Source organism: Rhynchophorus ferrugineus, unplaced genomic scaffold, assembly GCF_030347505.1.
Source record: "Rhynchophorus ferrugineus isolate W39M unplaced genomic scaffold, kcgeb_rfMv2 rfM8, whole genome shotgun sequence".
Classification (NCBI taxonomy): Eukaryota; Metazoa; Arthropoda; class Insecta; order Coleoptera; family Curculionidae; genus Rhynchophorus; species Rhynchophorus ferrugineus.
In genome coordinates this window covers 25,562,584-25,799,868 of record NW_027472587.1, presented here as the reverse complement: position 1 = coordinate 25,799,868, position 237,285 = coordinate 25,562,584, and the positions used below count along the sequence as shown (strand labels likewise).

At 32.9% G+C, this 237,285-nt stretch overlaps 4 protein-coding genes, 2 long non-coding RNA genes and 22 other non-coding genes across 30 annotated transcripts; 4 read left to right on the top strand and 24 right to left on the bottom strand.

Annotated features, from left to right (window-relative positions):
* Positions 1-5,701: 5,701 nt before the first annotated feature.
* On the bottom strand, positions 5,702-5,893 carry LOC143201805 (U2 spliceosomal RNA). Its single transcript, XR_013007013.1, has one exon. It is a non-coding gene; the product is annotated as a U2 spliceosomal RNA (small nuclear RNA).
* Positions 5,894-20,117: 14,224 nt separating this feature from the next.
* Positions 20,118-20,309, bottom strand: LOC143201806 (U2 spliceosomal RNA). Its single transcript, XR_013007014.1, has one exon. It is a non-coding gene; the product is annotated as a U2 spliceosomal RNA (small nuclear RNA).
* Positions 20,310-23,569: 3,260 nt separating this feature from the next.
* Positions 23,570-23,761, bottom strand: LOC143201803 (U2 spliceosomal RNA). The gene has a single exon (XR_013007011.1). It is a non-coding gene; the product is annotated as a U2 spliceosomal RNA (small nuclear RNA).
* An 8,379-nt stretch (positions 23,762-32,140) lies between these two features.
* On the top strand, positions 32,141-40,419 carry IntS9 (integrator complex subunit 9). Its single transcript, XM_076412388.1, has 12 exons — positions 32,141-32,294; positions 32,375-32,566; positions 32,621-32,823; positions 32,881-33,082; positions 33,143-33,389; positions 33,566-33,771; positions 37,126-37,233; positions 37,284-37,386; positions 37,448-37,692; positions 39,861-40,013; positions 40,072-40,224; positions 40,278-40,419. The coding sequence occupies exons 1-12, from the start codon at positions 32,286-32,288 to the stop codon at positions 40,395-40,397; spliced, it is 1,941 nt and encodes a 646-aa protein (XP_076268503.1). The 5' UTR covers positions 32,141-32,285; the 3' UTR covers positions 40,398-40,419.
* A 3,350-nt stretch (positions 40,420-43,769) lies between these two features.
* LOC143200614 (uncharacterized) lies at positions 43,770-188,110 on the bottom strand. Its single transcript, XM_076411119.1, has 9 exons — positions 187,955-188,110; positions 165,243-165,315; positions 147,660-147,749; positions 144,239-144,456; positions 123,702-123,823; positions 115,407-115,682; positions 106,115-106,237; positions 54,164-54,339; positions 43,770-46,434 (listed from the first exon to the last, which is right to left on the bottom strand). The coding sequence occupies exons 1-9, from the start codon at positions 187,996-187,998 to the stop codon at positions 44,053-44,055; spliced, it is 3,504 nt and encodes a 1,167-aa protein (XP_076267234.1). The 5' UTR covers positions 187,999-188,110; the 3' UTR covers positions 43,770-44,052.
* Positions 63,597-63,758, bottom strand: LOC143201794 (U1 spliceosomal RNA). The gene has a single exon (XR_013007002.1). It is a non-coding gene; the product is annotated as a U1 spliceosomal RNA (small nuclear RNA).
* On the bottom strand, positions 67,439-67,600 carry LOC143201793 (U1 spliceosomal RNA). The gene has a single exon (XR_013007001.1). It is a non-coding gene; the product is annotated as a U1 spliceosomal RNA (small nuclear RNA).
* LOC143200518 (uncharacterized) lies at positions 71,365-72,562 on the top strand. 2 transcript variants are annotated; one of them, XR_013006740.1, is made up of 4 exons: positions 71,365-71,660; positions 71,719-71,892; positions 71,961-72,189; positions 72,242-72,562. It is a non-coding gene; the product is annotated as an uncharacterized LOC143200518 (long non-coding RNA). The 2 variants fall into 2 exon arrangements; XR_013006741.1 differs by having other exon boundaries at positions 71,961-72,195; positions 72,308-72,562.
* LOC143201796 (U1 spliceosomal RNA) lies at positions 76,327-76,488 on the bottom strand. The gene has a single exon (XR_013007004.1). It is a non-coding gene; the product is annotated as a U1 spliceosomal RNA (small nuclear RNA).
* LOC143201795 (U1 spliceosomal RNA) lies at positions 82,972-83,133 on the top strand. The gene has a single exon (XR_013007003.1). It is a non-coding gene; the product is annotated as a U1 spliceosomal RNA (small nuclear RNA).
* LOC143201792 (U1 spliceosomal RNA) lies at positions 84,596-84,757 on the bottom strand. Its single transcript, XR_013007000.1, has one exon. It is a non-coding gene; the product is annotated as a U1 spliceosomal RNA (small nuclear RNA).
* LOC143201802 (U1 spliceosomal RNA) lies at positions 89,268-89,429 on the bottom strand. The gene has a single exon (XR_013007010.1). It is a non-coding gene; the product is annotated as a U1 spliceosomal RNA (small nuclear RNA).
* LOC143201837 (U1 spliceosomal RNA) lies at positions 92,531-92,692 on the bottom strand. The gene has a single exon (XR_013007040.1). It is a non-coding gene; the product is annotated as a U1 spliceosomal RNA (small nuclear RNA).
* Positions 96,207-96,368, bottom strand: LOC143201825 (U1 spliceosomal RNA). The gene has a single exon (XR_013007031.1). It is a non-coding gene; the product is annotated as a U1 spliceosomal RNA (small nuclear RNA).
* Positions 97,609-97,770, bottom strand: LOC143201813 (U1 spliceosomal RNA). Its single transcript, XR_013007021.1, has one exon. It is a non-coding gene; the product is annotated as a U1 spliceosomal RNA (small nuclear RNA).
* LOC143201791 (U1 spliceosomal RNA) lies at positions 100,192-100,353 on the bottom strand. Its single transcript, XR_013006999.1, has one exon. It is a non-coding gene; the product is annotated as a U1 spliceosomal RNA (small nuclear RNA).
* LOC143200616 (uncharacterized) lies at positions 152,766-153,226 on the bottom strand. The gene is made up of 2 exons (XR_013006759.1): positions 153,123-153,226; positions 152,766-153,059 (listed from the first exon to the last, which is right to left on the bottom strand). It is a non-coding gene; the product is annotated as an uncharacterized LOC143200616 (long non-coding RNA).
* Positions 188,111-192,206: 4,096 nt separating the features above from the next.
* On the bottom strand, positions 192,207-196,748 carry LOC143200615 (uncharacterized). Its single transcript, XM_076411120.1, has 3 exons — positions 196,475-196,748; positions 194,061-194,260; positions 192,207-192,782 (listed from the first exon to the last, which is right to left on the bottom strand). Exons 1-3 carry the CDS (start codon positions 196,680-196,682, stop codon positions 192,267-192,269), a joined length of 924 nt encoding a protein of 307 aa, XP_076267235.1. The 5' UTR covers positions 196,683-196,748; the 3' UTR covers positions 192,207-192,266.
* A 4,274-nt stretch (positions 196,749-201,022) lies between these two features.
* On the bottom strand, positions 201,023-201,214 carry LOC143201799 (U2 spliceosomal RNA). The gene has a single exon (XR_013007007.1). It is a non-coding gene; the product is annotated as a U2 spliceosomal RNA (small nuclear RNA).
* A 435-nt stretch (positions 201,215-201,649) lies between these two features.
* On the bottom strand, positions 201,650-201,841 carry LOC143201811 (U2 spliceosomal RNA). Its single transcript, XR_013007019.1, has one exon. It is a non-coding gene; the product is annotated as a U2 spliceosomal RNA (small nuclear RNA).
* Positions 201,842-202,276: 435 nt separating this feature from the next.
* Positions 202,277-202,468, bottom strand: LOC143201807 (U2 spliceosomal RNA). Its single transcript, XR_013007015.1, has one exon. It is a non-coding gene; the product is annotated as a U2 spliceosomal RNA (small nuclear RNA).
* Positions 202,469-202,903: 435 nt separating this feature from the next.
* Positions 202,904-203,095, bottom strand: LOC143201808 (U2 spliceosomal RNA). The gene has a single exon (XR_013007016.1). It is a non-coding gene; the product is annotated as a U2 spliceosomal RNA (small nuclear RNA).
* Positions 203,096-203,531: 436 nt separating this feature from the next.
* LOC143201809 (U2 spliceosomal RNA) lies at positions 203,532-203,723 on the bottom strand. The gene has a single exon (XR_013007017.1). It is a non-coding gene; the product is annotated as a U2 spliceosomal RNA (small nuclear RNA).
* Positions 203,724-204,158: 435 nt separating this feature from the next.
* LOC143201810 (U2 spliceosomal RNA) lies at positions 204,159-204,350 on the bottom strand. Its single transcript, XR_013007018.1, has one exon. It is a non-coding gene; the product is annotated as a U2 spliceosomal RNA (small nuclear RNA).
* Positions 204,351-204,788: 438 nt separating this feature from the next.
* On the bottom strand, positions 204,789-204,980 carry LOC143201801 (U2 spliceosomal RNA). Its single transcript, XR_013007009.1, has one exon. It is a non-coding gene; the product is annotated as a U2 spliceosomal RNA (small nuclear RNA).
* Positions 204,981-212,203: 7,223 nt separating this feature from the next.
* LOC143201797 (U2 spliceosomal RNA) lies at positions 212,204-212,395 on the bottom strand. The gene has a single exon (XR_013007005.1). It is a non-coding gene; the product is annotated as a U2 spliceosomal RNA (small nuclear RNA).
* Positions 212,396-216,760: 4,365 nt separating this feature from the next.
* TRNAQ-CUG (transfer RNA glutamine (anticodon CUG)) lies at positions 216,761-216,832 on the bottom strand. Its single transcript has one exon. It is a non-coding gene; the product is annotated as a tRNA-Gln (tRNA).
* A 289-nt stretch (positions 216,833-217,121) lies between these two features.
* nopo (TRAF interacting protein no poles) lies at positions 217,122-222,224 on the top strand. 2 transcript variants are annotated; one of them, XM_076413034.1, is made up of 8 exons: positions 217,122-217,242; positions 217,399-217,522; positions 217,575-217,790; positions 217,845-218,105; positions 218,171-218,293; positions 219,145-219,379; positions 219,431-219,538; positions 221,836-222,224. In XM_076413034.1, exons 2-8 carry the CDS (start codon positions 217,410-217,412, stop codon positions 222,070-222,072), a joined length of 1,293 nt encoding a protein of 430 aa, XP_076269149.1. In that variant the 5' UTR covers positions 217,122-217,242; positions 217,399-217,409; the 3' UTR covers positions 222,073-222,224. The 2 variants fall into 2 exon arrangements, with proteins under 2 accessions (XP_076269149.1, XP_076269148.1); XM_076413033.1 differs by lacking the exon at positions 217,122-217,242 and having other exon boundaries at positions 217,260-217,522.
* Positions 222,225-237,285: the final 15,061 nt, after the last annotated feature.

The following is a 237,285-nucleotide window of genomic DNA, read 5'->3' as shown; positions in this document are numbered from 1 at the left end:
GCAAATCACACGAAGGGAATATCTTAGCAGCCTCTGATGAAACCGAACTCTCGGTTATATTAGAGGGATAATATACTCTATGAAGAGAAATCGAAATAAACATATGGATTTGTAGATTACTACCTGACAAAATTATAGGATTCGTATTATTGTGGTGAACTCGCGCTAATATTGTTAAGTCGTCATATTATCACGTCAATGAAGGAAATTAGCATTCACCATTAGAGTTCACTCACGTATTAATACACGTAATTTGTACAATTACACAAACAGAATATCTTAGTAGCCTCTGGTGAAACCGATTTGTTTCATTTATGAGTCGAATAAAATGAAATTAATCTCATCTCAACTGTGTCTGAACAATTCCTATTTTTCGCCAATATATCTTCAACAGTTGGATACAATATTGTCCAGAGCAGCTTGCGGAATTATCAGATATAATACATTTTTGATATTTCGATCACATGCTTTTATTTGTTCAGAATGTACAAAGCTGTTGATTTTATGAAAAAACTGACCAAAGTTGATGGCATCACTCAAGAAACTTGGAAACATACTCTGTATGAAGAGGAACATAACATTTCTTGCACATGTAGATCATATTCTTCTTCAATTCCTTGATTTATTTCATTTTGGATCAACTATTTCGGTTTTTTTATTGCTTAGTTGAATTAGCTTTTATTTTATGCAGTTCTTATTTAGTGTCAATTCTTTGGTAGCTTTATTTTTTCAGCTATTTTTTCCCGGATTGCACACGATATATAGTCTATTCAAAATTTTTTTAGTAATGCATCATGGATATTTGTGACGTCGAAATATTACAATGTTGCCGAATTAACTCTGAGTTTTAGTTCAGTTTGGGTTTGATATACAAAAAAATTGTAATCTAAATAAAATAGTTGAACAAAAATATTATGAAATATAAATTATTTTAACATTATAGTATATCTAAAAACTACAGTTAATGATATAGCCACAATAATTTATAGGTAAGAGTTAAAATCTCTTATCACTATTGCTTTTAAGAATTTTTCATACATCTGACAGCCGGTCGCCGTCTGGTTGTCAGATGTACGCTAAATTATTCAAAATATTAGTTATAATTACTACAGGTTATAAACCGATAAACATTATTTTAGCCCTTTGATTATTTTGATTAATATTGATAATTATTAATTTAAGTCGCTCGTAATATATTATATTACTTTGTCTGCCGAAAACAATAGATATTTAGGGTCACAAATTGATTGCGACTTTAATAGGTTATTACAATTTTATTGAAAATGTTTTTTTAGCGGGTTGCTGCCGTGCTAAATATTATTGTGGGTACTGTGAATAACATAGCTTACGAAATAAAAAATAATACGTTAGATTCACCCAAGAAAACCCGTCTACATACAAAGTGGGTGACGAATCTTGACCATCTTGATATTGGCTCTATTCGAGACCAATTATAAGAAATGTATAAGAACAGTAAGTACACAAACTATTTTATCGCTACAAACATAATTTAATAAAATTATTTTAGAGAAAATTGGCACTCTGGAAAGTATACATAAAATAATTAGGGACATGCAGCTTTTTGAGGGATGTAAGACATCCTTTCATACACTCTTACCGGGCATAGGGTTTAAATGATGTAAAGATAACCTTCAGAGAGGTTTAATGGAACTTCCAGACATTACCTTAAAAATAATTCAATTAAAGGCATAAAATAATATAAGAAACTTGAATATTTCAAAATGGTTCATTGTGGCACTCTTGGCAGGACAGTAACAAAAAAAGTGTAAAGACAATAAAAATTGATGGAAAAAGTTACAATAGCATTGTCAACCATAACACGTTCGGTTTGGATGAACTCGATAAGACATACAAAAGATTGATAAATGGTAGAATCGTCAACATGTTTTATACAGACTAGAAATTAACAGTTTAGTGACTGAACTGGACAGAGAGTCGTAAAGTGAAAGTGACTGAAGAAAACTTTCAGGATATGTGATAATGCTGTGCAATGCTGGAAATTCCTGAGACAGAGTGATGACAGTGGTAACAACTAAAGGTATGCACATAACTAATTGAATATAACTATAGAAAACGGTATTGTAGGGCGTGAATGATTTGTATGCACAGATATGATTGTAATTGTTCAAAATTAAACATAAGCATTTCGTTAGAACATGGAGAGAATGAATACTAATTATTTTGTAGATATGGTAAAGGCATTAGACAGAATTCAGTGATTAGTTTTATCAAGAATGATGTAGCAGGTAGCAGCAGAAGAAATAAAAATACAGTGATACCAAGGTGACTTGCCTAAACACACCATCGAAGAAAACAAGAACTAAACGTAAAAAGTAAATATTCTCTCGAATGAAAGTAAAATTGTTTTCTCAGATATACAATTGTTAATTAGGTGGATTAGGCCTCCAAGGGGTAATACTACATAGAAAACGCGCCTAGAAACTCTACCTCATAGATGGTGTGGAAAAGAGTTAAATGTAAATAAACCAAATCTAACCTTCAAACTATTATACCTGTATTCTTTACTGTAGTTTTAAGTCCTTCGATAATATATGTATTAGATGTACTAGAATGTTAAAATAAATTATATTTGATAACATTTTTGTTCAATTATTTTATTTAGATTAGCATTTTCTTGTGTCAAAGCCAAACTGAACTAAAACCCCGAGTTAATTCGGCAACATTGCAATATTTCGACGTCACAAATATCCATGATGCATTACTAAAAAAACTTTGAATAGACTAAATCTACGTTTTTTCTTGCAGATATTTCACTGTTAGGAGTCGCGTACCATGCTGTCTCCTATATATTTTTTATAATGTTTATTGCTGCTATTTCTATATAAAATTACTGTTTTTAATCATAAATTTAAAAAGACGATTTTGTCTATCTTTTCTCTAAATAGTAGACAAACAGGTCTATTGTTAAACAGAGAAAGTGGTTAATCTTTAACAGTATTAAAAAAAATGTTATTATTACTTAGTGAATGGTCAGAAGATAGTTCAAAACGTGATTCTACCCTAAACTTACATGTATCAACATTTTTGGGAGACAAAAGTCTATAGTATCGGGTTTTTGTTTCTATCTGATAGCCAATATATTGGTTCACCAGTAGTATGTTGTAAATTTTCTGTCTTCTTGGCCTTGACCAGTTAACCTTTTGATGTTATTAATCTTTATCCTCATATTAAAGGTTTAACATTGTAATATTTTTCGACAATAAATATATTACCTAGCGTATTAAAGAAAGCTCGAAAATGTTCTGATTCGTTATTATGTTTAGGTTGGCAAGGAATCGCAGACATTGTTATTGGCCTAGTGATTTCCTCTATGGTTATACTAGTTAGTTTTTGGTTATTTTTTACCAAATGTTTCTCTTTCATAATGCTTTATGTCTTTACGCATGATTATGGCTCTATTATTTGGATGTTTTGAATGATAAAGCTTATATTTGAGAATTCGCGGTTAGCTTTTTATCGATGTTTTGTTCATTTATGAAGATTTTCAGTTCCCTGACTTGATGTTGTAGGTCACTGGCACTTCAGACGTCTATTTTATATGTTAGGTACTCAACTAAGCATTGTACCCATTTGTTTCATTAGTTTACTCATTATTTCTTTCAGTTTAGTGATGTTACTGGCAGTTTCATTCGATTGTGATGTTATTTGGATATTTTGAATTTGTCTTTTATCAAACATTTGAGCATACAATATATTCAGGTGTTCCGCAGGGCAGTCATTCAGGTGTCCTTGTTCCATTGTTATATCCACAAGAAAGCTTCAACTTCATCTAAACAAAATCGAATTATGGTTGAGAACATGGCGTGTCAAAACAAATAAGATAAAATTTACCCATGTGGTATTCACCCCTTGTAGAAGGACTTGTCCCCCAGTAAAAATGATTAATTAGGAACTCCTGCGAGCAAACAACGTTAAGTATCTGGACAATATCTAAATATCTATATACCTAAATTTTGATCCATGCTTAACATGGGAAAAACATATAGTGACAAAACACAAACAGCTTGGACTTAAACTAAACCAAATGTATTGGCTGATAAAGTGTAAGTGAAAATTATCCTTAGATAACAAGGTTTTGCTGTATAAGCCAATAGTTAGGTCCACTGGATATATGGTATTGAACTGTAGGGTACTACTAGCAAATCAAACATAGTTATCCTTCAGAAGTTCCAGAATAAAGTGTTGCGACCCATCGTCGAAGTTCCATATTACGTCTCCAACAAACTAATTCAGCACGATATCCTCTTGGAACTCATATCTAGTGTTATTCAAAGTGTTGAAAGAATCAAATATGGTATTAAACTGTAGGGTACTACTAGCAAATCAAACATAGTTATCCTTCAGAAGTTCCAGTGTTTTTTAAATTGTAAAGGGTATGAGAGAAATAATATACAATTGCACTAGAAGTAATAATAAAGGTAATTATAACTTTTATTAACATTTTGTTGTAAATAACCTCCCATTCGTATTAGAGTAGTAAATGTACAATACGTCAACCAAAGGCTAGATATTCAATGCATCAATAAGATTTTTCCATCAAAAATAGTAGCAAAAATTGCAGTAACTGATAAAAATTAGTCATTTGGAATTTGTTGAGGGAAACCTCAAGAAAGTCAAGTTAGAATAAAAGAAAAATTTAAATAGGATTTTGCAGGATGCAAGAATAGTGGAGAACGATATTTTCAATAATTCGAATGTATTAATAAGAATTGACCTAAATCGAATAAATAGAAGATAACATTAACCATGAATGACACCCTAATGATCTTAACGGTTACTACTCTGAAGGTGGAGGAGTGAAACAAACGGGGAAAATATATAAACAAAACTGATGATCTTATAAATTTTAAAGTTTTAGCCTTTTATTTGCCTTTCTTCTTTCATATTTCAAAGCCAATGTATGTTAAACACCAAGAATGGGACAACAATTCCATCCAAACAGTGTATCCATTTTTGTTTTATTAATTGCATCTTATATTAGATATGCATAGTATAATCGTAATTTACAAATTCATTTATTCCTACTGTTCTGTTATACTTGCATTAATACACAAGCAAGACGAGTACGGGATTAATACATCAGTATGTTTTTACCAAATGAAAATAAAACTAATCTATTTAAGAGTACACTTATACACTAAACAAGTTCAATAAACAAGTGTGGTTTGGTTCGCTTCAATATTCTGATTTCTGTGTTGTCCACTAGCAGTATTGCTGTGTTGCTGTGATTCAGTAGCCTATTCTTAATTAATTATTAAGACGAAATCTTGGATCACATAAATCATTTTCCGACTAACCAGTACAATTGCTTGAGTCTAATCTGTCTGCTATTTATCTATGATGATATTTCCAATTCAACCTACGATAGAAATATATTTCGCGGAATTCAGCTCATTCTGCTTGTGGAATCGGGCATCCATCATCTGAAATTGACATGGGCAGATTTGAAACTATTAAGCTGTATTTTCGAGTTTCCAGTTCATTTGTAAATCTTTTTGACCGCTACATGTTCTATAGCCTTAGAAAAGATATACCTTTTTGGTGTGGTGTCAGAAAATGTTCCAACTACTGTTTCTTTTGTTGTTGGGTTATCGGCAGTATACAATGTACACCGATAAGAGATATAATTTTCTTAACAAAGAAATATTGCTTTAATTAGTTAAAATGGGCCGATCCCTGCAGTACTGCAATGCTGGGCCAACCCTTGACGGAAGCGGAGCAAGCCCCTAACCTCCCATCAAATTCCAAAAATCAGTTTAATATACTGGCTCCGCATGCGGAGCGTATCAGATATTAAGCTGATAAGAACAGATACTACACTTTGATCTTAGCCAAAAGGCCGAGAAGCGATAACTTTCCATCATATTCGAGAAATAATATGTGAAAGGGGACGAACTCAGACGGTAAAATAAATAAAGGCGAGCCCTCTAGGAAGAGGAATCGAAATAATCGTATGACACCTGAGCATTACTACCTGAGGAAATTATTGTATTCGTATTCTTATGGTGAGCTATAACATTTTTAAATTGTCGTGTCTTCGAAAGCAATTAGCATTCACCATTAGAGTTCACTCATGTATTAACACTTTGCAAATCACACGAAGGGAATATCTTAGCAGCCTCTGATGAAACCGATTTCTTCCATTTTAAATCGAATAAATAACTTTTTCTGAATAATCTGTATTTATCCATCTTATTACATTTTATATTTTCAATAATTTGGTACAATATAAAACAATACAATAGAAAAAGGAAGGATTATTCCAGAACACCAATTTGGGTTACGCTATAAGCATGGAACAATAAAACAAGTGCATATACTTGTAAACAATATAAATATGGACTCAACCACCAAAGATGTTGTTCAGATGCATCTCTAGACCTATCTCAGACCTTTGATAAAGTATGGCATGGCATATATATATATATATATATATATATATATATATATATATATATATATATTTCTATTATATACTATACTCAGTCAGCCTTTATAGTCATATGGAATCCAACTATAAGGAACCGCTAGCAAGTCTAATATATCCATAATACAACGGTTCCAATATAAAGAGTTGCGTGCCATTGTCGATGCTCCGTACTATGTTTCAAATGAAGAGATACAACGTTAATAGTTATATTCATCTAGAACCAATAACGAGTATAATTCAACGTGTTTGTGTAAAGAACTTTGAAAGAGTGTCAGTGAATCCCAATGTACTCGCTAAGCAGCTAAATATGTAAAGTGACAGTGAAGTGCGTAGACTAAAACGTCTAACACCATCCCATCTGACTATTGGACATATATAGATTTAGAATAAGCTTTAGAATAAGAAAAATTGATTAAAATAGTATTTTATACAGATCATTTTAACGATAATCATATATTTATTTTAAATTAAATTAATTCAATTTTAAAAGTATTTTATTATTGTTATTTTTGCGAGTGCTCGGACCCGTACCTTATGACTTGTACTATCTAACTAACAGACTTATCCTAAGTTAAAATTAAATTAAACCTATATTGTACTTTTTTATCAAGTCACTGCAGTGCATTAACACAGCACTAGATTCTCAGACACCGGCATACTTCTAGGTGTCTTCTCTTGGTGAAAATATTGTGGGAACTTGGCGAATTAGGACATTGTCGATCTAATGGAAGGAATATCGATAGTCTGTAGGGTATAGATTTCCCTGTAAGCGCGTTTCCGATGAACCAAGAGATCTTCAGCAGCATGTCCTTTTGTCTCATCTACAGATACTTTAGCTGACCCGGTGAGTTATACCAAACTTGGAACCCGGATAGTTAGAGGGATCTGATTAGAGCTTAATCATAGAGTAATAGAGAGAGAACTCAATAGAGGGCTCTGGAGACAAGTTTTGCTATGCCCGACATCCAGAGAATATTATCATAAGCAAAGAACTTTGGAACAAATCAAATTTATCTCTTCAGTTTTGTCCCCTTTTCATATTTGTTTAGGACTATGAATTTAATAGGACCTATTAGAGTTCTAGTTTTTGATTTTTTATACTGAAAACAATCTTTGAGACTTTCTTTGTTAAAATCCTATTTACATGTTTTATCCAAAAGTATATGGGGAATATTAGTTTTAACATTCTATCTGGAAGGTCATTAAATAGTGTACTTTTAAAAAGTTTTAAATTTACTTTTATTTAAAGATGTTTGACAAAAAATATGTTATATTATTGACGTGGTACTATCGTGAGATAAAATAAAAAAGATAGCTCAAACAACTACTGACAGTATAATAAAACAATTTTCTGGGACATGTGATATTGTCTTGCCTCGTTTGTTCATATAGACACATCTGCAATTGAAGCTATAAAGTGAAGTTGTAATTTCTCAACTCCTGGTAATACATCCCCCATTAGTATGGAATTAATCCTCTTCACAATTTCTTAAAGGCAAATGTGATAAAAAAAAAGTTAGATGAGCGCTTTAAATGATTTGCCAAACATACTAGCCGAATGATGTACATTCTTTAATCGATGAACTCTAATAGCCCAAAAAAAATTCCAAGTTATCTTGATTAAGTAGCTTTAAGCAAATATATTTATTCAGATAATTACACATTTTTTTTATTTAATGAAATGAACCCATTCAAGGTGATTATTAAGTTTTTAATTCACTTTAACAAATTTGTTCTTACTTAAGCAATAAATTGTAAGCACTAATTTTAATTTAATTCCTGAATAGTTTTGCACCAAAATCCTAGTGTATTGAACTTTGGTTAATTCTCTCTTAAAAGTTTTGCATTCAGGAGTTATTGTTTTAGTGGAGTTTCAACTATCAAATAATTGATCCAAGAATAAAAGTATATGGCCCTTTTTGTAGCTTTTTTCGGAAAGGGATTAATATATAAATTCTGCATTACTTTACTATCTGTGCATGCTGGTAGACAACACTTTCTAGAAGAGTTCACTTTACTATTATAAAAAAACCAAAACCGACTTATAAATACTAATAAACTAATAACTTAGTCTCTAAACATTACAAAAATCTAAGTGCACTGCTCCTTAGGTTAGGCACACTGAAGATGGCACCAGAAACACATAAACAACAAAGGCGCTATAGAGACGAAGTAAACCAATCGGATCCCATCGCGGCTCACAGCATATCGATTAAAACAAGTAATAAGTTAAATGTAGCGACATCTACGTGTTGGACGTCGCGAAACATCTCTCCAAAATTTCCTATAAAGTGAAATCTCTATTTCTCTATGAGCTTAGTACAGCAATGTTTTGGGCAACGGAGAGGCTATTTAGGTTACATATTAGGGGATAGATAAGATGAGCAACATCATTAACTTTGCATATCGCTTGTTAGATTTGCACTGACCAATTATCAGATTGGAGACCTGATATATATATATATATATATATATATATATATATATATATATATATATATATATATATTGTTAAGAATGCTATGTTAAGACTCAATATTGAAGCAAGTACAAGTAGCCAATATGAATCTCAGAATCTCTCATCAATGAATTTTGACAAGGTAATAGAGAATTATATATTTAAGTAATTGAGTTTTTAGGTACTTGAGTCTTCATTTTATTAAATTTGGTGGTGATTTTTTAGTGAGTAAGCTTTTTTTCCATTAAATATATTAATCTTGCCTTTATTTCGAAAAATGTTCTATTGCAACTTTTCTTGTATTGTAATTAATTAGTAAATAGTGCGAGAAGTATAAAGGAATATATCTACAAGGAAATTGTTATAAAATTTTATTTACATATAATATATTTGTATCATCCAAATATGTGGCAGTTTAGTAAATGTTTATGGCATAGTTGAAGTTCGTTCTTTTATATTCTTTAATTTATAATCAAAAATTTAATATTATGCTGTATTTTTCCTTTTACCTCCTATAATTTTTTTTATAAATTATGTTTTGTAAATTAATGTCATCTTACTGTTTTTTAAAGGTCATTTTTACTATATATATATATATATATATATACATATATATATATATATATATATATATATATATATATATATATATATATATATACATATATATTTAGGGTAAATTTTACTATATATATATATATATATATATATATATATATATATATATATATATATATATATATATATATATATATTACATATATATTTAGGGTAAATTTTATATGGCTCGGTGAATAGAGGTAAAACGAAATAAAACAGTGGTATATATATATATATATATATATATATATATATATATATATATATATATTTACCAGTCCACGATGATTTTTAATGTGTCCTCATTTAATTCATACTATATTCTTTATATAATGTGGGGATGACATTTTGGAATCTTCCCCACGAAAACACATTTTTAGAACCGCGAAGGATGGGGAGACCTGCTTATCGTCTCTGGTTGGCGAGAAATTAGTTCGATCTCTCAGCTCGCCAGGTAGCTACAGCGTTTTTGACCTCCCGGCAGGCTCTATTAGCCTCTTTCTTGTCTGCCGGATCTAAGGTGGCCCGTGCGTGTCTACAGAGTCGATTTTTCACTCGAATCTGCATCTTGATCTTATGCGGAAGTTTTTCATCAAGATTGAGTTGCGGTTTGGGTTCTGATGACATTTCGAATGACGGATTTTAGAAGATTACTAAATCACCTACTAGTCATTAACAGTAACTTTTCAACAAACCTAGGGATAATATAGAAAAAAGCCGAACTCTTTCGGTAAAGTATGCAAAGGCGAGACCTCTCTGGGTAGTACCTGAAATCAGTCACTTAACACCCGAGGATAGTTATCTGACAATTTAAGAGAATTTGCATTATTGTGGTAAACTTTCCCCGATACGGTAAACACGACTACAAATAAATCAAATTATCGTGTTTTTTGAAACTGTTTCTTATCTCAGCTGCACTAGATGAAAATCAAATTTTCGAGTATTGATTCGCAATCTTCCAAAACAATCCGTTAATTCAGGTACTAAAGCTTTATTGTAGCGTTGGGAACTATCGACTGAAAAGAGTCGAAACAGTCGATAGTCAAAAAAATAGCGACTGAAAATAGTAATTACTATTTCCAATCAAATTTACGGTTCGACTATTTTCTCCATTCGTGATGTCAGACGAAGATGTACGAATTCTTGTCTGTATAAAATGTGAGATAGGAAAGGACGGAGATAAATGCTTGGAGCACTTAATTTTAAAAGTCTTTATATTCTCCAATGGTAGTATAAGCTAGACAGATAGATACATATATATAGACAGACGATATATATATATATATATATTCACGTGATAACTTTAAAAAAGAAAAGGAAAAAAATTACTAATTTCTATTACCATGTAATAAATAAAATAATTTTAAAGGAAGTAGGATTACCTTTATACTGAATGTTCTGTGGATGTGTAAAAAGGAATTGAATAATAACACCAAAAATGTTTTAACGTGTTTTAATATATTAATTGCTATTTTTAAATAACATAGCATAAAAATATAAATAGTACAATACAACTTAAATAAAACCTAAAAACTAAAGATTTTCGATAACCATAACTACTAAATAAAATGTAAACGTATACCTAATCATTGAAAAATCTAATCCATGATGAACCTAAAAATGATCGTATAATAACTACCGGACCATTTTTAAATAAAAGTTTTATTTATTTTTGAACGGAAATATTTTTAAATTACTGTGAATATTATCATGTTCAACTTTTCTCCCGTTAGGTGATTTCTTCGATCGTTAATTGTTTGCCCAGATTTTGAAAAAACTCGTTCCCAGAGGACAGATGTTGGAGGTATAGAGGAATATTTTACGTGTAACTAATATAATTCAGGTAGTTTCATTTTATGGGTTTGCCAAAAAACAATGGGTTTTCTAAATCTGTAAAGTTTCTGCAGTACTTGGAGTAATTACTTCTTTCATTCTAGCTATTTTTTTATCAAAATATCTCCAAATGTCAATACATTCTTGGTCAGTAGTTTTGTCTTGAATTTCGAGTTGTGAAACTATATTTGTATTTTTTGAAGTTAAAATTGTACCTCTTTTGTGATAAATTTTTGTATCGGGTCAGCATTATTTGTAATACCAAATCTTGCTTTTTTAAATCTAGGATCTAAAAATGTGGATTTCCCGCTTATCGTATTCATTTCTAAAATTGAAAGTCTTTTATTGATGACATCTAATAGACAATTTTGTCATTTTTCCCCATTCACTTGTTAAAATCCTGGATTTGATGGAATGTTGCAGTCCTCTTATTAACCGTATAATTAAAGACATCGTTGGGATATCTTTCACCAGATAACTCGGTGGTCATTATTTCAATGGGCTTTAAAAGTTGAACACATTCTATTATGATCCATTCCATTCCATCCAAGATAAGTCCATTCGTTAGCAAATAAAAACTGTGGTGTTCTTCTTAATAGCCAACAAAATAAATTGTTGAATTTTAAAGTAGAGTTTTCCTATCAGAAAATGTATTTATTACAAATATTTAATATATTATATTCACCTCTTTTCGGTTAATATTTTTAAAAGAAATTTAACAACTGCTACTTTAAAAAATTCTTCAAATCTTTTGGATCTAAGCCATTTCTGAAACCTTTGTAACCTAATTTTAGTTTTCAAGATTTTAGGAAAAAAGTTTCGACAAACAAGAGGCTTGGACAAAAATCGTGAAAATTTATCAAAAAAGTATTACCTATTATACCAGTCCAAAATATTACCTATTATGCCAGTCAAAAGTATCTTACTATTTATCATTTACAATTTAATTTTTTTGCCCTTGAAAACTAGCGTTCCAAAATGCTGCTATATTAATTTACAATATATTGTTATTCACAAGTAAATTACAAAAAAAAAACATAAAACCACATATATTACATATAAATCTATATAAGCATAAATTCGGCGCATTACTTTCAAAGTCGCGGCTAGGACGGAAGGCCAGAACGTTAAAAATCAGTCGAATGAACTAGTAGAACCGAAAATAGTAACTAAAAGTAAACAACTGAAACAGTCGATAGTAAATAGTAATAAAATCAGTCGGACCGAAAATAGCGACTAAAAACAGTTACTAGTAAAAACAGTCGAAGCAAAAATAGCGACTGAAATAGTCGATAGCAAAAAGTAATCAATTACTAAACAGTCGATAGTCGGTTACAGTCGATTGTTCCCAACACTACTGTATTGCTTTATTATCCCTTGGATTTTTTTTAGCACGCTTACAGGGTGAACACTTTATGTAATATTGGACAATAAAACTTATACTTAAACAGAATTAATCTAACTGAAAATTATATTAAAATTAAATGAATTAAACACTGCACTGGCTTCTTTAAAAAAACGCGCGCACGACGAGGTGTATTGCCTTAGCGTAAGTTTTGCAGCAAGTTGGCAGACTAAAATATTGTCGAATTGCTCAGCGTCTTTCATAAACGTCGCTTGTATTTAAAAAAATCGGCCACCTATGGGATATTGGTTTTGCTGTGGATTATCATTTTCCTGATGAATCAGGGGGTCTTCAGGATCATCCGCAGCATGTTGTTTTGTCTCACCAACAGAGACTGGGCCGGTGACATGAAGCTATACCAAACTTGGGACGGATCTAATTAGAGGTCTGTACAGCAATCTTTTGAATGCAGCAGGGAGATACATATTAGGGGATAGTTAAGATGAGCAACACCATTACCTTTGTATATCGCTTGTTTGATTTGCACTGACCAATTATCCGCTTGTAGACTTGGATACCCCGCTTCCAATGGAAGACAATTGCTTGAGTTTCGGATGGATTGACTTGCAGTCACCAGAACCTATACAATACACGGTATCGCGGTATTGTCAGCGAACAGGGTTGTCCTCACCCCATCAGAAGGTCAGCCATGTAGAGATTGAATAGGACCTGGGCTAGAGGAGAGCCCTTCGGTAGCCGGGCCTTTTGTTCCTCCTTGATTGATAATTTTTCGTTCATTTTGAGCTGAAATGACCTGTTCCCCTAGTAGAACTTGACTTATGAAACTACGTCTATATTATTTAACATAAAAATATACCCTTTATTCTATAGCAATCTACAAAATTGGTGTTATAAAATGATTATATTTTACTAATAATTCAAACCTGATAAACTTATTCTCGCATTACCTGCCGCTAATTTTGCGACATAATTATATTACCTCAACAAAATGTAAATCAAAAATTAACCTAAAATGACTTAAAATCACAACTTTGGCAAACAACAAGGCGTATATAGAAAAGGACGCGTAGTTATGAAAACTGTCAGGCTAGATTAGAACAAATGCGCATATGCATTTCTAGCCGGTCAACACTTTATATATAGACTTTTTACTGTCATCTGGAACATTCATAGTTAACAGTAAAAGGCTATTGTCTTGCGCGCCAAAACTGCTCATGCGCATCTATTTTAAACTAGCCTGACAAATTTCACAACCTTTAAAAGTGCATTGCTATTTTATCGAATAGACTATATTTTCAAATATTTGACATAAATATCTCTTAATCCCATAGCAATCTACTAACTAGTGCTATTAAATTATAACATTTTACTTACCTTACACACATATTTTCATATTGTTCGCTGTTAATTTTCTCTATTAGTTAATAAATGATTATATAAACTAATTGAAAAATAATGTAACATTAAAATTAACATAAAAGTATTACCTAACTTCTCCCTTCACAACACCTTCTACCTTTTCTTAATCTCGTCAAATACTTGCAATATCAGAAATGTATAAATATATGTAAAAATATAAACATTCATTTTTTCATTTTTATCTTTAGTATAATTTTCAAATATCTCTTTCAAATTCGAGAAGGAATGCATACATCTCCACTCACTTATTTTTTTTTTATAACATCTTTATTAGATACGCTTAGTACAATCTTAATTTACAATTAATTTATTACAATTAATTTATTACTACTTTTCCTATGTGCTTGGATTAATTAACAAGCAAGACGAGTACGAGAAAATACATCAGTATGTATTCCTCAATTATAAAATTATAATTATTTATTAATTATTAACTTATAGCTATAGTTTACACTAAATGTATACACTTTATATAAGTTCGTATGGTTTTGTTCGTTTCAATCTCCCGACATCCTGTGCGCTGTCCAGGAGTTGTATTGCTTCCACGTTAGAATGATTTAGTAATCTTCTAGTAATCCATTTGATTTCCAGGCCATCGTGCAGTTCTTCATTGGTTACATAGCGATAGGCATTGGTAATCAATCGAAGAATCTTGTTTTCACAGCGCTGTATGACTAACTGATTTGCATTTTTAGTGCAACCCCATATTTGCACCCCATAGGTCCAAATTGGCTTTATAATTGTATTATAGATCAACCTCTTTGATTTTAGATCAAGTTGAGAGTATCTTCCGACTAACCAGTATAGTTGTTTTATTTTGGTTCTAATGTGTTTTGCTTTTTGTCTAACGTGATGCTTCCAATTTAATCTACCGTCAAGATGGATTCCAAGGTATTTTGCTAATTCTGCTTGAGGAATCGGGCATCCATTGAGTGATATAATTAAGTTTTTATTATTTCGCCTTAATGCAAAATTAACGTGAACAGATTTGGAGCTATTAAGTTGAATTTTCCAATCTTTTGTCCATTTGTAGATTTTGTTGACTACCACTTGCACTTTTTCTATTGCCCTAGGCAGAAATATATCTTTTGCCATAATAACTGTGTCATCAGCAAAGGTTCCAAGAAGTGTTTCTTTTGTTGTTGGAATGTCAGCAGTGTAGAGCAGATACAGGAGAGGTCCTAAAACGCTATCTTGTGGAACTCCAGCCGAGATATTTTTAAATGTCGAGAACGCCTTTTCGTGCGATACTCTAAATTTTCTTCCGAATAAATGACTCCAGCAATTGACAATAGTTACGCGGTAACAATTTGCTCATCTTACAGATTAATCCCAAATGCCAAACCCGATCAAAAGCTTGTGAGACATCCAGGAATATTGCAGGGCAGTATTTCTTTTCTTCAAACGCTCTTTCAATAGCCGCAGTTACTCTATGCACTTGATCGATAGTTGAATGGTGATTTCGAAAACCAAACTGGAAATCTGGTATTGTTACCAAATGTTTAACACGTTTATATATCAGCTTCTCAAATAGCTTTGATATTGCAGGTAGTAGCGAAATATGCTTCCGGGACATGCTTCAGCCTTAAACAGGCATTAAATATATATGCCAACATGATGATTGCTTTTCGTGGCAGTTCTTTCAATAATCCAGGTGAAATGCCATCTATACCAGGTGCCTTTTTAGGATTGAGGTTATCAATTTCAATGGCAACTTCCAGTGGAGAAATTAGATTTAGATCTACATCGGGTTGATAAATAGGAGATGTATCCATGGTAGATTCTATATCATTAGGCCGAAAAATGTTAGCTAAATATTCAACAATTCAACTTTTTCATTGTCGCGTCTAACCCATTCATTTCGATCATTTTTAATAGGCGGCACTCGAATAATTGGTCTTTTAATTCTTCGAGTTCCTCTTCATAGCGAATAATCTTTGTCTGCTTGTGAGCTTAATTCACTTAAATACTTTTGAAAGCAATTCTGTTTATATTCTTTGATCTTTTGATTTGTCTGATTACTAATTCTATTAAACGTGGTTTTGTCAGCAGCATTTCTGGTTCTGTGCCATACTCTTCTAGCTTTTCGCCTTTCTTTTATCATTTCTCTAATTTCGAGGGGGTAAAGTACTTCATATTCTGATTTCTCTCTTGCAATTGGGGTAGCATCTTTTGCAGCTGACCGAATTTGTTCAGTTATATGTTTGGTTTGTTGCTCAAGATCATCTATAGTTTTAAGTCTTACTTTTAAACTGATTTGTTCCTGCAGTATTAATCTGAATTTGTCCCAGTCAGTATATTTGTTGGTAAGATTAGGCTTTTTTGCTTTTCTTAGGATTGTCGCGCCCAGTGTTAACAATACTGGAGTGTGATCAGATGTTAGATCGCACAAGCTTTCTGTAGTAATTTGATTTAATGAGATGGCTTTTGTAATGTAGAAATCCAGCAGGTCTGGGACTTTATTACTGTCTGTGGGCCAGTAAGTGGGTTCGCGCCCTGAATGATAATTACAATTTGTAAGGTTAATGGCTTTGAGTAATTCCTTTCCTTTTCCAGGTGTTATTATTCGTGAACCCCAAGCTGTATGTTTAACATTAAAGTCTCCACCAATAATAAACCGTGGGTCTAATTTTGAAAAGATATCTTTATATTGTTGTTGTGTCATTTTATGTCTCGGTGGACAATATATAGCGCCAATATTTATTTCAGCCCCGTTTTTTTCGATACTACTTATCGTAGCTTGTATTTCTTCATTTTTTATCTCTTCTTGTTCGAAATGTTGTATATTTTGTTTAATTATTAAAGCTGTTCCGCCTCGAGCCCGTTCACTGGGGTGTAGTGTCCAGTAAGCATCATAACCCCGTATTTTAATGTAGTTTTTTTTAGAAAAATGTGTTTCCGATATGAGAGCTATATCTATGTTATTTGTTTTTAAGAATAATTCTAGTTCCCGGACTCTTTGATTTAGTCCGTTTGCGTTCCAAGTTATAATCCTTAGAAACGAATTACTCATTTTGATTTCTCTTTAGCTTGTTTTGGGTAGATTTCCCCAATCCGGATTTCTCCAATTTTTCCACCCTGTCTGCTAACTGACTGAATTTCTGTCTCATTTCGGTCTGGAATTCTGTGAGCAATTTCATCATGTCGACGATAGTTGGCTCGTTGGCCGCAGCTTTCTGCGGTTTCGTATCAATTTGTTTATCATTTGATATTTTGACGTTTATATTTTTGATCGATGGTCTTACGGTTTCATGGGTTTTTTTATTTTCAACGGTAGATGTTGTTTCAGAGTTTTTGACTTTGTCAATTTGTCTTAAGCGTTGTTCTGCTGTAATTTTCTTTGGCTGGAGTTCTTTTTTTATATACTGCACATCCTTTATAATTGGCAGGGTGACCTTTTTCATTGCACAACACGCATGTCGCTACACTATTGCGTTGTTTTTTGCACTGAGTTATGTGATGTTTACCGGCACATTTCACACATCTTGGTTCCCTACTGCAAAAATGTTTAGTGTGTCCAAGATTTTGACAGTTTGTGCATTGTGGTATATTATTATTTTTCTTCGGAGGTTCCACTTTTATCCTACAGTCTAGTAAATAATTTATGTCGTATATATTTTTATTATTTTCCTTTTGTGTCATGTCTACGTAGAACAACGGAAAAGTTTTAATTTGTTTTTCGCCATTTACATTTGTTGTCTTTTTCGCTATAGGCGTGACGGTCACTACTTCGTGCCCGCAAGCCCGTAATTCCGATTTAATATCGTCCTGATCTGTTGTGGACGGTAATCCTCTAATGACTACTCTATACCACTTATCACTTTTTAACTGATAAGTGTGATATTCGAGTTTATTGAATGAATTGTTTCTCCACTCACTTATGACAGGGTTTAAAAAACATTAGTACGCACGCATTGGAATGAAATATAAATAAACCATTAATTTAGTATATTATATCATTGTTAGTTTCGAAATATTAAAATGAGATGAAACATGTTTGGCGTCACTATTCCATTCCATTTTTCACGCCACAACTTGCCAATTTAAAATTATTTAAAATCTATAAGAACTTAGAATTAAGCAATTGTCTCAGTTCTTTTCTTTTTCAAAATTAATACGGGAAGAAATTCGTACATCTCCGTTGGTTATCATGGATAGAAAAACTCTCGAAACGTGCATTTGACTGAACTACTAATTATTATTTTCAGTAACCAATTTTTTGACTATCGACTGTTTCGACTATTTTCAGGAGGACACATTACTCCACAAATATCTCCGGAACTAGCGCATGCATACATACAGCGTTATTTACTTACATATTTTTAATCGTGATTATTAGATTTAATCTCGAAAATATATATAAGCTGGTAAATAGGTTCAGGAGGTAAATAATAAAGGTAACATTTTGGAAATAACACATTTTATTTAAAAAATTATTGAATAAAATGAAATAATACAAATAATTTCTATATGACTTTCTATTTTTATAAAAACACCATATTTAAATTAATTTACATATTTGAACAACTCCAAGAATCATATAAATAAACATTACCATAAAAAAGACCGAAATAATTTAGATCAAACCAATCCAATATAGTTAAAACCAAACGAATAAGCCACCACCACTATATATGAAAGCAGTGAAATTCTTCTAAAAATCTCCAAATATGATCAACTATGATCGCGGCTATTCTTGATCCACAAACCCAATATAATAATGAATTGACTGCCTTGAGCTTTCGATAAGCATTAAATTTACTAGCCTAAAATGAATGGATTTTCGTACTTTTAAGATGAAAGAAATCTCAGTCAATATATTTTTACAAAACAATAATTTATTTACCTATACTTTTATATAATAATGCATCATATTTTCCTTTGCATTAGATCATTAGGGTGTCGTTGATAGTTTTATATTTTGTTTATTTGATCCAGGTCTACTTTTGTTAGCAAATATATTTATTTCATAGTATCACTACACTTTTCTTACATTTTAGCAAAATGGTGTCTAATTTATTCTTCTCTGATTCTCTGAATTTCACATTCTTCGACTTTCATTCTTAATAAATTCTAGCTACACCTTACCTATAAAATAAAATTTAAATATATACTAAAATATATTATGTTGAAAATAAATGTCTAATTATTACCAGTTTTTATTACCAAATTTTTGCTACTATTCTTGATGGACAAAACTCTTTAATGACTTGACTACTTCCAACACAACAAGAATCATTTTCTTCTCTGTTCTTGTTATCATTATATTTTGGCATATGTTGATGACCAGTCGATGTCGTTGAATAAGTACACTATAAATAAAATTGATGCTTGATTCGTCCATATTTTAAAATCAATGTATGTTAAACTGTTAAATATATGACTTGTCTCGATACAAGAGCCAGTATAGAAAGGAGGAAGAAAAGTTAGTAGAGGGTGCTGTGACTTGTATCGATTAGGTATAAATTACCAGGGATCAAAATATAATTTCTCTTTTGTTCCAAGGCCATAAGTGGTGTATTAATTCCGTCCCGTCCCGAATCATAAGTGATTCGTAAAATAAACCACCAAGAATAATACAACAATTTAATTATTATTACCATAGAATTATTAATGTAACCTTAAAGCTAAATATTCTAAATTTTTTTGTTGTTTCGACTTCATCGACTGTACCGATTGACTCGCAAAGAATGACCACCATTAGAAAAGGAAGACTATATAGTTTATTCTTTTCTATGGTTTATTCTATGCAGGAAAGTGCGCACGCGCTAAATCCCGAGATATTTATGGAATAATGTATCTTGTTCTCGTTTTCAGTGGACAGATCTCAACGCTAATTAAAACCATCAGTATCGTTCTGTTCTTGCTGTTAACAGTCGCCACTTTTTTCCGTAAAATGTTCATTGTCTCAAACTTTCACATACCATAAATTATATAATTACATTAACACAAAGATTAGTTTCAATTAATCAAAATGGGCCGATCCCTGCGGTACTGCAATGCTGGGCCAACCCGGGACGGAAGCGGAGCAAGCCCCTAACCTTCCATCAAATTCCAAAAATCAGTTTAATATACTGGCTCCGCATGCGGAGCGTATCAGATATTAAGCTGATAAGAACAGATACTACACTTTGATCTTAGCCAAAAGGCCGAGAAGCGATAGCCCTCAGATACATTTAGAGGACTATATATCAAAAGGAGGGAACTGACACGGTAAAATACATAAGGATGAGCCCTCTATGAAACTCCATTGAAAAGAATGTATGATACCTGACCATTGCTATTCACACCGATATTTTTAGATCCCTGTGTTACCGAAAGCAATTGGCATTGAGGTCACCTACCACCTATTATTAATAATATGCAAACAGGGGTGTGCAACTGCAATGGTAAGTAGTGGGGCAAAGTTTCGCTTAGTCCAATCATTGGCGGCGCTGACAACGCGAATTTGATTGGTTAGTTTAAAATAGTTATGTAGAAACCTGTAAGGAAAATACCTTGCTTTGATTGGTCTGCCATTTCCCCTGATTATTTTGTGACGTCACAGTTATTGGCCAATAGTATTTAAATAAAAATCAAATTTAAATTTTAAAATTAATTTATTAAAATAAAATCCTATACAAATATACATAAGTGTAAATAATATAAATATATATAAACAAAAAGCAAAAAAAAACAATTATGAACTCTATTCTAGGCAATATTAAAATATCTATAATTCTTCTATAAGGCCTTCCCATATATGTTTAGTGCCATCAATTTTATGGGATCTATTAGAGTTCTAACTTATCTTGATATATTGAAGGTAAACTTTAAATCCTTTCCTGTTGATATTACATTAACTTCATTAAACCAAAAATACAATCAAACCTCAGAATAACTTAAAATTTTGTCTTGAAAATCATTATGGATTGGACAGTCGAAACACTAAAAATTTGTGTTTTTTAACAATATTTAGATTTTAGAGTATTTAATCTGTGGAAATACTTAATATAAAATATAGACAAATATTGCATGTTGTCTCTTTTTCAGAAGTTTTGTTAAATAGCCTGAAATAAGACTAAAATACAATATCAGACTTTTGTTTTCCTCAGAGCAAAATTCTCTGGAACTGAAAATATAGACTCAACTGGTGATTTAACAACCTCAAGTGGTACTAGATCTCCCGTTAAAAAAGAATATAAGTTATCTAACATGTTCATCTTCTTCACAATTTTCTCCGGGAGAATGATGTGAAAAAATTGAAATGATGAGCCCTTTTAAAAATTTCTCGAACATACTAGGGGAAGGATGCTGTTTCTACCTCTATGACCTCTAATAGACCCAACAAAAATCTTTAAGCAATCTTGGTTAAGATTTGTTAAACAAATGTAGTTATTTGTAAATTTAGACAAAAAAGATTTCTTTAAGTTAATAAATCCCCTAAAAGTAGCAATTAAATTTTTAATTGATGGCACCATAACAAATATTTTCTTAACAAGGCAATCAAATTTAAATATATAATTCATCTACTATAAAATGATTGAACACTGAATGTTCTAAAAAGTTAAAGTATTGCAAATATTTTAGGGATATTTTATAATTAAAAGTAGTATTTATTACTACCAATTATCCAGTTATATTAATTATTACCTTCTTGTAAGACTTCTTTATGTAGAGACATCACACTGACAACATACGCACAACTTGGTAGATTAATTGAATTTTATTACTACTAACATCTTCATAAGTTCTTGAATTTCTGTAAACAAACAATATATAAACAGACATGTAGTAGATAGATAATTTTATATGTACCTGATAAAACCAATGATGAATATGCATTTACCCAAATACCTGTTCGTGAAGGAAGGATAATTCTAAATTTTTCACTAATATGTCCATAACAAACACCATGACGTTGATATATTTGCATTGTGGTTTATCCAGGTAACTTACTACTATTTACTTGATCAACCCATTTTTGGAAAGGAGCGAGATCATTCTTTGGGAAACAATGTCTAATTTCCGTAGTAGAATTTTACCCCGGTACACTACATATTTTACTACACTGAGGTATTGTCATCAATTTTTATATTATTACCGCAAAATAATTAATGTAAAACAGAAAATATGCACAACGTAAAACGAAAATTTCGTGATCTAAACAAAAACCATAACCTACAAACAACAAACATAAAAATGGACGCCCATAGAAAATGCTGATTTCACACAATTTGATCGACCAACCACATTTCATGTTAGTGGCGGCACCTGGAATTTAAACTGCCAATCACAATTTGCGATCGCAGGGCTACAGTTGATTGAACTAAACAAAACATTTCCCCAAGGTCGCCTATACCGTGAAATTTCTATTTTTTCTATGTATGCAAATCACAGGAACAGAATATCTTAGCAGCCATTGATGAAACCGATTTTTTTTTTAAATGTTGAGTCCAATAAAATCTCAATTTTGTATAGTTAAGTAAAATATTATTATCATGTTATCTCAACCTTCAGATTTCCAAGCTAATTGAATAATGAAGAACTAAATCATCTTCAATATAGTTTAAACCTATCTATTAAATTATTTCGGTAAAGTTTCTAAATAAGCGTGATTCCCTATTCGAATAATTTCCGTATAGATAGAAACATTCCTTTCGACAAAGTGCTGCAGATTTCCTTCATATATTATTGTTAACTTTCGAAAATATCAGAATAATGAATCTTATAAAATACTACAAAATCATATATGCACATTTAGCTTAATACCTTTACACTGAACTCCTCAAAAACCCCGGAAGGGTATAGTGGTCTGGTGCAGTTACCTAAGTAACTTCAAAGTATACAATTAATTGTCTATAGCGCCCCTCTAGATTCTAATCGTTGAGGAATTGTATCTTCCGTCACATCAGCTAAGCAATAACATTATACGCAAATATCTGATAATTTTAGATAAATATTCGTATAAAAGAAATTCAAAAATCTGTTTACAATTAACGGAGAAACCGGTTAGGTGAACATACATAAAAATTAGAAACGAATATTGAACCTCCTTGACAAAAGTCGCTTAAAATAACTAAATATAATTACACAAAATAAAACATAAAAACAATATTAATGTGGTTCTAAATCAATTTTTTCACCTAAAAATTGATGTCTATTTTATTTAACTGAATAGCAGTTAATAATGAATTATTTTATCCATCAAAATTAGCTTATTTTGCCTTTATAGAATAACAATCCTTAAAAATAGCTTTTCCAAAATCTGCCATACTAAAGATATTATTTATCACAACATGGCAAAAGCCGGACGCCAAAGTGGACCTATGAACAAAAAGAAGATAAGAAACTAAACTTGTGGAACAAATGAAAGGTGAAATATAGAATTTTATTACGACTTACAATCTAAATCATTATAAGGCTTTATATTTTGAATTACTTTACATGGGCCGATCCCTGCGGTACTGCAATGCTGGGCCAACCCATGACGGAAGCGGAGCAAGCCCCTAACCTTCCATCAAATTCCAAAAATTAGTTTAATATACTGGCTCCGCATGCGGAGCGTATCAGATATTAAGCTGATAAGAACAGATACTACACTTTGATCTTAGCCAAAAGGCCGAGAAGCGATAACACTCAAATACATTTTAGGGAGTAAATATTAAAGGCAGAGAACTGAGACGGTAAAATGTAGATAGGCTCTCCCTCTATTGGTGGCGGTCGAAATGATAGTATCATATCGGAGAGTAGCCTACCTGAATAAAAATGACGTCACCTTTCAAGTAGGTAGCAACGGGTTGTTAAAATTACCGTTGTTTTTTTGTTATTTTTTATAAATCAAGAAATACATTAATATAATTATCTCAACCTTACCAATAAACAAATTGAAAAGCATACCTGAGCTACCTATTTTTTCTGAAAATTATGAAATTAATAATATATGTGAAATATAGGGAGGGTGTAGGTACTTATCAAGACAGATGCTTTTAATGTCAGATAATAATGATACTAACAATTAATACTACTGCTAATAATACAGGTAACAATGTGCAACAATGTTAGCGATAACAGTAACAGAATAATCATGATGATTAATAACGATTTTAGACAATCACAGTGAGACATAATCATAACATATAATAATAGACAATAGTGATAACTGATGGCAATGATAAATATGTTAAGATAAAATAATAAAACAGGCGACGTATCAGCTTCTACCCTAACACTAACTTTAGTGGTCGTGCACTAAGATCAAAGGAGACACACGAAATCCTACCACCAAGGTTAACAATCCTCGCTAAAGTAAAAATAAAATAAAAAATAAATCAATAAATAAAGCTTTACACTCACTTCTCATAATTCCTATGAGGAATGTGCAATGCTCACAAAGAAAAAGACAAAAGCCACCAGGAACCACTGAATGGGATCAGTGGATTAATAATTATTTTGATATCAGTTATTGACTTATAAAATTGTTATATTTATACTTTAAAGTAATTGAAAAATTATAGGAAATATAAATATAAATAATTAGAACATAATAAGGTAATAATAAATTGAATGAAAATAAAGAGCGAAAACTGTGTTGAGATTTTACGGTGATTGATTACGGTGATATACTGAGATTAGTTTTAACAAATAGCTTTATTTAATACACTTATCTAAACAGTTGAAGACTATATAAATGAATTAATGAATTAACCTATATACAATAACAAACGACAACACCGTGGTTTCTCTCTTGAATAATTATTATATATATCTGACAACTATATAACTCTAAAGTCCCTAGAAACTAGTAACATTTCATTATTGTACTTAACACAGATTCCTTCTTTTTAAGTAAAGAAGAAATATTTACTTTAACAAACTGGAATACTCTGTGAAGAAACTCACCATTAGAAAAACTGGTAAAGTTGAACACAAAAAAGAAGGTACTAACTTGAAGCATTGAGTCCTCAAAAATGAACTGATATGGAACTCCAACGTTCCTAGGACATGTCAACTTATCACATCTGGCAATAAAAGCCCACGAAATGGATCAAGAGTGTTGTACGACATATGTATTTTTATTATGAGTTGTCCTGGAATTAAGATCCATGATAACAAACGAACAAAGCTATCATCACTACCGTACTCAAATAACATCGACATAGGATTAATTCAAGAGATATTCCTTAAACCTTCATAGAGGTTTTCTATTTCCAACTACTCAATTATCAGGAATCATCAGACCACAGGAGGTGGGTGATACAGCCATCACGCTGACAAGGACTATCAAACACTATAACAGGTCAATTGAAAAGTCTCCGGACTGACATAGATGACGCTACTAGAATTAAATCCATATGTTTTTTAGTTAGCCCTAACCCTCAAAAGATGCATGTATAAATTTGACGGCTGTCGGTATTACGAATCACTGACGATTCGGGACGGGACGGAATTAATACACCACTTATGGCCTTGGAACAAAAGAGAAACTTTATTTTGATCCCTGGTAATTTATACCCACTCGATACAAGTCACAGCGCCCTCTACTAACTTTTCTACCTCCTTTCTATACTGGCTCTTCCATCGAGAGAAGTCATATATTTAACAGTCGGATCACTAGTTTGTGAATTATAGCATTTTGAGTGAAGATATTGTGAAAAAAATGGATAAAAAAGAATTTCGCGTGTTGGTAAAACATTGCTTTTTGAAGGGAAAAAATACAGTTGAAGCAAAGACTTGGCTTAATACCAAATTTCCGAACACTACCCCAGGAAAATCAACCATCAAGGATTGGTATGTAAAGTTTAGACGTGGTGAAATGAGCACCGAAGACAGTGAACGCAGTGGACGCCCAAAAGAGGTTGTTACGGACGAAAACATTTAAAAAATCCACAAAATTATTTTGAATGACCGTAAATTGAAATTGAATGAAATAGCAGACACTTTAAAGAAATCAACTGAACGTGTACATTATATCATTCACGAATATTTAGGTATGAGAAACCTCTGTGCAAAGTGGGTGCCGCGCGAGCTTAGTTTTGACCAAAAACAACGACGAATTGATGATTCGGAGCAGTGTTTGAAGATGATCAAACGTAATAAACCCGAGTTTTTGCATCGATATATGACAATGGATGAAACACGGCTCCGTCATTTCACTCCGAAGTCTAATCGACAGTCATTCGAGGGGACTGCACACGATGAACCCGCTCCAAAGCGTGGGAAGTCGTGTCAAGTCAGCTGGCAAGGTTATGGCGTCTGTATTTTTGGATTCGCACGGAATAATTTTCATTGACTACCTTGAAAAGGAAGGACCATCAACGGCGACTATTACATAACGTTATTGGACCGTTTGAAGGACGAAATCGCCGGAAACGGCAGAGTCACAAGTCAGTGAAAACGATGACAAAAATCCATGAATTGGGCTTCGAATTGCTTCCTCATCCACCGTATTCTCCAGATCTGGCCCCCCAGTGATTATTTCCTGTTCTCAGATCTCAAAAGAATGCCCGCTGGGAAGAAATTTTCGTCGAATGAAGAGGTCATCGCCGAAACTGAGGCCTATTTTGAAGCAAAGAACAAATCGTACAACAAAAATGGTATCGAAAAGTTGAAGGGTCGCTATACCCTAGAAACGAATTATGTGGAATAAAAAAATTATTTTGCCAAAAAAATGTGTTTTACTATGGTAGGCCGGGAACTTTTCAAATGACTTGTTATTGTTCCACCCCCATTATTCTGTAAAGCCTAGAAGCAACGTCTATTATAGTTAAGGTTCAGAACAATTCGATTCAGCTTACCTCAGTGAATCAAAGTTGTTGCACTCACTATACAGATAGTCGCAACCAACCAACCCTTATTGGCTTCTTCCTCACACAGGAATTCAGTCGACCTATAAACATCCTGTCCCTGACGAGCTAGACTCTGATCATCTTCCAGTAATTCTCCTAATTAGCCAAACATTAGTCGAACAAGTTGACAGCAAAAGAACTTTTTGAACACGGAAAAAATTATAGGATATACTGCTACAGACTGGACTTATTCCAAATATTGCTCGATAGGCTCAAGTCAAGGATAAACTTAAAATAACACTGTCGAAGTAAAATTTGCTCCGAATACAAATTTGACGCGTGTTTTAGAAGAACTGGATTAAAGGATTAAAAATATACTGCACAGAAGAGATAGCGTGACATACCACCCGAAGAACAAGAAAATCGCCAGTCGAGTGGTCAGAGAAGCAAAACACGCGCTAAGTGAATGGAGAGAAGGACATTGGAATACGCTGCTCTAAGATCTCGATACGATGCGCTACGCTACGCCCTGGATACTCTCCATAAGCCTAAGGAAAAACCGGCCAAAGCATTACACCATTTATGGAGCACTAGAGCACTCAAGGACCAATGAAACCCTAGAAAACTAGAACATGGGGTCCGGAATTATCGGTAGCATAATTCAACCCCTTTCGATTCCATATTGATAAACAATCATTTAGTTTCTCAAAAAATTATGGCAAGTATAATAAAATTTTACCACGTAAAAAACCGCATGGTCCTGATGGCATCACTGTCATTCAGCTTAAAAATTTCCATAACAAATAACTAGTGGAGTATCAAACATGATCAAAACCACCTTAGGATTACAATACTTATTATGTATTATTATATATACTCCCATATTATTGTAATCCCAAAAAAGGGCGAAATTATCCCCAGCAAACGAATAGGCGAGTATATATTTTTGTAAGAGAGATTCTCCATGCTCTCCTGCAGTGTTGCAGTCTTTTTCAAGGATCAAAATGTTCTACCAAACGATCAGTTTCAGATCCAATATTCCTCAGTGCACTAACCAACCAAACTCGACAGGCATATTCATAACGCGTTCCAGATCAAAAAGAAAGTGAATGTAGATTTTCTGGACTTTACCAAGACCTTTAGTAAGATTTGACACGCTCTGCAAGGCCTGATCTCAAAAGCAATTATACTGGGAGATAAAACCTAATCCAGTCGCATTCATCAAATCCTACCTGGGGAACAGGACGTTTCAAGTCAAGATTGATGGATACTTATCAGCCAAAATTGAATTAAAGGCCGGGGTCCTGTAGTGTGCCCCCTGGCCCCGGTCCTGATCAATCTCTACATGGCTGACCTTCTGATGGGAAATAATGTGCAGACACCCCTGTTCGCAGATCATACCGCGCATAATTGAGTCAGCCCACAGTTGTCATCCATAAGAAAACAACTGCAGCTTTAGTTAAACGACACAATCAAATGGCTCAGATTCTGGAGGCTGCAGGTCAATCAGATTGAACAAGTCCGCACAATCACCTCATAAACATATTGAACAATTAACTATTTTGACATAGTTCTTTAATAAAGTCATATTTTATTAAATATGATTGCTTCTCTTTATGTTCAAATATTTTAATCAAAAAAATAGTAAGTAAGTTATCAACTTTTAACATCACTTATCTTTTGTGTACAAGCAATAGTCATAATCTGACCTCTTAAAACGTAAGTTATCGTTACTTCATTACCCTCTGATTTATTGACATAGATATTTTTATATATTGTTCTATTCAAAATGTTATTTTCCAGTTTTCTAGTGCTTCATCAGTTCGAGAGTGCTCTAGTGTTGTATAAACTAATTTATTAAAAATATTAATGCTGATATGTTATTCGGGAAGAAACGTTATGTTAGTTATTTGTTTATCTTGAAAAAAAATGGAAACAAAATTGCAACATTTATATGGCAACAAAATATAGGTTTTTGTAATATTTTAGTGGTTACGACGCCTCGTTAAATGGTTTCAAATAGACTACAATCAGTACCGGACTATTAATTTATAATTTAATAAATGTATTAATTAAAATAACAATAATATATTATGAATATAATTGGAGATCTTCGCTCAGACCAACATCTTAAAAAAATGTATTCATAGAAATTGAATTATCGTATTTCCTGTTTGAAACAGCAACATTATAAAGTTTATTATATTCTGTGTTAAAATTCTCAATAATACATTATCGATTGTAATATTTAAAGGCGTTCTTGGAAAATATTAATCCGCATGGATTTGATTTAATTTGTTAATTTTTAATACCTCAATAGCTCTCTTAAATATTATATTTAAGCCTTATATATGTTTCAATCTGTCAACATATGTAAATAATACCTTCTTCCATCTATATATGCTATATCGCTCAACAAATAATTTCAAATTAAAGCCTCAGATATTTATAATTTGACATTCACCTAATTTTATATATCAGCGCGTCTGATAGATATAATATCGGAATTCAAAAAACATTCCTAACTTCCTGTTAAATAATAATACCATAAAATAAAGTTACAATCTCTATATTTTATGTATGTATGTGACCGCTGTGGGCTAGATCTTGGTTACTTATTGAAAAATCCAGTTTTCAATAATTTTTATGATAATGTACTTACTACTAGTGAACGCAATAATTCTTCGCTTTTTAATTAACAAAAATATGATAAAGCCTGGAAAGGCTATTCGGTCGCAGATGTTTATTATACTCAAGACTGGTTGGAACCACCGTGTTATTATAACAAAACTGCCAAAACTAATCGCTTATTCTCCCACATTCACAGAGATTTATGTTTTTCTTTACAAATGACTGTAGCCTATCTGTAAACTTAGACATACTCAAAAAGTGCGTTTACATACCCTTAGAGCCTCCTCAAATTCTCATTAAAATTATATTGGCTTTTACAGCATTAACAGAATGTAGATAAAAATCGCCTATAAACTCCTCTTCATCATCAGTAAGCATATCAAAAAGATAGTCAAACAATTACATCGCAGGCCTGAACAATTAGATTCTCTTCCATATGATTCAACTACTAGTATTGTGGTTGATAGGACAGTAGCAGATGAGAGCATTTTTTGAACGTGGAATAAATATAGCAATAATTTGGAGTTACTGAAGGGAAACAAAACTTTCATTTGTTTAACAAGAGAAGTAAGCATAACTGAAGGGAAACAAAACTTCTATTTGTCTAACAAGAGAAGTAAGCATAACTTGTTATATTTATTCCACGTTCAAAAAATGCTCTCATCGAATTGGTCCGTTTTTCTGATATTGCTATTTTCACGTCTTGTGTCTAACTTCAATATTAATTTCGTACAATAAGATCGAAACCTCCAAATATTAAGATGATGAAAGGTTTACCCATAGCGAATTGTTTCTTTTGCATTAAACCTTTATTTATATTTTTAAGTCTTTAATAAATGTTCAGTAATTATTATTTTGTCTGCATATTTAGGTAGTTTATTTTTATACATAACAAACATACTTTTAACTCAAGAGTACCTTCATTCAAGTAATTTATTTTGATCAATCTTTGAATTATGTCGATTAATCAGAGATCTAAAGAAACACATTTCAAATAATAATTCATTGAACCTAATCTATAATAGCTGTTTGTTTAGTGCTATATAAATGAGTAGTTCCAAAATCAATAAACCCATCTTCTAGGCACTAAATTCTAAGGTCCAGACAATTTTTAAACAAACTTACAGCATGATGATCATAATTGGCAGGATCTATAATTAATTAAGTAAAAAGAAACTTAATATAGTTTTACTATCACTTTTATTTTAACATGTAATAAAAAAGTACTGTACTTAAACCAAAGCAAATCTTAGGAATGTATGATTTTGAACAAAATAATAAACAGGAAAATGTTGTTTTTGTAGATTATTAGAAGCCAATAAATTTCATTCATAATAAAATAAATCAATAGAGAGATACTACTAAGTAGCCACTAAAATATAATTTGCATTATATAATGATAATTTTATTAACAATTTAAACTACGTGTGATTTCATGGTCTCATAAATTCTCAAACTACAGTATGAATTAAGTCGATTCTATGAATGGAATTAGTTCATCTTACCTTTTAATGGCTTTACAAATTGAACTGGATACAAGTTAAAAAAGGTGATCACACATTGTCATTCTTGCTACAAATCTAACATAATTAAATATATTAAATAATTTTGCAGTTTACACTTATATACAGTATTTTAACATATGTATATCTTCTCGACAGCAATTTTTATATATCTATTAATATCACTTAATCAATATTTTTACTGAGGAGCATTTTTACATAACATTCTAAATAAATCATACATTGTTATAGTAATAAAATAATAATTATAATATTACTTACAGATTCATACATAGCCATCAACACTTTTAAACAATAAGAAGCATTATTCGAGAGAATTTAACATTAACAGTTGTTTAAGAACTTTAGTTTGAGATGTCTCCCTTATTTCTCCAGCAAGAAACATTTCATCTACTACTGTATAAACTTTATAAAAGTTAAACACCAGATCAAGTTCACAAACATTGTGAAAGTATTCGTTTAGAACTTCTACAAAATTGTGGATTGCCTCAAGGTAACATAAATTGTTGTCATTTACATCAACACAGATACAGAAATATAATCCGGCATATCGACGATAGACGATTTTAAAATTTCGAAACTAAAAATAAAAATATTAGGTCACATCGTTTCGAGTCTACTCTAGACAATACCTCAACAAAATTTGTGTGTTTAGCATCCCTAACTGTGACTACAGCATGTACCTCTTCTATTAATTTTTGTTTTTCGTCATCATCAAAATTCATGTACCACTTGGCTAGACGAGTTTTTCCTGCTCTATTTTGAATTAAGATGAAACGAATCTGTAAAGAAAACAATATTGAAAAGGAGGCGTATTCGTAATAGACCTGATTAGAATTACATACACTTTTGGCTTAATTTTTAAATGATTAAAAGGAAAATAGTACGATATAATAAACTCACCATGACTGATGAACTTAAGAAAAGTTTTAATATAGATTTCTATAAATGTTATTGAACAAAACTAAATTAAATCAAAAATCTATAAATTTTGAAGTCTAATGTCACGTCTGCTAAGTGAACTTAGATTTATATCTGTATCAGTGCTTTGTCAATTAATTCTATCAATTTAAAGAAGAAGATGATCTAAGTTAACCTAGAATAACAACAGTCATTTAACCTAAAATAATAATATTGTTGGTTTATGTTTATTTTTATGTTTATTCGTAACATTTAATACAATTACTACAAGCTTTAATAAAACATCAATTTCATAATGAAGTTGGTAGGTAATAGTTAAAATAAATGCACAAAGATAATTTTAGTTCATTTATAATTAGGAATTTATATATATTTTTGTTTTAGTATTGTTTAAGTAATGATCCAAATAAACCCTGCCATATACTTACATTTCGAGAAATTACCATAATGTTAGATTGTGGGCTATCTATGCAATCAGTGTTAAATTTTTTACCTCTTTCTTTTGTACCATCAAATAAATTCTTGAATTTGAATAATTATATGCCACCTGATGTTTCAGATCCAGATTTGGAAGGGGTAATTGCTAATATTTTGTTGTTAGAGCTGTATTGTAGAATGATACATTTTCAGGAGCTTAAAGAAAATTGTGAGAGAATATTTGTAGATTCACCACCTGAGTTTTGCCCACCATTAGATAGGTTAATTGACTTTTCACAAGTTGATGTTATATTAATTTCTAACTACTTATGTATGATGGCATTACCTTTTATAACTGAAGCAACTGGATTTCAAGGTAGAGTATATGCTACAGAACCTACTTTACAAATTGGAAGGTCAGTTTAATGTTTTTAATGTGTAAACAAGTATTTATTATTATTAAATTATTTAAGACTCTTACTAGAAGAATTAGTTATATATATCGAGCAATGTCCCAAATCTAATTTTGCTACACAGTGGAAAAATTTCGTTCATAAATGTCCTTATCCAATTAGCGAATCATTTATGCCAAAATCATGGAAGCAGATATACAACATGAATAGTGTAAATGCAAGCTTATCAAGAATTCAAATGGTGGGATATAATGAAAAAATTGTATGGAAAATCTGTCATTTTTTTTTGTTTGAATTGTCTTGAGTTTTATAATAATTTTAGGATGTGTATGGAGCTTTACAAGTAGTTCCTGCTAGTTCAGGGTTTTGTTTGGGATCAGCAAATTGGGTTATAACATCAGAATATGAGAAAATTGTTTACCTTAGTGGATCAAGTACATTGACAACTCACCCAAGACCAATGGACCATCATGCTCTGAAAAATGCAGATATATTGATTATGACTGATTTGACCCAGACTCCTATTAGTAATCCTGATTCTATGTTAGGAGTTCTCTGTGTTGTTGTAGGTAAAGTTCTCTTTGTGCAAACATTTTTCTTATATTTGTATATAGTACTTTGTATTTAGAATATTTTCTGAGAAGATTTATTAGGGTTTCTTAAACATTTTAATTAATAACTTAAATCGAGCTTCTTTACACTTTATGTTAGAACTATATGCCCATTTATTGAAAAATTGTTTTAGGACTGACTTTAAGAGGAGGAGGGAATGTTTTAATACCATGCTATCCAACAGGAGTAGTGTATGATTTGTTTGAGTGTTTGTCAGTAAAAATGCAGGAATTGGGAGTATCAAATTGCCCAATGTTTTTCGTATCACCTGTGGCAGACACTTCATTGGCTTATTCCAACATTTTAGCTGAATGGCTAAGCTCTGCTAAACAAAATAAGGTACTTTGATTAAATTTAAGTTACTTAATCATGGTAAGTACTATATAAATACAAAAGGGGTAATTAACATTTTAATGTTGTGGTTGTTGCTTTATTTAATTTTTTAAGCTATATATTGTTAAGTATAAATTCTTAACATATTATAAGTTCACTAAAAGGTCATTAATTATACAACAGTTGTCAATGATATATTCTAGACTGATTACAAAATTGTCCATCTAAATTGTGCTATGGTGGCGATACTCAAAGCAGCGAACAAAATTATAAATTAAGTTTACATCTAGTTGCTGCATCCGAATAATGAGCTTCTGAAACAAGGAATCATTTCTCTCTTAGCATTCGGACAACAACCAATATACCTTACAGTATGACGTTGTTTAATAAAGATAGATTCATGTTTTTAGCCTGTGGCATCCATGTTCTTTGGCGGCATCTGTTTAATATATTGGCTCATGTCAAGCTACTGTGTGTAAAATAATTGAGTCACACGTTCAAATAAAGTTTTGTCTATTAGCAAAATGAGCGTTCATTTAACTCTTTCGAAACAAGACGTGTTTTTGCATGAATGAACGTCACACAGAGTTGAAGTGAATTGATCACTAAGATTGTGTGATTTGTTTACTCTAGACTTTTTCTTGTGTGGTTTTCTGAAGTCATACATATACGCCAATAGGTCAAAAATTACCGATACACTTAAAGTTATCGTAATCCCGACCATCGCTCAAATTCAGCCAGATAAATACAGCAGAATTATTGAAAATCCAACCACTCGAATGCCTGCCATCGTTAAAATCCGCAGCGAATATTTGAACGACGTTATACATAAAATAATAACACGCTGTAGAAATGTTTGTCATATTTTTGTTAATAATTTTGTTTAAATAGTTCACAGTACGGCTTTTGTTATCATGAGTCATCTTTAAATTTTGATGATTTTAACTGCACTTACAGTAGTGTAGAATCCACGTCTGTTTTTAATCATTAATAAAAATATCTAGTAGGACAACTTACTTTAATACAAAATCGTGGAAATTACATAATTAATATATCAGAAGTTTGCGGTGGTACCTGGTGCATTTTTATTATGTAGAATAAACAATATTGGAACTGTTTGTTTTGTGTTTGGTTGTATTTCGTTCAAGGCTTTTATTACTTAAGCTAATACATACATGCCTACAAAGATATAATAGCAGCAGGGCGACAAAAATCTAGAAGCTTATGAAAGCAAACCAAAAACGATAACATTATGATGATAAGTACAAGCTGAAGCTACAATAATGAATAAGGTCAGTGTTACTCATTTGAAAAGGATAATTCGAGAGACCATTAATCTCTGAAAAGCAGAATCTGTCATTGCCTTTACTCAAACTGAAAAGAATTTTTTGCAGATATATGATGTGATGATTTTGCGAGTTTTGATAAATTTTGGGATTCAAAAATACATTTTTAAACGCTAATATTTACAAATAGCAACATGCAAGATTGTGAACATCAATAATAAATAATAGCCTTTTACTCATATACTTTTAGGTAGTATTATGTTATTCATCGTAGAGCTAAATTGGTTTGTTTAATTCATTAACAATCTACTCAACTCAAAAGTTATTTTAGATAAACTGAATCGAGCACTATGGTGATATTAGTGACAACAATCAATAACAACAAACGTTACATGTAGGAAATCACTTCAGTAAGTGATATCTTATTCTACAGTCTGTATTTGTTCATTAATCAGTTCTGATGGTATATAGTATGATGGTATTTTACATAAACTCTTTGAATTACTCTTGTGATTATTTCATTAGTCACATAGAATGGTGCATCGACATTGGCACACGACCTATTTTGGAATCTATGAATAATAACTATGTTGTGCTAATAAGCTATGCAGCACTTCATAATTGGATTCCATACAACTAAGTGAATAACTTTGATATGCGTTCAATAAGCCAATACATTTGGCTTAGTTTAAGTCCAGGTTGTGACACTGTTTTCTATAAATGATTTTTTTATGTAGTCATAGTGACCGGCTAGAACCAGTTGGTTTTTTGCTGATGTCGCTTCGTGTTTGCGATATTTCGACCTACCGCGAGTGATGAGTAGAGAGGTAGAGCTTTAATCAACTGATTATCATGTTGCAAGGTATCAAGAGACAACCTCACACTGAGCATGTTCGTGAAGCTTTTCATGAATGGGACGTCTGGTTTGAGATGGGTGTTCACGTTCCTAAAAAACCATGAGGCATTGGGTAACGCGCAGACTTTTTTGGATTAAAACAGTTGGAGTAGTGCAGTCTCTCAGAGACGTACTTGTACCACATCTGTACTCCATAGAGACAGACTGGCTGAACCAGCATTTTATTCAGCGTTGCTTTCTGTGAGACTGGGAGTTTGCTTTTTCTGCAGAGTAGTTTGAATATAAGAGGCGGCTATACATGCTATTGCCTCTGCAGATTGCGTGTTGAATTTGTTGGAACCTTCGGTCGAATTGAAGACCGAGGTATGACACTTTCTCGAGCCAATGGATATGAACTTTGTCGAATTGAAGGCGATATGCCAGGAACTCCTTTCGACGATGGAACAGAATAGCCTGAGTTACTTGGGTTAATCTGTAGTCGCCAGAACTTGTACTACGCGATCGCCTGGTTGAGTTGGGGTTGAAGTTTGTTACGAATGGCGTCGTTACAGTATATGGTGGTGAGAAACGCTGTGTCGTCTGCATGTAATGCCGTATTTGATTGCTTAGGCAGTGTGAAGTCGCCATGTACAAATTGAATATGGGCGGGGTAATGGAGAACCTTGTGGTACTTCTGTGGAGATTTGCTTCCGAGTGGAGACTGAGTTATCTTTACTTCAAAAGACCTATTTTCCAAATATGAATGAATTAGGGATATTAGATCATCCGGTATATCTAGGTTTTTGACTTTGAAGATTAGATTAGACCGTTATGGCAGGTTTAGTCGAAAGCTTTGGATACACCTAGAAAGATAGCTCTAGCTTTACGATCTTTACGAAAAGTTGAATGGTCCTGCGACGCGGATAGCTTGATGAAGGCTTCAGTGTTTGGCAGTGAAACTGTTGAGTGAATAATATCGCTTTTTCGGCAAGTTTGGAGACCCTCTAAATTAGGTATTGGTCTATGTATATATATGCCAATATATTTAGCATCCTCCGCCAGGGGAAGTTGGAGTTGCATTTGGAAGTTTTTTGTCTCTAATATTGCCTCTTGTGCTGCAAACGAACTCTTAAGTAAAACAAAAATTATAAATATATTTATTATACTATATTTTACTAACATTATGGTAACATGCATATATCTCTAGAATTGGCTTTTAACATTTTCGTTTTTGTTTAGGTATATGTACCTGATGAGCCATTTCCTCACGCCATGCTGGTGAAAAGTTCAAAGTTAAAACACTTCAAGCATATTTATTCAGAGGGGTTTAGTACAGATTTTCAGGAGGTAATTTCACACGCATAACGTCATTTTATAAACTAATAGGTCAATTTTAGCCTTGCGTGGTGTTTTGTGGTCATCCGAGTCTTCGATTTGGTGATGTCGTTCAGTTTATCGAATTGTGGGGTAACAATCCCAGAAACTGTATAGTTTTTACCGGTATGTATTAGCTTATTGTGTTCCTTTATTTGAATGGCTAATATTTCGTCTTTTGTTTTAGAACCTGACTATGACTATATCGAAGCTTTAGCGCCGTATCAGCCTTTGCAAATGAAGATTGCTCACTGCGCTATCGATACCTCTCTCAATTTTACACAAGCAAATAAATTGATAAAGGACCTGAAACCTTCCACTCTGGTAGTGCCTGAATGCTATACCAAACCTCCAATATCAGCACCAAATTTAACTGAATTAGTTATTCACGCCAATCCTGATGTGAATTTAATTCCGTATAAATGGGGCGAGGTTAGTATCACTATTTTGCAGAATAAAATAGTATAGGTTAATCTTTTTTTCAAATATAAGAAAAACAGTGGGTTTTAATATGGTTTCAAATATATATGTCTGTAGTTCTTCTCTTTTCCCTATCATCATTATCATTAATTTTTCATTAATCAGGCCTTTACTATACATTGCAATTGATCTTACACTATTTTATTATTACTTTCACTATTTCACTTAATTACTATTAGTACTTTCACTATTTCATTGACTTCTGATCAGATCAGTATTTATATACCTGAATTTACTACAGAAATATGTGAAGAACATTCTAAACACGTTGTAGTTTGTGTCTTGAGATCCTTTACTACAAATATGCATAGAATATTCATTAAATAACTTCGGGTTTGTGATGATCTTGAAGAAAAACACTTTGAGTTTACTGTTGTTAGAGTTTGAGTATCTAATCCATACAGAAGGATTGGTAGAAGTGTCAAAGCCCAAGAAATAATAAAGAATGCTTTGCAGCTTACTTGATTCTGGAAATACTGTATGTTATCACAGGTTATAAATAAGGTTTTCATTTATGTTTTATTTCAGATTTATTTATGGCTATTGTCTCTATAATTTTGATTTAATTTATTCATACTTTGGAGTAGTAGTTATATGTTCTCAAAACTTCCATTTATTATAGAGTTCACTAATTGCTATAATCTGATAATATTTTACTTTCAACCTTAGATTATCTGTTCATTGTAAGCCATACTGTAAAACCACGTTCCTAAAACCATAAACCTAAGTTCAATGTTTGTTGATATTTATTTTCAACAACAAATTGATACTGATATAGATAACGGTTCTGGTTGGAGAAAATTCTGATTTTAGTTATTTGTTCATATTATAAATTTTACCTGTCTTCTTTATAGCACCTTTCAGGTTACCATTCAGCTTATTATTCTGTTTCTTCATTCTGTATATATCAATTTACGTAGATTATTGAATTGTCGCTGTTCATAAACTCTTTTTCGTGTTTAATATGTGTTAATATTTATTCAGCGCATTGTGGTAATAAGTTCAAGTTCATTTATTTTTTATTATGGAATTATTTTTATTATTTTGAGCCAATTTTGCTAAATAAATAATAACGGGCTAGTGAAACATAATATCGGTTTTTTATATTTTTAAACAAATGTGTTAATTTTAATTTAGAATATCGAATCAATGATAATATGTCATTTTTATTCATGACCTATTATCGGTCAAATGGCAGAGACCGGAACAAACCCGAGTCAAATGTGACAAGGTCTGGGTTATGGACCAAGATGGTAGTTATGGTGGTTGCAACAAAAATTACTGTTTTTTTGTGCTGCATTTTTAAAGATGTGTATATTCTAACGTTGTCCTGTTGTTTAATTGCTCTTAATACGGGCTTTTATAACTATTTCTGAAGTTTTTCCGACTTTCCACCACAATTTTACGTTATTCCCTTTTCATCGCCTGTAATCATTCCTTTCAGAAATGGCTCGATTTCGTTTTATTTTAGTGGTTTTATTTTTAATTAATTAGTTTATTTTGATTCCCAGTCTTAGTGTCTTAGATCTTAGATGAAATATGTCAGTTTGCCTCGATATTTTTAAGAATCCTATCAACTTATTCCATGATTGGCTGGCCAGTGCGAGGTTCATCTTTAATATCAAAAATTCCCGAACGAAAACGAGTAAACCAACGAGCATCACCTAACTTTCGATTCTTTATTAAGTAATGATTACTAGAGATATGTGACTCTACAGCCATCTGATTCATCTTTTAATATAGAAAAAATTGAAATTATTTTTTCTGTTCTAATATATCAGACTATTTTTATTTGTTTCATTTTTCATTAATAATAGGGATTTATTTCTCGGTTTTCTCTATGCACATGAGATAAGAAGTCTTTTCTTATCTGCTCGTGTTGTATCTGATTAATATACATGATTTAACATTTACCAACTGAAAATAACTAGAGTTGGAGGTTAGGCTTTCTGATTCTGGTTTTCTTGGATAAAAACTTAATCAAATTCTTAAATGCAGTTAAAAATAAAAAATGAACATCAGCAATCAGATGAGTTAACTATGAAATGTACTTATTAATGTTTTAAGACAAGTTGTTGAATTATTTTAAAAACTATCCGTTACGATATATCATGTTATAGGTTGTAAATTTACCCTTAAAAAGAAAACAAGGCCAGATCTTTATAGGAACTGACATAGCTAAAAACATCGTCCCCATTGAAATCAAACCAGGTGTTAGTCTGTCAACTATAACTGGAACTTTAAATGTGAAAGATAATGTACATAATATAAAGGTATGTCTTATTTTGTCATGTAGATTGTGCACTCTTATTAAATACACATTTTTTCTAGGACGTTTCGAAAGATCAAAAACTATTAAACAAGAATGTTAAGTATGAATGGGGTTCGGTTAATATAAACGAATTTAAACAGAAACTGTTTCAAGAGGGTATCACTGACGCCAAGGTAGAATCATTAGGGGGCAACGTTGTCGTAATACATCTCGTAAGTTTCTCCTTCTCGCGTTATTCGTAGTGCTCAGTTGTTTTCTGTTGCAGCAAGATGAAGATGCTTTGATCCAGTTGGAAGATAACAGCACACACGTGGTTTGCAATGGTGACGAACAATTGAGGACAAAGTTAAGGGATATTGTGATGCAGTGTTTAAGGAAATTTTAAGAGAATAAATTTTTATTTTATACTTTGCGTTTAACTATGTTGATTATTATTACCTTAAAACATTTTTAAAGATAAGAAATATGAATGCCAACAAAATTAATGTTACCGGTTGCAAAAGCAGACAAAACAATTTTTTTCTCAAACAGTTTAAATAAAAAGTATAGAGTATAAATGTAAAAAATATTGTAAAACTAGTGTGCAATATATAGTAAATTATAGAAACCAAATTTTTAGATGATTATGTGGCGCTTATATTTCCATTTGAGAATGTTAAGGTTTCACCAGTTTAATCTTTTTGAATAGAAACTATAAGTCTTGGAAAGCGAAAGTGTGTGCAAATCAGTATAGTATTTGAAATATTACTCTTTTAAAAGGGCTTTGAAAAATGAAATAGGTCTTACAAAATACGTACAGTTGCAAAGAAATTACTATATGTTATTAGTTACTAGCGACCCGTCTCGGCTTCCCACGGGTGCAATGCTGATACTAAATTAAATACACTACAGAAAAAATATGAACGTTGTATATAAAAACATAGCGGCCAGCTCCGACTTTGCACGGGCATAAAATATATATGCCTATGTCACTCAATGAAAACATGATTAAAATCGATCCAGTATTTTTGGTTCATTCATTACTGCCCTTGGCCTGCACGCATTAAATTTGGAGTAAAACAATTCCTCTTCCCCTATACTTACTATGAAGATTTCCTGCTATCTTTGGAATATCTAAATTCATACAATTTTTATTACATTACACATTTTTAAACGCAAATTTTAAATTTGTAATATCTCCGAAAATATTTGTTTAATTTACATGCTGTAAGGAACCATATTGATCTATATTAATTGCACACTGTATTTAAGGTACTTAATTCGATAAGGATTAATGCCGTATTGCTTAAAATAGCTTCGTAAATAAGCCATTTTCTCACGTAAAAAGTAAACAATAAAAATGGTTAATGTGGGTTATCCCTAAAAGATAAACATATACCATCGCGGACTTTTTTGTAGACCTTTTTATGGTGTACAATACTGTAGTACATTAATTTGATCTAACTCGTAGGGTTAGGCAGCGTTTTTGCTAATTGCTAAATAAGCCTAAAAAAATAGGTTAATTTAGGACATCACGTTAGAAACCTCTAAAATTAGCAATGTTGCCTTAGAATATTATGCATGTATTATACATATAAACCTTCCTCTTGAATCACTCTATCTATTGAAAAAAATCGCATCAAAATCCGTTGCGTAGTTTTAAAGATTTAAGCCCACATAGGGATATAGGGACAGAAAAGGCGACTTTGTTTTATACTATGTAGTGATGTTGCGTAATAATAGCACGCGGCCACATTGTAACAGTTTTTTGAAAATTTTTAATTATTAATAAATTGTCGATGGTTTTTATTTGATTCAAATTAAAATAATATCAACTGCGTGAATAATTACTTCATTTACAAATAGCATAAGCTACAATCTACGAAGCTACACATTTTATACAAATGTTTTTGAATCATAAAAAAAGTAGTGGTTAACTTCAATAAGTTGCTGTTGTATAACAAAATTTTAAAACTAATATAGACCTATGGAATTCAGCCATCTATGAGGATGTTCCACGAAAAGTAATAAAAATAAGATACACATTTTTCAGAACAAACATCACGTTAGACAAAAAGCAAAACACATTAGAACCAAAATAAAACAACTATACTGGTTAGTCGGAAGATACTCTCAACTTGATCTAAAATCAAAGAGGTTGATTTATAAGAGAATTATAAAGCCATTCTGGACCTATGGGGTGCAAATATGTGGTTGCACTAAAAATTCAAATCAACTAGTCATCCAGCACTGTCAAAACAAGGTTCTTCGATTGATTACCAATGCCTATCGCTACGTAACCAACGAACAATTGCACGATGACCTGGAAATCAAATGGATTTGCGAAGTTATCCAAGATTTCGCCTTGAAACACGAAAGAAGATTACTAAATCATACTAACGTGGAAGCGATACAACTGCTGGACAGCGCGCAGGATGTCAAGAGATTGAAGCGAACCAAACCATACGAACTTATATAAAGTGTTAATACCTTTAGTGTAAACTATAGCTATAAGTTATTATAATTGAGGAATACATATTGATGTATTTTCTCACACCCGTCTTGCTTGTGAATTAATCCAAGTGCAAATGAAAAGTAGTAATAAATTAATTTAGAATTACGATTGTATTAAGCGTATCTAATAAAGATGTTATAAAAAAAATTTCAGAACAAAAATCAAAACAAAAATTTCAGAAAAAAAGAGACATGAGGAGAGATTCTGTTCAACTCTTGGTTAACACTAAAGCAAGACATAGAATCAGAAGACTAAAACCATTTGATCATGTTGTATGATGAAGTATATTTAACAAGGAACACAGCAGTTTTTATTGATATATGAACGTTAGTACTGTAGAGTTAGGGCTGATACTTTTGTAATTCAAATTATTGTAAAAACAAATTATAGGTTAGTTGACGAAGAAATGTAACAATGTATTAATAAAATTCTTACTTTATACTAGATTGTTTATGACTTCATCTTGTGTCATTTTTAGCGAAAAATTATTAGAATCAAAAGCCTACTTCCTGTTCTGGCCCCTTTATAAGCATAAGTTTTGACATTTGCAGATTATGATATATTGGTGAAGGTATAATTATTTGAATCTTATTTAATTCAAAATAGAATAATAACAAATATAACTCCAGTTATTCACACCAGACCAGAAGTGAATTTATTTCAATATAAATGCGGCGATGTTGGTAGGGTATTGCAAAATCTAAATGTAAAGGTATATTTTGTTATAATTTCAATATTCTTTTTTTGAAATTGAGGCAAAGTTGTATGTTTGATATATGACATTGATAAAAAATTCCATAATGTTCTTTCATCCTAGTCATCATCAATATCGTTAATTTATAGGGGTTTACCACCTGGCACCTGGTCTATACCCTGTTGGTATAGCTAATTTCATCCCGCCTTGCTTTTATTGAAGCTGGATTTCTATTAATATTTTGGTGAAGGTAATTTCTTATTTAAATATATTGGCAAAAATTGACCTAACATCACTCCAAATTGTAACAGTATATTATTTTATTGGCCATCGCATGATTATGAACTTTAAATAAATATTAAACGAGATATGTAAAGAAGACTGGGTTGATTCTTTAAATTGTTGATATAACTGTGATATTTTGTTTAATCAAATATTTAATGTAACTAATTATGGCTAACATACTAATTTACTGTTTTGTTAAAACTGACCCAATATTATTTTATAATATATTAAGAATTATAAGAGAATGTACTTAAACTTAAACATAAACAATAAATTAGTCAATATTTTTGTTTGTAATAATTTATTAATTAATAAAACTACAAAATAACTCTATTATACATTATAAATATATATATTAGTTTTTGTTGAAATGTCTTTTACTAATTGTGAGTAGGTAGGAAAACAATTTTCAAGACCCGATAAAGTCAATTTCTATCATTAATTACATAAAAAGGTACATATGGTTTTCATATTAAAACAATAGTTAATAGATAATTATAAAATCCTTAAAAATAGTTTTTTAATGAGTAAAATTTCCAATTTGGTTTTCGTACAGATTGTTTCTCTTTACTTGTCGTATTTGGAACAACCTTGCATCAGTTCTTCTCTTGAATGTTCGACGATTTGTCGTCTCATATTGGTCAACTGTTTCAAAAAGGCACTAGGACTACAGGTCGAGGAACGATGTTTTCGGTGGGATTTCCTGGGTAAACTTCCGTAGTCGGAGAAGGTGACAGGATTGCTTTCCAAACTGGAATCTTCTACTTCTACGTTACTTAAGTCCCAGGGATTGTATCTGGGGGGTCGGTCCATTCGTTCGTAGATCATTTCGTCGTCGATATCTTCGGATGCTACGCTCACTTGTCTGGACCTCGGGGATTTCGCCATTTTCTGTTCGAGTCTCCTGCAGGAGTCCTCCAGTAATGATTCGTATCTGTTCGAGGGAATCTTATAATCGAGTAGGGACAAGGATGTTTGGGAGAAACAAGTCTCCATTGATGGACCCTCGGTTTGAGTACCACTTGTCTCTCTATATGATTCTCTCCGGGAATTCGTTTTTCTGCTATTGTCTTGTAAATGAGACATATCGTTTACGGTAACCTGAATGTCGAAGTCATCGAGACTGGGTTGGGTACAATGAGAATGATGATTCGCCAGGGTGATATTGTGCATCAGTATCTTGGCTTCCTCCAAGAACTCTTTCATGGCTTTAAACAGGTGATTTTTAGATCGTTTCCCCCTTTTAACGAACTGTACTTTTTTGTTGGCTGCCATCGGGTTCTCGATGAAATCGATTGTGTCCGAAAAACCGTTTTCATCAGACCAACTTTGCTCGCTTGCGCTGTAAGTGTTTTTGGTTTCTGTATGTTTTAGAACCTGAGGTTTGTAAACGGAAGCTGTGTGTCTTTGACTGGGACAATTTGACACTTTAGCCTGTGTGGTAGGTGAATGGAAATTCGACATGAACTTACAGCGCTCCGTATCAACCTGCTTTAAGCTGATCTCTGAGGCTTGCGTCGAGACCACACCCATTTTGCAATGTATTTTGTATGGCGGCACCGTTAGGACGTTAGCTCTATCCTCCCTGATACCTTTAGTGGGTATATAATCGATTTTTTCATCAAGGTTCTCCAGTTCATTACTAGTGCCGAAGAACAAACGCTCCTCGTTCAACATCGGCTCTTTGGCGTGTTGCTCCAGAGAATTATGGTTGCTAATCAAATCGGGCGTGGGCAAGACATTACCACGCTGACTGCTGTCCAAACTGTCGTCCGATAGACACTCGGTTCGGTTACCGTTTATGTAGTTATGGGAAATGTTGATGTTAACAGCTTCAGTGATAATGGGCTGACTTGATTTGGTTTCCGTCAAATATTTCTTGAAGGAAACGTTGGCGGGTTTGTCTTCGTTTGTTTGCACCCCACAACTACGAGTCCAAACCAAAATATCCTTAAGTCCTCCATCGACGAATTGATTCAGAAGAGCGCACTCCACCTCCACATCCTTTTTCTCGTTAGTTGCTTGCTCCAAGCCGACGCAATCCGTACCGACTTCTTTAACACGCAAAATCGGACACATATCAGTTTGAGTTTCTTCGTTTTTCCTTCGGTGGGCCTTTAGAGCTCTGCGGGTGAGATCGGCTAGTTTGGATCTAGCGCTGGGCGATATTTTTAGTTCCTTTGGCGCGGCTTGTATACTGGACAGATTTTCCGTGGATGTGGACGCGTCCCTTCTGTTGACTTTGCCGTACAGACGACTGGTGACTGCAGCTACGATGTGGGATCTTTGACGAGCCAGAGCCGGCTTCTTGCTCGTTTTGGCCGTAGCAGTTTTTGGGGTCGCCTCCTCGCTAACGATACCTTTTTCTTGTTTCTTCAGGGCCCCTCCGAGAATCTTCTTCTGCGTTATGGTTTTCAACAAGGGCGTGGGGTTTTTGTTGATGGCCTGTCTCCGTAACGATAACGCCGTCTGCTTGATCTGAACCGTAGAGCTGCCGGCCGATGATCTTCTGCTCCCCAAGTTTCCATACAACGATTCCCTGGAGTTGTTCACCGAGCTCTTACCACTGGTCTCCTTAGGACTCTCTTTGGACGACTGGAGGGACTCTTGGGAGTCGAAGAGTTTGGAGGGCGCATTGTCTACGCTGTGTCTTCTCTCCATTGGGTTCCATGTCCTCTTCAGTTTCTTATTATTCGCTGATATCGTCGATTTCACGTCCATTATGGGCAATAGCGTTTCCGTCGTTATCTGATTGGGGGCTGTCTGACTGGTAGAACAATGGGATTCCTCTACGGACAGTTCGGGAAGGCTACCCGTCCGCGGCACGGAACTCCTGATCTGTGGTTGGGGAGGTGGTGGCGTCGGCTTCGGCTTCGACTCTTCGGGTTCTTTAATTTGCTTTCGACAGTCAGCATGCATTTGATCCTCTAAGTTGATATTTAGAGAAATCTGAAAATAGAGTATTAAATGGTTAATAATTTCATCGAATATAAAACTTGTTAAATAAAAAATATTTTCGTGTAAGAGAAAAAGCATGGATTGTTCTCAAATAAAATAATTATCTAATATGATTGGACATGTATCTACTATTTAATATCATTATTTTATATGTAACTTTTAAATCATTATTTTAAATATCTGCATTTAGATTAAAACATGTCCCAGACATTTGGAAGATGGCGGAAATTATAATGATCCCAAAACCTGGGAAGTCTGCAAATGAAATAAAATCCTATAGACCTATATCACTGCTGCCAGTAATATCTAAGGTTTTTGAAAAACTTCTGTTGAAAAGAATAAATCCGATCATAGAGAGAAAAAACCTAATACCAAAATACCAGTTTGGGTTTATTAACAAGCATTCAACAATTGATCAGGTCCACGGAATAACAGATGTTATTGAAAAAGCCTACGAAAGTAAAAAAGTATACTCAGCTATATTTTTAGATGTAGCACAAGCTTTCGATAAGGTTTGGCATGAAGGCCTTATTCATAAACTACAAAACAACACACCGAACCATTAAAATCATACATTACTTCCAGAATGTTTAGAGCCAAACAAGAAGAAGCTTACTCTACAATAAAATAATCTAAAGCAGGTGTACCACAAGGAAGTGTACTGGGACCAATGCTTTATCTACTCTACACTTGTGATATACCACAAACGGAAAATATTACGATGGCTACATTTGCTGATGATACTGCGATTATAGCTGTCGAAGACAATAGTGAAGAAGCCTCAAGAAAATTACAACAGGCAAGTGACAATATAAATAATTGCACACAAGCTTGGAAAATAAGAATTAATGAAAGTAAATCTGTACATGTGCAGTTCACCTATAAACAGACCGTACAAGCACCCATAACATTAAATAATACTATCATTCCATATAGCAACAACGCTAAATATCTCGGAATGAATCTCGATGCAAAACTTCGCTGGAAGGAACATATAAAGAAGAAAAGAAAACAACTAAAATTGAAATATAGAGAAATTTATTGGCTAGTTGGAACAAAATCACAATTATCAGTACATAATACATTGCTACTATATAAGCAAATACTGAAACCTATATGGACATACGAAGTTCAATTATGGGGACGTTCTGCAAAGAGTAACATAAATAAAATACAAATCCATTTGATTTCCAGGTCATCGTGCAGTTCTTCGTTGGTTACGTAGCGATAAGCATTGGTAATCAATCGAAGAACCTTGTTATGACAGTGTTGGATGACTAGTTGTCTTGAATTTTTAGTGAACCCCATATTTGCATCCCATAGGTCCAGATTGGCTTTATAATTGTCTTATAAATCAACCTCTTGATTTTAGATCAAGTTAAGTGTATCTTCCGACTAACCAGTATATTTGTTTTTATTTTGGTTCTAATAACATGATGTTTTATACTCTTATAATAAAAATTCAATTCTACCAAGCTTGGACAAAGTCGACTAAGATGACCATGAGGTTACATAACATTGCATTTTAACAGAAGATATTGTTCTAAGCGTTTTAGGATGACATATAACTTTTTCTGGACGCTTATGAGAGCTTTTGAGTGGGTATGGCATCTGGAAGTAATGTAGGTGTAAGTAACAAGATGAGCAAATTGTCACCGTCGAACTATTGTCACTTATTCGAGTTGTATCTTTTCGCAAGAAAATTTTCGTAGAGTTTCACATACCCCTTATTTTGAACATTTAAATTTATTTCGGCTGGAGTTCTTTCGTAGTGCCTTGAGACCATTCTTGTGTCTTTTCTGCACTGTCAATAACTCATTTTTTACTTCTCTGCTCTGCGCCATGACAATCTGTTAAAAAACAATAAGTCATAAGCATATTCCAATATGCATGTTCCTTAAGGTCTTGTTTTGAAACCCTTCCAATATTTCTATATTGATGTTGCTTGCTGTACCCCACAATTGAATGTCGTATATTCAGATTGGTTTTTTGATTGATTTGTATGTCATAATTTGGTCTCAATGATTAAATGAAAGTGACGACCTGTTGACCAATACAAACTAAGGAGCTTGCTGTCAAGTTACTTTCGCCTGGTCCAGATGTGCTTCTACCACATTAACCTACGATCCAAGTAAAGGCACACATATTTTACATATTCCTTCTGCAGGATGTTTTAATTGTATAATTTTACCGAGGGCAGGTTTTTCTTCTAAGAATAAATAACATGAGTGGACTTGGTTTGGTTTGTCTTTACTATCCACTGGTTAAACCGTCTATCGATTTTATTCAGATGGTATAGGAGTTAGAACTAAAACGTTTTTGAGCCAGAATGTATTGAAAGGACGGCAGTGTCGTCAGCGTAGGCAGCTGTCATTGTGTCCTCACTAGTTTGAAGGACCGCAGTGTAAACCAGCTACAATACGTATTTCATGTAAAGCAGAATATCCGTTATTATCCTTAATTATAAAAATCCTGCGATCCTGTATGACAGTCATAGAAAAAATAGAAATTTCACGGTATAGGCGACCTTGGGGAAATGTTTTGTTTAGTTCAATCAATGGTAGCGCTGCGATCGCAAATTGTGATTGGCTAGTTTAAATTCCTGGTGCCGCCACTAACATGGAACGTAATTGGTCGATCAAATTGTGTGAAGTTAGAATTTTCTATGGGCGTCCATTTTTAAGTTTGTTTGAAGGTTTTGGTTTTTGTTTAAATCAAGAAATCTTCGTTTTACGTTGTGCATATTTTCTGTTTTACATTAATTATTGTGGAGTAATAATATAAAAATTGATGACAATGCGTCAGTGTAGTAAAAGATGTAGTGTACCGGGGTAAAAATCTACTACGGAAATTAAACTAATTAATCGTTTCCCAAAGAATGATCTCGCTCCTTTCCAAAAATGGGTTGATCAAGTAAATAGTAGTAAGTTACCTGGATAAACCACAATTTATTTTGTCTTTTTATATATTGTTTGTTTACAGAAAGTCAAAACCTATTTATGAAGATGTTAGTAGTAATAAAATTCAATTAATCTACCAAGTTGTTCGTATGCTGTCAGTGTGATGTCTGTACATAAAGAAGTCTTACAAGATAATAATTAAGATAACTGGATAATTAGTAGTAATAAATACTACTTTTAATTGTAAAATATCTCTAAAATATTGTTAAGAAAATATTTGTTACGGTGCCATCAATTAAAAATTTAATTGCTACTTTTAGGGGATTTATTACCTTAACGAAATCTATTTTGTCTAAATTTACAAATAACTACATTTGTTTAACAAATCTTAACCAAGATTGCTTAGAGAATTTTGTTGGATTTATTGGAGGTCATGGAAGTAGAAACAGCATCCTTCACCTAGCATGTTCGAGAAATCTTTAAAAGGGCTCATCATCACTTCAATTTTTTCACACCATTCTCCCGGAGAAAATTGTGAAGAAGGTGAACATGTTACATAACTTATATTATTTTTTAACGGGAGATCTAGTACCACTTGAGGTTGTTAAATCACCAATCACAGAACTTTGCTCTGAGGAAAACAAGAGTCTAATATTGTATTTTAGTCTTATTTTAGGCTATTTATTCTGAAAAAGAAGCAATATAATATTTAATGTAGTTCCACAGATTAAATACTCTAAAATCTAAATAACTTTAAAAAACACATACATTTTTAGTGTTTCAACTGTCCAATCCATAATGATTTTCAAGACCAAATTTTAAAAGTTATTACGAGGTGTGATTGTATTTTTAGTTTAATGAAGTTAATGCAATATCAACAGGGAAGGATTTAAAGTTTACCTTCAATATATCAAGACAAGTTAGAACTCTAATAGATCCCATAAAATTGATGGCACTAAACAAATATGGGAAGGCGTTATAAAAGAATTATAGATATTTTAATTTTGCCTAGAATAGAGTTCATAATTGTTTTTTTTTGCTTTTTGTTTATGTACATTTATATTATTTACACTTATGTATATTTGTATAGGATTTTATTTTAATTAATTTTAAAAATTAAATTTGATTTTCATTTAAATACTATTGGCCAATAAATGTGACGTCACAAAGTAATCAGGCGAAATGGCAGACCAATCAAAGCATTCAAAGTATTTTCCTTACAGGTTTCTACATAACTATTTTAAACTAACCAATCAAATTCACGTTGTCAGCGCCGCCAATGATTGAACTAAGCAAAACTTTGCCCCACTACTTACCATTGGAATTGCACACCCCTGATGCCAGTCACTCATGCCAGACTTCAAAGGCTTGACGTATGTCCGAAAAACAACAAAAAGTACAGTCTATTTTCTAGATATCTACTGATGACACCTCACAATATCTAAATTGGCGAGTGGGGATTATGATGTTTAAGTGCTCCTTCATTCTATTTCTCTGTTATTTTACCAATTACTGGTAGGAGGCTTATAGGTCTATCGAGGCTCTATCCCGTGATGGTTTGTCTGGTTTGATGATTATAGCTGGTATTAAATATTTTGTCTAGGCTCATTATTCCGTTGTGTAATAGATTTTACAAGAGCTGCATCGACAAAATGTTTAACAAGCCTGGTGCTTTTCCTTCCTTGAGAGTTCTTATTTCCCTCAGAACCTATTTAGGATGCAGGATTTTCAACGGTAGGTATACTTATGGATGCGATTAAGACATTCTTACACTTCGGAAGGTCCTTTACAATTATTAAATAAGGTTTGGCCTGTTGGGAATCGAGTGGTATGCCAAGCTTTTCTAAGTCTTCTTTTTATTTTATTTTGCCCTTGATGTATATATCTTAGGGTATATATAGTATTTCAGGTTCATGGGTGATAATGTTTAATTTCTCGACGGCGTCTTCAAGGTTTTCGACCATAAAAATATTTTTATGTAAGTTAAAAAAAGTCCTCGGTCTAACTATAATTAACCGTAATGTTGGTTAAAGACATATCTCTACCTAAGATGGTAGAAAAAGTAGAAGTGGAAGTCAACAATATCCACTAGTGGACTAGAATCTGGAAAAAACAACTTAATAGTTCCAAATCTGCCCATGTCAATTTTACGTTGTGGCGAAATGACAAAAAAACATAATTATATCATTTGGCGGATGCTTGATTCCTCGAGCAGAATCAGCAGAAAGGTTACTCAAAAAAGAAGAGCAGATCAGATTCAAAATCAAACAAATCTACTGGATAGTCGGAAGATACGGAAGACAACTCGACCTAAGATCAAAGAGTTTGGTTGAACAGTCTATTATAAAGCCAATTTGGATATATGAGGCTAATATATGGGGTTGCACGAAAATGTCGAACCAACTAGTAATCCATTGATGATAAAACAAAGTTTTTCAATTATTTACCAATGCTTTCCACTTCGTAACCAAGGAAGAATTACACCATCACCTCGAAATTAAATGGAGTTATTTCGTTTTAAAACATGAAATAAGGTTACTAAATCACAGCAACATAGAAGCAATACAGATACTGGACAACACGCGGAAATCAGAAGAACCAGAACTTGTATAGTATAACAGGTCAATTGAAAAGTCTCCGGCCTACCATAGTAAAACACATTTTTTTGGCAAAATTAGATTACTTTATTCAACATAATTCCCTTCAAGGGTAATTACTGACTTCAACACTGATTATAGCGACCCTCCAAATTTCGCTACCATTTTTGTAGTACGATTTGTCTTTTGCTTCAAAATAGGCAGTTTCGGTGAACACCACTTCATTCGACAAAAATTTCTTCCCAGCGAGCATTCTTTTGAGATCTGAAAACAGGAAATAGTCGCTGGGGGCCAGATCTGGAGAATACGGTGGTTGAGGAAGCAATTCGGAGCCCAACTCATGGATTTTTGCTACGTTTTCACTGACTTGTGATACGATGCATGGTCCTAGTGTAGATTGCATTGTCATTTTGTAGATTTTTTAATGTATTCGTCGGTAACAACCTCTTTTGGGCGTCCGCTGCGTTGATCGTCTTCGGTGCTCATTTAAACAAGTCTAAATTTAGCATACCAATCCTTGATGGTTGAATTTCCTGGGGCAGTGTCCGGAAACTCGGCACCAAGCCAAGTTTTTGCTTCAACTGTATTTTTTCCCTTCTAAATGCAATATTTTATCAAAATGCGAAATTACTTTTATCTACTTTTTTCACAATAGCAAAAGTTGCCTCACTCAAAATGATATAACTCACAAACTAATGGTCCCACAGCTGTCAAATTTATATACGCATCTTTTGAGGGTTAGGGCTAACTAAAAAACATATGGATTTACTTCTAGTAGCGCCATCTATGTGTCAGTCCTGGGACTTTTCAACTGACCTTTTATAAGTGTTTAATTTTTACTCTAGCTTAAGGAGTCTAATATTAATATGGGAAATATATACTTATGTATTTATCCCATACCTGACCTGCTTGTATATGCATGCAAATACAACAGAACAATAGTAATATATTAGCTCTATACATTAAGATTGAACTAGGCATATCTAATGTTAGAGATAACAGGTGGGGCAAAAGTCCCTCTACCAATTTGATTGCGCGCCAACTTGGTTATGTGACTCAGTTTCGCTTTAACCATTGTGTTGTATAGACGTCCAAACTTTATCAGGGATAATTACGCCACAAGAACGAGCACAAATAGTGACAATATTTATTGAAAATAATCGTTCCATTATTGTCACTCAGTGCAAATTGCGTCAAAAATATCTTAAAGGCCAGTGCCTCACTAAACCACAATTTATGGTTTACATGCGAATTTTCGATAGTACGGTACGACAGCAGACAGGTCTCGTTCTGGAAGATGACGGACGTCTCGTAACACTGAAAATTGGCTTCTGGTGCGCGATAGTGTTGCAGAGTCTCCAGAAACATCAATTCGGAGACGTGGTTCCCAGTTACATATTTCTGCACGCAGTTTCAGGCGAATTTTGAAAACTGATTTGAAAATGTTCCCGTACAAATTACAATTAGTCCAAAAATTACTACCGAGAGATCCTGATCAACAAGTTGAGTAAAGAAATGTAATGCTAAGGCTGTCTGGTGAAATTAAAGATTTCTCATCTAAATTGATAATGAGCGATGAAGCACATTTTCTTCTCAGTGGCCACGTTAATAAACAGAACAGTCAGCTTTGATGAATACAGAATCCTCAATTCATTCATGAAACATTATTGCATTCACTAAAAATAACTGTATGGTGTGATATTCATGCTGGAAACATTATTGGTCCCTATTTTTTTGAAAACGACCAAGGTGTTACTGTTACTGCTGAACGATACCAAGACATGATTCGAAATTTTCTTGCCCCTTGAAAAGAAGAGCAAGGACTAGAGGACATATGGTTTCAACAAGTTGTTTTATTAATTATTGAATGACGCTTTTCCACGAAAACTAATGTCGCGATTTAGTATAGCCAACCAGATCTCCGGACTTAATAGAACCAAACTTTTTTATGGGGTTTTTTAAAATAAAAAGTGTTTGTGAATAAGCTCCAACTGATTCAACATCGTAAAGACAATATTCGTCACGAAATTGAAGAAATTCAGCCTCAGATGTTGCAGGACGTAATGAAAATTGCCTTAAAAAGAGCCTAAAGTTGCATAGCGAATCACGGTCACCATTTAGCCGACATAATTTTTCAATAAATTAATAAATATATAGTAATTATAAAGCAATAATTTATATATCTTCAATAATAGTTATATAATAAAAGATAATTTACTCTACCTGATGGGACAAACTCAACAAATCCCTCAATCTGGCTATCTCCGCCCTAAGCTCCTGGATGGTTTTCTCCTTTTGGTCCTCCACGATGACGGGTCTATAGACGATGAGTTTAGCGCGTTGCCCGAAACGCAGGGTGTTCACACTCTCACTGTAGCAAGTGCTGGAGGGTGAAATAGCTGAAAGAAGTGTTGTATTTAGTTTAAGTTATCTAAATGTGTAAAGTAGGATTTTTTGTATTAATTTAAGGTGAAACCTAACCTAACTCTGTTACATTTGATGATTTTGATATTTATGTATATAGAATATTTTCAACAAAAAAATTGAACCGACTTCAAAAAATAAATAAGAAACACAATAAAAATAAAAAAATAATCAGACTTGGAAGTTTAACACAAAAAAAAATCAAAATAAATAATTAAAAAATTTTAAAATAAAAAAATTTAAAATCAAATATGTACATAATAATCGTTGAAATAACTAAATAAAAATAAACAAAACCTTCTTTAACCTATCTACTACACGTATTTTATATTCTACTATATACACACAATATGGCTTAATACCTACCTAAACCTATTTATTTATATACAATATTATTGTAATTAATTAATTGTTGGTAATTAAATTTTTTATATATGTCACATTTTTATTTTATATCTTCTTTTTTCAAATATATTTTAAAGTCTTCTTTTACCAACTATGGGTTTCTGGACTGGGCCTAAAGTTTAACGTGGGCTCCGAACCACATTAAGCCTACCGGACATCCGGTCTTGCCCAGCCTGGTTGCCGGCGTGACTGGGATCATTTTCCTTGTCGGATTTTACACTGTTGCCTATAGAACATTCACAAATTTTAAACAATCACAAACATACATTTACGACCATGCCCGAGCAGGATTCGAACCCGCGGCTATCGCAACAGTAGGAGGACCGTCCCATCGCCTTTACCACTGCGCCACCAAGCCGGCTATTATTATTATTTTTGTATTGTTTGTGCTCGGCAACGTGTACTTCAAAGTGATTTGTTGGTAGTAGTTAAAATAATATTGTAAATAGATAAATAGGTTTAGGTAGGTATTAAGCTAAATTGTGTGTATATAGTAGAAAATAAAAGAATATAAGAATAAAGAGGTTTTTGTTTATCTTTATTTAGTTATTACAACGATTAATTTTAATTTGTAGATAAACTAGCAGCTAAGATTCCAATGGATGCTACGAGGGTGGTTCAAATATGATCGAGACAAATACTCTGACACGTTTATTTACTATTGAAAATAATTTCTCGTACTTTGCCAATCTTTCCGGAAGTTTTTTGTTGCCGGTATCGAAAAATTCCTCGGGCAACTCGGACAGCCATATGCGCACGAACTTCTCTACCTCGTCTTCGGTGTTGAATCTTTGACTTCCGAGGGCTTCTTTCCGTGTTTCAGTACCTCCCACCCTAATTCCGATATTGTATCGAGCGTGAGACGCGCAGTATGAGGGTGCGCGTTATCCTGGAGGAGAATCGCACTTCGTGCTGGAATGCTCCATCGTTTCGAGTTTCACAGAACACCGTACACAGAACCTTACCCGCGGACCTGGTTCTTTCCGCTTTGACTGGCTCCCCTTCCTCCTTCTTTCTCCACTCTTTAGATGACATCTTGCTTTTTGGAGTGTAATAGTGTACCCATGTCTCGTCTGTAGTGAAGATTTGAGTTAAAAAACCGTCCCCCCCTCGCATCGCGTCAGCAAGCGGCGACACACTTCTAACCGCGTAAATTTTTGCTCGAAGTTCAACAGTTTAGGAACCCATCGCGACGTTATTTTGCGATATTGATGGTGTTCGTGAATGATAGACCCTACACTACCAATACTGATGCCGAGTTTAGTCGAAATGTCTCGAACAATCATCCTACGGTCCTCCAAAATGAGTTGTTCTACGTGGAGAATGTTGTCTGATGTGATGCTGGATCATGCGGCTCATTCTCGACAGTTCCTTGGTCATCCTTCAATGCTTTGGCCCGTTTAAACACGGCAGCCCTACTAATGCACTCACTACTAAACTGATTTCGCTGATTAGCCACGACCTTCAAAACATACATGCGCGCCATCTACAGCGTTTGTATCCATCATATTTGAACGACCCTCGTATATTAGATGGAATCTGAGAAAATTGGGGAAACATTTAAAAGTAATTTGAAAATATTAGACTTATTGACTCGTTAAAATATTCAATAACAAGCAACAAAATTCAGCCAGCAAATCGATCCGCAGGTAGAGAGCTTTAAAGCAGTGTTGGGAACTATCGACTGAAATCGACTATCGACTGTTTAGTAATTGACTACTTTTTACTATTATATATACTTTTAATTACTATTTTTGGTTCTACTAGTTTCATTCTACTAATTTTTAACGTTCTGGCTCTGTCGTCCTAGCCGCGACCTTGACAAAAATATACCCAATTTATGCTTACATAGATTTACATGTAATGTATATAGTTTTATGACTTTTTTGGTAATTTGCTTGTAAATAACATTATATTGTATATTAATATAGCAGCATTTGGGAACGATATTTTTCAAGATTGTTAATGTAATAAACAATAAAAAGATTAAAATTGTGCATGATAAATAGTAAAATACCTTTCACTGTTTTCATGGAAATAATAGGTAATATTTCGATAACTCACTAGATTTTTGTTAAAAAATATTTTCATTCAATAATAAATAAAGCATTTACCTTATTTAAAAAAGCTCTAGTAGTTATTGTGCGATCATTTTTAATTATGTCATAAATTAGTTTTTTTCTATGATTAGGTATATGTTTAATTTTTATTTAGTATTTATGGTTATTGTACATTTTAGGTTTTGTTTAAGTTCTATTGTATTGTCTATATTTATTATAGTATATTATTTAAAAATATCAATTAATAATAATTGATATATAGTATATATAGTAACTCTACTTCGTTATTCAGTAATTACTTTTTTCCTTTTCTATTTTAAAGTTAGTGCGTGAAGTACATCTTCGTCCAACTGTTCCAAGCAATTATCTCCGTCCTTTCCTCTCTCACAATTTATATAAGAAAGAGTTTGTACATCTTTGTCTGACATTACAAATTGATAATAACAGTCGAACCGTATATTTGACTGGCGGCGAAAATAGTAATTACTATTTTCAGTCGCTAGTTCTTTGACTATCGACTGTTTCGACTGTTTTAAGTCGATAGTTCCCAACGCTACTTTAAAGTGACACTACGAGTGTTGAAGCATGGTGTTAATAGAAATGAGAATTTTGATTAATGTGTGATTTTAAAGATAAATATATGCTTGTGGACTAGACTTAAGGGAGACGTCACGTAAACAAATTACGTATAGAACTCTACCTCACGGGTGGTATACAAAACAGTATATTTTTATGTAGTTATAAATAATTTATATTTATCTTATATATTGTTTTATGTCCTTTTTTCTTCTTCTTCATATTACATTTATTATATTAAAGGAAAAAATGTTAACTTGAGTTTCAAGGGGAATTTATTTATATTATATTCTTCAAATATACATATAATTTATAAGAACTGGAAGGTCGCGCGCAAGCCGTTTCAAGAATTACACTCTTATTACAAAGTGGAGGAGGGAAAAAGAAAAGTTTTAGTGTGTACTACTAAATGTATACATTAATTAGTAATTTATTATATATTATATATTAATAAACGATATTTGAAAAACATGAAAAAATCAAAAAGAGAAAAGAAATTATGATTTTGACAGGGATAAGATTGAATTTTGTGTATTGATTAATGCAATCAGTTAATATGTTAAGTTTGGGGGTGTATGATTGTATATACATATTATTATATGATTTTAAAGATATAGATTTGATATATAGTCTATTCAAAGTTTTTTGTACATGCGTCATCAAGATGTTTAATGTAATGACTGCCGCAATTTGTAAATTCATTTCAGAATTAACCTCATCAATCAATCATTTCCAATCAATCAGACAATATTTTCCTTCTAATTTTATTCTAGTTAAAAAGAGACATAATGCTGTCTTATAGGTTCAAACGTGAAACCGAACTAGCCTGTCAAAGTTGTCCGTCCGGTTGTCAAACGTACGAAAAATTATTCTAAATATTAGTTATAATAACTACACGTTATAAACTGGCAAATGTTATTTTAGCTATTTGAATATTTTGGTAAATTTTAAATCGCTCCGTAATATATCATATCATTTTGTTTGAAAATGCCGAAAACAATAGATGGGTCACAAATTTATTGCAGTTTTAATAAGTTATTTCGAAACGGAACGAGATAATGGAGGCCCTCATTTGCCCGTAAATTTCGTTAGAGGGATAATTATTGATGATATTAAATATTATAAGTTGCTGCAATTTTATTGAAAATGTTTTTAGCGTGTTGCTGCTGCGCTGAATATTATTTTGAGTACTGCGAATAACATCACTTACAAAATGAAGAGCAATACGTTAGATTCAACCAAGAAAATTCATTTACATACGAAGTGGGTGACGAATCTTGACCATTTTGATATTGGCTCTATTCAAGATCAAATATACGGAATGTATAAGAACATTGAATACACAAATTATTTTATCGATATAAACATAATTGAATAAAATTATTTCAGAGAAAATTTGTAGTTTGGAAAGTATACACAAAAGCTTTAGGGACATCCAGCTATTTGAGAGATATAAGTCTTCCAGGAACTTCCAGACATTGCTTTAAAGAGAATTCAATTTTTAAAGGCGTAGAATAAAATCAAGAAAGATAAATTATTTGAGTTTGGGTATCTTGATGAAACTTGGATATTTCAAAATGGTTCATTGGAGCATTCTTGGCAAGACAGTAACAAAAAAAGCGTAAAGACAACAAAAATTGATGGAAAGAGATAAAAGTTACAATAACATTTGATTGGGTTTTGTTGGTCACAATATTTATTAATAATTAATTGCAGATATATTGTTATTCAGGCAGGAAATAAGAATAGTTTTATACCTGGTACAGAATTAGTGTTTTCCTCCAAATCCAAGAGCGACTACCATGGAGAAATTAACCATAACATGTTTTTGTTATAGATTGAAAATCAATTGTTAAAAAATCTGGAGGAACCATCAGCTATTATTATGAATAATGCACCATATCATATCGCACTGGTGGAAAAAATCCCAACAATAGCATCAACAAAGGCTGTGATGAAGGAATGGCTTTCAAAACATGAATTGAGTTTTGAAGAAACTATACTAAAAACTGAACTATTTCAAATTGTTACTAGGTAAATATAAATGAAATGTTTCATTCCGTTTTTTGTAATTTACTTTTTTTAGAAATAAGTCCGAAAAAAATTTGAAGTAGATCAGACGGCTGAACAAGATGGTCACATAGTATTACGACTTCCTCCCTATCACTGTATATTCAATCCAATGGATTTAATATGGGGGTAGCAAAGACTTATAATAATATACATGCTGGTCGAGAAGGATTTTCCATCAAGAACTGTTTGGATATGTGGAAGGAAGCATTGTCGACCATAACACCTTCGGTTTGGATGAACTGGATAAGACATACAGAGGAAGTAATTGATAAATGGTGGAATCGTGAACATGTTTTAGAGAAATTCGAAATACAGAGTTTAGTGATTGACTTGGACAGTAACCTGGAAAGTGATTGTGACTAAAGGAAACTTTCAGAATATGTGATAATTCTGTGCAATTCCTGAGATAGAGTGATGAGAGTGGAAACAACTAAAGCTATGCACATAATTAATAGAATATAACTGTAGAAAATGGTATTGTAGTGCGTGAAAGATATGTGTGCTCAGATATGATTGTAATTGTTCAGAATTATACATGAGCGTGTTAGAATGTACGAGGAGAGAATGAATACTAACTGTTTGTATGATATGGTAAATGCATTAAGCAGAATTCAATGATTAATTTTATCAAGAATGGTGTACACAGGTAGTAGCAGAAGAAATAAAACATACAGTGATCAAGATGACTTGACAAGTAAACACACCATCGAAGGAAACAGGAACTAAACGTAAAAAGGTAAATATGCACTCGAATGAAAGTAAAATACATTATTTTGATACATTATATATAATTAAAAAGAGTTCAATGTAAATATAATAAGGCAATTCAAACCGACAAACTATTACACCTTTGTTCTGAATTGTAGTTTTAATACCTTCGATAATATATGCATTAGATGTACTATAATGTTAAAATAAACTAAATATGTTTGATAACTTTTTTGTTCAATTATTTTATTTAGATTCGAATTCTGTTGTATGTCAAAGCCAAACTGAACTAAAACTCAGAGTTGATGCGGCAACATTGTGACGTTTTGACGCCATAAATTTAGATAACGTATATACAAAATAACTTTGAATAGACTATAAAAAATACGTCTATATGGTATTATGGATAAATATTTGAAATTTATATGAATAGATTCGATTTAACATGAAAAAAAAAGAGAATTACTTTGTCCTTAATTAATTAATTGACTAAACAAAGCCAAAATAAAATAGTGCTCATTTTGGAATCATTACCAGAACCATATTTTACATTATGGTAAAATCGTCACAGTTTCTAAGACTTTTAATTCTCAAGTTTAAAACTCTGCTGTCGGCATTTAATCGATGTTGTAAAACACCGATAAACCTTTCAAGAAACGAAATAAGAAACGGCGTTCCTCGCTTTCTTTTTCGGAATGCCATGGATTCGAGCATCCAGCTTTAGAACTGTCAACAGACCGGACCGTATACGTGCATCGTAAAATATCTAAAAAAAAATGGATATCGGCATAACAGCGACGCGCCTCTGGATGTTCCTTTCCGAAGAGGCCGTCGATTCACGGATTTCGACGCCCGCTGGCTTCGTGCCAAACGGAACGCAACTGTTATCGGGATGGAATTAATTACTCTGCGTGTTAATGGCGCGTAATTAAGATATTATTTCGGCTCAAAGGGCACGCACGACGTCCAAATGGCTCCGTTTCCGACTCTTGGTTTCTCGACTATTCCCCTTTTAATATTTCCTACCTTACACAACATATTGCTAATATTTAAAACGCTTAGGAGATTGAGCGGATGAATCTACCAACGACAACATTCAACAAAAAATTACAAAAAAATTTAACCGACTTCATAAAATAACAGGTTAATTGAATTCAAGAGATACATATAGGTCAATTGAAAAGTCCCAAGTCTACCATAGTAAAACACATTTTTTTGGGAAAATTATTTTTTTTATTCAACATAATTCCCTTCAAGGGTGACACACTGATTATAGCGACCTTCCAACTTTTTTCTTCCAAAATTTCTTCCCAGTGAGCATTCTTTTCAGCGAGCGATCTAAAAACAGGAAATAGTCGCTGGAGGCAAGATCTGGAAAATACGGTGGATGAGGAAGCAATTCGAAGCCCAATTCATGGGTTTTTGACAGGGTGTATTGTCTTGGTGAAGCACTGAACTTTCTTTTCCTTCAAATGCGACCGTTTTTTGGCGATTTCGTCCTTCAAACGGTCCAATAACGCTATGTAATAGTCGCTATTGATGGTCCTTCCTTTTTCAAGGTATTCAATGAAAATTATTCCATGTGCATTCCAAAATACCTTGCCAGCCGAATGTTGCGTTTTCTCACGCTTTGGAGCGGGTTCGTTGTGTGCATTCCACTCGGATGACTGTCAATTGGACTTCGAAGTGAAATGATGGAACCATGTTTCATCCATTGTCACATATCGACCCAAAAAATCGGGTTTACTACATTTGATCATCTTCAAAATCTACTCCGAATCATCAACTCGTCGTTGTTTTTGGTCAAAAGTGAGCTCGCGCTGCACCCAGTTTGCACAGAGCTTTCTCATACCCTAATATTCGTGAATGATATGATGTACACGTTCAGTTAATATCTTTAGAGTGTCTGGTATTTCATTAACTTTCAATTTACGGTCATTCAAAATTATTTTGTGGATTTTTTAAATGTTTTCGTCGGTAAATCTCTTTTGGGCGTCCACTGTGTTCACCGCCGTCGGTGTTCATTTCATCAAGTCTAAACTTAGCATATCAATCCTTGATGGTTGATATTTCTGGGGCAGTGTCTGGAAACTCGGCATCAAGCCAAGTTTTTGCTTTAACTGTATTTTTTCCCTTCAAGAAGCAATATTTTATCAACAGGCGAAATTCCTTTTTATCCATTTTTTTTTCACAATAACAAAAATTGTTTCACTCAAAATGCCATAATTTACAAACTAATGATCCGACAGCTGTCAAATTTATACATGCATTTTTTTTGGGTTAGGGCTAATTATTAGATTTAATTCTAATAGCGTCATCTATGTGTCAGGCACTGTCACTGTTACTGTCGGGGACTTTTTAATTGACCTGTTAAATAAGGAACTCAATGACAGAGAATTACAAAGTAAAAATAATCAAACTTAGATTTTCAACACAAAAAAAACATTTTAAAATAAAATATGTAAAAAATAATCGTTGTAATAATTAAATGAAAATAAACAAAACCTTATTTAAAATATTTACTACACGTATTTTATATTCTACTATATACACACAATTTAGCTTAATACCTACCTAAACCTATTTATCTATTTTCAATATTATTTTAACTACTACCAACTGATAACTATTAAGTCCGTGCCGAGAAATAAATTAAAATTGTTTTGTTCCTAATTTAATTTTGTGTATATGTCAGAAACTTTTATTAATATTTTTGCACTGTTTGAGCTATAAATACTATTATGTTGAAAATAGTTATATGCGTTTTTGTACAAGAGCGTAAATAAATAATTTATTGTTTTGTAAAAATAATGATGTATTTACTGGAGACTTTTTTTCGGTAAAAAGCAATATAGGCTCCAAGATGCAGATATTGCTTTGGGTTAGATGAATCACATATACATATATGGTTTATCTGCAGTTTTTGTAAATAATGTGAAATCATATAAATTATTTGTGTAATTGGACTTCTGGTAGATAGGTGTTAGTATAATGTCTCATTGTAAATGTATTTCAATATGATGCTTTTATATAAATATAATAGCTTGTAAAACTCGGTCTATATTTCAAATTTTACAATAAAATTTTGTAATAAAATATGCCTTTTTGCTTCAAATGTTTCAGTTTTAAAATATGCATATAATTCCACAGTTTTAGTTAAATAGACCTTTGAACGGTAATACTTAATTTAAAATATTTTACGAAAAATTATTGATAACTGTATATATTGCCTTTACCAGTCTTTAAACGAATTCTAATCATTACAACTTCCTTCTCTATCGTAATAATAGGTTGATACATTTCTATTAAGTAATATTAAAGTTATTATAGAGTATAATAATAATATCATTGACTGTAAAAGCTTTATACGTCCTAACTGTAATGAAAACTATATTAAATTATTTTAAATGTCGGGATAGCGCGTACGCAGTCCCGGCTACCAAAAATTTCGCGTCCGAGTTATCCACATTAGGGATAATCGCAAAGGTCAGCCCAGCCGTGGTGCAATGGTAGGGCCTCGCTTCGGAGAAACCGCCTTGTTGATCACGGTAATCTCTACGCCAGGTAAGTATGCCATTTGCCCCTTTGATAGGGCTGTTGAATAGAGAATATCAGTTAGAAAAGGTTACTTCTCGATAGAGCTGCCCTCTATTAGGGGGTTGCAATAAGAATGACCAAGCGGAAAACTAGAAAACTTACAAAATAAAGATACAATAAAAGACAACTTACAATAAAATATTAATATATAGAAATTAGTCCAATATTGCAATAAAACTATAGGAATATAATTAATTTAATTATCGAGTAAATTCAAAAGCCATAACTTTTAAAAAAAGAGTTGATATACTTATTTTATGTTGTTATACAATATATTTTAATATACCATTAGTAGAAGTTTCGTTAGCAGTAATAAATTATGTAGTATTACAAAACAAAATAAATATACATTATTAAAATTAAATAGAAGGCATAATGCCACAGCCCTCACAAACATTCCACTTCAATAGGTTGTGATTGGTTTAAAGTCAGTATACGCATTTTGTTAAAATACTTTTGAAATTGACACTTCAATTAGAATAAAAATTATAGGAAAATATGCATAACGATAGCACTTCTAAATTATTATATTTATATATGTTTAATTGAGTTCCACTATTTGCAGATAACCGAACAAATATATTCGTTACTATTTAATATGAGAGAACTATCGTTTCTTATCTTTATCGAAACATACTTAGATTAGTCTAAAATTCAGAAGAGCAACAGAATAAAGATACAAAAATGCCCTTGAGAAGTATTGGGATGCACCAGATAACATAGGATTAATAGCTTACTCCGAGACCTTCGGACTCTCTCTGCCATAAAGGAAATTAAGAAATTCGCAATCAGATCTGAGTGGAGAGTGGAGTGTTTTCCACTCTCCTGTTGCAACTCTTGGATAATTCTGTATTAGGAAGCAGACACAAGAGAACCAAGTTGTGAGAACATGTGTACTGAAGTTTACTAAACGGTAAAAAAACATTGAAAATGCTACTAAGTTTTATATTATTTAATAAGAGACTAAGTACCGGCAAATGGGTCTTCCTAGATAAGTACCCCTAGATAGTCTTGTAAGCAATACATTAACAAAAAAAAGTATCCATTTAACCTTCTGATTCAAATATGTACCTGCATATTAAAAAGTTGCAAGAAGCATCAAGCCTAAATGATATTAAATTATACAGAGGACTAATTTTCAGGAAACTTTTAAAAAATTAAAAAACTATATTATTTTAGAAGCTAAAGCACACAATAAAACTTGGTAATCTAAACTCGGACTATGGTTTTGGAAAAACACATGAAGTAAACAGTATGCACAAAGTAGAAGGAAATTACAGTAAGTACATTTGCGGATCATCCATCATTTTAGCAATGAACAGGAATCAAAAAAAATATGAAGAATCTTCAGACCGTTAATCACTATACTAATCTCTAATAATAGTTCCTATAAATTTTACGAACAAAATACTAAAAGACTCACTGATCGTGAATTTCACGTTATTTTGATTTTGATTTGAGGAAATATGCTGCAAGGTCCGAACACTTTTTTAAATGTCGCTCAGTCATATCTCGATTGATGGTTTTTGATTTGAATGATTTAAATCTCGTTATTTTGGTGTCAGTGGCAAAGTTCGAAGACAATGAATTACAAGACTTATTGGAAGGAAACCTGGTTCAAACTTTCATTGAATTTTTAGCTTAACAAAAATGGCAATATTTATATACGTTTATACTTATAAATGTTTGATGTTGCAGTTATGTGAAAAGATTAACAAAAGATAGAACGTGTCTAAAGGAGAAATGGAATATAACAATATTGAAAAATGAGGTAAGACGGAAATGTTTGAATATGCCCAAGAGTATTTTTTAATAATTTTCTTATTGTGCATTACAGTTGAAAAGGATTCTTTAATTATCAATTGTGAACATCAAAGTCATTGAGACAAAATTAAAAGGACCTTAGCGTGCGTGTTGATTGACCAGAACTGTTCATGTATATTTGTTCTAAGCTAGACAGATTGACAGATTTAACCTCCACGTGTTGTTGTTCACAAGAGTTGTGGTTAGGAAGTAATTTTTTGGTTAATTGTATTTTCACAAAATTTTGTTAAGGTAATAGTAGGAATTAGTAAAATATTATGGTTCAGTTAAAAGTTAGCCTAGTTAGACAAAAGTTATGGGAAGCAGATCACAAAGGCTCTTATATTCATGGCATGTTATAAAAAACATTCAAGGCAAAAGGAAAATAAAAAATCTGGAAAAAACTAAAAACTTGAGCGCAAATGAAAGAAGAAATGTGAAAATTTATTAATAAAATAGACAGAACCAAATTTTAGCAGCTGGTGGATGCGTACATTACAAAATTACAAAAGACGACGAAGTTTAATTTTCAAATAATTTGTACAAGTATGTGCTAATATTATCAGTTTATTTAGGGCAAGATTTGTGCGCTCATTGCGTAAAAAAAAAAACATTAAAATCAACACAAATATAGCAATAGGAGAGTCCTTGAACAAGCTCTTAAAAACAAATATCCTAAAATGCTAGGATAATAAGTGGAAAACTATTAGATTCATTAAATGATCTGATTGATTTGAAAGTATGGAAAAGGATTTTGGAGATTGAACGACCAAATGTTAATGACTATCAAAATAGAATAATTATCAGAGCCCATAAGAAAACTTACAAAAGATAAAACATCAGGGTAAAACGATAAAAAAGTATTCTATATCAAAATAAATATTTTATTTATATTGTTTGTGTTTATATCTTACTTTGTATCTAACTTAGATTACTTTTTGTTTGTTTTATTCCATTTATTGCAACAAAATTTGTTATAAGATATACTATTTCAATTTTTCTGCACTATTAATCTGTTCTGGCGAGTTATATAAACCGAAAGACATAATAAGTTAGAAAGCTTCAAGTCTTATGTTTATTTAATTTATTTCATACTTTCTATTTACTATCTCTTATATTTACACTATCCTAAGAAATCCTTACAGTCTACTTTTTTCCATCTTCACTCTATTTTTTTGTGAACCTTTTGAAATATCTGCAAAATCAGAATGTTGTAGGTATAAATTATAAAAATATGACCATTCTTTCTCATCATTCATTTGATTTATCTTTATTCTAATCTTCAAACAAATTATGTTTTGGGTTCAATAGCAATCTATAAAATTAGTATTACAATAATCGCTAATTTTCTCTATTAAATAATAAATAACTATGTTATCAAGCTAGTTTAGAATAAATGCGCATGAGCAGCTGCCTAATCAACACGCATTCTGGGATCCTTTTACTATCGTCTCGGTATATTTTGGTTATTGTTTGCAAGAGTAGCGGTTGAGTAGTATTTTAAATTAATTTTGTATTATGATATTTGTTCTTGAATATTTATTATTTAATAGAGAAAATTACCAACAGGCATTAAAAAAATACGAGTATAAAATATGAATTATTAGTAAAATGTTATAATTTGGTAATACTAATTTTGTACATTGCTATGAAACAAAGGGATGTTATACTTATAAATTTCTGAAATTGGAGATATTTGAAAAGATTAACAAAAGATAGAAGATATCTAAAGGAAAATGAAATATAACAATAATGAAAAATTAGGTAAGACGGAAATGTTTGAACATGCAGAAGAGTATAGCACTTATATGTCTTGTAACTGTAATGAAAACTGTATTGAATTATTATAATGTCGGGATAGCGCGTACGCAGTCCCGGCTACCAAAAATTTCGCGTCCGAGTTATCCACATTAGGGATAATCGCAAAGGTCAGCCCAGCCGTGGTGCAATGGTAGGGCCTCGCTTCGGAGAAACCGCCTTGTTGATCACGGTAATCTCTACGCCAGGTAAGTATGCCATTTGCTCCTTTGATAGGGCTGTTGACTAAAGTGTATCATTAAGAAAAGGTTACTTTTCGACAGAGCTGCCATCTAACATGGGGATGCAATAGGAATGACCAATCGGAATAACTACAAAATTATTTAATTATTTTTGGTGGACATTTAGTAATTCACGAGAATAGTTTTATTAAATGAACGTATTATGATTACATATTATATAGAGTTTAACTTTCAGGCACTGGTTCTTTTGAATTTGCCTACAAAGCCATTTGATTGGCTCATTTCTATAACACGATTGCTGTTTCTATGGTGTGATTCAGTTTGTTTATGATGCCATTGTTGTGTGCCCGATATAGAGTACGTTCAGCATTTTTGTGATTTAATTATAATCACTTTTATTTGATTAGAATGTATCGTCAGTTTCAAAAGTGTTGTGTATCCAGTGTATGTGCGGAAATAAAGAAAGAGAAGTCGTTTTCCTCGGTAGAAACAGTCCAGTTTTATAGGCGCAAAATAGAATAATTGTTATTTTAAAACTCCGAGTTGCTTTACATAGCGAGTAATCTTTGTCTGCTTTTGGGCTTAATTTACTTACATATTTTTCTTAACTTTAACTTAAATACCTTTAACTCAAATGAATTAAGGAAGAAAATAAGAATGGGTCTAATCACTGAAGAAATTTTAACATAACTGTCAAACAAACTCAGTTTACATACCCATTTATTCGTAAAGCTCTGCCTAGGGCAATAGAAAAAGTGCAAGTGGCAGTCAACAAAATCTACAAATGGACAAAAGATTGGAAAATTCAACTTAATAGCTCCAAGTCTGTCTACGTTAATTTTGCATTAAGGAGAAATAATAAAAACTTAATTATATCATTCAATGGATGCCCGATTCCTGAAGCAGAATCAGCAAAATACCTTGGAATCCATCTTGACGGTAGATTAAATTGGAAGCATCACGTTAGACAAAAAGCAAAACACATTAGAACCAAAATAAAACAACTATACTGTTTAGTCGGAAGATACTCTCAACTTGATCTAAAATTAAAGAGGTTGATCTATAATACAATTATAAAGCCAATTTGGACCTATGGGGTGCAAATATGGGGTTGCACTAAAAATGCAAATCAGTTAGTCATACATTGCTGTCAAAACAAGATTCTTCGATTGATTACCAATGCCTATCGCTATGTAACCAATGAAGAACTGCACGATGACCTGGAAATAAAATGGATTTGCGAAGTTGGGCGGGATTTCGCCTTGAAACACGAAAGAAGATTACTAAATCATTCTAACGTGGAAGCAATAAAACTGCTGGACAGCGCACAGGATGTAAGGAGATTGAAACGAACTAAACCATACGAACTTGTGTGAACATTTACTGTGTATTATTAGTGTAAATTATAGCTATAAGTTAATAATTAATAAATAATTATAATTTTATAATTGAGGAATACATACTGATTTTATTTCTCGTACGTCTCGTAGTATTTTCTCGTACTCGTCTTGCTTGTTAATTAATCCAAGCACATAGGAAAAGTAGTAATAAATTAATTGTAATAATAATAATTAAGATTGTACTAAGCGTATCTAATAAATATGTTATAAAAAAAATTATTCGTAAAGCAAAGACGTGTTTGGGGAGACGCTCAGTGAAACGAAATAAGAGCGTGTTACGATGTTAAAAAACTTGCCACAATAACAGTATCAAAACCTAATGACAAAGTTAAAAAGCGAAAGCTTGATAGCAGGAGAATGGTTGAATCCTCAAGGGTCGAAAACAAAACATATGAACCATAAATACAACGTAAGATAACTACAAAAAACAACAACATTATTGAAACCGTTTGTAAATTTAAATTTCAACAATCGATTGAGAAAACAAATATGAAGAAGTATACCACCAAAAAAAAAAGATAAAATGATAACATTACGATCGGGCGAATCATCAGCAGGGTTTAATTCTAACTTGAAATGGACAACAAACCAACAAAACATAAATTTTACTTGCAAATATGGAGAAAAAATAAATGTACCTCAGCTGCAATTAATTAATCGAAGCTCTCAGTGCAAAGACAAAATAATTTAAACAATCAATGCACCCACATAATACAGGAATAATTACTTATTCCAACAATTTCGCATTCCAACTAGCATGGAGGAAATTAAGAGATTCGCAACAATACACGAGGAAAGACTTCGCTTTCAAGTTAAAACCGAAGTGCTGCAACTCTTGGATAACACTGAACTAGGATGCAGACTCAAGAGAACCAATCTCGTGTAGTTGGATAGTGAAGTGTACTAAATGGTGAATACTCTGAAAAGTGTTACTAAAGCTTTATTTTATTAGAGGCTAAGTAAAGGCTAATAGATCTCTCTGTTAAGTATATGATTCATGTCGGTACAAGAGCCAATTCTTAGTAGTAGAGGGCGCTGAGGTTTGTCTGTAACAGGTCATTTGAAAAGTCCCCGGCCTACCATAGTAAAACAAATTTTTTTGACAAAATTAGTTTTTTTTATTTAACATAATTCCCTTCAAGGATGATACACTAATTATAGCGACCCTCCAACTTTTCGATAGCATTTTGTAGTACGATTGTCCTTTTGCTTCAAAATAGGCCTCAGTTTCGGCGATTACCTCTTCATTCGACGAAAATTTCTTCCCAGCGAGCATTCTTTTGAGATCTGAGAACAGGAAATAGTCACTGGGGGCTAGATCTGGATAATACGGTGGATAAGGAAGCAATTCGAAGCCCAATTCATAGATCATTGCCATCGTTTTAACTGACTTGTGACACGGTGCATTGTCTTGGTGTAGCAGCACTTTCTTTTTCTTCAAATGCGGCCGTTTTTCGGCGATTTCGTCCTTGAAACGGTCCAACAACGCTATGTAATAGTTGCTATTGATGGTCTTACCTTTTTCAAGGCAGTCAATGAAAATTATTCTATGCGCATCCCAAAATACAGACGCTAAAAACTTGCCAGCCGACTGTTACGTTTTCCCACACTTTAGACCAGGTTAATCGCGTGCAGTCTACTCGAATGACTGTCGATTGGACTTCGGGTGAAATGATGGAGCCATGTTTCATCCATTGTCACATATCGGCGCAAAACTTGGGTTTATTACGTTTGATCATCTTTGAACATTGCTCCAAATCATCAACTCGTCGTTGTTTTTGGTTAAAAGTGAGCTCGCGCGGCGCCCTCTTTGCATAGAGCTTTATCATACCCAAATATTTGTGGATGATATGATGTACATGTTCAGTTGATATCTTTAGAATGTCTGCTGTTTCATTCAATTTCAATTTACGGTCGTTCAAAGTCATTTTGTGGATTTTTTAAATGTTTTCGTCGGTAACAACCTCTTTTGGGCGTTCAGTGCGTTCACGTTGGGCTCATTTCACCACGTTTAAACTTGCAAGCATACCAATTCTTGATTCCTGGGGTAGTTCCGGGGAAACTCGGCATCAAGTTAAGTTTTTGCTTCAATTGTATTTTTTCCCTTCGAAAAGCAATACTTTATCAACACGTGAAATTCCTTTTTATCCATTCCTTTCACAATAACGAAAATTGCTTCATTCAAAATGCTATAATTCACAAACTAATGATCTGACAGTCACCAAGATGTTTAATGTATTGCCTACAGCAATTTGTAAATTCGTTTTATGCTAGTTAAAAAGAAACACATTGGATAAGTTCGAACGTGTAACCGAACTAGCCTGCCAAAGCCGTCCGGTTGTCAAACGTATGCAAAGTTCTTCAAAACAATAGTGATAAAAGGTTATAAATCATTAAACCTTATTTTAATTTTTTTGCTTGTTTTGATAAATTTCAAATCGCTGCTTATTATTAATCTGATTGAAAATTCCGAAGCCAGACGGAATAGATTGCGTCTTTAATCAGTTACATTGAACAGGAATTAGACAATTGAGATCCCTCTTGCCAGTAAAATGTATTAGCGAGCTAAGCATTTACTGTTAAAAAAACCGTCCTCATACGAAGCTGGTGACAAATCAAGATCAGCTAGATGTTAGCTCTATCAGTGATTACATAAATGATATTTATAAAAACAGTGAGTAGTTTTTCAATACAAACATAATTTAATGCAATTATTTCAAACAAACTGTTAGTCTGAAAAGTAACGAAGAGGTCAAGCGGAACTTCCGGATATTGCTTTTAAAGGAATACAATTTTTAAAAGCATGAGACATGGATATTTCAGAATGGAACCAATATCTCCAACGGTCACTCATTGTAAGATGATAATAAAAATAGTATTATAACAACACAAGATGATGGGAAAAGGTAAATATTGGAATAACAATTTATTAGATTTTATTAGTCATAACATGTACTGTATTCATATATTGTAGGTATTCAATGCAGATGTATTGTACTTTAAGCAGGATTGGTTAATAACACCCTCGATTTGGATAAACTCGATCAGACAGATCAGAAGAAATTGACAAATGATGAAATTGTGAACAAATGTTAGACAGATTGGAAATTAACAGTTTACTTATTCACTTGAATTAAACATTCTGAATATGATATAATTCAATGCTGTCAATTTCTAAGACAGGGTGATGAGAATAGAAACAAGTAAAGGTGGGTATATAATTAATATATGATAACTGTAGGAAATCTTTTGCAGACATGGTAAATACATTAAGGATAATGTAGTGATTAAATCTAGTTTAATCAAGAAATATTTATACAGGTATAAACAGAACAAACGAAAGAGAAATACAGTGATATCAAAATATCTTTACAAGAAAACACTGTACCAAATAACACAAGCACTAAGAACCCACCTATCTAATAAGTGGTATGGAAAAGAGTTCAATGAAAATGTAATCAAACACAACCCTAACCTATAAACTATTATAACAGTGTACTTAATTTAAGTTTAAGTCCTTGGATAATATATGCATTACATTTACTATAATGTTAAAAAAATTATATTTGATAACAATATTTTTGTTTCATTATTTTTTTCAGATTAGAATTTTGTTGTATTTCAAGGTCAAACTGAACTAAAACTCAGTGTTGATACGTCAATATTGCGACGTCATAAAATTTGTTCTAAATAGATGTAGAAAATAGTTTTAGATAGATTAACATAAAATATATACAAGTAGGAAGATGGCTGGATACAATAGATTGTGGAATTTAGTTACGGTACATTTGAACACGCAAGGACCAATGAAAGCCTAGAAAACTAGAAACATGGGATCTAGAGTTATTAGTAGATTAAAAAAAAAACATTGAAACTATGGATCCCTCAGCAGATTACAAAATATTCGAATTTTAATATAAATATTATTTCAACAGAATTGGAAAATAAATCAAATTGACGTTCGAATCGCATGGAACAATAGATAAAGATATTTATATTAGGAAATCATACCTAATTAGCGAAACAAGATACCGAAAATTAAATCAAGCATTGTTTTGGCTAAGCTGTATGTAAGAAAGTCACCAAGAATTTGGAACACAACATTCAATGAAGCGATGAACAAGTTACCGATTGAGAGATTAGATTATAATTATTGCTTATTCACAAAAGATAATATTTATTCGATCATATTCATTAATGATGCGTTAATAAAAGGACACGAATAACAAACACCGCACTTAAAGGAAAGTCTTTATGAAGAATAACAGAAGCATAATGCTTCCTTGGAATGGAAATAGTGGAGATAGAAGATTAAAAATTTATAAAAAACACATAATTTAACGATTGGTCGAAGAATTCAATATGGAAGAAAGCAACACCAAGACCATACAACAAGATGATAGCAACACCGACGGAAGATATTTGGATATGCGCATGGAAAGTTGGAAAAAGAATATTTATTTTTCCAAAGGTACCTAATACCTAATAATAAGTTTGATTATTTTTAATTCTTAGTCAGTTCTTTATTTATTTTTTGAAATCGGTTCAATTTTTTTGTTAAAATTATTTTGTTTTTTGTAGTGTTAGATATTTACTGAATAAATTACACAGTTATTCTATTTATTATTACAATGGGTAGGGCCAATAAAAGTACAGCGCGTATGAGAGAAAAAAAGGAACAAAGAAACAATGATTGAAATTAAGAAGTGCTTCAGGCCCCTGGGTCCGCTACATCTAGGTGATTTAATAAATGTTCTAATTAAACTACAAAAAAAAGTTATTACCCCCGCGGTCTCCGTTAGGTAGCTAAATTCAACCATTACACCATAGAATCAGTTGTCTACAATATCTCTACGACGTGATATAACAGGCAAAATTAGTATTTTTAATTCAACATAATTCCCTTCAAGGTTAATACACTGATTATAGCGATCCTCCAATTTTTCGATACCATTTTTGTGTAGTACGATTTGTCCTTTGCTTCAAAATAGGCCTCAGTTTGGTCGATCACCTCTTCACTCGACGAAAATTTCTTTCAAAAAAACAGGAAATAGTCGCTGGGGGCCAGATCTGGAGAATACGGTGGACGAGGGAGCACTTCGAAGCCCAATTCATGGGATTTTTGCCAACATTTTTACTGGCTTGTGACATGATGTATTGTCTTAGTAAAGTAGAACTTTCCTTTACTCAAATGCGGACTTTTTCGGCGATTTCGTTCTTCAAACGGTCCAATAATGTTATGTATTAGTTACTGTTGATGGTTCCTGCTTTTTCAAGGTAGTCAATGAAAACTATTCCATGCGTATCCCAAAATACAGACGCCATAACCTTTCCAACCGAATGTTGCGTTTTCCTACGCTTTGGAGCGGGTTCATCGTGTGCAATCCACTCGAATGACTATCGATTGTACTTCGGAGTGAACTAATAGAGCCATGTTTCATCCATTATTCCATATCGACGCTAAAACTCGGTTTTATGACACTGCTTCAAATCATCAACTCGCCGTTGTTTTTGGTCAAAAGTGAGCTCGCGCGGCACCCACTTTACACAGAGCTTTCTCATACCCAAATATTCGTGAATCATATGATGTACACTTACAGTTGATATCTCTAGTGTCTGCTGTTTCGTTCAGTTTCAATTTACGATCATTCAAAATCAATTTGTGGATTTTTTTAATGTTTTCGTCGGTAACAACCTCTTTTCGGCGTCCACCGTCTTCGGTGCTCATTTCATCACGTTTAAACTTAGCATACCAATCCTTGATGGTTGATTTTCCTAGTGCAGTGTCCGAAAACTCGTCATCAAGCCAAGTTTTTGCTTCAACTGTATCTTTTCCCTTCAAAAAGCATTTTATCAACACGAGAAATTCCTTTTATCCATTTTTTTCCCAGTAACAAAAGTTGCTTCATTCAAAATACTATAATTCAGAAACTAATGATCCGACAGCTGTCAAATTTATACACGCACCTTTTGTGGGCTAGGGCTAACGAAAAAAACGTATGGATTTAATTCTAGTAACGCCATGTATGAGTCAGGCCGGGGACTTTTCAATTGATCTGCAATGTATGGTTTATATATATATATATATATATATATATATATATATATATATATATATATATATATATGTATATTCCCAACAGATCCCAATTTGGTTCCAATGGGACCACCTCGGAAGTGCACTCTTTCGAATCAAAAAAGGAATTTTTAAAATCGGCCCACCATAGAGGGAGAAATCGGCGAAAATACATTAAAATGTATATACAGCCGCACATAAAACCTCCTCCTTTCTCGAAGTCGGTTAAAAAGTGGACAGTTTCTTGAGGGGTATTTCTATCATTGTTCAAAGTAAGTCTTTTTTTGGCGTTCGAAGATAAGCAAACATATTGAAGTTAAGTATCACTTTATTAATGATTTATGTCTATAGAAATAGTTAATTTTTGAATATGTTTATTTATCAAATTATTGGGCAGACTTATTCCATTAAATCACTTAGTAAAATTAAATTCTCACAATTTAGAAATATAATAGTTCTAACTTCAAATAAATATATACGTAGAATGTAAGGCTTGTCCTCGTAATTTAAAAATGTATTTTTGTACTGGTTTTATTCATAATGTTGAATTAGGTTGTGTTAGGTACAATAAACTATATTTGCGGATGATCTAGCACAATTAGCAATGAACAAGGACCAAAAGGAAATTATAAAAGGTTTTCAAATTGTTGGCAGATTTTTGTTTCTACAATTTAAACATCTTGATTTTGATGACAATGACAAAAATGGACTGGTGAGCCAAGAAGACAATGGATTGCAAGACTTATTGGACGAAAACCAGCACATGATCAAATCAATTTCATCAAATCGATTTCATTCAAATTCAAATTGCATCTTCGATCATTCAAAGAGCTTTCAAGTCTAGGGGCTGACGCCAAAAGCCAAAAATACAATTTGGAATTGTTTCAACATTATTTTCACGCTTTCATTACTTGCCAGGCAATAAAAGAATGGTTTTCTGTGGCGTATTGTGACAGGCGTTGTGAAATATTGTGATTTGTATATTTGTATATTGTTACAAGATATTTATAAAAAATAATTTTCGTATTGTGAATTATTACGAGTTACATGTAACAGTTGGAAACTAGGTTTCAGTTGTCAATTATCAAAATATATTGATTTAAGTCCAACACTACAAAATACCATCTGGTCCATTTTGACCAGATATTTTTTGAAATTAATATATCTTTATCCGAAAAATTTGAATGTACATCGAAGTCATTTAAACTTTAACTCGTTATATGTTTTGTAACTGTGATGAAAACTGTATTGAATTATTTTAACGTCGGGATAGCGCGTACGCAGTCCCGGCTACCAAAAATTACGCGTCCGAGTTATCCACATTAGGGATAATCGCAAAAGTCAGCCCAGCCGTGGTGCAATGGTAGGGCCTCGCTTCGGAGAAACCGCCTTGTTGATCACGGTAATCTCTACGCCAGGTAAGTATGCCATTTGCTCGTTTGACAGGGGTGTTGACTAAAGCGTATCATTTAGAAAAGGTAACTTCTCGATAGAACTGCCATCTATTATGGGGATCCAATAGGAATTACCAATCGAATTTGCCAGAAAATATACAATTGGAGAAAAAGATACAGCATATTTTATTTTGTATGAATATATTATAACGATATTTATACTAATAAGAAAATTAACCCAATATTGCAATACAAATAAAGGAATATATTTAAATTAATTATCAAGTAATTTCAAATTTGGCCATGATTTTTAAACATATTTTAATATACCATCAATAAAATGTTCGGTACAAGTAATACATTAAAAAAATAAATATAAATTATTAAAACGTAAGTAGAAGGCATAATGCCACAGGCCATACAAAAAATCGAACTTAAATAATTTTTACTATTTAATATAAGATAATTACAATTCGTCATAATATAAAAAAATGTATCTAGTATATAAATATATTATATTATATAGTATACATTTGTTAGCTCACTTTGGTTTTTTAAATCAATTATACTTGATAAGCAATTTTACAAATATTTATATTTATTATTTTAGAGTAATTAATTATTATATTTGCTGATCAAAAAAGTGTTAAAAATAATTACAAAAGCTTGTTATAATAGCATTTTGTTTGTTGTTAAAATAAGTATAATTTATAGGTAATAGAGAAAAATAGTATAAAAAGTGTTATCCCATACAATTTATTTCAATATCATATGAGTCGCCGTTGTGACTTTCGAACAGCAAAATCGTGTTCGAAGAGATGGCCAATAAGACGAAATAAAAGTGCAATATTATAGTGTTAAATTTAGAAAATGAAAAGGCGATGGTAGAAGAAAGGTCACTGAAAAAAAAAAAATTGTAAAATAACATAAACCTTTAAGGGCCAAAAACGAATTTATGGACTACAAAAGTACAGTAAAATAAGTTATAGCCGGCTTGATAGCGCAGTGGTAAAGGCGATAAGACGGTTCTCCTAGTGTTGCGATAGCCGCGGGTTAGAATCCTTCTGGGGTATGGTCGTAAATTTAAGGCAGGCTGGGTAAGACCGGATGTCTTCTGGGATGATTTCTAAAGTTGGTCACTCGCCATTCGGTAGGCTTAATGCTGAGGACCGTGGTTCGGAGCCCACGATAAACTTTAGGCCCAGTCCAGATAAATCCACAGTTGGTAAAAGTAGACTTTAATATATATATAAAATAGTTATAAATAATAACAATAACAGTAGTGAAATCGCCGGCTTGGTTGGAGCAGTTGTAAAAGCGACAGGACTAACGTTGTGATAGTCGGGGGTTCGAATCCTGCGTGGTCATAAATTTATGTTTGTGATTGTTTAAAATTTGTGATTATCCTTAGACATGAGTGCAAAATCCGACAAGGAAGATGATCCCAGTTACGCCAGTAATCAGGCTGGTTAAGATCGGATGTCTTCTGGGATGATTTCACTCGCCAGTCGGTAGGATCAATGCCAAAGACCGTGGTTCGGAGCCCACGTTAAACAGTAGGTCCAGCCCAGATAAACCGTCGTTATAAAAGACTTTCATATATATATATATATATATATATATATATATATATATATATATATATTCAGTACTAAACCTCTTGTTAATATATATATATATATATATATATATATATATATATGCGCTCTTGGACAATACTAAACTAGTACGCAGACTCAAGAGAACCAAACAGTGTGATTTTCAGTAGTTGTGTAGTGAAGTGTCCTAAATGACAAAAAAAAAACTGACTACTGTTCTAAATTTTATTTTATTATAGGTAAGGACCAATGAGTCTTCCTACCACACGTATTTTATGATCTACTATATATGCACAATTTCATTTAATACCTACCTAAACTTATTTATCTATTTTTAATATTATTTTAACTACTACTAACTGACCACTTTGAACTCCGTACGAGTAACAACAACAATTAGATTATTGTTCGTAATTTAACTTTAGTTAGTCGCAAAATTATATTATTATTTTTGCATTGTTTGGGCTCGGCACCGACTTCAAAGTTATTAGTTGGTAGTAATCAAAATAATATTGTAAATGTATTTGTATGTTTAGGTAGGTATTAAGCTGAAGTGTGTACATATTAGAATGTAAAATACGGGTAGTATATAGGTTAAATAAGGTCTTAGTTTATTTTTAGTTATTATAACGATTATTATGTATATATATATATATATATATATATATATATACATACATGTTATATATGTATATATACATATATATATATATATATACATATATATATATATATATATATACATATATATATATATATATATATATATATATATATATACATAATATAAAAGTCTAGGTTTGGTTATTTTTTACTTTTCAGTGGGTTCATTATTTATTTTTTGAAGTCGGTTAATTTTTTTTTAAATATTTTATTTTTCTCTTTTTAGTGTTAGATATTTGCTCAATAAATTACGCAGATATTTTAATAATATTATAGTGCATATGCGAAAAAATATAAATAAAGAAACAATGATTGAAAATAAGGAACGCTTAAGGCTACGGGGTCCGCGACAAAATGTTTTAACCAAATTAGAATAACAACAAAAAGTCGTTGCTCCCACCGGGAAACGAATTCGCGAACTCGGCGTGTGCCCTGAACGCTTTAACCACTACACCAAATAAGTAGTTGCCTGTAATATTACTATGGCTTTTCATATCATACGGTTAATATTTAAAAAGCAAACTGAACGGCTTTTGCACTGAACGACTTCCGGTCTTCCCTCACATCAGTTCAGTAATAACATTATATATGAATACCTAATTATTTTAGATAAAAATAAGTGAAAACTTTGTACGTGCTTTTGAAAATTGAGGGTTTCCCTCAATTTCTCCCCCTTCCCCCATCAAATCCAACCCTGGGCTAACCAATGGGACCACCTCGGAAATGCACTCTTTCGAATAAAAATATAATTTTGATAAATCGGTCCATAATTGACGGAGAAATCGGCGAACATATATAAAAAATATGTATAGTCGAACATAGAACCTCTTCCTTTCTCGAAGTCTGTTAAATACTAAAACCTATTGCTCTTGAATTTAAATGGTAATGGTATATCATTAGGTGCTTGTATGATTTTTCGATTTTTATCTGCTACCGAAGCCGAACAAATACTTTAGAAGGTTATTGTGATGTAAATTCCAATTGACGGTTTTTAACTTTCAGATGAATGAAAATCAAAAAATGCATTCAGATGTTACAGTCAGGTTAAATCTCTATAATGGTTGTATGGAGGAAAAGTTTCATTTCCTTTTTGCTATTGGTAAGAATTTGCCGTAGCTCTAAGAAACAACAAGCGAGCAATATTGCTACAGGCACCACTAGCACAAAATTTAAAAATGCGCCTAGAACTCTGTTTCATAGGTGGTAAGGAAAATAATTCAATGTAAATATATAAATAATAAAGACATAAATACAACCCAACAAGCTGCTGTTGACAAATATTTGGTGTGCTCCTTTTAGAAAAATGTAATTTATATAAATACTGTTATGTTAAAGTCAATAATATTGATACTAATCTATTTCAATATTTTATTTATATTGTTAAATAGTGATTACGATATTGCTGATTTTACTATATACTGATACTGATTTGTTTATACTGATGATTGATAATATATAGAGGCCGACTAAAGATATAAACGATTTTAGGTAAAAAGCAATGCGCATGAGAAGCATAATTTAAAATGATATTTATATAAAATAAAATATGCTGAACCAAAAAAAAGTATATTTTTCTTTCTTTTGTTTTTTTTTCTTACTCCAGAATGACCAGCTAGAACCAAATGGTCTTTTGCTCATGTCGCATCGGGTTCGGGATAGTGAAGTGTTTTGCGGGCGACAGAGATCCTGGGTTACGACTGGGATTGTCGTAGTTGGTTATCTACCAAGGTTTGTGGACGGGTAGGGATTTTATCAAGATTTTGTCGTGTTCTAAGGCGCCTAGGGAGAATCTTACACTGAGCATGTCCGTGAAACTCTTCAGGAACGGGATGCCTAATTCGAGGTGAGTGTTTACATTCCTCATAAACCATGGGGCATTGAGTAACGTGCGGACTTTTTTGAGTTGGAACACTTGAAGTAGTGCAAGTTGTCTCTCAGAGATGTACGACACCTGTGTTCTGTAGAGGCAGACTGGATGGACTAGCAAACTAGATTTGCAGATAGCATGCTGTCGAATTGGGGATCGAGGTATGATACCTTCTGGAGCCAGACGATAGGGCCTTTTTCGATTTGGAGGCGATAAGCGCAGAACTCCTTTTTGCGGTGGAACAGAATAGCCTGAGTTTTACTTGGGCCTATATGTAGCCGCCAGAATTTGTACCACGCAATCGCCTGGTTAAGTACGACTTGAAGTCTGTCGCGGATGGCGTCGGGACTGTAACCGGTGGTAAAGAAAGCTGCATCATCTACATAAAATGCTGTGTGGGAATATTTGTGGATTGGGAAGTCAGCCATGTAACGGTTAAGCAGGGCTGAGGCTAGTGGAGCACCTTGCGGGACTACTGCGGACATCTGTTTTCGAGAGGAGACTGTGTCACTGATCCTCATTTGAAAGGATCTACCGTCTAAGTATGAATCTATCAGAGAAATTAGGTCATTCGGTAAATCAAGCTGTTTCGCATTGAATATTAGACCGTTGTGCCATACTTGATCGAAAACTTTGGACACTTCTAAAAGGATGGTTCCAGGTTTTTGACCTTTTAATATCTGGTGGAAGCAGCTTGATGAAGGTTTGAGTGTTTGACACGGAAACCGAATTGTTCGTCCGGGATTATGTGGTGTGCGCCTTGAAACTGTTTAAAGTGTGTAATATTGCTTTTTGGCAAGTTTGGAAAGTGCACTAATCAGGCTGATGGGCTGTAGTCTGATGGATTGTACTTGGCTTTCTTTTTTGGAATGATAGCGACAAGCGCATATTTCCGATTCTTTAGGAATTGCTTTAAGCTCAGTATGGAGTTGATGACGTTGGCAAGCTCTGATAGTTGCTTGATGTGAGTGAGATTTTTCAGATGGTTTACTGTGATACCATCTGGGCCTGGAGCTTTTTTAGAAGACAGACATTTTATCGAGACCTAAAAGTCTCTGGAAGAGATTATGCTCTTCAGAAGATACAGTGATTTGAAGTTTTTTCTCTTCAGGGAGGGGATAGTGTCCGAGAAGCTCGGACTTTTCCGGGTTTGTTAAGACGAAGTACGTGAATGAATCGACCTATAGAGGGGGGATTATCGAATTTTTCCTCATTACGCCTTTGGCAGCGCGCCATAGGTTATAAAGAGCAGGGGGGTTGCCTATATTTTTAAGAAATGATTCCCATTTCCTCTCGTTCCAGGCTTTAACCCTGTCCCTGATTTTTCTGATTGCGCACTGTATCACGCGTTTATCCTCAGGGTCCAGAGTGGCACGAGCTCTTCTCGCTAATCGGTTCTTGTACCTGATTAGCACTTTTATTTGTCTAAGGAGGTTAATTTGAAAAGGTTCGGAGCTGCATGTTTTGGTAGCTCTGTCTGCGGCTGTTTGGATAGCTAGAGTGAGCTTTGAGACTACTTCTTCTAGATCATATGGAGAATTTATACTTGGTATAGGTCCTGTTCGCTAAAGCTCTAGTTGAAAGAGTTTCCAGTCGGTGGTTTTCTTGGGTTTGGGAGGCAGAAAGTCACTGATCGTAAGGATGATTGGCCTGTGGTCAGAATCGAGGTCTTGGAGTACTTGCAAATCGAAAGTTTGATTCGCATTTTGAGAAATGAAGAAGTCAATAATTGTTGGTCGATAGGTGATGTCGGGGGAATGGTGAGTTGGTTCGCTTGGAACTATTAGTCCAAGTTCCATCCCGTCTATTACCCCGGCGATGCCAGCTCCAGCAGTGTTTGGTCTACTGGTGCTCCAAAGTGGATCGTGTGCGTTGAAATTCCCCTCTATGAATTTGGGGGTGTTTCCTTGGAATAATAATTTGAATTCTTCTTCATTGAATCAATCGATTGTTCGATAAATTGATGTAAATTGAATTCGCTTGCTATTTGACTCGATTGCTATGGAGGTGTGTTCAAGACCTGATGGTGACTGCGATTGCAGTTGGATGTGCTTGATATTATTTTTGACGGCGATGGCTGTGCCACCGCCTTGGCCTGTTGTTCTATTGTTTCGATAAACCGAATAATTTGGGATCTTGAACCGGATGGAAGGGTATTAGAAAGGTTTCCTGGAAAAGCAGAATGTCGACATTGTGTGTCGACAGTGTAGCGATAAGTTTCTCCTTCTTACCATGCACGGAAAATGCATCCCATGCAAAGGGGGTGGGAGGTAACATTCGATTGGTCATTCCTATTATATCCCCTTAAAAGATGGCAGCTCTATCGAAAAGTAACCTTTTTTAACCATTACACTCTATTCAACAGCCCTATCGAATGGGCAAATGGCATACTTACCTGGCGTAGAGATTACCGTGATCAACAAGGCGGTTTCTCCGAAGCGAGGCCTTACCATTGCACCACGGCTGGGCTGACCTTTGCGATTATCCCTAATGTGGATAACTCGGACGCGAAATTTTTGGTAGCCGGGACTGCGTACGCGCTGTCCCGACTTTAAAATAATTCAGTATAGTTTTTATTATAGTTATAAAACTTATAAATCGTTTATTACTTAGAAAGTAATATTCAGTGTATGCACTTTCTTTTTTTTTTGTTAGTAAACTCAGAGTACAAGCGGTCTTCTAGAAAACTCTGCGCAAGTAAGTGTACATATTCTGTTTTGTAAGTTGATTTATGTATATCGCTCTGAAATATATTACATCAAATCCATACCTCATATTTGCATAAAGATATCATACTGACACATATTTACAAGAAGTCCATGCACCATATTTCAACAAAGATTTTATATTATTTAATATCATTTACAAGAAATCCATATATCAAAATGTATATGTGATTCATGAATCCCAAACCAATACGTCTTGGAAACCATAGTACTTTTCAACAGAAAGAAGTCTTCAGTCAATAAATCATGATTACAGCACAATAAATATCATTATTAAAATTATAATTATTTACGTATGCTCTTACATAGAAATGCATTAGTTTTTTCTTGTTTGTCCCATTCTTCCCATTAGGATGTCTCTGATGTTTTATGTTTGGATGATTTTTAATCAGGCCAGTTCTGGTTAGTAAATTTAATGTTTTCAAAGTATAATTCGCATGCGCATAGCTTTCATTTTCATTTATTTATTTATTAATATTAACCATCAAATACACCCCAATGATATATTGCCTACTTCTCGGAAAGTGGAACAGTAGAATTAGCAAGAAAAAAATAATGCGTTTTTGCCGAGCGTAATTAAATAGTTCATTGTATAATCATTAAATAATTTGTAAAAATAATGATGTATTTTCTGGATGGTTCTCCGATAAAAAGTACTATGGACAAGATGGAGATAACATAATGCGGGTTACATAAATGACATATAACATACATATACGGTTTCTGCAGTATTTGTAAATAATGTTAAATCATATTAAATATTTGTGTAAATATGGCGTGTGGAGTTTTTTGTGTTAATATGTACCAGTATAATGTCTCTATGTAAATATATTTCAATCTGATTTCTATATAAATATGATGTTTTTATATAAATAGAATAGCTTGTAAAACTCAATTTTGATTTCAAATTTTACAATAAGGTTTTATAAAAAATATGCCTTATTCAAATATTTACCAATATTAATTTAATTCGTAAATATAATAACAATATTTGTAATTTTAAAATATGCATATAATTTAACAGTTAAATGTTACTTTTATTCATGTATTTAGAACTTTGAACGGTAGTATCCAATTTAAAATATTTAACAAATATTAATGGAAACTTTAAACGAATTCCAACCATTACCGCTTCCTTTTCTATCGTAATATATGTTAGATACATTTCTATTAAGTAATATTAATGTTATTGTTGGCTATAATAATAACGTAATAAAATACCACTGACTGTAAGGGCTCTGACGCCTTGCAACTGTAATTAAAACTATATTGAGTTATTTAAACGTCGGGATAGCGCGTACGCAGTCCCGGCTACCAAAAATTTCGCGTCCGAGTTATCCACATTAGGGATAATCGCAAAGGTCAGCCCAGCCGTGGTGCAATGGTAGGGCCTCGCTTCGGAGAAACCGCCTTGTTGATCACGGTAATCTCTACGCCAGGTAAGTATGCCAGTTACCCCTTCGATAGGGGTGTTGGTAAAATTGAATCGATTAGAAAAGGTTACTTTTCGACAGAGCTGCCATCTAATATGGGGATGCAAAGAGATAGCAAATAAAGCGAACAAAAAAGAAAATTCGCAAAAAAGTTAAAATATACAGCATATTTTATATCAAAATCTATAAAAATATGTATACCAATAAGTAAATTAACCTATTATAACAACACATATTAAAGGAATATTCTTAATTTAATTATCAAGTAAATTAAAATTTAGTCGTGATTTTTAAAAAAAGGAATTTACATAATTATTTTTGGTTATTATACAACATATTTTAATATACTATCAATAAAATTTTCATTAGTAGTAATAAGATACAATTTATAAAATAAAGTTAAAGATAATATAAATATAAATTCGAAATTAATGGATAGTGGTTTAAACTCATTATGTGCATTTTGTTAAAATAAGTTTGAAATGTCAATTTGTGGAAAAACTTGCATAAACATTACTTTATGTAATAAATCAGATACAAATTACTTTACTATTAATCATAACAACGATAGTATTTTTAAATTGTCATATTTATGTACGAGTATATTTAAAAGAATTCCACTATTTGAAGATAACTGAACATAAAGTTTGTCCAAAGTAATTTTGTACATACGTCATCTAAATTTGTGACATCAAAACGACGCAATGTTGTCTGAGTTTTAGTACAGTTTAGCTTTGATATACAACAAAATTCCAATCTAAATAAACAAAAAAATCAAATATAATTTATTTTAACATTATAGTACATCTAAAAACTACATTTAATTATACAACCACAATAGTTTATAGATTAGAGTTATAACCTCTTATCACTATTGTTTCCAAGAATTTTGCATACGTCTGACAACCAGACGACTATGACAGGCTCATTCGTGTACGTGTTCGAAATAATGAGATAGAATTGTGTCTCTTTTTAACTAGAATAAAATGAGAAGGAAAATATTGTTTGATTCTAAAACGAATTTACACATTGCGACAGGCAATACATTAAAGATCTTGATGACATATGTACAAAAAAACTTATAGACTATATATAGACGTAGTTTTCACTGTTTAATATGAGAGAACTAAAATTCGTCATAATATAAAACAGAAAAGAAACGCTATAAGAAAATTGTTTATCAAGATAAGTTGTAAATAATAACAATAACTGCACTGAATAATCTAGCACTTTTAGCAATGACAACAACCAAATACAAAGAAGCTTCAGGCAGCTAGTGATAAAATAATAGTTCCTAATAATTTTGTGAACAAACTACTAAAAGGCTCGGTCTTGAATTGATTTAGTAGTACTATACCATAGGGATATAGTGATAGCTTAAATATTAGGTGCTTGTATGATATTTCGATTTTGATTTGAAAAAATATCCTACCGAAGCTCATCATACCCTTCCAGAAACTTATTGTGATGCTATTCGGTCATATCCAAATCGACAGTTTCGATTAAATGAAAGAAAATCATGAAATTAATGAATTCTTCAGATGTTACAGTAGAGTTTATATTGTTTCAGTTTCATATTGCTAGTAGTAAGAATTTGCAAAAAATGTATAAAATTTTTAGAAAGACACAATGTTACTAGAAGGAATCCCACCACAAAATTTTAAACAATGCGCCAAGGAATTTATATTAAAGGTAATGTGGAGAAGAATTTAATGTGAATATAAAATATATAAATATAGCCCAACAATCTGAAGTCGATCAATATTTGGGTAAAGGTGTCTATTTTTTTATAAAAAATGTTTTATCCCAAGATAAGCTGCTAAAATATTTATATGATTTGAAATTAAAAAATTTGGCGATGTAGTCCTCCCTGGCAACTATCGCCGTTATCCTTTGATCTACCCATGAGGACCATTCCCGAGGAACACTTTATCTCCCGCAGTATTTGCTCGCTTTTTGATGAAATTAGAAGTGAAAAATATCCTGAATAATGTTTTGTTTTCACAGACGGATCCAAGAGTAATGACTATGTAGGCGCTGCTTTTACTTCATCACTATAAGAAGGACATTTCGCACTCCCCTCTTCATCGGGCATATTGTAACAGCAGAACTCCTAGCCATCTATGAAGCACTGAAAATTGTACAAAATATACAAGGTAATAATCCAATAGTAATTGCCTTCGATTCAATGAGCTCTTTGGAAAGTCTTAAATCAACACAATTCCATCAGCCATTAGTAACACTTATCCAATAATTAAATACAAATTTGAAAATAAGCGGTCATATATAAGCGGCTTCCCTCTCACTCTGGAATTAGGAGCAATGAGAGCGGATTACTTGACGGGAGGGTCCCTACTGAAGAACTTCATCTTCTGGAGCCGAGATTTGGAATACTCCACTACTCTGCTCATTGGGCAACTAGTCAAGCTCGAATGGGACGTGACGGAGAAAAATAAGCTGTGGGAAGTGAAGAAAGAGTTCTGCCAGGGTTTTAACACTATTTATATTAGCAGACACAAACTGCGCATATTTTCACGACTTCGAATAGGTCACTGCAGACTAACACATGAATTTCTCTTAAAGGGAGGGAATCCACCGTTATGCAATAAGTGCAGATTGTCGCTGACTGTTAGCATATACTGATGAGTGTCGAATGTACAACTCACACAGGTGACTATGCAATTTGGGAAATACGGTGGAACAGTGCTTTCAATTAAAGAAGCTGGATCGACTGATGAACTTTTTAGTCGTAGCCGGATTATTGCCAAATATTTAAAGATATTAAACAATATTTATACGTTTTATATAAAAGGTCAATTGAAAAGTCTCCGACCTGACACATAGATAGCGTTATTGGAAATAAATGCTTATGTTTTTTAGTTAGCCGTAACCCTCAAAGGATGCGTGTATAAATTTGACAGCGGTCGGATCATTAGTTTGTAAATTATAGGATTTTGAATGAAGCCACTTTCGTTATTGTAAAAAAATGGATAAAAAGGAATTTGGCGTGTTGATAAAATATTGCTTTTTGAAAGGAAAAAATACAGTTGAAGCAAAAACTTGGCTTGATGCGGAATTTCCGAACACTGCCCTAGGAAAATCAACCATCAAGGATTGGTATGCTAAGTTTAGACGTGGTGAAATGAACACCGAAGACGGTGAACGCAGTGGATGTCCAAAAGAGGTTGTTACCAACGAAAACATTAAAAAAATCCAGAAAATTATTTTGAATGACCGTAAATTGAAATTGAATGAAACAGACACTTTAAAGATATCAACTGAATGTGTACATCATGTCATTCACGAATATTTGGGTATGAGAAAGCTCTGTCTAAAGTGGGTGCCGCGCGAGCTCACTTTTGAACAAAAATAACGACGAGTTGATGATTCGGAGCAGTTTTTGAAGATGATCAAGCGTAATAAACCAAAGTTTTTGCGTCGATATGTGACAATGGATGAAATATGGCTCCATCATTTCACTCTGAAGTCTAATCGACAGTCATCCGAGTGGACTGCACACGATAAACCCGCTCCAAAGCGTGGAAGAATGCAACAGTCGGCTGGTAAGGTAATGGCGTCTGTATTTTGGGATTCGCATGGAATAATTTTCATTGGAAGGACCATCAACAGCGAGTATTACATAGCGTTATCAGATCGTTTGATGGACGAAATCGCCGAAAACAACCGCATTTGAAGAAAAAGAAAGTACTGCTTCACCAAGATAATGCACCGTGTCACAAGTCAGTAAAAACGATTAAAAAAATCCATGAATTGGGCTTCGAATTGCTTCCTCATCTACCGTATTCTACAGATCTAGTCCCCGCGACTATTTCTTGTTCTCAGATATCAAAAGCATGCTCGCTGGGAAGAAATGTTTGTCGAATGAAGAGGTGATCGCCGAAACTGAGTCCTATTTTGAAGCAAAGGACAAATCGTATCAAATCGTATCGTAAATACAAAAATGGTATCGAAAAGTTGGAGGGTCGCTATCACCCTTGGAGGGAATTATACTGAATGAAAAAAACTAATTTTGCCAAAAAAATGTGTTTTACTATGGTAGGCCGAGACTTTTCAATTAACTTGTTACGTATTTAAGTATTATTACATTTAGTTTTTTTTGGGTTTTTATCTCTTTATACTTATTTATTCTATATGTTTATGCATATACGTTTTGTATTTAAATTCTATATATATATATATATATATATATATATATTAAAATATTATTTTAATTCTATATATATATATATATATATATATATATATATATATATATATATAGAATTTAATTTATTCTATATATATATTCTATATATATATATATATATATATATATATATATATATATATATATATATATATATATATATATATTTCGTAGAGCCTTTTCGAATATCGCTGCCAGTGTTTACTACCAAAAATTAATAAGAGTGTGTATGCGCTAACCTGAATCTTACATTCCAAATAATGAATGCTTTCTACATTTTATAATTGTAATGAAAACTATATTGAATTATTTTAACGTCGGGATAGCGCGTACGCAGTCCCGGCTACCAAAAATTTCGCGTCCGAGTTATCCACATTAGGGATAATCGCAAAGGTCAGCCCAGCCGTGGTGCAATGGCAGGGCCTCGCTTCGGAGAAACCGCCTTGTTGATCACGGTAATCTCTACGCCAGGTAAGTATGCTATTTGCCTCATCGATAGGGGTGTTCACTAGAGTATATCGGTTAGAAAAGGTTATTTCTCGATAGAGCTGCCATCTATTATGGGGCTGCAATAGGAATGACCATTCGAATAAACTAAAAAACTTACAAAAGATAGAAAAGTTACTTTTTCTTTTTGATTCAGCATATTTTATTTTACATAAATATCTTTAAATACATTTACACCGATAAGTAATGAATATTAACCCAATAATGTAATAAAACTAAAGCAATAGGCTTAATTTAATTATCAAGTCAATTCAAATTTACCTATAGTTTTTTTTGGAGGAATATACACCATTAAATTTACTTATGACATTTACTCATGTATGTTTAATAAAATTCCACTATTTGCAGATAACCGAATAGATATTCATTACTACCGTTACTACTTTTCATCAAAATAAAACAGAAATATATATCTAGTATATAAATATTATAAGTTAGAATGGATTGGATTTTATAGGCCTATTTGAATATGAAATCGAAGAAAGAACATACTGCTGTGCAATATTCCTGGATGTCTCACAAGCTTTTTACCTGGTATGGCATTTGGGATTAATTTACAAAATGAGAAAATTGCTACTGCGGAATTACTGTAGACTGCTGGAATAATATCTTTTCGAAAGAAAATTTAGAGTCTTTTATGAAGAGACATTTTCAACACTTAAACTTATTTTGGCTGTAGTTCCATGGGGTAGTGTCTTGAAACTATTCCTATATCTGCTCTATACCGTTGATATCCCAACAACAAAAGAAACAGTATTTCAAACATTTGCCGACGACATAGTTATCTTGGCAAAATATGTATCTCTATCTAAAGCTGTAGATAAAATACAACAAGCGGTCAACAAGATTTACAAATAGACTAGAGATGCCCGATTTCTCAAGTAGAATTAGCCAAATACATTGGAATATATCTCGTACGTAGGTTAAACTAGAACCATCATGTTAGACAAAAAGCAAAGCAGATTAGACTCACAGTTAAGGAACTGTAATGGTTAGTCGGAAGATACTCTCAACTCGACATAAAATCAAAGAGCTTGGTTTATCAGTCAATTCAGATTATCAATTTGGACATATGGGGTGCAAATATGGGGTTGCACTAAAACATCAAAATAATTAATAATCCAACGAACCCAAAGCAAAATTATACGATTAATTACCAATGCTTATCGCTACGTAACAAACGAAGAGTTGCGCGCTGACCTCGAAATAAAATGGATATACGAAGTAATTCAACATTTCGTCTTAACACATGAAATAAGGTTGCTAAATCAGCAATGTGGAAGCAATACAGCTACTGGTAAACACGTAGGAAATCAGAAGATTGATTGAAAATTGAACCAAACCATATGAACCTGTTTAGTGTATAAGTGTATTTTTAACTTTAGTTCAAGTCGATTAATTTTATTTTAATCTGGGAAATACATAATGATGTATTAATCCCGTATTCGCCGTGATTCTGTATTAATGTAAGTACAACAAAACACTAGTAATAAATTTGTAAATTAAAATTTTTCTAAGCAAATCTAAGCACGATGTAATTAAATAAAAAAAATTGCTGATCAAAAAAGTCTTAAAAATAATTACAATGCTAATTTTAAGTAAATTATGATGTCCTTTGTTTGTTATAAACGCATTTCGGTTATTTTAAAATAATAAAATACAAAACCATATACCAGAATATATGATTTATACCTTAAATATGTTACAGAATAATGAGAAAAAATATATAACACATATTGCAAATAGTTTAGTTCAATATCAAAGGATAGTATAGTCTTGCAAAGACGTGTCCGGAGAGACGGTCAGTAAAACGAAATAAAAGTTTAAAGTCTTTATACACAAACTCGCAAGAGTACCAGTGTTAAAACCTAGGGTCAAAGTTAAAAAAGTAAAATGCGATTGAATAGATCAGTATAACCGTAACACCGTAAATACAAAATACCATCAAATATAAAGGGTCGAAAACGAAACATCTGAAGTATAAATGTAGCATAAGACATGTTGAAACAACAATATCAGTATTCAAACCTGTCATTATTTCAAGCTTCAACAATATATTTAACAAAACAATTGTCAGGCACACTTAGTACAATAAAATTTAAAATTTCAAGAAAATTTTTTCAATTAGGAATATCCAATTAGCACTCAATATGAACAAGTTCTTTATATGCGTGGATGAACCTAACAATTGACACGGAAGAATCTTGAAATTGCATTAGACAAAGCAGACACAAATGCATTAGTCAATTAAATATTTTACTGTAAACACAAAACAACGATAAACAATCAGGCAGATGAAGAAGGACTGTAGCGAGCAGTGGACTGGATAACTGTTAAGTATAAGAAGAATAAAGCAAATAATTCACCAGAATCCTCACTAGGTTACTCTATAATTAAATAAAACGAAGAACAGTAACGAAATAAAGATACAAGAATGCCCCTGAGAAGTATTGTGGATGCACCCAGATACTATAGGAACAATTATTAACCCCGAGAGCAACTGTCATACAGGAAATTAAGAGATTCACAACAATATATAAAAACATACTCCACTTTCATTTTGATCATCGAGTTGCTGCAATTCTTGTATAACACTGCACGCGGACTTACGAGGACTAAACTGTACGATCTTGTGGAGTTATGTGAAAAGTGCTACCAAGTTTTATTTTACTTTATTTTATTTAAGTAGAGATTAACTAAGGGTTAATGGGTCTTCCAAGATAAATACTTAATTTTAAGTCACTGTAAGTACAAATTTTAAATTAGTCGCCAACGACTACTACTAATAAAAATTTATCTGTAAGTATTTATATGACTCAAATATATAGCTGCATACTAAAAAGTTGCAAAAGAGAATATGATATAAAAACCTATACATCTAAATGATAAATGAATTATACAACCTCATATACAACAACACACTTTCAAAACAGTATGTAAATTTGTCAAAATAGTCTAATCTTCAGAATTAAACAAGAAAATTGTTATTTTCAAAAAAAAAAAACGAGCATTTAATGTAGATCACAGCAACGTTCTGTAACTAAAATGAAATCTATATTGAATTATTTGAACGTCGGGATAGCGCGTACGCAGTCCCGGCTACCAAAAATTTCGCGTCCGAGTTATCCACATTAGGGATAATCGCAAAGGTCAGCCCAGCCGTGGTGCAATGGTAGGGCCTCGCTTCGGAGAAACCGCCTTGTTGATCACGGTAATCTCTACGCCAGGTAAGTATGCCATTTGCTCCTTTGACAGAGGTGTTGACTAAAGTATGTTATTTAGAAAAGGTTACTTCTCGATAGAACTGCCATCTATTATGGGGATGTAATATGAATGACCAACCGAATAAACTTACAAAAGAAAAAGTTATGTATTAGTTATGTATAAGTTTAAAACTGAATCTTAATAGAAATGGTATTTTTCCTGGTTTAAGTATCATTAATATTTTAGCTACTTTCCAGATACTAGGGAAGTAATTAATTCGTAGCATAGCATTAAATATATATGTTAATAGTTTTATAGCCTTTTCTGATAGTTCTTTTAAAATTTTGCCAGTAATTAAGTCATAACCAGGAGTTTTTTTAATATTAATCTCTCTCATTATTGTATGTTTAACTTTTTTGACTCGTGCGGTAAATCCATTTGAAATGGCGGATCTAGAAATCTAGTAATTTTATTTTCATCATCTTTATGTAGCTGAGACTGGAAAGGTTTAAAAACATTTTTTAAGTGTTTTGAGAAAATGTCGGCCTTCTCTTTATTGCTTCTCGCCCAATTATTTTCGCTTGTTTTAATAGGTGGGTTATGCTGCTGGGATCTCCTAAGCTTTTTTGTTGCTTTCCACAACGAATAGTCTGTAGCCTCAGTTGATGTCAAGTTTTCTAGGTATTCTTGAATGCCTTGGTTTTGTTCGATTTGGATTAGATCTCTCAGCTCTTTTATGGCCTTATTAAATTTTCTTTTATTCTCTTCAGTCCTTTGCTGTTGCCAATTTCGTCGTAACTTTCTTTTTTCTGCTATGTTTTTCTATTTTGTACATGATATATGTGTATTTTTTCTTGGAAATGTTTCACTGTTGGGAGTCGCGGAATATGCTGCCTCCTGTATATTTTTTGTAAGATTTATTGCTGCTATTTCTATATCCATTTCAGTTTGTAACGATAAGTTTAGAGAGATATTTTGGTCTAAGTTTTCTCTAAATGAGGGCCAGTTAGTTCTATTATTGCGCAGAGAAGGGGGTTTATCTTTGATGGTAATTTTTGAAGAAATTGTTACTATTATTGGTGAATGATCAGAAGACAGGACGAAACATGATTCTGCCTGACACTTTTTTGGATCAATATTTTTTGTAATACAGAAATCTATTGTATCTGGTTTTTTATTTCTGTCTGAAGGCCAATATGTTGGTTCACCAGTAGAGATATGTTGTAAGTTATCTATCCTTATAGCTTTGAGCAGTTCTCTAGCTTTTGAGGTTATTATTCTTGAACCCCACATTAAATGTTTTGCATTATAATCTCCTCCTGCTATAAATCTATTACCTAGCGTATTGAAGAATTCTTGAAATTGTTCTGCCTTGTTGTTATGTTTGGGTGGGCAATAAATCGCAGAAATTGTTAATGGTCCATGGGCTTCCTCTATGGTTATACTGGTGGCTTGCAGGTAGTCTTTGCGGAATTTTTCTTTTTCGAAATGCTTTATATCATCTCGAATTATTATGGCTGTACCTCCATGTGCTTTATCATCAGGGTGATTTGTATGATAAAGCTTATATTTAGGAACTTTCAAATAATTTTTGTCCGTAAAGTGTGTTTCGGAAACCATCATAACGTCAATATTTTGTTCAATTACGAACATTTTTAGTTCCCTGGCGTGTTGTTGGAGCCCATTGGCATTCCAGACGGCGATTTTGTAGCTATTGGTTTCAGGCATTAGGCAAGTTTGCTTACGACGGTTGTGAGTAGACCAAGCATCGTACTCATTTGATCCATTAGTTTGGCCATCATATTTTCTAATCTTGAGATGTTGCTAGTTTCAGTAAGTTGAGATATTGTCTCTCGTTTTTGTGCTGAACCATTTTCAACTATTTGGGCATAAGTTATGTCTGGTTGACTTGTTCTGGTTGGTAGTGGTAGATTGGTAGTTGTGGATTGTTTTTGTTGATGCCTTTTTTCCCTTAAGGCAGGATAGAGTTTCTGCTGTAGTTGCTTGTGAACTGCGCAACCCTTGTAGTTCGCTGGATGATTTCCATTACAGTTAACACATTTCACTTTTTCATCGCGAACTTTACGAGTACAATCTCCTGTCTTATGTTCTCCTGCACATTTTACGCATCTATATGATTTGCGACAGTAAGTCTTTGTGTGCCCGTGCGCTTGACACCTTGTGCATTGTGGTATAATTCTTTTTATATGTGGTGGTTCGCATTTAATAATATTATTTCCAATTTGGTCATTTCATACACCGCCTTATTATTTCCATTAGGTTTTATATCTATATAAAACATAGGCAGAGGTTTTTTTGTCGTGTGATGTCGTATATTGTGAATATTTACGACCTCGTGGCCTTTTTCAGCTAGTGCTACCTTGATGGTGTTAAAGTCCGTCCCGTGATGTAATCCTTTTAACACGAATTTAAATGAACTCTCGGATTTTGGCCTGAATGTATGGTATTGGGTGTATCTTTCATCTAATTCTTTTATAAGAACTTTAAAGTGATCCGCTTCGAACAATTGGATTTTAATTGTTTCATAGCTCACTCTTTTAATTGTGTAGTTCGTAGTAATGGTTTTCAATAGGTCATGGATGTTTTTTATTATTCCTACCATATAGACTGTTATTGGTGGTGGTTTGGGAACAACTTTTTCAGGGCTTGGTTGTATGTTCTCTTCAATTTCTTCCGACAGGTTGCTAAAACTGTTTTTTGTCTCTATCGGTTTCTGTAACCAATAGTCACTGATTCTTGTTTGTTTCCTCGCGATTTCTTCTTCTGGACTTCTCAATCGTTTTTTATTAATGACTGTAGTCCATTCTTATGGTGGAGTTTGCATTATTGCTGTTTGTTCTAATCTTATATCAAAGTGTGCAGGTGATTTGGTTGAATCGCTATGGTTTGCCATTTTTTAATTTTTAATATTTTATTTAATTTACTTTCCGAGGATAAAAAAATAAAATAAATACATTGTTTATTTCACGCACTTCATTTTTCACTTACGTTATTTTAGCACTAGTTTTTGACCAAAAATATTATAAATGAATTTCAAAAGGACTGCTGTGAAATAAGATGAAATAATTTTACTACTACTAATAAAAATTTATCTGTAAGTATTTATATGATTCAAACATATACTAAAAAGTTGCAAAAGAGAAGATGATACAAAAACCTATACATCTAAATGATTAATTAATTATACAACCTCATACTAAAGAACACACTTTCAAAACAGTATGTAAATTTGTCAAAATAGTCTAATCTTCAACAAACTCTTCAGAATTAAACAAGAAAATTGTTATTCTCAAAAAGAAATACCAGCATGTAGGAATCGAATATATTATTACAAAATATTTATACAAAATAATATTCGTGTTATACATTGTGGATTGCGTGTAACAGTTGGAAACGGTTAAGTTCAACACTACAAAATATGGCCTGTTTTTTTGCAATAAATATACTTTATCCAAAAAAAATTTAATGTAGATCACAGCAACTTTTTGTAACCAAAATGAAAACTATATTGAATTATTTGAACGTCGGGATAGCGCGTACGCAGTCCCGGCTACCAAAAATTTCGCGTCCGAGTTATCCACATTAGGGATAATCGCAAAGGTCAGCCCAGCCGTGGTGCAATGGTAGGGCCTCGCTTCGGAGAAACCGCCTTGTTGATCACGGTAATCTCTACGCCAGGTAAGTATGCCATTTGCTCCTTTGACAGAGGTGTTGACTAAAGTATGTTATTTAGTAAAGGTTACTTCTCGATAGAACTGCCATCTATTATGGAGATGTAATAGGAATGACTAACCGAATAAAGTTACAAAAGAAAAAGTTATGTATTAGTTATGTATAAGTTTAAAACTGAATCTTAATAGAAATGGTAGATTGAATAGAAAACGTATTAATTATAATAATGTAATTCTCGTTTTGACCTCTGATGGTCTACAAGGAAATTATGGACTACAGATACAGCGTACAATAACAGCACCGAAATCTGTTGTTATTTGAAATTTCAACAATCCATAAAAAATAAAATATGAATGAAAATATGAACGTCGAACAAAAAATAGATAAAATGGATACATCAACATGAGGCGAAACATAACTGGTACAGTAGCGAGAAGTAGACTGGCTATCTGTTAAGTATAAGAAGAATAAAGCAAACAATTCACGAAAATCTTCACTGTGACACCCTATAATTAATTAAAACGAAGAACAGCGACGAAATAAAGATACAAAAATGGCCTTGAGTAGTATTGTGGATGCACCCAGATACTATAGGAACAATTATTAACTCCGAGGTCAACTCTCATAGAGGAAATTAAGAGATTCACAGCAATATATAAAAACATACTCCACTTTCATTTTGAACACCGAATTTCTGCAATTCATGTATAACATTGCCCTATCATACAGACGTAAGAGAACCAAACTCGAAGATCTTGTGTAGTTGTATGAAAAATGGTACCAACTTTTATTTTACTTTATTTTATTTAATTAGATACTAACTAAGCGTTAATGGGTCTTTAAAGATAAGTACTTACCTTTAAGTCACTCTAGGTTGCAAAAGAGAAGATGATACAAAAACCTATACATCTAAATGATAAATTAATTATACAACCTCATACTAAACAACACACTTTCAAAACAGTATGTAAATTTGTCAAAATAGTCTAATCTTCAACAAATTCTTCAGAATTAAACAAGAAAATTGTTATTCTCAAAAAGAAATACCAGCATGTAGGAATCGAATATATTATTACAAAATAATATTCGTGTTATACATTGTGGATTGCGTGTAACAGTTGGAAACGGTTAAGTTCAACACTACAAAATATGGTCTGTTTTTTTGCAATAAATATAATTTATTCGAAAAAATTTAATGTAGATCACAGCAACTTTTTGTAACCAAAATGAAAACTATATTGAATTATTTGAACGTCGGGATAGCGCGTACGCAGTCCCGGCTACCAAAAATTTCGCGTCCGAGTTATCCACATTAGGGATAATCGCAAAGGTCAGCCCAGCCGTGGTGCAATGGTAGGGCCTCGCTTCGGAGAAACCGCCTTGTTGATCACGGTAATCTCTACGCCAGGTAAGTATGCCATTTGCTCCTTTGACAGAGGTGTTGACTAAAGTATGTTATTTAGAAAAGGTTACTTCTCGATAGAACTGCCATCTATTATGGGGATGTAATAGGAATGACTAACCGAATAAAGTTACAAAAGAAAAAGTTATGTATTAGTTATGTATAAGTTTAAAACTGAATCTTAATAGAAATGGTAGATGGAATACAAAATGTATTAATTATAATAATGTAAACCTCTGATGGTCGACAAGGAAATTATGGACTACAGATACAGCCTACAATAGCAGCACTGAAATCTGTTGTTATTTGAAATTTCAACAATCCATAAAAAATAAAATATGAATAAAAATATGAACGTCGATTAAAAAATAGATAAAATGGATACATCAACATGAGGCATATGAAACATAATTTGTACAGTAGCGAGAAGTAGACTGGCTATCTGTTAAGTATAAGAAGAATAACGCAAAAAATTAACCAGAATCTTCACTAGGACACTCTATAATTAAATAAAATGAAGAACAGTAACGAAATAAAGATACAAAAATGGTTTTGAGTAGTATTGTGGATGCACCCAGATACACTTATTGTATAACACTGCACGCGAACTTAAGAGAACTAAACTGTACGATCTTGTGGAGTTTGTGAAAAGTACTACCAAGTTTCATTTAACTATATTTTGTTTAATTAGAGACTAACTAAGGGTCAATGGGCCTACCAAGATAAATACCTATTTTTAAGACACTACAGGTAAATTGTAAATTAGTGGACAACGATTACTAATAACACATTAATACAAAATTATCTGTAAGTATTTATATGACTCAAATATGTAGCCGCATACTAAAAAGTTACAAAAGGGAAGATGATACAAAAACTTATAATCTAAATGATAAATTAATTATACAACCTCATACTAAACAATGCGCTTTCAAAACAATATGTAAATTTGTCAAAATAATCTAATCTTCAACAAACTCTTCAGAATAAAACAAGAAAATTGTTATTCTCAAAAAGAAACACGAGTATGTAGCGTCTTAAACTTTTAATAAAACTAAATAAAAGAAAATTATAAAAACTATATTCGCGGATAATACAGCATTTTTAGTAGTGACAAGAACTCAAAAAATGTTTAAAGATGCTCCAGGTGACTAGTGATCATATAATACTCCCTATCAATTTTATCAAAAATATTGCGAAAAATTTGTTTTTCAACCAAGATGACCAGCTACAGTTTCGGCTTAGCGGGACTTAAATTTTGCGGGTGATACTGGGATACGACTAAGATTGTCGCATTTCCATTACATAGCGCAAATGGTGAGAGGGTAGGGATTTAATAAGCTGATTAGAATAATGTCGTAAGATGGCAAGAGAGAACCTCACACTGAGCATATTCGTAAAGCTTTTCACGAATGATATGATCGAATCGATATGGGTGTTCGCGTTCTTCATAAACCATGGGGCATTGAGTAACGCACGGACTTTTTTAGATTGGAACACCTAGAGTTATCAAGCTATCTCTCAACGACGTACCACATCTCTGCCACATAAAGGCAGACTGAACGGACCGGCATTGTATACAGGGTCGCTTTCTGAGGAATTGGGACTTTAAGCCCCACTAGTTTTGTATAGAACCTTAGAATGATTTTAAGAAGTGGAACAAGCCTCAACCGTGTGAATGATATGTATTTTTTATCTGTTCATAATATTAAATAAAATGTAATGTTATGTATTATGACGTTCCACTGTTATCTGTCTTTTTCGTTCAAGAATTTTGCTTGACGGATTAAACTTAGCACAGCCGACCAATTTTTCAATTAAAAACACTACATTATCTGTATTTAGTCGATTGTGGTTCTCTGGTTTTAAAATTTTAAGTGCACTAAATTTTGATTCGAGTGATGCGATCGAAAATGGCAATATCAGCAGTAAGAACTTGACAATTTTTATTCTTGGGAATAAATATTCTGCACCTGTTGAACTTGACGTCAATGTAATATAAAATTCTTGACATGTTCTATAGAAATCTGCAATGGCAGCATGAGGTATATTCATCTTGTTTCAATGATAGAGAAGAAAATCTAATACCTACATATCAGTTCCATATATGGGTCCTACTAGATATATTTCTAGATTTAAATTATTGTAAAGACAAATTGTAGGTTAGTCGACAACGACTAGTAACAATATAGTGAATAAATTTGAAAACATTTTTTTCTAAGTGTCTATACATTCTTCGGCTTTTAATCCAAAGCGATTTCGTTTAAATGCATGAAAAAATGTTGCAATGAGCGTTTAAAATATTAGCACAGGACTTGACGTACTTTTACGTAGTTTTTTTTTGCAATAAATATATTTTATCCGAAAATAGTCAATGTATTATATACAGCGACGTTTTGAAACTGCAATGAAAACTAAATTGAATTATTGTAACGTCGGGATAGCGCGTACGCAGTCCCGGCTACCAAAAATTACGCGTCCGAGTTATCCACATTAGGGATAATCGCAAAGGTCAGCCCAGCCGTGGTGCAATGGTAGGGCCTCGCTTCGGAGAAACCGCCTTGTTGATCACGGTAATCTCTACGCCAGGTAAGTATGCCATTTGCTCCTTTGATAGGGCTGTTGACTATAGTATATCGATTAGAAAAGGTTACTTTTCGATAGAGCTGCCCTCTATTATGAGGTTGCAATAAGAATGGTTAATCGAGTAAACTAGAAAATTTGCAAAAGAAAGAAACATTTACTTGTCCTTTTTGATTTAGCATATTTTATTATACGTGAATAATTTTGAAAATATTTATGCCAATATTGAAATTTTTTTTATTACTCTTCGAGATTCAACAATCTGCCCTATTGGCAATAAGTATTTCTTATGTCTATATTATATATACATGGCATGTAGAAAATCACTTCATTAAGCAATATTCTGTATAAAATATTATCTTAATTAATTAGTCGTATTCTAAAGCTTATTCTAAAGTCTACATATGTCCAGTAATCAGATCAAGTGGTGATAAATGTTTTAGTCTACGCACTTCACTATCATGTCGCATATTTAGCTGATTAGCGAGTACATTGGGATGCACTGACACTCTTTCGAAGTACTTTACACAAACACGTTGAATTACCATAGTTGGATTCCATATGATCAAATAGGCTTGAGTATAAACCCATATAGCAATACCTTGTTAACTAATGATGACTTGGATTTGCGCCCCATGAGCTAATACATTTGATACAATTTAAGTCCAAGTTGTTTCCGTTTAGAGAGTATAGATTCTTCCAGGTTAGGCATCGATCTAAGTGCATACCAAGATATTTATCATGCTCTGCTTGAGGTAGTTGATGATGATTGATGTTCACTGGTGGACATATTCTTCTACGCAGTGTAAACGTTACATGCATGGATTTTGTTTCATTGACTTTAATGCGCCATTCAACCATAATTGTATTTGCTCCAGGTGGGTTTGTAGGTTTATTGAATATTGTAATATAACTAAAGGAATATACTTAATTTAATTATCAAGTTTTAAAATGAAATTGACATACTTTATATAATATTATTATATAATATAGGAGGTATTAAATAAACAATAAATATAAATTATTAACATGTTAATAAAAGATAGAATAATATACAATGATCCGTCTGGAGGCAATAGCAATGGAGAAAAACTTGCAAGACATGCAATAAATTGTAAAACGTATTGTGTACGTGACTTTTTCATTCTCGATCGGACCCAAGGTACCAAATATATATAGATAATATGTTCTCACGTCGATATCGGAGAACTTCTTAAATAGTTCTTGAATGGAACTACCATTAGAGCCCATTTGTTTGTATTTAATGCCTCAGTTGCTTAAAAATACACTTAAATAAAATTTCAATGCCATCAAACACTCACAATTTTAACGTATTTATTTAGTAAATATAACTTATAGCAAATATAAACAACGAAGTGAACCAGGCGGTATTTAACTACGCAACTGCTTTATCCACTTTTCAAATGTGTAAATGGGAGATGTAGATTGAAATAATTAAGAGGGAAATAAATATAACAGGAAAATTGATTTGTAATTGATAATGTAAAGAATAATAAGGAAAAATAAGAAAAAAAGAGGTAACAAAACGCGTAGAAAAAGAGGATGAAATAAAAGAATTAAAAACATGAGAGCAAAAATCAAACTAAACAAAAATGATCAAGAAGTACACTAGCGGCAAAAATATATGGATAGATTAAGAAACAGAAAGATAGTAAATAGAATAAAAGACCAAGAAAATATAAATAGTAGGTACCGACCTGAAAGTGGTCAGTTGGTTGTAGTTAAAATAAAATTGTAAATAGATAAATAGGTTTGGTTTGGTTTGGTATATATATATATATATATATATATATATATATATATATATATATATATATATATATATATATATATATATATATATATATATATATATATATATATATATATATATATAATTTGTATTTTAAAATATGTTTTTTTTTGTGTTAAAAATCTAAGTTTGATTATTTTTTAACATTTAGTGAGTTCCTTATTTAGTTTTTGAACTCGGTTCATATTTTTTGTAAAAAATATTTTATTTTTCTCTTTTTAGTGTTAGATATTTACTCAATAAATCAATATTACAATAGGTAGACCAAGTAAAGGTGCAGCCGGTATGGGGAAATATAGTTAAAATAGTTTGGAATTTAAACCCTTTAACCAGTACCCCATAGAAGCAGTTGTCTACGATATATCTGCGAAGTCTTATATGCTATTGTTAGTGCTTAAAAAGCAAACTGAATGGCTTTTAGACCGAAAGACTTCCAATTTTCCGTAACATCAGCTCAGCAATAACATTATTCACAAATATTTGTTTATTTTAGATAAAAAATTTGTGAAAACTTTGTACGTAACTTTGAAATTTGAGCGGTGCCCTCGATTTAGACCCCCCTCCCCCCAACAGATCCTGACTTGTTTCCAATGGCACCACCTCGGAAGTCTCTCGAATAAAAAAAGAATTTTGAAAACCGGCCAAAAATCGGCAAACATACATTAAAAAATATACAGCCGGACATAGAACCTCTTCCTTTTTCGAAGTTTGTTAATAACTATCTGCTTGATCCAACAGATGACAATCAAATATAATTGAGAAGAGATCAAACTTCCACAGTTCACCTATCAGAGACTTAGGAGAAAATTGGATACGTAACAATTAACAAAAAACTGAAGCATTCGCCGATCATTTAGAACAACCCTTTAAACCAAATGAAACCAAATGAACGTAATCAACCTGATCGAACGAGTGCCAAAATCCTCCGATTATTCTTGTTACGCCAAAAAAGTCTCCAAAGTTATAAAAAGTGACATTAATAAAAAAGCACGAAAGCAACCCTATGACTTAATAACCGGACATCAACTTAAATAATGCAGCATTCCGATTAAAAAGTACCGGATTTATGGAAAATGGCTAAATTTGTTGTGATTCCGAAACTGAGACAACCATCAAATGAAGTAAAATCTTGTCGACTAACTTCACTGTTACCAGTAAGATTTAAATAATTTGAAAAAATTCGGTTAGAGAGGTTAAAAGCAATAATCAGACACATTATTGAATACGCCTAGGAGCAAAAAATTACTCAGCTACATTATTGAATGTAGCACAAGCCTTCGACAAAGCTTGGCACAAGTGTTGCACTGTTTGAGGGTTCGGTCTGGCATATATTATATAAACTCCATCAATGAAAGAAATAAAGCAGGTGTAGCACTCTGTAACTAGAAAACTGCAACAAGGAAGTAATAATATAAGTAAGTAGTTCCAGACACGGATAATAAAATATACCTACATCCAAACTGTTCATATACCTATAAATATGCATAATACTATTATCCCATACAGTAACAATGCTAAGTACCATATTAAAAAGAACAAAAAAGAACTGTTAAAAAACTTAAAATATAATATATATATATATATATATATATATATATATATATATATATATATATATATATATATATATATATTGGATTTTTGGAAGAAAATCTGAATTATCCGTATATAATAAGTTGCTGCTGTATATGTGGAGCTAGAGAGTTTTGTTATGGGGATGATATGCGAGAAGTAATATTAACCTAACACAAGTAATTCAGAATAACATTATGAGAAGTATTGTGGATGATCCTAGATACTATAGGAACAATTACATTCCCCGACACCTTCGGATTCCAACTGTTATAGAGGAAATTAATAGATTCGCGACAAGAAAAGAGGAAAGACTCTACTCCCTTGTTAACACCAAAGTGCTGCAACTCTTGGATAACACTGAATTAGAACGCAGATTCAAGAGAATCAAACTGTGTGATGTTTTGTAGTTGGTTAGTGAAGTACACTAAATGCTGAAAACACTGAAAAGTGCTACTAACTTTTATTAGAGAATAAGTAAGGTCAATGGGCCTTCCTAGATAAGGACATTTTGAGTGACTATTATAGTCACCGAGACAAATCGTAAGTTAGTCGGCAAAGACTAGTAAATATGTATTAATAAAATTCATAATGTGTGACAACCTTGCCAATGTGTCCTTGAAAAAATATTTCACAATATTCTTGAATCTACTGAAAAGCCACATTAAATTGAATACATGTATGAAATTAATAACGTTTATATTTAATGTCATGTTAATACTCAATTACTTTCCTAGTGGACTTGGAATGTGGCTCAAATCATTATGCTTCTTAAACCATGGAAAAAATCAGAAGAGGTCTCCTCTTATCGTCCTATAACTCTCTTACCTATGATCTCAAAATTTTTTGAAAAACTGTACATTAAAAGACTCAAAATAATCATAGAAGAGAGAAATATTATTCCAGGCCATCAATTTGGCTTCCGTAATAAACACGCAATAACAGAAAAAATACATGGATTAGTCAACCAAATTAATAAAAACTTAAACGATATAAAAAAATATTGCTCCGCTGCATTTCTCGATATATCTCAGACACACTGAACTGCATGTTAAATTAAAAAAGCTTTTGCTTTACGCACTTTCAACTACTCAAATCATACTTCACAGACAAGCATTTTATTATGAAACAGGGTGACGAATACTGACCTCCATCCAATATATTCAGGCGTTTCGCAGGACCATATTCTTGGTCCACTGTGATATCTATTGTATATAGCTGACCTACCCACCTCAAAAAATAGTACTGTTGCAGCATATGCTGACGATAAAGCAGTTTTAGATATTGGATCCTTGTGTAATAATACAAGGATCCAATATCAGCCACAAGAAACCTCTAATTTCATCTTAACAAAGTCGAATTGTGGTTGAAAACATGACGTATCAGAGCAAATGAGACAAAATCTACCCATGTGATATTCACCAATTGTAGAAAAATCTCAGTGAAAATAAATAATTTTAAACCCCCACTAACAGCAAACGTTAAATATCTAGGAATACATTTTGATCGACGTTTAAAATTAGATAACATTAACTTAGATAACAAGGTTTTGCTGTATTACTTAGTCTAAGGCCTAAGTCAATACTTAGACCCATTTGGACCTATGATATTGAACTGTGGGGTACTACCAGTAAATCTAACATAGATATCCTTCAGAGGTTCCAGAATAAAGTGTTGCGAGTCATCGTGGATGCCCCATATTACGTCTCCAACACACTAATTCAGCTCGATATTAGAATTACCCATTAGAACTCATAACGAGTGTGATTAGAAGTGTTAGTGCAAGGTACTCTGACTCTTAGTGTATCCCAATGCACTCGCCAAACAGTTAAATGCGCGCAATGGCAGTGAAGTGCATAAGTTCAAACGTAAACTATAATATGCACTGTATTTCGAATAGTCTTTAGAATAAGCTAGTATAGAGTTTAGAATAAGTTAGAATAGTATCTAGAATAAGATTTAGATTATAAGTTTGTAAACAGATTACTTACTGAAGCGATCTTCTACAAGTCAGTAGAGTTATATTGTATAACGGAAATCATATTATAATACTTATTGCCCACGGGCAGATTGTTGAAGTTCTAAGGGATTAATAAAAAAAATTGTATAAATACTGTAAAAAAATCTTTTAAGTGTTATTTCAAGAGAACTTTTCAGTCGATTTGTTAAATATTTGTTAATTATTTTACTTTAGTTATTTGTGTTAGTATGGAACTATGTCAAAAACAACTAGTGTTATTTCAAGAGAACTTTTCAGTCGATTTGTTAAATATTTGTTAATTATTTTACTTTAGTTATTAGTGTTAGTATGGAGCTATGTCAAAAACAACTATGAGTTAATTTTTCTCAATTTTATTGTTAGTCAAGGAATATCCACAATCGGTACTTACTCGCAATCATCACAGTTCTGGAACTGCCCTGGAGCGTGTCTTTGAGGAGCCATGTTAAAACCGAGTCTCTGTATGGTACGAACTTATTTTTGGAGGATTGCGACGAGGTCTTCGATTGATCGGCTAGGAACAAAAGAATATCGGATGAGTATCGGTCAGATCGAACGGACCGAGAGCGACAGAGGCACGCACGGGCGTGGACGCGTTCGGACACTCTGAGGACGTTTTCTCGAGAGTCGTCCCGGCGACGGTACCGAAATGGGAGCTAAAAATGTGATCCCGAAGATATTATTGCCTCGTTAGATGCAGTGTGGCGCCCGAACAGTGTCGTGCGCTGTTTATTTTTGAAATCGGTCCAGATCGAATGCACTACCAATAATTATAATGATATTCGTTAAAGAATAATTGAGATTTCATATAATTATCGTATTTCAAAACACTATTTCGATGTCGCCATGTTACCACTTTAACAAATTATCGTCAAAAAATTCGATATATTTGATAAAGTTGTGCGAAGTATAATTTCACTAATCTAATAAAAAATATTGGAGAAAATTATTTAATTTTATTAAATTTATTTAATTATTACATTTAAATGTCATACCATGAAGATAATACGGCAAATGGTTGACACAATATTTTATTATTAATTATTTCAGACATGCTTAGTACAATCTTAATTTACATATTAATTTATTACTACTGTTCTGTTGTACTTGCATTAATACACAAGCACGACGACTATGGTATAATTACATTAGTATGGACATCCCAATTTGAAATAAAATTAAACCACTTAAGCTAAAGTTAAGAATACAATTATACACTAAACAAGTTTGTGTGGTTTGGTATGCTTTAATCTTTGATTTCTACTAAAATAAACCTACATCGAAATTGTTCATATACCTATAAATATGCATAATACTATTATCCCATACAGTAACAATGCTAAGTACCATATTAAAAAGAACAAAAAAGAACTGTTAAAAAACTTAAAATATAAAATATATATATTGGATATTTGGAAGAAAATCTTAATTATCCGTACATAATAAGTTGCTGCTGTAGAAGAAAATATTAAAATTTATATGGAGCTAGAGAGTTTTGTTATGGGGATGATATGCGACAAGTAATATTAACCTAACACAAGTAATTCAGAATAACATTATGAGAAGTATTGTGGATGATCCGTGTGATGACTATAGGAACAATTACATTCACCGACACCTTCGGATTCCAACTGTTATAGAGGAAATTAATAGATTCGCGACAAGAAAAGAGGAAAGACTCTACTCCCTTGTTAACACCAAAGTGCTGCAACTCTTGGATAACACTGAATTAGAACGCAGATTTAAGAGAATCAAACTGTGTGATCTTTTGTAGTTGGTTAGTGAAGTACACTAAATGCTGAAAACACTGAAAAGTGCTACTAACTTTTATTAGAGAATAAGTAAGTCAATGGGCCTTCCTAGATAAGGACATTTTGAGTGACTATTAGAGTCACCGAGACAAATCGTAAGTTAGTCGGCAAAGACTAGTAAATATGTATTAATAAAATTCATAATGTGTGATGATAAAGCTAAAACTAAAGTTAAAGGCATTTAAGCTAAAGTTAAGAATACAATTATACACTAAACAAGTTTGTGTGGTTTGGTATGCTTTAATCTTTTGATTCCTTGCGTTTCTGTTTCTGTGTTTAGTAACTTTATTTCATGCTTTAACGCGATATTTTGGATAACTTTGTAAATCCATTTACTGTCGAGGTCACTCTGCATTTTCTCATTGATTACAATACGTAGCGATAAGCATTGGTAACTAATCGTAGAACTTTGTTTCGACAGCATTGGATTACTAAAAGGTATGATGTTTTAGCGAAATCCTATACCTGCACCCCGTAGATCAAAATTGGCTTTATATTGACTGATAAACCAATCTCTTTGATTTTAGGTCTAATTGAGAGTATCTGCCGAGTAATCAGTACAGCTTCTTGACTTTGAGTCTAATCTGCTCTGCTTTCTGGCTAACATGATGTTTCCAATTTAATATACCATCGAGATATATTCCAAGATATTTATCTGATTCGGTTTGAAGAATCGGGCATCCGTCTAGTCATATAATTAGGTTTGGAGTTATTATGCTGAATTTTCCAATTTCTAATACATTTGTAGATCTTGTTTACTACCACTTGTACTTTTTTCACAGCCTGAGTTAGAGTTATATGTTCATTGACACATTGAGTTTTTTAAATTGGCTTTCCCGTTGACACTTTCCAGGACAGTGGACCCTTACAGTTAATTGCGAAAGCTTTCCAATTTATTGATGCCGATTAATAAAATCATGCTTGATTGAGAGAATGAGTCATTTTAGTAGCAAAAATTAAGGACGTACGTGATTGAAATATATAAAAATTCACAGTCAAATTGATTCAAATGAAATCTTCAACTGAACTACGAGGATTACATCCACTCAGTTTACAGTTCAAGGTTGGTTAGGAAATAATCATGAAACGAAATCTAAGTTAACTTATATTGCGCAAAGGCACAAGACTCGCCATTAAAAAAATTATGAAGAATTTGATTTAAGCTACTGTACTCAAGTTCGAAGCCGAAGATATACTTATACCAAAAATGCCACTAATGTCAACTGACTTTCCTTTTCAGTTTAATCGTGTCCCATTTCCGGTGAACCTTGCATTAACAATAATAAGTAATAAATCACAAAATCAATCTTTACAAGCGTATGGAATAAACCTTGAATAAGCGTTAAATCCTTGAACCTTGTATTTGTTTCCCCTCACTTTCCCTAAATTTCCTCTGAATGATAACACTATAAAGAGAACAATTTGCATCATTCTTTTTATTAGACCAAAATACGTCTGACATGATAATATGAGTACAATACTTGAATTTTACTAGAAGTAATGCTTAATAATAAAAAATTATCCAGATTATAAGGAAAATTCATTGTAAAACGGAACGAAAGTTCACCAAGTCAGTTAGTTGACAAGAATATTTTAGGGGATATATAGCTATTTTAATGACGTGGCATCTAACGTTGAAACTTTAGGAGGAATTCTAGTCTAGAAATGTAAATAAATCATTTTTGAAATACTTTCAAAGCTTAACCTTCGGAGATATAGCTGTTTTAGTGACGAGAATCTAGGAAAATGAAAATATCGATTTCTTTACATTTTCTTATATGACTTAAGATTCCTTTGTGTTTTTAAATAGCATAATATGTCTAGAATATTCTCCAAAAAATATAAATCGATTAAAGCAAAATTTCAAGACATAGACCCTTCCGAATTTCCGGTTATTATACATAGAATCAGATGTTAGCCTGGTACATTGCAAGATAATTTCAAAGTAGCTTCTTTTGTTGTCTGTTTTTCTCGCTTACTAGTAATTAAAGGCAAAAGCAGACTTACCGGCAAATTAAGCGATAAGGTAATAGTGAATTTTGACGGAAACAGCCATGAGTATGCTCAAACGAGAACCACATACCTATATCTGCATATACGATTATTTGTCGAAAAATATGGGGCTTTTAGTTCACAACTTTCAAAAATCCTAATTTTATTTTTTTGTTTCGTTCAAGTACAATTACGTAATTCAAGTACATCTAAAAGAAACTATTTGGTTTTGTAAATTTGAAATGAACCAATCATCAAAAAAATCACAATACTTCAAGTATTTGCTAAAACTGTATATTTATTAAATTTTTTGAAATAAATATAATTTTTTGAAAGCCGCCTAACCCATTAACCCTTTAAAAATATGTACTTAAGGGAGTTCTTTAAAATTGAAAGTATTTTTGGAGATATAGCTGTTTTAGTGACGTGGAATCTAAACCGCGGCATCTAAGAAACTAGACTTAAAAGGCTTTCGAAACTACTTTTTTAGAGACGGTTGACATGATATTTAAAGTTCCATCGAATCGATTTACTTCAAACATTCTTCTATCGCATTAATTTCTTATTCCTTAATTTAAAATTGGAAAAATTATATTAAGGGCATATTCTTGAAGAGTTAAGCTATAGAAATTTGAAAAAATCGTTTTTTTTATTTCTAGGCTAGAATACCACACTAAATATTATAAAAGCATGAAATACTTTGAACATCTACATTTTTATACTTGTATATTATAATAAATTCAAGTTTTTATACAGTAAATATTAAACAGCTGTAAAAGGAATATAAAAAATAAATTATTAAAGCACTTTTACAAAATTTTTTACATTTCTAATTGTTAGGTTTACTTTCATCTCGTAGGATGCAATCTGAACATGTAACAAAAACAAAAATTACTGATATTAATCCTATATTTACCTTCATAATCTCGTCTGTAATTACCATAAATGCTTTTATATAAATATACAAGTTGATAATCGACATAAATATTCTTAAATGTATATTATTCTTGTGATAATTTGCTTAATTGTGTTATCAGTACAGACTACTTGGACCTTGGCGTCAAATTTAGCGTTGTGATGCATAATACTTTATATTAAAGTTGAAAAATACTTTCTCACCTATCGCCAATATAAGAAAATGTTGTGTCACGCCACTGAATATAGAATTATATTTATAAATGCCATTCATAACAATTTTAAAGCACCAAAATAAATGGTGGATTTTATAAGAGAATGTGCATACGCATTCTTTGGAAAGGAAACGTTTTAACATATTTCATTCAGGAAACACAAGCTTTTTCTATTTATATGAAGAGTAGACTTTTTTTGTAAAAATTAGAGTTTTATTTTATAGCCATAAAAAATATTAGGCGTACAAATAATTTTCTTATGTTGAGTAAAAGTTGAAAAGACGAGTTAAGTGATGTAAAATTATTTTATTTATTGTATTTTACAAGTACATGGTAATATTTTTAAAGAAATTGTCGAGAGATTTTAAAAGCTTAAGGATGGTAACCTTGGTGAAAGCAAAATACGTAAAGGAAGGCCAAAAGTGCATGAGAACATAAAATTGAAAATAGAAACTCATCAATAATTATAGTTATAAATTTAAATTTATATTTTGTAGTCAGCGGCTATTGAAAAGGCGTTTGAAGAAAAGAAATACTGCCCTGCAATTTCTTGGATGTCTCACAAGCTTTTGATCAGGTTTGTCAAACGCTCAGAGTCTCGTACGAAATGGCGTCCTCGACTTTTAAAACTATTTCGGCTGGAGTTCCACGGGGTAGTATTTTGGGACCACTGCTATATCTGCTCCATACCGTTGATATCCCAACAACAAAACAAACAGTATTTGGAACATTTGCCGACGACACACTTTTCATGCTAAAAGATGTATCACTTAATGGATGCCCGATTCCTCAAGCAGAATCAGCTAAATACCTCGGCATCCATCTTGATGGTAGATTAAATTGGAAACACCATGTTAGACAAAAAGCAAAACACATTAGAACCAAAATAAAGCAACTATACTGGTTAGTCGGAAGATACTCTCAACTTGATCTGAAATCAAAGAGATTGATTTATCAGTCAATTATAAAGCGAATTTGGACCTATGGGGTGCAAATATAAGGTTGTATTAAAAATTCAAATCAACTGATCATCCAACGCTGCCAAAACAAAATGCTTCGATTAATTACCAATGCCTATAGCTACATAACCAACGAAAAACTGTACAATGGCCTGGAAATCAAATGGATTTGCGAAGATATTATACGAAAGAAAATTACTAAATCATACTAACGTGGAAGCAATAAAACTACTGGACAACACTCAGGATATCAGAAGATTGAAAAGAACCAAACCATACGAACTTATATAAAGTGTATACCTTTAGTGTGCTATAGCTTAAGTTGCAGAATACATATTAATCTATTTATCTAGCACTATTCTTGCTTGTGAATTAATCCAAGTATAAATGAAATGTAGTAATAAATTAATTTATAATTAAGGTTGTACAAAGGATATCTAATAAAGATGTGATCAAAATTTTGCAGCATGAGAGGGTCGGTAGCTTTGATCACTTTTTCTGTTTAAAAAAACATTTGTTATATATACAACATATATTGATAAAATTATTTTTTAATAATTTTCTACAACTTTGCAACAGTTTGGCAAGCAATGAAGGCTCGATGTTCTTAAAATTAGATCAAAATGTCGACATTTTTCAAATTCCTAGACTAGAAACCTTCTGAATGATCTGATCGCTTATATGCAGGTTTAGTGGGCTTCTCGTACCAGTCAAGTGTTTGTTGTATGAGAAAGATATAAGATCTTCTTATATGGATCTAGCGTATATAGTAGGGTTACAAATTAATTTTAAGTGTCTATTTTAAGTTCATTTACTGATATCGTTAGGCTTCTGTAGCGACCTTAAGGCTTGTCGAATTAGAATATCTTAGAATAACGGCCTACAAAATATCCAGAAAATGTTATCCGAGATATTGAACACGTGCAGGTACGTATAAGCAGCGAGATCCAGTAAACGATAGCAAAGATCTGCCAACCCCGAGATGTTGATCTGGGATATTTGAAGGGTATTTTAGATCATTCAGTCACTGACCGTCGTGAAGTTCCATTTTGTTTATTCAATTTTCTATCTATTTATAACATCAATCAATAACGGTCACATAATGTAACTATTAACGTTTTATGTGCATCTTACCTCTATTCACCGAGTTATATATTTCCGAAACTTCGTCCACTAGCAGCGGCCAATTTCCATTCGTTATTTAATAGACGACCATTTTCCAGGCGCTTTAATTTATATTATTGGTATTATAGCTATAGTCTATTCGAAATAACAGTGAATTAGCGTAGTTAAGATGTTTAATCTGTTGCCTGTCGCACTTTCAATTCGTTTTAGAATCAGGCCACATCTTCCTACTCATTTTATTCTAGGTAACAAGAGACACAATGCTGTCTGATAAGTTCGAAGATGTAACCTACAGCCTACAGAATCCGTCCAGTTGTCAAACATCTGCAAACTTTGTTAACATTTTAAATATAATAACTACAGGTTGTACATCGGTAAAGTTTGTTTTAACGTCCTGTTTTGATAAATTTCAAATTGCTGCTTCTTTAAAGATTTAATATATGAAATATATGAAAATTATATGTTAATGGATGAGTGAAGAGTGCCATATCACCCTTAATTTTTTTAGGTCCTGCGAATCGCTGATAAGATTCCACGATTACGTCTATATATTTCTGGTGGTCCAAAAAATTGCATAATTCAAACTTTTCCATCTCTAAATAATGTTCTTTACAACTTGGAAAAAAATTCAATTCGTTCAATTGTTGCGTCCTATCAGTTGCAAGAATGCAAGAGCAGCCAGTCAGGAGGGACCATTTTATTTTGTAATTCGGAGTGTCAAATGCTATTTAATTTTTATAAATAAAGGTATTTTTGTTCTTAAAGCGAAAAAAACGCTGCAAGCACTGTCCAGCACTTAGCCATCTCATTTTAGAATGTAATAATAAATCTCCATAAGTTGCATCAATTTCACCTAAAAAGTCTCTAAGTTTTCTATATCAGTGCCCTGTTTCCACCTTTAATCAGCATTCATTTGACGCAAAGATTTTTCACATAGGACTTCTTGGTGAATGGTGCAGTGGAATAACCAGCAATCAATGTCATTTTGGTTTAAAAATTTTAAAAGTCCCGCCAATCCTATCACTATCCCTATCATAGGGCCATCCCATTTTCCAGGCGCTTTAATTTATATTATTGGTATTATAGCTATAGTCTATTCGAAATAACAGTGAATTAGCGTAGTTAAGATGTTTAATCTGTTGCCTGTCGCACTTTCAATTCGTTTTAGAATCAGGCAACATCTTCCTACTCATTTTATTCTAGGTAACAAGAGACACAATGCTGTCTGATAAGTTCGAAGATGTAACCGAATTAGCCTACAGAATTCGTCCAGTTGTCAAACATCTGCAAACTTTGTTAACATTTTAAATATAATAACTACAGGTTGTACATCGGTAAAGTTTGTTTTAACGTTCTGTTTTGATAAATTTCAAATTGCTGCTTCTTTAAAGATTTAATATATGAAATATATGAAAACGGTGGGTAGTTTTTTAAATATAAATATCATTTAATACAATAATTTCACAGGAAACTGTTGTCTGAAAAGTACCGAAGAAGGGACCGATATACCCAACGGTCACTCAAGACAAGATGATAATAAAAATAGTGTTATGACAGCAAAAGTTGATGGAGAAAGGTAAACGTTGGAATAACAATTAATATTACGTTTTATTAGTCACAACATTTATTAATAATTCATTGCAGGTATATTGTGCTTCAGGTTAGAAACAGGAATGGTTAACACATTGAAGAATAAATTGTCAAATGATGGAATTGTGAACAAATGTTAGATAGATTAGAAATTAATAGCTTATTTATTCACTTGAATGAAACTTTTCCTGAATATGATATGATTCAATGCTGTCAATTTCTAAGACAGGGCGATGAGAGTGAAAACAAGCAAAGGTGAGTATGTAATTAAATATATGATAACTACAGAAAATGTTATTATGGAATGTAAAAGATTTATGTTCACAAATATGTATGTATTTTTTCAGAATATACATGAGCATTTGCTTAAAATGTGCCAGGAGGGAAAGAATAGTAACAGTTTTGTAGATATGGCAAATGTATTAAGGAGAATGCAGTGATTAAATCTAGTTTGACCAAGAAGTATTCTTTGGATACAAAATAAAACTTTGGATACAAAATAAAACTTTGGATACTTAAAACTTCTTTGGATAGACTATAATTGTCTAGCTAAATATATTATATTGGTAAACAATAATATGTAAATGGTTCAAAACTGTTTTATTTAAATATTTTGTTCCATAGACATTTGTGTTAAGAAAATACAAGTTTCGATAAGTTTGCTTTGTATGTTCTCCTTTTTGAAGCTATATTGAGGGACGCTCAGCCAATGCTCGGTAAGCTTTTTAACATTATCCATTTACATTTTGCGACGTTGTCACGTATAGAAAATCGAGAACTACGATCCAATGGGCAGAATGAAACTGGTGAGATTTTTAGTGTCACTGGCTTGTTTACATCGTATATAAAGCTATTTGCTATATTTCTTAGTTTCCGTATTATGTGTTATTCTTAGATTATTTTTATTTTACATTGCTTCAATTTATTAATGAATCAATTAATTTTACTTAACTTTATATATGGGAGATCGCATTCTACCTCTGTTTATATAATATATTTTTCGCCATTAAAGTGCCATCTACACAGGGAGACTACTACTAATCCGTATTAACGACTGCCAGTTAACTATAACTTACCTAAAGTAGATATAACGTTTCCTAGTGCGACCAAGCTCTTGTTGATGTTGGCGCCCTCTCGGAATCTGTTCGGACCGTAGCCTCTGCTGCCAGCACGCTCGTTTCCAGCCAAATCTACCAGGTGGAGCTTGACGCCGTCGCAACAAACGGAAATCACCGAATGACTGCGACTGGATTTCGGATTAGTAGCTGTTGAGCCGATTTTGCGTTTTGACGTTCCGGTCTCCAGTCGTTCTAGTAACTGGTCGTCGTTGGTGACAATATGCTCGGATAATCCTAGAAATGAATTCAAATCTTCATCATACAATATTTGGTAATCAAATACAAATTCTCGCGAGAATTATGTACATCAGGGCTAGATAGGATCTAGGGCCAATAAAAATGAGTAAATTCAAAATATTTGTAAAAACAAAATGCAGACAAAGTATAATTATTTTATTATTGTATTACTTTTTCATTAATTTATCTGTTACAATACTATTAACACCGTATATTCTATTAAGAGCTGTATTTCGATTTTATAAACTTCATTGTTGGATATGCACTTTCACAAAGATATACACTGCCCATCATTGAAAACATTTTTAGGCCAAAATTCGTCACTTTCGGTAAATATTCAACAAGGAGCTTAAAAAATTTAATTCCCGATTCTGTTCTGACCCCTTATAAAAGGGGTCTGATTGCAGATCACACAGTTCTAGTTGATAATCAATCTTCACACTTTCAATTGGGATCGTTAATGGATGAGTGAAGAGTGCCATATCACCCTTAATTTTTTTAAGTCCTGCGAATCGCTGATAAGATTCCACGATTACTTCGTCCATATATTTCTGGTGGTCCAAAAAATTGCATAATTCAAACTTTTCAGTCTCTAAATAATGTTCTTTACAACTTGGAAAAAAAGCCAAATCGTTTTGTTCTGGAGACGTTTTTGCCTTGCAACTTTAAATTCAATTCGTTCAATTGTTGCGTTCTATCAGTTGCACGAATGCAAAATCAGCCAGCCAGGAGCGGCCATTTTATTTTGTAATTCGGAAGTGTCAGATGCTATTTCACTTTTAGAAATAAAGGTATTTTTGTTCTTAAAGAGAAAAAATGCTGCAAGCACTGTCCGGCACTTAGCCATCTCATTTTAGTCTGTTTCCACCTTTAATATCAAATTGGTTATCCTAACAACAACTTTCATAGCATTCATTTGACGCAAAGATTTTCCACATAAGACTTCTTGATGAATGACGCAATAGAGTAACGGGCAATCAGTGTCACTTTGGTTTAAAAGTCCCGCCAATCCTGTCACTGTCCCTATCATAGCTTTTGCCCCGTCAGTCACAATACAAGAAAATTTACGAAATCCTCCGTACCCCATAACAATTTTGTTAACTGCTTCAAATATATCACTGCCTTTAGTTGTTCCATGACTAATATCGATCTGATCGATCCTTTTATCCACATATATTGAATAACTAATAGTAGTCGCAATCTACAAAGCGATCACATATACTTTTCAAAATATAATCACCGATGTCATCTATTTGATAAAATAAAGCTACTAAACAGTTTCTTATCTTTGGCTAATTCTAATGAGACTTCATATGGGGCTGCCAAACTTTGTTCATTCTCTGTACTTACTTTAGAAAACATATTTATTTGCTGTATAAGTATTTTTTTTTGTACTCAGCTACCATAACTTTTCTAGCTTCACCAACATGATTTTTATGCTTTTCTTCATGTGAAGAAGTATAGTCTCGTTTAGCATCAAAATATTTACTTACAGACAAAACTTGCATACAAATTAAACACTTAACTTCAGTTTCTCAATAGAGATAAAAAAATTGTTACCAGAAGAGAAAATAATTTGCTCATCAAATTATTTGGGATTATAAAACAATCAAATTATAATAGTTTCTCTACAATAATTTTGTTATTTAAATAAAGAAAATAAAAAAAGATTCGGGTCGCATAAATTCAAGCCGCGGGCCGCATGTAGTCCGCGGGCCATGGTTTGGGCAGGTCCGATCTATATAACATAATGTAAAACCCTTAAAAACTTCTGACTACAGACCTATCAGCCTACTAAGTTCCATTTCCAAACTTGCTGAAAGAGCAATTCTTTATGCTCTTAATGATTTTACGAAGACAAACAATATCATTCCAGATGAGCAATTCGGGTTCCGCGTCAAACACTCAGCCGTTCATCAGGCCCATCGGCTGACCGCAAAAATCAACTGTGCTTTTAACCGACGTGAAAGACTTGGAGCGGTCTTCTTGGACCTAACCAAAGCCTTTGACAAGGTTTGGCACGAAGGCTTAGTGGCGAAATGCATCCGATTAGGTCTACCTGATGACCTAACAGCTCTTATCAAATCATTTCTGTCAGGACGATCATTCCAGGTGAAGAGGTTGAGAGAAGTTGAGGCTGCTTTTTACGCAGACGACACTGCTTACTTTGCTTCTTCAAGAGTAGCACCGCACATCCGAAGCAGACTCCAAAAACAACTCGATGAGACGGTCCAGTGGTTACATTTCTGGAGGTTGCAGGTCAACCCACAGAAAACCCAGGCCATCTTCTTCCACAAGAAGCGGTTTGCACCGAGCATTTCGCGTCTTAAAATCGAGAACGCCGAAATCCCATGGTCAGAAAAAGCCACCTATCTTGGTCTTGTCTTCGATCGCAAATTTAGGTGAAATTCCCACATTCAAAAATCCCTCCATAAAGGTCAAGGTATTGTTAATTTGCTCTTCCCGCTTATCAACCGGGCCAGCATATACGGCTCCAGTGTCTATTTAAAATACGTCTCACCTAGCCAGGTGGAACGTCTTCAAGTCTTTCAAAATAAAATTCTCAGGAGAATAATCAATGCCCCCTGGTTCGTCAGGAACAATCAAATTCATAGAGAAACAAACGTCCCTCAAGTTCACGATTTTATATCCGAGGTTTACTCGAGATATTTCTTCACTCTTCGTCTCTCGGACAATAGATGTATTGCCGAGCTGGTCGATATTTTAGGCCAATAACTCATTCGGCTCTTCGTAGCCTTATTCTATCACAGCCGACACTACCCCGTCGTGCTCTAACTCCAAATTATCTCGACCTTCTCCGGCGAGCGATTAACTCATGTACCGCAAGCTACGTGGTGTGATAACGACGCCACGTCCTTGCCTGGTCCTTGAGCCTCTTAACGGTGTTACCGGTTACGGGCACCCTCCTTACTAACAGTAAGAAGTATCAGTTAGAGTCATTGGATCAGCTGATAAGGTGGGGTTTAGTGGGTAGCCCAGAGGCAGTCTCCACATAACCAGTCCAACTCGCTTATTCCTGCGGGTCTTCCCGACCAGGTATCTATCTATCTACCCGGTTCTAGGCCAAAAAAAAATCCTTTTTACTTAACATTTAAAATTGACTGTTAAATTAAATGGTTTTGATATTTCTTTCTATTATTTATTATTTATATTTTTATTATTGGGGTATATGGTGTATACAGACACAAATGTGTGTGTATATATTAAGATAGAGTTTTAGGTCCTGTTCTTTACCTACTCTGTATATGTGACATACCATAAATGCAAAATATTACTATGGCTAAATTTTTTGACCAGTAAGCTGCAATAAACAAGAAATAAAATAAATAACCTAGACATGAATAATGAAATGTAATGAGATTAAATCAATGCATATAGATAAAAAAAATTAACAAAAAAATTGATCCGACTTTTAAAAAAAATCATTACCCGAAATTCGATTACACTCACTATATCATAGGCGGTACTAAAACGTAATAAATAATCAAACTGAGATTATAAAAACAAAAAAAAGTTTTAAAACAAAATATTTACATAATAATCGTTGTAATAATTAAAATAAAATTAATATTTTATTAGTTATTACTTATTTATCTAAACCCGTCAGCCTCATGGGCTATTTAGGGTGAATTACAATACATTATATTAACATTAACAGCTTAAAGTACTGCACAGTAGATTATAAACAGTAGAACATATACAATAAAATTTTTCAATCACGCAATAATAAATGTATGTTACAAGTGTTTAAGTAGGTATATGGTCTTTAGATAGTCAATGAGCAGATTCAGTTGCTCAGGTTGGACCAATTGTTCCAATGTTGTCGGCATCTCAAGTTGTCCCCCCAAATCCTCATATTTTTGGCAGTCCAGTAGGATGTGTCTGACGCTAAGTTGAATCTAGCACAAATCGCATAGGGGCGGGATCTGTCCCTTCAACAAATATTCAAGTGTCAGTCTATAGTGCCCCATTCGCAGTCGTGCGAGGATGCTTGACTTGTGTCTTCTGATGTTATTATGGTCTATAGATTGATAAAAGATTTGACTTCCCATAATTTATTGTTTTTTATGAGAAGGTCCCATTCTAATTGGGTCAATTGCCTATTTAGGCCCTTCATATAGACTTTGGCATCTTTTTTGCTGAACAGTTCTTTTAACTTGATCGACTCCTCTTCCCTACTTGCCAGATGGTCGGCTCTTTCATTTCCAGATATTCCTTTATGGGAGGAGACCCAGAGGTATGTTATTCTTATACCCCTAAATTGTAATTTTGTCTGTATCTTTCTGATGCATGTGACCAGAGGATAGATTGTCGTTGTCGATCTTAAACTCTCTAGGGAACTCATAGAATCCGATACTACTAGTACGGATTTGCTAATTTGTGATTCTTCCAAGGCAGATAGGGCCATATATATAGCCAGCAGCTTCGCGATGAAAATGCTAGTCAATGATGGAAGCGAAAAGTGTCTCTCGAGTCGACTAAACGTATAAGCAGCACCCACAAAGTTCTCACGTCTTGAACCATCGGTGTAGATGATAAAATGATTTGAATAGTTCTCTTCGATTAACTGTCTAAAGAAGCTTTTAAATAAAAATAAAAAAAAATATTATTTAAAGTGCCTAATACACGTATTATGTATTCTATTATATAAACACAGTTTAGCTTAATGCCTACCAAAACCTATTTATCTACTTACAATATTATTTTAACTACTACCAACTGATCAGTTTGAAATGGGGCCGAAAGAATATAAAAATAATAATATAATTTTGTCATAGGTACACAAAATTAAATTACGAAGAAATCAAATCTAATTTGTTGTTCGTATCGACTAATTTTTCTCTTTTTAGTGTTAAATATTTATTCAACAAATTACGCAGTAACTTTATTAATTATTACAATGGGTAGGCCAAGTAAAAGTGTAGCCCGTATGAGGAGAAAAAGGGAATTAAGAAAGAGTGATTGAAAATAAGGAACGCTTCAGACTTCGGTGTCCGCTACCTAGCCAAGGTAATCACCATGACAATTGTTCTAACCAAACTAGAACAACAAAAAGTTGTTGCCCCCGCCGGGAATCAAACCTGCGACCATCGCATGTGAGCTGAATGCTCTAACATTTACACCATAGAAGCAATTGCCTTCAATATTTCCGCGACCTCTCATATGACATGGTTAGTGTTTAAAAATAAAACTGAATGGTTTTTGCACTGAACGACTTCTGATTTTCCGTCATATCAGTTCAGCAATAACATAATACCCAAATATCTGATTATTTTAGGTTAAAAAATATGTGAAAACTTTGTAGGTGCCTTTGAAATTTGAGGTTTTCCCTCGATTTCCCCGATTTTCACCATCAGATCCTGACTTGGTTCTAATGGGACCATTTTGGAAGCGAAAATCGGTCTATAATTGACGGAGAAATCGGTAAATATACATAAAAAATATACAGTCGAACATAAAACCTCATCCTTTTTTTGAAGCCGCTTAATGAGTCAATACCAATAAATATAAACAATACTATTATCCCATACATCCCATACACGTAACAATGCTATTAAGTACCTTGGTATGAATCTGCGTAAAACTTTATTGCAAGGAACATATCAAAAAGAAAAAAAGGCACTCTAATTGAAACACAAAAAAATGTATTGAATATTTGCAAGAAAATCTAAATTATTGAACATAATAACTTGGTGCTGTACAAGCAAATACTAAAACCTAACAGGAAGTGTCCGGTCTAAATCCATATCTTTTTTAGTTACCCCTAACCCTAGAAAGATGCGTGTATAAATTTGTCAGCTGTCGGATCATTAATTTGTGAATTATAGCTTTTTGAGTAAAGCAACTTTTGTTATTGTAAAAAATGGATAAAAAGGAATTTAGCGTGTTATAAAATATTGCTTTTTGAAGGGAAAAATACAGTTGAAGCAAAAACTTGGCTTGGTGTCGAGTTTCCGGACACTGTCCCAGGAAAATCAACCATCAAGGATTGGTATGCCAAGTTTAGACGTGGTGAAATGAGCACCGAAGACGGTGAACGCAGTGGACGCCCAAAAGAGAAAAAAATCCACAAAATAATTTTGAATAACAATACATTGAAATGGAATGAAATAGCAGACACTATAAAGATATCAACTGAACGTGTACCTTATGTCATTGACGAATATTTGGATATGAGAAAGCTGTGTGCAAAGTGGGTGCTGAGCGAGCTCACTTTTGACCAAAAATAACGACGAGTTGATGATTCGGAGCAGTGTTTGAAGATAATCAAGTGTAAGAAACTCGAGTTTTTGCGTCGACATATGACAATGGATGAAATATGGCTCCATCATTTCACTCCGAAGTCCAATCGACAGTCATCCGAATGGACCGCACACGATGAACGCAACAGTCGGCTGCCAAGGTTATAGCGTCTGTATTTTGGGATGTGCATGGAATAATTTTCATCGACTACATTGAAAAAGGAAGGACGATCAACAGCGATTATTATATAGCGTTATTGGACCGTTTGACACATAGATCACGCTACTGGAAATAAATCCATATGTTTTTTACTTAACCCCAACCCTAAAAAGATGCGTATATAAATTTAACAGCTGTCGGATCTTTAGTTTGTGAATTACAGCATTTTGAGTGAAGCAACTTTTGTTATTGTGAAAAAAATGAAGAAAAAAGATTACAGATTTTGCGTGTTGATAAAATATTGCTTTTTGTTGAGAAAAAAAAAAGCAGTTGAAGCAAAAACTTGGCTTGATCATCGAAACATTTAATCATATAGTGTGGAATATCAGGTCATGTTCGAGAAGTAGTTTATATTCAGCATCATCTATATATTCAAGTGCCAGAGTAACGATATCTGTGGGACCGAAAGATACAAAGATACAGACAGACAGACCAGCATCCGAAAATTTCCACATATATGCGGCATATTTCGTTTCATGATTTTATCAATCCATTCGTTTTTTTCACATGCTCATTTACTATTTTAATAGTCTTTATTATTGTATAAAGTAATATATCACTATTTCGTTTCGTCCTAAGAGGTCAATTGAAAAGTCCCCGGCCTAACACATAAATGTCGCTACTAGAATTAAATCCATATGTTTTTTAGTTAACCCTAACCCTCAAAAGATGCGTGTATAAATTTGACAGCTGTCGGATCATTAATTTGTGAATTATAGCATTTTGAGTGAAGCAACTTTTGTTATTGTAAAAAATTGGATAAAAAGGAATTTCGCCTGTTATAAAATATTACTTTTTGAAGGGAAAAATACAGTTGAAGCAAGAACTTGGCTTGGTGCCGAGTTTCCGGACACTGTCCCAAGAAAATCAACCATCAAGGATTGGTATGCCAAGTTTAGACGTGGTGAAATGAGCACCGAAAACGGTGCACGCAGTGGACATTCAAAAGAGGTTGTTACCGACGAAAGCATTAAAAAAATCCACAAAATAATTTTGAATGACGATACATTGAAATGGAATGAAATAGCAGACACTATAAAGATATCAACTGAACGTGTACATCATATCATTGACGAATATTTGGGTATGAGAAAGCTGTGTGCAAAGTGGGTGCTGAGCGAGCTCACTTTTGACTAAAAACAACGACGAGTTATGGCGTCTGTATTTTGGGATGCGCATGGAATATTATTCATCGACTACCTTGAAAAAGGAAGGACCATCAAGAAGGATTATTACATAGGTTATACACGTTATTGGATCGTTTGAAGGGCGAAATCGCCGAAAAACGGCCGCATTTGGGGAAAAAGAAAGTGCTGCTTTACCAAGACAATGCACCGTGTCACAAATCAGTGAAAACCATGGCAAAAATCCATGAATTGGGCTTCGAATTGCTTCCTCATTCACCGTATTCTCCAGATCTGGTCCCCAGCGACTATATCATATATATATAATCAGACAAATCGATACGTTTGCGTATTTTATCGACTTAAATACATTTAAATGATTCTTTTAAGATGCCATAAATTGGATTACCTTCAACGTAAGGTCCTTTCTTTGGGTGTTCTCTGACTTTTAAATGTTTATTATGACCTTGCCTTGTGTTGTCTTCGGGCGAAAGCAGATCTCCAACTTTTTCATTATAGATTTCCAAATAGCTGAAACAAAATCATTATTATATACTTCATTAGTCAGTAAACATTAACAATGCACTATTAATGATCTTTATGTTTAAATTTTTAATTTTCGCTAGGAGTGAGTGTTTTGTACTGTTGATCGATTATGAATCGGCATATATCAATTATGCTGAAAAATATTCTATAACGATTATAAGACTCAAAATCTTTTGACTCATATCCATTATAATATTATCTCCAGTATATGAAACATTGTTGTTATTATAGAAATGGAAATTATGTACAACAATCTCGATTGAAAATATAGTATATAATCTCTTCAATAAAACGCACAATGTACGTTATCAAAAGTTATGATATCAACCCGTCGCAATGTTGCCGTATTAATTTAGAATTTTAGTTTACAACGTTTGCTGGTTTATAACCTCTAATTATTATCATTAATATTTTGAAGAATTTTGTGAATATCTGGCAACAGTATCGATCAGTACTCCAGATATAGAAATGTACGCCTGCCCCTCTGATACAGAAATGTAGGTATATGATGTAACAACTAAGTAACGACGTAAACAAGATTAAATCCGTTCCAAGATTGAAACGAATTTCACATTTTTACAAAGTGCATTTAGCACTATTTTCGACTACATACATTAAAAATGCATTAATAAGAAATAATACAAAATAAATTAGAAAATATTACGTAAAAATGTATTACATAAAATGTATAATTCTATAGAAATGTTACATTTAACATAATTGTGATGCCTAGAACAATTAAATGATAGACAAGAATATTCGCCTCTCTCTCTCTCTCTCTCTCTCTCTCTACCTCCCACCCTCTCCCTCCCCCTCTCTCTCTCTCTCTCTCTCTCTCTCTCGCTCTCTCTCTCTAAATGTATGTAGTCCTCAGAACAAAACTTCACTTGATTAAAGTTAATATACCATAATTGCTCATTTTCAATTTTTACACACGTATTATTTGAAATAGCTGAATGTTATTATCTTGAAATATGCTGGCGGTCAGGTTCAAAGAAAAATAATATACAAAGATATTATTTGTATAAAAGGAAACAAGTTTATTGATAATAGAGAATTATATGTTGTACATATTAATTACACTATACCATTCACTGGATTTCTTTGTTTAAATGATGTCCATCTAAATCAAGAACAATTAAAACTTCATTCAAAATAGTTGGTACATTGGATATTCCTAAGTGCTCTCCATATATTCCTTTATTTGGTTATGGATCAATTGGTTATAATTTTGCAAAAATGTCACCAGAGTTGCCACAATGTCTGTCTCTTCCATCTGATCGACGTGGATGTAAAGAAGTGATGTAAGGTATCTATTAATTTGTTTCTCCTCATCATCCCTAAAGTTTATTTACAAAAATTATTGATTGGCATCAGGTACTGAAAACAAAGAACAAATTTGATGGTGCACTTGACCTTGAATCAGCGGCGGCGCGCAATACATTGGGGGTGCACAACGTTAAGTAAAAAAATTGTCCGTCATTTTATCGAAATTCCCGTTTCCACACAGATTGTTATAGCCTATTGAAAGTTTTTTTAAAATATGCATCATCGAAATTTGTGAAGTCAAAACATTACAATGTTGCCGCATCAACTCTGGGTTTTAGTTCAGTTTGGCTTTGACATACAAAAAAATTCTAATCCAAATAAAAAAATTGAAGAAAAATGTTATCAAATATAATTTATTTTAACATTATATTATATCTAAAAACTACAGTAATACATCACAATAGTTTATAGGTTAGAGTTATAACCTCTTATCACTTTATTTTGCGTACGTCTGACAAAATGCCGAAAACAAAAGATATTCAGTGTCACGAATTGACTGCGGCTTTAATAAGTTATTTCGAAAAGGAACGAGAGAATGAAGGCGCCCCTTTGCCCGTAAGTTCCGTTAGAGAGGTAATTATTGATGATATCATACTGCCGAAAACAAAAGATAAGTGTCACGAATTGCTGCGGCTTTAAAATTTTATTGAAAACGAGAGAATAGCGTCTTGCTGCTGCGCTTAATGTTAGTGTAGGTGTTGTGAATAATATCGCCGACAAAATGAAGAACAATACATTAGATTCAACCAAGAAAACTTGACCATCTTGATATTGACTCTATTCGAGATCAAATTTACGAAATGTATAAGAACAGTGACTACACAAACTATTTTATCGATATAAAAATAATTTAATAAAATTATTTCAGACAAAATTGCTAGTCTGGAAAGAATACATAAAAACTTAGGAGCCTGCAGCTTTTTGAGGGATATAAGACATTCCCTTCATACACACTTACAAGGCATATGATCTAATGGAACTTCCAGACATTGCCTTAAAAATAATTCAATATTTAAAGGCATACTAAGAGCAAGGAAGATAAATTATTTGAATTTGTATATCTTGATGAAACTTGATATTTCAAAATGGTTCATTGGGGCACTCTTGGCAAGACAGTAATAAAAAAGTGCTAAAGACAACAAAAATTGATGGAAAAAGATAAAAGTTACAATAGCACTTTATTAGATTTTGTTGATCATACTATTTATTAATAATTAATTGCAAATATATTGTTATTTATGCAGGTAATAATAATGGTTTTATTCCCTGTGCAGAATTAGTGTTTTCCTCCAAATCCAAGGGTGACTACTATGAAGAAATGAATCATAACATGTTTTTGTTATGGTTTGAAAATGAATTGTTAAAAAACCTGGAGGAACCATCATATTATAGCACACTGGTGGAAAAAATCCCAACAATGGTATCAATGAATATGAAGAAATGCCTTTCAAAGCATAAATTGAGTTTTGAAAAGATTATGTTAAAAACTGAACTATCTCCAATTCTTACTAGGTATGAATGAAATATAAATGAAATGTTTCATTGAGTTTTTTGCAATTTATAATTTTTTAAAAATAAGCCCGAAGAAATATATACAGTAGTTCAGATGGATGAACAATATGGTCATATAGTATTATAACCTCATCCCTATCACTATGAATTCAATCCAATCGAGTTGATAAGTGTAGTAGCAAAGAATTATTATAACAAACATACTGGACGAGAAGGATATTCCATAGGAATATCCTGATAAATAGTGGAAGTAACTGATAAATAGTGGATCGTGAACATCTTTTAGACAGATTGGAAATTAACAGTTTAGTGATTGACTTGGACAGTTACTCGGAAAGTGAAAGTGACTAAAGGAAATTTTCAGGATACGTGGTAAAGCTGGAAATTCCTGAGGCAGAGTGATGTGAGTGGAAACAATTAAACGTATGCACATAATACGAGAATGTAACTGTAGAAATGGAATTGTAGGCCGTGGGAGAGTTGTGTGCATAGATATGATTGTAATTGTTCAGAATGAGCATTAGCTTAGAATGTATGAAGAGAGTATGAATACTAACTGTTTTGTAGATATAGTAAATGCATTAAGCAGAATTCAGTGATTAATTTTATCAAGAATCGTGTACACAGGTAGTAGCAGAAGAAATAAAAAACACAGTGATATCAAGATGTCACACTATCGAAGGAAACAAGAACTAAATGTAAAAAGGTAAATATATTCTTAAATGAAAGTCAAATACATTACTTTAATACAATGAAATAAATTTGAAAATAAATTTCTGAAGTCCTGGAATTTTTTCTATATTATTTTTTCCCGATATACCATATTTAAACAAAATTTCAGATAGAAACCGAAGAGTACATCCGAAATAAAATTGTTATGCTCTATGAATGTTAATACATAACGCTATCTATTTATAACTCAGTATAAAGTACAATGGAATGATGACTAACCTTTTAGTCACCTCGTTATGATTCTGATCTAAAAATTATATGACCAACCAATACAATCACTATATATATGAATACAATATAAGTTTGTCAATAAGTTCGCAGAAGTAAAAAAAGACTAGTGTGTGTAGTACTATTGCAGAGGGCCTGTAAAATAATAAGTAATAAGTAAAGTAACAAAGAGTCAGAATGAGGGAGAGAGAGAGGGGAGAAAGGAAGAAAAGGCGTTTCTTTGAGATGTGTAAGGAAATATCACCTTGATGGGAAATGATTATTTTCTTCTTTCTTTATTATCTTATTGGTTCAAAATGTTACGGTAATAGTCTGAGCTTATTCTTACTTTGCTTATTTGATTTGTAGATAATTCACAAAAATATTATTTTCAATTCCAACAAAAAATACTTTCTTTGTTGATTTCTGAACACGAACTAGCTTCAAAGCCAAATAACTGTTCACCGGTTCACGTAACTCTGTAGTCTTCTGTTTTCAATCAAAATCATATTTGTAGAACCAAATTTCATTCACATGACGAAAACACAAACTAGTTTTTCTTAAAATCGCACTCAACATAATTTTTGTTTCGCTATTAGCAAATGCAGCCATCCATTATGTAAACAGCTTACTTCATTTCAAATTTCAAAACCTTTTAAATATTATATGTTTGGTTGGTTTTATAAAAGATGGCGTAGATTTTTAGTTCAACTGTAAATTAATTGATGCTCTATGAACTCATTGAACCAATTAGCAAATAGATTCAGGATAACCGGAAATGACCAACTCCTAACAAAGAAAACAAAATACATTTTTGAACAAAAAGGTGATTCCTGGACATAGTCCTATTTATGTCAATACTTTCTTCTTAGTACATTTTTCTATATATTCTTTATAAGGGGTTCTGTTGGTTGTTTTATTATATATTTTATTAGTATTATTTTCTTGGACGATATATGTCACGATTTATTAGGTACTTGCATGTATTTTGATCAGTGATATATCTTGGTGAACATGTGAATCAATAAAGTAAACAACTGTTACATTCGACAAATTTCTTTCAATTCAATTCTATTCTATTAATTTATCTGCATAAAATTAGAATTTTCCATTTAGTATTATTGAGATATTCACTACAAATAAACGCAAGAGTTACTAAAATTGAATGAAACTGTTACTACTAACGTTAATTCAACGAACGTTAAGTCATTCTCTTATATAACAATGCTCGGCAATAAGTTTCAAGAATTGTGAAGGGGAAAAGGGAAAAAGCTGGGATTGTAAATATTATATTGTAACAATTTTTTCCAGTAAATATTATTTTAAAGTTAAAAAACGATAAGAGTACATGCAAGCGCCTAATAATCGCACATATTAGTAATAAATATTTTGTTTTATTTTTCAAAAACAAACTAGTATGAATTGTTATTTTGTATATAACAAAATGAATCGATACTAATTGTGATTTATGCTGCCTGAAAAGCCAAGTTTCAAGGCTTACGAGCCTGACAAGCCTCGAAAAGGAGAACAACCTGCTAGCTATTAGTCCTTAAATGCTATCATATTGTAAGTTCATGTTTAGCAATCGTTAGTATTTTATGTCCTTCTATAAAGTTTTTATTGCTCACACTTTTGAGAGAACAATATATATATATATTTTTTGTTGTTATTGTTATTGTTATTTATTTATACTGTTATTCTTCAATAAAATGTATAATTACTTGATCTAGGTTTTAACCTTCTAACGTTTTAAACATGTAATTTCAAATATTTTTACAGATTTCAATATTTTTTTATGTTAAAATAAATAGGTCACTGAGGCATATTTCGACATCTGTCAAGCTTGTAGAATTTTAATGGATATGTGTCTGAATAAAGTTATTTGCAGTTGTAAATTTGGGTTTAACACGGAACAATAGAACAAATACATAGATTAGTCAACCAAATTATCAAAAACTTAAACGATAAAAAATATTGCTCCGCTGCATTTTTCGATATTTCTCAGGAATGGACTGCATGTTAAGTTGAAAAAGCTTTTACCCCATACGTACTTTCAACTGCTGAAATCGTACCTCACAGACAGACATTTTTTATTTAACAGGGTAACGAACACACTGACCTATACCCAATATATTCGGGTTTTCCGCAATGCAGTGTTCTTGGCCCATTGTTATATCTTATGTATACAGCTGACCTACCGACCTCAAAAAACACTACTGTTGCAACATATGCTAACGATACAATGGTTTTATCATCACACGAGAGTCCAATAACAACCACAAGAAACCTCAAACTTCATCTTAACAAAGTCGAAATGTGGTTGAAAACGTGGCGTATTAAAGCAAATAAGACAAAATCTACCCAGATTACATTCACCCTTTGTAGAAGAATATGTCCCTCAGTAAAATTGACTAATCATGAAATTCCACAAGCATACAGCGTTAAATATCCAGGAAGGCATTTCGATCGACGTTTGACATGGAAAAACATATCGTGACAAAACGAAAAACAGCTTGGCTTAAACTAATCCAAATGTATTAGCTGATAAGGCGTAAATGTAAATAATCATTAGATAACAAGGTTTTGCAGTATAAGTCAACTTAGGCCCATTTGGAACTGATTCAGCAGGATATCCCCATAGAATCCATAGTGTTAGTGCGAAGTATTCTGAAAGACTATTAGTGCATCCCAATGCACTCGCCAAACAGTTATGTGCGCGATGACAATGTAGTGCATATACTCAAACAAAAATATATAAAATTTAGATTACAAATTGTACAGCAGATCATTTACTGAAGTGATCTTCTACATGCCAGGATGGTTATATTATATAACTGAAATCATAGAATAATACTTATTGCCCACGGGCAGACGTTTTAGGAGATTAATAAAAAAAATTGAAAAGGTATTAGAAGAAAAGAAATACTGCCCTACAATATTCCTGGACTTTTCAAAAGCTTTTGACTGGGTATGGCATTTGGGATTAATATAGAAAATGAACAAATTATTACCGCGGAATTACTGTCTATTGCTGGAAGTCTATTGGATTGTCTATTACAGAGTAGTCTTGGGTCCACTCCTATATCTGCTCTATACTGCTGATATCCCAACAACAAAAGAAACAGTACTTGGAACATTTACCGACGGCACAGTTATGATGGCAAAAGATGTATCTCTGTCCAAGGCTGTAGAAAAAGTAAAAGTAGCAAAATCTATAAATGAAAATACAGTTTAATAGCTCTAAATCTGTCCATGTTAATGTTGCGTTGCGGCGAAAGTACAAAAACCTAATTATATCACTTGACGGATGCGCGATTCTTCAAGCACAATGAACCAAATACCTCGGAATATATCACGATGGTAGGTTAAACTGGAAACATCATGTTAGACAGGAAGCAGAGCAGATTAGAATCAAAGTCAAGCAATTGTACCGGTTAGTCGGAATATAATCTCAACTTGACCTAAAATCACAGAGATTGGTTTATTAGTCAATCACAAAGCCAATTTGGACCTATAGTGTGCAAATATGGGGTTGCAGTAAGACATCAAACCAACTAGTAATCCTACGCACCCAATCCAAATTTCTACGATTAATTACCAATGCTTATCGCTAAGTAACCAACGAGGAGCTGCACGATGTCCTCGAAATCAAATGTATACACGAAGTGATCCTAGATTTTGCTCTAAAACATGAAGCAAGGTTGCTAAATCACAGCAACGTGGAAGCAATACAGTTACTGAACAACATGCAGGAAATTAAAAGATTGAAGCGAACCAAACCACACGAACGATTTTATTGTATAAGTATATTTTTAACTTTAGCTTACGTAGTTTTAGTAGATGAGATTTATTTTTATTTGGGAAATATTTGTTAATCCCTTACTCGCCTTGCTTGTATATTAATGCAAGTACAACAGAACAGTTAATAAATTAATTGTAATTTAAGATAAGCATGTCTAATGTAAGATGTAATTAATAAAAAAACAAAGTGGTTCCATTAATTACAAATACTTATCATTAAATCACACCAATATAGAAGCAATCAATAGAAGGAAACCAGCATAGAATAAGTATTATTATTAACTTACTATTATCTTAAGTTAGTCTGAATTATTTTTAATCTGGGAGATATATACTATACCAATGTATTTATCCCGCACTCGTTTTACATGTGATTCCATTTTGCGTCTTAACAATTCCTTGGACTCAAATTAATTTATGAATTGAGCCATTTTTGTTGGCTTAATAAAAATACATAAAACACTTTTTGACTAAGTGCCATTGATCAAAACAAGTGGTAGTTCAACAAAGCAGCATCTAAACTATATAACAAACATGTTTCTGCGGTTTTAAATGCATATTGGATTTTATGTCTTTTTTTTTTTCATTACTCGCTTGTTTTCTTGAATGGTGTTTTCTTAGGTCTGATGAAGAAATTATGGTTCATCTGACAACCAGCATCCAGTCCAATTAAATGTTAAACATTTTGACGAAATTGTTGGACAAGGCCTAAGTTTTGGGCAATAGTAGCTTCATTCAAATTTATCCTCGTATTTGCAATTGTTTAAAATTTTGTTAACCTGTTTAAAAAAGTTTTACGGTATAATAACTGGAAAATGGGCATGAATTAAAACGAAATCAAATGAAGAATATGTGTTGTGCCAAGCAACGTTATTTGAAAACAACTATTTTTTGGTAGTAAGTTGGTTTTTAAGTGGTAAGAATCATTTCCCATCCCAGCGTCTAATGAGCGTTATGGTGGTGGTGATAATTGTGGCATTTTACTTTTCCACCGACATAACATAAGCAGTCGCCCAATTTCATCGTTTCACGTTCGCTATTGTTGTGTTTGATGTGCAATAACTAATTACATCCTAAGCATTACCACTTCATTTAGAATTATTCTCACAACGCAATTATAACATAACAATACGTCAATTTGGGCCTATGAGGTGCAAATATGGGATTGCATTAAAACATCAAACCAATTAGTAATCCAATTCACCCACAACAAAATTATTCGATTAATTACGAACGCTTATAGCTACGTAACCAACCAAGAGCTGTACGATGACCTCGGAATCAAATGGATGGAAACCACACGAACTTGTTTAGTGTATAAGTGTATTCTTAACTTGAGCTTAAGTATATTAGTTTTATTGTAATTTGGGAAATATATAGTGATGTATTAATCCCGTATTCGCCTTCCTTGTGTATTAATGCATGTATAACAGAACAATAGTAGTAAATTAATTTGTAAGTTAAGATTGTACTAACCATAACTAATATAAGATAAAAATAACAAATTATTTTTTACCATATACAGTAACTACATAGTTTACCTCTATTCTTGGTAAATGTTTGCTCGACCGTAGTTATATCATATTCGATATATAACAGATGGCCTGAAAAGTCCCGGGCTTAACACATAGATGGCGCTAGTTCTATTGTATTCACTACTTTTCCAGTTAGTACTAACCTTCAAACGAAAGTTGTTAAAACTACATGATATTCTACTTATAAGTTTGTGAGTTATTATGCTAAGAGTGGTACTAGTTTTGTCATTTTCAAAACAATGGATCAAAAAAAATTCGTTTTTTTATTTTATACTGCTTCTTGATGAGAAAAATTGCCGCTCAACCGAAGCAATGGCTTGAAAAGTGTTATAAGGACTTCGCTTCATCAGGCACAACAATAAAACACTGGTTTGCTGATTTCAAACGTGGTCGTAGAGACGATGATGATGCAGGATGCAGTGAACGTCCAAATGATGTGATAACACCAGAAAACATTAAAAAATCCACAAACTCGATGACAAACTTATTTCAAATGATCGAAAAGTGAAGTTGCGTGAATTAGCTAAAGAATTAATAATAGCTAATCAAAAGAACGTCTTGGTTTTATATTGCATGAGCATTTGACTATGAGAAAGCTCTGTTCAAAGTGTTGATGATTCTGAGCACTGTTTGGTCATGTTTAAACGCAAGAAAGCGGAATTTTTGCGTCGATATGTGACAATGAATGAAACATGGATCCATCAGTTCACTCCGGAATCAAAACGATCGTCATCTGAGTGGGCAGCAACTGGTGAACCTCGTCCAAAGCGTCCAAAAGCACAACAATCGGCTGGAAAGGTTATGGCTTCGGTATTTTGAGATATGTGTTTTGTAAAATTCATGGACTATAGTGAGAAGGGAAATACCATCAACAGTGAATATAATATAGCGTAATTAGAGCGGTTGCGAAGAAAAGACCGCATATGGCAAAAAAATTGTTTCTTCAAGACAACGCACCGTGTTACAAGTCATTCAAAACAATGACAAAACTATACGATTTTCTCTCACATCCACCGTATTCGTAAAATTCTCCAGCTCCCAGTGACTACTGGCAGTTCGTAGACCTCAAAAAAAAATGCTCACCGGTAAGAAATTTCGCTCGAATAAAGAATTTATCGTTAAAACTGAGGCCTATTTTGAGACAAAAGATGAATCGTTCTACATAAGTGGTATTGAAATGTTAGAGCGGCGCTGGAATGACTGTTTGGTTCTTGATTGATTGATGAGATTACGTTGATGTATAAAGCCAATTCTGAACAAAATAAGCGAGTTTTCTTTGTTACTCCCGGGACTTTTCAGCCCATGAGTTATATCATTATTTTTCGAATGGTTTTTGCGTTATCGGGTCGAGTACGATCAAAAAATCGTATGTCTTTGTATGAAATATCAATCGTGGTAAATTATTAAGTTGTCACTACCGAAAAAATATCTTCAGTGTTTAATGCATTATATAATCTAATCTCCATGTGATAATAGGGGCTGGTAGTTATAATCAGTAATTAAAGTTTTTAGTCACAGAATAAATCCTTGAAAACACCCATGAATATATTATAACCAACAAAAACGTCGACCCTTTGTGACAGCGAAACTATTGATGGCAATGACAGTGATAGTAATATATTGGAAAACAAAATTGTTATTTTTACTGTTATCTTCGCAATTATTCCATACTTTCTCACTATATAAACTTTTCCAAGACTTTCACAAATATTTTGAAATTACAATTAGCCAAGTCGGTACAGTCGTTCTCGAGTTTTAACGAGACTTACTTAATATAATTTATTTATTTATATGATTTTGCGAATGTCACCTTTTGTGCATGTTATATAGACAGACAACATATTACTTACGTGATTCCACGTTCGAAACCACATATGTCGAACTGAACAAAACCGTTGTCGGCGAGTTCGCGTGCCTACCGCCCTTAAAACCGCGAATCAAGACACTTTCATCCACCCAGCACGGAATCGTAATAACTAGAAAAGCGTCCGCTTTCGCGCGAACCTCATTCGAAACTGTTTGGAAAGTTTCCGTTGGAAAAACCGTCAGTTACCTATAGTAATAATCGGGTAGGTTATAGAGCGCGTCGAAGAACTCGTTAGTTGAGTACACGAACTGAATGTAACCGAATCCAACGTACAATCACTGAAGTCGAAGCACATTAGGGCTAATGGATTAAGTCTCTTCCGTTCGGTTATTTCAATAATTTCCATGTCGAGCTGTCCTGCTAGCGACCTTGAATAAATTTAACTGCTTACTTAATTTTACTTTTGCTGATTTTTCACCTAATTAGAAATTATTTTAGGGGGAGAATGGGGCTCGATGCTCCGGTGTTCCGTTGAGAATAGTCACGAAAGGAGAGGAGATAAGTAGGGGAGGGTGGAGTAAGAGTTGACATAAGTGTCAACAAAGGCGGACGTCATTTGTTTTAATTATTGAGAAAAATATTATTTTAGTTTATATTCTTACGATTTCATATGATTTTTATGGTTGAGACAAGCGTATTGAAAATCAGCAGTTAAGAGTGTCACAAAAGTGATTTTTTCGTGAAGTTGACTACTGAAACACGTAAACTTTATATTTATTTTTTATTCAATTTTAAATGTCGAAACGGACGAAGGGGCATCATAGTATACGAAACTTACCCCATAATACCTTTTTATTGTTGATTTTTGATAATTTTTTTAGGATGGTGAGCAATTGCAAAAGAAAAAAAATTGCAGAAGATGCTATGAGGAAGGCAGTAGAAGCTGTTATAGAAAATAAGATTGGTTATATATTAGCTGTAAAGAAGTTTTTACTGCCAAAAAATATATTATAGAGGAAAGTGAAAATATATAAAGTGACAAACCCTTCCAATTCTGATTAAGTTAAAGCTGGGAAAGACTGGGTCACAAAGTTTTTGGCTAGACATCCTGAATTATCTATAAGAAAGCCAGAAAATAACTCCCGTGGGCTGCAGGTTTTAAAAAGGTAATTGTTGAGAAGTTTTTTAATTTTTTGGAGAACGTCTATGACGAGCATAATTTTACTCCCGATCGAGTTTTTAATAGTGATGAAATAGGAGTGTCCGTTGGGCCTAAAACTAAATCAACACAGGAAAAAGCGAAAGAATCAAAAGAGCTAAAAGAGATCCTAAACAAATAAGCGCTGAATAGTCTCCGCTGAAATAGGAATGACAATCACAGTCGAAATATGTCTTAGTGCTACCGAGCAGTATATGCCCCAATGCTGTTTGTTTTTTTTTTTCAGGAAAAGAATGAATCCGGAGTTAATCTTGAATGCTCCACCAGGAACTTGGGGCGTATGCAGTGACTCTGGGTGGATCTGAGCGGTTCTTAAGGAATTTAAACAGATTGTCATATTTAGTCATGCGACAGTTGATATTGCTACCGGTAATATTGCTACTTGATGGACATAGTACACACATACAGAGCTTGGAATTAATAAACGAAGCAATGTTATTTTTTATGTTTTATGTTTTCAATCATATACCACCCACTGCCTGCAGGTCTCCGATGTTGCTTTTGTGCTACCTTTAGTACAAAAACTCAAAAAACTAAAACCCTAAGGCTAAGGCCTAAAACCAAAGATGTAAAAGATGCTTATATAAATTTGACAGCTGTAGGATCATTAGTTTGTAAATTATAGCATTTTGAGTGAAGCAACTTTTGTTATTGTGAAAAAATGGATGAAAAGGAATTTGGCGTGTTGATAAAATATTGCTTTTTGAAGGTAAAAACTTGGCTTGATGCCGAGTTTTCGGGCACTGCCCCAGGATAATCAATCATCAAGGATTGGTATGCTACGTTTAGACGTACTGAAATGAGCACCAAAGACGGTCAACGCAGTGGACGCCTAAAAGAGGTACTTACCGACAAACACATTTAAAAATTCCACAAAATGATTTTTTTCCAAAGAATGACCGTAAATTGAAATTAAATAAAATAGACACTCTACAGATATCAACTGAACGTGTACATCAGATCATTCACGAATATTTGGGTATGAGAAAGCTCTGTGCAAAGTGGGTGCCGCGCGAGGTCACTTTTAAATAAAAACAACGACGAGTTGATGATTCGGAGTAGTGTTTAAAAATGATCAAGCGTAATAAACCCGAGTTTTTGCCTCGATATATGACAATGGATGAAACATAGCTCCATCATTTCACTCCGAAGTCCAATCTACAGCCATCAGAGTGGACTGCACACAATGAACCCACTCTAAAACGCAACAATGAGCTGGCAAGGTTATGGCATCTGTATTTTGGGATGAGCATACAATAATTTTCACTGACTACTTTGAAAAAGGAAGGACCATCAATAGCGACTATTACATAGCGTTATTGGACCGTTTGAAGGAATAAATCGCCGAAAAACCGCCGCATTTGAAGAAAAATGAAGATAAAGAAAGTGCTGCTTCACCAAGACAATGCACCATGTCACAAGTCAGTGAAAACAATGGCAAAAATCCATGAATTGGGCTTCGAATTGCTTCCTCATCCACCGTATTCTCCAGATCTGACCTCCAGCGACTATTTCCTGTTCTTAGATCTCAAAAGAATGCTCGATGGGAAGAAATTTTCGTCGAATGAAGAGGTAATCTCCGAAACTGAGGCCTATTTTGAAGCAAAGGACAAATCGTACTACAAAAATGGTATCGAAAAGTTGGAGGGTCGCTATAATCAGTGTACCATCATTGAAGGGAATTATGTTGAATAAAAAAGACTAATTTTACCAAAAAAATGTGTTTTACTATGGTAGGCTAAGGACTTTTGAATTGACCTGTTAGCTTTTTGTTAAAGTTTTCATTTAGGAGCTATGATGCCGACTGCCGTTAATGGTTTTAAAAAACTGAAGTCTGGTCACTTGATCACACTGTTTTTTAAGACAGCGACTTTATTGCCTCTTCGGCAACCTATAATCCTGTTCCCAAGACAATAGTCGACGACAACTACCGACGACACTAATCGACGTACGACACTACGTAGTAGTAATCGTATATTTTAGTAGTAACATCCGCATATATAGTAACGGAAGCAGCATCTAATGAAGCTTCTACGAGAGCTCCTACGGCCCCCACAGCTATAACTTCGGTTCGGACTTTGGTAACGAAAGCAATTGTAGGAGATTCGACCCACGTATCAGCAGCATTGGAATCGGCATAGACCAACAAAGATTTCTTTATTTTCTTATTTTATAAAGATTAATTTCAAAACACCGGATAACATTAGTGGCTAGTCCGATTGAGTCAGAAACAGATTACCTCTCCAATCAATCTAATCAACTTCGTACAGAAACGATCTAAGGTGTGCCTCTTTCATTAGTAAACGCGTTAGAGAGAGAAGTACTGATATTATGAAATGTTGCTGGCCATCTATTTGATATTAAATCTATGAAACGTTTAAAACAATGAGTAGTTTTATCAATACAAACAGATGGTGTGAAAGATTTATGTGCATAGATATGTGTATAAAAGTTCAGAATATACATGAGCATTTGGTTAAAATACATGCGGAGAAAATGAATACTAACTCATTTGCATATATGGCAAATTCATTAGGAGAAATGCAGTGACTAAATTTATTGTTAATAAGAAAAATGTACACAAGTAGTAATAGAATAAACTAATGAGAAATACAGTGATATCAGAATGACATCACAACGAAACACAGCAACGAAGGAAACTGGAACTAAACATAAAAAGGCAAATATGTTCTCTAATAAAAATAAAATACATTACTTACATGTACAAGTATTAACTAGGTGGGTTAGACCTCCATGGGATACCATAGGTGGTTTAGAAAATAGTTCAATGTAAATATAATAATGTAAATCTAACCTAGAAATGTTTGTGGCGGTTTAATTAACTGTAGTTTAAGTCCTTCTATAATACATGCATTAGATGTACTATGATGTTAAAATAAATCATATTTTACCACATTTTTTTCATTATTATATTAGAATGTTGTTATATATCGTAGTTAAAATAAAATAAAATTGGTAAAATGTCATCGTTAATTGCGGCAACATTTCACCGTTTTAACATGGTAAATTGATATGATTTCTCCGTTCACTGCTACTTTAGATAGATTATAAATCAATATTTTTGTGATTCAAGAACAAGACTTTAGCAATTATCCAAAAATCGGAACATCTAACCCCGCTCTCCCCTATATTGAATCCATCACAAACATTGATATAATCACGAATAGTTACAAAAACTTACAAAAAACTTGATGGAGTGGCGTTTTATTTCGATTAATTATCCACGTTACGGTGGTCTTTAAGGAACAAATAAATGTCGTGAATATCATTTAGAACGAGTTGTCGGAAATGTTTATATCGCTCGACATTTGTTCGTGCTGAAAACTTTAGTTTCGATGAACTGTATATTCTGCTTGATTAACTTATATTTGTAGAAGTATAAAAACATGCATTCTGGCAAAAAAGAATAGAGAATTAATCAATAAATACAAAATAATCTTGTATCTTGTAAGATGATGCCGTGTAAGTTTTTTTCTCTCTTAAATATCAGGTTTCAGTCCCGATTTTCTTCATTTTAGCGATGATAACTTCAGTTACTTCATTACTGCCGCATCTCAACTGCTTATGAATGCATGATGCCTCTCATATGTCAGACGAAAGTAAAAGGACCGCAGCGTGCATGCCAATTGTTCAGAATTGCTGATGCGCATTTATTCTAAATTAGTTTGACAGAATTCCAACCACGCGTTGTTGTTTACGAAAATTATTGTTAGGAAGTAATTTTTAGGTTTAATTTATATTTATAAAATTTTGTAGGCAACATAGTTCGAGATAATATAATTATTTAATATAGAAAACTAACAGCAAACAATGCGGAAATAAATAATGCAAGCTAAATCAAAGTTATTGGAACTAGGCCACAAAAGCTCTTATTTTCATGGCATGTTATAAAAAATATTCAAGGCAAATAGGTATAAATGTATGGCGGGGTTACTTTCGTGAAATATAACATGTATAGCTTTGAAGCTTGATGTCAGTAGATTAAAATGACATATAGTCTATCCAAAGTTTTTTTGTAGATACATCAAGATGTTTAATGTATCGCCAGCCGCAATTTGTAAATTCGTTTTAGAATCAGACAATATTTTACTTCTTATTTTATTATTAGAATTCTTATTTTATGGTTGAAAAGATACACCATGCTGTCTGATAATTTCGAACGTGTAACCGAACTAGTCTGTCAAAGTTGTCCGGTTGTCAAATGTATACAAACTTCTTCAAAGCAATAGTGATAAGAGGTTATAAACCGGCAAATTTTATTTTAATGCGTTGCTTGTTTTGATAAATTTCAAATCGCTGCTAATTGTGTTTAAAAAATAATGATGATGCGATCAATTATACCCAACGGTCACTCATGGCAAGATGATAATAAAAATAGTGTTATGACAACAAAAGTTGATGGAGAAAGGTAAATGTTGGAATAAATGATTAGGTTTTATTAGTAATAACATTTATTAATAATTCATTGCATATATATTGTACTTCGTGCTGGAAACAGGAATGATTAATAACACCTTAGGTTTGGATGAACTCGATAAGACACATTGAAGAAAAAATTGATAAATGATGGAACTGTGAACAAATTTTAGATAGATTGGAAATTAACAGAATTAACAGAAGTAAAGAATCGTTGAATGCAAAAGATGTATATGCACAAATATGTGTGCAATTGTTCAGAATATACATGAGCATTTGGTTAAAATGTGTAAAAAAATAGTAACTGTTTTGCAGATATAGTAAATGCATTAAGAAGAATGCAGTAATTAAATCTAGATTTATCAAGAAAGATGTATACAGGTATTAACAGAAGAAACTGAGGAAAAATTACAATGATACCAAAATGTCTTTACAAGGATTAGGCCTCCAGGAGATACAACTGCAAACGCGTCCAGAATTCTAACTCATAGGTGGTATGGAAATGTAAATATAATCAAACACTATCTTAACCTACAAACTATTATAACTGTATATCTAATTTTAGTTCTAAGTCATATGATAACATATGCATTAGATTTATTATAATGTTAAAATAAATTATATTTGATAACAGTATTTTGGTTTAATTATTTTATTTAAATTAGAATTTTGTTGCATGTCAAAGCCAAACTGAACTAAAACTCAGAGTTGATACGGCAAAATTGCGATGATTTGGCATCACAAATTTAGATGATGTATGTGCAAACTTGGTTATCTGATAAACCCTAAAATGGCACACTTAAGCCTAGTAAAATCTGTTAATAAAACCTATAATGACTTTCCGGTACATCTGGTGTAAGACTGCTAAGCTTTCTATTACTTATCCCAACAAATTACTAAATTTAATTAATTAGTTATAAATTAACATTGGATTGGCACTTCTGTTGTTGTTTCAACTAAATAATATTATCTATTGATGTCTAGATTTATTAATAATTATTTAACGATAAATGAAAGAAATACCGTGCTATTCAAAAATTGCCAGGATTGTCGAATAGTCATATTTTAGCCAGAGTAAAATAAAAACATGTTTAACACATTTTACGCTGTTAGTTGTCTATTCATATCGATCATATATTGTAAAATTTCACGTATAATAACGTACGAACCAGCATAAAAGTAAAAATATATTCTGCTTTCGACGTGTTCGAATTTATCGAAGTCTATTTTTGAAATCGAAGGGAGCATTTTCTCAATAAGCCCGTGACGAAATATTGATGGACGATTTCGCTGCTCCCGAATGAATGGTACCGAATATAACGAGGTCGTAATAAAAACTTCACCAACGGAATGTTATTTGACATGTATACATGACATAAGAGTCGATTTTTCCTTTTCCTACTTCATCGGTTTAATGATGATGTTTCGAATTTTATAGGTGGACCGTCTACCTATAAAAAGTTATTTTTGAAATGGTTTATATATTGTAGTGTGCTCTAAAAGTCACCGAAGTGCAATAGGATTTTAATGTTGTAACATGCATCCAGTGTTGATCAGTATATGTATTACTTGTAATTAAAATACGTTGTTGAATTACTAATACATATTTGGAATTTTCAATTTAATCAATTCTTAAACATTTAATTTGTAATTAGCTTTTCAAATACTTTTGGCTTCAAAATAGATTTGAACATAAATGTATTTAGTAAGCTTTTTAATGAGTGTGTTCAGCGGAATACCGGAACAACAGTTTCGGAAGCAAAATGTCGATCATTAGATATGTCAATCTTTAAAGTTGGCACCACTGCACCTGAACTGTACATCAAATTATCAAGTGTCTTATCAATTACCATTTTTATGGTTGGGACAATAATCGTTACTCCTTGTCTACTTTAATGTCTGTAAAAACTAAATTAAATCGGCTTCAGGATTATAATTTGACATATTACTGTTATTGCATATATATATATATATATATATATATATATATATATACATATATATTAATTGTTGCCTGGCATAAAGAAAAATCTAAAAACTTGCAATACATGTATTAGATGCAAACTACAAAAATCATGAAATAATACTTAATAAGTAACAAGAGTAGTACTAGTAAAGAAATTGATGATTTTATTATTTTTATTAGTAGGGACAGTGTCTGACCCCAGGCAATGGAGTTAGAGTTAGTTAACCTCCCAAAGGATTATATCAAAAAGTTTACTACACTCGAACACTATCCTAATATAAAAATATATAACATATATTACATATACAATATAATATAATACAACTTTGTGTTCATCATCACTTTTAGAAAGATTGTCTGTCTATTAGTAAATTTATAAATCTAGCGTTCGTGAAAGGAAATTCTCCTTTAACACCTGACTGTATTTTTGTGTATTTGTAATGTATATTTTTTATTTTATAATTTTTAATTTTTTAATTTTTTAATTTTTTAATTTTTTAATTTTTTAATTTTTTAATTTTTTAATTTTTTAATTTTTTAATTTTTTAATTTTTTAATTTTTTAATTTTTTAATTTTTTAATTTTTTAATTTTTTAATTTTTTAATTTTTTAATTTTTTAATTTTTTAATTTTTTAATTTTTTAATTTTTTAATTTTTTAATTTTTTAATTTTTTAATTTTTTAATTTTTTAATTTTTTAATTTTTTAATTTTTTAATTTTTTAATTTTTTAATTTTTTAATTTTTTAATTTTTTAATTTTTTAATTTTTTAATTTTTTAATTTTTTAATTTTTTAATTTTTTAATTTTTTAATTTTTTAATTTTTTAATTTTTTAATTTTTTAATTTTTTAATTTTTTAATTTTTTAATTTTTTAATTTTTTAATTTTTTAATTTTTTAATTTTTTAATTTTTTAATTTTTTAATTTTTTAATTTTTTAATTTTTTAATTTTTTAATTTTTTAATTTTTTAATTTTTTAATTTTTTATATTTACATAGAGAGAGAAAAATTAATACCTAATACCTACACACCCGTTCGAGTTTATTTACAGTTTTACCATTTAACAGTTGACCAGGGTCATAGAATAACATCGAACTATTAGAATATTACATTACAGCGAAAATATTTCAAGTCAAACAAAAGGAAGCCTTCTCTATATTAAAGAAAATGCAGATGTACCACAAGGACAATTATATTTGTGTATTGGGACCAATTCCAAATCTTCTGCAGTAGATGCCACTTTCCTCTTCTGTATTACTAATCCCAAACACTTGAACTCCTGCACACACTCCAATTGGGTCCCATTTAGATTTAAAATAGTAAACTGTTCGTTGCTAATGCTTTTTTTACTCATTAATATTCAAGCCATATTGCTGTTCCTCAACATCTGCATCAGAGAAACTTCAAAACAATTGTATCGACTATGTTGAAAAGCAGTGGATATACATTAGCGACCTCCATTAATGATGTAGTGTATATAGCAGTGTCCTTGGTCAACACCTGCTCAGATCTCAAATAAATTTAATAAATCATCTCGCACTTGCTCACAACTAATAGAAACTATCCTGGAGAAGTTTAATAATTAATTTATAGTGGAAGATTTTTAGCTTATTTGTTGTTGACATCAAAATTATCACCTCTAAATAATTGAAAACAAAACCCACAATTGGAATATGACGTACCATCAAAATGCAAGAAACAAAAAGAAGCAAAAATGCATACAAACACTTAATATTTCAACTATCTATCAGTATAAGCAGAGAATTTAATTTACTCCCCTCTATTTTACTCTTAAGGAATTAATTTAATGAATTAGAATCACTGAGCGACATATCACTAGTGCACAATAGTTACCTAACGGTCAGTTTCATATTTCCCGTTTCATTCTTCAGTGCTCCACCTTCAAAATACTTGAAAATTCTTCGACATAACCTCGGCGTTAGTCCCGGATTTTGGGGTGATCCCATCATGGTGTGCGTCTTCCCAGAAGATGTTTGTCCATAAGCCAAAACGCAGGAATTGTTGCGGTTCTTCAATGAGACGCCAATAACTGATTCGATTGTTTCAAATATCTAAAAAGTAATAAAATATTGGTTTAAATATCATATATGTTTTTTTTTACTTTTTATTTTGTTTCTTGTTTTTGTATTAGCTTGCTATTTTGAGACTAATCTTGATGCAACATTTCATTGGAAGTGCATATCAAAAAGAGAAGAATTAAAATATCAAAAATTTACTATATGCTTATTGGGAAAAACATAAATTATCCGTTGCATAATAGGTATATTCTGCGAGAAGTAATTAACCCAATATATGCAAGTATTTCAGGATAAATCCCTGAATATTGTGGGTGTATTCAGATATTATCGGAACAATTATTATCACCGATACCTTTGAATTCCAGCTCTCATATAAGAAATTAAGAGATTTGCAACAAGACACGTGAAAATTCTCCAATCCTATGTTAACATCGAAGTGCTGCAACTCTTGGCAATACTCAACTAGGACGCATAATCAAATTGTGCCATTTTAATGTAGTGAACTGATAAATGGTGATTTTATATTTTTGTGATTGTGATTTTTTCAATCGACGACATGATGAAAGTGCTTAGTGAATTACAGACTGAAAAAATCCAAAACAAGTTAAAGAGTCATTCGTTCTTAAGAATAATAACATGGAATACAAATGGGCTAAATCGGCGAGTGCGGGAACTAGAACTACTTCTGAGAAGAAATAACATAGATATAGCTCTCATACCGGAGACTCATTAGTCTAAAAAAAAATACATTAAAATACCGGGTTATGATGCATACTGAACACTATACCCCAGTCAACGTGCTCGAGACGAAACAGATCTAATAATAAAACAAAATATCGAGCCTTTAAAACAAGACTAGATAAAAAAAGTTTTTTGCAAAAAAATTGAACCAACTTAAAAAATAAATTAGGAATTCACTAAAAATTAAAAAATAATCAAACTTAGATTTTTAGCACAGAAAAAACATTTTAAAATAAAAAATCTAATAATAGTCGTTGTAATAACTAAATAAAAATGAACAAAAACCTTATTTAACCTATCTACCACACTTATTTTATATTCCTATAAATATATACACAAAATTTGGCTTAATACCTGCCTAAACCTATTTATCTAATTGCAACATTATTTTAACTATTACCTTCATCACTTTGATCACTTTGAATTCAGTGCTGAACCCGATAGAGGAACAGCTATTGTTAAAAGGGTGTAGCGACCTTCGGATGTTTCGAATTTTCCCGCAATTCTCAGCAGCCCACAGATTTACTCGAGGCGTTGATGTTAGTTAAGTTAGCACCCACGATGAGGTAGCAACAAGTGGTACTGACAGAGGGTACGACGTGCCAGCCTCGGGTGGTGATTCTAGAGGATGACGCGACGCCTCGAGCTTCTTTCCGTTCCTGACTCTGAGAGTGATCGAACGTGTCGACTATTCGTATCACCTGAAGGTAACCCTGCCACGTGCAATTCTTTTCTTTTTCAATTATTATGTGTGATCTTGTACATTGTTTAATATCTTGTTTATTGTCTAATATCTGTTCGTCTAGAAATAAATATTTCTTCTCGATATAATTAGATTCCATTTGTACCGAAATAAATAGCCGAATATTTTGTCTTTATCTAACCGCACCTGTACCCTAAAAGGGAATTCAAAGAAAAAGAAATACTGCCCAACAATATTCCTGGACGTCTCACAAGCCTTTGGCCATTGGCATTTGGGATTAATATAAAAAATGAGTAAATTGCTACTGCGGAATTATTGTCTACTGCTGGAAACATATCTATTCGAAAGAAAATTTATTGTTTCGCATAAAGGGACATTCTCAACGCTTAAACCTATCGATTGGAGTTCCACAGGGTAGTGTCTTGTGACAACTCCTATATTTGCTCTATAATGCTGACATCTCTTGTCAAATCTGTTGTGAAAGCAAACAGTATTTGGAACGTTTGCAGACGACACAGTCATGATGGCAAAAGATGTATCTCTGTCCAATGGTGTAGAAAAAGTACAATTAGCGATTAATAAAATCTACAAATGGACTAGAGACTAGAAAATACAGTTTAATAGCTCCAAGTATGTCCCTGTTAATTTTGCGTTGTAGCGAAATGGCAAAAACCTAATTATATCACTTGACGGATGCGCGATTCCTTAAGCAGAATCAGCCAAGTACCTCGGAATATGTTTCGATGGTAAGTTAAATCAGCAGATTGGACTCAAAATCAAGCAACTTTAAAACATGAAATAAGGTTGCTAAATCACAGCAACGTGGAAGCAATACAGCTGCTGGGAAACCCGCAGGAAATCAGAAGATTGAAGCGAATTAAACCACCTGAACTTGTTTAGTATATAGGTGTTTAAGTACATTTACTAGATTAGTTTTCTTTTAATTTGGGAAATACATACTGATGTATAAAGCCGGTACTCGCCTTGCTTGTGTAATAATGCAAGTACAACAGAGTAGTACTAATAATTGTAAATTAATATTGTACTGAACATATCTAATGTAAGATGTAGTTGATAAAAATGTGCTGATTAAGAATTCCTTAAAAAAACGCCACTGGAACCAAAGAAATCTTGATAAATGCTTATGGGGACACTGTACCATTAAATGTAATTCGTTACGCCAAAATCATCGGTAAAATCCATGGAATTATATTGAACGGTCGGAATATGAAAGTATGGGAGATGGTTAACGTTTTATACATTTCAACTGAGCGGATATTTTACATGAATATTACAAGAAATAATCAAAACAGGATTTTTACGGATGAACGTGTACTAAAGTTGTACTTCTCGATATATTATTAATTCGTCGATTAGCTCTAAGTACTCGTATTCCATTAGAGAACGTAAGCAACAATTTTGGATACCTTTTTGAGCCTCACAAAGCACAATGGGAACTATAAAAAAATCAATTTGTGTATCGTTTAGTCACTATATATGAAACTTTAGCGATTATTATACTGGCAAAACAATGAACTCGGAACATAATTGTACTTTGTATTGGCTAAGTGTAAAATTAAACGAGAAAGTTTTGAGAAATTGAAGACTTCTGAATAAAAACAATTATGTTAAGTTTTTAAAAACATATTACACACCGTGAAATATTGTTTTGCTATTGAATTTCCAAGCTTACAATACAGCCTAGCAAACAATAATGAACACATTTTTATTATTCAGACAAATGTCAGATATACACCCATTCCATTCAAATAATATATAAAATGGAAATTACCTGATCTTGTGTGGCATTTTCAGAAAAACAATAATCAAAGGCAAATCTCCTTATTCTTTCTCTGCTGTCGCCTGCGTGTTGTTCTGGAACCTATTAGATAGGGAAAATGCATTATTTTTTAATTAAAACATGAAAATATTTTTGTTAACAAACGATTACAAGTAATAAAAGTAATAAAACAATTCCGTATAATTATACGGCTACAGTTAATTTACTACAGTTTAAATTAATTCGATAATATATGCATTAAAATAACTAAAATGCTAAAATAAACTATATATAGTTGATAACATTTTTGTTCCATTATTTTATTTAAACTAAAATTTTGTTATACATCAAAGCCAAACTGAATGTAATACTCAGAGTTGATAACGCAGTTTTGCGACGTTTTAACATCATAAATTTAGATGACATATGTTCACACCTACTTTGGATAGATGATGGAATGATGTCATAACATTTTTACGGCGCTATCTCCGTAGAGTAACGATCGTGATTCCAGAAATTTGGTTCGTTAGTTTAAATTTTCAATAAAGGTGCCTAAGTATTGGTTGTTAAGTATAGGTTCAAATTATTTTGTTGTCCGATCGGTTCTGACCGAAAGGCATCCGATTGGTCCTTAAAGAAAGTTTACGCATCACGTGACTAATCTCTGACGTCAAATTTTTTTGGCTAATAAGATTGAGATAAAAATACAAATTTAATTTCTGAAATAAATTTATTATATAGTATTTAATAACAGATAATATAAACCAAATATATATGAATATAATACTAAAATGCATAACAAAATATACATACATAAAACAAACACAAAAAATCTTAACAGATGGCCCCTCAAATGACAGTGCACTCCATAACCAGTGTCTACTAGTCACACGACATAACATGGATTTTTAACATGGTCCTTTTTAATATGGTCCGAGAATTTTAAGAAATTCTAAATAATATAATATCTCATTCCTTTCCTTCCTTAGCATCCTCTTGACCAACTTAATCAACACTTTCTAGAACGAAGATGCATTATAAGAGATGCGTTTTATCATCTCATGGACAATTTAGTCTAAATTTGGAGTAACATCTTTTATATTAGTATATCTATATAACAGATTAAAGTTATTAATATTAATAACTACTTTAGCAAAAAATTTCGAAATAATCTCCATTAAAATCAATACCCAAGAACGTCCCTTCGTGATTACATCCGTCAAAGGAAAATTTCCGAAAATAATAGATGGCGACTTCAACGCCCACCACCCTACCTAGGGGTGATCCAGAGCGAACCCCGCAGGTCACGCCATCGTAGCTCTAAATGTAGATCTGGGCTACGGTCTTCCCCTGCCAGATGAACCCACCAGCAATGCCCCAGCTCAGCTTCTAAAAGCGCGACAAAAGACCTCGATTTCTTTATTCTTCAAGACGTAAATCGCCCTTCCGAAATTCGAGTGCTTGACGAAGTAAGCTCGCACAATCGTCCGGTCCTTTTCAAATTCGGGAACTGAGGCACCACTCCACCAATCTCTCCTCCTGTAATCCGATCCAATTCCGAAAACAAAAGAATAGCTCGAGGAAGACGTATTCAAGCTAATTCGTGATATTTAGTTTGCTCACGAATCTACCATAGTCAAACAAAATTTCATCACAACCCCAACCGTGAGGAAATAACCTTCCTGCTTCTATTAAACGTGAAATTCGCATCAAAATTGGTCTATGCAGATTAGCACGATTAACCCTCGATGTTGCAGCCACAAAAGAGGCGAACAGAGCATGCAAGTGGGTCAGGGATGCCGTCTCGACATGGCGAGCGATAAAATGGAACTCATTTCTTGCGGACCAAAGACTAGACGGTCCCTTCTTTCTGGCGTGTCTTCAGATGCATTGTGGGGAAGACGCACACACGTCATCCCCCCCCCCCCGGAAGTAAGCGGTTACAGGAAATTTGGCAGTCACTAAGCAAGCAAAAGTCGAGCTTTTCGCAGAGACCTACGAGGCCCAGATGGATGTGCAGAAAACACCAAACCTAAAGACAACGACACTGTCATCAACGAATCTAATTCCATCAAAAGACCAGTCACCCCAGCCTTTCTTTTCAACCATCTCGTGTCTCCAAAGACTCTACAGACTATAATTGGCAAGCTTCAAACCAAAAAATCTCGACGAAATATCGATTACCTAATAAAAAAAACTCTCGCTCCCAGAAGACCTAACAACTCTAATCAAGTTCAGTCTATCAGACAGATTTTTCCAGGTAAAGATCAGATCTGCCGAGAAAACAGCACATTAACGTCGCGTTTTACGCTGACGACGGACGCTTTCTTCTTGGCCTCCAGGCTCGAGGTTACCATTCAAGAACGTTTACGAAGCAGCTCGATCATGCGATCAAGTGGTTCAAATTCTAGTGGTTGCAAATTAACCCCCTGAATACCCAGGCCATTATTTTCCATAAAAAGCCTTACGCACTGCGCGTCTCGTAACTAAAGATCGATACCGCAACAATTCCATGGCTGGATAACGCCACGTTAGCTACGTGATGCACTATCTACACTTCAACCTTTGACACTTTACCTTCGATCTACACTTTTACCGACTGTTCACTTGGCATTCCCATATCCAGAAAGCAATTCAGAAAGATTCGATGATGGGAAACCTGCTATCTTCTCTGATCTGACCTTCTAGCAGATTTTACAAGATGTTAATTCGGTCCGTAGTCCTCTACGGATTTAATGTATACAGTCAGTTTCACTATCTGTTTTTTTCACCGGGTCCTCGTGCTCAATAACGGCTGCCCGGTTAGCGGGTGCCCAAATCTCAATATCCCAAAATTTAATGTAGTAGCAGTAGCGACCTACAGTGGTCAACTGTGAGGCGGTTTCGGTTTAGTGTATTGGTAAGTCCAGAGACAGTCCCACATAACCCGGTCCAACTTGTCATTCCAAGGAAAGTCACCGCAATCAGGCATTCCATCGCCTGGTTTAGGCCAGAACAAAAAAAAACTATTATAGGCGGATTTATTAACACTTACTACATGGAGTGTGTTCTGTTGATATGTTTTTATCTTTTATGGATATGCTTTTCGTAATGGTGGTGTAAAATAAGTTCCTTTCCGCATCTTTCGAACGCTTATCTTTTCAACCCTTCATCATGCCTCCAAGATACTGTTATAGTCTGATATTTATAAGCCTGAGGTCTTTCAAATGCTATGTTTAAAGCAAATTCTTCAAATTTCTTTCCGAGATCGCATTAAAAATTAAACAATTCATTTATTAATCAGTGTATGTATATCTGATGATCAAATTCAGAGTACTATCACTTAGTAAAGGTGTGAAAGAAGATGCAAACAGCATTCAACTGAAATTGCATTCCCTGTAGAAGAATCACTATTTGGGAAGTAAAACAGGATTAACTATTAATTGAATAAGACTCAATTTAATTAGATATACAGCATGAAAATAGTATTAGACAAATAACAAACTAGCTAGAAGTACAGGAAACTTAATTTACATAATTAGTAACGGTAATTGCGCATTTAGATTAGTAATAGGCATAAGCCTCTAGATCAGAATACCCCTTTAAACTAAGAAATATAAAATATGTTTCAAAATTATTTCAATATTTTTTTAAAATATGCCTGCTTGGTTGGCATAGTGGTCATTACGACAGGACGGTCCTCTTAGTGTTGAGGCAGTCGAGAATTAGATTCCTGCTCCGTCATGGTCGTAAATTTATGTGAGTATCAAGAGTGCAAAATCCGACAAAGAAAATTATCCTAATCACACCAGTAATCAGGCTGGATAAGACCGGAAGCCTTCTGGGATGATTTCAAAGTTGATCAATCGCCGGTCGGTAAGCCAAATGCCGAGGATCATGTTTCGTAGCCTAATAGGTCCAATCCAGGTAAACCCTAGTTGTTAAAAAGAATTCCCTAAAATATAACAAATTTAATTTTGCTACAAAATTTGAAAAATAATAATACATTGTAGTATAATAATTTTTAGTCGTATAGTTGAAATATGAGTAAACCCTGCGTAAAATTAACGGTTCCAGTGTTCGTATTTTACCTGTTGTCGCCACAATACTGTTCCGCTAGACGATAACGAATTTAGATCAAAAGAACGACCACCGGGCCTCGTAAGTTATTGCAGAGATTCGCCAAGGTTTTAATGCACTATTTACTAAGCTATTGCCCATACGTCATAGATCACACGGCTGCCGAGAAAACCAGGAAATGGGAGTCAAAATATATATTTTTTTTATCTTTCCATCAAAATATGTAAGTTTACAATTTATTATGATATATGAGTAATATAAAATTTAAACCACAATATTTTATTATAAGGTAATATTAAATTCATATATAAATTATTTCATTTATTTTATTCAATTCAATTTCTTTGGACTAGTCCTTTATCTGCTGTAATTGCATTTACAGATGACATTGAAATCCTATCCATTTGAGATAACAAATCTGAATCAAACGAAAAGTTACAAACAGCTATTGCCGAAATACAATGCCGTGCAGAAAACAAAAGCACAATCCAGCCAGAATATATAAGTCAGCAAGTAGTTCCGTGTGGAAATACAGTCAAATATGTTGGCATGGCCATTGATGCTAACTCAGGTGGAAACCACATGTTAAGAAAAAATGCGAAGAACTCAAGTTGTTAAAGTACAAATATGTACTAATAAATATTCTGTATAAGGACCTGAAGGTAGAAACTGTTGATAACGTTATCAAGAACTATGCCCAAAGATATGAACAAAGGCTCCATCAGCACATTAAAGTTGGTATCGTCCAGCCCCTAGATAACAATGGCTTAGTCCGAAGATTAAAGAGAGTAAAATAATTTGATCTAGTTTAGCGAAGTTAGAAGTAACACTCACTGCACATTAAAAACAGTGACATAGATGTTAAGCCCAAAATGTCTATCGTAGAATAAGTACTTCATAATTTTAAAACCGTGGCAAATTAAGTACCAAACCATGTTATAGTAACTCCGACTTCAACTAGCTGACACTGACCTAAATGCCAAAAGATATTGTTCGGCTGCTTTTCTAGATATATCTCAGGCTTTTGACAAAGTATGGCATACGGACTTGCAGGTTAAACTAAAGAAACTTCTCCCTCATCCGGACTATCAGTTACTAAAATCGTATCTCACTGATAGACATTTTATTGTAAATCAAGGCGATGAACATACCGAATTAAATCCCATATATTCAGGAGTTCCGCAAGGTAGTGTACTGGGTCCAGTACTGTATCTTCTGTATACGGCCGATCTGCCCACCACAAAAATAACTACTGTGGCAACATACGCAGACGACACAGTAATTTTAGCATCCCATGAAGATCCCGTTACAGCATCAATAAACCTACAAATCCAACTGGAGCAAATACTCCTCCTTATGGTTGAAGACATGGCGCATTAAAGCCAATGAAACAAGATTCACGCATGTAACGTTTACCCTGCGTAGGAGAACATGTCCACCAGTGATCATCAAACATCGTCAACTCCCCCAAGCAGAGCATGTTAAATATTTTGGTATGCACTTAGATCGACGCCTAACCTGGAAGAAGCACATACTCTCTAAACGGAAACAACTTGGACTTAAATTATATCAAATGTATTGGCTCATTTGGCGCAAATCCAAGTTATCATTAGTTAACAAGGTGTTGTTGTATGAGTCTATACTCAAGCCTATTTGGTCATATGGAATCCAATAAATATCCATCATTCAACGGTTCCAAAATAAGTTATTGCGTGCCATTGTTGATGCTCCGTACTATATTTCAAATAAATTGTTACAACGCGATATTCCTCTAGAACCTATAACGAGTGTAATTCAACGTGTTTGTGTGAAGTACTTCGAAAGAGTATCAAGGCATCCCAAGTGAAGTCTTAGAACGTTTAACACCACTTGATATGATTACTGAACATATGTAGAGTTTAGAATAAGCGTTAGAATAAGACTAATTAACTAAGATAATATTTTATACAGAAGATTGCTTAATGACATAAGAAATACTTATTGCCAATGGGGCAGATTGCGGTACCACAAAGAGTAAAAAAAACCGTGACTGAATATGGCAGTGTCTGGCTTAACATGCTTTTCAAAATTCTGAATTAAGAACTGCGCCATTGAAGATGTTGATATATTGAGAAGACCAGCTGAATATCACGATGAATATATCGATGTTTCACGATGAGTGTTAAGTTTTTCTGTCACTTTGTCTGCCTAATTTATGTTGTCTAGCTACAATTCTTTTTCTTTATTCTCTATCAGTCAACTTTGGGTTTCGCCCACTGCTTCTCCTCGCTGCTGATGTTTAACCATCTACTATCATTACCGTGAATACCGTCGCTCGTGAGAAGTTAAACAATTCAGCTATTTTTGTCAGTATACAGTAAAAATAATCGACCACTTTCGGCTCTTCTATTCATATATCGGTCGGCACAAGCCCCCCGGCAAGCCGAAATGCCAAAAGTCGATGTTGGCAAATTTACCATTACGTTATTTGCCTTATGGATGTAATTTATTTTATAAATTATATATATATATATATATATATATATATATATATATATATTCATATTAAAATTACGTTTTTGAAATGAATTGCTTTGGTTATTTGATTTTAAGGAAACTGCCCATCAAACACTTTTAGCAACTTATGATGATGCTAATTCATCATTTCGCAATTGTCGATTTTGGCTTCAACGATTCGAAAGCGGTGATCTTGATATTAATGATAAAAACAGCTGGGATAATATTAAAGTTCGAAGATAATTAATTTCAAGGCTTGGGTTTAAATCCAGTTCAAACTCTCAATGAGCTTTCAAAGATCTCATCGTAGCTCATAAATCAAGTATTTCCAAATGTTTATATACCATGGAACAGATCAAAAAGAAGGAAAATCATACGGCTAATCTGGAAGTTAGTCCATAAATCTTGCTGTACCTGTAGCAGAATCAAAATGGAGTACTGTATTACGAGAGTTTAAAATTGAATGAAAATATTTCTACATCACCTTACTGAGTGATTTAGATAATTTATGACATACTATTGCAAAAGCGATTAGCAATAGCGACTACTAGACATATTGTCATATAAGTTACACTTTTATGTTCTTTTTACAAGGTATCGCCATTTTGTCAAAAATTTGAGGAAAGTTGTAGAAAACGATATGATATATGTATCTGCATAAAGCTAGAAATTGATCAGAATACACGCAAGCACAAAATAATTAACTACATGAATTGTTGAAAATTTAAAAATTGTCTTCCATGATATATTTTTATAAACTGCTCAACTTTAAAAGTATGGCAAAAATAGAAAAAAGAAAAAATCTAGAAGAAATATCATATATTAAAATGTATATATTATAAAATAGGTGAAAGAGATACAGAAATTTCAAAACAATTAATTCGTATTTGGCAAATGTTCAAAATTAACCGACTTTGAATTCGAAATAAAGAATGTTGTAGTAGACGACATTTGTTGGTCACTTTTTAAGTTCTATATTAAGGAACCAATTACAACGAACGTTGGTTGCAGTTTTGTTTATTTTCCACTGTAGTACATCGGTTCATTTGTTCCTCACTGTCTACAATGTTGTTTGGGGACATAACTTGTCTTACAAGTTATTCAGTTGTGCAAACACAAATAGTTTTCTGTTAAACTGCATTATAACGCATTATATGTACCATGAAGTTAAATTAGACATGTAAATGTTTATTATATATTACGAAATACAGCCACAGATGGACAATATACATATTTTGCTTTAATTAAAATACAAATTACAAAACACTATCTGGCATAGATTTAAAATACGAAATATAATATTTTTAAGTCGTGTACTTGAAGAATAAAATACAAAATACAATATTTTAACTGATTTTGATTTAAAATACAAACTACAAAATACAGTCAGGTATGATTAATACATAAGTATGTATTTCCCAAATTAATATAATACTAAACTACTTAGGCTAAACTTATTAAGAATACACTAAACAACTTCGTCTGGTTTGGTTCGCTTCAATCTCCTGATTTCCTGCGTGTTGTCCAGTAGTACTGCTTCCACGTTGTTGTGATTTAGCAACCTTACTTCATATTATAAAAATGTCGAAATCTAGGATAACTTCGTATATTCATTTTATTTCGAGGTCATCGTGCAGCTCCTCGTTGGTTACGTAGCCATAAGCAATTAATCGTAGAACTTTGTTTTGGGTACGTTCGATTACTAGTTGGTTTGATGTATTAGTGCAACCCAATATTTGCACCCTGTAGGTACAAATTTCCTTTGTTATTGACTGGTAAACCAACCTCTTTGATTTCAGGTCAAGTTGAGAGTTCCTACTAACAGTTGCTTGACTTTGAATAAAATCTGCTCTGCTTTTTGTCTAATATGATGTTTCCAATTAAACATACCATCGGGATGTATACCGAGGTACTTAGCTGATTCTGCTAGAGGAATCGGGCATCCGTCAAGTGATATAATTAAGTTTTTGTCAATTCGTCGCAACGCAAAATTAACATGGCCAAATTTGGAACCATTAAGCTATATTTTCCGATCTCTAGTGTATTTGTAGATCTTGTTGAGCGCTACTTAAAAAATAAATAGTGATACATCTTTTGTTATAATAAATGTGTCGTTGGCAAACGTTCCAAACATTAACAAAAGTATTGTTTCTTTTATTGTTCGGGATATCACCAGTACAGAAAAGTTACCGGAGTGGTCCCAAGACCCTGTGGAACTCCAGCCTAAGTAAATTTAAGTATTGAGAATGGCCCATCATGCGAAACTTTAAATTGTCTTTCAAAAATAACAGGCCAACTGAAAAGTCCCCGGCCTGAGAATTATATGGCGCTACTAGGATTAAATCCATATGTTTTTTAGTTAGCCCTAACCCTCAAAAGATACGTGTATAAATTTGATAGTTTAGACGTGGTGAAATGAGCACCGAAGACGGTGAACGCAGTGGACGTCCAAAAGAAGTTGTTACCGACGAAAACATTAAAAAAATCCAAAAAGTGATGATTGTAAATTAAAATTGAATGAACTAGCAGACACCCTAAAGATATCAACTGAATGTGTACATCATATCATTCACGACTATTTGGGTGTGAGAAAGCTCTATGCAAAGTGGGTGCCGCGCGAGCTCACTTTTGACCAAAAACAACGACTAGTTGATGATTCGGAGCAGTATTTGAAGATGCTCAAGCGTAATAAAACCGAGTTTTTGCGTCGATATGTGACAATGGATGAAACATGGCTCCATCATAACACTCCGAAATCCAATCGACAGTCATCCGAGCGGACTGCACACGATGAACCCATTCCAAAGCGTGGGAAAACGCAACAGTGAGCTAGCAAGGTTATGGCGTCTATATTTTCGTATGCGCATGGAATAATTTCATTGGCTACCTTGAAAAAGGTAGGACCATCAACAGCGAAGTTTGACAACAGCTTGAAGGACGAAATCGCCGAAAAACGGTCGCATTTGAAGAAAAAGAAAGTGCTGCTTCACCAAGACAATGCACCGTGTCACAAGTCAGTGAAAACGATGGCAAAAATCCATTAATTGCACTTCGAATTGCTTCCTCGCCCATCGTATCCTCCAGATCTGACGCCAAAGAACCAACCCCCCCCCCCCTGGACCAATTTCCTGTTGTCAGATCTCAAAATAATGCTCGCTGGGAAGAAATTTTCGTCGAATGAATAGCCGAATCTGATGCCTATTTTGAAGCAAAGGAGAAATCGTACTACAAAAATGGTATCGAAAAGTTGGAGGGTCGCTATAATCAGTGTATTACCCTTGAAGGGAATTATATTGAATAAAAAAAACTAATTTTGCCAAGAAATGTGTTTTACTATGGTAGACCTGGAACTTTTCAATTGACCTGTTATTACATTCGGTGTTTATTAAGCCACCATCAATAAATTTACCAGACCTCCAAACCAATTAAATCCAAAGCAAGTAACAGACCGGCTCAAATGATCTCTCCAAAGCCAAGCCATGATTCATGCCCGCTACTTGTTGATGGTCATCAATCAAGTCGGGCCCAATCTCTAATTTTACGATAACACACTCATACGCAATCTAAAATTAAATCGATCCTCTCTCGTCCAGTCTCGTTCCCCAGCCTCTCTAGTTGTAAACACCTGATTATATATAATTCAGTTTTTCGACGGGCTATAACGATTCTTCTGGTTCAAGTTGAAACACGGTTTATTTCCTATAGATAAACCTTGTTAGAGTTTGTGTTACAGGTCGTGAAGCTTAACGAGTAAATCGCGATTTAACTTGGTCGGTTCTTGTTTATTTCGTGTCCGATGAATTTGTTCGATAATTTTGGATAATATACGACCTGTGGATTCGTTTTGGAATATTTATGTTACGTCATGGAACTGATTGGCCGCTGGTAATTTTATCATACTTGAGGCGATTTTTATTTTAAAAAGAATACGTCCACCAGTGAATATGTCATTGTCAACTCCCCCAAGCAGAGCAAGTTAAATATCTTGGTTTGTACTTAGATCGACGCCTAACCTGAAAGAAGCACATACTCGCTAAATGAAAACAACTTGGACTTAGATTATATCAAATATGGAGGCTCATCGGGCGAAAATTCAAGTTATCATTAGATAACAAAATACTTCTGTCAACAACTATCCATCCTTCAACAGTTCCAAAATAAAGTGTTGCGTGCCATTGTTGATGCTCCTTACTATGTTTCAAATGAAGTGATACAACATGATATTCCTCTAGAACCTATAACGAGTGTAATTCAATATGTTTGGGTTTGGTTTGGAAGTACTTCGAAAAAGTGTCAGTGCATCCCAATATACTCGCTAATCAGTTAAATATGCGACGTGATAGCACTAAAACCTAAAAGTGTGTACACTAGAACATTTAACACCATTTGATATGATTATTGGACATATATAAACTTTTTTGGAGGATTTCTAGTCCATGAATTTAACAAAATAGATGTTTGTCTAAGATTACCTACGCTCACACCACATTTCAAGTCAATCGGTTCAGTAGAACTTCAAAATTGAAACTAAAAAAACGAAAGGACTTTGAATTGTCCGGCCATGGGCTACAAATAAACTGTACTTCATGTTGGAAACAGGAGTGGTTAATAACACCTTCTGTTTGAATGAATTTTGAATCAATATTAGGTAGATTGGAAGTGAACAGCTTAGTTACTTATTTAAATGAAACTTTCTGAATATATCATTCAATGCTGCAATTTATAATACAGGGTGAATAACTGTAGGAAATGTTATTGTAGAGTGTAAAAGATATATGTGCACAGATATGTGTGTTATTGTTGAGGATATACATGAGCGTTTGGTTAAAATATATCAGAGGAGAAATAATAGTAATTTATAGATATGGCAAATGTATTAAGGAGAATGCAGTATTGATAGAACAAACTAAGGAGAAATAGAGTGATATCAAAATGTCTCTAATGTAAGTAAATATGCTCTCTAATGAAAGTAAAATACATTACTTTTATATACAATTGTTAATTATAAACGCGCCTAGAATTCTAACTCACTTTCCCTCCACATATGGAATGAGTGAAAGTGAAACAACCATCTCAATATCCATCATTCAACAGTTCCAAAATGAAGTGTTGCGTGCCATTGTTGATGCTCCTTACTATGTTTCAAATGAAGTAATACAACGTGATATTCCTCTAGAACCTATAACGAGTGTAATTCATCGTGTTTGTGTGAAGTACTTCTAAAGAGTGTCAGTGCATCCCAATGTACTCGCTAATCAGCTAAATATGCGACGTGATAGTGAAGTGCGTAGACTAAAACATTTAGCACCATCTGATCTGATTATTGGACATATATGGATTTTTTATGAGGTTTTCTAGTCCAGGAATTTAACAAAATGGATGTTTGTATAAGATTACCTACGCTCACACCAAATTTCAAATCAATCGGTTAAGTAGAACTTCATAATTGAAACTAAAAAACTGAAGGACTTTGAATTTTTCGCCCATGGACTTTATATAATGCTTATGATGGATGAAGATTTTTCACCATTGCAGTATTGCAATTTCCATGAGAATTTACCAAAAATCGCTTCAGTCAATAGTTTAAATTCTGAATAGTAGCAACATATAGTCTATCCAAAGAAGTTTTGTACATATGTTATCAAGTTGTTTAATATATTACCTGCCACAATTTGTAAATTCATTATAAAATCAGACAATAATTTCCTTCTCATTTTATTCTAGATACAAAGAGACACAATGATGTCCGATAAGTTCGAAGATGTAACCGAATTAGCCTGCCAAAGTCGACCGGTTATCAAGACAACGGATTTTTAAACGTCAACTCGCTGCTTATTATTACTATGATTGAAAATTTCAAAGCTAGACAGAATAAATTGCGTCTTAAATCATTTGTTTCGAACAGGAACGAGATAATGGAGGCCCTCCTTTGCCAGTAAAATTCGCTGGAATTTTTATTGAAAATATTTTACCGTGTTGCAACTGCACTGAATATTAGTATTGACACGGTCACTGAAATATATAAAAAAATTAAAAATATAATCTTGAATTCGCTGAAAAAAACCGTCGTCATACGAAGCGGATTCGTCGAGATCAGCTTGATGTTAACTCTATCAGATTTTAAATTTATGAAAGGTGAGTAGTAAAAACAGTGAGTTTTAATTTAATACAACTATTTCAAAGGAAACTATTAGTCTGAAAAGTATCGAAGAGTCTAGTGGAACTTCCGGATATTGTTTGAAAAGAATACAATTTTTAAAAGCATATGATAAAATGAAGGAAGACTTATTATTTCAATTTATGTATTTAGATGAGACATGGATATTTCAGAGTGGGACCAATATACCCAATGATCATGGTAAGGTGATAATCAAAATAGTGTTATGACAACAAAAAGTTGATGGAAAATGTAAACGTTGGAATAACTATTTTGATTAGGTTTTATTAGTCAAAACATTTAGCAAAAATTTATTGCAAATAAATTCTACTTCATGCTAGAAACAGGAATGGTTAATAACACCTTCGATTTGAATAAACTTTGAACAAATATTAGATAGAATGGAAGTGAACAGCTTAGTTACTTACTTAAATGAAACTTTCTGAATATATCATTCAATGCTGCAATTTCTAAGACAGGGTGAATAACTGTAGGAAATATTATTGTAGAGTGTAAAAGATATATATGCACAGATATATGTGTTATTGTTGAGAATATAAATGAGTATTTGGTTAAAATGTATCAAAAGAGAAATAATAGTAATTTATAGATATGGCAAATGTATTAAAGGGAATGAGTATTGATAGAACAAACTAAGGAGAAATAAAATGATATCAAAATGTCTCTAATGTAAGTAGATATGCTCTCTAATGAAAGTAAAATGCATTACTTTGATATACAATTGTTAATTATGATTAGGCCTAGAATACTAACGCACTCTAACTCAAGATATAGAATGAGTGAAAGTGAAACAACCATCTCAATAACGCTAATAGCCAAACCCTTTCTGAAGGAATTTCTTCTGAAATGATCTTTAAGATAGTCATTCTTCAGTTAGTAGAGTTAACGAGGATCGCTATAAATAAGCAGGTGAGGTCTACATTAGCTCTGGTTAGTAAAAATTAAGCTCTAAAATATAATTAAAACATAGTTTGAATAATAATAATAATGTACACCAGTTGTTCTTAAAGTGGAGCCCCCCAATTATTTGGTTTCGACTGTTAAATAATTCTAAAGTTAGGTACAAATATTGTTTTGAAAGAACTTAAAATATTTGATGACAAGAAGCCATTAATATTATTTATGTAGGCATTATAAATTATCCGTCAGTATAAAATCATGTCATAATAGTATAAAAACGCAAAGAAATGAAGCTGAAACTTTGCAGGAACCGACAACGATGATATCACTAACACATAATTCTTCCTAACGTATAGGATAGCTAGATTTGATAAACCATAACAGAAAGAAGAAACCTTTATTAAATCATGTACAGTTTATAATGCAACAATACAGTTCAAACAACATTGCCTTTGGCCGAATTCATAAAATATCTAACCATATTATTCTCTAGAAAAGCCAACAAATCGGGCAACAGAAAGGAATGTTTGATTCAGCCTTCTGTACCACCACGAAGAACTCACGGAAAGAGCATTAGGGATAAAATGTGATGTGTTTATCAAATCGGTTAGAGCCTCCATTATAACTCTGTCTGAATATTAAACAATTCCTACCATGAAACAAAGTCCTCGAGACCAAATAAGTAACTAGCAATGCGAATAAGATAGCTATTATTAAGGATTACAAGGACAGAACAGTCTTGAGGCAACGTGCCCTGTGCCACTTGTAAAAAAGCATAATCTTCGTTAAAATCCGTCAAATTGCAGCAGTAGATTCTTATCAGTTTAGACCTGGAATTAATACAAATCCCATCGTAAGCTATTCACAAACCTAACCCTGGCCATTGTGTACACAAAGAGTATCATTCCAATAATTATTATAGAAATCTTTAACAGTAATCTATCTTAAAGAGCATGCCATAATTATTCATCATTTTCTACCACCTTGTACCATTTCATAACTATTTTAATCTTATATCCTATTAATTTGTAACTTAATTATATATAACAATAATAATTTTTATATCAATAAAAAATTTTTGCGCATAAAAAGAGCGAATATATAATCTATTCAAAACAGTAGTGACGCACGTCATCAATATGTGCCTGTCGAAAGTGACAGTCAAATAATATTTTCCTTCTCATTTTATTCTATTTAAAAAGAGATAAAATGCTGTCTGAAAAGTTCGAACATGTAACCGAATGAGCTTCAAAAGTTGTCCGTTTGTCACGTCTGCAAAGTTCTTAAAAATTTTATAATAATGGGTTGTAAACTGACACCGTTGTTTTAACGCTATTTTTTAATATATTTCAAATTGCCGCTTACTATTACTCTGGTTTAAAATGCAGAAACCGTTACACAACCGTTATTTAGAACAGGAACGAGATAATGAAAGTCCCCTTTTGCCAGTACACTGTGGTAGAAAGGTAAACGTTGTTTTATCGCTTTGTTTTAATAATTTTAAATCGACGCGGTTTTTGTTAAAAATGTGTTTTGCGTATTGCAGCTGTACTAAATATTAGTACGGACACGGTCACTACAATATCTCAAAACATAAAAAACATATAACCTTAAATTCACCAAAAAGAAACTGTCTTTATGCGAAAGTGTTGACGATTCAAGATCAGCTTGACCTTGTATCAGAGATCAAACATACGAAAGGTATAAAAGCTGTAAGTAGTTTTTTCAATCGAAACATAATTTAATACAATTATTTCAGAGAAAATTGTTAGTCTGGAAAGTATCCATAAAAAGCCAAAAGATCTGCAACTATTTCAGGGATGTAGATCATTCTTTCATACACTGTTGGGTAATATAGGATTTAAGTGGTGTAAAGATAATCCACGAAGGGGATTAATAACTTCCAAACATTCCTTTTAAAAGAATAAAATTTTTAAAAATATGCAACAAAATCAAGGAACAATTATTATATCAATTGGTATATTCAGATGAGACATGGATATTTCAGAATGGTACATTGGGTCGCTCATGGCAAGATAATAAATGTAATGTAAAGGCAAAAAAAGTTGATGGAAGAAGGTCAACATTGGATTTTGTGTTTTGTGATTTAGTGTTTTCCTCTAAGTCCAAGGGTGACTGCCATGGAGAAATGAACTATAATTTGTTTTTACAGTGGTTTGAAAATCATCTTTTAAAGAATTTGGAGAAACCAGAACCAGAAGATACTAATAAGTGCCTCAACAAAGGCTGCAATTAAGGAACGTCTTAAAGTTCATAAAATAAGTTTTGAAGAAACCATGTTAAAGGAATAAATTATTTCAAATTGTTACTCGGTAAATATAAGAAATATAATCCCAGATGTTGAACACGGGCGGGGCCAGCAGCACCAACTAGAACCCGATAACGAATAGCTGGTAACCCCGAGACGTTAATCTGGGATGTTATTGAAGGGTATTTCGATTGATTCAGTGCTCAACCATCGTTTGGTTTAGACGTGCCACCATCGACTGCCCAAGCCTCGTCACCAGGTAACACCGTTTTATTATTTGTATTTTTCACATTTTTTTATATTGCCAATAAATAACGGTCACATCATGTAAACACCACTGTTTCATTTCGTTTTACCTCCATTCACCGAGCCACATCATTTACCCCAAAGTGGTGACCCCAACGTGATCTTTCGCAAAATTGGGTTTGGACCCGTGAATGGAGGGTACGTGCAAGATGGTGTATTTTACGTGGCCGTTATATTTTTTGTTTCAAAATTTTAAATATTTTTAATCCGATTCGTTTTCGATTTTACCTTCAATATTCCTTTTCATTTTATTCCTATTCATTTCATTATTTCCAATTAACTTTTTTTAATTTTTGTCATAATTTTCTTTCATAATCTTTTGAACTCATAGATATTTTTACATCACTGCTTAATCATCAGCGTCTCGGTTAAACATTTCTTTCGGCGCTATGTTTAAATGATAATGTCTTCCTTCGCTCGCCGTCTCCGTCATAATGGCAGACATTTTGATTTGAAAGACTTTCGGCAGCTGCGGTCGGATACCGTCGTTATTTGTTTTTTTCTGAATTACCGTAACGTATGTGACTACGGATTAGTCACAGAGCAGCTCCAGAAGCTAGGTACCGTTTGCAGTCACCGTAGACTCGTCATGTCTTCGCCGAGGTACCAGAATTGCTAACATCTCGTCGTCGAAGAAAATAAGCTACCACGTCGTCGAACAATCGATCCTCCCACAGCGTCGATTACGGGAGCCCTGTCCGAAAAATAGCTTGTTCTCAACGTCATCGATGGACCACATTCAAGTGCCAAAGCAACGATGAAGCAACAGTATCTGTAGGACCAGATGATATCAACAGATCGCAACCGTACCAACCACAACCGTTTCGAATTATTATATTTTTCAAAGCCCTTTTCATGCAGCACATTTTGTTTGGTATATGATTTTTTTTGTATTTGATATTTTTTCATATATTTTTGTAGTTTTGTTGCTTGGAGTAATTGTATGTAAAATTCTGGCAGGGGAGTATTGTAGCGACCTTGAGGCATGTCGAATTTTACATCGTGGAATAACGGTCTACAAAATACCCAGAAATATAATCACAGATGTCGAACACGGGCGGAGTGCCAGCAGCGCCAACTAGAACCCGATAACAAATAGCTAGCAACCCCGAGACGTTTATCTGGGATGTTATTGAAGGGTATTTCGATTGATTCAGTGCTCAATCATCGTTTGGTTTAGAAGTGCCACCATCGACTGCCCAAGCCTCGTCACCAGGTAACACCGCTGCCATCCCTTTTATTATTTGTATTTTTCACATTTTTTTATATTGCCAATAAATAACGGTCACATAATGTAAACACCACTGTTTCATTTCGTTTTACCCCCATTCACCGAGCCACATCATTTACCCTAAATATATATAGTTTGTTTACAGTTTACACTTACCTTAATATTCGTTATTGCAATATTATTATCTCCTTCCACTGCGACAACTTTTTGACTTCCCGAATGTATTTCTCTGTAACAAAAAAACAAATAAATATATAAATAATGATGCAGTTATTGATACAGATCTATATGCATTTTTTGATAAAAATATTAATGCAAAATCAACTAAGAGTATCAATTATTAATCAACTACATTACTTACTATAAAAACTTTGTCATTATACATTTGTTTCATTTAATCATTTTTAAGCGATTATATCAACTTGGAACTGGTTCAAAAAGGTTCTTTCAATATTTATAGTTTTTTATAGATTGTTGAAGTTTTAAGAGATTAATAAAAAGAAAAAAAAAGTTTTCCGCTACTGCTATTTTCTTTAAACAGCTGGTTTTAATTTATATACTTACTAATAAAGTACAAAATTAAAACTAGACATTTGATACAAATATTATCAAAAAAACCGCAAAAGAATCCGCGTCTACCAGCAATACTAAAATTTCTTAAACATTTTAATTTAAATTATATAAAAAATATACCTGGTTCACATTTTAAAGAATGTCCTGTTAAATATCCCAATTTGCGCGATAACTTGTATCAATAGAAGCAAAATTTATTATGGTCATTACCAACTCCAACTGCTTGATAAACGTCAAACGGCATGATGTCGTGAAAACTTCACCACTGAAAAATTTAAAGGAAACCCATCCGACATAAAAAATGATTTATGAACTTTTTTCCGCGCACTATTGACACCACCACAAAAAACAACGACCGAAAGCTATTTTGAACAGGTTAATGTTTATGTGAGCGTTCACTTTGAATGAAGACTACAACTGGCGAAGTTCTTTGTTGTTTTCTCCTAGAAAAACTAAAAATAAATCGCTAAAATAGATTTACTTTTTTACTTGTTTTCGTCCCGGCTCGTTTTCTAGGTTCTGCATTATGTGATTATTCAATTTTTCTATTTTATGTTAAATATACGAGGGTTATATGATAAATATATTAAAGATATTCAAATTAGGACACTTGGTGCTATATTTTCCTATCTTGTACATTTCTTCCAGAATATATGATGCACACTAAATCAAGCATATTTACGGTGCTCAATTTTTTTTAAATATTGCGACATTATTCTGATAAATATGTGGGTACAGAAATAATTATAATACAAATTGCTCATAGAAACTTTCTACGATAACAATACAAAAGTATAGTCAATTCAAAATAGCAGTGACACGAGTGTCAATATATGTCTGTCTAAAGTTGTAAATTCATTTTACAGTCAGACAACATTATCCTTGTCACTTTATTCTATTTATAAAGAGATAGAATGGTGTTAGAGAAGTTTGAACCTGTACCGGAATGAGCCTGCAAAAGTTATCCATTTGCCAAACTGCTGAAAATTCTCCAAAATATTATAATTAAGGGTTATAAACCGGCAAAAGTTGTTTTAACGCTTTGTTTTAATAAATTTGAAATCGCCGCAATTTTTTTTTAAATATTTTTTGCGCCTTGCATCTGCTCTTTATATTAGTACGGATACATTCACTAAAATACCTCAAAAAATATAAAACAATATAACCTTAAATTCGTCAAAAATAAACCATGTTTATGTGAAACAGGTGAATATTATGTCTCCCTCCCTATCACTGCATTTTTAATTGAATTGAGTTGCTCTGGGGTATTGCAAAGAATTATTACAATAGATGTTCAGGTCGAGGAGGATATTCAAACCAGAACTGTCTGGATTTATGGAAATAGGCATTGTCGAAAATAACACCTTCGGTTTGTATGAGCTCGATCAGACACATTGAAGAAGAAATTGACAAATGGTAGAATTTTGAGCAAGTTTTTAATAGATTGAAAATAAACAGTTTGGTTATTAACTTAACTAGTATTTCTGAAAGTGACTGCGATTGAATAAAACTTTATGAATATTGGTTTATGATTCAATTCTGACGATTACCAGGACAGGCTGATGATAGAGGGAACCACTAAAGGACAGTATACAATTAATATACTTTAATTGTAGGGAATTGTATCATAAAGTGTGAAAACTTTATGAACATGTGTGTCATTGTTCATAATATACATGAACGTTTGGTTAACATGTATGAGTAGAGAAATAACACTGTTTTGCAGATATGGCAAATGCATTATAAAAATTGTAGTTTTAAGTTCTTCGATAGTAAATGCATTTGATGTACTATAATGTTAAAATAAATTATATTTAATAGAATATTTGTTCAATTTTTTTATTTATATTAAAATTTTGTTATATGTCAGAGCCTAAATGTACTAAAACTCAGAGTAACTGCGGCAACATTGCGACGTTTCCCGTGTCACTGCTATTTTGAATTGACTATATATGTTATATAGAGCGACCAATACGGTAATGGCTATTCTAAAAAGGTGTGGTGTCTGGTGACGCGATGTGACAAGTAATGTGTTTATATTATAAACATGTTTTATGGGTTTCGTTTATATTAAAATAGAGAATGAGATCATAACTACATTTGAATATTCTTAGTTGACTTACAGAATGTATTGAACAATTTTGGCACTTAGCACAATCCAGAAAAAAACTAGTTATAAACTATAACTATGGTCTATTCGAAACAGCAGTGCACTCACGTCATTAGTATGTGCCTGTCGCAAACTGTAAATTCATTTTAGAGTAGAGCAATACTTTCCCTCTCATTTTATTCTATTTAAAAAGAGATAGAGCGCTGTTTGACAAGTTCGAACATCTAACCGAATCAGCCTGCCAAAATCGTCCGGTTGTCAAACGTATCCAAAATTCTTCCAAATATTAATTATAATAACTACAGCTTATAGACCACAAAATACAGAATTTTTTCTATCTAAGTTACAAAAACTGTAATAGTTATTCTATGGTTATAAACCGGACAACATTATCTGAACGCCTTGCTTCTTTTAATACATTTTAAATCGCTACTTCTTATTACTCTGATTCAAAATGCAAAAGGCAGAGATAACACATTGCGTTTCTAATCAGTTACTTCAAACAGGAACGAGATAATGGAGTATAAAATAGCCAGTAAAATGATTTAAAGAGGTAAACAATTTTAATGTAATTATTAAGTTGTTGCGGTTTTTATTGAAAATATTTTCAGCGTGTTGTACCTGCACTGAATATTAGTATAGACAGACTCTCAGTATCTCAATCAAATCAGTCTGAAAAAAATTAAAAATATAATCTTAGATTCAACGAGAAGAGACCATCCTTATACTAAGGGGGTGACGAATCAAGATCAGGTTGATGTTAGCTCTATCAGAGATCAAATATATAGCATGAAACACATAAAAACAGTGACTAATTTTTTGAAAATAAACTTAATTTAATACAATTATTTCAGAGGAAACTGTTAATCTGAAAAGTATCCATAGAAAGCTTAGAGATATGCAACTCTTTGAGGGATATAGAGCATCATTTAATAGACTGTTAGCTAATATAGGATTTAAATGGAGTAAAGATAACCTACGAAGAGGTTGAATGGAGCTTTCAGACATTGCTTATAATAACTGCCTACAATAGAATACAATTTTTAAAAACATATAATAAAATCAAGGAAGACTTATAATTTCTATATGTGCATTTAGATGAGACATGAATATTTCAGAAGGAGACCGATATACCCAATGGTCACTCATCGTATGATCATAATAAAAATAGTGTTAAGACAACAAAAGTTGATGGGAAAAGGTAAACGTTGGACCAAACATTGATTAGATTTTATTATTTATGAAATTTATTAATAATTCATTGTAGATATATTGCACTTCATGCTGCAAACAGGAATGGTAAAAACACTTTCTGTTGGATGGACTCGATCAGGCACACTCAAGATAAAATTGACAGATGATGGAATTGTAATTAAATGTTAGATATATTGGAAATTAAAACCGTAGTTATTCAATGGCGTGGCAAATGCATTAGGGAGAATGTAATATCCAGTTTTATCAAGAAATATGTATACAGGTAGTAACAGAACAAACTAAGGCGAAATACAGTGATAGTAATACAGGGTTGGACCAAACATTAATTAGATTTTATTATTTATGAAATTTATTAATAATTCATTGTAGATATATTGCACTTCATGCTGCAAACAGGAATGATTAATACACTTTCTGTTGGATGGACTCGATCAGGCACACTGAAGATAAAATTGACAGATGATGGAATTGTAATCAAATGTTAGATATATTGGAAATTAAAACCGTAGTTATTCAATGGCGTGGCAAATGCATTAGGGAGAATGTAGTATTCAGTTTTATCAAGAAATATGTATACAGGTAGTAACAGAACAAACTAAGGCGAAATACAGTGATATCAAAATTCTCTTACAAAAATACACTGTACCGAAGGAAATAACAACTAAGCGTAAAAACGTATCAGATATCACCTAACTTAAGTATGCAATGTTATGATTTGACACATGTTATTTTTATTATATTGACATCAATCTTTAAAGCAATGCATGTTAAATGTTGCGAAAGTAACACCGTCATAGATTTATACCTCATTGAAAATGACAAGTTTCGTGCCTGAAAACGTTTATTTATTGCAGACATTATTATTCTTATATAATCAAAAGAAAAAAAACTATAGAGTCATCCTTTGCTGTGAGCATGCTTTACCATTAAAAACATGTGAAGCATAGTTTCGAAAATTCAAAAGTAGTGATTTCTATGTGCAATACAAAGAACGTTCTGGCAGAGTGAAAAAAAGTTTGAATATACAAAACTGGAGGAGATATTGGATGAAGACCCAGGCTAAACTCAAGAACAATTGGCAGAAGCGTTAAATATGGTCCAAGAAACTATTAGCGACAGATTAGGAGCAATGGCGAAAATCCAAATATAAGAAGATGGGTGCCACATCAATTGAATGACACGCAAATGGAAAATTGAAAAATCGTCTGTGAAATACTTCATCAAAGGTATGATTTCTAATTTCTTTTTAAAAAAAACGGTAGTGACTTTCCGGTACCCAGGTAACTAAAAATACTAATATAATATAAAACCAGTTATAACAAATTTTATTAATCACTTGATGACTATTTAATGGACAATTTTTATTTAAACTATTTATATAAAAAGTGAAAACACAATCGACGTGTCTCTTATTCTTTCGACATAATATTGTTTCATTATAAATATGCCAGAGTTTGTGTATCTACAAACAATACCATAACAGTGACAAATAGTTCCTTTCTTCCCCCCATGGTTTATTTTCGGTACGGTAATGAATTTAAAAATAGCACTTTTTAATGATTTAGGGGACATCACAAGAAAAATATCAGGATGTGTACCATAAAATCGTTCCGTCCTGGCAGTGTTTGTTAATTTTATGCATTTATTACTGTGGTTTCTGTCGTTTCAAAGAAATTTACAATATACCGTGTCAAATATTAATTATGATTAATAAAACATATCTAAGATTATGTAATATGCATCAATAATCTTATAATGGAAATATGTATGCGCAATATGTATTTCTTTATTGTAATATATTGAATGCTGAGATAAATCCACCGCTTACTATTAACTATTATATTTCCCATGTTTTTGATAGTTAATGTTTTGACCCTATCTTTGAAGATTTCCAGGTTCACTGCAAAATTACTCTTATTAAGATTATTAAGTTCTTGCATGTATTCCGATAATTTTTTCAATTTAAAAAGGAACTTGTTGAAGAAAATGTTTCTTTCAAAGCAATTTCTGTCTTTTTACAATTTTTACCCATATTTTATTAAATTGATGATACCATGTCGAAATAACGATGTTGATTTGGAAACGATCCAGTCATAGATAACTTTTCCCACAACATTTCGAGATCCATCGCTGCCAGCCAACGACTGGCATCAATATTAAGAAATGTCAAGAAGATGCCGCTCTCTCTGGTAAGTACAGCAGATCTTGAAATTTGAGATACCAGAGGACGCTCTCATCAATTTCTATCTATCGGACAAATCTTTTCAAGTCAAGATTTTATATTAACGACACTGCCTTCTTCACGGCCTCCAGGCTCGAGGTTAACATTCAAAAACTTTTACAAAAGCAGCTTGATCATGCAGTCAAGTGGTCTTGATTCTGGAGGGTTCAAATTAACAACTTGAAAACCCACGCCATCAATTTCCATAAGAAGCGTTACGAAATGCGCGTCTCGCAACTAAGATCGACACTGCAACAATTCCATGGCTGGATAACGTCACGTACCTAGGTTCCCACTTCGACCGACGTTTGGGTTGGCATTCCCAAATCCAGTAAGGTTCGGGGATAGTAAACCTGCTATCTTCTCTAATTCGCCCTTCTAGCAGTCTTCCCCTCTCCATAAAATGCTTATTTTACAAGATGTTAATACAGTCCGTACTCCTCTACGGAACTAATGTCAACTTCAAGTTTGTTACACCCAACCAAGTGAAACGGCTTCAAGTTTTTGAAAATAAGCTCCTCAGGAGAATCCTAACCGCTCCATAGTTTGTGAGAAATAATCAAATTCACAGGGATACTGACACTCCAGAAATCAAGCACTTCATATCTCAATCCTTCCACAAACAACTACTCAGCTGAAGTTCTTCTGAAAACGCGCTCGTTCGTGACTTTGTGGGCATGCTGGCAGCTTAGCACCGCGTTACCGCTAACTTCCCCTTTTCCAGGCTGAAACGACCTCATCCGTCGCAACAGTCATAACTTTTGTCCCCATGCGACAGCATCCAGCCGTGTGTTAACGCAAGTTCCCGAATCTATAGTTAGTTTGACTAACTGTTTTTTCGCCGGGTCCTCGTGCCCAATAACAGCTGCTCGGTTTCCATATCCCCAAATTTAATGCAGTAGCAGTAGCGACCCACAGAAATCAACTCCAGGGCAAGTCTCCGCGACCAGGTATGCGTCATATATTCCACAAAAAAAAACAAAAAGGCAATTGAGATGCAACGGTGCAAATCTCAAATTGTTGTTATATGTGACCTGTTGTATTGCATCTGTTACTTTCTACTACTGATCGTTTTGCTATAATACCTCATTGGCCTTGTTCAATTGACGCCGGTGTACATTTACAGTAACAGTTTCATTCAGGTTTAGCATCTCATAACAAACTACACCGTACTGATGCCACCATACACAATTTATGGTCACCAATATTCCACTTTAAATTAATTCGTATTAAGTTTTCTCCTTTTCAGTTTTCTATCGTATATATCGTGTATATCTGAGAATATTTAATTGATCAACTACTAAGCTGTCTGAAGGATTGGGCTGGGTTTTCACCCAAGAAATCTTGTTAATTCATTGTCTTAACAATTCACATCAAAACCATCACTTTTAACACGTCGACACTAAAATCGATAATTGAGACAAGATAAAGCGGTATAATCATGAGTAGCTCAACATGTTTAAGGGGCCTTGGAGCAGCTTTCTCCAAATCAAAGAACAACAACAGCAGCAACAGTAATGAACGTTGAATGTGTAATTTTGAACATTCCATGACTAGTGCCAAAGTGCACTAAATAACACAATATTAAATTAAAAAATTATTATTTTATGTAGAGAAATGTCGAATTTAATAGTTAGGTTTGGTTATTTAAAAGTAGTTTATATTTGGACCTCGCATTTTCTCTAATAGACTTGCAAGCACCTAATACAAACGTTTTGCGAGCACTATCGAGCTTACCCAGTTAAAAAAGCTCCCGCATAAGCAGCTCGCGGAAATGGCAAACATTATTAACCCCATCATGAGGCTTCAACATTTCCCGGCGTCTTGGAAACACGCACATATAGCGGTTATACCCAAGAAAGGAGCAAAATCATCTCCATCTGATTACAGGCCTATCAGCCTTCTCAGCGCCATTTCGAAGCTTGCCGAGAGGGCAATACTCTACGCTCTCAACTCTTTCACAAAGGAAAACAACATCATTCCAGATGAACAATTCGGCTTTCGCGCTCACTACTCATCCGTCCATCAGGCTACCCGTCTGGCCGCACACATCTATCACGCTCTTGACCAACGTAAAAAGCTTGGAGCAGTTCTTCTGGACCTAACCAAAGCCTTCGACAAGGTCTGGCACGACGGATTGATCGCAAAGTGCGTGCGGTGGCCTCCCAGAAAACCTATTTAACCTATCTCTTGAACAGATCTTTCCAGGTGATCAGGGAATCACTTTCCAGTCGTAAACAAATCTATGCGTACCACAAAGTTCCCCGCTGGCCCCAGCCTTATTTAACCTCTTTATTTCAAATCTGTCGAGAAAAGAGCACATTGACGTCGCGTTTTACGCTGACAACACTGCTTTCTTCACGGCCGCCAGGTTCAATGCATGAACGTTTACAGAAGCAACTCGATCATGCGGTCAAGTGGTTCAAATTCTGGAGGTTGCAAATCAACCCCCTGAAAACCCAGGGCATCATTTTCCATAAGAAGCGTTACGCACTGCGCGTCTCGCAACTTAAGATCGACACCGCAATAATTCCATGGCTGGATAACGTCACGTACCTAGGTCTTCACTTCGACCGGCGGTTCGGTTGGCATTCCCAAATCCAAAAAGCAATCCAAAAAGGTTCGGGGATAGCAAACCTTCTTCTCTGATCTGCCCTTCTAGCAGACTTCCCATCTCCATCAAATGCTTATTTTACAAGATGTTAATTCGGTCCGTACTCCTCTACGGATCTAATGTCTACTTCAAGTTTGTTACACCCAACCAGGTCAAACGGCTTCAAGTTTTCCAAAATAAGCTCCTCAGGAGAATATTAAACGCTCCATGGTTTGTCAGAAATAATCAAATTCATAAGGAAACTAACACTCCAGAATTCAAGCACTTCATATCTCAATCATTCCACAAACAACAACTCAGCTCAAGTTCTTCTGAAAACGCGCTTGTTCGAGAGCTGGTGGACATGCTTGGAGCTTAGCACCGCGTCACCGCCAAGCTCCCCCCCTTTTCCAGTCTGAAACAACGTCATCCGTCGCTACAGTCATAACTTTTGCCCCCATACAACAGTATCCAGTTGTGTGTTAACTCAGGTTCGCGAATCAATAGAATCGCCGGACCCTCGTGCCCAATAACGTCTGCCCTATTAGCGGGTGCCATATCCCCAAATTTAATGCAGAAGCAGTAGCGATCCACAGGGGTCAACTGTGAGGCGGTTTCGGTTTAGTGTATTGGTAAGCCCAGAGGCAGTCCCACATAACTCGGTCCAACTTGTCACTCCAGGGCAAGTCTCCGCGACCAGGTATGCGTCATGCATTCCACCGCCTGGTTTTTAGGCCAGAACAAAAAAAAGCACTATCGAGCATAACAGATGTTTACATTTTCATGATGCAGAATGATTCGACTTTTCTTCAGAAGAGGACTTTCAATCAATCATGGTATACTATTCATAAATGACCGCCCTACATTGCTCTAACTACACTGTAGCTACGTACTCATAAAATATACTAAATATTCACTGCAATACAATTAAATTGAATGAAAAAATTTAAAAATTCCAATATATTCCACGTTTAACATTCTATCGTTAGTTCTGTTCTATCGACCAACCAGGCAATAAAAAAATTAATTTAATAAATAATGTGTTTTATACAATACTCATTCTACAATCATTCTCATTCATACAAGTTTTGAAAAACCAATAGTAGATTTAATTATTGTAAAGACATTCCTTTAATGTATATTTCCAAATTGTAAAAATTAAAATACCTAATTTTGTTCGATATTGTTTAATATATATGCTAAAGTCAAAAACCATTTTCAAAATTGTTTTATATTCTCTGTTTTAATATATAAACATGTATTACTTCAATTATTATTCAATATTTATGTTTATAAAATGAAAGTAAAGAAAGATCATCGGCAAACGTTGTTTTAACGCTTTGCTTGTTTTGATAAATTACAAATCGCTGCTGATTATTACTCTGATTAAAAATACTGATGCCATACCGAACAGATCGCCTCTCAAATCAGTCTATTGCCAGTAAAATACGTTAGAGAGGTAAGCATTTTTACGGTTACATATTAAATTGAAACGGTTTTTATTAAAAGTAATTTTAGAATGTTGCAGATGCATTAAAAAATGAAAAACATAATCTTGGATTCACCGAAAAGAAACCGTCCTCATACGAAGCGGGTGACGAATCAAGATCAGCTTGATGTTAGCACTATCTGAGATCAAATATATGAAATGCATAAAAACGGCGAGTATTATTTTCAATAAGAACATACTTTAATACAATCGTTTCAGATGAAACTGTTCGTCTGAAAAATATCGAAGAGGTCTAATGGAACTTCCAGACATTGCTTTTAAAAGCATATAATAAAATCAAAAAACTTATTATTTCAATTTATGTATTTAGATGCGACCTGGATATTTCAGAATAGGACCAATATACCCAACGGTCACTCATGGCAAGATGATAATAAAAATAGTATTAAGACAACTAAAGTTGATAGGAAAAGGTAAACGTTGAAATTTTGGATAGACTATATATTTGATGCTCTGAAATTGAAAGTAATCTTACTTATGATACTTTGTTATAATATTCAGCGGCATACTCATTTACACTTACTAATACTTTGTAAATTATTAGAATTTAATACAAATTAGATGTAATTAAATGCAATTTAAAATATGTTAGTGAGTTTTAGTTCTTGAAAATGTTTTTTCCATATATTTTAATATTATACAGAAATTTATTCTTTTAATTAATTTTATGTATTAAATACATTTCTGATATTATATTGAAAATTCTGTAAAAACAAGTTTTAGTAACCTATCAATTTTAAATCATATCAAAATAATATCAATAATCATGCCTAGTGGATGTCACAGTTCATTTCTTTCGGAGTCATATATCAAACAGCAACAATTACATTTACAGAGGAACTGTGCAAAATAACACATTAATGACTTGAACAACAAACTTTTCACAACCGCTGTTGCTGTTGAAACCGTTAAAGTTACTTAAACATGTCCAGCCGGAATGATTAATTTACGTCGGCAGTGGAACGTACTAACGGTTCGCCGATATCTAGTTTCTTCGAACTTTTTGCTCGTTTTCCTCAAAGTTCAAGTACCATACGTCTACGGCGTACCTCAATATTAATAATAGCATCCGTTTCAAAACGGTCACTTTCTTCTATTTTTCTTTCCAATTTTCTACATCCGCTCCGAAGTCTAAGAATACCGTCGGTCTGACGGACAAGAGAACTATGGACAGGACCGTCTGAAAATGCCCGGCCAATTTTAAATCATCCAACGCCCTGACGTATTTATGTAATTTGTCTCTTTGATTCCGTGGGCCGCGAGGAATCCCAAAGGAATTGCAGTTTGTTGGCGTTTTATTTCATACGTCAGTCTGAAATACACTTTAGAATCTAATATTAATTTGTTCGTTTGTGCTACCTTGGTTTCTATTACCAGTATTACTATCTTACTAACTTAATTGATGCATAAACTAAATTTAATATTGTATAAAAAATACCAATATCTAGTCCGTTCAATAAAAGAATGAATTCACGTTATCTGAATTGATGACGTCAAATGTCGCAATCTTGCCGTGTGAAGTTTGCGATCTACTTCATTTTTAGTTCGAAATTCTAATTTAAATAAAATAATTAAACTGTTATCAAAAATAATTTATTTTAAAATAATAGTACATCAAACGCATGCATTATCGAAGGGATTAAAACTACAATTAATTATACAGTTATAATAATTTGTAGGTTGGGGTTGTGTTTTAATATATTTACATTACGCTCTTTTCCATACCTCCTATGAGTTAGAGTTCTAGATACGTTTCTTTATATAGTGGTATTTTTTTAGGCCTAATCTACCTAATTAACAATTGTATAGAAACCTTTACCTTTTACGATTATTTATTGGTTCCTTCGGTATAGTGTTTTCTTGTAAAGTCATTATCAAGTATCAAAGAATTTCTCCTGAGTTTGTTCTGTTGCTACTTGTATACATCTTTCTAGAGAAAACTAGATTTAATCACTGCATTCTCCCTAACGCATTTACCATATCTGCGAAAGAGTTAGTATTCTCTCCTCATACATTTTAACCAAATGCTCATGTATATTCTGAACAATTACACACATATATTTACACATAAATATTTCACACTCTGCAATAAGATTAACACAAACAGTTTGAATTATACTTATAATTAGCATTGGGAACTATCGACTGAAAACAGTCGAAAGAGTCAATAGTCGCAATATAGTCGAAACAGTCGATAGTCAAAAAACTAGCGACTGAAAATAATATTACCATTTTCAAACAAATTCACGGTTCAACTGTTTTTTTTTTGTTAATTCGTGATGTCAGACGAAGATGTACGAACCCTTTTCTGTATAAATTATGAGAGAGAAAAGGACGGTGATAATTGCTTGGAGCATTTAATTTTATATATGTTTATATTTTCCAATAGTAGTATAAACGAGACGGAGATGTACATATTCCTTCACTTACTAACTCTAAAAAGGAAAATGAAAAAAGAAATTGGTAAATACTATTAACATGCAATTAATAATTTCATTTTAAACGAAATAGAATTACTTTTATATTATAATGTTCTGTGGATTTGTAAAAAGGAATGATATTTTTCTATGGAATGGAATAATACCCCACAAATATTTTATCGTATTTTAATATGTTAATTGCTATTTTGAAATAATATACAATAATAAACATAGACAATACAATAGAACTTAAACAAGATCTAAAAACTAAAGATATACAATAACCATAAATACTAAATAAAAATTAAACGTACACCTGATCATAGAAAAAAAAATTCATAACATAATTAAAAATTATCGCATAATAACTATTAGAGCATTTTTAATAAAGTAAATGCTTTATTTATTATTAAAAGAAAATAGTTTTTACCAAAAATCATTCAAACCAGCATAATGGCTTAAGTTATTTAATCAAGATAGTTTGATATGTGTAAGATAGTTTGTTTATAACCGATACACTTATAGAACATACTTATCTACATAAATATACGTAAATAACAACATACATTCTAATATTCTGAAAATAAGTGTGGGTTTTTAAGGTTCCCTTCTGCTCCTAAGTACGATTAGTTTCTTGCTCAGGGATAGAAGTTTTAATAATAAATTTATTCAATTCAATTTAAATAAAATATCGTTTTTTAAAAACTATACTATTTAACAGGTCAATTGAAAAGTCCCCGGCCAGACACATAAATGGCGCTACTAAAATTAAATCCATGTTTTTTAGTTAACCCTAACGCTCAAAAGATGTGTGTATAAATTTGACAGCAGTCGGATTATTAGTTTGTAAATTATACCATTTTGACTGAAGCAACTTTTGTTAATGTAAAAAAATGGATAAAAAGGAATGTCACGTGTTAATAAAATATTGTTTTTTGAAGGGAAAATATACAGTTGAAGCAAAAACTTGTCTTGATGCCGAATTTCCTGACACTGCCCCAGGAAAATCAGCCATCAAGGATTGGTATGCTAACTTTAGACGTGGTGAAATGAGCACCGAAGACGGTGAACACAGTGGACGCCCAAAGAGGTTGTTATCGACGAAAACATAAAAAAAATCCAACAAATGATTTTGAATGACCGTAAATTGAAATTGAATGAAATATCAGACACTCTAAAGATATCGACTGAATTTGTACATCATATTATTCACGAATATTTGGGTATGAAAAAAAGAAGTTGGGTATGTGCAAAGTGGGTGCCTCGCGCCAACTCACTTTTGACCAAAAACAACGACGAGTTGATGATTTGGATCAGTATTTGAAGATGATCAAGCGTAATAAACCCGAGTTTTTGGGTCGATATATGACAATAGATGAAACATGGCTCCATCATTTCACTCCGAAGCCCAGAATTGACAGTCATCCGAGTGGACTGCATACGATGAACCCGCTCCAAAGCGTGGAAAACGCAACAGTCGGCTAGCAAGCTTTATGGCGTTTATATTTTGGGGTGCTCATGTAATAATTTTCATGGGTTACCTTAAAAAAGGAAGGACCATCAACAGCGACTATTACATAACGTTATGGGGCCGTTTCAAGGACGAAATCGACGAAAAACAGCCGCATTTAAAGAAAAAGAAAGTGCTGCTGCTTCACCAAGACAATGCACCATGTCACAAGTCAGTGAAAACGACGGCAAAAATTCATGAATAGGGCTTCGAATTGCTTCCTCATCAACCGTATTCTCCAAATCTGGGACCCAGTGACTATTTCCTGTCCTCAGATGTCAAGAGAAGGCTCGCTGGGAAGAAATTTGTGTGAAGTGATCGTTGAAACTGCGGCCTAACCAAAGGACAAATCATACTAAAAGTTGGAGGGTCGCTATAATCAGTGTATCACCCTTGAAGGGAATTATGTTGAATAAAAAAAAAATTGCCAAAAAATGTTTTACTATGGTAGGCCGGGGACTTTTCACCTAATATCACTAAAATTAAGCTCAAGTCAAATTCATATATCTTTCATCACACTATTTTCTATTAGTTCCATTTATAAAAAGTAATAATAAAGCTCTCTCTACCGTGAACCTCTAATATATCCTTCTGATGATTAGATTTATAAACATATTGTCAACGCATTTCCGCTATAACAGTGAAATATCCCGTATATTTCCCAAAGTATCTGTACATTAGCTAGTGTTGAAAAAAACTGTGCCAAAGCCGTTTCATCACAGGCAAGAGGTTGAGAAACTTTCCCAACACACCAAACTAAAAAAAGAATAGCACGAATGTATAATCATGTTACCGGTGGCTTTCTGTTAGACTACCGCGAACATTATTCTTTTATTAAGTTCTCTCGTCTAATATATCATCATATGTCTTGTAAAACTAAGACCACATTAATCTTCATTATTATTTTCGTAAGAGGAGAAACTAAAAATTCATTCAAAGTTTATGAATAGGAGAATACTGTGATATATTTCATAAATTATTTGATTCAATGTTGAATAAGCGGTTGATTTGCAAAAACAGAAAATATTTTCAATGGAGATCACTGCTGAATCCTACTAAAATTTGTACTATTATATAATTATATTTATCATTCCTGTTTAAGGGAATTTTTATTTTATTGTTACAAATACATGAACAAACTAATATATGATAATATGATATCATCTATCCAGTGGAGTATTTCTTCTTATTACTATTATATAAAAGAAATTTGTAAAACTATTTATTACAATGTTGCTAGTCATTTCCGACTAACCTAGAATTGGTTTTTACAATAGATTAAATCTAAATATATATCTAGGAGGACCCATCGGCACTTAGTCTCATAATATCTATATTAACGTAGATGTTCTATTATTCTATTAAATTCACCTCAGTACATAATTGGTTTGGTTATGTGAGTTTGTCTTATTTTATTATTTTCCTCATCTTCCAAAATGTGAATATTTCATACGTGTTCTCTGGCTGCATTGTAACGTGATAAAATAGTGTAAAGTGAATAAAGCAGCGGGGGTAAAGAATGTCCAAAAAAATATCGATATTTTTTTATCTCCCATATAATAACCTAAACTTTTTTAAATCTTTAAAATTAAGTACCAATTTAAAAGCTTTATTAAAAATAATTAAATGGTTTTTTATAATGTTTATAAAATAAATTTATTTTGTTTTAAATATATCGAAAAATATCGATATATCGGTCAAAAAAATATCGGCCGATATTATCGATAATTTTTTCAAAAAATGTATATAACGAGCTTGATATTTTTTCGACATCCCTAGGGTAGGCTGTTATATAGCTGCAAACAAACACCTTGTAAGTACAAATAGGTATTTTAACAACCTGATCCTAATACCAAATACGTATTTCATCAAAACTAACGGTTGTTGCAATATTTGCACGAGGAAGTATAAATAGGTCTGCAGACCAACCAATAGGCAGGCTGCAGTTGTAGTAATAGTTTTAGTTATACCAGCAAGTTCAAGTAAAGGAGGAGATGCTTTAATTATTGACTAATAATTATATTCACTAGCATTATCTTAGTTGATAGTCGTAGCATACGTTTGTTATTATTTTTTCGATACGAATCATTTAGTTACGCTATGCTGTAAATATATATTTATACAACGTGACCAATAATGGCCATTACTCCAATAAAACCTCTTCTAACAATGGGTTCTAGAGGAATATTGCACTGTATCACTTCATTAAAGATATAACACAGATTATTTCTACAGCGTGCAACACTACTTTGAAACGATTCAACTATGTGCTGATTTGAACGGCAATACCTTGTTATTTAAGAAAAACTTCGATTTTTTTCTCAATAAGCCTATATATTTGGTTTAGTTTAAGTCTAAATTCCTCTATCAAGCTGGCGCCGATCTAGTTATATAGCATGGAGCCTGGAGGAGGAAATTACTGATGGGCATGTTGCATTGTTATTATACTTATGTAAAAATTAATAATAAAGTTAGATTTCTACGAACAATTAACGAAAAAATTGACTCACGAACTATTATATTTCAATAATTTCTTCGTTAGTCATACCCACTTAGCGACTGTGATAATACACATCCTTAACGGATGTTCTATTATATGAAAATATTATGAAATTGATATGACGGAAAATTGAAAATCGTTCAGTGCAAAAGCCATTCAGTTTGTACAAACAGCACAAACTATAAGATATATAAAGTTGTAGAAATATTGTACACAACTGTTTCTATGGTGTAATAATTAAGACGTTTAGCTTCGAAACGAAGATCGCGGGTTCGATTCCCGAAAAGGACAATAACATTTTCTTGTTGTTTCTACTAGAAAATTTGTCAAATCACCTAGACTAGGAGCGGACCCGGGGGCCTGAAGCAATCCTTAATTTTAATCATTGATTTTTTATACCTATTTTTCCTCATATGAGCTACCTTTAATTGGCCTACCCATTGTACTATTAAATAAACCAACTGCGTAATTTATTGAATAAATATCAAACACTAAAATAGAAAAATTAAATATTTTTAACAAAAAAATTGAATCGGCTTCAAAAAATTAATAAGGAACTCACTAAAAGGTAAAAAATAAACAAACTTAGATTTTTAACACAAAATAAAACGCTTTAAAATAAAACATGTACATAATAATCGAAGTAATAAGTAAATAAAAATAAACAAAAACCTTATATAACCTATCTACTACACTACTTATTTTATATTCTAATATATATATATATATATATATATATATATATATATATATATATATATATTTATATATACAATTTAGCTTAATACCTGCCTAAACGTCTTTGATTTACGATATTATTTTAAGTACTACCAACTGATCAATTTGAAATCAGTACCGAGCAACAAATTAGATTAGTGAATTCCTTATTTATTTATTCGTCGGTTCCATTTTTTGTTAAAAATATTTCATATTTTTACACATTATAGACAAATTTAAAATGCGAATCAAAGTTTTTGAACTTTTTATACCGTGGCATAAACACCGACAAATATTTTAATTTTAGTTGTACTACTCGCGTAATGCGTTATTTTATGATAGAAAGTGAAAATGCATAGCCCCTATTATAGTTACTTTGCGTCAGTCACTTATTTTTATTCATAAAAACAACTATTTTACTGAAATACATTTTTTAATCTGTCTCAATTACAAAGTTAACTTAATATTAATTATATACTCAACATTATATTTTTTGTTGTTTAATTTAAAATTTTTAGTTCCAAACAATCGAAACCAGTCACACAAATCGCTTAGATAAAAATATTGTCGCAATTTTCAAGTCCCACTAATATACAATGTTTTCCTGATTTTTTTTTATTAAACAACGAAATGCAATTTGGTTCTTTAATCGTCTAGAAACTGGACATGTTTACGACGCAAAAAAATGAACCTAACAGAGTTATTAACATTAATAAAGATCTTTTGAGAAGTCACGTCAAGTCATAACAACAATATGATATTAAATAAAAAAACCGTGTACTGACCTTGATTTTCAGCATCACCCTATTATTAGGCTTACTAGCAGTACCTAGTTATCTACCAATACATTTCATCACAACTCGAGATAATTTAGAAATATAAACACACATCTAGTATTTATAATAAATACCGCTTTTAATCATATTTTTTATTTAACAGAATAAATATTTATGAAAACATTAGATACATTTAAATAATTGTTTCTATATATGTCAAATAGTTTAAATAAACTTCCAGGTCACTATCGATTATTTGCTAGGTAATTAATGATAATCACTTAAATATATGTATAAATATATTTGACAAATTAGTCAAAAATCATTTAATATGATCGATTGAATAAGTATCATTATTGAAATACTATTTAATGTGGTTGATAATTTTAATTTAGCAATATAAATATGATTAACGGATTTAATTTAATTTTTAGTATATATTTTTGTTCTAATTATTTGAAATCTAATTAACTGTAACCGTTTATTTATTTATCTATGTTATTTTTACAATAATTTTAAAATTGATAAAGAATAATCTTCATTAAAAAAAAACCGAACACAACTTTTTTCAGCTTTATATATGATTTTTCAACAAAAGCGGGTCGATGTTGGCTGACTGTAGTTAGTATCCATATTGTCTCAGCAGCATTTATTGCTTGTTGTTCAGTCACTTATGAATACTCATGAATTTAACATTATACAAGAGCTTTTTAAATAAATAAACTCAATTTTCTTGTTCCACACGCCTTAAAAAAAACTATTGTTTTAGTTAATTCGACCTTTGGCAATGTAGCTCCATCAAGAACTATTATTTATAGACTATTACCCTGATTAAAATTTCCAAAGCCACACAGAACAGATTGCGTCTCTAATCAGTTACTTTGAACAGGAACAAGATAATGGAGGCCCACTCTTCCAGTAAAACTCGTTAGATAGTTTTTACTGTTAAATATTAATTTTCTGCGATTTTATTGAAAATATTTTAACGTGTTGCAGCTGCACTGAGTGTTAGTATGGACACGGTCACTGGTATATATCAAAAAATTAAATTTATAATCTAGAATTCACCGAAAAAAACCGTCCTCATACGAAGCGGGTGACGAATTAAAATCAGCTTGATCTTAGCTCTATCATAGATTAAATAACAGTGGGTAGTTTTTTAATACAAACATAATTTAATACAATTATTTCAGAGGAAACTGTTAGTCTAGAAAGAATCGAAGAGGTCTAATGGAACTTCCGAATATTGCATTTAAAAGAATACAATTTTTAAAAGCATATAATAAAATGAAGGAAAACTTATTATTTCAATTTAGGTATTTAAATGAGACATGGATATTTCAGAATGGCACCAATATACCTAATGATCACTCATGGCAAGATGATAATAAAAATATAGTTATGATAACAAAAGTTGATAGAAATATTTATACGTTGGACTAGCAATTGATTAGGTCTTATTAGTCATAAGATTTGTTAATAATTCATTGCAGATATATTGTAGTTCATGCTGGTAACAGGAATAGTTCATAACACCTTCTGTTTGGATGAACAACTAGATCACATTGAAGAAGAAATTGATATATAATGGAATTGTGAACAAAGGTTAAATAGATTGGATAGTTATTCACTTGAATGAAACTTTCTGAATATGATATCATTCAATGCTGCCAATTTCTAAGAAAGGATGATGAGAGTGGAAACAACTAAAGGTGAGTATGTAGCAAATGGTATTGTGGAGTGTAAAATATTTATGTGCACACATATGTGTGTAATTGTTCAGAATATACATGAGCATTTGGTTAAAATGTATCAAGAAAAAAAGATTAGTAACTCTTTTGCAAATATAGCAAATGCATTAAGAAGAATGCCTTGATTAAATCTAGTTTTATCAAGAAATATGAATACAGGTATTAACAGAAGAAATTAAGAAGAAATACAGTGATATCAAAATACGTTTACAAGGAAATACTGTACCGAAGGCCAAAAGAATTCACCGAAAAGGTAAATATGTTCTCTGTTGAAAGTAAAATATATTACTTGGATATATAATTGTTAATTAGATGGATTGAGGCTCTAGGGGATATACCTATATAAAAAACGCACCTAGAACTCTAACTCATAGGTAGTATGGAAAAGATTTCTGAAAAAACTGTGTACTTAATTGTAGTTTTAAATCCTTCGATAATATATGCACTAAATCTACTATAATGTTAACATAAATTATATTTGATAACAGTGTTTTTGTTTAATTATTTTATTTAGATTATAATTTTTCTCTATGTCAAAACCAAACTTAGTTGAGTTTGAATTCAGAATTCAGAATTGATACGAATTTAGATGATATATGTCCAAAAATTTTTTGATAAGACTATAGTTATCTTTTTGTTGAACTGTTTAATGCTCTGCGTTGAGTTGATAGTGCAAAAACAACATATTGAATTAATTGTAATAGGATTAAACATTTTATTAAATATTTACAAAATATTTCACAACTAGATTCAAAAAAATTACATGTTCTCGATCTGAAGTCAAAGAGTTCCACAAAAACTGGTTGCAAACGTGTATGGATATTCATTGGGACCAAACCAAAATGTCGTAATAATTATATTGATATTTTAATCGTGTTATCGTGTTATTTCGAGATGATTCTCCTCAAGAAAATGTCTTTTAAGAGGATATTATAGTATATTCGAATTTGTTCATATTAAGAAAAATTAACGCTATCAAAATATGTCCTTAAGAAGATTCTTGAATCTTAAGAGGATGAGGAAAATAGCTATATATCGAAAATGTTTTAAATTTAAGAAGTCGTCTTATAAACATATTATTAAAGGGTTAAGCCTTGACAATGTCATAATTATGTCAAAAGCAAGTAAACCGTGCCCAATACATTAATATACATGAAAATATTCAGTATAAGTCCTAAGTAAATAAATATAAATTAATAAGTTCTACCCCACAAACAATATTATTTTCCAATTTCACTTTTTCCGTTCGATACCAGTTAATCAGACTGAGCACAATAACTTCCATTTTATGAATATTTGCGCAAAAATGAGTCGATCTTCGGATATCTTCAACGGACCGGACGTTTTGCGAGATTAAAATGCTTCCAAAAATGGGAGGTAGTGGCCAGCGAATTCGTATCCTCGAATTTGAGGGCTTACATACAAACTTAAGAAAATTGGTCAAAATAGATTATTAACTATTTGCCACTGATCTGGCTTTATGAGATGTATAAGTAAACCAGACTATTGCACATCATATAATTAAAATGAACAATTTTATTTCACTGAAAAAAACACAGTACTTTATGTTAACATATTAGAGTGAGAGCATATTAATATATGAAACAGAAATTAATAGTTAAATTTAAAGGTAAGTTGAAATCACATCTTGAAAAAAAAGTACTGGGAAAAATTTGAGTTAAATTAGTTAAATTTTGTATGTACCGAATCGGCGAAGTATTTTCCATCATATTCTACAACTATTTCCCTTTTTTCCATTATCATCTTATTAATATCTTTCTCCTCTTATCGTCCTATAAACCTGTTACCTGTGTTCTCTAAAGTATCCGAAAAAGTATACATTAAGAGAGTTAAAATAATCACAAAGGAGAGAAATATTATTCCAGACCATCAATTTGGCTTCCGTAATAAACACGGAACAACAGAACAAATACATAGATTAGTCAAACAAATTAACAAAAAACGATAAAAATATTGCTCCGCTGCATTTCTCGATATTTCTCAGGCCTTCGACAAGGTGTGGCACACTGGACTGCATGTTAAATTAAAAATCTTTTGCCCCATACGCACTTTCAACTGCTGAAATCCTACCTCGCAGACAGACATTTTATTGTCAAACAGGGTGACGAATACACTGACCTACACCCAATATATTCGGGTGTTCCGCAGTACAGTGTTCTTGGCCCATTGTTATACCTATTGTATGCAGCTGACCTACCGACCTCAAGAAACACTACTGTTGCAACATATGGTGACGATTCAGCGGTTTTATCATCACACGAAGATTCAATATCAGCAACAAGAAACCTCCAACTCCATCTTAACAAGTCGAATTGTGGTTGAGAACGTGGCGTATCAAAGACCATGTCCCTCAGTAAAATTGAATAATCATGAACTTCCGCAAGCAGGCAACGTTAAATATCCTGGGATGCATTTCGATCGATGTTTGACATGGAAAAAACATATAGTTACAAAACGCAAACAACTTAGGCTTAAACTAAACCAAATATACTGGGCGTAAATCTAAATTATCAATAGATAAAAAGGATTGCGAGTCATCGTCGATGCCCCATATTACGTGTCCAGAGTGTTAGTGCGAAGTACTCTGAAAGACTATTAGTGCATCCCAATACACTCGCCAAACAGTTAAATGTACGTGATGACAGTGAAGTGCATAGGCTTAAATGCAAACTACCATACAAACTGATTAATAGACACATAGAGTGAGATTTAATAATATCTAGAATAAGTTAGAATAGTCTTTAGAATAAGTTGGGATAGACTTTAAAATAAGTTAGAATAGTATCTAGAATAAGATTTAGAGTATACGTTATACAATAGATCACTTACTGAAGTGAACTTCTACATGTCAGGATAGTTATATTATATAACTGAAATCATATAATTATATTTATTGCCCACGGGCAGATTGTTGACGTTCTAGGAGATTAAAAAAAACATTAATATCTTACCTTTGTGACATAGGTCTGACTCGTATTATCACCTTCAAACGCATCTCCGATATTAAATAAACAAACAATAATCAAAGAACGACAAGACGTTCTAAGACATCATCGCATCTGACCGACCAAATAAAGTTCGATCTAAAAATACGTTTAATTAAGTGAAATGTTTACGAACGTCCGTCGTTAGAACTAGGACGAAACGAAGCGAAAAAACTTGTGTTCCATCAACGTAAACTGGCGAAAACACGTTAGCGTCCCGTCAATTGTTCCCCAGATCTTGCGCGTGTACGGGCGAACGACAACTGGTGCGGTGTGGTCCAGATGCGGAGCGCCGTCGATGCTGACAGCCGCGCTCCGTCTTTGCCTTTTCTATATTTAAATCGTAAACTTGAAGTTTGGAAACACCCTCAACTTTGACACACGGACCCATCAGCGGCCAGTCTATCTCAACGGTATTTTTTGTTGATTTTCAATAACGAAAAAAAATATGTGTATTTTTAAGTATACTAATACTAGCGACCCGCCCCGGCTTCGCACGGGTGCAATGCTGATACTAAATTAAATACACTACAGAAAAAATATGAACGTTGTATATAAAAACATAGCGGCCCGCTCCGACTTTGCACGGGCATAAAATATATATGCCTATGTCACTCAATGAAAACATGATTAAAATCGATCCAGTATTTTTGGTTCATTCATTACTGCCCTTGGCCTGCACGCATTAAATTTGGAGTAAAACAATTCCTCTTCCCCTATACTTACTATGAAGATTTCCTGCTATCTTTGGAATATCTAAATTCATACAATTTTTATTACATTACACATTTTTAAACGCAAATTTTAAATTTGGAATATCTCCGAAAATATTTGTTTAATTTACATGCTGTAAGGAACCATATTGATCTATATTAATTGCACACTGTATTTAAGGTACTTAATTTGATAAGGATTAATGCCGTATTGCTTAAAATAGCTTCGTAAATAAGCCATTTTCTCACGTAAAAAGTAAACAATAAAAATGGTTAATGTGGGTTATCCCTAAAAGATAAACATATACCATCGCGGACTTTTTTGTAGACCTTTTTATGGTGTACAATACTGTAGTACATTAATTTGATCTAACTCGTAGGGTTAGGCAGCGTTTTCGCTAATTGCTAAATAAGCCTAAAAAAATAGGTTAATTTACGACATCACGTTAGAAACCTCTAAAATTAGCAATGTTGCCTTAGTATATTATGCATGTATTATACATATAAACCTTCCTCTTGAATCACTCTATCTATTGAAAAAAACCGCATCAAAATCCGTTGCGTAGTTTTAAAGATTTAAGCGCTCATAGGGATATAGGGACAGAAAAGGCGACTTTGTTTTATACTATGTAGTGAAGGGGGATATATTTAAAAAATAATTTCAATTCAAATACCTTGCCAAATTACACTCTTCAACAAAAAATGTTTCCTTTACATTTTCTTTATACTTTACTTTATTATTCTTTGGTTTTCTATCAGCGAGTTTTCGCCTTTACAGGTACTTAATAAATTTTAAGTAAATAGAACATTATGTTACTCGTTATGTAATATGGACAATATTGTGGCTGTGGTTTTTCTATTTTTACGAGTAAGGGATTTTTTTCCTATTTTAAAACTTTCATCTAAATACACTTAACCTAACTTAAAATTAAATTAAACCTATATTGAGGTTTTTATAAAGTCGCTTCATCGTTCATTTAGTCACTACACTGGTTTCTCACACACACAGGCGCACTGCTAAGTGTCTTTCCTTGTAGGAAATCTTCTAAGCAATTATTAGCTTCTTCTAAGCTTAAGCAATTGTTGTAGTTCTATCTTTCTATTTTCTTATACTAAAAGCAGATTTTCAGTCTTTTAAAGATATTCGAAAATATATGTTTTTTTTTGACGTGATGTATTTTCGTGGCAATATTTCGGGAAAAATAAAAGATATAGCTCAAAGACCTACAGTGACATTAAAACAATTTTGTTGGAGTCTGGGGCATGAAATATTCCTTGCCTCTATAAAATCAGTTTCAACTTGCTTGGTACTATTGAGTTATTAGTGGCTACTAGATGAATTAATACAAATTTACTATTACCTTTTGGAGTACGTTCAAATGTCGACGGCGCTTGCTTCGAAAATTCTGGTTGTGGGACTGTAACGATGGAAATAGACACTACAAATATTTTTATATAAATTAGAAACTAGTAGTAGAATTACGAACAGCAATGTGAGTAACTCCTTCAATTTACCCTCTATGTAATTTTGGATTTAATCTATATTCATTTGTACATAGTCTGGGTTTTGAATCACGGAACTATTCTCACCATCACGTAACTGGTCATAACTATATCAAAGTTAGTATCACTTCAGTGTTTTTACCATTTAGTACACTTAACGGTTTAGTTCTCTTAATTCAGCGTCCTAGATCAGTGTTATACAAAAGTTGAAGTACTTCAGTATTAACATGAGAGCAAAATCTTTCCTCATATCTTGTTACTCTCTATCAGTGTAAGTAATTATTAGAATAATTTCTGGATGCATCCGCAATACTTTTTAGGGCTATTTACATGCTACTCGTTTATTTCAACACATTTCTTTATGCTCCTACTCCTAACTTTTCAAATGTAACTTATCTATGTCGAAACGTTACATCTTAAAAATTAATTATATTGAGGGCATCTGAAATTCACTGAACTCATAAAATAAAGAAATATTGCCCAATAACGTATAAAGCATAAATAACAGCGTCTTTAAATATAAAGACGCAACAATACTTTTCTGGACTGAATATGTGTGTTAATGTTACTTGTGGCAGAACATCCCCATAACTGAATTTCATAGAAATTACCGTATAGGTTTTAGTATTTTCTTGTACAGAAGCAACTTATTATATACGGAAAATTTAGATTTTATTCAAAATAACCAATATATATTTTAATTATTTTCTTTTCTTTTCTATGCTCCTTCCAACGTAGTTTTACATCATAATTCATCCGAAGATACTTACTGTTATTACCATATGAGGTAATAGTGTTATTCATTCATTCATATTCATTGGTATATGAACAGTTTGGTGGTAGGTAAATTATTGATACATTGATTTACTCCCATTAAATTTTATTATTTAAGTATGAGTCCTCTTATTTGTTATTACCCATATGTTGCAGTTATCTTCCAATCCTTTCCAATAGCAAGTATTGCAGTGTCATCAGCAAATATAGCCATAGTAACAGTTTCTATTTGTAGTAAGTATGTATAAAGTAGCTAAAGAAAAACACCCACGTTGCGGCACACCCGAAAAAAAATCTGTGTACCTATTTATCTTTAACTATATTTTAAAAACTGAAACAATGAAATGAAATGTTTCAACAAAATATAACTGCTACCCATGTAACTTTACTTGCGTATAAGAACATACCAACCAATGAATATTGATAATTGTCAACCTCCCAGGCAGAGGATGCTAAATATATCAGCAAGTATCTAGAGCGACGCATATCTGCAAGAAACACATAATAGCTAAACCAAAACAATACTATACTAACCCAACTATACTGTATGTATAAATACTTGACTAATGACTACTTAAATACTTGAATTCCATATGACTAATGACTACTTAAATACTTGAATTCCATATGACATATCTGGTCATATGGAATCGTAATATGAAGTACCACTAGCAAGTCTAATATAGTCATCAATCAACGGTTCCAAAATAAAGTTATCGCGCGTCATTGTTGATGATCCGTACTATGTCTCTAATAAAACGATACCCTGCTATATCCCTATATCCTACTTCAAAAGAGTGTTAGTACACTCCAAGATGCTTGCTCTTTGTGAAATGTGCGACATGAGAGTGAAATGCCTTTCTATCCGGCACATATGTAAATTAAATACAAACAAAAGGGTTCTAATGGCAGTTCCAGTTCTAAGGCAGTTGAAGAGCTGTCGAAGAGGTTTTACAATATAGGTGCAAGAACAGGCAAGTCATATTTTTAGTCCATTGAGCCGGATCAAGAATTATTATACAGTCTTTGCGGATACATTTGTGTAAAAGTTAAACAAATAAACAAAACAAAACATTTTCTGAACCAAAGATAATGAAATTTTAATTTAAACCTCTTAATATTTTGGTTATGTTCTTATGAAAGATGAAATTTTAAACTTATTGAACAGCCTAATATTTATTGAATTAGCTAATGTCAAATAATAAACGAGTTATTTATTTTTACAAGTATTTTATTAATCACAATAGATTTTCAACTTTCCGACATCATGAAAAACCATTAAACAAATTTCACGCGTCCGTAATCGACCGTCTCCTGTCCAGCTTCCCCTGCCTCAAAGACTCCTTAGATGTGTTCCTGTACAGCTCGCTGAGCGACGCGCTTGACCTAAGACTCAAGTTAGAGCCTCGTTTATTTTCCTTCACCTTCTTCAGTCTGTCGTCGATGTTACACTGGGAGAACGTCACGTTAGACGCGCGATAGATCGACGAGATTAAGTTCGGGGACAGCGAGTTCTTCAGGGCGTTCTTGGCGGTGGACCTGGCGATCAGACTCTGCAGACTGGCCGACGGAAATTCGTCGAGGTGGTAGTTGAGCTGACTCTCGACGTTTTCCCTCAGAGTGTTCAGACTCTGCCGTATTTGGTCCTTGGAGAAGTTCTGCACGTCGAGGGTTTCGTTATTGAGGGCCTTTTCGAGGAGTGAGGTCAGCGATTGAATACACGATCGTAATCCTTGTTCTCTGGTTTTTCTTTCTCGATCGCGACGAACGTATTCGCTTGGAGATATAGACAGCAGATGTTCTACCTAAAATAAAGAGGCATTTCAGACAATGAGAGAATAAGACCTTGAAAAATTAGAAAATAACGCAGTAAATTGTGAACCATTGCGAACCATTGCAATCATTTACAACGGTGACCATCTAACAAACATCCAAAGAGATTGAATTTGTTAAAACAATGAAGATAGAAGGCCTACAACATATCTATACAGGTGAACCAAAATATTGAACATCAAATAGAAGCCAAACACCAATAATAGTAATAGACAGTAATAACTACAATCCTCTCAAAAATTATCATCAAAGATAGGCCCATTTATATATTGAATAAAAGAACAAACTGGCCACTATTGTCTTTACCATTTAAAACTTGACATTGAAATGCGTTTAGCAAATGAGTAACACTAAAATATTTACTTACAATAAGATATTTTACACAAGAAATCACTTTATAAAGTGATACTCTACATATCTATACCGATACTCTACATAAGTTTTACAAATATATATGCAATTGATTTTCTTGTTTTCTCAAAATTAGTACGATTTGTCCGTTTCTTCAAAATAGGCCTCAGTTTCGGCGATCACCTATTCATTTGGCGAAAATCTCTTCCCAGCGAGCATTCTTTTGAGATCTGAGAACAGGAAATAGTCGTTTGGGGCCAGATTTCGAGAATACTATGGATGAGGAAGCAACTCGAAGTCAAATTCATGGATTTTTGCCTTCGTTTTCACTGACTTATGACACGGTGAATTGTCTTGGTGAAGCAGCACTTTCTTTTTTTTTTTTAATGCGGCCGTTTTTCGAGGATATCGTCCTTCAAACGGTCCAATAAGGCTATGTAATGGTCGCTGTTGATGGTCCTTCTTTTTTCAAGGTAGTCAAGAGAGCTTCCTCATACCCAAATATTCGTAAATGATATGATGTACATGTTCAGTCGATATCTTTAGAGCGTCTGCTATTTTATTCTATTTCAATTTACGATCATTTAAAAATTTTGTGGATTTTTTAAATGATTTCGTCGGTAACAACTTCTTTTGGGCGTCCACTGCGTTCACCGTCTTCAGTGCTCATATCACCATGTCTAAACTTAGCATACTAATCCTTGATGGTTGATTTTCCTGGGGCAGTGTCCGGTAAGTCGGCATCAAGCCAAATTTTTGCTTCAACTGTATTGTTTCCCTTCAAAAAGCAATATTTTATCAACACGCGAAATTCCTTTTTATATATAAATATATAATATATATAAATAACAATGCGTTTCCCCAGCCCATTATTTCTATATAAAAAATCTGATATTCACCCTATCGTTAAAGTTGTGCTTGAGAATGGAATCACCCTTAGACAACATCCACCCAAAAGCTGGCCGACTGAGCCGCTTTGGCAATCTGGTCGCCACCACTGGTTCGGAATAAAGTGGCATTCTTGTAATTGGTTCTGGCTTCTTTTGGAACACCTGGGTAGCTTGCAACGTCACGAGACTGTGAAACGACGTCGCGCTCTCTAGAAAAAAACAGATATCACTAATTACTTGTGTACAATACTTATACATTTGATTTACCTAGAATTTTGTAATTCTCAAATACAACAGATAGATTTAAGCATTAATTGAAAATTTTGACGTTAGTCAATAAAGTCATACAAAAATTATGGGACCAGGTGAATTAATATCAGTTTTCTCTTACGAACACCTGACGTATACACTACATCTATTTGTTCTAATAATAAGATGTTGAGCCACCATTAGTTTTTAGAACAGCGGAGGTTCTTCCATATCAATTTAATTATTCTGAGACCTATCAATTGTGCTGTCCAGAAAACTGAAACTTTTTCATGAGGGTGCAACATTTCCCAGCCCGAAGTCTTCAAAACACGCACATCTAGCGATTATTCCCAAGAAAGGAGCAAAATCATTTCAATCTGACTACAGGCCCATCTACGAACCCTTTCTTCTCAACGTTTTCAAAAAGGGAAACAACATCATTCCTGACGAACAATTCGGCTTTCGCGCTCACCAATCATTCGTCCATCAGGCTACCCGTCTGGCCGACACATCCATCACGCTCTTGACCAACGTAAAAAGCTTGAAGCAGTACTCCTGGACCTAGCCAAAGCTTTCGACAAGCCTTCTGGCACGACAATTTGATCGCAAAATGCATGCGGTTAGGCCGCCCAGAAGAACTAACCGATCTCATCAAGTCTCGGACAACTCTTTCTAAACCAAGATTACGAAAACACTTTCCAATCGAAAACAAATCGACGTTGGCGTACCTCGAGATTCCCCACTGGTCCCAGCCTTACTTAATCTTTTTATTTCAGATCTTGCAGAGAAAAGAGCACATTGACGTCGCGTTTTACGCCGACGGCACTGCTTTCTTCGCGGCCTCCAATCTCGAGGTTACCATTCAAGAACGTTTACAGAAGCAGCTCGATCATGCGGTCAAGTGGTTAAAATTCTGAAAGTGGCAAGTCAATCCCCTGAAAACCCAGGCTATCATTTTCTGAAGACTGAAGATCGACACCACATTATAAAAGGTTTAATGAACATTAACTTTGTGAAACTCCACAATATTGCTTTTGTCGATGTAGTATTACTCAAGTGAGTGTTAAGTGCTGCTGTCAGTTTTGTCTCCGTAACTTTATGTTCTCTGGCCACAAACCTTTCTAATGTTTGTCAGTCTTTGTCAGTTAACTTTGGGTTTCTCCCACTATTCCTCCTCATCGATTGATATTTGTTGGATGAATAAATGATATATTGTTGCAGTAATATCGCCCTTTATAGATACTGCCCATCAAAACTAATAACACTTCTATTAATCATTGTCATTTAACAGATTTAGTGAATACAAACTCATTTAATAATTCTTCTTTGCGATATGTACCGATTTGTAATTGAACTGTTTCCTTTGCACCTATTTCTCCTTATAGATTTTTTGATTTTCTTCTTCTGTAATATATAAGATATATTGTGTAAAAGAACTATTGTGGGCGCACCCAAATATTACAGGACTGACTACCTACATCGAGACCTCTATTCTCAACCATCTGATCTTGTGTAGTGTTGTGTATTGAGGTGCATATAATAAAAAATACAGCAGTGACGTGTATAAAACTTATTTCACCATACTCTAAGATAGGGCCGATGGGTCCTCCTAATTATATACCTAGATTTAAGTTATCATAAAGACAAATTGTAGGTTAGTCGGAAACGACTAGTAACAATATAATAATTAAATAATAATAAAACATCCGAAAAAATTGCCAATCTAAATTCAACTTGCCTTTTTTAACAATTAGTTATTCGGTTATTCCGAATAATTGAATTAATTCAAAAGAGAACAGCCTTGTGATCTTTCTGAAATCCTACCGACTATGCCAGTTATCAAATACAAAGGGTTAAAATAACACAAAAAATTAATTTACTTTAAAACTATTTTATTTTAAGATAAGAAGTGACAACTTGTTGAACCGCGATACAAAACAGTACTGACGGTTTGGATCTATACTAACATAAATCAAACCCCTACGCCTAGATGTCTCACTTTAACAATTTTGTTAATTTTATCAACAAATATCCAATTTTTAATAGAAAAAGTTCGAATCGAATAATATATACTAATATATATTTACAACACTAATTAACACTAATTCTATCAGTAACAAATAACATAAATGGTATTAATAAAACTGTAAGTATCAAGTAGTATTCTATCTTACCTTTGATTGCTTGACGAAGTCTTAGCCTCTGGGCTGCCTTGGCGTTCGTTCGTCTAACCAACGTGTTAATTTCGAATATCAGCAGGAAATGTGATACACACACTATCATTGCCAAAAATATTTCGATTGAAAACGAGGGGTAGGACGCGATACGAACAAGGACAGTACTGGACAGAAATTTAGCAATATATCCAATGAATTCGTCCATGGTTCTCCTTATTTTACAACAATTTTGACAAAGAAAAGCATGACTTTGCGACCGCTTAAACGGACAAAATTTGATAATTCGTTGCCATAACAATCGTTTTTAAATTTACAGCAACAATGCTTGTATTTCAGGCGTTCATCGAACGTCAAATATTTCCATAATTAGGAAAAAAAGAAACCAGAGGGAGCTTTGAACGGCTAGATTTATTTCTTCTCTCAAAGAAGAATCCGAAATGTTACAGTTACTCAATAATTTAGAAAAAAACAACAAAACGGTTAATCAGGCAGTTACCCAGACCTGGCTTAAACTACTTTTCGTAAAACTAGTTTTCGTTAAACTATTTTTTCATGTTTAAAATTATTCCAGAACACCAATTTGGATTTGTCAATAACCATGGAACAATAGAACCAGTGCATAGAATTGTAAATAAAATAAATATAGACTTGAACGCCAAAATATATTGTTCAGATGCATTTCTGAACATATCTCAGGCTCTTGATAAAGTATAGCATACGGGATTGTCGGTTAAATTAAAGAAACTTCTCCCTCATCTGGATTATAAGCTACTAAAAAAATCCTACCTCACAGATCGTCATTTTACTGTAAAATAATGCCATGAATATACCGAATTACATACAATATATTCAATAGTTCCGCAAGATAGTGTACTGGGTCCAGTACTACATTTTATGGACACAGCCTATATACCTACAACAAATATAACCACTTTGGAAGATAAGTATACATCAGGGTACTTTTAGCCTCTCATGAAGTTCCAGCCATAGCATCAATCAAAGCCTACAAACACACCTAAATCAAATACAAATATGGCTGAAAAGCTGGCATATTAAAGGCAATGAAACAAAATCCACTCATATAACTTTTACGCTTTGTTGAAGAACACGTCCACCAGTTTATATCAATAATTTCTAACTCCTCATTGGTATGCACCGAGATCGATATCTAACTTGGAAGAAGCATATACTCGCCAAACGGAATCAACTTGGACTTTTTTTTTATTACTCTTCGTGAGTCCACAATCTGCCCTATTGGCAATAAGTATTTCTTATGTCTATATTATATATACATGGTACGTAAAAAATCACTTCATTAAGCAATCTTCTGTATAAAATATTAACCTAATTAATTAGTCTTATTCTAAAGCTTATTCTAAAGTCTACATATGTCCAGTAATCAGATCAGGTGGTTTTAAACGTTTTAGTCTACGCACTTCAATATCACGTTCGCATATTTAGCTGATTACTGAGTACATTGGGATACACTGATACTCTTTCAAAGTACTTCACACAAACACGTTGAATTACACACGTTATAGGTTCTAGAGGAATATCGCGTTGTATCACTTTATTTGAAATATAGTACGGAGCATCAACAATGGCACGCAACACCTTATTTTGGAACCGTTGAATGATGGATATGTTAGATTTGCTAGCGGTACCCCATAGTTGGATTCCATATGCCCAAATGGGCTTGAGTATAGACTCATACAGCAATACCTTGTTATCTAAAGATAACTTGGATTTGTGCCCAATGAGCCAGTACATTTGATATAATTTTAGTCCCAGTTGTTTTCGTTTAAAGAGTACGTGCTTCTTCCAGGTTAGGCGTCGATCTAAGTGCATACCAAGATATTTAATATGCTCTGCTTGGGGGAGTTGACGATGATTGATATTCACTTGTGGACATGTTCTTCTACGCAGGGTAAACGTTATATGCGTGGATTTTGTTTCATTGGCTTTAATGCGCCATGTCTTCAACCATAATTGTATTTGCTCCAGGTGGGTTTGTAGTTTTATTGATGCTGTGACTGGATCTTCATGGGATGCTAAGATTGCTGTATCGTCTGCATATGTTGCCACAAAAGTTATTTTTGCGGTGGGCAGATCAGCCGTATACAGAAGATACAGTACTGGACCCAGTACCCTACCATGCGGAACTCCTGATTATTTGGGATATAATTCGGTATGTTCATCGCCTTGATTTACAATAAAATGTCTATCAGTGAGATCCGATTTTAGTAACTGATAGTCCGGATTAGGAAGAAGTTTCTTTAGTTTAACCTGCAAGCCCGTATGCCATACTTTGTCCAAAGCCTGAGATATGTCTAGAAAACCAGCCGAACAATATCTTTTGGCATTTAGGTCAGCGTTTATTTTCTTTACAAATCTATGCACTTGTTCTATCGTCCCTTGCTTATTGCGAAAGCTAAAATGTTCTGGAATAATTTTTCTTTTATCTATTATATAGTTTAGCTTTTTTATGTATAATTTCTCGAAAAATTTCGAGATTATCGGTAATAAACTTATAGGTCGGTAGGAGGTCACATCTTCTGGTATTTTTCCTGGTTTAAAAATCATTAACAGTTTAGCTACTTTCCAGATACTAGGAAAGTAATTAATTCGTAGCATAGCACTAAATATAAATGTTAATAGCTTTATACCATTTTCTGATAGTTCTTTTAAAATTTTGCCAGTAATTAAATCATAACCAGGAGCTTTTTTAATATTAATCTCTCTCATTATTGTTTGTTTAAGTTTTTTAACCGTTAATTGCTCGTGCGATAAATCCATTTGAAATGGCGAATCTAGAAAGCTAGTAATTTTATTTTCCTCATCTTTATGTGGCTGAGAGAGGAAAGGTTTAAAAACATTTTTTAAGTGTTTTGAGAAAATGTCGGCCTTCTCTTTATTGCTTCTCGCCCGATTATTTTCGTTTATTTTAATGGGTGGGTTATGCTGCTGGGATCTCCTAAGCTTTTATGTTACTTTCCACAACGGATAGTCTGTAGCCTCAGTTGATGTCAAGTTTTCTAGGTATTCTTGAATGCCTTGGTTTTGTTCAATTTGGATTAGTACTTTCAGGTCTTTTATCGCCCTATTAAATTTTCTTTTATTCTCTTCAGTCCTTTGCTGTTGCCAATTTCGTCGTAACTTTCTTTTTTCTGCTATCTTTTTCTGTATTGTATATGATATAAGTGTATTTTTTCTTGGAAATGTTTCACTGTTAGGAGTCGCAGAATATGCTGCCTGCTGTATATATTTTTGTAAAAAACTTGGACTTAAACTCTACCAAGTGTATTGGCTTTTAGGGCGAAAATCCAAGCTATCATTAGATAACAAGATATTATTTTATAAATCTATATTCAAAACCTATGTGGTCATATGGTATGCAACTATGGGGAATCGCTAGCAAGTCTAATATATCCATCATACAGCGGTTTAAATGAAGTGATGAAAGGCAATTCCTCTAAAACCCATAACGAGTTTAATTCAACGTGCTTATGGGAAGTACTTCGAAAAAGTGCCAGTTTATCCTAATGTACTCGCTAATCACCTAAATATGCGATATAACAGTGAAGTGCATAACAAATACTTATTGCAGATTATAGAACTAATAAGAGTAATAAAAAGTCACATTAAAGCAGGTTTGAAAGATAACAGTTCATCGAACATTTTAGGTATAAAAGTTCTTTTATTAATATGACTAGTCGTCAACTAACTTATAATTTGGGTCTAAAATAACTTAAAACTAAACACTTTCCTAGGAAGACCCCATTACTTTTACATTGGCTATTATTTTTAACTTTTAAGTGTTTTTCAATTTAGTACACTCCACTGCACAACTACGTGCGTCCTAGTTCAGTATTATCCAAAAGTTGCAGCACTTCGGTGTTAACATAGGAGTGGAGTCTTTTCTCATGTCTTATCACAATTTTCCATTTATTTCCATTTTCTGTGATACTATACCGTTACTTTTAAGTTTTCTTTTTTTTTTCGGTACTATATATTTATCTCCGTTTGTTTATTTCTTTTTTTCTCTATGCCTGACTCTGTTAATGATCACTTACAACTAATCTACAACTTCGCTTCAATTATTTGTTGTTTAAGATTTCTTTATTTCTCTAGTTTTTTATGTAGATATAGTTGAATTCTTATTTGGGTTTGCATTATTTTTTCTCTATTTTAGTTCCAGCTACAAATATCATCAATTGAAATATCAACTTGAAATAATACTGAGTTGTTTCTATATTTTTATTCTGAAGTTATAATATAAACGGAAAATTCTAACATAGCTAAGCTGCCATTATAACAAATTAACTTGAAATTAGAAGAGAACTGATGATGATTTGATAGTAATAATTAAATCATCAAACATAATTATTATTATTTATCCAGTTCTGTGCGTCAGAGTCGTTGAAAAAAGAATATCATCAATATCTCACACAGTTTGTGTTTTGTATACTTCAATTACTTTATTTCATTTTTACCATTATTTTAGAGCTTACCTATATTAATGGAACTTGGTTATTTTTAATTATTAAAAAATGGGCCGATCCCTGCGGTACTGCAGTGCTGGGCCAACCCGTGACGGAAGCGGAGCAAGCCCCTAACCTTCCATCAAATTCCAAAAATCAGTTTAATATACTGGCTCCGCATGCGGAGCGTATCAGATATTAAGCTGATAAGAACAGATACTACACTTTGATCTTAGCCAAAAGGCCGAGAAGCGATAACCTTCAGTCATATTCGAAGGATAATATGCGAAAGGGGGCAAACTCGCACGGTAAACTATATAAAAGGGAGCCCTCTCTGAGTAGCAACTGAAATAATTTTATAACACCTGGAAGTAGCTATTTTATTGATTAATTATAAAAAAGTAAAGATGAATTAATTTTATATAAATGTTGTACTTAATTGTTACTATCGATCGATAACTTTAAAGTCAATAAAACTTAGATATATCCATCATCATTCAGTTGAATCGATGTGTTAAAATCAATGCAAATTGGTGCCACTGTGAAAAGGTGCTATCAATAAAAAAAATGTTAATACCTCGCACTGAGCTTGTTTCAGTCTATTTTAACACGGATCCTCCCTTTTTAAAGAACCCTGTATTATTTTAAATTTTATCTATATATTTGTAGAAGTTAGCGATCTTTAATTGTTAAAAAATGGGCCGATCCCTGCGGTACTGCAATGCTGTGCCAACCCATGACGGAAACGGAGCAAGCCCCTAACCTTCCATCAGATTCCAAAAATCAGTTTAATATACTGGCTCCGCATGCGGAGCGTATCAGATATTAAGCTGAAAAGAACAGATACTACACTTTGATCTTAGCCAAAAGGCCGAGAAGCGATAACCTTCCATCATATTCGAAGGATAATATGCGAAATGGGGCAAACTCGCACGGTAAACTATATAAAAGGGAGCCCTCTCTGAGTAGCAACTGAAATAATTTTATAACACCTGGAAGTAGCTATTTTATTGATTAATTATAAAAAAGTAAAGATGAATTAATTTTATATAAATGTTGTACTTAATTGTTACTATCGATCGATAACTTTAAAGTCAATAAAACTTAGATATATCCATCATCATTCAGTTGAATCGATGTGTCAAAGTCAATGCAAATTGGTGCCACTGTAAAAAGGTGCTATCAATAAAAAAAATATTAATACCTCGCACTGAGCTTGTTTCGGTCTATTTTAACACGGATCCTCCCTTTTTAAAGAACCCTGTATTATTTTAAATTTTATCTATATATTTGTAGAAGTTAGCGATCTTTAATTGTTAAAAAATGGGCCGATCCCTGCGGTACTGCAATGCTGTGCCAACCCATGACGGAAACGGAGCAAGCCCCTAACCTTCCATCAGATTCCAAAAATCAGTTTAATATACTGGCTCCGCATGCGGAGCGTATCAGATATTAAGCTGATAAGAACAGATACTACACTTTGATCTTAGCCAAAAGGCCGAGAAGCGATAACCTTCGGTCATATTCGAAGAATAATATGCGAAAGGGGACGAATTCGCACGGTAAAGTATATAAAAGGGAGCCCTCTCTGAGTAGCAACTGAAATAATTTTATAACACCTGGAAGTAGCTATTTTATTGATTAATTATAAAAAAGTAAAGATGAATTAATTTTATATAAATGTTGTACTTAATTGTTACTATCGATCGATAACTTTAAAGTCAATAAAACTTAGATATATCCATCATCATTCAGTTGAATCGATGTGTCAAAGTCAATGCAAATTGGTGCCACTGTAAAAAGGTGCTATCAATAAAAAAAATATTAATACCTCGCACTGAGCTTGTTTCGGTCTATTTTAACACGGATCCTCCCTTTTTAAAGAACCCTGTATTATTTTAAATTGTATCTATATATTTGTAGAAGTTAGCGATCTTTAATTGTTAAAAAATGGGCCGATCCCTGCGGTACTGCAATGCTGGGCCAACCCGCGACGGAAGCGGAGCAAGCCTCTAACCTTCCATCAAATTCCAAAATTCAGTTTAATATACTGGCTCCGCATGCGGAGCGTATCAGATATTAAGCTGATAAGAACAGATACTACACTTTGATCTTAGCCAAAAGGCCGAGAAGCGATAACCTTCGGTCATATTCGAAGAATAATATGCGAAAGGGGACGAATTCGCACGGTAAAGTATATAAAAGTGAGCCCCCTCTGAGTAGCAACTGAAATAATTTTATAACACCTGGAAGTAGCTATTTTATTGATTAATTATAAAAAAGTAAAGATGAATTAATTTTATATAAATGTTGTACTTAATTGTTACTATCGATCGATAACTTTAAAGTCAATAAAACTTAGATATATCCATCATCATTCAGTTGAATCGATGTGTCAAAGTCAATGCAAATTGGTGCCACTGTAAAAAGGTGCTATCAATAAAAAAAAATATTAATACCTCGCACTGAGCTTGTTTCGGTCTATTTTAACACGGATCCTCCCTTTTTAAAGAACCCTGTATTATTTTAAATTGTATCTATATATTTGTAGAAGTTAGCGATCTTTAATTGTTAAAAAATGGGCCGATCCCTGCGGTACTGCAATGCTGGGCCAACCCGCGACGGAAGCGGAGCAAGCCTCTAACCTTCCATCAAATTCCAAAAATCAGTTTAATATACTGGCTCCGCATGCGGAGCGTATCAGATATTAAGCTGAAAAGAACAGATACTACACTTTGATCTTAGCCAAAAGGCCGAGAAGCGATAACCTTCGGTCATATTCGAAGAATAATATGCGAAAGGGGACGAATTCGCACGGTAAAGTATATAAAAGTGAGCCCCCTCTGAGTAGCAACTGAAATAATTTTATAACACCTGGAAGTAGCTATTTTATTGATTAATTATAAAAAAGTAAAGATGAATTAATTTTATATAAATGTTGTACTTAATTGTTACTATCGATCGATAACTTTAAAGTCAATAAAACTTAGATATATCCATCATCATTCAGTTGAATCGATGTGTTAAAATCAATGCAAATTGGTGCCACTGTGAAAAGGTGCTATCAATAAAAAAAATGTTAATACCTCGCACTGAGCTTGTTTCGGTCTATTTTAACACGGATCCTCCCTTTTTAAAGAACCCTGTATTATTTTAAATTGTATCTATATATTTGTAGAAGTTAGCGATCTTTAATTGTTAAAAAATGGGCCGATCCCTGCGGTACTGCAATGCTGGGCCAACCCGCGACGGAAGCGGAGCAAGCCTCTAACCTTCCATCAGATTCCAAAAATCAGTTTAATATACTGGCTCCGCATGCGGAGCGTATCAGATATTAAGCTGAAAAGAACAGATACTACACTTTGATCTTAGCCAAAAGGCCGAGAAGCGATAACCTTCGGTCATATTCGAAGGATAATATGCGAAAGGGGGCAAACTCGCACGGTAAACTATATAAAAGGGAGCCCTCTCTGAGTAGTAACTGAAATAATTTTATAACACCTGGAAGTAGCTATTTTATTGATTAATTATAAAAAAGTAAAGATGAATTAATTTTATATAAATGTTGTACTTAATTGTTACTATCGATCGATAACTTTAAAGTCAATAAAACTTAGATATATCCATCATCATTCAGTTGAATCGATGTGTTAAAATCAATGCAAATTGGTGCCACTGTGAAAAGGTGCTATCAATAAAAAAAATCATTAATACCTCGCACTGAGCTTGTTTCAGTCTATTTTAACACGGATCCTCCCTTTTTAAAGAACCCTGTATTATTTTAAATTTTATCTATATTTGTAGAAGTTAGCGAGCTATCTTTAATCATTAAAAAATGGGCCGATCCCTGCGGTACTGCAATGCTGAGCCAACCCATGACGGAAGCGGAGCAAGCCCCTAACCTTCCATCAAATTCCAAAAATCAGTTTAATATACTGGCTCCGCATGCGGAGCGTATCAGATATTAAGCTGATAAGAACAGATACTACACTTTGATCTTAGCCAAAAGGCCGAGAAGCGATAACTTTCCATCATATTCGAGAGATAATATGCGAAAGGGGGCAAACTCGCACGGTAAACTATATAAAAGTGAGCCCTCTCTGAGTAGCAACTGAAATAATTTTATAACACCTGAAGTAGCTACCTAAGGAAATTAGAGGGGTTACAATTATATGGTAAACTCACACCGTTAGGATTAGTTAGCTTTAATAAAACCGTAAATGAATAAAATCATCATACAATAAATCACTAGATAACTGCTACACTAAATCACATATGAATATTATAGAAATCATAAATAATAGGATATCTTTTTAGGTATAAACTTCCTGACTGATCAGATACTCGCTAATAATATGCAGGTCGTATTTAGTTATTCTATACTGATCTATACTATAAGGTGATCTATCAAAATTGGTTCTTTGTTACTTGTTACTAGTTTGAATTTGTTCTTTTCATATTTCTTTGTTTTCTGTCAAAATCTTTTTATCTCTTTGGGTTGCTTATTCATCTTCTTTCTGTTATTTCTGATTTTCTTTGTCCGCTTATTCAATTAACTTCTTATTATCTCTCTATTTTCTCAACCTTTCTTAATTAATGGTCAATATCTTATACACAATTTACCTTTTATTAATTATTATTTTAGAATTTTTTAAATTTATCTTGTTTATTTAGACATTCCTGAATTCTTAGTTAGGTTTCTTTAAATTTTTTCTTGTTTTTCTTTAGTTAATATATCTGTCTTTATTTAATATATTAATCTTCCTGTCTCTATATTAATTTTACTCAGTACAAAACTAGAAATTAAATGCTGCCTTGTGCTGGTTAACAAGAAAGGGTAACTCTATCCCATAGTAATATAACATAAAATACAAAAAAGTTCTTTGCACATATAATTACATATCACCTGCATATAAGCAAAATATCACTCGGTAACATATCGCAAGATCTTGAAAACTATATGCGCAATTTATATACAACTTGGCACTTTTTTCGACATAGACACCCTCTAAAAAAAGAATTTCAACTAATTATATCCTAACCACCACCACTTTAAATATATTAAAGCTTAGTTAAAGCTTCTGAATTTTTGAACTCATAATACTCCGAAAGGACTAAATAGAATTATAAGTGATAATTCAACTGGATTAAACTCAAACTATATCTGACAAATCTCCATATATGTATATTTTCTCCTTTGGTATGTTTGCGTCTTACCGTTTGATCATAAATTTTCCGATATATATTTTATTACTTAACTAGCTGACCCGACAGACTTCGTCCTGTCAAAAAGATTTGTAATGTGGCAGTTTTTGTGCCTACGTATTTTAAAAAATTCTCCTGAACAGAACCATCACCCTGGTGATAGGGCGTTGTGAATAAAAAATAATTAAATAAAACATATATAAGGATTTAAAAGTAAGTAATCGCTTATTATTAATCATGTAAATCATAATTATTATTATTATTATTATCATTGTAGTGCTTTGTGGTATACGATGTTTTTTGTTTGATTACCTGGCGCATAGATAAACAAATCTCATGGTTTTCCAACACGGGAACAGGCAACATACAATTGACCATGTGAGAAACATGGGTTTTCTAGATTAATACCACAAACACTTAATGATTGCCCCTGGAACTTGTTTATAGTCATAGCAAAAGCAAGCCGCACTGGAAACTGTAGTCGTTTAAACTCAAATGGCACATCAGTCGGAATCATTGGGATGCGCGGTATGAGAACATCTTCTCCTTTATACTTTCCTTTGAGTATAGTTGCTTCTATCACATTGTTTAGTAATTTTTTTATCGCTAACCGTGTACCCTTGCAAAGACGCGGTTGGTTGATATTTCGCAACATTATAACCACCGATCCAACCTTTAATTGAAGATTGTGAGGTGGCAATCCTGGCAAATCCAGCGAGTTTAAAAATTCCGGTGGATAGTTGACTACATCATCTTGATTAGTAGCCGAATCAACTGATTTATATATCCTCAATTCGCCTGTAATTTGTTCTTGAATTTTGAAATTTAATTCATTTACATCTATGTTTTTTGCAGCCAGCATAGCTCGTTCGCTCAACCAATCATGGTTTCTGTAATTTTGAGAAACATCTGGAAACATCTTCTGAATAAGTTCATCTTTTGATCGAGTTAACTGACAAAAACTTTGAGGAAAGTTAATGCAGCCAGTCAACATGTCTATAGGAAATTTGCCATTACCAATGTCAATGAGTTGTTTAGAGAATATGTTTCCAGATTGGTCATTTTGCAACTCGACACTCATATTCTTGCTTAAATGAAGTACTTTGACATGTTTCCACAAATTGGAGGACTTTAGACATGCATTGAGTTCATCAGCTGGCGTTGATCGTGGAATCACTGGCAATGTTTGACGAAAATCTCCTGCTAATAAAATCATTGCACCACCAAATCGGTTATTATTGCTACGTAGATCTTTTAAGGTTCTGTCTAAAGCCTCCAAAGATTTTTTATGTGCCATCGTGCATTCATCCCAAACAATCAATTTCCATTGCTGCAAAACCTTTGCCATTGCAGAGTTCTTCGAAACGTTGCAGGTTGGAGTTTCATTGCTTTGCATATTTAATGGCAATTTTAGTGCTGAATGCGCTGTTCGACCACCTTCAAGCAAAGTTGCTGCGATTCCCGACGAAGCGAGTGCAAGTGCAATTTTATTTTATGAGCGAATTGTTGCTAATATTAATGAAATCAAAAAAGTTTTTCCTGTACCACCAGGTGCATCTAAGAAGTAAATCCCTCCAGTTTCATCATTTGTTACTTTCATAAGAGTTTCAAATACATACTTCTGTTGTTCATTTAACAGTGGAAGATTTGTTTGAATTAATTCTTTCAAAGCGTTGAGATCATACAGTCTTTCTCGATGCAACTCTTGGTTAAAAGCGTCATGCATTGGACGATTGGGCGCGGTCAGGCCTAATTGAATTAATAGTTTATTTGACATTATCAAGCACATGTCCTCAATTGAAATCAATGCTTCATTGTAAATTTCTTCACTGATTTGTATAGTTGGATTTCCCATTCTATTCCGTATTTGATACAAAATATCATCACACATATAATCTTTGTACTTGATCCACAAATCAATTGGGTTGGATGGGAAGCATGTAGATATGATTATAGAAAACAATGTTCGTATTTGATGAGCGTGTGATGATATTACAGCATCATTGAGAGTTTGATCCCAATGAGCGTCATTTTCAAGCAATTGCAAACGTTGACAGGCTTCTCTGTAGGATCCACACAATTCACCATCAACAGTTCGTAACTGTTGGAATGATGTTGGGCCACGTACATTGACTAATAGCAGTCGTAAATAAAAACATTCATCATTGCTTGGATGTACTGAATAAATCCGGCCAATCGCATCGGTGGAATATACATCTGTATATCCTGGAACTGGTTTTTCTTGTTTCCGTCGTATAAATCTCCTTTAGGATTGATTCCAGGTATAATATTTTGGCATTTCAGAATATAGCAATGTTTGTGCGAAATCATCGTTTTGGCATGTCTCAAAAAAACTGGTTAATGTAGTAGATGGTGGCTGAGCAGCTCTTTGTACTGCGTTCTGTGCTGTAAAATACACTCTTTGTCCATTTTCTAAATGCACAGCTAAGTGAACAACAGAAGGGTGTCTCTCATGAATAGGAAAAGAAAATATTCGCCAAACTGCTTCATTACTACTGACATAGCGGCCCATTTGGTATTGGGTAACTTCATCATTAGAATTCTCTGCACCAATTCCAATCACAGCCATATCACTCCCTTTGGTTACATATTTGCAAATGTATTTAATCGATTTCACTGAATGGCAAGATTCAACGTTGATGTGTGCTTTGAATGTCTTTGATAAAATGGGTGAATATGGAACAATCCAACGATTATCTATTTCAATATCTTGTTGATTTAATTTGACAATTGTTGATTTTCCATTGTCTGCTGTCGATCTGCGACGATACAATGGATAACCGTCATTACCAGTAATTATTTCCAATATTAATGTCCGTGGATATCGTTTTGAACATTTACCATCCATCATACACGGTGAATTTTGATTAAGAGTTCCACAGGGACCATGTATCATGTTTTTGATAACTACCTCATACAATCCAGGATCTACTTGTACATTAGGGATTTCAGCTGATATCACTGCATCAACTTCATTTGGCCTTATCTTTTCAACCAACCAAATCAAAATGTGTGCATGTGGCAATCCTCGTTTCTGCCACTCCACAGAATACATCCAGCAGCGTGTCTCACCAAACACATTATGTTTTACGATGAAATTCATTAAAGATTTCAACTTTTGTCTAAAGACTCTGGCTGTAATATAATGACGATCAATGGGTGATTGCCCAGGGAATAACTCCTGCTTAATTCCTATCCATTGCGGATTGCATGTAAATGTGATGAACAAATCTGCTGTACCATAATGACGAACATACGACATGGCATCTTGAGCATATTCGTGCATATGCCGAGGGCTTCCGATGTATGTTGCTGGAAGAATAGTCATCCGACCGACATTCTGTGCATTTCCATCAGTATTAATCGCATCTCGAAGGTGAATATACTCTTCAGATCGGAGTTTGGTTTGATTCCACCTGATGAATGTTAATCTCTCCGTTTCAATTTTAACATACATGTCGACAACATATTTGTGATATAATCGCCGATATTTCAATATGTGATTATCTTCATTTTCCCGAATCATTAGGCGATATGAATAATAGTTCATTGAACTGACTTTTTTGTTGGTTTCAGAACCTGTAAACAGATTTTGTTTTAATAACATTCAAATACATAATATAGTGACTGAGATATTATCGCCATAGCTAAACTAATATTTTAGTTACCTGTAATGGGATTTATCATTTTTATTGATAAATCGTAGCCATCTTCACCTTGCCAAAATATAATGGGATATTGCAGTGCATCATATGAGCGGTGTGTTTCCTTTATACGTTGTAATTGATCATTCCGACGATGTAAAACAATATCACGGGATTCCAAATTTTCTCCAACTACAACGATAGCAACTTCATCAATAGTTGGTGCATTAAAACGTCTTGTATGTTGACCTGCAGGTGTTTTATCAGCTCTGATTACAATTTTGTGATTATCGGATGGCATCAGATCCAGGGCAGTTTTAAACAATATAATCAATTGATTGTGTTGATGAAATAAAGTTTGTAATTGTTCTACAATAGACCTTTTTACTAAATTGTTATGTGCACAACGCAGATCAATTTCTTGTGGTGAATTGCCCATAAAATAAATTTGCAGGAATTTGTTGTCGCTATCTGACACTGGTAACAGTGAACCTGCTCTGTAATATATTTGCCCTTGTATCTGTAAATAAAAAAAATATTATGGTGTGGTATAAATTAATGGATTGTCAGTGATCAAACTTAAATAATATTTGATTTTAAAAAGTATATATTTAGTTTTAACTAATATCTATCAAATATAAAATATAATAAAAGTGTCACTGAAACTGAATCACCATATAATATGATGACTAAGTGATATATTTCGTAATGATTAAGAAATTGAAGATTAGTAACACATCTTAACTTTGGTGACAGAAAATTTTGTTCGCTAAAATAATTATGAGTAACTGCTATAATACATACCTTGAAAGTTGGCATAAAATTTTCCCGAACTGCATTTGTTGTCCCAAATGAAGTCATTTGAAAGCAATTGTTATATTGTTGGATATGTGTCAAAAAGTGTATAGAATCTGTTCCTATTCCTGAAACCAATGAGTACAATGGTTCTGGTGGTGGATCCAATGGTATCAATTTCACTTTACCATTTGCGCAACACAATCCATTGGCTTCGTTTTTGTATTTTAATGCCTTACAGTGTGAGCAAACCAAGTTCATAGAACCAATAACAACACATTGGTAGTTACTGTAGTCAATTGACACATCGTAACTGAAAGCAGCTCGATTCAAACTTGCGCGATTATTAGTTGAATGTCGCGCTCGCGCTTCACGCGTTTGTGATATCCGAATTCTTTCACGTTTATTTCCGTCGTTTCCGTTCTTGTGCAGTACGATTAGATCGGTAATTAGCTTGGTTTATAGCATTTCTGGTTCTTCTACCTAAATTGCTTCGTCTTATAGGAGGCATATCAAATATAAATTATTTTTTCACTAATCACGAACTAAACAAACACTAACTAACTAAACACTTTGCACAAAACACGATATACGAATTTGTTTCGTGTATCAGTTGACAATTCATCTGTCATCTGTCAAAAGTCATCTGTAACAGACAACTTTTTTTTTTAAATTTGATATGACTTGAACTCAAATCCTTTTAAGCCATACGAATTGTTTTATTTATTTAAAATTTGGATATTAAAAATAATAAAACACTGTTGGTAACGCGATTTTTGTTTGACTGATGTAATGACGTGGAAACTGATGCATTTTATCATGCATTTTATGCGTGCCGAAACTAATACAAAAGAAACGCGAGTTTCGGAACGCGACATTAAACTCCTCCAACTATGTATTCTGTGCTCCAACGCACACACGCACATTGTTTTGATAGATATGATCTTTGACGTTAGGAACACACCTACATTGCTTAGACAACAGTGAGTGCTTGTAATTTAATATGAACTTTATACCATAGCAATAAAGCTCAAATTGACTACATTTTAGTTACAAATCATTTGTATGGGAAAAAGAAAAGGGCTATTTTTAGGGTTTTTCCAGCAATAATTCTAATTTTTCTCGCCGTAAAAACCATCCTTGGACTTCAACGAACATTTTAAAAAAAGATTTGGCCAAATTGGTCCAGGCGTTGTTGAGCCAACACATTTTGCGATTCATTTTTATATATAAGATTATAAAAAAATACAGATGACTTAATTTTATATAAATGTTGTACTTAATTGTTACTATCGATCGATAACTTTAAAATCAACAAAACTTAGATATATCCATCATCATTCACTTAGATCTATATGTCAAAGTCAATGCAAATTGGTGCCATTGTGAAAAGGTGCACCTGTTTATTTAATATATTCTATTGAGCATATGTTACATGAGCCTATCAATAAAAAAAAATCGTTAATATCTCACACAGAGCTTGTTTCAGTCTATTTTAACACGGATCCTCGCTTGTTAAAGAACCCTGTATTATTTTAAATTTTATCCATATTTGTAGAAGTTAGCTATCTTTAATTGTTAAAAAATGGGCCGATCCCTGCGGTACTGCAATGCTGGGCCAACCCGTGACGGAAGCGGAGCAAGCCCCTAACCTTCCATCAAATTCCAAAAATCAGTTTAATATACTGGCTCCGCATGCGGAGCGTATCAGATATTAAGCTGATAAGAACAGATACTACACTTTGATCTTAGCCAAAAGGCCGAGAAGCGATAACGGACAAACATTTTAGAAAGACTACATGCCAGGGACATTGAACGAAAGTAGTGAAATATAAATGAGAGCGCCATCTATGCAAGGTTTGTCAAATTATTTATCGTTGAAGATAATTAAGAAACAAAATTAATTGAGTAATATTATATTATAATATATAATATTATAATAAACCTAATAATATATTATAAAATATAGCGTATTATATTTTTCCACTAAAATATTACAGAAAATTTGTAGAAATAGCAAGAATGTCAAAAAATATTAAAAAATCAGCATAGAAATACCAAAATAAAATGTCGATAGGTTCCTTCAAATATCCCAGCTTTTCGTATCGTACTTTTTCCGCTCCAGCCCTACTTTTTAACAAAAAAAAGTCGATACTCTCCTTCTGTTGAAATGTTAAGCAGAGAAAATAATGGTATTTTCTCTTTTCTTTGCGTAATTTAACGAGATTGTTTATTTAAATAAATAACATAAAAATATATAAAATGAAAGATGTTAAATCGATACGTAATGGTGAAAGAATTATGAATTGGATGAAAATGATTTACTGAATCGTCTGTCATATAAGAAAAGAGAAGATATAAGATTTCTACTGTTCTGATCCTAATCTTCTGACTTGAGTTTTCTTGATTATGTTCTTCCTGCTCTTGATGAAACCTAACAAACCGGCAGAACAAGTCGAATCTTACAGGCCTGCTTGGCTGCTAACTGCGATATCAAAATTATTTGAGAAGCAGCTGTTAAAATATATTAAACAGTTTATAGAATTACTAGATTTCAAGTACAGAGCAACAACAGTTGCTGAAAAGGCATTCAAAGAAAAAAAATATTCCCGGACGTCTCACAAGCTCTTTCCCGGGTATGGTATTTCGAACTAATTATGGAAACTGGACTAATGAAAGAAAATGTAGAGTCTTACATGAAGGGGTATTCTCCCAGGATAGTGTCTTGGGACCACTTCCGTATCTGCTCTACATTGCTAATATCCCAACAATAAAAGAAACAGTACTTGAAACCTTTGAAGTCGGCACAGTTATCATGGAAAAAATATATCTCTACCAAAGGCTGTTGAAAAAATACAAGTGGCGATCAACAAAATCCACAAATGAATCAGAAGTTTATATACAACTTCATAATCAAAATCTGTCCATGTTATTTGTTCATTGCGACAAATTGACGATTATAATTATATCACTTCACAGATGTCCGATTCCTCAAGCTGAATCAGCTAAATACCTCGGTATATATCTCGTTAAACTGGAAACATCATGTGAGGCAAAGAGCAGAACAAATTAGACTCAAAGTCTAGCAACCCTACTGGTTAGTCGGAAAATACTCTCAATTTGATCTAAAATCAAGGAGATTAGTTTATCAGTCAATCATAAAGCTACTTCGGACCTATAGGGTACAAATATAAAGTTGTACTAAAACATCAAACTAACTAGAAATCCAACGATGTCAAAACAATGTTTTACGGTTAATTACCAATGCTTATAACCAAGGAATAGCTACACGAAGACCTCGAAATCAAATGGATTTACTAAGTGATCCAATAGTTCGATTTAAAACTTGGAATGAATTCATTAAATCATAGCAACGTGGAAGCAATACAGTTACTGGATAACACGTAAGAAACCAGAAGATTGAAGCGAACGAAACTACACCAACATGTAACATAACATATAGTCTATAACCGATCAATTGAAGTTCAAATCCCCAGCTTACCATAGTAAAACACATTTTCTTGGAAAATTAGTTTTTTTTATTCAACATAATTCCCTTCGAAGGTGATACACTGATTATAAAGATCCTACAACTTTTCGATACCATTTTTGTAGCACGATTTGTCTTTTGCTTCAAAATAGACCGCAGTTTCGTCGATCACCTCTTCATTCGACGAAAATTTCTTCCCAGCAAGCATTCTTTTGACATCTGAGATTAAGAAATAGCCGCTGGGGGCCAGATCTGGAGAATACGGTGGATTAGAAAACAACTCGAAGACCAATTCATGGATTTTTGACAAGGTGCATTGTTTTGGTGAAGCAGCACTTCCTTTTATTCTATTTATTCTATAATTCTTTTGTTGTATATTCTATAGTCGTTGTTGATGATCCTTCCTTGCCAGCCGACTAATAAGTTTTCCCACGATTTGAAGCGGTTTCATCGTGTGCAGTCCGCTCGAATGACTGTCAATTGGACTTCGGAGTGAAATGGTAGAACCATATTTCATCCATTGTCACATATTGATGCAAAAACTCGGGTTTATTTCGCTTGATTATCTTCAAACACTGCACCGAGTCATCAACTCGCTCGAGCTTTCTCATATCTAAATATTCGTGAATGATATGATATACACGTTCAGTTGATATCTTTAGAGTGTCTGCTATTTCATTCAATTTCAATTTACGGTCATTCAAAATCATTTTGTGGATTTTTTAATGCAGTCGTCGGTAACAATCTCTTTTGAGCGTCCACTGTTCCCCACATCTAAACTTAGCATACCAATCCTTGATGATTGATTTTCCTGGGGCAGTGTCCGGAAACACGGCATCAAGCCAAGTTTTTGCTTCATCTGTATATTTTCCCTTCAAAAAGCAATATTTTATCAACACACGAAATTCCTTTTTATCCATTTTTTCATAATAACAAAAGTTGCTTCACTCAAAATGCTATAATTTATAAGCGAACTAGCGACCCGCCCCGGCTTCGCACGGTTGCAATGCTGATACTAAATTAAATACACTACAGAAAAAATATGAACGTTGTATATAAAAACATAGCGGCCCACTCCGACTTTGCACGGGCATAAAATATATATGCCTATGTCACTCAATGAAAACATGATTAAAATCGATCCAGTATTTTTGGTTCATTCATTACTGCCCTTGGCCTGCACGCATTAAATTTGGAGTAAAACAATTCCTCTTCCCCTATACTTACTATGAAGATTTCCTGCTATCTTTGGAATATCTAAATTCATACAATTTTTATTACATTACACATTTTTAAACGCAAATTTTAAATTTGTAATATCTCCGAAAATATTTGTTTAATTTACATGCTGTAAGGAACCATATTGATCTATATTAATTGCACACTGTATTTAAGGTACTTAATTCGATAAGGATTAATGCCGTATTGCTTAAAATAGCTTCGTAAATAAGCCATTTTCTCACGTAAAAAGTAAACAATAAAAATGGTTAATGTGGGTTATCCCTAAAAGATAAACATATACCATCACGGACTTTTTTGTAGACCTTTTTATGGTGTACAATACTGTAGTACATTAATTTGATCTAACTCGTAGGGTTAGGCAGCGTTTTTGCTAATTGTTAAATAAGCCTAAAAAAATAGGTTAATTTACGATATCACGTTAGAAACCTCTAAAATTAGCAATGTTGCCTTAGTATATTATGCATGTATTATACATATAAACCTTCCTCTTGAATCACTCTATCTATTGAAAAAAACCGCGTCAAAATCCGTTGCGTAGTTTTAAAGATTTAAGCGCACATAGGGATATAGGGACAGAAAAGGCGACTTTGTTTTATACTATGTAGTGATGATCCGACAGCTGTCAAATTTATACAAGCATATTTTAAGTGTTAGGGCTAACTAAAAAACATATTAATTTAATTATAGTAGCGTCATATATATTTCAGGCTGGGGACTTTTCAATTTACCTGTTAACTATTACTCTTTACTTTTGCTTAAGTTGTTTAGTTTTATTTTAATTTGGGAAATACATATTGATGTATTAATCCCGTACTCGCCTTACTTGTGTATTGATACAAGGGCAACAAGACTGTAGTAATAAATCAATTTATAAATTAATATTATATTTACCATATCTAACGTAAGATGTAATGAATAAACAACAGTTTTTTTTAAATACACAGGCTGATCATTTCATTAAAGTGCTTCATTAGACAGATCGGTTGCTGAAAATCAATAGTGAATGATGACTGAAATATTTCAACCTGAAATTTCAAAATCTTTTAAATTTAAATATCTAATAAAATATTTGTCCCCATAAATATCAAATTAAAAATTATTTACATGTTCTTACAGTGTATTTTTTACGATAAACCTTTAAAAGTGTTCAAACATCTTGAAAAGTTTAATTTAATTTAAGCGTCATAACGTAATTTTACTTTTCATGTCTAATGGTAGAGTATAAAAGTTCGAATCCTGGGTGACAATTTAATGGTACCTAGCACAAACTTTTACAGAACGTTTACAAATGGAAAGACACCCTAATGAGTTCTGTGACTTAATTTTGTTTTATTAATAAGCTCTTTAAAATATATTTTAGAGTGTAATAAATTATTTCAAATATGTAAAGAAAAAAAAAAGGGGTAGGTCCCACCGAGATTTGAACTCGGATCGCTGGATTCAGAGTCCAGAGTGCTAACCATTACACCATGGGACCTGTAGGTGCTGTGTTTGTAATGCCTTTATTTATCTAGCACGCGGAGCATGCGCTTGTTTAGTGTATGAAATTAATAATATATTCTAAATATTATTACTTTTATATATATCCTACATTTATTTCAAATAAACAAACATTAAGCTATTTTTAAAATTAAAACATGAATAATAGATGGCAGGATTTTCCAAGTTCAATGGTAATATTTGTTTCTATGTTTCGTTATATGCCATAGAATAGAGAAATAGTCTCTCTATTCTATGGTAGATAAGATATAACATTATATACATCGAAAAATGCTAAAACGGAAAATTTGTTTGAAAATTATTGAAAATTAAACAAATATTAAATGACAGATGATAAATTCCCGCGCAATTTACGGTTTTGAAATATTTGGGGTTAGGGTTTGACTGGTGAGAATCTGATTCCGAAAGATTTTCCTTTCAGGTTGAGATGAAACATAATAATAGTCGCAGAGTTACTCTGTGATAATAGTACATGAATTGAACTTATATACAAATAGCTTTATTGTCATTAATAATCCTTTACAGATTAGTAATATTTTATAGCAATTTAGAAAATGAACATCAGCTGTACCATTTGTAGTGATTTGTTTGTTCCTACAGCTGATATTTACACAACGCCATGTGGACATATATTTCATTACCACTGTCTTTTGCATTGGCTAAACAAGTAAGGATATACTAAACATGTAAGTAATTAACTTAGAAGTAAATGTTTTCAGATCAAAAACATGTCCTCAATGTCGAGCAAAAACCACTATCCATTCTCTTGTTAGACTTTATATTAATGTTGCTGCATCAGATAATATTAAAGAAGATGCCACAGTTTTGCAACACAGGTTGGATGGTGTTGAGTTCCAATTAAGACTGAAGGACAAGGACATTTCAAATCTCACAGAAAAAAAGAAAGAACTTAAGAAACAAAATATGGCTTTAAGGTTTGCTCAAGATGAATAAAACATTAATAATTAAAAAAACTTAGAATATTTTAGACTAGAACTAAAAAAAATGGAAGAGACTGCCATAACACACCAATCTGCTATTGCTGCCTTAAAGGACCAAATAAAATTTTTCAAAACCAAATCATTAAAATGCGATTCTCTCAAAGAAGAGGTTGATCATTTAAAGAATCAACTTAAAGATTTACATCATGTACAGTTAGCTATTACTGGAAGTCGTAAACAAATAGATGATATTATTAGGAACGAAAATAGCATTGAATCTCTTGCTTTACTGGTTGCTACATTAAAAAAGTATATAATTTTTCATTAATATAAAGAATATAGGCTAATTTTATAAACATTGTAAAAATTTGTAGGTCACTGGTTGATACTGACCATAGAAAACGAGAGATTCAGTTTGAATTAAAAAGAACACAAAATGCTTACTCAAAATATAAAAGGGAAATGGAAGAACACAAGTGTAAATATGAAGAGGAAAAGTAAGTACATTATTTTAACTGCCTGTATAATTAGTCATGTTATGCCATTTTGTAAAAGCTGGTGCATAAATACATCATTACCAGTAACAATTGGCTTTTGTGAAACATAAATCCTAGTGGCTTTAACAGATAAGAATTAGTAAATGCCTAAGAGCTGGAGCATGTGATAAAGGAAGTTTTAATAATAATTACTAGATAGTATTGGGAATTTAGTTATGCCTGATGGGAATTCAAATAAATAGAACCTTCAAAATAGTCTGTTTAGAAAACATCTTCAAATAGTTGCCAAAGTAGCATACATGAAACACAGGTTTTATGAATAAAATCAGTTTCTAAAAAATTACTTAGAACTGATGTTAATGGGATCTTGGACTATAAAATCACATACTAAAAGTAGGCTTTAGTTAATTATTGATTAACAAGAATTAATTTGATGCAATGGTTTTACAATGTTACAAATTTTTACTATAAGAAAAAATAGTACTCTTGAGGACATAAGGACAATTAAATATGAGACCATCAGATCATAAGTTACAGATAACAGCTATGAATAACACAAAAGGAAACAATTTATGCTGGTATTGTCTCTAAATATAATGACAATCTCAACAAGGGTAACTTGAGTTGACTCATGAAGTTTAAATGTATTTGTCCTGTTTTATTGATCTCTCAACAAATTAAATTATTATATTAGCAGACAGAGAGATCATAGTTACATATTTACTTCATTAAATTTTCAGTTCCAAAATATTCTTTAAATTAGTTTCATTAACACGATATCAAAAATCTTACAGTAAGGTAATCATTATAATGTTATTTACTAAATAATTTGCATTATTTTCTATTTGTAGGCGACAGTTGGCACTTCTAAAACTGAATCATGAACACGAAGTCAAATTTTTAAAGAAAAAATTTTCTGATTTGGAAGCCCGTGTGTCACAAAATAAATTAAGTTCCTCCATGAATAATAGTATAAGAAGAATAGTGTTAGAAAGTCCCGTGAACTGTAACAGAACACCACAACCTAAAACATCACCGATTAACATAATCAGTCCATCAGAATCACCAAGAACACCCGAAAAAACTGTAAGTTAAAAAACAATTGTCATTTATTCAATTAAGTACTTAAATTTTTAGGAAAAATCCACTCGATCCGCTACGGATTTACCATCACCGATAGAGAATATTGGCCCCCTTGGAATAAAGATGTCAAAAGTAAACGCAAGGAATTCTGAAGACAATAAGGTAATTCTGCCGCTTTACGGTTATCAGACCATGCGATTCTATGAAATAATATATAAACTTTGTTGATCATTATAAGAATATACAAAAATATTTTATGGTTTGAAACAAAGTGTATGGCTGAACACAATCTACCTGAACTTCAACAGACTTGTTCCAGTCATCTTCTAATTTATCTTCCTCTCCCATTGTTATATTTACTTTTTACATCCCCCTTTTTGAAATCATTCTAACATCATTAAAGAGCTTTAAAAAGACTTTTAGACTTAGAGACAAATTGTTATTTGACGGAGCAAGGTCTGGACTATATGGTAGATGCATCAAAACTTACCGGTCAAACCCCCCCAATGACCGAGTTATTTAAAAAAAAGTTAAAAGATTACAAAGTAATTTTCCAACATGGACACGCTATGTTCCTCTGTGGTCCAAAATCCTTTGGAAATTATAACCCTGTATTACAACTGTACTTAAACTTTTACCTGTATATGCAATGATTTGCATGATGCTGTGTATTAATATTAAGGTTTTCAGTTCGATATCATACAACATCCTATAAGTCAAAAGCATTAACAACACCCACTATACAATTTTCTTCATTGTAATTTTGTAATAACATTCTTCTTGTTCCATTGTTACCACTACTGAGGCTCTAAAGTATTATTGATTTTAAAATATATTATATCCATTAAATTCATTATTTCTTTTTCATAACAACAGCGATATAAATGTTCTTTTATTACTAAAATAACAGGTCAATCGAAAAGTATCCAGCCTACCATAGTAAAACACATTTTTTGGCAAAATTAGTTTTTCTTATTAAACATAATTCCCTTCAAGGGTGATACACTGATTCTAGCGACCCTCCAACTTTTCGATAACATTTTTGTAGTACGATTTGTCCTTTCTTCAAAAGAGGCCTCAGTCTCGGCGATCATTCGACGAAAATTTCTTCCCAGCGAGCATTATTTTGAGATCTGAAAACAGGAAATAGTCACGGGGGGGCCAGATCTGGAGAATACGGTGGATGAGGCAGCAATTCGAAGCATAATTCATGGAGTTTTGCCATCGTTTTCACTCACTTGTGACACGGTGCATTGTCTTGTTTTGGAAATTATAACCCTGTATTACGAAATCTCTATTTTTAAATATCGCTCAAATTTTAATAGCATTTATAATAAGATTTATTGTCAAACATTCAGATCTTTTTTAGATCTAAAAAAAATTATATAAAAGCAGTGGCAGTGCAGTAGCAGCAGCAGTAGCAGCAGTGGTGTAGGATTCTTGTTTAGAGTTGGCGGCCGTATAGTATTAGTCTTTTGTTTCGAACATGACCTATGTTGAATTATTATATCTTTTTCAATATTCTTAGACCAATTTAGATGAATACTTCGTTAACCACAATGGATAGCGTGGCATTTTCAAAAATAATACCATACATGTGAATCTTCTAAAACAAATGAACAATTTTTTAATGGGATTTCTTAATATATCCCCAGAGGTTACCAAAATTATATGCAAACCTACAAATTTGTTTACAGAGGATCAGATTATTATGTTAGTGGCTTTGAATAATATTCAAGAAGCCAAAAAGTTAATTTGAACTTTATGATCAGTTGCTCTCTTAACAAAACAAAAGAAACTGCAAAAATTGAAGAGACTAGTTCAGATTAGTTTTCTGAAAGAACAAATCAAAGAGGAAAAATACCTTGTCAATAGAAATAAGACAAAAGCAAAAATAGTGGACTGCATACTATAAGAAAACATGAGCAATACAAGAAGAATCTCCAGAAAACACAATTTTTAAAAAGTTTCAAACAATTTTTAACACAGTTAATTCCAAAGACAAATAAATTAGAAAGATTCTACTTCGGATAAAGAAACCGAAGAGTAAAACTGGGAGAGAATGGTGTATGCGAAAAAAGAAAAAAATCTTTACTCATTCAATACATAGAGTTCGTTAATACAAAGCAGTTAGTATGCATATCAATATGAACACAAAAGATCGTCTCTTACATTTCTTGTACAAAGAAAAGCAAATATATGGACATGAAGGATGAGATACCGTCTTATTGCAGAAACTTCAATTACTCACAACTATTTAGCAGTGTTAATAGAAAGTAGTAGTTGTTGGGGAATCTAAACTGATAAGATATATAATATATAATTCCGCCTTTTTATGATCAAATATATCTCTTTGTTGATAAAACTTTCAATAGTTTATATATAATCAGATAAAAATCCATTATGAGCAAATTATTATAGTACCATAATACAATATATTTATATAATATTTCTTGTAGTTTTCAATCTTCAAAAACAAACAATTTTCACAATACGACTCAGTCGTACCACCATTGATGATCGACGACACCGCCTATGATGGTTTGGGCGGCACAAGTAAAGAAGATGTTTTCCCAACTTCCCATGGAGCCCTAGGCGTCAAGCGACCAAAGAGCAATAAGATTCCTTCAGCAAAGCTGAGAAAATTATCGGCCAATGCGGGGAAACCAACTAAGAAAGTGTCGGATTTTTTTTAAACATCACAATTTTTCTGATTAATTTCTTTTAAGACTGTGTCATATCTTTTATTTATACATTTTATCTGTTATATTTATTTTATTATTAAATGAATTATTTGCACATACTGTTAAAATTGTATTTAATATTAAATGTTACTTCTTATTTTGTATTAACTGTTTTATTTTCAATAACCTCTTAACAGTGATCTATGCTAATCAATTTAAGAAATATCTAACAGCATTATTTTAGGTTTTAAGTATGATGTCTTGTGAGTCAATCACCCTTTTAACTTACTTATGAGAAAACTCTAATGAGAAGCGTGTATTAAGGATTAGTTAATGAATTTACGTTCTTTTTCTCTGTCTGTAAGCATAAGTTTTTACTTGTCAATGTATTGACAAGTCAATCAATGTTGTGCATGATGATATGTGTGGTAAAATTAAATTTCAATTTTATCATCTTGGTTTTGAGATGACGCTAATTGCAAATCACTTGTTCCTTTTGAATTTTACTTGGTGATGTTTTAGTGCAATCCCATATTTACACTCCATAGGTACAAATTAGCTTTATGATTAGCAGATAAACCAATCTCTTTGGTTTTAGGTCAAGTTGAGTACTGACCAGTACAGTTGCTTGATTTTGAAACTAATCTGTTTTGCTTTTTGTGTCTCTGTAGTCCATTTATAGATCTTGTTAACCACTACTTGTACTTTTTCTACAGCCTTAGACAGAGATACATATTTTACCATATTAATTGTGTCGTCAAAAAAAGGCAAAAGTTTTGTTTATTTTGTTGTTAGGATGTCAAAAGTATATAGAGCGGATACAGGAGTGGTCGCAAGACTGCCTTGTGGAACACCAGCCGAAGTAGGCTTAAGTGTGGAGAATGGGGCATTCATGCGAGACTCTAAATTTTCTTTCGATAAAACATGTTTCCAGTAGTCGACAGTAATTCCGCAGTAACTTTTTGCCCCTTTTTGTAGATTAATTCCAAATATCATACCCTGTCAAGAGCTTGTGAGACATCCAGGAATATTGCAGGGCCGTATTTCTTTTCTTCGAATGCTTTTTCAACAATCGCTGTTACTCCGTGCAATTGGTCGATTGTCGAGTAGTGATATAGAATTAATACGTTTTAACAGCAGTTTCTCAAATAATTTTAGGAATAGGCGAAATAGGCCTGTAAGATCCAACTTGCTCTGCCGGTTTGTCAGATTTTTTAAGCATAGTTATTCGAGCATCCTTAAAACATTCCGGAACATGATTCACTCTCAAACAGGTATTGAATATAATCAACATGATTATTGCTTTTTGTGGCCGCTCTTTTGACGATCCAGGTGAAATATTATTAATTCTAGAGCCTTTTGAATTGAGGAATTGAGGTTGTTGTCAATTTATGTGGCAACTTCCATTAGAGAGATGAGATTTACAGCTATATCGGGCTGATAAACAGAATTTATATCTATTGGAGATTCTATATCATTCGGTCACAATACGTTACCTAAATATTCTGCGAATAATTCAACATTTTCATCGTTGCGTCAAACAAGGTTTGCAAGTTGCCAGGTTTGACCTATTCATTTCATTTTAATAGGCGATAGTCTAATAATTGGTCTTTTAAATCTCTGAGTTACTTTCCATAGCGAGTAATCTTTGTCTGCTTCTGGGCTTAATTCACTTACATATTTTTCGAAGCAACTCTGTTTATATTCTTTAATCTTTTTATTTATTGATTACTAATTCTATTAAATATTGTTTTTTTTACAGCATTTCTAGTTGTGTGCCATACTCTTCTAGCTTTTTGTCTTTATTTAATCAATTCTCTAATTTAAAAGGGGTAATTTATCTCATATTCTGATTTCTCTCTTGATGTTGGGGTAGCTTATTTTGTAACAGATCGAATTTTTTAATTATATTTCGGGTTTGCAACTCAGGATCGTCTATATTTCTAAAATTAAGTACCAATATTAAAAGTTTATAAAAAATTATATTAATTTTTTTTTAAACATCGAAAAATATTGGAAATTTACTAGATATTGAATAACTAGTTGAAATGTGTTTCCATGCGCTTTTAACTTAAATGAATCTTATATTAAAAACTAAGTAAAAAATTCCCTCTGTCTCTGTACTTAAACTTTTACCTGTATATGCAATGATTTGCATGATGTTGTGTATTAATATTAAGGTTTTCAGTTCGATATTATACAACATCCTGTAAGTCAAAAGCATTAACAACACCCACTATACAATTTTCTTGACTGTGATTTTGTAATAACATTCTTCTTGTTCTATTGTTACCACTACTGAGGCTCTAAAGTATTATTGATTTTAAAATACATTATATCCATTAAATTCATTATAGCTTTTTAATAAGAACAGCGATATAAATGTTCTTTTATTACTAAAATAACAGGTCAATCGAAAAGTATCCAGCCTACCATAGTAAAACACATTTTTTGGCAAAATGAGTTTTTCTTATTAAACATAATTCCCTTCAAGGGCGATACACTGATTATAGCGATCCCCCCAACTTTTCGACAACATTTTTGTCGTACGATTTGTCCTTCCTTCAATAGAGGCCTCAGTTTCGGCGATCATTCGACGAAAATTTATTCACAACGAACATTCTTTTGAGATCTGAGAATAGGAAATAACCCCCGGGGGCCAGATCTGGAGAATACGGTGGATGAGGCAGCAATTCGAAGCATAATTCACGGATTTTTGCCATCGTTTTCACTGACTTGTGACACGGTGCATTGTCTTGGTGAAGCAATACTTTCTATTTCTTCAAATGCGACCTTTGTCGGCGAGTTCGTCCTTCAAACGCTCCAATAACACCATGTAATAGTCGCTGTTGATTGTCCTTCCTTTTTCAAGGTAGTCAATGAAAACTATTACATGCGCATCCCAAAATACAGACGCCATAACCTTGCCAGCCGACTGTTGCGTTTTCGCACGCTTTGGAGCGCGTTCATCGTGTGCACTCCACTCGGATGATTGTCGATTGGACCTCGGAGTGAAACGAAGGAGTCATGTTTCATTCATTGTCACATGTCGACGCAAAAACTCGGGTTTATTACGCTTGATCTTCAAACACTGCTCCGAATCATCAACTCGTCGTTGTTTTTGGACAAAAGTGAGCTCGGGCGGCATCCGCTTTGCACAGAGCTTTCTCATACCCAAATATCCGTGAATGATATGATGTACACGTTCAGTTGATATCTTTAGAGTGTCTGCTATTTCATTCAATTTTAATTTATGATAATTCAAAATCATTTTGTGGATTTTACCGTCGGTAACAACGTCTTTTGGGCGTCCACTGTGTTCAACGTTTTAGGTGCTCATTTCGCCACGTCTAAACTTAGCATACCAATCCTTGATAGTTGATTTTCCTGGGGCAGGGTCCGGAAACTTTGCATCAAGCCAAGTTTTTGCTTCAACTGTATTTTTTCGCTTCAAAAAATAATATTTTATCAACACGCGAAATTCCTTTTTATCCATTTTTTCACAATAACAAAAGTTACTTCACTCAAAATTCTATAATTCACAAACTAATGATCCGAGAGCTGTCAAATTTATACACACATCTTTTGAGGGTTAGGGCTAACTAAAAACATATTGATTTAATTCTAGTAGCGCCATCTATGTGTCAGGCGGGGGACTTTTCAATTGACCTGTTATTTGTTCTTTTATTCCGTGTTTATTAAGGAAACCAAACTGATGGTCTGGAATAATATTTCTCTCTTCTATGATTATTCTGAGAGCTCTTTTAGGATTCTTCCAGTAATTAAGTCAAAACCAGGGACTTTTTTAGCATTAATTTCTTTAACTATTGTTTGTTGTACTTCCTTGATAGTAAATTTCTCATGTGGCAAATCCATTTGAAACGGAGTGTTAAGAAAGTTAACTAATATTTTATTTTCTTCTATTGCGGATATTTTAAACGGGTACGGATTAAATACTTTTATTAAATGTTTAGAGAAAACTTCCGCTTTATCTTTATCATTCCTAGTCCAGATATTATTATCAATTTTAATGGGTCATTATGTTGTTGATGGTTTTTAATCTTTTTTGTTACTTCCCAGATAGAATATTCCGTTGCATCAGTTGGTATTTAGTTTTCTAAGTATTTTTGAATTCCTTGATTTTGTTTTTTATTTGTTGGCTCTTTCAGCTCTTTTGTTGCCTTGTTGAATTTTCTTCTAACCGAATATTGCAGGTAATGAATACGTCAAATTGTGCATTAAGAGTTCAAAAGGAATGCTGTAAAAAATATTAACAATAATAAATTAGCTTCATGTTAATGCCTATGTGTTAAAATAGAAAATAATAAAAAAACGAAAGATATAGAAGGCTAATTAAAGATGTGCTATCTGGAAGGTATATATGCTAAAGTCAAATATCAATTTCAAAATTGTTTCATTATATATATTATCTGTTTTAATATACAAACATATATTACTTTATTTATTATTGCATATTTTTGTTTATAAAATCATGGATACTTATATTTGATGCTCTGAAGTTGTTACAGTTCTAAAAATAACTTTACATATGATACTTTGTTATGATGTTCAGTGGTGTAGTAATTTAAACTTATTAAAACTTTGTCGATTATTGAAACTTAATGGTAATTATTATATATTTAATTAAATGCCATTTAAAAATTCCAGTTCTTGAGATAGTTTGCATATATTTTAATGTGTTTTAATATATAGACATTTATTATTTTAATTGATGTTATATATCAAATATATTTGTGATCTTATATTGAAAATATTGTAAAAACAACTTTTAGTAACATATCATTTTTAAATTATTCGCTTAGTCTATAATTAGAGAAACATTATTAGTTTAATAAATTCGGATAACTTTCGATGACTAGTCATTACTACACTATTCTATATTGTTTAGATTAACTGTTTCTATCAATAATTTATTTATAATTATTACTCTACTGGTAAAACATTTTAACGTCTAACATTTTTACTTATAGCCCGTAATGGTTTAGTTATATTTAGGAATTATTCTGCGAAAATGAACGATTGTTACCTGCAAGACTTTGAGTAACTACCCTAGACCTTTTTCTTTTGAGGATTTCCGAAAAGTTTCGGTAGGTAGGAAATTATAAATAGTTTTTCAACGAGCCGTAAAAGGCCTAAGCACGCTTTAAATCCTTGTTCAAACAAGCCTTGCGGACTTTCAGAGTTTTAATATTGAAAATGAACAATAGAAAATGTAACAAGAATTCTAAGGAAATGTATTTATTTATATTTTTGGATCTTTTGAAGAGGGCGAAATATATTGAAAAATATATCTAAATTGTATACGGTTTATTTGAAAAGGCATATTATTTTAAAATCAGGGTAATCTGGCAATAAATATTGTTTTAAGTCATGTTATTATTTTAATAATATCTCATTTATAATTCTGTTGTTAGTTTTCTGTTATAAACTATATATTTATAGTTTTAAGTTCAATAGGAGCAATTCTATGAACTTGCCGGTAGGAAAATCCCATAACCACTAACCCTTCCACGGAAAACCTTTTTTCCTGTAAATAGTTTGTTGACATAAGAAATTCTTTGAATTAAAAAAAACGGACATATAGTCTCCAAAATTATTTGAACATTATCTGAACTTTCCGACTCAGTTTATTAGGTGTTTGCTTGTAAAATAAATGATGAATTGATGAACATGTGTAAAACATATGTTAATCAAAATATTTTCTATAACTTTTTCCCATATTTCCGGTAACATAGCGATTTCGTCATAGAAAGTAAAAATTTACAACAATTTAATTAATCACGTCGAAAGAAGCAACCAAAGTTATTAAAGATGACATTAATCCAAAGAAATCACCATGGTTATGGCTTAATAATAGGACAATTGCTGCAAAAATTACCAAGAAGAACAACTATAAAACTCACCAACTTGATTAAATATTCCCAGACGTTTAGAATATGCTTCAAATTATCATAATACCAAAATCATCAAATGAAATAAAACCTATAGCCTAAGAGAAACAATCTAATACCGACACACCAGTTCAGATTAATTAACAAACATTCAACAATTGACCATGTTCATAGAATAATAGATACAAATGAAAAAGGCTTTAAGGTAAAAACGTATGTTCAGCTATATTCTTAGATGTAGCACAAACCTTCGATAAGGTTCGATAAGCTACAGAAAATGTTACCGAAGCAACACACCGAACTATTTTTTTTTGTACTCTTCTGCCCTATAGGCAATAAGTATTTCTTATGTCTATATTATATTTACATGGCATGCAGAAAATTACTTCATTAAGCGATCTTCTGTATAAAATATTATCTTAATTAGTCTTATTCTAAAGCTTACTCTAAAGTTTATATATGTCCAGTAATCAGATCAGGTGGTGTTAAACGTTTTAGTCTACGCACTTCACTATCACGTCGCATATTTAGCTGATTAGCGAGTACATTGGGATGCACCGAAACTCTTTCGAAGTACTTCACACAAACACGTTGAATTACACTCGTTATAGGTTCTAGAGGAATATCGCGTTGTATTACTTTATTTGAAATATAGTACGGAACATTAACAATGGCACGCAACGCTTTATTTTGGAACCGTTGAACGATGGATATGTTAGATTTGCTAGCGGTACCCCATAGTTGGATTCCATATGACCAAATAGGCTTGAGTATAGACTCATACAGCAACACCTTGTTATCTAATGATAACTTGGATTTGCGCCCGATGAGCCAATACATTTGATATAATTTCAGACGAAGTTGTTTTCGTTTATAGAGTATGTGCTTCTTCCAGGTTAGGCGTCGATCTAAGTACAAACCAAGATATTTAACTTTCTCAACTTGGGGGTGTTGACGATGATTGATATTCACTGGTGGACATGTTCTTCTACGCAGGGTAAACGTTACATGGGTGGATTTTATTTCATTGACTTTAATGCGCCATGTCTTCAACCATAAATGTATTTGATCCAGGTGGGTTTGTAGGTTTATTGATGCTGTGACTGGATCTTCATGGGATGCCAATATTGCTGTGTCATCTGCGTATGTTGCCACAGTAGTTTTTTTTGTACACCGAATTATTAAAATCTTACATTACAGCCAAAATGTTTAGTGTCAAACAAGGTTAAGCCAATTATGCAATAAAATAATTAAGCGGTTTTTCAACTATCAATTAGGTTAAATCATGGTTTCTACCTACTATATCCATGTGATATACCACAAATGGAAAATATCACGATGGCTACATTTAATAATGACACTGCTATCTTGCTATCGAATACAAAAGTGAAGATCCACACGAAAATTGCAACAGACAAGTGACCCAAACCTAAACCTAGAAAATCAATTAACGAAAATAAATCTGTTCATGTGCAATGTTCGTATAATCACACCGCACAAGACCCAATAACTATAAATAATACTATCATTCCATATAGCAACAACGCAAAGTATCTTGGAATGAATCTTGATGCAAAACTTCGCTGTAAGGAATACAAAAAAGAATAAGGGAGAACTGGATTTAAAATATAGGAAAATGTATTAGAAAGTCCAAATTATCAATACATAATAACCTATCTGGACATACGGAATTCAATTATGGGGATATTCCGCGAAAAGTAATATAAATACTTTACAGGTTTTGCAGAAAAGAGTCTTAAGAAGAATTGTAGGTGCATCCAGATACTACAGGACTGATTACTAATGTTTAAATCAAGAGAATTGCAAGGAACATGAGGACAGACTGCATTCTCATGTTAATATGGAAGTAACTCAACTCTTGGAAAACACCAGAATAGGACACATACTCAAAATAATCAAACCATTTGATCTTGTTTAGTGTAAATACATAATCATTATTACACCAGAGACTAAGGTAGAGACGATGGGTCATCCTTTCAAGATACTTACAAGTAGGCAAATTGTAGGTTAGTCGGCAACGACTAGTAACAATACAATATTTTTTAATGACGATTCCGTGTCGAAATAACGGTAGGTACTAACGGTAGGTATCATAAATTAATCCTCGCACTGCTTTAACGTCTCGAAGCCGTGTTTCCATCAATCCATGCTGCACTGATCTGGTGCACAAAAACTAGTGGAACTGATAAAAACTTATTTCAATTTGTGCAATTGAAGTCGGTAGATATCTTTAGCAACAGTTTCATTCGGTTTTAACAGCTCGTAATACACTACACCTTACCGGTGTCGATGTGGATGGCTCTAATGGACTCACCCATGACTTTTAAGTACCAGTATTAAAAGTTTATTAAAAATTATATTCAACATTTTTTTAAATATCAAAAAATATCGGCCAAATATATCAATATTTAAAAAAAATATTTTTCGGCATCCCTACCTTGGGCCTAATTTTAAAAATAAATCTCTGTATTGTTGTTGTGTTTTTTTATATCTTGGTGGACAATATATACCTCCTATGTTCATTTCAGCGCAGTTCATTTCAGTACTAACTATCGTATCTTCTATTTCTTCTTTTAATTTATCTTGTCTTAGTTAGAAATCTCGTTATAAAAATGTTGTATATTTTGTTTTATTATTAAAGCTGTTCTACCTCAAGCACATTCATTGGGATGTAGTGTCCAGTATGCATCATCCCATTTGTATTCCATATTATTAAGAACGAATTACTCATTTTTATTTATTTTTTAACTTATATTGGGATTTTTCTATTTTTTCTTGTGTAGTGTTAACACATAAACATCATTACACCATAGACTAAGTTAGAGACGATGGGTTATCCTTACAAGATACTTAGATTTAAATTATTGTAATTGCCATTGCAAATAGCGTGCTGGATTTAGGCTGACCATTGAAACCTGCGGTCGAACTGTAGACCGAGGTATGACACCTTGTGGAGCCAGGGGAGAGGAACTTATCGATTTGATGTGCCTGGATGGCGTGGAGAAGAGTTCAATCTAAATATAATAAAGTATGCAAACAAATAAGCTGCTGTCTTTTTTGTTGTAGTTCCTTTTATATATAATTTTCCTTTTGTAATATTTCGTCATTATTTATCTACTCCGACGAGTTATATAAACCGAAAGAAATAATAAATCACAAAGCTTCAAATACTATGTTATCAATTTATTCCAACTACTTTCTATTAAGTACACCTTATATTTACACTATGCTGAAAATTCATGATACTTTGTTAGCTTTTAGCTTCGCTATAGCTTTTTCTTCTTTTGAAATATTTATAAAATCAGAAAGATATAAATATAATAACAAATAGACAGAAAACGTATACAAACATGACCATATTTCATTTTTGTCTTTACTATAATAACAAATATGTTCTGTTTCCATATTATTTAATATATCCTTTGTTCCTCATTAACCTAAAAGTGACAATAAAAATATATCCTTTGTTCCATAACAATCTTCAAAATTATAGTGCTATAAAATGATAATATTTTACTAATAATGCATATCTTATACGCTTATTTTCGCATTATCTGCCGCTAATTTTGCTTATCAAATAATTATATTACCTCAACAAAAATTAATTACAAAATTAACCTAAAAATGAAACTAACCGCAACTGAGACTGTGGTACGAAAAGTATGGTAGAAAAGGACACGATTTGTGAAAACTGTCAGTCTAGATTAGAAGAAGTGCGCATGTGCAGTCCTAGCCAATAGAAACTCGTATAGGCATGGATGGATAGATAGACTTTTTACTGTCGCCTTATAAGATGCTAGTCCGTCCAGTCTGCCTCTACGGAGCACGGGTGTGATACAGGCACGTCTCTGAGAGACAACTTGAACTACTCCAAATGTTCCAATCCAAAAAAATCCGCGCGTTACTAAATACCCCATGGTTTATAAGCAACGTCAACACTCGAAAGTTTCACGAACATGCTCAGTGTAAGGTTCTCCTTAGGTGCCTTAGAGCACGATAACAATCTGATCCCTACCCATCCACAAACCCCGGTAGCTAACCAACAACGACAATCCCAGTCGTATCCCAGGGTCTCTGTCGCCCGCAAAACACTTCTCTATCCCGAACCCGAAGCCACATCAGCAAAAGACCATTTGGTTCTAGCTGGTTATTCTGGAATAAGAAGAAAAATCGATGTGGAGCACTCTACTGGACTAACCCATGACTTTTTACACTTTGAATTCTTGCAGCAGATCCACTTTTTTGCATCAGTTACAAAACTCTGCTTTTTGTGCCTGTCAAGCTACGAAACAGCAATGATAAAACCTTTTGGACCTTGTTCATCGCTTTTAAACGTCTGGAAACAGTTGATTCACGCAGAAAAAATAGAAATTTCACGGTATAGGCGATCTTGGGGAAATGTTTTGTTTAGTTCAATCAACGGTAGCGCTGCGATCGAAAATTGTGATTGGCTTGTTCAAAATGGGTTGATCAATTAAATAGTAGTAAGTTACCTGGATAAACTACAATGCAAATATATCAACATCATGGTATCTGTCACGGACATTTTAGTGAAAAATTTAGGGTTACCCTTCCTTCACGAACAGGTATTAGGGTAAATGCATATCCTACATTGTTTTTATCAGGTACATATAAAATTATCTATCTACTACATGTCTGTTTATATATTGTTTGTTTACAGAATATCAAAAACCTACTTATGAAGATGTTAGTGGTATTAAAATTCAATTAATCTAATGATTTTCAAGACCAAATTTTAAAAGTTTTTATGAGGTGTGATTGTATTTTTGGTTTAATGAAGTTAATGCAATATCAACAGGGAAAGATTTAAAGTTTACCTTCAATATATCAAGATAAGTTAGAACTCTAATAGATCCCATACAATTGATGGCACTAAACAAATATGGGAAGGTGTTACAGAAGAATTATAGATATTTTAATTTTGCCTAGAATAGAGTTCATAATTGTTTTTTTTACTTTTTGTTTATATATATTTATATTATGTAAACTTATGTATATTTGTATAGGATTTTATTTTAATAAATTAATTTAAAAAATTAAATTTGATTTTCATTTAAATACTATTGGCCAATAAATATGACGTCACAAAGTAATCAAGCGAAATGGCAGACCAATCAAAGCAAGGTATTTTCGTTACAGGTTTCTACATAACTATTTTAAACCAACCAATCAAATCCACGTTGTCAGCGCCGCCAATGATTGAACTAAACAAAACTTTGCCCCCCTACTTACCACTGGAGTTGCACACCCCTGTTGATTCATCAATAGCTATAAAGTTATTTTGACAGCTTAAATGACAAGCTCTGTCATCTTGCTTGTCAGCATTGCCCTCGAACTCTCTTCTTTTTCTAGATCATTCTTTGTAATTGACACCAAAAATCAACATTTTAAACCAGTGAAATCAAATCCGACAATCGTAATATGGCGGAGAAGCATCACTAAAAGTATTGATGTTGGGCGCCGCTATTAGATTTCTTCAGATAAAAATCAATATTAATATATCTCCGTAAAGCGATTTTTATCGTTTATATATATATTGAATTCTGGGCAACGTACATGATTTGCTTTAATGTATTTTAATTATAAAATACAGTTAAGTTATATAAATAGATTAGACTGGATTACAGTCTAGCCTATTAATTAATAAAAGAACAACGTCCTTTCATTAACACTAGATTTTTAAATATACTGTCAGATAATCAGACTTTTGTCGAAGTGTGAATAAAGTCTGCTAAAAACAATCTTTCTATACGTCCTGATGAACACAAACTTAAGTTATATTCTATGAACACATTTTTTACATTCGGATAGCGTTTAAAGATAGTAAGCTTTTTGCTTTTATCATTTAGGAGTTTAGGAAGCTGACTGTATTAACTATATTTTTGATGTCTGTGATTGATCGCTGTTCTTGTTCACAAAAACTATAAAATCATCATCGTCTTTACTAGTACCGGTATTTTTGTTTCCCCGATGCATTATTTCATGTTATTTGTTATTTGCCTCTAAGGCATGAATTGGTACGTTATCTGCCTTATAATTATAATTGACAAGATATTTGACAATTTAATCCAGCGTTATTTTCTGTCCTAGACAACACAATGGTTAAAGCCAAACTGAGCTAAACGTCACATAACCAAGATTGAACGCAATCAAAATGGTCGCCGGACTTTTTGCCCCACTTATTATATAGTGTGTGTTAACGCACAGTAATATATTGCATAACTAGAGAAGAACAAACGCCGAAATAGACCATTCGTCACACGTACAAGTCGTTATCGTCAATATGGAAAAATATACATACATTGTTATGAATTTAACTACGAATGTGAATCGGCCTGTCTCCATAATAATTTCCATTATTAAATATGTTACCGGAGTCATTGAAAACACTATCAGCTGGAGCCACATCTCAATCGAAGTTGTTAATAAATAGATTTAATTCTTGCTTCCAGATGACCATTGAAATAAGACAACTGAAGATAAAATATGACAACTGTAGAGACATTTTTGCAAAATAATAACAAATTGATCCAGTTTTCCAACAACTTTTCCAATAGATGGTATACCTTTTAAACATTTTTAAATTAAAGAATATATATAAGATAGCCATATCGAGAAAGACAGATTTTTTGGAAATACTTGCTTTTTCAAAATTATTTCGGGCCCACCTCCCATCAGGATTTCTAATAGCAGGCACTTCGGCTATGGAATGTTTAAGATGTTTGGTAGATTTCCAGAGTGAATACTCTTCGTTATTATTCACAGAAAGTTTCGAAACGAACCCATTAAAGATATTTTATTTACTTATTATTAATTAACGACCCAACAGCTTCTCGGGCTTTTTACTGTTTCCACTGAAATTTAGACAACAATAATAATCCTCGGTCACTTTCCGAAAAGCACCGGGACCCGACGCTTTTACCATCCGATAACTTCAAAATCTTCCTCGGAAAGAACTCACTAAGCTAACAACCATCAGAAATTATATCTTCAAGCTACAAAAATGGACCACGCATCTCAAAAGATTTCTGTTATTCCGATAAAAGGAGACAAATCAGCACCCTCCAACTACCGTCCAACCACTCTTCTGAGCACCCTATCAAAAATAATAGATTGTTACGTTGAGAAAATAATATATTGTTAGTAGTCCTTGCCGGCTAACCTACAATTTGTCTTTACGTTAACTTAAACCTAGGTATATATCTAGGAGGACCCATCGACTCTATCTTAGTCTCTGGTGTAATAATATTTATATATTAACAGTGTTGTTTTTCTATTAAATGCCTACCTCACTACACTACACAAGATCAAAATATCTTTATATACGTCCTGATGAACACAAACTTCAGTTATATTATATGAACACATTTTGCACATTCCGATAGCGGTTAAGGATGGTAAGCTTTTTGCTTTTATCGCTTGGTATCGTTCATTAGGAAGCTAACTGTATTAACTCTATTTTTCATGTCAGTGATTTATCACGGTGACAATAAAAACAATAAAATCGTCATCGTCTTTACTAGTACCGGTAACAAGAATACCCCAGGCATTATTTCATGTTTTTTGTAATTTTCCCCTAAGGTATAAATTGGTACATTATCTGCATTATAATTATAATTGACAAGATACTTGAAAATTTAATCCAACGTAATTTTCTGCAAAATGCACCCATTATAATAAGATTTCTAAATGTATTTGTGTTCAAATGTAAATAAAGCCATAATAATATGCAATAAGAACTACAAAATACCTCAGTGTCAGGTATTTGAAATACCAATTATAATTTACATTTTTAAGAAGTAATAGAATTATAAATACCAAATGGATATATGTATTTCAATTACAAGCAATTTAAATACTGCCCAACCTTGATACTGAATAACTCAATAATACTACATGGAAAACTGTTTTATTTTATGAAGAGAAATGAATGAAATGAGAAAATGAAAATGGAAATGGGAATGAAAATGATTAGGTGGTTTAACAGTTCTGCATATTCACCACTAAATCTTGCTGATCAAAATACATACAAACACTTAATAATGCTATAAGGCGCGCAATTAAGATTTGATAGTCGCATACTCATTCCACGTTGGGAAATTCGTTTTTTACCAGTAAAATGATCCAAAAACTTAACCAATTGCTCGTTTCTTTGTAAAGAGTGAAGTAACAGGTCAATTGAAAAGTCCCCGGCCTGACACATAGATGGCGCTACTAGAATTAAATCCATATGTTTTTTAGTTAGCCCTAACCCTCAAAAGATGCGTGTATAAATTTGACAGCTGTCGGATCATTAGTTTGTGAATTATAGCATTTTGAGTGAAGCAACTTTTGTTATTATGAAAAAAATGGATAAAAAAAATTTCGCGTGTTGATAAAATATTGCTTTTTGAAGGGAAAAATACAGTTGAAGCAAAACCTTGGCTTGATGCCGAGTTTCCGCGCATTATCCCAGGAAAATCAGCCATCAAGGATTGGTATGCTAAGTTTAGACGTGGTGAAATGAGCACCGAAGACGGTGAACGCAGTGGACGCTCAAAAAAGGTTGCTACCGACGAAAACATTTTAAAAATACACAAAATGTTTTTGATTGACCGTAAATTGAAACTGAATGAACTAGCAGACACTCTAAAGATATCAACAGAACGTGTACATCATATCATTTACGAAATTGGGTATGAGAAAGCTCTGTGCAAAGTGGGTGTCGCGCGAGCTTCTGTCTGGCCTCTGTATTTTGGGATGCGCATGGAATAATTTTCATTGACTACCTTGAAAAAGGAAATACCTTCAACAGCGACTATTACATAGCGTTATTGGACCGTTTGAAGGGCGAAATCGCCGAAAAAACGGCCGCATTTGAAAAAAAGAGTGCTGCTTCACCAACACAATGCACCCTATCAAAAATCCATGAATTGGACTTCGAATTGCTTCTTTATCCACGAAGATCAGATCTCAAGAATGCCCGCTGGGAAAAAATTTTCGTTGAATGAAGAAGTGATCGACGAAACTGAGGCTTATTTTGAAGCAAAGTGCAAATCGTACTACAAAAATGGTATCGAAAAGTTGGAGGGTCGCTACAATCAGTGTATCACGCTTGAAAGGAATTATGAATAAGGATGTCATGCAATCAACCTTATCAAAAGCTTGCGCAAAATCTAAGAATATAGCTGAGCATACTTTTTTACTTTTGTAGGCTTTTTCAATTACATCTGTTATTCTGTTGCGAAAATGAAAAACATCATCCAAAACGAGCAGTTTGGATTTCCAGCCA

Bases quoted from the DNA above. Each gene is read 5' to 3' on its own strand.
- IntS9 (XM_076412388.1), top strand. The intron at 32,567-32,620 runs GTAATTGCTAAT...ATACATTTTCAG, and splicing joins CAGATCCAGATTTGGAAGGG to GAGCTTAAAGAAAATTGTGA. The intron at 33,083-33,142 runs GTATGGAAAATC...TAATAATTTTAG, and splicing joins TGGGATATAATGAAAAAATT to GATGTGTATGGAGCTTTACA.
- LOC143200614 (XM_076411119.1), bottom strand. From the start codon at position 187,998: ATGCGTTTGAAGGTGATAATACGAGTCAGACCTATGTCACAAAG. The intron at 115,683-123,701 runs GTAATCCAATTT...ATTCATTTCTAG, and splicing joins GAAAGGACCTTACGTTGAAG to GATTATCCGAGCATATTGTC. The intron at 106,238-115,406 runs GTAAGTTATAGT...TTTTGTTCCTAG, and splicing joins AAACGTTATATCTACTTTAG to CCGATCAATCGAAGACCTCG.
- LOC143200615 (XM_076411120.1), bottom strand. From the start codon at position 196,682: ATGGACGAATTCATTGGATATATTGCTAAATTTCTGTCCAGTACTGTC. The intron at 194,261-196,474 runs GTAAGATAGAAT...GTTTTTTTCTAG, and splicing joins ACTTCGTCAAGCAATCAAAG to AGAGCGCGACGTCGTTTCAC. The intron at 192,783-194,060 runs GTGAATATCAGA...TCTTTATTTTAG, and splicing joins AGCACAACTTTAACGATAGG to GTAGAACATCTGCTGTCTAT.
- nopo (XM_076413034.1), top strand. From the start codon at position 217,410: ATGAACATCAGCTGTACCATTTGTAGTGATTTGTTTGTTCCTACAGCT. The intron at 218,294-219,144 runs GTAAGTACATTA...TTCTATTTGTAG, and splicing joins TGTAAATATGAAGAGGAAAA to GCGACAGTTGGCACTTCTAA. The intron at 219,539-221,835 runs GTAATTCTGCCG...TATTTCTTGTAG, and splicing joins GGAATTCTGAAGACAATAAG to TTTTCAATCTTCAAAAACAA.